General features: G+C 43.7%; 1 protein-coding gene across 3 annotated transcripts; it reads right to left on the bottom strand.

Annotated features, from left to right (window-relative positions):
- Positions 1-5,392: 5,392 nt before the first annotated feature.
- On the bottom strand, positions 5,393-215,754 carry RTN1 (reticulon 1). Of its 3 annotated transcripts, none has more exons than XM_067463064.1 (9): positions 215,381-215,754; positions 103,545-104,267; positions 98,986-99,786; positions 28,459-28,666; positions 25,626-25,761; positions 19,203-19,272; positions 17,439-17,485; positions 12,073-12,131; positions 5,393-6,824 (listed from the first exon to the last, which is right to left on the bottom strand). In XM_067463064.1, the coding sequence occupies exons 1-9, from the start codon at positions 215,559-215,561 to the stop codon at positions 6,782-6,784; spliced, it is 2,268 nt and encodes a 755-aa protein (XP_067319165.1). In that variant the 5' UTR covers positions 215,562-215,754; the 3' UTR covers positions 5,393-6,781. The 3 variants fall into 3 exon arrangements, with proteins under 3 accessions (XP_067319165.1, XP_060609952.2, XP_067319166.1); XM_060753969.2 differs by having other exon boundaries at positions 25,626-25,764; positions 215,381-215,753; XM_067463065.1 differs by lacking the exons at positions 98,986-99,786; positions 103,545-104,267; positions 215,381-215,754 and adding an exon at positions 56,070-56,435 and having other exon boundaries at positions 25,626-25,764.
- Between the last annotated feature and the right edge of the window lie 14,570 nt (positions 215,755-230,324).

Genomic DNA, 230,324 nt, shown 5'->3' with positions numbered 1-230,324 from the left:
ATTATTATTATTATTATTATTATTATTATGTAAAGGTGATCTAGGAGTCTTAGTAGACCACAAGCTGAACATGAATCAACAGTGTGATGCGGCAGCTTAAAAAGACAATGTGATTCTAGGCTACATCAAGACAAGTATAGTATCATGATCAAGGGAAGTAGTAATCTCATTGTATTCTGCTTTAGTCAGACCTCACCTGGAATAACCCAGTGTCCAGTTCCGGGTACTGAAGGATAGGAACAAGCTGGGAAGTGTCCAGATAAGGGCGACCCAAATTATCAAAGGTTTGGAAACCAAGCCCTATGAGGAACAGCTGAGTAAGCTGGTGTTTCAATATTTGAAAGGCTGTCATGTTGAGGAGGGGGCACTTCAGATGGCGGTGGGCCTGACAGCTTACTGTGAAGACGCAAGCCATTAGAGGGATGGTCGGCCACATCATGGAGAGGACTCACCTGGAAGTGTGGTTCTCGGAGCTTCTGCTTGCCTTGCTGGCCAGCTTCACTGAAGTCACAAGGCCTGTGTTGGAAGTGTGCAACAGGAACTAGAGCAGCAGCTATGTTCCTCCAGAGAAAGGAGAGAGTGGGAAGGCTCAGGAGGGGTCCCAGCCCTTTTTAGGGGGCCAAATAAAGGGTTCGAGCAATAAATTTTCTTTCATTTTTCTGCAGAGAACTTGCAAAGATCATCTTGATGCTGGTGACCTGGGCGAATTGGGTTACTTTCAACCTGACCTCCAAGAAAATGCTAGAAGATCCCAGCATCTCCCCAAGGGATCTGGCTGGGTTTTTTTTAGTTTTGGCCCAACTTTCTAAGATGCCCTTACAGCAGGCCAGGGCAAACTTTGGCCCTCCAGGTGTTTTGGGCTCCAACCCCCACAATTCCTAACAGCCTACTGGCTGTTAGGAATTGTGGGAGTTGGAGTCCAAAACACCGGGAGGGCCGAAGTTTGCCCAGGCCTGCCCTACAGTGTAAAATTAATGCAGTGTGATACCTTTTTAACTGCAAGGGCTCGATGCTATGGAGTTCTGAGATCCGTAGTCTGGTGAGGCACCGGCACTGTTTAGCAGAGAAGGCTAAGAACCTTGTCACATTACAACTCCCTTGAATACACAGCACTGAGCCCTGGCAGTGAAATGTGGTGTCAAATAGCATTAATTCTACACTGTGGGTATATCCTAAGATTAATTGCGAATAGCCATATATCCGCAATTCATAGGTATGTTTGGCAGGGACGAGAAACAGGGCCTTCTCAGTGGTGACCCCTCAGCTGTGGAACTCCCTTCCTGGGGATATAAGATCGGCCCCCTCCCTCCTGACCTTTAGGAAAAGAGTGAAAACTTCTTTGAGGAAGCTTTTGGAACCTCATTGTAACCAGGCAATTTTGTATTATAAACGAATATGGAACGGCTTTATTATGTGATTTAACCTATTTTAATTGATTTATGTGTGTTCGGCATCTAATTGTTGCCTGCTTGTACACCACACTGCGTCGCCTTTGGGCTGAAAAGGGCAGGATAAAAGTGTAGTAAGTAATAAATAACATATCTTCATCGAAGAAGATCAGAATGGGTTAAACAACTGATAGCATGTGAGCCAGGCCTCTTCTACACTGCCATATATAATCCAGATTATCTGCTTTGAACTAGATTATATGGCAGTGTGGACTCATATAATCCAGTTCAAAGCAGATGTGGATTATCTGATTTGATAATCTGCATTTGATGGCAGTGAAGAAGGGGACCCAGGTAACATCTCTACTGCCTAGCCTACTTCACAAGGATATTGTGAGGGCAAAGTGTGGGGCATGTATGCTATCAAGAGCTCCTTGGAGAAGCTGTGGGTGCATTAAGCAAAACAAACACATCTCCCTACAAATTGACAGTGCACTTAAGCTACACTGTCCTATATCCCAGGATCTGATCCCAGATTATCTGTTTTGAACTGGATTATATGAGTCTACACTGCCAGATAATCTGGGACATAGGACAGTGTAGATCCAGCCTTAGAAACATCAGGAAGTCCATGAGGACAGAGCCTTGATTCTTGATGGGATATGAATGCATATTAAGTGGGCTTTCATGCGAATCCAAATTGCTGGAAGAAACATTAACAACATTATATATGCAGATGATACCACTTTGATGGCCAAAAGTGAGGAGGAGCCGAAGTGCCTTCTAACCAAGGTGAAAGTGCAAAAACCTGGTTGCAGTTAAACATCAGATGATGGCAACCAGATGGATTGATAACTGGCAAATAGAGAGAGAAAGCATGAAGGCAGCAACAGGCTTTGTATTTCTAGGAGCAAAGTGTTGGTTTTAACCTACAAAACCCTTTACCCTTCTGGCCCAGTTTACCTGTCCAAATGTATTCGCCCCCTATAAACCATCAAGGGTGTTAAGATCTTCCGGAGAGGCCCTGAGCTCAGTCCCACAACCTTCACAGTCGCGTTTGGAGGGAACGAGAGACAGGGCCTTCTCTATGGTGGCCCCCCAGCTATGGAACTCTCTCCTGAATTAAGTTAGGTCTCCCCCTCCCTCCTGACATTCAGGAAGCAATTAAAATCCTGGCTTGGAATCAGGCATTTGCAGAGTCACAACTGAGACCGGTAAAGACTAGAATTATTGGACCGCAATGTGCGGATTGAGCTGGACAATGTTTTTAACTTGGTGAATTGTTTTATATGTATCTTAACTTATGTGCATTTTAATCTACTGTATTATGTACGTTGTTTTAAAATGTTTTATTGTTTAGCACTGAATTTTTGCTTTAGCCGTTCTGAGTCCCTCTACGGAAGTAGAGAAGAACAGGATATAAAAGTTTTAAATAAATAATAATAAACAAGTTTACTGCAGACGTAGACTGCAGCCAGGAAATCCGAAGACGTTTACTTCTTGGGAGGAGAGCAATGACCAATCTCGATAAAATAATTAAGAAACATCACACTGGCAATGAAGACCTGCATAGTTAAAGCAATGGTATTCCCTATAGTAACATATGCATGTGAGAGCTGAACCATAAGGAAGACTGAGCGAAGGAAGAGAGATGCTTTTGAACTGTGATGTTGGAGGAAAATCCTGAGAGTGCCTTGGACCATGAGAAGTTCAAACCAGTCCATACTCCAGGAAATAATGGCCGACTGCTCACTGGAAGGAAGGATATTAGGGGCAAAGATTTGGCCACATAATGAGAAAACAGGAAAGCTTAGAGAAGACAATGATGCTGGGAAAAATGGAAGGAAAAAGGAAGAGGGGCAGACCAAGGGCAAGATGAATGGATGCGTTCAGACAGACTTACCTGTCTGAACGCATCTTCTTATCGTATGAACCTGCTAGGACTTTAAGATCGTCCGAGGAGGCCCTGCTCTCAATCTCACCTGCATCATGTTTGGTGGGAACAAGAGACAGGGCCTTCTCAGTGGTGGCCCCTCGGCTATGGAACGCCCTTCCTGGGGACATTAAATTGGTCCCCTCCTGCTCAACATTTCAAAAAAGAGTCAATACTTGGTTGTTTGATCAAGCGTTTGAAAATGCAAGGTAAAAGACATAGGAATTGGAACGACTGGACGATGAGATGGGACAATGTTTTTATTAGGAGACACAAATGATGTATGCTTTTAGTATTCTTGTTATGGTTTTATATGATGTGTTAATGTTTTTAAATGTTTTGTGGTGTTTTTGTATATGAACCCACACGATCTCTTCGATCATCTGGAGAGGCCCTGCTCACGCTCCTACCTGCATCGCAAGCACGATTGGTGGGGACGAGAGAGAGGGCCTTTTCGGTGGTGGCCCCTCGACTCTGGAACTCACTTCCTAAGGACATCAGGCATGCCCCCAACTTTGGCAGTCTTTAAGAGGAGCTTGAAGACGTGGTTGTTCCAGTGTGCCTTCCCAGAATAATGATCCCATAGCACTTTGTCCTTCAAAGCACTTTATATTGTTTTTAGGTCTGCTTGTATGTTTCCACAAATTGCCCCATCACTTTTTCGCCCATGTCCAGCATTATTTTTAATTTGAATTACATTTGGCCTACCCATAGATTTTAAAGTGTGTTGTCCTATTGATGCTTATGTTATTGTTTTGTTGTTTTTAAATTGCTTGTATTGTTGTTATTGCTCGTATTGTTGTATTTTGGGCTTGGCCTCATGTAAGTCGCACCGAGTCCCCGGGGGGATGGTAGCGGGGTATAAATAAAGTATTATTATTATTATTATTATTATTATTATCAAATTGTTGCTATTGTAAACCACCCTGAGTTGCCTGAGGGCTGAGAAGGGTAGTATACAAATACAGTAAATAAATAAATATCCTTGAAGTGACTGGATTGACTTTGAAGGAGCTGGTGGTGGCCACGGCTGACGGGGAGCTCTGGCTATGGCTGCTCCGTGAGGTCATGAAGAGTCGGAAGTGACGGAGTGAATAAGCAACAACAAACATGCACTGTAGTAAGAAATAATGTGTTGTGGAGTGAAATAGAGGTGACAAGAAGGTTACAGCCTGTGCTGGACGGGGTTACACTCCCCCTGAAGGAGCAGGTTCGCAGTTTGGGAGTTCTCCTAGATTCATCGCTGAGCCTGGAGCCCCAGGTTTCGGCGGTGGTCAGGGGAGCTTTTGCACAATTAAAACTTGTGCGCCAGCTGCGCCCGTACCTTGGGAAGTCTGACTTGGCCACAGTGATCCACGCTTTGGTTACATCCCATTTAGACTACTGCAACACTCTCTACGTGGGGTTGCCTCTGAAGACTGCCCGGAAGCTGCAGCTAGTCCAACGCTCGGCAGCCAGACTACTAACCAGTGCTGGGTACAGGGAGCACACCACTCCGCTGTTACACCAGCTCCACTGACTGCTAATTAGCTTCCGAGCACAATTCAAAGTGCTGGTGTTAACCTATAAAGCCCTAAACGACTCCGGCCCTGTTTATCTCTCCGAACGTATTCTCCCCTATGAACCATCAAGATTATTAAGATCATCTGGAGAGGCCCTGCTCTCGGTCCCACCAGCCTCGCAAGCGCGTCTGGTGGGGATGAGGGACAGGGCCTTCTCAGTGGTGGCCCCTCGACTCTGGAACTCTCTCCCACTGGAGATCAGAACCGCCCCTTCTATCCTGACATTTAGGAAACAGGTGAAGACTTGGTTATGGAGACAGGCATTCGACGAGTGAGCCAACACCCTGAGATATGGATGGAGGATGATGAGCAACGATTTTAGTGTGACGACTGACCATTATAGTTATTGAATGTAATTGCTGTTTTAATGTTTTACTGTAATATGTGTTATGATGTTTTATTGATTGTATGTGATATTATGGTTGGAAACTGGTCTGAGTCCCTCAAGAGAGGTGAGAAGGCCGGTATACAAAACTTTTAAATAAATAAATAAAATTGTCAAGAAGAGCTTCTTTTTTTAACATTTAGTAACATTTATTTCTGCATTCGGTATCAAGTACATAAGTGCAAATATTTAGAGTCCATAATTAAATCCTACAGAGAATGTCATACAAATTTGTGATACATGTTACAAGCCGGAAGTCTTCAGTTCCCATACATGTAAATCAGCCCATGGATCCCTCGAGAACAACCAAAGAAAAAGTACTGGGTGGGTTGGTTCTATGTAGTCGAATTTCCTTTGAAAGAGTTCTACAAAATGGAGTGTAACCATTTAAGTACCAATTGCTCGTTATTTCGTGTATTTTTGTCACTTGTGCTGAAAAGAAACAGAAACAACACCGAAAAGACCTCAGTCTACGATTCTAGACAGTAAAGATAATCCCAACCAGCAAACCCAGTGGACATAGAAGCCAAAACTGCATCGGTGCACTAAGCAGGAAAGCCCTAGCCACACGTAACATTAAAAGTTATCGAAGCGATGCCAATAGAAGTAATAGTAGTAGTAGTAATAGTAGAAGCACTAGAAAATTAAAAAAAAAAAAGAAAGTTCAATAGTAGTTTAGGCTCTTACCATCATGCACTTGAGAAGCAACACAAGAACCACACCTAGAACACTTTTCTCTTTACTATACTTGAGTGCTCGACACACGTGATTGCAAATAGTCTAAGAGAGAGTACAGAAACAGCAGGAGAAAGAGGGGGAGAGGGAGAGGGAGGGGGAAATAAAAGAACAGCTGCTTCATCGTTTCACATCTCTGAGATCCTAGTGTTTGAAAGAGAGAGGGGTGAAGACAGATGCAACACATGTTGAGAGCAGTGGGGACAAACGTGGAACATTTTCGTTGTGCTGAGTGTAAACGCACCGTTCCTCTCCAGGGGAGAAAACAGGTTTGCCAAACTGAAAGGGAACCTGGCAAAGTTGGCCACTTTCTATGAATTCACCCAATTTTTCGCCTCCCCTACCCCTGGAGTCACTTTGCACTTTGAAATAGTTATTTTTCCAAAAAGATGCTAGTGATAAATGAACAGAAACATATGACAATCCATATGTTCCTCTCGCTCTCTTTCTCTTTCGTAGGATGTCACACAGCCAACCTGAACTACTTCACATGAGGAAGAAGGTGCAAGACAGGCGTCCTGGATAGTGTTTGATGTCCTGGCATCCGCACAAGTCATTTCAATTGTGGAGCCAGTCTGGAACCCAGCTCACCCCATGACTAAGGGGCATGGGGTGAGCGCCCTTCCTTTTCAACACCTGCCTTCACCCACGGAGAGAGACAGAGATAGAGAGGTAAAGGAACAATAAATTATAATCAGTCGAAAGTAAGAACAGAGCTGTTTTCATCCCAGACTCCCTCATCATTCACTCTTGTAGTTGATGGATTCTTGCTGCTTTTTTACTCAGCCTTCCGCTTAGCTCCTGGGATTTTTGCTTGGATCCTAGATATGAAGAAAAGAGGAGAGAGGAAGGAAGAATTAGACAAGCCAGCTCCCATGCAGTATAATTAATGTTCTGCAGTAAAAGGTTATCCCTTTGACACAGATCTTTTCTCTAAAAAATACAGAGACACTTAACATAGGTGTTCTGTCGCGTGTTGGGCCTGTAACAGCTGTCTTTTCTATAGGACGTATACTTTAAGCCCAACGGGAAGCCAGGGGGCCTCAAAGAGAGGTTCTCCGGGATTTTTCTGAAGTGATGGTCTTTAGAGTCTTTAATGATACAACAAAGTCTTTATTATGGAACAAACAACACGTCTTCAATGGTTCAAACAACACTTCAAGGCTTTCTTAGTCTAGTTCTCAATGGGCTGGCACCTGACTTTGATTAACTGAACCTTCTCTGTAGGAAAAACCCTTTTTAACCTCTCCCAGGCTGCTTACTATCTATGCCTCATCGGTGTGGGTCCTACTACCGATTCCAAATGTGTCTGGGTATCGAGTAGACCTACCAGCCAAGGCTTGTAGATATTTCAGATGGAGTTCAGTGGATCTGTAGTGCTGTCCTCCCTCAGAGAATTCTTTAAAACTTCAGGGCTGTTTTCCCTCTGTTTGCTGTGAGGCTGAGAGGCTGTGAGCTCTCAGCCAGAGCCTTGGGGCTTTTCCCCTGGAATTTCTGTTTCTGTTTCCCCGAATGTTCCTTTTCCCTGGAAGAAGCTTTTCTACGGAACGAGCTGGTCTACGTCCTATCGTTTAGCTTCCTTATGTGAGACTGCCCAAAAATGGATCCTTTCCCTCCCAGAGCTCTGAACAAGGGGCAGAACCACAGCTTAATTATGATGGACAGGAGGCCTGCCCTATGACTGCAAACAGATAACAGAAAGAAAATAAAGTTGGAGCTCCTGGTACAGCCGTACCAGCACAATAGGAAAAGAATGCTTTTGGATTGTTAAATCCCCCCACCGAGAAGCAACATGAAGAGCTGAGCAGACTTGAAAACTTGGGAGCACTCTGAAGCAGGCCACAAAAAAGCTTAAGTAGCATGTTCAGCAATTGTGCTATTGTTCCAAGAACGGAGGTTCTTGCTACTCTTTGATGTGGAAAGGAGTTCGATTCTGTCTAGAAATATGAAGGATCTCTTCAAAGCTGGAAAAGCTGATGGAAAACTTGGAAACATTGTCATTTGGACTCCAGCTCCCAAAATCCTTTAGCCAAAGGCCCAAAGCAGGTACCTGGAAGACAGAAGTTCGAGGCTGGAACTACACTACCCTATATCCCAGGATTTGATCCCAGATTATCTGATCCCAGATTATCGAGTTCCTCGACTCTGGAACTCCCTTCCACTGGAGATCAGAACTGCCCCTTCGATCTTAACGTTCAGGAAACAGGTGAAAACCTGGCTTTGGGGATTGGCATTCAACGAATGAGCCATGATCCTGTGATATGGATGGATGACGACGAATAATGACTTTGATGACGACTGACCACTGTAATCATATGATTGTATTTTTGCCATTTTAATTGTTTCAATGTTTTAATGTTTTAGTGTGATTTAGAAATATGATGTTTTAATGACGGTCTGTAATATTGATGTTGGAAACCGGCCCGAGTCCCTCGAATGGAGGTGAGAAGACCGGTATACAAAACTACCAAATAAATAAATAAATAAATAAATAAATAAATGATTATCCCAGATTATCTGGCAATGTAGACCCATATAACCAGTTCAAAGCAGAATAATCTGGGATCGGGTCCTGGGATATAGGGCAGTGTAGATCCTGCCCAAGACTGTGTTCCAAGTTTGGCGGAGAGGCTTGGGGCTCTGTCACATGGAAGAGTTAGGTACGATTACTGTTCAGATTCTTCCAATCCTTTGATCTAAAACCAATAAACTTCATGGGCAATTCTGGTAATACTGCAGGCCACATTTGCATCATTCTGCTATAATACTTCCCTGGTTAATAGCTGCTGGTATTTTCCAAATTAAGGTCTGACATGGAGGCTTCTAGTTTACAGCATTTGTTCTTTTCATTACAAACCTGAGATCTACCAACTGGCGCCTTAGGTATATAAGATATAATAAAGCACTTTTCCAGATCAATGAAAAAAAGCATAGCTTTTGGTTTTGCTGGTTGTCTCCTCTGTGCTGGAGGAAAGTTCTGAGAGTGCCTTGGACTGCGAGAAGATCCAACCAGTCCATCCTCCAGGAAATAAAGCCCGACTGCTCACTGGAGGGAAAGATACTAGAGACAAAGTTGAAGTACTTTGGCCACATCATGAGGAGACAGGAAAGCCTAGAGAAGACAATGATGCTGGGGAAAGTGGAAGGCAAAAGGAAGAGGGGCCGACCAAGGGCAAGATGGATGGATGGCATCCTTGAAGTGACTGGACTGACCTTGAGAGAGCTGGGGGTGGTAACGGCCGACAGGGAGCTCTGGCGTGGGCTGGTCTATGAGGTCACGAAGAGTCGGAGACGACTGAACGAATGAACAACAACAACAACAACTCCTCTGTGATAATCCATACTTAGGAATGATTTCTTGAATCTGAACCAGATTCTCCCAAAGGTCTTTTTAAAACTAGGGTGTAGATTGCTGCAGTTGTGGTTTGGTTTCAGGGATAATATTCCCCTTTCTGATTTCATATTAAGAAACATAATAACACTAGAAAAAAAGCAATTTAACTAATATAATAATAATAATAATAATAATAATAATAATACTCCACTTTACCTATCTGTCCGAACGCATCACCCCCTATGAACAAGTTAGGACATTAAGATCGTCCGGGGAGGCCCTGCTCTCGATCCCGCCAGCCTCACAAGCACGGCTGGTGGGGACGAGAGACAGGGCCTTCTCAGTGGTGCCCCCCCGGCTGTGGAACGCCCTTCCAGCAGACATTAGATCGGCCCCCTCTTTGCTGACGTTCAGGAGAAGAGTGAAGACTTGGCTCTTTGAACAGGCGTTTAATTAAGCAGTGCAATTAATTGATTGACCATGGAACATGGAATAATGGACTAAGAGATTGGATTACGATTTTGCTGATGAGACGTGATGGATTAGTTATATGGATGTATTGATGTTATATTGCTGTATTGATGTACTGTTATATTGTTGTAGTTGCCCTGATTACTGTTTTAATTGCTAATGCTGTCCACTTTGTATACTGACTTGGCTGTAAACCGCTCTGAGTTGCCTACGGGCTGAGATAGAGCGGTGTACAAATAAAGTAAATAAATAAATAATAAATAAACTTTATCTCTCCCATAGGAGACTCAAAGTGGAGGAAGGAGCAAAGGATGCCTTTTGGTTATGTTGTGCCTTCAAATAAAAAATATATCCACTTAATGGTGAGAATAAAATGTTGCAACTAGTTTCAGGAATTGTGAGAAAATAAACCAGGACTATTAAAGTGTTTTTACAATATTTTTTTCTTTAAAAAAACAACAATAATTGCAATCTCCTACAGTTTTATCTGAAGAACCCTAAGTGTGAGATAATTCCAGATAAACCTATCTATTTATGTATACCAGAGGTAAATATACTCTCATTGTTGTCTATATAAATAAAAATATAATGTTCATTTATGGGATTAACATAACTCAAAAAACACTGGATGAATTCTCACCAAAGTTAGACACAATACACCTATCAGGCCAACGAGTGACCATCACTCATAAAAACACTGGAAAACATAACGGAAGGGACATAAAAAGCCAAAAAAGCAAAAAGATGCTACAGCGCATGTGCACAAATGACTCACCCAACCAAAAAAAACCCCACAATAGTATATTCACACTCTCTTCCAGACTACAGTTCCCAGCATCCCCACGACTAGGCTTTATAGGAAGATGATCCAAATGCACTGCATCCAAGCTTTCTTCTCTTTGGATTTCTTTGAGAGCATCCCAATCCCTACATATTTCCAATTTTCTATTCCTGGGCTGCAACTTCCAGCAATCCTCCAGATAAAGAGATGAGATAGAGATAGGTAGGTAGGTAGATGGCTGGATCAGGAGGACTTCTGGGAGTTGCAGTCCAAGAATAGGTAGAGAAGGAAGAAAGGGGAGAAAGAGGAAGGGAAAGAAAAGGTGGAGGGAGGGAGGGAAGAAGAAGAGAAGGAAGGAAGGAAGGAAGGAAGGAAGGAAGGAAGGAAGGAGAGAAAGAAAGAAAGAAAGAAAGAAAGATAGAAAGAAAGAAAGAAAGAAAGAAAGAGGAAGGAAGGAAGGAAGGAAGGAAGGAAGGAAGGAAGGAAAGAGGGAAGGAAGGAAAGAGGGAAGGAAGGAAGGAAGGAAGGAAGGAAGGAAGGAAGGAGGGAGGGAGGGAGGGAAGGAAGGAAGGAAGGAAGGAAGGAAGGAAGGAAGGAAGGAAGGAAGGAAGGAAGGAAGGAAGGAGAGAAAGAGAGAAGGAACTCTCTCCCAAATGAAATTAGATCTGCCACCCCCCTCCTGACCTTTAGGAAACAAGTGAAATAGTGGCTGTGGAATGAAGTGTTCTCAGAATGTTGACGGAGACTGGTAACTGACTAATGTATTGACCACAAAGTGCGGATTGAGTCGGACATTGTTTTTAACTTGGCGAAATGGTTTTATATGTATGTCATTTATTGTATTTTTATCCATTGTTATGTATGATGTTTAAATGGTTTTATTTGTTCACATTGAATCCTTGCAGTGAACCGTCCTGAGTCCCTCTACAGAGGTTAGAGAAGAACGGTATATAAAAGTTTTTAATAATAGTAATAAGAATAAGAATAATGAAGAGAAAGAGGGAGGGAAGGTTGACCACAGCAATGCCTGGCAAGTACACCTAGTTCCACAGAAAATTTCATTAGCCAAAAGACATTTGCTTAGTTTTATCAGTTTGGTTGTGGGATGGGACATCTGTTATCATTGTTTTTTAAAAAAATCTGGACTTCGGAAATCCTTCCTTGTTGACCACATGCATGTCCCAGTCTATCTCAGTCTTCTGCCCATTGCATCTGTACCCCGTCATGGCGCAATGGGTTAAACCCTTGTGCCAGCTGAAGGTCAGCGGTTTGAATCTGTGAGATGGGGGTGAGCTCCTATCTGTCAGCTCCAGTTTCCCATGTGAGTACATGAAAGAAGCCTCCCACAGGATGGTAACATATTTGGGCAACATCTCTATAGATGACTGAATCTCTTACACCAGAAGCGACTTGCAGTACGTTCTCAATTAGCTTCTGACACAATAAAAAAAATCCTTACCTACAGAAAAAAATGTGCACTTACTTTGCCACCACAGTATTTATGTGAGTCCGCACAAGTCCCAAGTACTGATCAATCTGTGCCTGGGGGGGAAAAAAGACAATGAATTCATATGGTAAGAAAATACATCAATATTACACAGAGGTTGTTTCTCAACTACAAAGCTAATAGAGCTCGTGACATATTCCCCAAGACAGTTAGAATTTCTTCTGCTCTTTCTCAACAGCCTTTCCTAATGTAGCAGATGTGTTGGACTACAACTCCTATAAACTCAACCACCTCAAAGTCAGTTTGACTTCACATTGGAATTCTAGCTGTAGCACAGCACATCAGGAATCAGGTCCATGAAAGCTGATTGTATGGCACTGTTGTTGATTCTTCTGGGCAAACTTGGGTCCCTCCAGGTGTTTTGGACTTCAACTCCCACAATTCCTAGCAGCCTTGGGCCCCTTCCTTTACCCCCTCAGCCGCTTAAGCGGCTGAGGGGGAAAAGGAAGGGGCCCGAGGCTGTTAGGAATTGTGGGAGTTGAAGTCCAAAACACCTGGAGGGCCCAAGTTTGTCCATGCCTGTTCTGTAGTCTATTCTTTTGATCAGTTCAAAGCCTTGTCTCTTTGGAAACATAGACATATAATCAAACTACACCACCCGACTTTATTCTCTGCTGATTCTAGTGATGGATCCCGGTCAATTAGCATTGTGGAAATATATTGCTTTTCTAGATGTGGCAAATAAAAGAAAACAAACAGCAAAGCACCTAAATAGCAAACCATATACAATAATCCACCCATCGTTTACCTATATGTCTAGTTAAACATACTTTTTTTACCATTTCTAGTTAAACATTCTTTTTTTTACAATGTTTACAACTTTTTAGAATGATTGGTCAGTGGGTTCAGGCTGAAAGGAACTAGATACGACTCAGATGTATAAATGGAGATTATAAGCTGAGAGGAGATATGATAGCCATGTATAAATATGTGAGAGGAAGCCACAGAGAGGAGGGAGCAAGCTTGTTTTCTGCTTCCTTGCAGACTAGGACGCGGAACAATGGCTTCAAACTACAAGAGAGGAGATTCCATCTGAACATGAGGAAGAACTTCCTGACTGTGAGAACCGTTCAGAAGTGGAACTCTCTGCTCCGGAGTGTGGTGGAGGCTCCTTCCTTGGAAGCTTTTAAGCAGAGGCTGGATGGCCATCTGTCAGGGGTGATTTGAATGCAATATTCCTGCTTCTTGGCAGGGGGTTGGACTGGATGGCCCATGAGGTCTCTTCCAACTCTTTGATTATATGATTCTATGATTCTATATATGCACTATAAAAATCCTACTTGTGATATAATAATCACTTCAAAGACATATGGCGTTCTCTCTGAAATGTGTATGCTTCATGTTAAGCTATTCATGGCCAGCAGCTTACCCTGTAGCTTGATTTTTCTACACAAATATGATAAAAAAAGAATATGAGATAGAGAGAAAAAAGAATTCAAACCTCAGAAGTAACCTGCTGAATCAGCTGTTATTCTAATGTGCAACTAGACACATTGTGTGGAGAAAGAAAATTTAAAAAGTGTAATACAAGTAGGTTTTTCTGCAATTGAAATTGTGGGCTTTAATTGGAAACGAGTTGATTTCTTAAAGCAAACAGATGAGAAAAAGATATAGAAGTACAGTATGATCTACACCACTTCCAGAAGGGATACATGCCATGGCTTCACGTGGATTTCCAAAACTAGGGATAATTGCGAATTCTATTGAAATGAAGAAATTTTGGGCCAGGAATAACACAATAATAATAATAATAATAATAATAAGAAGAAGAAGAAGAAGAAGTTGCACTGAAGGAATGAGAAAATGCCATAACCGATCCCCGAATAAAAGAAACAATCCCCTCCAAAATGTCCTGAGACGCACTTTAATTACCCATTGGGTTGCTCTCTACTTTTCATTTAAAACCCTCCTACTAGATACATCCTACCTCTGTTCATGTCCAGTGTTTATTTTTAAAGTTTTAATTATTACATCTGGCCCGGCCATAGGTTTTTAAATCCTTGCGTGTTATTGTCTATATGTGAGTTATATTAATTGTATTGTTTATTTCGCTTATTGCTTGTTGTTTTTATTGATGTGTTGTTGGGCTTGGCCTCATGTAAGCTGCTCTGAGAGATGGTGGCAGGGTATAAATAAGGTATTATTGTTATTATTATTATTATTATTATTATTATTATTATTGCAAGGAGCATATTATTATTATGATTATTACTACTACTACTACTACTACTACTACTATTATTGCAAGAAGCAGTTCTACAGTTATGGGATTTGTACCGAGACTGTGGCGCTGCTGGCTGGGAGTCAGCTGCATTAAGATCACTACTGACCAAAAGGTCATGAGTTTGAAGCCAGCCTGGGTCGGAGTGAGCTTTTGACCAATTTGTGTAGCTTGCTGTCAACCTTTGCAGCCTGAAAGACAGTTGCATCTGTCAAGTAGGAAATTTAGGTACCCCATATGCAGGGAGGCTAATTTAACTAATTTACGACGCCATAAAAATCTCCAGCAAGCATGCAAAGAATGAGAAAGTACTTCATCAGTGTAACAAATGGACGATAAAGCGACAGCTCCCCTGGTGGCCAGAATACCCTCATCAAAAATCTGTGTGTCTGTCTATATATGTTGTGTGTCTATGACATTGAATGTTTGCCATGTGTATGTACATTGTAAGTCCCTGAGTCCCCTGTGGGGTGAGAAGGGCAGAATATAAATACTGTAAATAAATAATAAATAAATAAAGACTACTGCTATCTTTCAATTATACTAATAGTATATTATTAGGACCAAATAGCTGAATTTCCCATCTGTGACTAAAAAGGATAAATGTGTGAACATATGCCTATCTGGGACTATATTGCCAAATAATCCAAATTATCAAAGCTGATAACCCACATAAAAACCCTTCTTCATTTGAGCAGGGAATAATTGTATTTTTGAAAACAAAATGACTGTTGATTTCATAATATCATTACATTGTTCCTAATCACATTTCCCCCCAACAGGTTTAAAGGGGCCTGTCCTCACAACATTGTCCTCACAACACCCTTGTGAGACTAGTCACGCTGGGGGAGAAAGAATGGGGTAATGTGAAGGCCATTCACCCTACAACCCAAGGATCTCTAAAATCCAACTCATAACCCAAGGAATCAGCTAGTTCCTTAGCTCCAGTCTGACACTTAAGCCAAGGAATCAACTAGTTTCTTAACCCCAGTACAACACTTAACCCATGGGATCAGTTGGTTCCTTAACCTCAGTCCAACACTTAACCCAAGAGATCACCTGGTTCCTTAACTTCAGTCCAACAGTTCACCCAAGGGACCACCTGATTCCTTTATCTCAGTCCAACATTTAACCCCCAAAATCAGTTAATTCCTTAAGCCTAGTTCAAAACTTAACCCCAGGGATCAGTTGGTTACTTAACCCTGGTCTAACACAACCCAAGGGATCACCTGATTCTTTAATCTCAGCCCAACACCTAACCCAAGGAATCTGTTGGGTCCTTAACTCTAGTCCAACACTTAATCCAAAGGATCATCTGATTCCTAACCCCAGTCCAACACCTAACTTCAAGAATCACTTGGTTCCTTAATCCCAGTTCAACACATAAGCCCAGAAATCAGTTGGTTACTTAACCTTGGTCTAACACTTAATCCATGGGATCAGCTGATTCCTTAACCTCAGTCCAATATTAACCCAAGGGATCGGTTAGTTCCTTAATTCCAATCCAACACTAAATCCAAGGAATCAATTGATTCCTTAACCTCAGTCCAACACTTAACCCAAGGGATCAATTGGTTTTTTAACTACAGTCCAACACTTAACCCAATGGATCAATTGGTTTATTTACCTCAGTTCAACACATTCCCAAGGGATCCGTTAGTTCCTTAACCACAGTTCAACACTACCCATGGGGCCAAATGGTTCCTAGACCCCAGTCCAACACTTAACCCAAGGGATCAATTGTTTTTCACTCTCAAGCCAACACTTAACCCAAGAATTCCATTGGTTAGAAGAAGGATGCACCGGGACTGTGGCACAGCTGGCTGGGAGTCAGCTGCATTAAGATCACCACTGACCGAAAGGTTATGAGTTCGAAGCCAGCCCGGGTTGGAGTGAGTGTCCGACCAATTTGTATAGCTTGCTGTCGACCTTTGCAGCCCGAAAGACAGTTGCATTTGTCAAGTAGGAAATGTAGGTACTGCCTATGTGGGGAGGCTAATTTAACTAATTTACAATGCCATAAAAATCTCCAGCAAGCCTGCAAAGAATGAGGAAGTACTTCATCAGTGTCACAAATGGACGGTGAAGCAACAGCTCCCCTGGTGGACAGAATACCCCCATGAAAAGTTGGAATGTTAAATTGCCTCTGTGTCTGTCTATATATGTTGTGTGTCTATGGTATTGAATGCTTCCCATGTGCATGTACATTGTAATCCGCCCTGAGTCCCCTCCTGGGTGAGAAGGGCAGAATATAAATATTGTAAATAAATGAATGAATGAAGAACCTTCAGCCACCCAGAGTTTCTGGCCTACAGTTCTCATTAACTCCTGATGAACATATTCAATAATAATAATAAGAGATTGTGAGTGTTGTAGGCCAGAATATGCAGCAGTCCACATATTCCCCAAGCCTGCTCTAGGTCATACCAGCTCTTTCCAACGCTTAACATCATATTCAGTATACAGAATCGAATTAGCTTACGATTCATTCAGGTATTTATTGATTTGTTGAGTCATTTAATGCAGCTTCATTACGTGGCTTGAACCTAAGAAGGCCAGCCACAACATCAAGGGCTCATTCACCTGCTCATCCTCCAATGTGATAAATGCTATCATCTGCAAGCAATGCCCTTCTGCGCTCTACATAGGACAAACCGGACAGTCTCTACGCAAAAGAATAAACGAACACAAATTCTGACATGAGAGAGGGCAATATTCAGAAATCATGGCAGGAGGTCTAAACCTTACAGATCACTCTGGTACAGACTTCAGAGTGGCCATTCATGGGCAAAAAGGTATCAAAGGGAGGCTCCAAAATGGAAGTATTGAATTACAAGTTACCAAGGAATTTGGTCCATTTCCTCCAGTTCCATATGGATTAATTAGTCTACAAGTAGTAGAATTTCTCAAAGCATACCCTTGTGAAGGATCAATAAAATTACTTCATGCATATTTTAAGTTATTACAGTTTGACCACCTCTCCTTTAAAATGATAACATAGCCCTTTTGTTTCTGTTGGAAGAGATTAAGAGTTTCCTCTTTGGAAATGGTGATTCCACCTCCCTCTCAAATGAATACACCAGAATGATAGGACAGCCACAAGATGCACTTTCTTACATACCTGGTACTTGTCATATACAACAGGTAGGGAAAACATTGAGACCACAGCTAGAGAGAGAGAGAGAGAGAGAGAGAGAGAGAGAAGGAAGTGTTACATTACAGTGTTCAACAATCATATATTTGTGATATGTATTCTCAACTGGGAAGAATACAAGATAACTAATAAATATAAAAATAAGAACAATATTTGCCAATTTAGAGCAGATAAACTGAATGAAGTGGGGTAGATGTTGAATCCCAGAGGAAGAACATCTCTGTACTTAATCACCATACCAGTTCAATAATCAGCAAGCAGTTTATTGAAGGATATATAAAAGCAAAGCAATAAAAATGGTAAAAACTGGATAATCCAGAGAAATGAAATAGTCCATGAACTTCAAAGTAAAACCACAAAATCCACTCAGGTAACAAGGTGTAAAAGGATGGCCACCAGGAGCAGTAGTAGGGACGTCACTGATTTATCAGGGTCTTCTACTATTTGCAATAGATTTACTAAATTGATAACACAGCTAATAGCTTGTAATATTTTGTTGGTCTTTCTTCAATGTGTAGCGCGGCTTGACTTGGAAGTATTCGAAACAGAGACTTGGCTTGAAGAGAAACTGTAACAAGTTTATTGAAGTATAAGAGATGCTTGATGGTTTCAATGTTTCTTAACTCCTAGAGGCACATTTCTTTAGAGGTTACATTTATAACATTTCATAAAACAACTCCTGAGAGGACTGTACCTTCAACTAGACAGGTTTTAAACTTATTTTGCTTCAAGCTGTGTTTCTTTCCTTAACAGATCACTCCAGGAAAGAAGGGAAGAGAAAAAGAAGGAAGGAAGGAGAGAAGGAAAGAAAAAAAGGAAGGGAAGAAGGGAAGAGGAAGAGAAGGAAGGAAGGAAGGAAGGAAGGAAGGAAGGAAGGAGAAAAGGAAAGAAAAAAAGGAAGGAAAGAAGGGAAGAGGAAGAGAAGGAAGGAAGGAGAGAAGGAAGGAAAAAATGAAGGTAGGGAAGAGAAGGAAGGAAGGAAGGAAGGAAGGAAGGAAAGAAGGAAGGAGAGAATTAAAGAAAAAAGGGAAGGAAGGAAGGAAGGAAGGAGGAAGGAAGGAGGAAAGAAGGAGGGTAGGTTGGCAACAGCAATGTGTGGCAGGTAAAGCTAGTCATGATATAATAGTGCAGTATCATAAAAGGGAATTTGCCTAGGAAAGAAGTAATTAAGTTGCCTTATTGAAATATGATCTATTTATCTAAAGGTAAAGGTTTTCCCTAACAGTCCAGTCATGTACGACTCTGGGCGGGGGGTGCTCATCTCAATTTCTAAGCTGAAGAGCTGGTGTTGTCTGTAGATACCTCCCCAGGTCATGTGCTCCGCATGACGCATGGAGCACCGTCACCTTCCCACCAAGGCGGTACCTATTGATCTACTCATATTTACATGTTTTTGAACTGCTAGGTTGGCAGAAGCTGGGGCTAACAGATAGATACATTTATCTGTTTTGCCCACTGTTTGCTTTGAGTGGAAAGATTTTCATGTGCAGGTCTTAGAGTTCTTTCTTATTCTTTTGGAGTTTGGCCTATCTCTGAGAGTTTCCGGTTTTGGATTTCTGGATAAGGGAGTCTCAACCTGCATCAGGAGGAGTATTAAATGAAAGTTGCAAAATAACTGATCAGCAAAGGAGCAGGGATGATGCTTTCAGGAATGTATTTTAGTGGAGCTGATCAATAAATATTGCCACAAACATTCAGCTAAGAGATCTGTAAAAAAATAATTGACTTTACCCATTATCAGAAGAGTTAGGCCATTGAAGAGAGCTCCAACGTAGGTCAACAGCCACATTAGTACTGCAAACTAAATTGGAAATACAATCATTACACATTAGATTGTCAACAGAGCAATAAACTGCCCTCGGAAAACTTAGGTTTACAATTCCAGTTTGCTAATTATTCTCCCACTCATTTCATTCAGTTAATTAAATTTCTACAACAATGTATTGTAAAATGCTGACACCTTTTCAGTGACCTATGAATTCGATGCATTCTGTAATTTTTCAACCACAATTGTCTAAGGGTGAATCTATAGTGTAGGATCAATGCAGTTTGACACCACTTTAACTTCCATGGCTTCACTGTATCTGGTTGTAATCCCCAGGTTGTGCCAGTCAGTTTTTGTATGATATTGTTTCTAGCACCCAATTTTTGTTTGATATTCAGGCAGGGCTTCTTGTAGATCAGAGAACGGTCCAAGGTAACTTCCAGATATTTCAGTGTGTTGCAGTGCTCCAGTGGGATTCCTTCCCAGGTAATCCTCAGAGCTTGAGATGTTTGTCTGTTCTTAAAATGAAAAACACATGTCTGTGTTTTAGATGGATTGGGAATCAGCTGGTTTTCCCTGTAATAGGCTGTAAGAGCACCTAAAGCTTCAGAGAACTTCTGTTCAACCATCTCAAAGCTCCCTGCTTGAGCGCTGATGGCATGATCGTCAGCATAGATGAAACTCTCTGTCCCTTCTGGCAGTGGCTGGTCATTTGTGTCTCCTGCTGAGTATGCCTGCCTAGTGTAGAACACATCTCACCATGCTAAAACAGTGGATGTGGCTCTTAATGAGACATGCCGTGTTATCACAGGATGTCTGTGCCCTACACCACTGGAGAAATTGTACTGTTTAGCTGGTATTGCACCACCTGACATCTGCTAGGAAGTAGCAACCAATAGTGAAAGGACCAAGGCAGTGACATCTCTGGCCCATCCCCTGTTTGGATATCAACCAGCATGCCAACACTTTAAATCAAGAAATAGTTTTCTAAGATGTACAGAGACACTCGGACTCAGCAAGCGAGAGTCCAAAAGTGGCAGGCTAAAATCCAGAACCTCAATCAGTGGCTGATATCAAATGAGAGACTCCCTCCTGGGCACATAGAAAACTGGGAGACTTGGAAGGCACTGAACAGACTGCACTCTGGTACCACGAGATGCAGAGCCAACCTTAAGAAATGGGGCCACAAAGTGGAGTGCACGACATGTGAGTGTGGAGAAGAGCAAACCACTGACCACCTGCTGCAATGCAACCTGAGCCCTGCCACATGCACAATGGAGGACCTTCTTGCGGCAACACCAGAGGCACTCCAAGTGGACAGCTACTGGTCAAAGGACATTTAATAGAATGCCAAGTTTGCAAACTTTTGTTTGTTTGGGTTTTTTTTAACACAATACAATTGTTTGGTTCGCTCTTGACATGATTCTGGAGTGCACCCACTACTCTGGCCGGCCCAGTTTTAAAGTGTCTCGATGTATTGTTATTGCTATTGTTTACTTTGCTTAACTGTTTTTAATTTGAGGATGCTTGCCATAGATGCAGGCGAAACGTCAGGAGAAATGCCTCTAGAACATGGCCATATAGCCCGAAAAAACCCACAAGAACCTATTGTTTTTAATTTGCTTTAGGTATTGTTTTGTTGTATTGTGTTTTGAGGCTTCGGCCTGTGTAAGCCGCATCAAGTCCTTTGGGAGATGCTAGCGAGGTACAAATAAAGTTATAATAATAATAATAATAATAATAATAATAAACAAATAACCCCCATGGCTAAATGCTATAGAATCATGGGAGTTGTAGTTCTACAAGGTCTTCAGCCTCCTCTGCCAAGGAGGGTTAGTGCCTCACCAATCTATAAATAACTTTATTCCTTAGCATTGTGCCACGGCAATTGGTGTCAAACTGCATCGATTCTGCAGGAAAAGTCTTGGGAGTGAGCACAAAATGTACCAATATGAAATTGTAACTTCATTTTAAGTCCTTATTAGAATTCTAAACACATGTTCAGTAAATGTATGTCAGGACCTAGAGCATGCTGCATAGGATTTTGAGTGGAAAGATATGTCAGCTTCACTGCCTACTTCCCAACCATCACTGCTTGGTAGAAACAATCCTGATTAATTCTCTGTCATCCCTCTCTATCAGATACTCTCTTTCCTCCCTTTCCTCCTATTTTCCATCTTTCAATTGCTGTAAACCGAGTTTAAAGTGCAAAAGTAGTTTGTGCTCAACCCATAATGGGGGAAAGGAGAGAAGGGGAAGAATCATGCCCATCCCTGTCTCAGGCATAAGGAAACTGCTACAGCCTCTCCCAGCTTGTCATAGAATTATAGATTTGGAAGAGACCTCATGGGCCATCCAGTCCAACCCCCTACCAAGAAGCAGGAAAATTGCATTCAAAGCACCCCCAACAGATGGCCATCCAGTCTCTGTCCATATACGACTGGAGGCAATCTGTGTATTTCTGAATCTATTCCTGGGAAAGAGACATTTCCATTTCGAATTAGCTTCTGTTGGAAAAGCACAACTCAGGACAGTATTCTTCAGATCCCTTCTCTGTACTCTTTTGAGCTACAGATTACCACACACACACACAGTCCATCAAACTGGTTTTTTTAGCCCAGTGGTTTCAAATCTTTGGTCATCCAATTGTTTTGCAGTTCAATTCCCAGAAAGCCACCAAAGAAGGAGCCTCCACCACATTCTGTGGCAGAGAGTTTCACTGCTGAACAACTCTCACAGTCAGGAAGTTCTTCCTAATCTTCAGGTGGAGTTGCCTTTCCTGTAGTTTGAAGCCAGCAGAAAACAAGCCTGCTTCCTCCTCCTATATATTGTTTCCCCTCACATATTTATCCATGGCCCTCATCATGTCTCCTCTTAGCCTTCTCTTCTGCAGGCTATACATGCTCCGCTCTTTAAGCCACTCCTCATAGGGCTTGTTCTCCAGATCTTTGATCATTTTAGTTACCCTTCTCTTGACATATTTCAGCTTGTCAATATCTCCCTTCAATTGTGGTGCCCGGAATTGGACACAGTGCGATTCCAGGTGTGGTCCAACCAAGGCAGAATAGAGCATGGGTAGCATGACTTCCCTGGATCTAGGTACTATACTCCTATTTATGCAGGCCAAAATCCCAATGGCTTTTTAAGCTGCCACATAATATTGTTGGCTCATGCTTAACTTGTTGTCCACAAGCCCATCCCTGTAGTCTCAGGCAAAAGGAAACTGCTGAAGCCTCTCCAGCTTGTTGGTTTTCCCTCTTTAATAACTGGCATTTTAGTTTGCCTCTGTGATATGTTTAGAAGGTATGTCAGGGTCTTGTATGGCTTTCATTCCATATGCAGCAGAACCAGACTGAATTATGCAAAAATAATCAAATATGTGTTCGCTTGTTTCATTTACACATGCAGATCTGAGTTGTTCTTGGCACAGAGCTGCATTTCCTCTCAATGCAAAATTGATTGATTGAAAGCACACAATGTACACAGCCCTCCCTATTACATCTTTGCTTCAATTAACCAATTGACCAAGGCCACCTCCTGTGGATAATTTTAATTCTATGCTGGCTTTAAACAAAAGAAGTCAATAAATAATTAGATCACATCGACACATCCTCCAAATAAATATGTGTGGATGCTGGTTTCGGCTTTTGCCAATCCCCAGCTTCAAACAGAGCTGGTCGAGCCCAAAGGGCAAATACAAGAGGAAGGGAGGGTGCCAGCATATTTGCATTTACAGATTTATGGATGTGCATTTTCCCCAGATCCCAAATTCCTCTTAGTATCTGAATGACCTGATTAGAGAAGCTGACTCTGGCCAATTTGCAAGTAGGGCAGGGAGATTAAAAAATAGCTGGTGAATGAAAACCAGAGGCAACACCAAAACATAAACAAAAAGAAGAATCAATACTAAAAATGAGTCTTTAACTAATATCTCAAGTGGAAAGAGGTCACGAGTGGGAAATGTTTAAGAAGCCCTGGTCCACTTCAAGTAACCTTACATATATCTAGCTAGGTAACAGCAAAGCCTAAGAAACCATGTTAGTGAATGGCCAAGATGAAAAATCTTGATGTGCATTGGGCTCCACCAATGCGGATCAGCACTCCTTAGCTGGTGTCTTAATGCAGAATGATTTTGGGGTGCATTGCTGATTTTTCCAGCAAAAATATGTAGTCAAGCAACAGCAGCTGGATATCCAAAGTATTGTCGAAGGCTTTCATAGCCGGAATCACTGGGTTGTTGTAGGTTTTTCGGGTTGTATGGCCATGTTGCAGAAGCATTCTCTCCTGATGTTTCACCTGCATCTGTGGCAAGCATCCTCAGAGGATGTGAGGCTTGTTGGAAACTGGACAATTGGGTTTATATATCTGTGGAAGGTCCAGGATGGGAGAAAGAACTCTTGTCTGCAGGCATGTAGCCAGGGAGGGGGCTTGAGGGGCTTCAGTCCCCCCTGAAATTCTCAGGGTGGTCCGCAAGAAACATAAACGGTTATGTTTATTCATATCATGATCTGATCACTATGCTCAATATATCCCATATGCATGTGGGTATTGGGATAACAATACAAAAGGTTTGCTAGGGTAGATCCTAAGCCCCCCGAACCAAACTCAGACCCCCCGAAACGAACTCAACCCCCCCCCCCCCCAAAATCAAAATCCTGGCTACGGGCCTGCTTGTCTGTTGGAGCTAGGTGTGAATATTTCAATTGGCCACCTTTACAGGCCTCAGACATCAGAAGAGCTGCAAGACTGAGAACAAGCCACAAGAGTAAAGACAAATATTCCATCCAAAGGAAAAGTGTTCTTGCCATACATCAAGGGAACCACCGACTGCATAGGAAGCTGATGAGGAAGCACAACATACAAACTATCTACAGACCACTAAGAAAATACAACCAAAGCTACGTTCAGCAAAGGACAAGAGGGATCCTCTCACCTCTGCAGGAATCTACTGGATACCATGCAGCTGTGGACAAGTCTACATAGGGAACACCAAACGCAACATTGCCCAGGAACGAATCAAGGAACATGAAAGGCACTGCAGACTACTTCAACCAGAGAAGTCAGCCATAGCAGAGCACCTGATGAACCAACCTGGACGCAGCATATTATCTGAGAACACAGAAATGTTGGACCACTCCAACAACCACCATGTCAGGCTACACAGAGAAGCCATTGAAATCCACAAGCATGTGGACAATTTCAACAGAAAAGAGGAAACTATGAAAATGAATAAAATCTTACTACCATAACTAAAAAAAACCCCTCTAAAATCATAACAGTAAATAAAAAAACAAAACTCAATCACAGGGAAACTCCAGATAAGCAACAATCAGGAACACCTGGTCACCTCTCAACAAGGAAATCTCCCAGGCAGTAACAAGCCACACCTAAAAACTGTCAGGCCATCCAATGCCAATCAAGGTGGCCAATTGAAACATTCACACCTAGCTCCAACAGACAAGAGTTCTTCTCCCACCCTGGGCATTCCACAGATATATAAACCCAATTTTCCAATTTCCAACAGACCTCACAACCTTTGAGGATGCCTGCCATAGATGCAGGCGAAACATCAGGAGGGAATGCTTCTAGAATATGGCCATACAACCCAAAAAACCTACAACAACCCAGCTGGATATCTATTTTACAGAATTTCTCTGTTCTAATACTAATAGACATGCCCTATATCCTCATGTATAAGTTAAGAATGTTTCATCATAAAGTAATTCCTAAAAGTCCTGCTCAACTTATCCATGGGTCAATGTGAGTACTGTACCTTAACTCTTGATTTTGCCCTTGATTTATACATGGGTATATACGCAGAGGCGGCCCTAGGTAATTTTCAATTGTAAGCAAACAGTTTTTTGCCCCCCCCCCCCCAAACAAATCACTGATATATATCTTCTGTTCGTCGTGGGAGTTCTATGTGCCATATTTGGTTCAATTCCATCATTGGTGGAGTTCAGAATGCTCTTTGATTGTAGGAGAACTATACATCTCAGTAACTACAAATCGCATATGTCAAGGTGTATTTTCCCCCAAGAGTGCCTCAAGAGCGCCCCTGGTCAAAATCAACTGTACTGCAAATGCTTACTTTGCGTAATGGGTTGAGCCGCCCCTGTATATACGGCAAGTCCACTTGTGAAGACCTAAAGTCCCAACAGGATTCCAACACATCTTTTCGTCTGAACCAAACTGGCCATTTGTGTTGCATGACCCCTGATTTTAGCAGTATGAGAAAAGGTGGGATATATTCTATATGCTCTCTGCCTGACACCCATAAGCTTATAAATCGGACACAAACTTCCAAGCCAAAGCTCAGGGAATAGTACATTTGTTTTGAGGCTGTCCATGCTTTCTCCAACTCATCCTGTCGATTGCTATCCACCTACTTTTAAGGAATCCACCAGATCCTGGACCAGGAAGAGTCGCCTGAGCTCCTTGACTGTGCAGTTCATGTACGACTGGAGGCAATCTGTGTATTTCTGAATCTGTTCCTGGGAGAGAGACATTTCCATATCCAAGTAGCTTCTGTTGGAAAAGCACAACTCAAGTTAAAAAAGTATTCCTCAGATCTTTTCTCTGTATCTCTTTTGGGTTACAGGCAGAAATGTGCAGGTTACCAGACACACACAGATCATCGAACTGATTCCTTGAGCCTTGTTAATTGACATTCATACATTTCCATGAATTGCCAGGAAAATATACAGCTATCAAAAAAGTGAACAAGCAGTATTGCAGCAAGCTATCAAAACAAGGAATAGTTTGGGACCCTGACACTTGAGGGAGTGTCTCTTCCTACATAGACCTGCCTAAGAACTTAGGCCTGATGAAGCATCTTAATAATAATAAATAATAATAACACTTTATTTGTACCCCGCTACCATCTCCCGATGGACTCGGTGCAGCTTACATGAGTCCGAGCCTACAACACAACAATAAACAATAACAGCAATAATACAAAAACAATACATAACTCATAAGCAAAACAAGCAAAAACCAATAACAATAACACAATGCATTTAAAAACCTATGGCTGGGCCAAATGTAATAATTAAAATATTAAAAAATAATGCTGGGCATATACAGGTAACATGTAATTGGGATAAAGGTTTTGGAGAGAGAAGAAATGTACAGACAATCTAAAGTCATTATTAAAGTGCGTTTAAGGACATCTTGCTGGGAGTTTCCTTATTCTGGAAAGGCTCACTGAAACAGCCACGTTTTCAAGCTCCTCCTAAGGACTGCCAAAGTTGGAACTTGCCTAATGTCCCTGGGGAGTGAGTTCCAGAGTCGAGGGGCCACCACCGAGAAGGCCCTCTCCCACGTCCCCACCAATCGCGCTTGCGAAGGTGGTGGGAGCGTGAGCAGGGCCTCTCCAGATGATCGAAGAGATCATGTGGGTTCGTACACAGAGATGCGGTCATGCAGGTAGGCGGGTCCCAAACCGTTTAGGGCTTTGTATCTTCCTCTGTATTCCACTGTAGGGGGTCAATTCATTGTGGGGAAACATGCTTTGACACCTCAAATGTGGAACATGTTCCCTTGGCGGTCCAAATGGTGCCAATGTGGGTCTCATTCCAGTCTACCAAATCAAAATTAGAAATATTTTATTTATTTACCACATTTTTACCCCGCCCTTCTCAACCCCCGAGGGGGGACTCAGATTAGCTAACACTGGCAACAATTTGATGCAGTAATCACAGTATAACAATAATATAAAAACCATAAATACACAGTAGATTAAAACAGTCGTATAACTGTTTCCATTATCATTACAATCATATGGTCCAGTTCAATGTACAAGGTGCCGTTGTGCCTGCTATTATTTATTTATTTATTTCAGTTACTTATACCCCGCCCTTCTCACCCCCAAGGGGGGACTCAGGGCGGCTTACAGAGGAAGGCACAATTCGATGCCTATGTCAAAAATACATACATACATAAAAGCAATTAAACAGTTAACAGGTTAAAAACATCAGTACATAACATAATAATAAACAATCTCATGGTCAGTGTTCAGAGTTCCATAAATCCATTCCGTTCCGTTAATTCCTGCCCATCATCAAGGTCTTTCCTTTAGCTGCCAGATTGTTCAAAAGCCTGGTCCCACATCCCGGTCTTCAACTTTTTTCTGAATGACAAAAGGGAAGTCGCTGATCTAATCTCCCCGGGGAGTAAGTTCCACAGGTGAGGGGCCACTACCGAGAAGGCCCTGCTCCTCGTCCCCGCCAGCCTCACTTGTGATAGAGGCGGGGTCGAGAGCAGGGCCTCCCCAGAAGATCTTAGACTCCGAGGTGGGACGTAGAGGGAGATCTGTTCGGACAGATACACTGGTCCGGAACCGTATAGGGTTTTGTAGGTCAAAACCAGCACTTTGAATTGTGCTCGGAATTGGATCGGCAGCCAGTGGAGCTGATATAACAGGGGGGTGGTATGCTCCCTGTATGCTAGCCAAACACCTGGTTCCAAAACCACAATTTCAGTTTTTTCCTAAAGGTAAGAAGGGAGGACACCGATCTAATCTCACTGAGGAGCGAATTCTACAAGAGGGGGCCACCACCGAGAAGGCCCTGTCCCTCATCCCCACCAGACGTGTTCGAGGCTGGTGGGACTGAGAGCAGGGCCTCCCTGGGGGATCTTAAACTATGAGATGGAACGTAAAGGGAAATATGTTCGGAAATAGTTTTCCAACTGTGTTGTCGAAGGGTTTCATGGTTGGAATCACTGGGTGAAAACCTTTGACAACACACTGAACATCTCTACGGGGAGAAATTGTTCCAAGACACATGGAGATTGGAAAAATTAAAGACTAGGAAAGCATATCTACTGTGCTCCCTGATCTTACTTCTGTGCTGCAGAGACACAGATACTCTCCCACAATGTCTCACAACCAAAACAACTTTTGAAACACCACAGGCTCACCATATTTATGACCACCTGGAATGCAATCCAGTAGTCTAACCCCTTTTTACACGTCTTTCATATTATTTTTTTTTTGGAATTTTTGGCAATATGTGATTTTTCAAAAGAGTCCTGGCAACAGATGCCTGAAGTCTAGATTCTCCTTATTCATTCCTAAGGTGTCCAAAATTAGTGAACAGGTAGAGAAAAGCATATCACAACAATATATCTCAACTTTATTGTTTTTGTGGACAGATTGGGCAGGAGGTGCATTTTTTTTCACATTACAGTATCCCACAGTTGCCTTTGCAGAGCACTCACTTGAACGGGTGGCCTTCATCGGTTTTCTGCACAGCCTGTAAGACTGACTTGTAGATTCTGAAGCTGATGGTGGCAGAGAGCGCTGCGAGGGCCAGGTAGGCGATCACACTGACGACGCTGAACTGGGTCAGGGAGAAAAGCAGCAGCAGGACGCTTCCAAACACAATGCCCGTCTGCTTGATGTCGCGCCAGTAGAGCAGGTCAATAGCTGGAAGGAGGAAAGGCAAAGTCTTTAATGCCAGAATCTGGAATAGTACCAAGCCAGTTAAGGATAGCAAGCTCTTTAACACAGTTAGAAATATGCTGCTCTTGAGACTATGACACAGAGCAATGCATTCAAATTGCAAGAAATAAGATTTCACTAAAACATTAGGAAGAGCTTCCTGGCAGCCAGAGCTGTTCAGTAGTGGAAAGTGCTGCCTTGGAGTTTGATTGAATCTCCTTCTCTAGTGGCTTTTAAACAGAATCTGGATGGCATTGGGGGCATGGATTGTATTATCTTGCATGGCAAAATGGGGATGGACTGATAGGACTTGGTCATCCCTTCCAACTCTTATGTTTTGATGAAATACATAGAATAAATAATCACAGCAATTTAGATGGAGCCAAATATTATTATTAATTATTATTCAAAGCATTTATATTCCGCCCTTCTCACCCCGAAGGGAACTCAGGGTGGAGCACAACATACAAAAAGGCAAACATTCAATGCCGAAACATATTATACCATACGCATACAAAAGCATTAAAATCACATATCTCGACGTTAAAATGCACTAGTTAAAACTGTCTCAACAACCATATCGAATTTGGTTGGCATACTAAGGGTTCCTATCACTCCCAAAGACTCGGTCCCACAGCCACGTTTTTATCATCCTTCTAAAGGGCAAGAGGGAGGGGGCTGACCTGATCTCATTAGGAAGGGAGTTCCATAGCTGAGGGGCAATTACTGAGAAGGCCCTGTCTCTCGTCCCTGCCAAACACACCTGTGATGGTGGTGGGACCGAGAGCAGGGGCTCCCCAGAAGATCTTAATCTCTGCGGTGGTTCATAGAGGAGATGCGTTTGATAGAGACCTCCCCCATCCCCAATGCAAAGTTAGGCTTCTTCAATTTTCTGAGGTCTGTTAGGTTTATTAGTTAACCAAAAAGGGTTTGCTTATTGAAATCAATGGGCTTAGATGTACCTATTTCTGAACAGTATTGGGAAAGAATCTTAATCACATTTGGTTGGGGTACATGCCTCTGACACACCTGCAAATTATTTCCATGTGCTGACAAAATGGCTCTTCTGGAACGTGCATGACAAGAGTGAAATTGCATAGATTAACATCCCATTCACCCATGGAAATACAGTGGGTGACCTTGGACAAGTCACACTTTTTCTCAGCTCAACAGGAAGGACAATGGCAAATCTCCTCTGAGTAAACTGTGCCAAGAAGACCTTTACAAGGGAGTCACTCTAACTTACTGTTGACTTGGAAGCCATAACCACAGCAACGGCAATGACAACAGCAACCTTGGATGGGAATGGGTTCCAATGTGAGCTATCATGCCAGAGCACAGGCTGATATTTGTTAGGTAGACCGAAGACCTAGCCAAGACGAAGAACCCACTATAATGTATTGTTGAAGACTTTCATGGCTGGAATCACTGTGTTGTTGTAGGTTTTTTGGGCGATATGGCCATCTTCTTGAAGCATTCTCTCCTGAAGAGCCTACTGTAATGTATTGTCGAAGGCTTTCATGGCTGGAATCACTGCGTTGTTGTAGGTTTCCGGGCTATATGGCCATGTTCTAGAAGCATTCTCTTCTGACATTTCATCTGCATCTGTGGCAAGCATTCTCAGAGACCTCACAACCTCTGAGGATGCTTGCCATAGATACAGGCAAAACATCAGGAGATAATGCTTCTAAAACATGGCCATATAGCCCGAAAAACCTACAACAACCCAACCTACTGTAAGCTAGAGTTCAGGACCTTGGATAGCTCCTTTAGCATAAAGTATACACTGGGCCATCTGGATCTGTGGGATCCAATCCATGTTTTCCAGTGATCATGAATTGTCTTCTCCCATATTAGTATACTGTGGCAACATGAAGACCAACATGCGGTAGACTCCACATTCATGCCATCACCATTTAATAGCAGGGGGCACGGTAGTTCATGGTTTTTATATATAAGCCAGGACTTAGAATTGACCTCCCACTGCATATTAAAAGAAACAAAAACAAATCAGTAACAAGGTTTGGTCAAATTTGCTTATGCAGTGGTTTGCACCACTTCCAGATCATAGAATCATAGAGTTGGAAGAGACCTCATGGGCCATCCAGTCCAACCCCCTGCCAAGAAGCAGGAATATTGCATTCAAATCACCCCTGACAGATGACCATCCAGCCTCTGTTAAAAGCTTCCAGAGAAGAGCCTCCACCACACTCCGGGGCAGAGAGTTCCACTACTGAACGGCTCTCACAGTCAGAAATTTCTTCCTCATGTTCAGATGGAATCTCCTTTCTTGTAGTTTGAAGACCTTGTCTCCAGGGAAGAAGAAAACAAGCTTGCTCCCTCCTCCCTGTGGTTTCCTCTCACATATTTATACATGGCTATCATATCTCCTCTCAGCCTTCTCTTCTTCAGGCTAAACATGCCCAGCTCCTTAAGCCGCTCCTCGTAGGGCTTGTTCTCCAGACCCTTGATCATTTTAGTCGTCCTCCTCTGGACCCATTCCAGCTTGTCAATATCTCTCTTGAGTTGTGGTGCCCAGAATTGGACACAATATTCCAGGTGTGGTCTAACCAAGGCGGAATAGAGGGGTAGCATTACTTCCCTGGACCTAGACACTATGCTCCTATTGAGGCCGGCCAAAATCCCATTGGCTTTTTTTGCCGCCACATCACATTGTTGGCTCATGTATAACTTGTTGTCCATGAGGACTCCAAGATCTTTTTCACAACTTTAAATGTGACTATGGAGCTCATGACAGGAGGTGAAGTTAACCCTCCACCATTGCAAGTCCAAACAAGGAATCGGGGGGAGAAGGGCGGGGTAGAAATAAATAATAAATAAATGTCAAGATAAATCAAGAGGAAGAGAAGGAGGTCAGATCTTTTGAAACTGGAAGAGCAGGGAAAAAAATCTATATTTCCTAGAATGCCTTTGACCCAAACACAAAAAGAGAACTCAATGCCAAGTTTCCAGACTAAGTCCGGCCAACACAATCAGGACAAGACTCTTCCCTTCAATCAGGAGTCCACGACATGCAAGTGTGAAGATGAGCAAACCACACATTACCTACTACAATGCAACCTGAGCCCTGCCACATGCACAATGGAGGACCTTCTTACAGTGACACCAGAGTGGCCAGCTTCTGGTGAAAGGACATTTAGTATAATGCCAAGTTTTTAACTTTGTGTTTTAAAATACATTATAACTGTACCCTCAATTTACTTCTGACATGAGCCTGGAACCCCAGGTCTCAACGGTGGCCGGGAGAGCTTTCGCACAATTAAAACTTGTGCGCCAGCTGCGCCCGTACCTTGGGAAGTCGGATCTGGCCACGGTGGTCCACGCTCTTGTCACATCCCGGTTGGATTACTGCAACACACTCTACGTGGGGTTGCCTTTGAAGACTGCTCGGAAACTTCAACTAGTCCAGCGAGAAGCAGCCAGATTGCTCACCGGAGCGGCGTACAGGGAGCATACCACCCCCCTGTTGCGTCAGCTCCACTGGCTGCCGATCCAATTCCGAGCACAATTCAAAGTGCTGGTTTTGACCTACAAAACTCTATACGGTTCCGGCCCAGTGTATTTGTCCGAACGGATCTCCCTCTACATCCCACCTTGAAGTTTAAGATCTTCTGGGGAGGCCCTGCTCTCGACCCTGCCAGTGGCACAAGTGAGGCTGGCGGGGACGAGGAGCAGGGCCTTCTCAGTGGTGGCCCCTCACCTGTGGAACTCACTCCCCGGGGAGATCAGATCGACGACTTCCCTTCTAGCGTTTAGGAAAAAACTAAAGACCTGGATGTGGGACCAAGCTTTTGGCCATGCTGACAACTAACTAAAGGACCTGTCGATAGACAAGGACAATGGAATGGAATGGATATATGGACTCTGATATATGGACTCTGACATGATAGTTTTTATGATTTTATTAGGTATTGATGTTTTATTTTAATTGTTGAATTGTTATATTTTGTATTGTTTGTTGTGTGTTTTGGGCATCTAATTGTGCCTTTCCTGTAAGCCACCCTGAGTCCCCCCCCCCCCCCCGGGGTGAGAAGGGCGGGGTATAAGTAGATGAAATAATAATAAATAAATAAATAAATAAATAAATAAATAAGGAGTTCAGGATAGGCACAATATGGATGTAATCTTTCACTTGAGAAAGAAAAGAAAATCAGACTTTTTTCACAGTTTATGAGATTACAAGAGCAGGAACCTGCCAGTTTTACCAGATTCTAAGTAGGTTTTTGTGGATTCTAAATCATTGCTTACAGTTTGGTACATATGTTCAATGTGCAAATCTTTGTTGCATGCACATTCAAGATACATTTAGACTAGAATCCCATCTCTAAGATATCTTATGTATATGAAAATGCAATTATTCCAGTTGAAACATATCTTGACCCAGATCTAAACTATGAAATTTATTAATGTTTCATATGCATCCTAGGTTCCTTCTACACTGCCATAGAATCCATATTATCAAAGCAGATAATCCACATTATCTTCCTCGAACTAGATTATATGAGTCTACACTGCCATATAATCCAGTTCAAAGAAATAATCTGGATTTTTATGGCAGTGTAGAAGGGGTCTTAGACACACAGCCTAAAGTAATTTTATATACAGTATATATAATAATTTTGTACTAAAATCTACTTAGCCTGAACTCTGCACAATTCAACCCATATTTTCCTCACTTTAGATGGTGCCTCCAGTGGCGCAGTGGGTTAAACTGCGCCACTGAAGACCGAAAGTCACAGGTTCGAATCCGGGGAGAGGCAGATGAGCTCCCTCTATCAGCTCCAGCTCCTCATACGGGGACATGAGAGAAGCCTCCCACAAGGATGATAAAAACATCAAATCATCCAGGCATCCCCTGGGCAATGTCCTTGCAGACGGCCAATTCTCTCACACCAGAAGCAACTTGCAGTTTCTCAAGTCGCTCCTGACACGACAAAAAAAATCACTTCAGATTAAATACCTTAGGCTCACTCACATAATGATACAAATCCACGGAGAGAAAGCCACCCAAGGCTATGGGACTGAAAGAAGGCCCACTGGATGTGCATTAAGCTCAGGCATTATTAGGCACATTTCATTACAAAAGCAACTTTCATAGTCAACCTTGTTTTTAAAAGATATTTTTAATATTTCCATTTTAAGATAGAACCTACAAGGAGGCTACCGACTATAATAAATATAGAGATGGAAGACCAAAATAAACAGTGTCAGAAAGAATCAACAGAATGAGCATCCTAATGAGAGGGACATCTAAGTACACCCATTTTTAGTTGGCACTTAAAGACATAAAAAGAAGAAGCAGCCAAATTTCTTTCAGCACATAGCTTCTTCGAAGAATTGGTACCACCGCTGAAAAGGTCATGTTCAAGTCCAATGCACTGGTCAGTGGCTACTTGTATACAGAAGATGAAGTGTGTGATTGGATTCATATCAGTCTTGATGGCCCTTTAAACACCCAGAGTCCCAGCACTGAAGAGCTTCTAAGTCAGTGATTTTCAACCTGGGGGTTGGGACTTCTGTGGGGTATGTGAGGTGGTATCAGAGAGGCCTTAAAGACACAGTGTTTTCTGTTGCTCATGGGGGTTCTGAGTGGGAAGTTTGGCCCAATTCTATCAATGGTGGAATTCAGAATGCTCTTTGATTGTAGGTGAACTATAAATCCCAGCAGCTACAACCCCCAAATATCAAATCTATTTTTTCCAAACTCCACCAATGTTCACATTAGAGCATATTGAGCATTCATGCCAAGTTTGATCCAGATTTATCATTGTTTGAGTCCACAGTGCTCTCTGGATCTGGGTGAACAACAACACCAAAACTCAAGATCAATGCTCACCAAACCCTTCCAGTATTTTCTGTTGTCCATGGGAATTCTCAGTGCCAAGTTTGGTTCGATTAACTCAATGTATACATTACAAATATACATATCAAAAACTGCCACATACATATAAGTAGAAACAAATAATACATCGTGCTTTTCCTGAATGGCAGTGTCATATGTTCTGCAGTTGATGGTGCTTAGTGATGGAAGGATTAATGTAAGTATTAGTTCTAAAGGGTTTAATAATCTGTAAGTAAGAGTTTATGGGTGAAAGCAATTAAGGGTGGAGGTATGCAAGAGACAGATTGCAGCTGGGTGTTTGTAGATATAAGGAACGAGCCTTGGAAATGATCTTTGGGAGAAAAGTAGGATGGGTTTGCCTACCCGGATCCCGAGACGGCCGAGGAGGACCCGGGGGACACTCCCAGGAGCGGTGTCATGGGAGAGCCGGAGCCGTTGACGGAGAAAGCGCTACGGGAGGCCAGCACGGCCATTGAAGTATTTGGGGAAGGGCTGGTGAGTTCCCTCTCACAGTCGTTTGTTGTTGACGTGTGCTTTTGCATCGAGTCTGCTTCTGGTTAACCTGCCTTATGACATTTATTCCCAGTATGTGTGTATGTGCTGGTTGAAGCTCAGCCTGTGATTGTGTTTCAGGATCAAGGTGCTTTGGATGTGGGGAGGGATGTCAATGAGTTTCAAGATGGCAATGGTTTGGTCAAAGATATTGATGCAGAGAATGACATAGAGACACCTGTTCAAAGTGTAGTTTCCCATGAGAATGTCCCTGAAGGGTGTGGGGATGATGATGTGCTCCCTGAATTGCTACCAGAGAGTTCCCAGGATTTGGGGCTTGAAAATAGCTCGGCATCTGGCCCAGCTATGCTTTTGAACTGTGGTGTTGGAGGAAAGTGTGGTGGAGGCTCCTTCTTTGGAAGCTTTTAAACAGAGGCTGGATGGCCATCTGTCAGGGGTGATCTGAATGCAATATTCCTGCTTCTTGGCAGGGGGTTGGACTGGATGGCCCATGAGGTCTCTTCCAACTCTTTGATTCTGTGATTCTATATTGTCATATTTTGGTGGTGGATGCTGCTGGTTTTTCCCCCAGGTCTGTTGGATTTTCAGTATCCTGACCTATCTCCTGTAATCTTGGAACCCTGGAGCCTTGATCCTTTGGACTGGCTTTTGACTATGATATAGACTCTTGATCCCTGGACTTTGTTTATTAAACTCTTGGCGTTTGACCTCTGGACTGGACACTTTGACTATGGTGTAGCTTTTGCTATCAGTTTTTGTTTATTTTGGCCTATTAAAACAGCCAGCAAGTAAGTGCTGTTTTAATTAAACTATTTTATATCAAACTGGGTTTTTGTTTGATTCACCTTTGTTGGAAATAACAGCAGAGCCCTGGCAATGTGACAGGCAGGGAGTTGGACTAGATGGCCCATGTGGTCTCCTCCAACACTATGATTCTGTAGTCCGTGGACCACTAAATGTGTGTCCTAAAGTCCCCAGAGTCATAGTCCAAATGCTCAAATCACTACACTACACTGACTCTTGGCATCCTTTTAGCTCCTTTAATATTCAGATTGGAATCCAAAGCAGATATGCCACCCAAAAGATAAAGGCACTTCCAGATACAGCTGACAATTGCCTCATTCAGTCAATTGCAAAGACCAGCCCTGTGTGTTATGTAGGACGGATACTCTCGAAATGACTCACAATGCTTCGGCTTCTCAATCCACATTGCCTATCTAGATGACAAAACAGTCCAAAGATCTTCCCATCACAGAGTGACTCACAGCCGGGATTCTTGCTATATTGCATTAATTAAAGAAATAATTGGCTAATGATATAATGAGCCACTGGCATGTTTTCCCCTTCTTTGCCTCAGAAATAGCAAGCTGCTCAAAAAAATCAAAGCCGCACCGAGCTCCATCATGCTATAGTTTGTTTTTCCCTTCCTTTTGAAGACGGAGCTTTGAAAGGAGGTGTGCGTGTTTGATGAAAAAGAAGAAAGCGGTGGCTGTGAATTCAAGCAAATCAAGTGAAGATCTAACAGGCGATGGAAATACGTGGCAAGGAAGAAATGTATGCACGGGAGAGGCAGAATGGGAAACAGAGATGGCACCGCTGCCCAACGCAATGCATGAATAATGAGATGCTTTTGTATGCCTCGAGGCATCAGCCATCCTATTAGAAGACTGGAGAATGTCTTGTTTTTAATGGGAGTTTCTTTATTTCAATGAGTACATCTTAAGATATTACTTTAAAAATGTATTAGCTGCCCTATTTATTTATGTGCCCTTCTAAGGTTGCCAGGTGAAAAACTCAAGATGGAATGACTGGGTTGTTGTAGATTGTTCAGAGTGTATTGCCATGTTCTAGAAGCATTCTCTCCTGAGGTTTCGCCTGCATCTATGGCAGGCATCCTCAGAGGTTGTGAGGTCTGTTGGAAACTAGGAAAATTGGGTTTATATATCTGTGGAAAGTCCAGGGTTGGAGAAAGAACTCTTGTCTGTTGGAGCTAGGGGTGAATGTTTCCATTGGCCAATCTCTTTAATAGCCGTATTGTCAAAGGCTTTCATGGCTGGAATGACTGGGTTGTTGTAGGTTTTTTGGGCTGTATGGCCATGTTCTAGAAGCATTCTTTCCTGACGTTTCGCCTGCATCTATGGCAGGCATTCTCAGAGGTTGTGAGGTCTGTTGGAAACTAGGAAAATTGGGTTTCTATGGAAAGTCCAGGGTGGGAGAAAGAACTCTTGTCTGTTGGAGCTAGATGTCAATGCTTCCATTGGCCACCTTGGTTAGCATTTGATGGCCTGACAGTTTTTAGGTGTGACTTGTTACTGGCCGGGGGGAATCCTTTGTTGAGAGGTGATTAGTAGGCTTGGGCAATCCATGGTTCTAAATGGTTCTAAAGTACTTACCAAACTAAAGTTCTGGTGGTGAAAATTTCAGAACTCTAACAAAACTTTCAAAATTTAATTATTATTTCATTATTGGTGATTTTAATGACAGAACCAATTAGGAACTGCCATTTATTATGAAATTTTCACCACCAGAACTTTAGTTTTGTAAGTACTTTAGAACCATTTAGAACCATGGATTGCCCAAGCCTATTAGATGTCCCTGATTGTTTCTTGTCTGGAGTTCCTCTGTGTTTGAGTATTGTTCTTTATTTACTGTTATAAAATTATCACAATAACACATACACACACACACATATAATCCTGCCTGTTCAGAGCAATTAAAAGGCCAGGCTGAGGCTAGTGCAAACTCAAAATATGAGGGTTCCGGGAATTAAGTACAGTGCTATAAGAGGCTACCAGCAATAGCAGGTACGGGTCTGTGGTTGCTCATTTCCAGGGTCTATTAGAGAGATGACCGGGGTAATAGGTAGGAAGTATAAGGCCATATTCAACAATGTTTGGGGCTGGGCAAGAACTCATTCTAAGGATTGTTGAAACCATCAGGTCTTCAAGTTTTTTTTTTTGAAAGGAGGGGATGGATGGGGCCTGTCTTACTTCCCTTGGAAGGGCGTTCCAAAGGTGGGGGCCACCACCAAGAAGGCCCTCTCTCTCATCCCCACCAACCGTACTCATGACGGTGGTGAGAGCAAAAGGAGGGCCTCCCTGGAAGATCTTAGAGTTCATGGGAAGAGATGCAACTGTTTTCAAGCCCATCCTATATCCCGTAGCATTTGATTGTCATTGCCTAAGTGTAATGCCACTTATTTATTTATTTATTTAATACTGATAGCCAGATTTTGTTTATTATCATGGTTCCTCCTTTCTGTTGAAATTGTCCACATGCTTGTGGATTTCAATGGCTTCTCTGTGTAGTCTGACATGGTGGTTGTTGGAGTGGTCCAGTATTTCTGTGTTCTCAAATAATACGCTGTGTCCAGGCTGGTTCATCAGGTGCTCTGCTATGGCTGACTTCTCTGGTTGAAGTAGTCTGCAGCGCCTTTCATGTTCCTTGATACGTGTTTGGGTAATGCTGCTTTTGCAGGTCCCTCTGTAGACTTGTCTACAGCTGCATGGTAGATGATAGACTCCTGCAGAAGTGAGAGGATCCCTGCTGTCCTTTGCTGAATGTAGCATTTGTTGCATTTTCTTAGTGGGTCTGTAGATAGTTTGTAGGTTGTGTTTCCTCATCAGCTTCCCTACGAAATGAAACACCTAAACTGAGCTTTACAGGCCAATGGAGACTCCACCACAGACATTAGAAGAGCTGCAAGACCAAGAACAAGCCATGAGAGTCAAGACAAAAATCCACCCAGAAGAAAAGTGTTCTTGCCATACATCAAGGGAACCACTGACCGCATAGGGAAGCTGATGAGGAAACACAACATTTCTCCCACCCTGGACTTTCCACAGATATATAATACCAATTTTCCTAGTTTCCAACAGACGTCATAACTTCTGAGGATGCCTGTCATAGATGCAGGTGAAACGTCAGGAAAGAATGCTTCTAGAACATGGCCATACAGCTCGAAAAACCTACAACAACCCTTAAATAGCTGTTCAGAAGAAGGCATTTTAGCAGGTGCTGAAAGTAAAGAACAAGTCCCTGCACATTAAATAATTTATTGGAAGAAGGGATTTCAGTTGCAGGCTTCACAAGCTGCATTTTTAATTTTCTTAGCACTCCAAGCAAGGCCAGAAGCATTTGGAATTCATTCAAGAGTCCCAAACTCTTTTTATTTCCATGAGATGCATCTGATCTTTCATTTGGGGAAGAAAGTGGACATTCGCCTTGCATTTTGCTTCTGGCCAAAGTTCACAAAGTTCAACAACTGTCTTAAGGATGTGCCCAGTCACAGCTGGTGGATTCCATATCAATAAGGAGGCAACTCTGCTCCTGGTTTTAGTGTGAAGTTGAAAGGGAATATCTAAGATACTGAACCTACAATAGGTAGAATCATAGAGTTGGAAGAGACCTCCAGTCCAACCCCACTTGGCCAAGAAGCAAGAACATTGCATTCAAAGCACCCCCAAATGATGACCATCCAACCTCTGTTTAAAACCCTCCAAAGGAGGGGCCTCCACCACACTATGAGACAGAGAGTTCCACTACTGAACAGTTCTCACAGTCAGGAAGTTTATCTCCTCTCCTGTAATTTGAAGCCATTGTTCCACATCCTAGTCTCCAGGGCAGCAAAAAACAAGCTTGTTTCCACCTCCCTATGACTTCCCCTCACATAATTATACAAGTCCATTATATCTAATGGTAAATCCTTTAATGTTCATACTAAAAGCCAGAAAGAATTCATGGTGCCACTGCCATGAAATACCAGTGCAAGGTGGCAGCCCAAAAAAGAAACAAAGCCAGTACAATTCCAGACTGTATTAATGTAGTGTCCAGATCAAGGGAAGCAGTACTGCTTTGGTCAGACCTCATCTGGAATATTGTATCTAGTTCTGGGTACCAAAAATCAAGAAGGACATTGACATCCTGGAATGTATCCAAAGAAGACAAAAGTGTGGTGGAGCCTCCTTCTTTGGAGGCTTTTCAACAGACGCTGGATGTCCATCTGTCGGGGGTGCTTTGAATGTGATTTTCCTGCTTCTTGGCAGGAGGTTTGACTGGATGGCCCATGAGGTCTCTTCCAAATCTATGATTCTATGATTCTAAGAGGGTTCAAAATAATCAAAGGTCTAGAAACCAATCCTTGTGAGGGAATGGGCATATTTAACTTAGAGAATAAGGGCTGGAGAGTGCCATCTTTAAATATCTGAAGGGATGTCATCTTCAGGCTTCTTCTCTTCTGTTCCAAATACTAAAACACGAAGCATTTTGATGGTTTTAAGAGAATCATTTAAGTTTGGTTGTCTCCAAATGGATGCTCTTTAACCACACATTAGGTTAATCGCTAAAGTAAATCAAAAGGCTGACAGTTCAAAACCTGGGTCGGGGTGAGCTCCTGGCCTTTAGTCCAGCTTCAGCCTACCTCGCAGTTCGAAAACAGCAATGTGAGTAAATAGGTACCACTTTAAAGTGGGGAGGTATATAAAACACCCATAAGGTGATTCGCTCAAGTAGGAAGTTCATGAACAAAGTTCTTCGGCAGGGAAGATGGAGCAACAGCACCCTCCTGTGGCTGGAACCAAGCACAGCCTCCAAGATGCCAAAGATGGGAAAGCCTAGATATACCTCTATCCATGTACAGTTATCTATCTTGTCAGTGTATAGCAGCATTGAATATTTGACGTATATATGTTCTGTGAGCAACTATCAGTCCCCTTCAGAGTGAGAAGGGTGGAATATAAATATTGTAAATAAATAAATAATATTTGCACCTGTTCAATCTTCTCCTCCTTGATAAAAAGGGTTATTAAAATTTGGTACTGAGAAAACACAATGGAAGAGGTGAAAACTCTCAAAATCCAGTTTCAGTCAAGTCAACTACAGGGTAATGGCATAAACATCCAACCCTAAAATCTCAATGAGAAAAGGACGGTGGAGTATTTTATGCCGTTAGAAATAATTAGCAAACTTTACTAAATTGCAACAAGTTCAACCAGTTCAGCTGTACACCGGCCTTCTCAAAAGTGGTGCCTGACACAAGCATTGGACAACAACTCCCACAATTCACACCCAGAAGGTTGAGGAATTATGTGAATTATAGTTCATTTGGAGGGCTCTCGGTTTGGGATGGCTGATGCCTATCATTGTTTACTACGCTGCTCCATTGCTGACAGAATTCAATCCATATCCTATTTAAAACTAACTATTAGATGCTTGTTGTTGCTAAATACATATTCCCCAGGTCGATATATTTCCTAATATTACCAAGCAAAATAACTTACAATTATAAAGCAATATAAATCCAGGATTTAATGGGCTTTCACAACCCAGGATACACGCAATGCAAGTGATATATTACCCGTCCCACCATGATATATGGAATTCTATCTGAAAGCTATTTCAGATATCTGAAAGCTAGCCGAAGGCTATAAATAGCTGGTGGCAATTTCATATATCAAACAACGTAATCCAGTTTCATCGAGAATGAAGTGTCATTTGTTCAACAAATTGTTTTCAAGCCAAGAAAATCAATGCCTGCCCTCCAAACCTTTCAGAAATAAAAATGGAGCTTTTGCTGGATATAGAAAAATGAATCCTTAAATAGGATCTAAATCATGTAAATCATCAAAGCTATCTTGGGAGGAGAGGGATTCCATCTAAAGTTATTGACCTAGGCTTCTCTCGTAACAAGTGATGGATGACACGTATGTCAAATGACATATGTTGTGAGTTGTCATGTAGAAGATGGAGTCAGTTGGGTTTCTGCTGCTCTAGAGATGAGGACACAAACCAATGGAATAAAACAACAGCACAACAACAGAGAAGAAACAAACAAGGACATCTAATCACCTCTCAACAGAAGTTTGCTCCAGGCACTGCCAGGCCATTATATGCTAATCAAGGTGGTCAGTTGAAACATTCATACCTAGCTCCAGCAGACAAGAGTCCTTTGTCTCACCCTGGTCATTCCACAGATATATAAACCCATTTTCCTAGTTCCAACAGACCTCACTACCTCTGAGGATGCTTGCCATAGATGAGGTGAAACATCAGGAGAGAATGCCTCTAGACCATGGTCATATAGCCCGAAATAACCTACAACAACCCAGTGATTCCAGTCATGAAAGCCAACGGAATAAACATGCAAGCGATTCCTCTCAAACATTAAGAAGAACCTTAACACAGGTATAGGGCCCCTTGGGCTCTTTTCTCAGGCCCTCCTCTCTCACACACCACCCTATTCTTCCTTCTCTCTTTCCTTCCTCATTCTCTCCCTCCCTTCCTTCCCTCCCTCTTTCTCCCTATATCGCTGTGGTTCAACAGCGATATAGACTACCTCAGGAAGGATGGCTATCTTTTGGGAGGGCTTTAGATGTGGATTCCTGCATGACAGGGCACTGGATTAGATGGCCCAGAGAACTCCTTCCAAATCTACTGTATAATTATTTATTCCATTTTTGATGACAATGTATCAATCGTCTAATCGGCTGTTTAATTTCCAATTAGCCAGACAAATCTTCCAGGCATCCATAAGAGCTCCAAGAAGAGCTCCAGATGGTCCACATAAAAGGGTTTCTTGATGTGATAAAGGTTTGTGAAATCTGAAGTTTCATTGTGTAATGGGGCAAAATTTAAAAAAAATATGATGCCACTACATTCTGCATAAGTTATTTGGGAAATCTTGGGTAATATTTATAGGAGTTGATTCCTATGTGTTTGAGGGCAAAGTGCAGGAAAAAGCAGAGGAGGAATAAGCCAAAAACCTTCTATTACTAAAACAAAAATAGGTCTACTTGCTAACTTTTCTCTCCGTTGTGAAGAAGAAAGGTGCTGGGATTGGACAGTTTTCATTAGAGGAGCATAAAAGAAGGAATGGCCATGTCTTTATTTTAAGAAGGGAAAGAGGGAACTGGTGAAAATGGCTCTCTCCATTCTTCAACAAGACCACCACTCGATTTCAGGTCCTTCCCCCAGGCCTGTAGCCAGGATTTTGATTTGGGGGGGGGGGGGGGCTGAGTCTGAGTGAAAGAGGATCTACCCTAGCAAACCTTTTGTATCGTTACCCCAATACCCCCATACATAAGGGATATATTGAGTATGGTGATCAGATCATGATATGAATAAACATAGTTTAAATAATGCACCAGTAAGGCCTTTTCACGAACCACCATGAGAATTTCGGGGGGGGGGGGGGGGGCTGAAGCCCCTCAAGCCCCCCCCCCCTCTGGCTACATGCCTGCCTTCCCCAAATAAAGCAGCAATCTGGGATTGTCCTGAGTTGCCCTTCAAAAACAGTGACCTCTCTCCAACATTAGAACCAAAAGGGTTATGAATCAGTTTTTGGTCAACTTTAGATTCAGTTTGGTTATTTGGAGTGCTAATTCAGAAACTGTATTGGATAGACCACACCAGCTCTAGTTTCTGATACAGAACATATGCCATCCAGTAGTTGCCATCTCCTCACTCACAGAAAACCATATTTAATAATACTCAGCACTATAAGAGGATTTTGAGACCAGACACTCTTGTTGCAACGGTTTAGTAATAGGGAGGCAGCGGACCATATTTTAGTGCTTTAGGTGGTCCATTGGCCACAGGTTGGAATCCACAGATCTACATCAAAGTTAGATATAACCCATGCATCCTGTATAATATTTAACTATTGGGTTGTTGTAGGTTTTTTTTGGGCTATATGGCCATGGTCTAGAGGCATTCTCTCCTGACGTTTCGCCTGTATCTATGGCAAGCATCCTCAGAGGTAGTGTAGATACCTCACTACCTCTGAGGATGCTTGCCATAGATGCAGGCGAAATGGCAGGAGAGAATGCCTCTAGAACATGGCCATATAGCCCGAAAAAACCTACAACAACACAGTGATTCCGGCCATGAAAGCCTTCGACAATACATTTAACTATTGACTTGACAAATCTTGTTGCTAAGGCTTCACTGATATGGTGGAAATTATGCTTTGGGGGTTTTCTATTTCTTAAAAATGAATCTTTTTTTTCTCTGCCTGGGATCAGAAGATATGTATTTCTTTGTGTTTTCTCTTAACACAGTGTTCGTCGGAAAGGAGGAGAAGACAAGAATAAGAGCTGACATTTTGGTAACGAGCAAGACTTTGAATACAACATTTCCCATGAGTTCTCCTACTAGCTTTACACACATGCCATCCACAATTTACTATACAGTCTATACTTTGATGCGTGGATTTACGTGTGTGTATTTTTCCATAAAAATGCTCTTCTTCAGAAAAAATATTAATGAATTTGCTCTGGTGCGGTCATAAAACATGACTTATAAAGATTCAGTTTGAGCAATGCCATTAAAAAAACAAGGGAAAACCAAGAACCGATGTGTTTATTAAGAGATTGATCCTGCACAAACAACCAGATTTATCTCTTAATAAGAGCTACAGCCAGGGCTTCTTCAAGGGCAAATATCCCACTCTGCTCATATTAAATGATGACAGATTCTCATCTGCTGAGAACGTAGCTCGAATTCACAACAGATCACTATTATCCAGAAGGCCTCTGATCGAAGCTGCCTGAACACTCTTGATGCATGCTGATGAGTCAAGCAACATCTTTCTGGAATTTTCTAGTAAAATTAGCTAGCAAGTCTTGTTTCTGTTGGAAAACTGGAGAGCATACTGCCAACTATGTAAATACATTTATAATGTTTGATCTAAAGTACCATATATACTTGAGTATAAGCCGACCCAAATACTGTATAACCTGAGGCACCTAAATTTAGAAGTACACATCAAGAAGATCTTGGAGTCCTCATGGACAACAAGTTAAACATGAGTCAACAATGTGATGTGGCGGCAAAAAAAGCCAATGGGATTTTGGCCTATATCAATAGGAGTATAGTGTCAAGACCCAGGGAAGTGGAGCCCCCGGTGGCACAGTGGATTAAAACCCTGTGCCAGCAGGACTGAAGACCAACAGGTTGCAGGTTCAAATCTGGGGAGAGGCGGATGAGCTCCCTCTATCAGCTCCAGCTCCTCATGCGGGGACATGAGAGAAGCCTCCCACAAGGGTGATAAAAACATCAAATCATCCGGGTGTCCCCTGGGCAACGTCCTTGCAGACGGCCAATTCTCTCATACCAGAAGCGACTTGCAGTTTCTCAAGTCACTCCTGACACAATAAAAAAAATCCAGGGAAGTCATGCTCCCCATGCTCTATTCTGCCTTGGTTAGACCCACTTGGAATATTGTGTCCAATTCTGGGCACCACAACTGAAGAGAGATATTGACAAGCTGGAATGTGTCCACAGGAGGGTGACTAAAATGATCAAGGGTCTGGAGAACAAGCCCTATGAGGAGCGGCTTAAACAACTGGGTGTTGTGGCTCACTTTGAGCCTGAGCTTTGTGATGGGGACAAATGCAAGATACTCCACTTAGGGAGAAAAAAATGAAATTCAAAGATACATAATGGGAGACAATGCCTGGCTTGAGAGCAGTACGTGTGAAAAGGATCTTGGAGTCCTCGTGGACAACAAGTTAAACATGAGCCAACAATGTGATGTGGCAGCAAAAAAAGCCACATTTTGGCCTGCATCAATAGGAGCATAGTGTCTAGACCCAGGGAAGTAATGCTCCCCCTCTATTCTGCCTTGCTCAGACCACACCTGGAATACTGTGTTCAATTCTGGGCACCACAACTGAAGGGAGATATTGACAAGCTGGAATGATCAAGAGTCTGGAGAACAAGCCCTATGAGGAGCAGCTTAAAGAGTTGGGCATGCTTAGCTTGAAGAAGAGACGGTTGAGAGGAGACACGATGGCCATGTATAAATATGTAAGAGGAAGTCACGGGGAGGAGGGAGCAAGCTTGTTTTCTGCTGCCCTGGAAACTAGGACGCAATGGAAGAATGGCTTCAAACTACAAGAAAGGAGATTCCTTCTGAACATTAGGAAGAACTTCCTGACTGTGAGAGCTGTTCAGCAGTGGAACTCTCTGCCCCGGGCTGTGGTGGAAGCTCCTTTTTTGGAAGCCTTTAAACAGAGGCTGGATGGCCATCTGTCAGGTGTGCTTGGAATGCAATTTTCCTGCTTCTTGGGAGGGGGTTGGACTGGATGACCCACGAGGTCTCTTCCAAGTCTATGATTCTAAGTAACTCAATAGGTTGAGTCCCCTTTGGGAAGATAAACCGGGGTAATAATAATAATAATAATAATAATAATAATAATAGTCATGGCAAAGGGAGGATAATAATAATAGTCATGGCAAACTGCAATTAATCTCCAGTGCTCAGACTATACAAGGCATGGGCCAACTTGGGCCCTCCAGGTGTTTTGGACTTCAACTCCTACAATTCCTAACAGCCTACCGGCTGTTAGGAATTGTGGGAGTTGAAGTCCAAAACACCTGGAGGGTCCAAGTTTGCCCAATGCCTGGACTCTACTCTACTATACTATATCCTTGATTCCTGGTCTATTTTATAGTAGCAACCTAAAAAGGGAAAGGATGCTACTTCTGGATAAACACAACAACATCTGCATAGAAACACTGATGTCAACACAGAAAAATAAATCTCAAGCTACAAATTGCTGAAGCTAAGCAAGCCTATGGACCCTATTAGTGCCTCGATAGTAAAACCACATAGGCTTGCTCAGTGTCACAGAGAGAAAAGCGGAGTGAGAGAATTACACAATGGATGAAATAAAGTGAATACATAAGACAGTGTCTCAAAGGCAGCATTACATAATCACACCTCCATGAGCAACATCCCAGCTGATGGAGTGACATAATCTTTATCAACTGCAGTTGGTTCTTTAGCAGGATGTTAATGGATGTCTGAACCTCACATGGAAACATCCACACAGCTATCTGAAACATGCTTCAGTGTGTGCCCTGGAGAACTTCATCATGATGTGGTTGCATTTAAGATCTTTGAGTTGAAAACAGAAATATATTATTGATTGAATATCTGATACTTGTGTGCTGTGATGAATTCCTAAATGATTTGCTCACTTTTATTATTGTTGTGCCTTCAAATTGAGCCTGACTTATTATGATCCTATGCTAAGGTTTCCTTGGAAAGATTTATTCCAAGGAGTCTTGTCAGACCTCACTACCTCTGAGGATGCTTGCCATAGATGCAGGCGAAACATCAGGAGAAAATGCCTCTAGAACATGGCCCTATAGCCCAGAAAAACCTACAACAACCCATCATTACCTTCCTCTGAGGCAGAGGCCCCTTCTACACTGTCATATAAAATCCAGATTATCTGCTTAGAACTGGATTATACCACAGTGTAGACTCATATAATCCAGTTCAAAGCAGACAATGTGGATTATCTGCTTATATAACCTGGATTATATGGCAGCGTAGAAGGGCCCTGAGAGAGGAAGACAGTGAGTTTCCTTGGCTGAGCGGAGATTCAAAGTCCGATTTCTCCGTCTCGGTGAAATAGTCAAAATGTCTACATCATACTGGCTCTTATCAATTTCATAACACGTTTTCATTTTCACTGCAAGGGACTGGGCCTTGCAGAACTCTTAACTGCATTTTGTTAATAATTCCTTGTTTTCAAAACAGATTATCCAGAATTCCAAAAATCCAAATTACTCCAAAATCTGGGTGGCTGTGATGATGGCACATTTGCTTTCCGGTGTTTCAAGAGACACATATTTTGTTTTGCACACAAAACTATTCAAAACAGTCTCACAACCTCTGAGGAGGCTTGCCATAGATGCAGACAAAACGTCAGGAGAGAATGCCTCTAGAACATGGCCATATAGCCCAAAAAACATACAACAATCCAGTGATTCCAGCCATGAAAGCCTTAAACAATAAATTAATAAATACTTTAGTAAACTATGGAGGGATCCATATGTGGATCAATGTATTGTTAAGACTTCAACGTATCCAATATGACAAAAATGTCCTCTGGACACAAATGCCATGCGTAGAGGCAACGTGTAATACACTTATAAAGATGTGCAATACACTCATAAACCTAGTTGAAGGTATCTGGTTTGCACATGTCAGAATGAGGGACACTTTAATCCACTAAATATGAAAATTAGGGACAGAATGCTATTGAACAAGTACAGTCAGTGTAGGTTTAATTTTTTGGATTGGATTATTTGAGGATTTTATTGATGTGTTCTAGCAATCTAGCAGAAGTTGACCATAGAATCATACTGGAGGTCCTCCAGCATTGCTTTATGGTCAGTTTCAAGAATTGGTTGACCATAGCCTAACACAAGAGGACCTAGAACAGTGGTTCTCAACCTGGGGTCCCCAGATGCTTTTGGCCTTCAACTCCCAGAAATCCTAACAGCTGGTAAACTGGCTGGGATTTTTGGGAGTTGTAGGCTAAAAACATCTGGGGACCCCAGGTTGAGAACCACTGACCTAGAGGTTCCTAGAGAGGTATTCTCCAAGACAGAAATATATAACCAAATGATGTCCAACCTGTGGTTCTCCAAATGTTTTGGACTTCAACTCTCAGAATTCATGTTAGGCAGAGGATCTGAGATTTGGAGTCCCCAACACCTGGTGAACCAAAGAATGGACACCAAAGATCTAACCTAACCTCAATAAATGTGGAGGAATTATTGTAATTGCAAAAGTAGTCCTTTTTTCTCAGCGGTTGTAGAAGTGGAGTCCCTAGTTTATCACACACAGAGCGTTTTCTCACAGTTTTGAATTGCCATTTGCTGTTGCATATCAAGACCATAATGGCCACTAACACAATTGGTTGGGCAACTCTGAGACCCAGCACAACAAAGTGCTATTTATTTATTTGTTTGTTGTTGTTCATTCGTTCAGTCGTCTCCGACTCTTCGTGACCTCATGGACCAGCCCACGCCATAGCTCCCTGGTGGCCGTCACCACCCCCAGCTCCTTCAAGGTCAGTCCAGTCACTTCAATTTATTTATTTATTTACTAGTCGGTAAATAAATTTATTATTAAATAATTTATTTACTTACTTATTATTCAGTTATCTCTATAACTTAACTGTGTTGTATCCTGCCTCAAGCCTTGAGAGGGGGTGGATAATCAATTAAATTGTTGTGATTATTATTATACTGACACAACAACACAATATGACACAGCAAATGAGATATATATGCTGGATTTCATATCACAAAATCACAGGTCCAACAAGTTTCTGTTGTTGTTGTTGTCAATTGTCTGAGCTTGTCTGGAGACAATTTTGTATATTACATAGCAACCAACCAGGTTGCCATGAATGTACCATCCATCCAGTCTTCCTGGCACAAAAAGAAGTATACTTGGATGGCCATCTGTCAGGGGTGATTTGAATGCAATATTCCTGCTTCTTGGCAGGGGGTTGGACTGGATGGCCCATGAGGTCTCTTCCAACTCTTTGATTCTATGATTATCTATGATTTTACATTGAAACACCTTGGTACAAGTGTTTGCTACATTTTAAGGTATACTCTTAAACATCTAAATAAAAAGAGATTGAATGCTTGGATCTGTAAAGGAAGATTTTTTCCCCCAAATCCTTAGTCTCTCTTTTCTAAAGTAAAGGTAAAGATTTCCCCTTGACATTAAATCAGTCGTGTCCAACTCTGGGGTTGGTGCTCATTTCAATTTCTAAGCCGAAGAGCCAGCGTTGTCCATAGACACCTCCAAGGTCATGTGGCCGGCATGACTGCAAGGAGTGCCATTACCTTCCCGCAGAAGCGGTACCTATTGATTTACTCATATTTGCATGTTTGCAAACTGCTAGGTTGGCAGAAGCTGGGCCTAACAGAGAGAGCCTACCCCACTCCCCAGAATCGAACCACCAACCTTTTGGTCAGCAAGTTCAGTACCTCAGCGGTTTAACCTGCTGTGCCAACAGGGGGCCCAAAGTAATTAATAATCATAATAATAATCACAACAATTTCAATGGTTATCCCCTCTCAAGGCTCGAAATAGCATACAACACAGTTAAGATATATAGATAACTAAACAATAATAACAACAATTCCATTCATTATTCACCCCTTCTCAATGCTTGCGGCAGGGTACAACACAGTTATTATTATTATTATTATTATTATTAGTTGTCCCCTGCCATGCATTACTGTGGCCCACATGGTGTTTCTGTGTGGGAGGTTTGGCCCAATTCTATCGTTGGTGGGGTTCAGAATGCTCTTTGACTGTAGGTGAACTATAAATCCCAACAACTACAACTCCCAAATGTCAAGATTGCATTTCCCCCAAACTCCACCAGTGTTCACATTTGGGCATATTGAGTATTCGTGTAGAGTTTGGTCCAGATCCATCATTGTTTGAGTTCACAGTGATCTCTGGATGTAGGTGAACTACAACTCCAAAAACCAAAGGACACTGCCCACCAAACCCTTCCAGTACTTTCCATTGGCCGTGGGAGAACTGTGTGCCAAGTTTGGTTCATAGAATCATAGAATCAAAGAGTTGGAAGAGACCTCATGGGCCATCCAGTCCAACCCCCTGCCAAGAAGCAGGAATATTGCATTCAAATCACCCCTGACAGATGGCCATCCAGCCTCTGTTAAAAAGCTTCCAAAAAGCTTCCCCATCGTTGGTGGGGTTCAGAATGCTCTTTGATTGCAGGTGAACTATAAATCCCAGCAACTACAACTCCCAAATGACAAAATCAATTTTTTGAGTGAAGGACACACATTGGGTTGTTAGGTGTCTTGTGTCCAAATTTGGTGTCAATTCGTCCAGTGGTTTTTGAGTTCTGTTAATCCCACAAATGAACATTACATTTTTATTTATATAGATGATGATGATGATGATTATTATTATTACTATTATTAGGAACACAACAAGATGAGTCCACAGCAGACACTCTGCTGGCTGTTGTGTTAGATCACACGTCGGACACTTCCCAAGTGCCTAGGACATTATTATTATTATTATTATTATTATTATACCCCTCTTTATTTCTCCTGAAGGACACTCGGCTAACAATAGAATTCCAGCCGCAGATAACTAGATGATAACTAACAAAGCGGCTAACAATTAAGATATATAGATAAAAACAAGATAATTAAAAGATAAACATAAGATTAAAAGGGTTGTAGGTTTTTTTCAGGCTATATGGCCATAGTCTAGAGGCTCCTGACGTTTTGCCTGCACCTCTGAGGATGCTTGACATAGATGCAGGCGAAACGTCAAGAGAGAATGCCTCTAGACCATGGCCATATAGCCCGAAAAAACCTACAACAACCCAGTGATTCCGGCCATGAAAGCCTTCGACAATACATAAGATTAAAACATATTAAAAACATGTTCCACCATGATGTTGTTCCCCTGTTAAGTTATTTATTTCACATATATTCTGCACTTCTCTGCGGAGCCCAGAACAGTGAATGCCTTCCATAACATACATTTAAAAGCACCAATAAAAAACAAACTACAAATACACAATAAAATCAGCCATCTAAAGAAGTGACAAAGGCAAAACACTTCCTTAGACCTATTTATAAAAGGGTTTCCCATGCTGCACACTGTTTGAATAAGTGACTCAGTCACAAGAACAAGATTTAGACACAACTGCATCTCTGTTGGGAGCTGGGCGTCAACACTGAGAAGCCATTCCAATTCCCACACGATGTTTACAAAAAGCACGCTGTAAGAGCCCAAATCCCAATGCTCAGGTTGTTGATGCATTTTTAGCAGAAAGCTTCACCAAAAGGGGTAAAACAGCTAAAGAGCTGTGTTTTGTTGTTATGATGTGCAGTGTGCACTCAAGTCACTTCTGACTTATGGTGACCCTAAGGCAGGCCTGGGCCAACTTGGGCCCTCCAGGTGTTTTGGACCTACCGGCTGTTAGGAATTGTGGGAGTTGAAGTCCAAAACACCTGGAGGACCCACGTTGGCCCAGGCCTGCCCTAAATCAAACATATTAATGTGTTTTATTGAGAGATGGTTACCATAATGCCTTTCCCTTCCTCTGAGGCTGAGAGAGTGTGGCTTGCCCAAGGTTATCCAGGGCATTTCCATGGCTAAGTAAGGAGCCAATTCCTTGTCTCCAGAATCAAGCTATTACATCACAATAATATTATGTATCTTTCTTTCTATTATGTATCTTTCTTTCTTCATTTATTTATTTATTTATTTAGTACACTTGTATACCGCTAATATCTCAGCCTAAAACGGCGACTCATTGCGGTTTACAACATTTAAAAACAACAATATTCCAATTAAAAATATAAAACACATTCATATACAATACACAGTATTGGGCCACCAATACAGACCAATGCATCTCTTAAATTAAAATCATAATCCAATTTCGTTGTCTGTGATTGCCAGTCCTTGATCAGAGGTTTCATCGTATCGGATTAGCCAAATGCTTGCTCAAACATCCATGTCTTGAGTTTTTTCCAAAATACTATCAGCGAGGAGGCTGATCTTATCTGATCTTCAACCATCTTCAGCCATCATCTCCCATAACACAATTCCATTTCCCCTTTGATCTATTTCCCTATCTATGCATCTAATCCTTGCTATAATATTACTAATCTGTTATCTTTGTTCGTTAACAAAATTTGCTCCAAGGAATCAAAACTATCCAAAAATCAATCAGAAACAAATGCCCCTTCTACACTGCCATATAATCCAGATTATCAAATCAGACAATCCAAATCAGGCCCCTTCCACATAGTCCTTCAATCCCAGGTTATCTGGTTTGAAATGGATTATATGAGTCCACACAACCTCTGAGGATGCTTGCCATAGATGCAGGCAAAACATCAGGAGAGAATGCTTCTAGAACATGACCATATAGCCCGAAAAACCTATAACAACCCAGTGATTCCGGGCATGAAAACCTTCAACAATACATTGAGTCCACACTGCCAGAAAACCTGGGATAAAAAAGATATTCTGGGATCAGATCCTGGTATATAGGGATTGTGGGTCCTTCCAACCATATAACCCAGAATATCAAGGCAGATAATCCACAAATCTGCTTTGAACTGGGATATCTGAGTCCACACTGCCAGTTCGAAGCAGATAATGTGGGATTTTATACAGCTGTGTGGAAGGGGCCATAATATCCACTTTGAACTGGGTTATCTGAGTCCACACTGGCATATATTCCAGTTCAAAGCAGATAATGTGGGATTTTATATAGCTGTGTGGAAGGGGCCTGTGTGCAAGGGTCCATAATATCTGCTTTGAACTGGGTTATCTGAGTCCACACTGGCATATATTCCAGTTCGAAACAGATAATGTGAGAGTTTATTCAGCTGTGTGGAAGGGGCTTCAGATATTCCAGTTCAAATAAGATATTGTGGGTTATTCTGCCTTGATATTCTGGGTTATATGGCTGTGTGGAAGGGCGCTGAGTCTGCATGGCTATATAATCCAGTTCAAAGCAAATAATCTGGATTTCATATGGCAGTCTAGAAGGGGTCTTAGGGCCCTTCCACACAGCCATATAATCCAGAATATCCAGGCAGAAAATCCCACATTATCTGCTTTGTACTGGAATATATGGCAGTGTGGACTCAGATAACCCAGTTCAAAGCAGATATTGTGGGATTTTCTGCCTTGATATTCTGGGATATAGGGCTGTGTGGAAGGGCCCTTAGTGAGTGACTAACTATTTTAATCCCAAACTATTTTGTCACATTTCTCAGAGTATTCCAGTAAATACTGAGGGTAGCTTCCATTTCTGTACATTTGTATTACATTTCACTAAATTCCAATCCATTTTCAGCCATGTTAGCTATTGATTTTAGAAAGGATGTTTTGGGAACAAACATGGGATACTGTTGTTGTGGTGTGCCTTCATGTGGCACTACGTGATTCATTTTGGAGCAACAGATTGTCGCCAGCTATTTTGAAAATCTGAAGGCAAATTTGACTTGGATTCCTAGAAACCCAACAGTAATTATGTCTGAAAATACATGCATAGAACCATGTGCAAATGGAAGGTTAATTCACCAATTTGACTTATTTCATTAGAGAAAGGAAAACGAAAAACCAAGTGTAAGGAAAACAGTTAGGATGGAAGCTCTGACTCGTAGTTATATATATGAGCCAAGGCATATGAGCATTCACAGAAAACCACCTATCTTGTATTGTCGAAGGCTTTCATGGCTGGAATCACTAGGTTGTTGTAGGTTTTTTGGGCTATATGGCCATGTTCTAGAAGCATTCTCTCCTGACGTTTCGCCTGCATCTATGGCATATATATATGGCATATGAGCATTCACAGAAAACCACCTATCTTGTATTGTCGAAGGCTTTCATGGCTGGAATCACTAGGTTGTTGTAGGTTTTTTTGGGCTATATGGCCATGTTCTAGAAGCATTCTCTCCTGACGTTTTGCCTGCATCTATGGCATATATATATGGCATATATATATGGCATATATATATATGGCATATGAGCATTCACAGAAAACCACCTATCTTGTATTGTCGAAGGCTTTCATGGCTGGAATCACTGGGTTGTTGTAGGTTTTTTGGGCTATATGGCCATGCTCTAGAAGCATTCTCTCCTGCCGTTTTGCCTGCATCTATGGCAAGCATCCTCACAACCATAGATGAAGGTGAAACGTCAGGAGAGAATGCTTCTAGAACATGGCCATATAGCCTGAAAAACCTACAAGAACCCAACCACCTATCTTCTCCATATTCCAAATTGTATTCTCAATATCAGATGATTTTAGACACCAAATCCTAATCATAAAATCAGATGATCATATGTTCCAGTCTATAAATAATGAGAGACTGTATTTTACATGATTGAGAAATCCTTCTGAAATTTTGAGTCATGTCAGTGAAGGAAGATGCTTTTCAACATGCCTGAAATTTCAGAACATCGTAAAGGGACCCATGGTATCATTTCTGCAAACAGCAACCCAGTTTAACAAAGGAAGTTGCATTATAGTCAACAGGGTGGGGTATCTCTGTGAGGAATGTTATGGAATTATATTATAATACATTCACATGTAAACATACATGTACATATACACACAGGCCCTTTCAATTGGACACAGCTTAAAAGTAAACCTTGCTCCAGGCTAGGAGGGGCTTGGGAATACCAATTCTATGTTGACAGCAAGATGTGCCTTACAAGCATGAAAAAGCATCTTAAAATGAATTGAGGAGGAAAAGCAAAGATGCCAATGAAATGCCTCCAAAATGACTGGGCAGCCCTATGTTGATGTTGTCCTCACACCACAATTGGAACCAAAACAAAGGAAGGTACAGAGGAAAGATGAAGTCTGAGTAAAAATGGCTGAAAACCAACGTAAGGCAAGGAGAAGGTAGCCAGCCACACCCAATGGGACAACGCTCAAAACACATCCCTTATCACAAAAGAAATGCACCCATTCTTGGCGCTGACTTGCTCAACAGATGATCAAATGCTCAAAATAGTTCAGGATACATTTGGAAAGCCCAAAATAACCGGCGATTGGGCAAAGCCAATGTTAGATGGTGATGACAAGGATGAGAAGATGGAGAAGATGGTTTGAGTCAAGCAATCTCAACCACGCCACCGTCTTTGAAACGATAAGGACTTTTCCCAAACGGAATGAGCCAAAACCCTTTCCAAAACATAAAACCAGAGCAACAGTCAGCCTGCCAGAGACAGCTTTCAATCAATTCCCCTCCCTTTCCCCAATTCCTAGCTGTTCAGATGCACAATAACAATAATGTACAGGTGGTGGTCCTTCAAGAGGGGCAACAGGCAAGTGGGCAAAGGTTGCCATTTGTCACAAGGTGAGGAAAGACATGTCACATTTTTAACAACAGCACAGTTTGGGCGTGGAAAACAAACAGGACACAAGGGACACCACCGGGATCCATCCGCCTACCTCCCCACCCACCCATCTATCTGTCTGCCTAATATCTATAAATACGTCTGTCTTGATATCGATCGCAACAAAAATGTGCCCAAGAATGCAACGATAGAGATAAAGGGAGGAGATAGAGAAAGGCAAAAGAGATGTCCTCCCCTTTGCAATCTTTTCTAGGCATGCAAAACTAGAGTAGAGGAAAATATATGTGTATCGGATATATATCTACCCTGTCCTTTCCAATTGCTCCAGAGGCATTCCATCTTTGTAGAATCGGCACTGGCTTGCATCTTGCGATGGGAAGAGAGGAAGGAATGGCTGGGTCCCTGTCTGTCTTCTTTCCGCTCTTGCCTTTTCCTTCAGCACTCAAGCATTCCCAAGTATTGAAGGGGTGATGAGTGGGTCTCTCTCTGGTTGTTGTTGCTGATGCTGCTCTCTCTCTTTCTCTCTCTCTCACCCCCTTTTGCCTTTGCACTGGCTACAGATGGAGGGATGCTGTTAAGCAGAGGCAAGGGGAAGAGGGGGGAGGGCGTAGTGTAACCGCTGCGGTCTACACTGCAGCAAATCAGCAAAAAGGATGCTGCGCTTGCCCTGGGGACCAGTCCCTTTTGTTAAAAAGAGGGAGGGTATATATGTATGAGAGATACAGAGAGAGAGAGAGAGCGCAAGATGCAGCGGTGGCCGCACAAATTATAACAACATGAACAATATTGTAAAAGGGTGAGGGGTAGAGTGAGTGCTGTCAAGCCAAGGAAATGGTTAAGGCAACCTGACAGCCAAGGGACAAAAACAATCTGGGCGTAGAAAGGATGGGAGAGATAAAGAGAGATATAGGCAAGGGTGGGGAGGGGGAGAGAGAGAGAAAAGGGTGCGGCTTCCTCCGTGTTTACAATCCCTGTTCTGGAAATTTCTGGTTAATTTTAAGAAAAACAAAGAATATTTATTTCCTAGGGTTTATAGGCACAAGGCTGCTGTCCATGGTGCCTTGGCCGTCTTGCCCATCTGTCTCTCCTAATCCTGCTCCCCAGTCGTATCTGCTAACAGCAGGGTTGGAACAACATGGTAGCAAATAGAGATCAAGATTTAGTGAGAGATCTGAAACTATGCTTATCTATCACTACCAGAGCGTCTTCTTAGCCTGTCTTTGCCTGTTGGATTTATCCCCTGGCATAACAACCCCTCGACCTGCCTGCCACTATAATCCAGAAATGGTTGGGAAACCCAGGAAAATAGACTGCTATAGTTCTACAGCGGAAAACAACAACAACACTGATTCCCAACATAGCCTCTTATAGAACAATAATAGAAATCACACATCATTCTTATTTTAGAGACCCGCTCGGTGCTTCAGAAATAGGGCTGCCAGTTAAGCATTATTTTTAAAAAGGCAGACCAAAAGGGCCACAAATCTGTATGAAGTGTGCATATGTTGAGGCACATGTATAGAATGCAAATTTAGAAATCATGACTGCAATATAAATAGGAGTGGTGAAGTGGTGAAGACTGTGAGCAGCTGACTAGCTCAATGTCTTCTACTAAGTCTGCACTCCTAGCAATGCTGATAAGAAGCAGCTAGTAAAAGATGACCAGTAAGTCAAATGCATCCCATCACCCTCACAAATAACCTGACAGAAGATCATTTTATGCCCAAAATATAACAACAACAACAACAAGCATTTGTTACAGTAAGTCGTAACAGGATCAAGTGTGTGTGTGTGTGTGTGTGTGTGTTAAAGAAAACTTTATACTGTTGATTATTATGTGCAGCTGCTAATGTAGGTCAACTACATCACACCCGGTGGGGTATAACTGTATGGATTTTAGAATACAGTTCAGCTTTGCTCTGAGGAGCCTTGGCTCGGGCATTTTGCTCAACCATTTCTACTGCTCTCATTTGGATGAAGATGATGAAGAAGAAGCCTTATTCTGTATTGCTTACAATGACTATGTAAGTTTGTTGCACTGTTTGTTTTTGTTTGCAACATTTCAAGTTTATGTTTTAACTCTGCTGATAAGAGTAAAGTTTTTCTGTTCTTTTTCTTCTTGCCTATGTGCAATGTTATTGTTTCTTCTGCATTGGACCTGACTGAAACACACTATGCACAACAGCATTGACACGTGACAAATGTGGTCAGCACATAATATGTCCAAAGTGTCAGAAAAATTCTGAAGAGCAAATTAAATGGTGGAAATATGATCAAGGCTAGCAACACCTGGGCCATCCCCATCATCAGATACACTGCCGAAATTGTGAATTGGACACAAGCAGAGCTGGATGATCTGGACTTAAAAACAAGAACATTGATGACAATCCTCTACTCATTATACCCATGTAGTGATGTTGACAGACTTTACCTGCCCAGAAAATCAGGAGGCAGAGAGAAGGCTTCTGCAAGTGAAACAAACGGTAGAAGAAGAGAAACATGAACCGGCAGATGATGTGAAAGGCAGTCAAGAACCAACATTGATGGAAATCAATTGTAGTATACTGCTTAAAGTGCAAAAAACAAAGAGTGGATACCATAAAAACACAATCCAGAGCAAAAGAGAAAACTGGCGAAAGAAGGCACTCCATGGACAGTTCCTTGGAAAAATTGAGAGCCAAATTGACAAAGAAAAAACATGGCTGTGGTTCACAAATGGAAATTTGAAAAAGGAGAAGGAGGGCCTGATTCCGGCAGCCCAAGAACAAGCCATTAGAACCAATGCCATCAAAGCCAGAATTAAAAAGTCGACGACAGATTCCAAGAGCAGTCTCTCCACGGAAGCAGATGAAACGATGGATCACATCCTCAGCTGCTGCAAGAAGACTACACAGATGGACTACAAGCAGAGGCACAACACAGTTGCTCAGATGATTCATTGGAACTTGTGCCACAAATACCATCTGCCTGTGACAAAGAACTGGTTGGATCACAAGCCTGAAAAAGTCATGGAAAATGAACACATCAAACTCCAATGGGACTTCCAAATTCAGACTGACAGAGTTTTGGTGCACAATACTTCTGATCTCACAATAGTGGGGGTGGGGACCAAGTATGGATAATCAACGTTGCAATCCCAAGCGACAGCGGGATTGATGAGAAGCAACTGGAAAAGCTTACACAATATGTGGATTTAAAGACAGAACTGCAAAGATTCTGGCACAAGCCAGTCAATGTGGTCCCAGTGGTGATCAGCACAGTGCTTAAACACCTTGGCTTGCACTTAAAAACAATTGGCGCTGGCAAAATTACCATCTGTCAGTTGCAAAAGGCCACCCTACTCGGATCTGCACACGTTACTCCCTGATACATCACACAGTCCTAGACACTTGGGAAGTGTCCGTTGTGTGATTGAATACAACAGCCAGCATAGTGATCTTGTTTGCTGTGTACTAATCTTATTTGTGTATCAAATAACAACAATAACTTTGGGTTGTTGTAGGTTTTTTCGGGCTATATGGCCATGTTCTAAAGGCATTATCTCCTGACATTTCGCCTGCTCTATGGCAAGCATCCTCAGAGGTAGTGAGGTCCTCACTACCTCTGAGGATGCTTTCCATAGTGCAGGCGAAACGTCAGGAGAGAATGCCTCTAGAACATGGCCATATAGCCCAAAAAAACCTACAACAACCCAGTGATTCCGGCCATGAAAGCCTTCGACAATACATTGAACAATAACTTTATTTTTATACACTGCCTCCATCTCCCCAAAGGGTTTGGCGTGGTTTACATATGACACAAAGTACCTAAAAACAACACATAAAACAAACACACGGTACAATACAAAAAAGTAAAACCAATAGCACATAAAAACAACACTTTTAAACTCAGAAGAACACCCAATAACCTATGGTGACAACTGCCGTGAGACACTGCCAAACTGTAAACAAGACAAGGAAATGGGATATTACAAATACTAGTTAAGGAATTAGTGCATGGGATGAAAGTGTAGTGCCGTGTCAGTATGCCATGAAATCTGCACCAACTACCACAAAAATTGTGGTGGTTTGGGTTCCTTATGCCCTCTGCTACTCCCAACTCCTCACCACGAAGAAATACGACCCTTTATTCAGTCCAAAAAAAAATTCCAGACATTACTTCACCTCTGGTCATGCTGTGAGCATGATAAGTAGGAGCCACTGCCCTTTTGCTCCTCAAAGGATACTTTTTAAAAGGAGGGGAACTTTAGAGAGTCCAAAGGACAACCTGCAGTCCTTCATGGAACATCTGAACTGTCAAAAATGCACAGGAAAACCCTCAAAATTAAAAAAGTCCTAAACCATCTGTAGATCTTTTTCAAACTACCTGAACTCCTTCTATCAGCTTTTTTCATTGTCCAGCTTTCACAACCTTACATAGAAATGGGAAACATGATGTCACAGTCCCAAAATAGTAGCACTGCTATTGCTAATGACAGAACCACAACCATAAAAATCAGCAGTGGCAATAATAGCCATAGAAAAGGTGCCCTTAGACATCCTCCTGCACCAGAGAGTGTTGTCATAAGGTGCTGTTGTGTTTTGACAGATACAGAAACCACAGCAGCAGCATCATGTTCCCAATGGGTTAGGGATTTTAGGGTGGCTTCCCATCCTTGCAACTCTGCTTGCCCTGACATAAGTTGTTTAGAAATAACACACACAAATGGACCTAAGAAGAGAAATAATAAATTGACCTTAGGCTGAAAGAGATATGGAGAAGCTATGCCTTGTTGAAGAAGCTGTGGATGACGGCTAAGGCACATGTCTGACTCGTCAAAGGGAGCAAAAGTGGGGAAAATGAAGCTTTAAATGAGAAGAACAGGTGGGTTTCCTATACGGGAAACCTCATCCTATGCGGGAAACCTCACTGCTTCATAAACTGTGGATCCTGAGCTCAAATGGGGTCCCTTTAGCTCAATATTGGGGTCTCAACAAATTTGGCAACAGTCAAACTTTTCTGAACATCAAATGTGGCTATTTTAGACATTTACATGAATCTGCCGTCAGCCAAAGTGGATGGCAGCAGAGTCTGCACTCTCAAAACTAATATACCACAAGGAAAACATACAGAAGCATTTTTAGAAGTCTGATTGGCTCCCAGGTCTGGCAGGAAGGTTAATAAATTGTCATTACTCAATTTGAAATTTTGTGGTGGCTTCTTGGTTCGCCTCTTATGGGTTCATGGAGAATGTGGGCAAGTTTTGAATTAATGGGTGGTAATCGCTCCAAGAATGATTGACAACTGGGAAATAGAGGGAGAAAACGTGGAGGTAGTGACAGACTTTGTATTTCTAGGTGCAAAGATTACTGCAGACGCAGACTGCAGCCAGAAAATCGGGAGACGCTTACTTCTTGGGAGGAGAGCAATGACCAATCTTGATAAAATAGTGAAGAGTAGAGACATCACACTGGCAACGAAGATCCGCATAGTTAAAGCAATGGTATTCCCTGTAGTCACCTACGGATTTGAGAGCTGGACCTTAGGGAAGGCTGAGCAAAGGAAGATAGATGCTTTTGAACTGTGGTGTTGGAGGAAAGTTCTGAGAGTGCCTTAGATAGCGAGAAGATCCAACCACTCCATACTTCAAGAAATAAAGCCTGACTGCTCATTGGAGGGAAGAATAGTAGAGGCCAAGATGAAGTACTTGGCCACATCATGAAAAGAAAGGAAAACTTAGAGAAAACAATGATGTTGGGGAAAATGGAAGGAAAAAGGAAGAGGGGCCGACCAAAGGCAAGATGGATGGATGGTATCTTTGAAGTGACTGAATTGACCTTGAAGGAGCTGGGGGTGGTCATGACTGACAGGGAGCTCTGGCGTGGGCTGGTCCATGAAGTCACAAAGAGTCGGAAGCGACTGAACGAATGAACAACAAAATAGCTCCATTCCTCTCTGCCTGGATTAAGACAATGGGTTTTGGCTTGGCTAAAGAATGGGTGGGAAGGGTGTTGGCATGGTCTAAATGGGTTCCTAGGAAAATGATTTGGCTGGGTGTTGGGTAACTTCTGTTACTTTTTGATCTGGACCCATTGTTAAGTACATAGAGCTGTTGTGAACTGGATTATGTCCCTTGTCTGTAGGAAATGATGAGATCTACACATGCTATATGCAACTTGGTGGATTTGGGCCAAGGGTCACCTAAAACTGGATTTCTGAGGGAAAGGTTACCCATGGGCTCCATGTCTTGGCATTCCTAGGGTTGAGGTCTGTTTGGGGGGCCTATTTGGGGGTTTCAATAATATAAGCAATGGCAAACTATCCTTGACTTTCCTTGCCAAAGAAAACCTTATGAGATGCATAAGTCAGACTGGGAGGGACATCCATTACCTTACACATATATGTTGGAACGAACCGAATGGCTTTAACCCTGACCTTGTACATTATTTCCAAAGGGTAGCACGTGAGCAAGGATGAATAATTAACACACACAAAGTGCTTTTCAAACCGTGCCATCATGTTGGAGAGGTTATTTGCTGAGGATGAACAAAGGCAGGGCAATGGCAAATATGCTCAAGGTCTCCTATTAAGTCCATAACTTTAAAAGGATTTGAACTCACTATCTAAAATATTGTCCACTACCTTATTTTTTCAATTTATATTCCTGACTATAGATCTTGTGTAGACATTTTCTCTGAGGAGTGCTTTTTCAGAATAATTCACCCAGCGATTGATAGCTAATTGCTAAAATGCAGTTACTGATCATTGCTTGATGGATGGGATGGTCCATGGTGATGCTTGATTTTTCAGCTCTTTAAATAAGGGAGCCATCTACTTGCCTTGTAAAATTTCGCAAAAGCCACTCTACCAAACATCCAATATAGACTCATCAAGCTCTGAAAGCCCAATCTAGTGGAAACAGCAGGCCTAATGCATTTTTAAAAAGTCATTCAGGGCTTATTGTGGCCTGCTCAGTGGCAGAAATGCTTTCTTTTATTATTATCCAAAGGCTAATTTAAAATAAAATAAAAATAAAACTAAGAAAAAATCCTTTTACAAAGCAGAAGAGTATAGCAGTGTTTCTCAACCTTCCTACTGCCGTGACTCCTTAAATACAGTTCCTCGTGTTGTGGTGACCCCCTACCATAAAATTATTTTTGTTGCTACTTCATAATAGTGATTTTGCTACTGTTATGAATCATAATGTAAATATCTGATATGTAGGATGTACTTCATTCACTGGACCAAATTTGGCACAAATACCCAAGATGTCCAAATTTGAATACTAGTGGGGTTGGGGGGGGGGGGTTGATTTTGTCATTTGGGAGTTGTAATTGCTGGGATTTATAGCTAATCTGCAATCAAAGATCATTCTGAACTCCACCAAGGATGGAATTGAACCAAATTTGGCACACAGAACTCCCATGGCCAACAGAAAATACTGGAAGGGTTGGGCCAAACTTCCCACACCAGAACCCCCATTAGCTTGGGATTTTGCAGCAGGGTGGCTTCCTGCTATAGTTTGCAATCATAGGGCAAGCCACCTGTCAATTATAGTTAGGTTCCCTGGTCCCGCCCCTTTTTGAGTTTTGGAGGGAATAGGAGCCTTTTTGAGTCAGTTCTCACAGAGAAGCCTTTCGCACAGGACATAAAACAAAGAAGCTCCTGTAGAAAGCTTCGTCTTCTACGGCTTGGCCGGGGAGATATTCAGCCTACAGCCTACAGCTTGGCCGGCGAGAAATGGCCCCACAGCTTGGCTGAGGGACTTCAGCCGGCCATCACAGCAACCTGAACTCCTTCTTTTTCCCTGGAAGTCTGCAAAGCTCTGCTTGGCAAGGGTCTCTCGCAGAAGCCAGACGCAGTTGGTACTGGGTGCAGGGGCTCCACGCCAACAGAGGCAAGTACAGACTGCCCAGATTAGAAGTTAAGGGTTTCCCCATTAGTTAGTATACAGTTATGAAGATAGTGCCTGTTCCCAGTGAACAAGATTGCAAGAGTCTATAGACTGTTAAGAAAGCTTTAAAGTACCTGTTTGTTTTCATCAATAAAGAACTTTGTTGGATTACTTTAAGCATTCTAAAGACTCTGTTTGAGGGAATCTAAGGGCCTTTAATCTGAGGCAGCCCCGACATCCCGTTGGGCACGGAGAATTTATGTCCTGTCTACAGTCATGTGCACAGGCCCAGCGTGCGACAGCACACTCCACCATTAGTACCAAAAGGGCTACGAATTGGTTTTTGGTCAACTTTGGATTCGGTTTGGTTATTTGGGGTGCTGATTCACAAAATTGCATTGAATAGACCTGTTGTGACTCAGCTGGAATCACAGAGTGACAGTGTCAATGATTCTGATGGGGATGATGGGATTCAGAGCCAGATGTAAAGCAAGGATGTCCCTGTGTTAGACGAAGAAGACCAGGAACAGGGTGCAGAAGTTTAGTTGTTTCCCACAGCAAGAGATGACGCTGGGGAAAGTGAAAGTCCTGAGAGCCAAGTGCCTGATGTTGGAAGGGAGGATAGTTCTCAGCCAGTTAACAAGGGAATTGACATTGATAGAGCCGGTGGTTTAGATAGAGCCGATCCGGTTGGAATTCAAAGTGCGAAGGAGTGTCAGGATCGCTAGCAGGCAAGACAAGGAGGCTTGGGGCCAGAGGAACGCTTTCATGTTGTCTCAAGAGTATTAAATAGGCTGTTTGAAAGTGCCTCAGTGTCAGAACAACTTTCCGCTTCAACCAAGAGACTTTGGATTTGTCTTGCAGCTTTTCATGTTCATGTTTCGGGACTTTGTCATGTTCTCATGGGACTTTGCCTTGCCTGTGTCTTCATGGATCTTGTTTGCCTAAGTGACCTTGGATTGATCTTTTGAAATATACTTTTCCCTGTCCTGTCGCGCGCTGGTGCCTGTAAATAATTGTCTTTAGAACAGGATGTGCAACCTTTGCCCAGTGGGAAGCCCAAAGAGAAGTTCTCAGAGGGTTTCACCACAATTAGTCTTTAGATGGCTTGTGAAGTACAACAAAGTCTTTTATTAATGAACAATCAAACAGAAACTTCTCTTGTCTTCAGTAAAGTTAAGCAAATGATTCCAAGCTTTTAGGCAACTGGTGAATTCCTAATCTTGCCCACGAAGGATAGGCAACTGTCTTCAATAACTTCTTCTTTAAAGGAAAATCTCCCTTTTTAACTTCTCCCAGGCTGACTGTAATCTAACACTTACTGATGTGGGCTCCACTACCGGGTCGAACTGCGTCTCAAACGTCGAGTGGACCTACCAGTAAGGCATTAGATGTTCTCCAGCTGGAGTTCTTTGGTCTTTAGGGCTGTTTTCCTGGAAATTCTTAGGAGACTCTTGAAACTGTTCTCCCCCGGAAATTCTTTAAGGTTGAAGCTTTTGTACAGGGGAAGCTTGCACACATCCTGTACATAGCTTTCCTTGCTGAGACTAACTAAAAAATGGTTCCCTTCCCTTCCCAATTGCCCTGAGTAAGGGGAGGGACCAAAACTTAACAATGATGGACAGGTGACTTGCCCTATGACTGCAGCCAAAAGAAGCCACCTATCTGCAGAGACCCTGAAACCCAGGACTGCAACCAAACATTTAATACAAAGCAAATAAAGTTGGAGCTCCTTGTACAGCTGTACCAAAACATGAACTTTTAATCCTTTATTTTAACAAACCATAAAGACAACTGCTGGTGTGTTCTTTGGTGTCTTAAGCAAGATGATTTTACCCTGAGGTGCAACAAGAACACATTAGCTCTAGTTTCTGATACAAAACATTAGGCATGGTTAGGTTCAGTCAAAATCTTCGTAATTCGGAATAAATTAAGAAGATTCCACTGGGAAGGCCCTGTTTTTTGTCCCCACCAATTACACCTGTGAAGGAGATGGTACCGAGAGCAGGGACTCCCCCGACAATCTTAACCTCAGAGGTGGATCATAAGGGGAGATGCGTTCGGACAGGAAATCTGGGCTGGAAATGTATAGGACTTTAAAGGTTAAAGACAGCAGTTTGAATTGTGCTTGTTAGCAGACTGGCAGCCAGTGGGGCTGACATAGCAGGGAGGTTTTATGCTCCGGTCTGGTGAGCAATCTGGCTGTCGCCCCTTGAACAGTCTTCAAGGGCAACCCCAGGTAGAGTGTGTTGTAGTAGTCTATTTGAGATGTAACAAGAGCATAAAACCTAAATGACATCCATTCCATTTTTCCTTCATTGGTTAATTTTTACCCTGCTTTTCTTCCAGGATGAGATGGCTAAACATAATGTCATATAAAAAGCAGTTAAAATCATATCCAAAACAATTAAACAAGGGTATTCAGAAGGAGTAGATTTAGGAATGTGAAAAGCTGTGACCCAAATACACCGTATTTGCTCCAAACTCCACCCATGTCTTTGTTTGTGTCAGGCTACGAGATTGTTTTTTCCCTCCCACGTAGAAATTTACAAGCATCTTCTGTATGCATTTTCCATAAGGCAACATGTTTATTTACACCTGTTCTCTATATTTTAATACATTTTTCTCCATTCTTTGAAGGCAATTGTTGCGTGTTTCCATTGTCTGCATTTTAACATCTTCATTTTTTAAAAAAAGGTATGCATTATTCCATGTGTACTTTTTTATAGAATCCCAGGCACAAGCCTTTGAAAGGCATACATTTCTATGGCAAAGTATGCATTGCCTCTCCATGAGTTTAAGGAGGTATGAAAATCTCAAAAGAATTTCATCTCCCCTATCAGACATGATGCCAGCCCAGGTTGGAGTGAGCTTCTGACCAGTTTGTGTAGCTTGTTGTCAACCAAAAGACAGTTGCATCTGTCAAGTAGGAAATTTAGGTACCACTTATGCGGGGGAGGCTAATTTACTATGCCATAAAAATCTTCAGCAAGCATGCAAAGAATGAGGAAGTACTTCATCAGTGTCACAAATGGACAGTGAAGCGACAGTTCCCCTGGTGGCCAAAATACCCTCATGAAAAAGCTGGAATGTTAAATAGCCTCTGTGTGTCTGTCTATATATGTTGTGTGTCAATTGAATGTTTGCCATGTATATGTATATTGTAATCCACCCTAAGACCCCTGCAAGGTGAGAAGGGCGGAATATAATTACTCTAAATAAATAAATTAATAAACTACAACTGTCTCAACAGCAATCATCTGCTTCATTTACCATCACACAGGAAACTGCCGTCTCTGTCCATATCCTGCCTTCCTCTTGGCATGTTTCTCCTTTTTGCACTCCATTTGTGCCTCTTCAAATTGTGCAGCACTGCTGGTCACAGCTGACCTCCAGTTAGAACACCCAAAGGTCAGGGCTTACCAGTTCTCGGTGTCTATGCCACAGTTTTTAAGGTTTACTTTAATCCCATCTTTAAATCTCTTTTCCTGTCCACCAACATTACGTTTCCCATTCTTAAGTTGGGAGTATAGTAACTGTTTTGGGAGACGGTGATCGGGCATTCGGACAACATGGATGGTGGAGGAGCATTGATTTAATTCTGGTGGTCTTTGCTTCTTCCAGAAGAGCTCAGGCGGTGTTGTATTTCAGTGTCAATGTTGACTTTTGTGGAGAGGTGGCTGCCAAGCAGGGGCGGCTCATCCATTACATGAAGTAAGCGGTCACAGAACACTTTTTTTTGCCAGGGGCACAGAGGCGCCTCTGTAAATGCCCCTCGACTGCCACTTGAGGAGCGCCCCCTCAGGTCACAACAGCCCTAGCAGTCCAGAGGGAGCCTCGGCTTTCTTGCCTCACTGCCAGGTGATCCTCTTCCCAAAGGGGCCGGGCCCTTGAGCCTCGCCTAGCCCCTCTCGTTCCTGCTCCACCCAGCCACCGGGTACACAAGCAGAGCCGGCGCTCAATCGTTCTCCGTGTTCGATTCCTTCCCCATGACCGGCTCCCTTTCCCGATCCCCTGGCGCTCTACCCACCTCCTCTCCTCTCCCCAATCTGCTGGTGGGCCAAGGGGCGGAGCTGCCGCGCCTGGCCCACTTCGGGTCCGGAGGCGTGTCTGAAGACCCCAGCGTGCGCACCAAAAGTTGCGTCTTCTCCTGACTTTCTCTTCAGCCATTGGGACCGAGAGAGAGAGAGAGAGAGAGACCCTCCGGCTGGAGGTATCTCCCACCTCCGCTCCCTCCTTTGTTTTTGTGCCTACCTTCAGGAAAGGTGGGCATCTCCACCTCTCTCTCTCTCTCTCTCTTGGTCCCAATGGCTGAGGAGAAAGTCAGGAGAAGAGGTGACTTTTGGTACACATGCCGGGGTCTTCAGGCACACCTCCGGACCCAAAGCAGGCCAGGCAAGGGAGCAAGTGCGGAAAGTGTAGTTACTAGTATGTATAGTTCACCTACAATCAAAGAGCATTCTGAACTCCACCAATGATGGAATTGAACCAAATATGGCACACAGAACTCCCACGACAAACAGAAAATATATATCAATGATTGGTTGGGGGGGGGGGGGCACCAAAATACTGTTTGCTTACCGTTGAAAATTACCTAGGGCCGCCTCTACTGCCAAGGTAGAAGAAATAGCCAACATTTTCTAATGTTACACTGTTATGCTGTATCTAGCATTGCAGTGCCCCATTAGAATATAACCCTTTGATTCCATAGCATGGCAATTGCAGTGATGTGAAACTGCATTCATTCTGCAGCAGAGATGCACCTGAGGAGAGAAGGCAGTTTTGCTCACAGAAAGGTATTCACATCTCCTCTATTGATGTAAACAGGGTCATACTTGGCAAGAGATCTCAGCATCTAGCAACGTTCCCTTCCCCTTGTGGTACGGAACAAAGATGAATTCCTTACAACAGGGGACATCTCGTAAGCAGATGTGCTTGACACCCATCTGAACTCCCCGTTAATTTCCAGCGATGTTTCCATGGAAGCAGGAAAGGGAGCAAAAAGCCAAGGTCTGCAAAGATGAGCCTGTTTGCTTTGCCTGTTGGTTCCTCCACCCCAAAATATACTGAAGATATATTACTGATAATGAAATGCTGACATGCGAAAAGGATGGAAGAAAAGATACAAAGGAGGGAAGGAGGAAGGGAAGGAGGGAAAGAAGGATATAAAGTGTAAGAGATTCAATCAGCAGACCAGCGGAGCATAAGTCTCCTCTTATTTACTTACATCATCATCCTGGAAAGGGGGGGGGGGGCTGAAATCCAGGTTGCTGTTGCTACTAGTTGTTGTTGTTGCTGTTGTTGATGGTGATGATAACTTCTGGATTAAGATAGACAGAGTTTTGGAGCATAATACTCCTGACCTCACAATTGTGTTAAAAAACAAAGTATGGATCGTCGATGTCACAATCCCAGGTGACAGCAGGATTGCAGAGAAACAACTTGAAAAGCTGACACGATATGAGGATTTAAAGCTCAAATTGCAAAGACTCTGGCACAAACCAGTCAAGATGGTCCCAGTGGTGATTGGCACACTGGGTGCAGTGCCTAAAGACCTTGGCCTGCACTTAAACACAATCGGCACTGACAAAATTACCATCTGTCAGCTGCAAAAGGCCACCTTACTGGGATCTGCACGCATTATTCGTTGATACATCACACAGTCCTAGACACTTGGGAAGTGTCCGACGTGTGATCCAATTCAACAGCCAGCAGAGTGTCTGCTGTGGACTCATCCTGTTGTGTTTCAAATAATAATAATAATAATAATAATAATAATAATAATAATCGTATCCCACTTTTCTCCTAGGACTAGCACCCAAAGCGGTTGTACTAGGGATTGCTTCCTAGTGCATATCTATCCATTCAGTCATTCATCTATTGTGGGACTGGGTATTTGAGTACTCCCAGAATACAACAATTCAGTGATGTTACTACAGGGAGCTCCCGGTGGCGCAGTGGGTTAAAGCGCTGAGCTGCTGAGCTTGTTGATCGAAAGGTCGCAGGTTCGATTCTGGGGAGCGGTGTGAGCTTCCGCTGTTAGCCCTAGCTTCTGCCAACCTAGCAGTTTGAAAACATGCAAATGTGAGTAGATCAATAGGTACCGCTCCGACGGGAAGGTAACTGCACTCCATGCAGTTATGCCGGCCACATGACCTCGGAGGTGTCTACGGACAACGCCGGCTCTTCGGCTTAGAAATGGAGATGAGCACCACACCCCAGAGTCAGACATGACTGGACTTAATGTCAGGGGACAACCTTTTTTTTACTACAGGGGTGCATGCCACAATAGTTAATGCCACCGTGGGTGTGGATGTTGACACCAAAGCGGTTGTCTATAAAATCATTGTGTGGTGTTTCAACATAAATGTGTATTTACATTTTTAAAATCCCTGTTGTTGAATATCACCCCAAAAATATTTATTGTAACCCCACAGTTTACAAAAACTCTATAGCAATATACATACTCTGTTGTCTGTGGGAAACAGAAAGGAAATCCAGTCAACCCTCCAAATTTGGTGCCGTCTTCAAATGTGATCAGCATGCCTTCTATTCCATCATCCAAGTGATTGATACCTATGTTGAATAGTGTGTTGTCGAAAGCTTTCGTGACTGAAATCACTGGATTGCTGTGAGTTTTCCGGGCTGTATGGCCATGTTCCAGAAGCATTCTCTCTTTGATGCTTCTGGAACAGCTCAGAAAATTCACAGCAACCTGATGTTGAATAGCATTGGGCCCAGGACAGAACCCTTCTTTGGCATTCCAGTGGTCATTTCTCTCCGGGATGAAGAGGAGCCACTGGTCAGCAGCCTTTAGGTTCAGTCACTCAATCAATTCCCAGTCTGAGTTGCTGTGAGTTTTTTGGGCTTCATTACCATGTTCCAGCAGCATGCCCTCCTAAAGTTTTGCCTGTATCTGTGGTTGGCACCTTCAAACGTTTTGTTGGCAATGAGGCTAGTGGAGTGTATATAATTGTTGTTGGTCATTCGTTCAGTCGTCCCTGACTCTTCGTGATCTCATGGACCAGCCCATGCCAGAGCTCCCTGTTGGCCGTCACCACCCCCCAGCTCCTTCAAGGTCAGTCCAGTCACTTCAAGGATGCCATCCATCCACCTTGCCCTTGACCGGCCCCTCTTCCTTTTGCCTTCCACTTTCCCCAGCATAATTGTCTTCTCCAGGCTTTCCTGTCTCCTCATGATGTGGCCAAAGGACTTCAACTTTGTCTCTAGTCTCCTTCCCTCCAATGAGCAGCCGGGCTTTATTTCCTGGAGGATGGACTGGTTGGATCTTCTCATAGTCCAAGGCACTCTCAGAACTTTCCTCCAACACCACAGTTCAAAAGCATCTCTCTTCCTTCGCTCGGCCTTCCCTAAGGTCCAGCTCTCATATCCGTAGGTGACTACAGGGAATACCATGGCTTTGACTAGGCAATGGATCTTTGTTGCCAGTCTGATGTCTCTACTCTTTACGATTTTATCGAGACTGGACATTGCTCTCCTCCCAAGAAGTAAGCGTCTTCTGATTTCCTGGCTATATACACAGGTGTATATAATATACCTGTGGAATGTCCAGGGTGGGAGAAAGAACCCTTGTCTGTTGAAGGAAATGTGAATGTTGCAGTTAGCAAGCTTGAATTAGCACTTGAAGTTTGCGAAGTCAATCAGTGAGAGTATCTGCATAGGGGTAGCCTGGCCTTTGTTGTTTGGATTTCTCCTGTTTCTGAATGCTGTTCACTATTTTCTGTCTTTATTCTGGTGTTTTTTAATACTGGTAACCAGATGTTTGTTCATTGTCATGGTTTCCTCCTTTCTGTTGAAATTGTCCACGTGCTCATGGATTTCAATGGCTTCTCTGTGTAGTCTGACAAAGTGGTTGTCAAAGCGGGCTACAATTTCTGTGTTCTCAAATAATATTCTCTGTCTAGGTTGGTTTATCATGTGTTCTGCTATAGCTGACTTCTGAATTAGTCTGCAGTGCCTTTCATGTTCTTTGATTTGTGCCAGGACAATGCTGCACTTCTCCCGCCCGGGACATTCCACAGGCATATAGTGTTCCCTCGTTATATCGCAGTTCGCTTATTGAGGACCCGCTGTTTTGGGGGTCCGCAATAAGCGGGGAGGGGGAGTCGCGGGGGGGGGGGGGAAGAGGAGGTAGAGGAGGAGGGGAGGGGGAGCCAGGTGCTAGGCCTTACCCTGGGGCTTGTCTCTGCCCACTTGGCAGCGGCCTCGGCCTCTTCATCAAGTCTACTGCTCGCCGCCTTGGAGGCCATCAACTTGCCCAAGGGGCCTCCGGGGCAGCAAGACCAGGCCTCAGTCCAGCCTGGCAGTGTCATCAATGGTGCCCAAGTGACCTCCGAGGTGGCGAGCAGCAGACTCAGCAAAGAGGACAAGGCTGCTGCCGAGTGGGCAGAGCGTCCTTACTTTACGGTTTTTAATAAATAATAATAATAAAACTTTATTTATACCCTGCCACCATCTCCCCAAGGGATTCGGAGCAGCTTACATGAGGCCAAGCCCAATAACACATCAATAAAAACAACAGAGAATAAGCAAAATAAAAAATACAATTAATATAACAATAACACACAAGGATTTAAAAAGCTATGGCTGGGCCAGATGTAATAGTTAAAATCTTAAAAAATAAATGCTGGACATGAACAGAGGATATATCTGGTAGGAGGGTTTTAAACAAAAAGTAAAGAGCAGCCCAACGGGTAATTAAAGTGCTTCTCAGGATATTTTGCAGGGAATTGTTTCCTTTATTCGGGGAAGGCACACTGGAACAGCCATGTTTTCAGGCTCCTCCTAAAGACTGCCAATATGGGGGCTTGTCTGATATCCTTGGGGAGTGAGTTCCAGAGTCGGGGGGGCCACCATAGAGAAGGCCCTCTCCCTCGTCCCCACCAAGGGTGGGAGTGAGAGCAGGGCCTCTCCAGATGATCAAAGAGATCGCGTGATTTCGTATACAGAAATGCAGTTACGCAGGTAGGTGGGTCCCAAACAATTCAGGGCTTTGTAGGTCAGAACCTGCACCTTGAATTGGGATCGGAAAATGAACAGCAGCCAATGGAGCTCCTTAAACAGTAAGTCACCCCAGTTAGTAACCTGGCTGCCGTCCATTGGACCAATTGAAATTTCCGAGCTGTCTTGAAGGGCAGCCTCACGTAGAGTGCATTACAGTAATCCAATCTGGAGGTGACTAAGGTGTGGACCACCCTGGCCAGATCTGACTTCACAAGGTATGGTCGCAGCTGGCGCACGAGTCTTAATTGTGCGAAGGCCCTCCCAGCCACTGCCGATGCCTGAGCTTCAAGCTCTAGGAGGACACCTGAGCTGCGGACCTGTGCCTTCAGGGGGAGTGCAACCCCATCCAGCAGAGGTTTTTCACTTATCGCGGGTGGTCCTGGAATGGATCACCTGTGATAAGTGAGGGAATACTGTATATACAATCCACTTGTCTCACTGCCAACAGAACCTCTGAAGATGCCAACCACAGATGCAGGCAAAATGGTAGGAGAGAATGCTGCTGGAACATGACCATACAGCCCAAAAAACTCACAGCAACTCAGTGATTCTGACCATGAGAGCCTTTTACAATTCCCAATTTGTCTAACAGTGGGACCCCATTCTCCCCTTTATCGCAAAGTGCTTGGTTTGAAGCCGCTGCAAAGGAGACAGTAGCTCCGGGTAAAAGAACTGCAATTCCACAGAAGCTGTGCACGTAGAGGAGAACATAATGAGATCTGGAGGAAGGAAGAGAGAGCATCCTTCTTAGAGGTCACTCCTACTTCCTTTTGAGCTTGGGGGCATGGCCCTATCCGCACGCATTGCAGAAGGCAGACGTAAAGAGAAAAAATTAATTAGAAACTATAGATTAGGCTTATGGTCTGATAAGCAGCTTGCAGACTTCACGGATATATGTGTTAAAATGAGATTAAGCAGCGAAACCGTCACTTTAAAGCAGTGTTTCTCAACCTGGGGGTCGGGACCCCTTGGGGGCGTCACGAGTGGGTTTCTGAGGGGTTGCCAAAGACCATCGGAAAACATGTACTTCTGATGGTCTTAGGAACCCCTTTGGCAGAGAAGGCTGAAAATCTCTCCACCTCTCCTTCTCTTCCTTTTTGGAAACAGATGGTGAAGCCTCCCACCAAAAGCCCCCCTCCTCTCTGATTGGTCGGCCTCTCAGCTAAGAGGAGGGTTGTTTCTGAGACTCCAAGCGGGGAGGGGAGAGCAGGCGTACTTGGTGTATGGCAGCAGGGTGCGCATGCACGGGTGAGTGTTGGGGTTCAGCCTGATCCTGATCTGTGTGAACCGGATTCTCTGATAGTTTTTCCAACTGAGCAAGCTCTCCCTGACCCTGACAGTGTGGAATCTGTTGTTGATGCAGAGGTCAGTGGGGATGAAAATGAAACTCAACAGCTGGAGGAAAATGTTTTGGAAGTTAGCCGTGATATCACTAGCCGTGATATCTCTCCACATGGGGCTTTTAATGAGGACCGAAGAGAACAGATAGTTAGAGACAGAAATGTTTCCCAGTTTCTACGAAGGTCACATTGTTTACAGGAGAGACAGGCCCAGACGTCAAAGTCAAGGGGCGTTTCAAAGAATAGCTTCTTTGGTTTAAGAGGCCTCTTGCCGGGTGCCTCTTTAGATCAAGCAACGTTTGGGACTGTGGCTGTGCCTTGGCAGAATTCCTGTGTTTCATGGCCGGTAATCCCAGAGGCTTAGTTATCAAGTTCATGGTTAGTAAAAGGCTAACAGATTCCTGGTTCTTGTATTGTGGCTTTTGAAATTTTGCTCAAGTTCAGAGATTCTACTGACTGCTGTGTTTTTCTGTGGCTTTTTGACTTTGCATTTACCTTTCTTTTGTAACCAATTTTTCATCAATAAACAAGGATTGCTTTTCCTACAGTCCAGTGTGGTGGATTTAATCTTATGGTCTCGTTTCTTGAACTGGGATGCAACAGTGAGGGAGAGCATGTGAAGCTGGAAGGAGGCTCGCACCAGCAAGTCCCTTCAAGGCATGAGGATTCTGTGTGGGAAACTTGGCCCACTTCTATCATTGGCGGGGTTCAGAATGTTCTTTGATTGTAGGTGAACTATAAATCCCAGTATCTACAACTCCCAAATGTCAAGATCTATTTTCCCTAAACTCCACTACTGTTCATTTTGGGCATATTGAGTATTTGTGCCAAGTTTGGTTCAGATCTTTCATTGTTTGAGTCCAAAGTGCTCTCTGGATATAGGTGAACTAGAACTCCCAAACTCAAGGTTAATGCCCACCAAACCCTTCCAGTATTTTCTGTTGGTCATGAGAGTTCTGTGTGCCAATTCCATTGTTGGTGAAGTTCAGAATGCTCTTTGATTGTAGGTGAACTATAAATCCCAGCAACTACAACTCCCAAATGACAAAATCAGTACCCCCCCCCCGCCCCAACCTCACCGGTATTCAAATTTTGGAGTATCGGGTATTTGTGCAAAATTTGGTCCAGTGAATGAAAATACATCTTGCATATCAGATATTTACATTAAAAAACACAACAGCAGCAAAATTACTGTTGTGCTATACCAACACCACCACAACATGAGGAACTGTATTAAAGGGTCGCTGCATTAGGAAGCTGGAGAAACACTGCTTTAAAGTATGTGTGAAACAGAACACAAACCAGGACCAGGGGCGGCTCACCCATTATGCAAAGTAAGCATTTGCAGTATAGTTGATTTTGCCCAGGGGCGCTCTTGAGGGAAAATAGACCTTGACATATGCAAGTTGTAGTTACTCGGATGTATAGTTCACCTACAATCAAAGAGCATTCTGAACTCCACCAATGATGGAACTGAACCAAATATGGCACACAGAACTCCCTCGACGAACAGAAAATATATATCAGTGATTGGGTGGGGGGGGGGGAGCAAAATACTGTTTGCTTACTGTAGAAAATTACCTAGGGCCGCCTCTGACCAGGACACACAAAAAAAGACATGAAATTTGGGTTTGGAAGCCTTAGAGTCATCTCTCACTATCTCTCTCTCTCTCTCTTTGTATGGGTATGTGTGTGGGGCGGTGTCTCTATCTAGTCATGCAACATAAGGTTGAGATGAATAACAATGCTGAGTTTTAGTAAAGCAATCTGGTTTCTCGGTGTAACAACTCTAACAGTTTGGAATGGTCCCATATGGAGCATCATAATGTATATGATTCAGAACCATGCTGCGGATGACAAATGGAATGACAGCATGGATGGATGGATGCCAAAACCTGAAGACAAGATTAAGCTTCCAAAAATGATTTCTTTCTCCCCTCTTCTCACACCCCTTCACAGAAATCTCTACGGGGGCTGTAGTTCCTCTCAAGTGTACACAGCTGATGCATCTAGGCAGTGGAATTGACGTGGTTTGGTACCATCGTTAACTGCCATCCCTCAATGCCATGAAAACCGTGGGATTTGTAGTTTGGAAAGTCACCAATCCTCTTTGGCAGAGAAGGCTAAAGACTTTGGAGAACTACAACTCCCAAGATCCCATAGCTTTAAACCATGGCTGTTAAAATAATATCAAGCTGCATTAACTTTACAATCTAGAGCATTGTTTCTCAACCTGGGGGTCAGGACCCCTAGGGGGGTCAGAAGGTGGTGTCATAGGGGTCACCAACTACTATTAGAAAACACAACATTTTCTGTTGGTCATGGGAGTTCTGTGTGGGAAGTTTGACCCAATCCTATCATTGGTGGGGTTCAGAATGCCCTTTGATTGTAGGTGAACTATAAATCCCAGCAACTGCATCTCCCAAATGTCAAGGTCAATTTTCCCCAAACTACACCAGTGTTCACATTTGGGCATATTGACTATTTGCGCCAAGTGTGGTCCAGATCCATCATTGTTTGTGTCCACAGTGCTCTTTTTTCTTAGGTGAACTACAACTCCAAAATTCAAGGTCAATGCCCACCAAACCCTTCCAGCATTTTCTGTTGTCATGGGAGTTCGGTGTGCCAAGTTTGGTTCAATTCCATCATTGGTGGAGTTCAGAATGTTCTTTGATTGTAGGTAAACTATTAATCCCAGTAACTACAACTCCCAAATGACAATATCTGTTGTATGTCAGTCTGTTCAGCCTGTTATTGTGTCTGTCTCAATGGATAGATCAGGTTGCTTTGGATGATGGGCATGACAATGTTGTGTCTAATGATTTGGTTGCTTTGGATAATGGGAATGATAATGTTGTTCATGTTCCTCTCATGGGAATGGGGATGTTGTCCATGAAGATGTTCCTGAAGGGAGTCAGGATAATACTCTGTTTCTTGGTCTTGGTTTTGGAGATGTGGGGCCTGAGTGCAGTTTGGTTGATGGCTTAGAGTGGCCTGTATTGCTGCAAAAGGATTCTTAAGGTCTGGGAAAGCCTCTGCACCTGGTCAGTTATCTCCAGGCGCAGATTTTTTATGAAGCTTTGAACAGAAAAAGTGCTTTTAACCAGCATTAAAAAAAATCAGAAATTAAGGTGCTCAGTCAGATTAGAGCAGAAGGGCGAGATGTGAAACCAAAACCGAGGAAAAATCCGTTCTTAGCTGTTTGGGAAACAAAGTAGGCATATAAGTGCCAAGTACTGAGTCTAGCTTCAGACGAAGCAATGTTGAATTCACATTAAGTTCTTCACGCCAAGTTCCTGGACATTTCTCTTTGTTTGGGTCCTGTTTTAAATGCATTTGCTGTTATTTTGCCTTTGAAATCAAGCCTTTCATTTCATAGACTTCTATGGATGCTCTCTCTTTGGATTTATTGCTCTTTTTAACACTAATAATAATAACACTTTATTTGTACCCCACTACCATCTCCCCAAGGGACTCAGTACGGCTTACATGAGGTCGAGGCCGAATACAACAATGCAAGCAAAACAACAACAGTACAAGCAATTAAAATAAAACATAGACAATAAAATATACAACATTATCAATAAGCCAACAAGCAATTAAAAACAGTGGGAAGGCCAAATGTAAAGTTAAAATGGAAATAATGCTGGGACATGGACGAAAGGTGATAGTGGCGTTTGTAGAAGGGCATACGAGCAGATCTAAAAAATGTAAAGTGCTTTGGAGGACAAAGTGCTATGGGATCATTATTCCAGGAAGGCACACTGGAACAACCACATCTTCAAGCTCCTCCTAAAGACTGCCAAGGTTGGGGCCTGTCTGATGTCTTTAGGGAGTGAGTTCCAGAGTTGAGGGGCCACCACCGAAAAGGCCCTCTCTCTCGTCCACACCAACCACGCCTGCGATGCTGGTGGGATCGAGAGCAGGCCCCCTCCGGATGATCGAAGGGATCGCATGGGTTCGTATACAGAGATGCGGTCATGCAGATAGGTGGGTCCCAAACCGTTCAGGGCTTTGTAGGTAAGAACCTGCACATTGAATTGGGTTCGGTAGATGAATGGCAGCCAGTGGAGCTCCTTGAACAGGAGGGATGACCGCTCCCTGTAAGGAGCCCCAGTTAACAACCTGGCTGCCGCCCGTTGGATCATCTGAAATTTCCGGGCCGTTTTCAAGGGCAGCCCCACGTAGAGTGCATTGCAGTAATCCAGTCTAGAGGTGGCTAAGGCATGGACCACTTTGGCTTCTTAATCATTTTTGCTTCTTAATCATTTAGATTTACCTTTTACTGTGGATTATTCTTTATTGCTTTGGCTTGTATTATCCTCAATAAACTGCTTGCTATTTTAACTCAACTGTGTGGTGTTTAAAGTCAGAGGGAATCCTGTTCTGGAGTGCAACAATATCAATCCCCCCTCCCCAAACCCCACCAGTGTTCAAATTTGGGCGTATAAGTTCTTTGTGCCAAATTTGGTGTAATGAATAAAAATACATCTTGCATATCAGATATTTACATTACGATTCCTAACAGTAGCAAAATTACAGTTATGAAGTAACAACGATAATAATGTTATGGTTGGGGGTCACCACAACATGAGGAATTGTATTAAGGGGTTGCGTCATTAGGAAGGTTGGGAACCACTGATCTAGATGGACTCTACTAACCTAGAAACCACTAACCTCCATTGGATCCACACAACTGTTTCAAAATGAAATTGCATTCCAATTTTATGCTTCTTAAAAATTATTAGAAAGGTTCTTTATTTTACTTCAAGCCTGGGAAGGCTGAGAGCCAAGAAATGAATGCAGCCTACCAATAAAGAATAAATCACCGACAGTGTTCTGATAAACCACGTGATGTGTTATTGCAATAGGATGGAGAACATGTTTTTAAAAATAGCCTCTCCTTCTAACAATGAATCATCATTTTTAGGAATAAGCTGTAAATAGCTTCAGACTTTCTTAAGTATTTCAGCAGAACACTGTATGGACTCTTGGGCAATATGCTCATATTTTTAAATTTAGTTAATTAGACCCCAAATGCTTAGCTTAGTCAGTGTTAATCACCGAATCATACCTATATAGCAGACATGGAGAAGAGCAAAGCACAGACCACCTATTACAATGCAGCCTGAGCCCTCCCACATGCACCATGGAGGATCTTCTCAGCGGAGTGCCGCAGGGTTCCGTCCTGGGCCCGGTCCTGTTCAACATCTTTATTAATGACTTAGATGAAGGGCTAGAAGGCATGATCATCAAGTTTGCAGACGACACCAAATTGGGAGGGATAGCCAATAGTCCAGAGGACAGGAGCAGAATTCAAAACGATCTTGACAGATTAGAGAGATGATGGGCCAAAACTAACAAAATAAAGTTCAACAGTGACAAATGTAAGATACTCCACTTTGGCAGAAAAAATGAAATGCAAAGATACAGAATGGGGGACGCCTGGCTCGAGAGCAGTACGTGTGAAAAAGATCTTGGAGTCCTCGTGGACAACAAGTTAAACATGAGTCAACAATGTGATGTGGCGGCAAAAAAAGCCAATGGGATTTTGGCCTGCATCAATAGGAGCCTAGTGTCTAGATCTAAGGAAGTAATGCTACCCCTCTATTCTGCTTTGGTTAGACCACATCTGGAATATTGTGTCCAATTCTGGGCACCACAATTCAAGAGAGATATTGACAAGCTGGAATGTGTCCAGAGGAGGGCGACTAAAATGATCAAGGGTCTGGAGAACAAGCCCTATGAGGAGCGGCTTAGGGAACTGGGCATGTTTAGCCTGAAGAAGAGAAGGCTGAGAGGGGATATGATAGCCATGTATAAATATGTGAGAGGAAGCCACAGGGAGGAGGGAGCAAGCTTGTTTTCTGCTTCCTTGGAGACTAGGACGCGGAACAATGGCTTCAAACTACAAGAGAGGAGATTCCATCTGAACATTAGGAAGAACTTCCTGACTGTGAGAGCCATTCAGCAGTGGAACTCTCTGCCCCGGAGTGTGGTGGAGGCTCCTTCTTTGGAAGCTTTTAAACAGAGGCTGGATGGCCATTTGTCAGGGGTGATTTGAATGCAATATTCCTGCTTCTTGGCAGGGGGTTGGACTGGATGGCCCATGAGGTCTCTTCCAACTCTTTGATTCTATGATTCTATGATTCTATGACACCAGAGACGCTCCAAGTGGACATCTTCTGGTCAAAAGACATTTAGCATAATGCCAAGTTTAACTTTGTGTTTTTAAATACATTACAACTGTACCCTCACTTTGCTTCTGATACGATAAATAAATAACGCAGGCACTGGCAAACTTCAGCCCTCCAGGTGTTTTGGACATCAACTCCCACAATTCCTAACAGGCTACCGGCTATTAGGAATTGTCGGAGTTGAAGTCCAAAACATCTGGAGGTCCAAAGTTTGCTCATGCCTGCTATATAGAGATGAAGGGCACCCCAAGGGTCATGTAGACCAACCCCTGCCTGTGTTTAGAAATCCTGAAAGAAAGAGAACCTGCCACCTTAAAAGGCAATCTGCCCCACTATCAAATAGTTCATGCCATCAGCAAGTTTTTCTTATACTTTAGGTTGGAGGTGCTTTGAATGCGATTTTCCTGCTTCTTTGGCTGAGTGTACAGTGGAGTCTCCTTCTCTGAATGTTTTAAAGGAAAAGTTGGATGGCCATCTGTCAGGAGTGCTTTGAAAAGTTGGGTACTCTCCCAACTGTGTGTAGAGAAACTGCATGCTTGGAGCTATACATGCACACTTTCTGCCCAGACCTTCTTATGAACACCTCAAGGCATGAATCACATTCAACCCATTAAGGGATAATAATAATAATAATAATAATAATAATAATAATTATTATTATTATTTTGTAACCTTTTCTATCTCCACAAGGAGACTCAAGGATGCATCTACACTATAGAATTGATGCAATTTAACATCAGTTTAAGTGTCATGGCTCTATGCTATGGAATCATGAGCCTTGTAGTTTTACCTAGCCTTAAGTCTTCTGTGCCAAAGAGTGCTGGTGCCTCACCAGACCACAACATCCATGATCCCATAGCAATGAGCCATCAGTTAAAGCAGAATTAAACCTCTTTAGTTTTACAGTGTGGATGCACCCAAACTCTCCGTATTGAGTCATGGAGCAAAACCGGCTTCTTCTATTTGCAAAAGAGAGTCAACATGGTGTTGTAGTTTGGGGACTGGACTATGACTTTGGAGACCAGGGTTCAAATCTCCACTTTGCCATGGAAACCCACGGGGTGATGTTGGTCAAGTCACACTCTCTCAGCCTTAGAGGAAGCCAAGGACACACTTCCCTGTGAACAAACCTCACAAAGAAAAAACCCAGTCAGAATCTCCTGGAAGGCATACAACAACAACTTTCAAAATGTAGAGTAGAGAAGCCAATCCACACACACACATACATAGTAGAAGCAGCATTTAGTGGTAGATTACAAGGCAAATAACACTGAGCCCATTTGGCCAGGCCTTGTCCTAATTATCAAAGGGATGGAGAACCAGGCTGCTTTCAGACCATCTAAAGTAATTGGCAACTTGGATTACTGCATTAGTATTGATTTTTCCCTCTTCCTCCAAGCTCTCTCTTGCAGCCTTGATGAAATTTCCCCCGTCTCTCCTTGAAACAATCCAATTAAGAGAGAAGCTCGAGGAAGTAAACGCTAACAGAGGTTCTGAACAAGGTCTGAAATGATGCATCTGCCTGAGTTTCAGCGTCGCCTTTGGGCTGAGTTTTTATCTTTGCGGTCTAAGCCCCTCTCAAAGGCCAGAGATTGTGCTAAACAAGGGAAAGGCTGCTATCAACAGGATGCCACACACACACACACACACACACACACACACACAAAAGCATCTTAGGAAAGCTAGGGAAAAAATTAAGCGTCAATAGAAGAGTAGTGTAATCTGATTACAAGGAGTAATACAATTCTACTGTGTGTTGCAGTGGTCCGGACACAATTTGGACAGAATTCTGTTGGTGGTTTCTGCTAAAATGACTTCAAATTGTAATTTTCTAATATTGCGAAAAGAGGTAGCCTGCTAAAGTGTGTAAAACTATGAAAAAAGTCATGCAAGGAAAGAATCTAGAAGAAGGGCTTCAGAATGTATTTCATACTAAGTATGAAATGAAATGAAAGCAGACACCACTGCACTAACCAAGCAGAGGTTCCCAGAAGACATCACAGCTCTGTTTCACCATTGCCTCACCACCAGCTACTTTCAGTGGGATAATGAGTTCTATGAACAGAAAGATGGAGTAGATATGGGGAGCCCTCTCAGCCCAGTCATAGCTAATTTCTACATGGAACACTTTGGAAAAACAAGCCCTGGAAACAGCAACAAAAAGCCCACGATATGGCTCAGATATGTGGATGACACTTTCACCATTTGGAGCCATGGAGAAGAAGAACTCAACAGGTTCCTGGACCATCTTAACAGCATCCACCCAAACATCCAGTTCACCATGGAAAAAGAAAATGAAGGAAGACTGCCTTTTCTAGATGTCCTAGTCATCCACAAACCAGATCAACAATTGGGTCACACCGTTTATAGAAAACCCACACACAGATAGATATCTACATAAAAACTCCAACCATCACCCAAGTCAAAAAAGAAGTACCATTAAAGCCTTGGCAGACCGTGCAAAAAGAATCTGTGAACCCCACCTCCTCCAAGATGAACTGAACCACCTCAACTGGGCTCTACAGGCCAATGGATACTCCACCTCAGACATCAGAAGAGCTACAAAACAACCGAGAACAAGCCACGAGAGTCAAGACAAAGATCCATCCAGAGGAAAAGTGTTCTTGCCATACATCAAGGGAACCACTGACTGCATAGGGAAGCTGATGAGGAAACACAACATACAAACTATCTACAGACCCACCAAGAAAATCCAACAAATGCTTCATTCAGCAAAGGACAAGAGGGATCCTCTCACTTCGGCCGTGCAGCTGTGGACAAGTCTACATAGGGACCACCAAACGCAGCGCCCAAACACGAATCAAGGAACATGAATGGCATTGCAGACTACTTCAACCAGAGAAATCAGTCATAGCAGAGCACCTGATGAACCAACCTGGACACAGCATATTATTTGAGAACACAGAAATGCTGGACCACACCCACAACCACCATGTCAAACTACACAGAGAAGCCATTGAAATACACAAGCATGTGGACAATTTCAACAGAAAGGAGGAAACCATGAAAATGAACAAAATCTGGCTACCGGTATTAAAAAACTCTAAAATTACAACAGCACAACAACAGAGAGGAAACAAACAAGGACATCTAATCACCTCTCAACAAAAGTTTGCTCGAGGCACTGTCAGACCATAATATGCTAATCAAGACGGTCAGTTGAAACATTCACACCTACTTCCAGCAGACAAGAGTCCTTTTTCTCACCCTGGTCATTCCACAGATATATAAACCCTTTTTCCTAGTTCCAACAGACCTCACTACCTCTGAGGATGCTTGCCATGCTGACCCCACCCTCTAACTTCTCCAGGAGCATCAACAGGAAGGAGACTGGGCCGGCCACCATTCCTTCCAACCAAATGTCAAAGATGTTGCGCAGCAAGCGAATCTTAGCCACGTCCCATGGACAAGAAACACAGACAAGAGAGAAATGAACAGAAAAATCTTTACTCTTAATAGCAGAGATGAAACACAAACTTGCAATCTTGCATACAAAAATAAACAATGCAAGAAACTTACATAGTCTTTGTAAGTGTGCTGTCACGCGCTGGGCCTGTGAAAGAGTCTGTAGACAGGACATGTTTTCTGAATGCCCAACGGGATGCCGGGGGTGCCTCGGCTGAGAGGCCTTTCGGATTTCCCCACACAAAGTTCTTAAATCTTCAATAAATTAAACAAATACTTCAAGGCTTTGAATCAACTGGTGGCTTGCTTAAATCTTGTCCACGAGGGACAGGCAATTTTCTTCATAAACTGTTTCTTCCTTCTACAAGGGAAATCCTTGACCATTCCCTAGGCAGACTAACTGAAGCTCTGCTGGCGTGGGCCCCTACACCCAGTCCAAACTGCGTTATGGCTGCCGCGAGTGATCCTTACTAAACAGAGTCCTTTAGTAGATTTCCAAGAGGAAAGAAGGCTTTCAATTCCCTGCGAAGGCTGGCTGTAGAGTTGTGGAACTAAATTCCCCAACAAAGGCTATGCTGTAGTTCTCTGTAGAGCTGTGGGACTGGATTCCCCCAGTAAAGCTGTAAAAGACAAAGCTTTCTACAGGTGGAACTGATTCACATCCTGTACGAAAGGCTTCTCTGTGTGAACTGAACTAGAGGTCTACTTTTTCCTTCCTCAACCCAGAAAAAGGGGCGGAACTAAAGAACATAATGATAACTGATGGGTCATTGGCCCTATTATTGCGAACCAAGGGAAGCCACCTTATTGCAAAATGCATGGAACTTTGGAATACAAACACTCAATAGAAAGGAAAAGAAGTTGGAGCTCCTGGCGTAGCGGTACCAGCACAGTAAGTAACACAAAATAAGGCATTTTCATCTTCAGTCAAATGAGAAAGCAAAACATAAACCTTGAGTAAAGAGCTATTACACCATAACCTCCTCTAGAGCAGCGTAACAGCTTCTCTCCAACCTGCTCCTCAGAGCAGAGCCTTTGAGCATCGATCTCCTCAGAGAAAAAGCTCTCCAGAACTGTATTCCAAAAACCCATACAGTTATACCCTATCGGGTATGGTCCAAGATTGCTGGTTGACCTACATTACCAGCTGCACATAATAATTACCATCATAAGGTTTTTCTTCAACACACACACACTTGGTCCTGCTACAACTTACTGTAACAAAAGATGCTCCACACACCACACACACAGCCCAGTGACCAGCCCTATTATTTCACTTCTTTAACTCGTGACAATGGAGGTGGGGGGAATTCCGCTCCCCTTCCCATCATTTTTGGAAATTGCATGGTTTGTACTTATAGCCTTAATTACAGCCTGGATTTAAAGCATCAGAATTACTTAAGATACCACTAGTCCTCTGATGTTTTCTCCTCGGTCTGCAGAGGAGACGAGCAAGGTGGATCATGTTCTTCTCCTCCAGTTGGCCCAGCAAACAGGGCTCAAAGAGAAATAGCAATTCTCCAGAGCCATGTTAGGAGTGTTACATGGGCCAAAAGACAGGTAAGAAAATTGTACGCTCTCCCTCTTTCTTTCGTTCCAAGGTTTTGTTTTCGTTCCGGGGGAGGGATTCCCTTTTTGTGCTCCCCCTCGAAACAAAAGGAACGAAAGAACAAATGAAACAGGAGAAACGGGTACCATGCAAACCTCTAATTGTCAGTAACATAATCAATTTTCTTTTTTTAACTCATGTCCTGTGAGATTCCAACATAATGTACATATGATGCCCATCCTTGGGCATCATATCCGTTTCTCCCATCCTTGGCCTTCCAAGTTGTGATCTATGTCAGATGGCATAACTCTAAATCGAGATGATGGAGGAGATTGATGGTACATGGCAAACACTACAGTAGCCACTGACAGCCAGCATTGCAGCCAACATGAATAAACGAGTTGTCCTTCAGCAAAGTCAGGGAGCAAAAGATGAAGTATCACTCAGCATCTGTCCAACATTCTTGCCCATAAAACATATTGCCATAAAAGAGGGAGGGGGGAAATGACCTCCAATTAAAAAAAATATCTGGTTGTGTATCACTACAAGGAAAACCATACCAAGAGAAGAAGAGGCTATGCTTCCAAAAGGTGCCATCTGGAGAGATGCCTCTAGTTAATTTTAAATTGTCATTGCCTGATCAATCCCTAGCAGAGGTGTTTTGGTTGTGGAGTCTTGTGCCTTCCTGTAATTTATACTTCACGTCTACTGTTACAATTCAAGCCTGAGCGTAAGCAGATGACTAACTAGGACAGTGTTTAGCATATGCTCAGAACTACTCTCATCTTTAATTATGTCATAGAATCATAGAATCAGAGTTGGAAGAGACCTCATGGCTCTTCCAGTCCAAGCCTATTTGTCAAAGAAGCAGGAAAATTGCATTCAAAGCACCCCCCGACAGATGGCCATCCAGCCTCTGTTTAAAAGCCTCCAAAGAAGGAACCTCCACCACACTCCAGAGCAGACAGAGAGTTCCACTATTGAACAGCTCTCACCATTAGGAAGTTGGGCATCACAATTGAAGGGAGATGTTGACAAACTGGAATGTGTCCAGAGGAGGGTGACTAAAATGATCAAGGTTCTGGAGAACAAGCCTTATGAAGAGCAGCTTGAAGAGCTGGGCATATTTAGCCTTTGGAAGGGAAGGCTGAGAGGAGACATGATGACCATGTATAAATATGTGAGAGGAAGTCACAGGGACGAGGGAGCAAGCTTGTTTTCTGCCGTCCTGGAGACTAGGACACAGAACAATGGCTTTAAACTACAAGAAAGGAGATTCCACCAGAACATGAGACAGAACTTCCTAACTGTGACAGCTGTTCAGCAGTGGAACTCTCTGCTCCTGAGTGTGGTGGAGGCTCCTTCATTAGAGGTTTTTAAGCAGAGGCTTGATATCCATCTGTCGGGGGTGCTTTGAGGGAGGACCTGAGCTGAAACAACAACTCCACCAGCTCATTGAAAAAGTGTGCACAACCAAGAAAATCCCAGCAGACTTCAAGGACACCACAATCATCACTCTTTTCAAAAAGGGGGAAAGAACAGATTGTGGAAATTTTCAAGGTATCTCCCTTTTAACCTCTGGGAAAATCCTCACAAGAATCCTTGCAAACCGCCTTCTACCTATTTCAGAAGGCATCCTTCCGGAATGCCAGAATGACTTCTGCACCTCCAGAGGAACAGTGGACATGATCTTCACTACACGACAGCTCCAAGAAAAATGCAGGGAACAAAATCAACCTCTGTACATGGCATTCATTGAACTTGCAAAAGTATTTGATACAGTGAATCACAGTACTCTGGACCATCCATAACAGCATCATCATCATTTTAGAGTGGTAGCATCTCCATTTCTGAAGGTTTTTAAATAGATGCTGATTGGCCATCTGCCAGGAGTGCTTTGAGTGCTTCCTTCTTTGGAAGCTTTTAAACAGAGGCTGGATGGCCATTTGTCAGGGGTGATTTGAATGCAATATTCCTGCTTCTTGGCAGGGGGTTGGACTGGATGGCCCATGAGGTCTCTTCCAACTCTTTGATTCTATGATTCTATGATTCTATGATTGTGTATACCTACATGGCACATGACTACCTGAGCCCTTGCCCTGTAACTCCCTTCATTTTTTGGCATTGCCTATACATGAGATGGACCAGATTGATTTTCCAATAGCTGCTTTACTTAAGTGAATCTTTCCTTTTGGACTCTTGCTGCTGAAAGGCATTGGGTAAAATGTGTAATAGGTTTAATAACTTAGCTCTTTTAGGTTCAGCTTAAACTCCGGAACCTAATGAGCAACCTACTGGCAATGAGGCCACCAACAACCCTTAGACTTCTCTTGGAGGCTTTGAAAACCAAGTCGAACAGCTACCAAGGAATGAAGAGGTCCTCTTCTTTATATTTATTTGGGTGCAGATGGGATCAGGATGCAAGAGTGCCCACATGCCAGATGGCATTGAAATATTAAGCTAACAGTTCCTTCTGCTCCACGCTCCATCGGCTGTCATGAAGCCAGGCTTAAAAACACAAAGACAACCGAGTCCATCTCTTATGTTGCTTAAATATTTGAGAAAAACATCCTGCCCGTCCCCACCCAATGCTCCATTTCTCAGAAGAGAAAAGGTGCTGGTACTGTTCCTTCGAGACTGCAGCTAACAGGCGCTCCAGAGAAATAATACAATTGACCAATCTCTGATTTTAAAAAGGGAAAGAAAGAGGAAAGCTGCAACGTTGTGATTCTCCATAGCAACAGCAACAACCCCTTGGTAGGCGAAAGCATCTACAAACAGCGAGAGATCATGTTGTCCTATTTTCTGTGTGGAAACAGGGTATCTATGTATTATATTCCATTTATATCCTTCCTTTCCATCAATAATAATAATAATAATAATAACAACAACAACAACAACAACAACAACAACATGAAAACTGAAATCCAGTCTCTGACTAACACTGTTCGAATCTTTAGCACGGATATCAGCATGGAGTTTGGTTTGGACAAATGTTCGACAGTGGCACCAAAGAAGGGAAAAATAATTGAAAGTGAGGGCATAAATATGCCCAATGGCCAAGCAATCAAGTGTCACTAGCCAGAGGCCTGTAAATATCTGGGCTGATGACCCAAAATGCAGACTGTGCAAGGAAGCTGATGAAACCATGGACCATCTCCTCAGTTGCTGCAAGAAAATCGCACAGATGGACTACGAACAAAGACACAACTTTGTGGCCCAAATGATTCTCTGGAACTTATGTCACAAGTACCACCTCCCAGCAGCAAAGAATTGGTGGGATCATAAACCCGCAAAGGTCATGGAAAATGAACATGCAAAAATACTGTGGAACTTTCGAATCCAGACTGACAAAGTTTCGGAACACAACACCCCAGACATCACGATTGTGGAAAAGAAAAAAGTTTGGAATATTGATGTCGCCATTCCAGGTGACAGTCGCATTGAGGAAAAACAACAGGAAAAACTCAGCCGCTATCAAGACCTCAACATTGAACTGCAAAGTCTCTGTCATAAACCAGCACAGGTGGTCCCAATGGTCATCGGCACACTGGGTGCCGTGCCAAAAGATCTCAGCAAGCATTTGGAAACAATAAATATCGACAAAATCACAATCTGTCAACTGCAAAAGGCCACCTTCCTTGGATCTGCGTGCATAATTCGAAAATACATCACACAGTCCTAGACACTTGGGAAGTGTTCAACTTGTGATTTTGTGATATGAAATCCAGCATATAGATCTTGTTTGCTGTGACATACTGTGATTTTGTGTCAATAATAGAATCATAGAATCATAGAATCAAAGAGTTGGAAGAGACCTCATGGGCCATCCAGTCCAACCCCCTGCCAAGAAGCAGGAATATTGCTTTCAAATCACCCCTGACAGATGGCCATCCAGCCTCTGCTTAAAAGCTTCCAAAGAAGGAGCCTCCACCACACTCTGGGGCAGAGAGTTCCACTGCTGAACGGCTCTCACAGTCAGGAAGTTCTTCCTCATGTTCAGATGGAATCTCCTCTCTTGTAGTTTGAAGCCATTGTTCCATTGCGTCCTAGACTCCAGGGCAGCAGAAAACAAGCTTGCTCCCTCCTCCCTGTGGCTTCCTCTCCCATATTTATACATGGCTATCATATCTCCTCTCAGCCTTCTCTTCTCCAGGCTAAACATGCCCAGCTCCTTAAGCTGCTCCTCATAGGGCTTGTTCTCCAGACCCTTGATCATTTTAGTCGCCCTCCTCTGGACACATTCCAGCTTGTCAATATCTCTCTTGAATTGTGGTGCCCAGAATTGGACACAATATTCCAGGTGTGGTCTAACCTAGGCAGAATAGAGGGGTAGCATGACTTCCCTAGATCTAGACACTATGCTCCTCTTGATGCAGGCCAAAATCCCATTGGCTTTTTTTGGCGCCACATCACATTGTTGGCTCATGTTTAACTTGTTGTCCATGAGGACTCCAAGATCTTTTTCACATGCACTGCTCTTGAGCCAGGCATCGTCCCCCATTCTGTATCTTTGCATTTCGTTTTTCCTGCCAAAGTGGAGTATCTTGCATTTGTCACTGCTGAAGTTTCGGAACACAACACCCCAGACATCACGATTGTGGAAAAGAAAAAAGTCTGGTATATTGATGTCGCCATACCAGGTGACAGTCGCATTGAGGAAAAACAACAGGAAAAACTCAGCCGCTATCAAGACCACAAAATTGAACTGCAAAGGCTCTGGTATAAACCAGCACAGGTGGTCCCAATGGTCGTCGGCACACTGGGTGCCGTGCCAAAAGATCTCAGCAAGCATTTGGAAACAATAAACATCGACAAAATCACAATCTGTCAACTGCAAAAGGCCACCTTCCTTGGATCTGCACGCATCATTTGAAAATACATCACACAGTCCTAGACACTTGGGAAGTGTTCAAATTGTGATTTTGTGATACGAAATCCAGCATATAGATCTCGTTTGCTGCGACATACTGTGATTTTGTGTCAATAATAATAAATGTTTATTGGTACCCCACCACCATTTCCCCAGGGGGCCTCGGGGTGGCTTACAGGAGCACTATGGTGCCGCATCTGAATCACAATACACATTATACAAGTACATTAAGTATAAAAGGAATAATGTACATAAAATCCCAGTAAATACAATAAGAATTGTAAAACACTCTTAAAATACAGGAAAACCTGTGAATAAGCTAACCATCAGCAATAACAAAGTGTGGAGTGGCACAATCGGGTCATTTGGCCTGAGACATTTTTACATGTCCCTTGGTATATAGGTATATAAGACAGACATAAAACTGTATTGTCGAAGGCTTTCATGGCTGGAATCACTAGGTTCTTGTGGGTTTTTTCGGGCTATAGGGCCATGTTCTAGAGGCATTTCTCCTGACGTTTCGCCTGCATCTATGGCAAGCATCCTCAGAGGTAGTAATGACCTCACTACCTCTGAGGATGCTTGCCATAGATGCAGGTGAAACGTCAGGAGAAATGCCTCTAGAACATGGCCCTATAGCCCGAAAAAACCCACAAGAACCTAGACATAAAACTGTCAGCATTAGCAAAACTTGCTAAACAGGTTGGTTTTCCTTTTTCCGAAGTACAGCTGAAGCATCTTCTGTAGAGTCCACTGTAAATATTGCACAACAAATGTGAATAAAAGTCACATTTAATAAATGCCACACCCACTAAGTGACATTCAGAAACCTTTTACTGTTGCTATTTTTGGGGGGACCCCGACACTGAGCTATAGGGACCCCATTTGGGATCAGGACCCATAGTTTGAGAAACAGTGCTCTAGAGCAGGGGTCCTCAAACTTTTTAAACAGAGAGCCAGGTCACAGTCCCTCAAACTGTTGGAGAGCCGGATTAGGATTCGAAAAAAAATGAATGAATTCCTATGCACACTGCACATATCTTGTTTGTAGTGCAAAAAAACCTGCTTAAAAATAATACAATAACTAAAATAAAAAACAATTTAAACAAATATAAACTTATTAGTATTTCAATGGGAAGTGTGGACCTGCTTTTGGCTAATGAGATAGGGTTTTTGTTGTTGTTGTTGTTGTTGTTGTTGTTGTTGTTGTTGTTGTGTGCTTTCAGGTAGTTTCAGACTTAGGTTGACCCTGAGCGAGGGCCAGATAAATGACCTTGGAGGACCGTATCTTGTCAGCTTGTCAATATCTCTCTTGAATTGTGGTGTCCAATTCTGGGCACCACAATTCAAGAGAGATATTGACAAGCTGGAATGTGTCCAGAGGAGGGCGACTAAAATGATCAAGGGTCTGGAGAACAAGCCCTATGAGGAGCGGCTTAAGGAGCTGGGCATGTTTAGCCTGAAGAAGAGAAGGCTGAGAGGAGATATGATAGCCATGTATAAATATGTGAGAGGAAGCCACAGGGAAGAGGGAGCAAGCTTGTTTTCTGCTGCCCTGGAGACTAGGACACGGAACAATGGCTTCAAACTACAAGAGAGGAGATTCCATCTGAACACAAGGAAGAACTTCCTGAATGTGAGAGCCGTTCAGCAGTGGAACTCACTGCCCCGGAGTGTGGTGGAGGCTCCTTCTTTAGAAGCTTTTAAACAGAGGCTGTATGGCCATCTGTCAGGGGTGATTTGAATGCAATATTCCTGCTTCTTGACAGGAGGTTGGACTGGATGGCCCATGAGGTCTCTTCCAACTCTTTGATTCTTTGATTCTATGATTCTATGATCTGCCCCTCGGGCTTTAGTTTGAGGACCCCTGCTCTAGAGCAATGCTTCTCAAACTGTGCTTCTCCAGGTGTTTTGAACTTCATCTCCCAGAAATCCCAGCCAACTTACCAGCTGTTAAGAATTGTGGGTGTTGAAGTCCAAAACATCTGGAGGAGCACAATTTAAGAAAATCTGCTCCAGAAGATTCAGTCAGCAAAAGGCCATTTAGATGTCCATTTTGGTGTTCCTGTTGATCAAGCCCAATAAGGTAGTCAGAAAGAGAGAAGAGCGTCTCCAATGGGGTAATATAGAGAGGTAGGGTCCTTTAAACAGCCATGAGTCACATAGGAATATGCAAATATTCGGGATATAAATAAGAGTTTTGGGTGCAGAAAGGGAGCTATTATCAAACAGAAGTAGGCCAACAGTTTTAGGCAGAAGACTCTCAGAGGGCAACATATGAAAGCCTTCTCCTAATTTTCCTACCTTTCTGGACTATTCCTTTCTGCTGGAACTTTTGTATCTGATGGTTCAGATGTCAGCAGGGTAGTCATTCTACTGTGAGTTTGAGTTTGGACTTTAAAAGAGACATAGAGTTTTCCCCTGACATGAAGTCCAGCCTTGCCCTTAGGGTAAAGGTAAAGGACATTAAGTCCAGTCATGTCTGACTCTGGGGTTGGTGCTCATCTCTATTCCTAAGCCAAATAGCTGATGTTGTCCATAGACACCTCCAAGGTCATGTGGCGGGAATGATTGCATGGAGCGCCATTACCTTCCCGCTGGAGCGGTATGTATTGATCTACTCACACTTGCGTGTTTTCAAACTGCTAGGTTGGCAGAAGCTGGGGCTAACAGCAAGAACTCACCCCTCTCCCTGGATTCGAACCTGAGACCGTTCAGTCAATAAGTTCAGCAGCTCAGACATAGTTTTCTTAGATCTACAGAGACACTCGCTGGAACACCCCAGCAAGCGAGAGTCTGAAAGTGTCAGGCCCAAACCCAGCACCTCAATCCATGGGTGATACCAGATGAGAGACTCCCCCCTGGGCACACAGAAGACTGGGCAACTTGGAAGGCGCTGAACAGACTGCGCTCTGGCACCACGAGATGCAGAGCCAATCTTACGAAATGGGGCTACAGGGTGGAATCCTCGGCATGCGAGTGCGGAGAAGAGCAAACCACTGACCACCTGCTGCAATGCAACCTGAGCATTGGGGGGACTTCACAATGGAGGACCTTCTCGCAGCAACACCAGAGGCACTCAAAGTGGCCAGATACTGGTCAAAGGACATTTAACCAACTACCAAGTTTGCAAAATCTGTGTGTTTTTTCTTTCTTTTTCTTTTTAATCTGTGTATTTGTTTTGTTCTGTTAGAATTGTAACCCAATGGTATGGTTGCTGATAACACGATAAATAAATAAGTGGTTTAACCCACTGCACTGCTGGCTGTAAAAAGAGACATACAAGATTCTAAACCTTCTTGTGCCCAAATAGTTTGGGTGCCTTGATGAGCTCCTTTGAAGGTCAGGTTAATGTCCACAGTAGGAGTTGCAACCCACAGAGGAGTCAGCATTTGAGGTTTGGGAGTGAGAAGAGTAGAGATTTGGACCGGGCTGTGGCGCAGCTAGCTGATAACCAGCTGCATTAAATCACTACTGACCTAGAGGCAGGTGTGGCTGAAGCAATAGTCAAGATACGCATTTGCGTATAGCGCAAATCCCTGAGGGGCACTCTTGAGACGACATCCGGTGTGGACCTTCTGACATCCCAGCTGGAGCAAAGGAAGGTGTCCCTGGCTGGAAGGCCCCCTTTGCCCCACAGGCTCCATACCCCCAAAGCCCCCACCTACACACGACTCGGAAGCCAGGAAGAAGGAGGAGACCCCGAGTGCAGAACCCATCATCCTCTGCTGCCTTGCCACGACACCCCAGGTTCATCCCAGGCTGCAGGATGCAGCAAATGGGGGGACTTCACAACCTCTGAGGCTGCTTGTCATAGATGCAGGCGAAACGTCAGGAGAGAATGCTTCTAGAACATAGCCATATAGCCCGAAAAACCTACAACAACCCAGGGATTCCAGCCATGAAAGCCTTCGACAATTCAGAGAATTCCATTCTGTAGTTTTCCTCATAACCACTGGATGGCAACATATGTTTGACAGAAAGAGCTGGAATTAGCTTTGCTGTATTTTGGCACAGAAGAGAGAAAATCCCTTTGCTTTTGTGTATGTGTTGTTTGCATTCCTCATCATTTTCTCTGTCTGGCTACACTGCTGGGAATTGCACCCCAACAACATCTGGAGGACTGAATTTTACTCATTTCTGCCATAGAGGCATCAATAAAGCAGCACTGTGATTGTGTTATCAAAGGCTTTCATGGCCAGAATCACTGAATTGCTGTGAGTTTTCTTGGTTGTATAGTCATGTTCCAGAAGCATTCTCTCCTGATGTTTCACCCACATCTAAAGCAGGCACCTCAGAGGTTGTGAGGTTTGGAAACTTGGCAAGTAAGGTTTATATATCTGTGGAAGGTCCAGGGTGGGAGAAAGAATTCTTGTTGGAAGAGACCCCATGGGCCATGCAGTCCAACCCCTTGCCAAGAAGCAGGAATATTGCATTCAAAGCATGCCTGACAGATGGCCATCCAGCCTCTGTTTAAAAGCTTCCAAAGAAGGAGCCTCCACCACACTCCGGGGCAGAGAGTTCCACTGCTGAATGGCTCTCACAGTCAGGAAGTTCTTCCTCGTGTTCAGAAGGAATCTCGTTTCTTGTAGTTTGAAGCCATTGTCCCGCGTTCTAGTCTCCAGGGAAGCAGAAAACAAGCTTGCTCCCTCCTCCCTGTGACATATTTATACATGGCTATCATATCTCCTCTCAGCCTTCTCTTCTTCTGGCTAAACATGCCCAGCTCCTTAAGCCACTCCTCATAGGGCTTGATCATTTTAGTCGCCCTATCTGCTGCTACAGCCATACAGCCTGGAAAGCCCACAGCCACCCAATCCCTCTGCTTCACATGCTGCTGTTGTTATGCGTTCAAATTCTTGAAAAGGTCTTATTTCCCAGCTTTGGAAAGTTGAAACAAAATGGGGAAAATCCCTAACTATGCTGAAACAATAACAATTATTAAGCTCTGACTAGTGAATTAGCCTACATTCTCATGATTTGCTAAGGCTTTCATGGGCATACAAAGGGCTTTCTTCCTCTTTCTTTCTTTCTTTCTTCACTATTGAAGAACACATATTCATTTTCATCTTGGCTTCATACCAAGGTAAGCTGACAAAGGAGGTTGCTGAACACCAGGAAAAGCGCTGGAAACTGTGTTAGAAAATAATGAAACAAGGTCTTTGGGGAAATCTATCACAGGCACGGCTTGTTTTTCCCATCACAGTTTATAGACCAAATGCCTCTTTAAAATGGTATGTATGGTGCGCCGTGTGCGATGGTGAAAGCTAGAAAACGGGCAGAAAGGAAACGGACTCATTTGAAATGTCATGATGGAGAAAAAATTATGGACTGATAAATGGATAAACCAATATGTCTCAGAGCAAATAAATCCTGATTTCTCATTAGAGGCTAAGGTTACTAAATTGTGGCTGTCCTACTTGCTAAAGTGGGAAGCAGTAGAAAATAAGGTCCATAATACAGATAGTCTCAATAAATAAACCCACAACCCAAAGTTTGCAAGGCCTGAGCAGGGCAGTTGAGGGCTGGGTTCTTGAAGGTCCTTCATTCATAGTGTTGACTTATAGAGTTTCCCAGAAGTCAAAGTTGACTTGTTGGGAAATAATAACAAAGCTGTATTTAGATTGACCCAAAGAAAAGACTCATAGAATCATAGAGTTGAAAAAGACCTCATGGGCCATCCAGTCCAGGCCCGTTCTGCCAAGAAGCAGGACAATCACATTCAAAGCACCCCCGAAAGATGGCCATCCAGCCTCTGCTTAAAAGCTTCCAAAGAAGGAGCCTCGACCACATTCCTGGGCAGAGAGTTCCACTGCTGAACAGTTCTCACTGTTAGGAAGTTCTTCCTCATGTTCAGGTGGAATCTCCTTTCCTGTAGTTTGAAGCTATTGTTCCCTGTCCTAGTTTCCAGGGCAGCAAAAAACAAGATTGCTCCCTCCTCCCTGTGGCTTCCTCTCACATATTTATACATGGCTATCATGTCTCCTCTCAGCCTTCTCTCCTCTTGGCTAAACATGCCCAGCTTCTTAAGCCGCTCCTCATAGGGCTTGTTCTCCAGACCCTTGATCATTTTAGTCGCCCTCCTCTGGACACATTCCAGCTTGTCAATATCTCTCTTGAATTGTGGTGCCCAGAATTGGACACAAAATTCCAGGTGTGGTTTGACTATGGGAGAATAGAGGGATAGCATGACTTCCCTGGATCTATTTATTTATTTATTTATTTATTTGGAGTGCTTCTACCCCGCCCTTCTCAACCCCCTCGGGGGGACTCAGGGCTGCTTACAAAAGGCACAGTTCGATGCCCAACAATTCACAAAATACAATATACAATTTACAATATAACGACAACAGTTATAACTAGTTAAAACAATCAAATTAATACAATAGCAGCAATAAAATCATCTTGTGGTCAACGTTCGCCAATTCATAAATCCATAATCCATCCAGCATTGTCACTGTCCTTTCCTACTCTGGTCGTCATTGTCTTTTATCCATCTGCCAGCTTACTCAAAGGCCTGGTCCCATATCCAGGTCTTTAGCTTCCTCCTGAAAGAGAGGAGGGATGTTGATGACCTAATTTCCCCGGGGAGCGCATTCCACAGGCGAGGGGCCACCACCGAGAAGACTCTGTCCCTCATCCCCGCCAGTCTCACTTGTGATAAAGGTGGGGCCGAGAGCAGGGCCTCCCCATAAGATCTTAAACTCCGAGGTGGGACGTAGAAGGAGATACGTTCGGACAGGTATGCTGGGCCGGAGCCGTATAGGGTCTAGACACTAGACTACTATTGATGCAGGCCAAAATCTCATTGGCTTTTTTTGCCACCACATCACATTGTTGGCTCATGTTTAACTTGTTGTCCACGAGGACTCCCAAGGTCTTTTTCACCCATACTGCTCTCAAGCTACGCGTCCCCATTCTGTATCTTTGCATTTCATTTTTTTCTGCCTAAGTGGAGTATCTTGCATTTGTCACTGTTGAACTTCGAATCTGTTAAGTTCATTTTGAATTCTGCTTCAGTCTTCTGGATTATGGAAACCCATTCGGTGAGCCCCATACTCTGAGCCCCAGAAAACCCAATGATATGTTTGCCATAGGGTTACCATAATTCATGACTACTCCTGCCCAATGCTGTTTGGTCGATTCTATGAGCTGAAGTGAAAAAAGTAACTTTTCCAAGCTCTGGGTAAGAAAACGATGATCCAATATATCTGGACTAAGTATGAGAATGCATCAGGTAGCAGGCAACCAAAATTGCTATGGGATGCTAAAAGACACATAAAATGGGTCCTAGAAGCCAAGATGACGAAACAGAGACCACTGCTCCTTCAACGTATCATAAGAAGACATGACTCACTACAAGAAAATATTATGTTTGGAAAGATAGAAAGAAGTAGGAAGAGAGAAAGGCTGTATTCCAGATGGATGGGCCAATCAAGAAAGCCATGGCTCTGAGTCTGCAAGACCTGAGCAGCAGGTCTGTTGATGACAGAGACACTTCTCGAACACTTATGGGGTCATCAAAAGTCACAGTCAACTTATAGAATCATTGAATCATTGAATCAAAGAGTTGGAAGAGACCTCATGGGCCATCCAATCCAACCCCCTGCCAAGAAGCAGGAATATTGCATTCAAATCACCCCTGACAGATGGCCATCCTTAGGGTTGAACTTAGGGTTGAACTGGATGGGCCTGAGGAGGAGGAGGAGTGCAGTGGCGGGGCGTCGGTGGGTGTGGGCGGGGCTTCGGCAGAGGGGGGTGGGAGGAGGAGGAGGAGGAGTGCATGGGCGGGGCCTCAGTGGGTGTGGGTGGGGCTTCGGCGGAGGGGGGAGGGAGGTGCGGAGGTGAATTGGCCATTTGGTCATGTGCGCACGCCGGGGACTTTGCGTCATTGCGCATGCTCAGTTGTTTTGTCGTTTTGTGAGTGTGTTGTTGCGTTGTTTTTTATTTTGATTCGATTTGTTTGTACCTTGTGGGTTGTGGTAGGTGCATGGGAATTTTGGTTAATTTTCATTGGGGGGGGTTGAGTTTTGCTGTCCCGTTGAACGCCCCTTACAGATTTATATATATAGATAAGGATCTGTGAATCCTGATTGTATATTTGTATATATTGCAACAGTGAGGATTAACACCTCCAGATGTTTTGGAGGAAAACCTGAATCTGTGAGTTTACTAAACAGTGATTAGATAAGGTCGGATGTTGGCAGTTGGATTCTGCTGATAGACAGGTTTAAGCATGTTTTTGCTATGAATGTACTCTGCTGTATTTTTCTTGCTTCTGGGACACTTAATATTATCCAGCTTGCAGTAGTTCAGGGAGATTGTGATTTGCACCGGGATTGTGGTGCAGCTGGATGAGTGTCAGCTACATTAAGATCACTCTGACCAAAAGGTCATGAGTTCAAAGCCAGCCTGGGTTGGAGCGGGTTTCCAACCAATTGTGTAGCCTGTTGTTGACCTTTGCAACCCGAAAGACAGTTGCATCTGTCAAGTAGGAAAATTAGGTACCACCTTAAAGTGTGGGGAGGCTAAATTAACTAATTTATGAGGCCATAAAAAAGGACTCCGGCAGAGCACTCCAGCGGAAGCATGCGGGGAATGCGGAAGTACTTCATCAGTGTCGCAGATGGACGATGAAAGCGACAGCTCCCCTGGAGGCCAGAAAAAGTTAAATAGCCTCTGTCTATGTCTGTATATGTTGTATGTCAAAATTGGCATTGAATGTTTGCCATATATGTGTACATTGTAATCCTCCCTGAGTCCCCTGCGGGGTGAGAAGGGCAGAATATAAAAGCTGTAAATAAATAAGTAAATAAATAAATAAAACTATAAATCACTTCATGTTCTAACATCCCACGACAGAAAATACCTCCCAACCATCTCCACACTTCCAGTTTATATCCACTATTTAAGAGAAAGTAAAAAATAAATAGAATTACCTTTTTGCTTATTTAAAAATGGCAGTGGTGGAGCAGACCAGGGACTCCTAGTCACTGAGCCCTTGGATGGTGGTTTGCTTGCCGTAACGGTAGATGTCACCTCCGTTGATTTCTTCTGAGACATTCTGTCCTTTATCTCTTCAGTGCCGATGGCCAAGGAGGAACTTGGGTGGCCATGAACCTTGGAGGCACCAAAGGAGCACTTCAAGTAGGAGGCAGAGTCTGCCAGGTTCTCCTTGTTCATCCTGCTCTCCTTCAAGCTACTGACTTTGTAATTGGAGGCCCCAACACTTTCATTTCTGGAGTAGTTTTCCTCCTGTATTATGTCCATAATGATAGGCTTCATCAAAGGCGAATCATGCTCCCGCTTTGGACTTTCCTCAGAGGCTGAGGAAGCATCGCATGATTCAATGATGAGTTCACTGTCCAGTTCGGCCTCACGTTCCTCCCTCAGGATGCTGTACTGTATCGAAGGAGATGCTGGGGAAGGAGGAGGTCCTCCACCATGGCTGAAGGACATGTAATTTGAGTGGAGAACCTCTTCTGCAGCTAGCGGGTCTTCTGAGACCAGCTCAATCTCGGAATCACCAGATTCAGCGCTACTTACTTCATTATCCAAAGGAGGCCCACCAGATGGACGTTCTGGCATCTTGATTTTAGGATCCTGTTTTCCAGGGGCAACAGTTGGAGATCTCTGGCCTTCAGGGCTTTCACTGGAGAAGCCTTTGGCCTCTCTAACGGCACTAATGAAGTCGTCTTCGGACATGCTCCCTTTGCCTTGGGACTCTGAGCCTGATGGTTCTGGAGTTTAAGGAGAGAGGAAGAAAGAAGAGGCAAACAATATGCTTATCAAAAGTCAGATTTGGTTTATGCAGAAAGTAACCACAGTAAAATGTATTGTCGAAGGCTTTCATGGCCGGAATCACTGGGTTGTTGTAGGTTTTTTCGGGCTATATGGTCATGTTCTAACAGCATTCTCTCCTGACGTTTCGCCTGCATCTATGGCAAGCATCCTCAGAGGTAGTGAGATCTGTTGGAACTAGGAAAAAGGGCTTATATATCTGTGGAATGACCAAGGTGGGACAAAGGACTCTTGTCTGCTGGAGCTAGGTGTGAATGTTTCAACTGACCACCTTGATTAGCATTTGATGGCCTGACAGTGCCTGGAGCAATCTTTTGTTGATAGGTGATTAAATGTCCTTGTTTGTTTCCTCTCTGTTGTTGTGCTGTTCTAATTTTAGAGTTTTTTAATACTGGTAGCCAGATTTTGTTCATTTTCATGGTCTCCTCCTTTCTGTTGAAATTGTCCACATGCTTGTGTATTTCAATGGCTTCTCTGTGTAGCCTGACATGGTGGTTGTGAGAGTGGACCAGCATTTCTGTGTTCTCAAATAAAATGCTGTGTCCAGGCTGGTTCATCAGGTGCTCTGCTATGGCTGACTTCTCTGGTTGAAGTTGTCTGCAGTGCCTTTCATGTTCCTTAATTCGTTTCTGGGCAATACTTCTGCGTTTGGTGGTCCCTATGTAGACTTGTCCACAGCTGCATGGTATACGGTAGACTCCTGCAGAAGCGAGAGGATTCCTCTTGTCTAATCACCTAATCACCTCTCAACAAAAGATTGCTCCAGGCACTGCCAGGCAATCAAATGCTAATCAAGGTGGTCAGTTGAAACATTCACACCTAGCTCCAGCAGACAAGAGTCCTTTGTCCCACCCTGGTCATTCCACAGATATATAAACCCTTTTTCCTAGTTCCAACAGACCTCACTACCTATGAGGATGCTTGCCATAGATGCAGGCGAAACGTCAGGAGAGAATGCCTCTAGACCATGGCCATATAGCCGGAAAAAAATCTACAACAACCTAACCACAGTAAATCTTCTCACCATAAAGTATGGTAAGGTTCCTGTATCTATGCAGGATTTGTTCCCTGCTGAACCATAGCTATTTGAATATGACCGAACACCATTAAATTACTTGATGTTAAATCCAACATTAAATTGTATCCTGTCATGTATCATGTTCTGCAGTTGTTGGTGGTTGGTGGTGGTAGGCCTAGCTGTTGGTGATGGAAGAGTTAATGTAAGTATTTGTTCTGAGGGGTTGAGTACAAATACTTAATTGCTTTCACGGCTGAAAGCAATTAAGGGTGGCGATATGCAAGAGATAGGCTGCAGCTGGGTATTTCTGGATATAATGAGCTAGCCTTGGGACTGATCTTTAGGAGAGAAGTATTTGTCTTATTTTGGTGGAAGATGCTACTGGTTTTCCCCCAGGTTTGTGGATTTTCGATATCCTGACCTGTCTCTTAAACCCTGGAACCTTGAATCTTTGGACTGGCTTTTGACTATGGTATAGACTCTTGTTCCCTGGACTTTGCTAATTGAACTTCTGGCATTTGACCACTGAACTGGACCTTTTGACTACAGTGTTATCTTAAACCTGACGGGAATGTATCCCTCTTACATATGGGGATCTTCCCATATACTTATCGTTACCTGGGCATAGGCTCTATGGCATTATTTATTTATTTACAGTATTTATATTCTGCCCTTCTCACCCTGTAGGGGACTCAGGGCAGGTCACAATGCAAGTATACATGGCAAACATCCAATGCCATAGACACACAACATATATAGACAGAGACACAGAGGCTATTTAATTTTCCAGCTTCATGAGGGTATGCTTTTTGAATTCCGGCCACTGGGGGAGCTGTCGTTTCACAATCCACTTGTAACACCAATGGAGTACTTCCTCATTCTTTGCATGCTGCTGGAGATGTTTATGGCATCATAAATTAGTTAAATTAGCCTCCCCGCATAAGCAGTATCTAAATTTCCGACTTGACAGATGCAACTGTCTTTCGGGCTGCAAAGGTCGACAGCAAGCTAGACAAATGGCCGGAAGCTTACTCCAGCCCGGGCTGACTTCAAACTCATAACCCAGTGTTTCTCAACCTGGGGGTCGGGACCCTGTGGGGGTGGCGAGGGGGTGTCAGCGGGGTTGCCAAAGACCATCAGAAAACATAGTATTTTCTGTTGGTCATGGGGGTTCTGTGTGGAAAGTTTGGTCCAATTCTATCATTGGTGGGGTTCAGAATGCTATTTCATTGTGAGTAAACTATAAATCCCAACAACTACAACTCCCAAATGGCAAGGTCTATTTTCTCCAATCTCTACCAGTGTTCACATTTGTGCATATTGAGTATTTGTGCCAAGTTTGATCCAGATCCATCATTGCTTGAGTCCACAGTCTGGATATAGGTGAACTACAACTCCAAAAACTCAAGGTCAATGTCCACCAGACCTTCCCAGTATTTTCTCTTGGTCATGGGAATTCTGTGTGCCATGTTTGATTCAATTCCAGCATTGATGGAGTTCAGAAGGCTCTTTGAATTAAGGTGAACTATAAATCCCAGCAACTCCAGGATTACCAAATGACAAAATCAATCACCCCCAACCCCACCAATATTCAAATTTTGGGCGTATCGGGTATTTGTGCCAAATTTGGTCCAGTGACTGAAAATACATCCTGCATATCAGATAGAATCATAGAATAGAATCATAGAATCAAAGAGTTGGAAGAGACCTCATGGGCCATCCAGTCCAACCCCATTCTGCCAAGAAGCAGGAATATTGCTTTCAAATCACCCCTGACAGATGGCCATCCAGCCTCTGTTTAAAAGCTTCCAAAGAAGGAGCCTCCACCACACTCCGGGGCAGAGAGTTCCACTGCTGAACGGCTCTCACAGTCAGGAAGTTCTTCCTCATGTTCAGATGGAATCTCCTCTCTTGTAGTTTGAAGCCATTGTTCCGCGTCCTAGTCTCCAAGGAAGCAGAAAACAAGCTTGCTCCCTCCTCCCTGTGGCTTCCTCTCACATATTTATACATGGCTATCATATCCCCTCTCAGCTTTCTCTTCTTCAGGCTAAACATGCCCAGCTCCTTAAGCCGCTCCTCATAGGGCTTGTTCTCCAGACCTTTTATCATTTTAGTCGCTCTCCTCTGGACACATTCCAGCTTGTCAATATCTCTCTTGAATTGTGGTGCCCAGAATTGGACACAATATTCCAGGTGTGGTCTAACCAAAACAGAATAGAGGGATAGCATTACTTCCCTAGATCTAGACACTATGCTCCTATTGATGCAGGCCAAAATCCCATTGGCTTTTTTTGCCGTCACATCACATTGTTGGCTCATGTTTAACTTGTCCACGAGGACTCCAAGATCTTTTTCACACGTACTGCTCTTGAGATATTTACATTACAATTCATAACAGTAGCAAAATTACAGTTATGAAGTAGCAACAAAAATAACATTATGGTTGGGGGTCACCACAACATGAGGACCTGTACTAAGGGGTCGCGGCATTAGGAAGGTTGAGAACCACTGTCATAACCTCTCAGTCAGAAGTGATTTTAATGCAGCTGACTCCCAACCAGCTGTGCCACAACCCAGTCCAATGGAAGCAATGTTACAAGTACTAATCTCTGTGCATATCACTCCAAGGGAAAGATACACACTCTTGAACCTCCTACCAAGTGCAAGTTGAATTTTTACCTGTAGCTGAAGATGGTGGTGTAATGGAGCCTGGACTCTCATCTTCTGGTTCTGACACCATCACCGTGGGCACTACTTCGTGTCCTGGTTTGAGTCCGGTATCTTGTTTCCCTGTAGCCTTTCCTTTTGCAACAGCCCCCTCAACGGTCTCTGTTTCAGTCACCGAAATCTTGACTGGTGCCATTGCTAAAGGTGAGTATTGATAGCCACCAAAAGTTGACTTCTCACCTAAACCTGGCTCTTTGGTGGCATATTTCCCTCCAGAAGCTGTCCCCTTAGGTTCAGGCATATTCTCTTGCCATTTCTCCATCAAGCCTGGTGGGCCTACATCACCCAGACCTGTACTATATCTCTCCTGGCACTTAATCTCTTCTGATCGACTCATGTCCATGTATTTATAAGCTTCTGATTTCATCTGCTCCATGGGGTCAGCGAAGGTTTTGTTGACATCGGTGGATTCTGCTGGCGTCATCTCTATTCCTGAATCCGAGCTAAACAAGCCGCGGGACTCAAAGGGATTCCCATCCTGGGAGAGGAACCCTTCAGTGCTGTCCGAAGCACTAACATAGCTGCCTCCTTTGGACAGGTTTCCAGTGAAGTAAGAGGAATCTTGGGGAGATGTATAGAGGTCATCAGAAATCAGGGAGGTATAGAAAGAGCCATTGCCCATCTCTGTTGTCTTGGAAGAACTGTAATCGTAGAAATGAGAGGATGCCATGCCTCCTAGAATAAGCACAGAAATAAGAAACAGGGTGAGGAAAAGACATTGTCATGTCATGTCTACACATTTTCTTGCATTACCATCATCAATATGAGAGTAAGTGTGTGTACTTTCCGTCGGCAGAGGGAGACAGTTCTCTGCTGTAACTCTCAACATCTAAATAGATATGCATTCCTATGGATCAGGCATGGGCAAACTTTGGCCCTCCAGGTGTTTTGGACTTCAACTCCCACAATTCAGCTGTTAGGAATTGTGGGAGTTGAAGTCCAAAACATCTGGAGGGCCAAAGTTTGCCCATGCCTGCTATAGATTTTCTCATCACATATTTTTAAAATAATTTTTATTCAAGAAAGAGACAAAATAATACAGATGAACAAGCATTTTACACCACTACATTAGATATACTACAACTACATATTATACACTACCATTAAATAGCTATAGCAGCAGCAACACCAACACTACAAAGTCCTCACTGTCTGCCTGATGGTTGTTATCCCTTGTTAGTCTTTACATAATAGCGTAATCTCACTTCTACTTTGGGCAACACTCTACCATCTCATAAACCCCACAACTGATAAATGTACCCATTGCTGTTGTGAAAACTTGATGAATGAAGAAACCACACCTTGAAGTAAGAAGCCACACCTTGAAACTGCTAAGCCATTAAATGCTAATCAAGGTGGCCAATTGAAACATTCACACCTAGCTCCAACAGACAAGATTTCTTTCTCCCACCCTGGACATTCCACAGGTATATAAACCTCATTTTCCTAGTTTCCAACAGACCTCACAACCTCTGAGGATGCCTGCCATAGATGTAGCTGAAACAGCAGGAGAGAATGCTTCTGGAACATGGCCATACAGCCCGAAAAACTTACAACCGAGAGGGGACTCAAGGCGGCTTACAGCTATGGCAAAAAAATGTAGCACAAATAAAAATATAAACTATTTAAGCATGTAAACAATTAAAACAATTAAAACTCATACTAATCTGTCAAACAGATTATATATATATATATATATATATATATAATAAAATGATGAGTCATGGTCTCATGTCCAAATAGGTACTGCTTCAGCAGGAAAAGGCAAAAAGACACTCCAAGCAGTCATGCCGACCACACAACCAGGAGGTGTCTACGGACAACACAAGTTCCTCGGCTTGGAAATGGAGAAAGGGCACCTCCCAAAGAGCCAGAGATGAGCACGACCTCCAGAGCCGGAAATGAAAGGAGAAGCCTTTGCCGTGATTTGTGTATTTGTGTCTCACTGTATTTTCTGGAGCCCCTGGTGGCGCAGTGGGTTAAACCCCCATGCCGGCGGGACTGAAGACTGACAGGTCGCAGGTTCGAATCCGGGGAGAGGCGGATGAGCTCCCTCTATTAGCTCCAGCTCCTCATACGGGGACATGAGAGAAGCCTCCCACAAGGATGATAAAAACATCAAATCATCCAGGCGTCTTCTGGGCAACGTCCTTGCAGACGGCCAATTCTCTCACACCAGAAGCGACTTGCTCCTGACATGACCAAAAATACCCAAAAACTGTATTTTCTATTGTAACAAGGCATTGGATGTGTGCCTGTGTTGGTTTATATGTTGTAATCTGCTCAGAGTCCCCTTGGGGAGAAGGGCAGAATATAAATAAAGTGTTGTTGTTGTTGTTGTTGTTGTTGTTGTTATTATCCGAGATGATGTATCCTTTTTCAACCCTAGACATGCTATTGCCACCAGGTCTAAAATAATGATAAGAGATGTCACCAAAGAGCTGTCATTAACTGGAGGTTTATTTTACCATAGACTGGACAGACATCTATCAAGGAAGGTGTAGATTTGGTTTCTGTGCAGAAAGGGAGCTGGACTTGATGGCCCTTGGGGTCCCTTCAAACTCTGTGATTCTCAGGTAAGCAACAAATCATGACCTCTGAAATTTTTCTCATTTGCTCCTATCCTTTCCAAAGCAGCTGATCTACTACCACGTGCATACACTTCTTTTTTATATATAAAAGAATGAATTAGCCCATAAAGGAAAGATTTAAGCACTTCAATAGTATTTTTTATCATTTCCCAGAGAGAAGTTTATAACCACCGATCAACCTCTGCACTTGCCCAAAGCTATTTTCTTTCTGGTTTTAAAGCCTGACTGAGATTGCTATCCCTTTCTTCTCCAAAAGAAGACTGTAAACCAGTCACTGGTGACCTCAATAAGTGACCTCAACACAGCAGTTGGTATCGCATGACCTGCAGGCTCCTTATCCCCAGATGACCTCCACAAGAGATTATACCATCACACCTCCAGGTGCAGATAGTGGGTACAATCACCTCTATAACAACAAACCCCTTCATCTAGTTTTACAGCTACAAAGCCACAGATTTGCAGGATTTTCTAGCCACTTTAGTTTTATGGGAGAGGCAGGTGGAAATGCAGTGGTCTCATGATGGGTAGGAATGATCCCTTGAAGCTCCAAAGTTGCAATGGAGAGTGGGTAAAGTGAGAGAGGAGAAGAAAACTTACTCTTGACATCACTTTGATGCCAACATCGTAACACAGAAGTTAAATGGTCCCTTTGCACCAGGGAGGTGATGTTAACATTGCAGGATTGGCGGCTATTGATGAGTTTTGCCCATCAATAATGGGGGAAGGGATAGTTGCAGGGAAGAGGCAGATTTAATGTAGGATGCACATGCCATTCTGCTACAATGACAGTTTGCATCTCTTGTGAAATAAAGTCCCAATAAAGGTAAAGGTTGCCCCTGACATTAAGTCTATTTGTGTCCAACTCTGGAGGGTGGTGCTCATCTCTATTTCTAAGTCAAAGAGCCAGGGTTGTCCATAGGTAAAGGTTTTCCCCTGACATGAAGTCCAGTCGTGTTCGACTCTGGGATCTGGTGCTCATTTCTAAGCTGAAGAGCCGGCGTTGTCCATAGACACCTCCAAGGTCATGTGGCCAACATGACTGCATGGAGCTCCGTTACCTTCCTGCCATAGCAGGAGGTGTCCATAGACACCTTCAAGGTCATGTGGCCGACATGACTGCATGGAACACCATTACCTTCCCTCCGGTGCGGGAGGTGTTCATAGACACCTTCAAGGTCATGTGGCCGACATGACTGCATGGAACACCATTACCTTCCCTCCGGTGCGGGAGGTGTCCATAGACACCTCCAAGGTCATGTGGCCGACATGACTGCATGGAGCGCCGTTACCTTCCCGTCGGAGCGGGAGGTGTCCACAGACACCTCCAAGGTCATGTGGCCGACATGACTGCATGGAGCACTGTTACCTTCCCTCCGGAGCAGGAGGTGTCCACAGACACCTCCAAGGTCATGTGGCCGACATGACTGCATGGAGCGCTGTTACCTTCCCTCCGGAGCAGGAGGTGTCCATAGACACCTCCAAGGTCATGTGGCCGACATGACTACATGGAGCGCCATTACCTTCCCGCCGGAGCAGGAGATATCCATAGACACCTTCAAGGTCATGTGGCCATCATGACTGCATGGAACACCACTACCTTCCCAAAGAAGTGGTACCTATTGATCTACTCACATTTGCATGTTTTTGAACTGCTAGGCTGGCAGAATCTGGCGTTAACAGTGGGAGCTCACTCTGCTCCCCTTTTGGTCAGCAAGTTCAACAGCTCAGCGGTTTAACCTGCTGTGCCACCACCCATACCTCATTGAACTATTTTATCTGATGCAAATGCAGAGTTCAGGATTGCAGAAATGGAGCCACAGATGTGATGCTACTATGCCTTGTGCACGCATGAAGATGTGCACTGGCCATGCAGATATGCAGTGTGCATGCACATCTGGCTACAACCTGTGAATGCGGAAGCACTTAGAAGATGTAAGTAAAAAAAATACAGAAAAGACCTTATTGAACTATTCACATAACTAAATCAAACTTCAAACAAAGCCTTGATAAAACCAAAGATGAAAAATTAATGTCCCAATTCACTAACAAGGCGGTGTTACGTAAATGTGAGCACAAAGCTACGCTTCATCTCCTTGATGTAGGATCCCATCCATTGTGTAATGCCTGCAACATAGAAAGGTTGGTGTTCTCAAAAGCTCCCAGGAGTCAAAGGGTGACTTCTTTGTTTATCGCTTCACGGTGACTCATTGGACTCCTTCCTGTCCCCCAGCATTCGTCTGAAGATGGTGCTAAACAAACCAGGCACTTTCTCCTTGAAACAATATCACAGCCATGAGGCAGAGCCTTTACAAGAGGCAAATACAAAGATCTCCTTTGATAACTCCACTCAGTACAATGAGTAATTCGATCAGGAGCTGGAATAATAATAATAATAATAATAAAACAGAAACAAAGCTAGTGCCTACAAGCAAACGGTAGCCATTTAACCTCTACTGTGTCGACTGATTCAACCAATAGGCTTTACTGCTTCCTGCACCGTAGAAATATTTCAGCCATAGACAATGACTGCTATGCTATTTACTTAATTCATGTAGATTATTTACGCTCTTCAGCTACAAAGGTTCTCAGAGCAGCTTGTAAATTATTGATTAGATTTGTTAATTTCTCTGCTCTCAGGTTTACAGTGATGTCAAACATGAATTTGGGAGGCCCTGCCTAGGCAGAGACTGGCCAGACTCAAAAAGAGGATCCGGGACACCTGGCAAGACAGCAAGTACCAAGAAAGCCTTTTCCCTTAATTTTCCCAAATAAAGTCTCACCAAGTTGAAGCAAAAGCCACCGAGATTTGATTTTATTCCAGCTGGAACAGATGACGACTGCAGTTATCTGCCCAAGGAGCTGACATGCTGGCTGGGCAGAGAAATACAATATTTATAGGGCTGTCAGATTCAAAAGTTCCCACGCCCACCCCCCTGAGCCGGCTTCGTTGTGATTGGCTGTGACGTCAGCAAGTCAGCAGGAGATCCAATGAAAGCCTGGGCAGGGGTGGCTCAACCCATTACGCAAAGTAAGCATTTGCAGTATAGTTGATTTTACCCAGGGGCGCTCTTGAGGCGCTCTTGGGGGAAAATAGACCTTGACATATGCGAGTTGTAGTTACTGGGATGTATAGTTCACCTACAATCAAAGAGCATTCTGAACTCCACCAATGATGGAATTGAACCAAATATGTCACACAGAACTCCCATGATGACTAGAATATATATATAAGTGATTGTTTGGGGGGGGGGGGCGCCAAAATACTGTTTGCTTACCGTTGAAAATTACCTAGGGTCGCCTCTGGAGTCGGGCAACAGGGAAACAATGAAAAAAATGTCATGATGATGGGTTATGCATGGCCCTTTCTGCGCCTGTATTGATAAGTGATACCTTAAGCCCTCAAGCTTCAGCCTGGGCTACTGTCTTGAGTCTTGAAATAACATCTTCTGTCTAGCTCCGAAGAGCCAGTTCCATTGTCTTATAGTTCTGTAATATTTACTTGATTATGGGAGTTGAAATTCCTTGTTGGAGATGGGAAATGGCACAGTGGGGAGGTGGCAACAATCCCTGGTTCCTCGCAGTTGGGAAATGTCCTTTGTATTGGGTGATTCTATATGTTCATAGGTTTCATTGTCCTGGATGATCTAGTTGACAAGGCCCTCCGAAGTCCAGGAAAAGAGGTATTTACTTATTGACCATGCAAATGGGTTTCTATCAAGACCTTTGTTAAGGGGATCATTGGTTCAGGAAGTTTGGAAATTGTTGCTGGCAAAGTTCATGAAAGGATTACCTTGCTTCATCTATATATATAACGGAGCCACAAAACTCAAAAAAACCCCAACGAAACTTAACCAAAATTCCCATGCCCATAACACAACCCACAAGGTACAAACATATCTACTCAAAATGAAAAACAACACAACAACACACTCACAAAACGGCAAAACAACAAAACTCAAAAATCCCCCAACGAAACTTAACCAAAATTCCCATGCTCATAACACAACCCACAAGGTACAAACATATCTACTCAAAATGAAAAACAACACAACAACACACTCACAAAACGGCAAAACAACTGAGCATGCGCATTGACACCCAGCCACAAGTTCCCTGGCGCGCGCACACGGCCTTCCGGCCAACGTTCCCTCTGCGGAAGCCATGCCCACTCCAATCCCCGCCGCGCCGCTTCCCGCACACACACACCCCCTGCCGCACACACACACACAACCCCACACTCCATCACTCCCCCCGCCACCGCGCACACACACGCAATCCCACGCTCCATCACTCCCCCCGCCGCCGCGCACACACACGCAACCCCACTCCCACCATTAAGTTGTATTTCTGGCATTGGAGAGGGTTTGACTGGTGACTGCTGGAACAGCACTTTAGTTTTCTCAATGTTTAATGTCAGACCAAGCTTCTTGTATGCTTCTGCGATGGTGTTTAGAGTGGCTTGTAGGTCTTATTCTGAATGCGCACAGACAATGTTGTCATCAGCATACTGGAGCTCTATAACAGATGTTGTTGTAACCTTGGTTTTGGCTTTCACTCTGCTGAGGCTGAAAAGCTTACCATCTGTCCGATAGATGATTTCCATTCTGGTGGGAAGCTTCCCATCAACAAGATGAAGTATCATAGCGATGAAGACGGAGAATAAGGTTGGGGCAATAACACATCCCTGTTTGACACCTGATTCCACCTTAAATGGGTCACTTTGGGAGCCATTGGTGTCCAAGACTGTTATCATCATGGAGGAGCCGCAGGACGTTCACAAATTTGTCAGGGCACCCGATTTTTTGGAGGATGGTCCAGAGAGCGCTGCGATTCACCACTATATAAAAGCCACCAAGTGCTATTGTTGTACAGGTATACAAATATTTATGGCTTGGAGTGTGAAGCTCTGTCTATGGGGCAGAATCAGCCCACAGTATTCACTAATACCTTTTGTTTCTAATGAGAAATGTGAGATACTACACTCCTAGAGTCCGGGGAAGGTGTTACATGAAAACTAAGCTGTAGTTTACAACCAAGGAACTAAATGTTACGGCACTGTATTAGCTATAGATAATTTATTCTCATCATCAGCCATCCCAAGCCAGCTGTGACTGAATCAGCTGGTTTGAATGCATCCTAAAATAAATCCCATCTAAGGGGCTTCAAGCTCACCTGCTCATTTAAAACTTAATTAGTTTTTCATAGATGCAAGTGACAAACATGAAACTGTATGCATTAAAGGCCCAGGCAATGCAAAAGCTTTATCAGCCTATAGAGGTAGGAAAAGAATCCAATTCTGATGTGCTGCCAAACCCAGTAGATGGTGCTCTTAGTATTATGGTCTCATCAATTGAAGGAAAACAAACCATTCCTGGAACTGATCAAGGGAGAGGCATTACCATCAACACCATTTATGCCCTGCCTTTAAACCAACATAGACATTCAAGAAGGTTTACAAATACAACAGATTATCCACTTTTGTGGGAGTTAAAGGCACAGGATTCCTCACAAACGGGGAAAGATTCCAAATGAAAAACACTATTTTAAAAAACCAAGAGATCATCTCCATAGGAATTTCTAGGCCCTCCAGCATAACTCTGTTGTCAACTTCAGGCAAAAGCAATACCAGAAGACTAGTAGATGTCTAGAGAAAACATATTAATACAACCCACAGAACCTAAACCTGTGAATGCGGAAGCACTTAGAAGATGTAAGTAAAAAAATACAGAAAAGACCTTATTGAACTATTCACATAACTAAATCAAACTTCAAACAAAGCCTTGATAAGACCAAAGATTAAAAAAATCTGCAAAATAGCACACCATTAAGAAGTCACAACAATCTGGGTTGTTGTAGGTTTTTTCGGGCTATATGGCCATGTTCTAGAGGCATTCTTGCCTGACGTTTCACCTGCATCTATGGCAAGCATCCTCAGAGGTAGTCACAACAATCAACTGCTAAAACCTTGACAAAACAGAAAAACAAAGGATAAGAGGGATCCTCTCACTTCTGCGGGAGTCTACCGTATACTATGCAGCTGTGGACAAGTCTACAGAGGGGCCACCAGATGCAGCAATGCCCAAATATGAATCAAAGAACACAAAAGGCACTCCAACCAGAGAAGTCAGCTATAGCAGAGCACTGAACCAACCTGGACACAGAAAATTATTTGAGGACACAGAAATGCTGAGAAGTTGGAGTTTGATATGGTTGGAGTTCTGAAAGGGTTGTGTCTTGAGGAGGCTGAAGGTTGGAGAAGAATTGGACTACAAAACCAGCCTACTGCAAGTAAGAAGTCTTCAGTTATCTGAACGTATTTGACCAAACTTCCAACACAGAACCCTCATGATCAACACCTCTGAGGATGCTTGCCATAGATGCAGGCGAAACGTCAGGAGAAATGCCTCTAGAACATGGCTCTATAGCCCGAAAAAACCCACAAGAACCTAGAAAATTCTGTGTTTTCTGATGGTCTTTGGCAACCCCTTTGACACCCCCTCGTGACCTCCCCAGGGGTCCCGACCCCCAGGTTGAGAAACACTGATCTAATCATCTATACTCCAAAACTGTTTCCTTCTCTGTCAGTTTCACACTGACCGAGGTGGTCAGTGTAGATGTGCCACCAGGGTGGATTCACTGGCCCATTAATATGGAAGGCACTAGTAAGTGGTAGAATCAGAAAACCCTAGGAGTTAATAAGATGGAGAGGAAAACAGACTTGTTCCTATTGTGCCAGCAAAGCTCTTGGTCCCAAAATGTGTTTCCAGCTAGAGAGCAATGAAGCAGATCACTGTTTTATTTTCTTCTTGCAAATGAGAAGAAGATTACTCTCTGAGGCATCATCCCTGTCTTCCTTGCCTGTGTTGTCAGACCCCATCTAGATCAAGGACAAAAATAAGAAGCCAGGATTGAAACGAAGAAGAAATTACAGACGGTGATTCAGCAGTTCATGGATAGCAGACAGGTCTTCTGCTTCAGCAGACAGTCTGAGAGGGGGACATTGAAAAGGTGGGTTTGGGGAGGGGGAAGAATAATCTTGAAAATCAGGTGATTGCATACTTTAAAAAAAACCTATTTTTAGTTTCCCTCTTGTAGGTCAAGCCGGCTAAATATATACATGCAGAAAGGCACAGAGCTGGAGAGAAACCAGGCTTCCCTTCTCAGAATCCCTCAGCTAGAGATCACACGTTTTTTAGGTCCTCTTTGGACAGGATTCCTTTTTACCACTCTACCGATGATGATGACACTCAGAGAAGAAATTTCCCTTTTTGATAAGAATTTATTTTATTTATTGTGTCAGGAGCAACCAGACATTTGTATTACATTTTTAACAAAACAAACAAACACACAAAACACAAAGTTTGCAAGCTTGGTAGATGATTAAATGTCCTTTGACCAGTATCTGGCCACTTGGAGTGCCTCTGGTGTTGCTGCAAGAGGGTCCTCCATTGTGCATGTAGCAGGGCTCAGGTTGCATTGCAGCAGGTGGTCAGTGGTTTGCTCTTCTCCACACTCGCATGTTGTGGATTCCACTTTGTAGCCCCATTTCTTGAAGTTGGCTCTGCATCTCGTGGTGCCAGAGGGCAGTCTGTTCAGTGCCTTCCAAGTTGCCCAGTTTTCTGTGTGCCCAGGGGGGAGTCTCTCATTTGGAATCAGCCATTTGTTGAGGTTCTGGGTTTGAGCCTGCCACTTTTGGACTCTCGCTTGCTGGGGTGTTCCAGCGAGTGTCTCTGTAGATCTTAGAAAACTATTTCTTGATTTAAGTCGTTGGCGTGCTGGCTGATACCCAAACAGGGGATGAGCTGGAGATGTCACCGCCTTGGTTCTTTCGCTATTGGCTGCTACTTCCCGGCGGATGTCAGGTGGTGCAATACCAGCTAAGCAGTGTTATTTCTCTGGTGGTGTAGGGCGCAGACACCTCGTGATAAGAATGAAAGTACAGTATTCATACTAACCCACAAATAAGTCAACCCAAGGTTTTTGGTTGATTTTTTGACTCAAATTTCTATACTTATACATGAGTATACAGGCAGTCCCTGAGTTGTAAATATCCGACTTATGAACAACTCGTCGATATAAACAGGGCAGAGGGAGACAGCTGAAGAGTGGTGGAGCTAGCTCCCTGTTCCTCCCCGGCAAAGGAGAGCAACGAAACATATCTTGTTCCTAAGTTGGGCACGGCTTGCATAAGGTAAATAATAATGTGAAGATTACTGGGTGGATTTTGACCATCTCTTGTAGGCTCTGCTTGGAATAGTTTGACTTTTCACAGAGTTGTTGTATACAATATTCATTTTAGGAGGGTTTGCAGGGGAAATCATACCAATGGTTTTTCATTCATGTAGAATAGTACATTTGGAGTCCAACTGGGCAAAGCCTGATCTCTCAAGGACAGTAGAGACCAATGTTAAATGTGAAGAACCACTGAGCACGAGAAGGACAAGAGCTCTTCCCCACCTCACTTGAAACTGAGCCATTATTAATTTCTCAACTTGGGTGTGGGGCCCCTGGGGGGGTCATGAGGGGGGGGGGTGAGTGAGGTCACCAAAGACCATCACAAACACAGTATTTTCTGTTGGTCATGGGGGTCTGTCTGGGAAGTTTGGCCCAATTCTATCATTGGTGGGGTTCTGAATGCTCTTTGAATGTAAGTGAACTATAAATCCCAGAAATTACAACTCCCAAATGTCAAAGTTGATTTTCCCCAAACTCCACTGGTGTTCATATTTGGATGTATTGAGTATTTGTGCCAAGTTTGGTTCAGATCCATCATAGTCCACAGTGCTCTCTAGATGTAGGTGAACTACAACTCCAAAACTCAAGGTCAATGCTCACCAAACCCTTCCAGTATTTTCTGTTGGTCAGGGGAGTTCTGCATGCTAAGTTTGGTTCAATTCCATCATTGATTGAGTTCGGAATACCCTTGATTGTAGGTGAACTATAAATCCCAGCAACTACAAATCAATCCCTCCCAACCCCAACAGTACTTTACATTTGGGCATATTGAGTATTCATGCCAAGTTTGGTCCAGATCCATCATAGTCCACAGTGCTCTCTGGATGTAAGTGAACTTCAACTCCAAAACTCACTGTCAATGTCCATCAAACTCTTCCAGTATTTTCTGTTGGACATGGGAGTTCTGTGCGCCAAGTTTGGTTCAATTCCATCGTTGGAGTTCAGGATGCTCTTTGATTGTAGGTTAATTATAAATCCCAACAACTACAACTCCCAAATGACAAAATCAATCTCTCCCTCAACCCCGCCAGTATTCAAATTTGGGCATATTGGGTATTGGTGCCAAACTTGGTCCAATGAATGAAAATACATCCTACATGTCAGATATTTACATGACGATTCATAGCAATAGCAAAATTACAGTTATGAAGTAGCAATGAAAATAATATTATGGTAGGGGGTCACCACAACATGAGGAATTGGATTAAGGGGTTGTGGCATTAGGAAGGGTGAGAACCACTGCTTTAGAGCAACTCTGGATCCCACTGTTGCCTTTTGATTGAGTTAGGTTTCCCAGGACACCTTCTGTCAGTCTAGGTGTCCTGGGAAACCAAAATTAAAAAAATAGAGCTCATTGCCTTGAGATAGTTTTCACAGAAGTACTGGATCAAAATCTCTTCCGAAAAGGCACAGGGGATAAATAGGTATGGCAACTGAGGTGACATAAAAGTCTGAAAAATAGCATACTCTAGGATATTTGTCATAGAGATAAGAATAATGTCAGCAACTGAGGCACTCAGAGCATCAAGGGCGTTAAGATATCTTGTCGGGAAAGTATATGAAGGCGGTGTGATTCTCTCCCCCCACCTCATGTTTTGGTTTTCGTTCCATGCTCCGAGTGAAAAATTAAATTGTTTTGCCATCACGGCTGGCAAAATCTGTCAAATCAACTGGCTTACTCAGACATTTTAACACTTCTTGGCAATCCTCTAGCTTCATAAGATGATGGTTTATGGTATACCGCAGGGAGAAAACATAGGGAAAAGGTCATACCCGCACTACAAATGCTTTAAGAATAATTCTGTACGTCTAGGAATTTTTTTTGTATTAAAGGTACAGCTAAGGATCTTGAAATAATTGTTTTCTATTTGCAGCCTTAATAATTTAATTGGAATAAAAACAGAACAAGGCCCCATGTAAGCCGCTCCGAGTCCCCATTGGAGAGATGGTGGCGGGGTATAAATAAGATTATTATTATTATTATTATTATTATTATTATTATGCAGATAAAAGTGGAATGTTTCCATGATTTGAATCAAAAAGTCTATTGAATGATTCATCTACTTCTTCACGCCCAGTTAGAATGCCTTCCAATATCCTATTTAACAATTATTATTTTTTTGGTCGTGTCAGGAGCGACCTGAAAAACTGTAAGTCTGCATGATGGTTTATGGTATACCGCAGGGTGAAAACATAGGGAAAATGTCATATCCACACTACAAATGCTTTAAGAATAATTCTGTACCTCTAGGATTTTTTTTTGTATTAAATGTACAAAATATATCTTGACCAAACTTGGCATGAATACTCAATATGCCCAAATGTGAACACTGGTGGTGTTTGGGGAAATAGACCTTGACATTTGAGAGTTGTTGTTGCTGGTATTTATAGTTCACCTGCATAGAATCATAGGATCAAAGAGTTGGAAGAGACCTCATGGGCCATCCAGTCCAACCCCCCTGCCAAGAAGCAGGAATATTGCATTCAAATCACCCCTGACAGATGGCCATCCAGCCTCTGCTTAAAAGCTTCCAAAGAAGGAGCCTCCACCACACTCCGGGCAGAGAGTTCCACTGCTGAACGGCTCTCACAGTCAGGAAGTTCTTCCTCATGTTCAGATGGAATCTCCTCTCTTGTAGTTTGAAGCCATTGTTCCGCGTCCTAGTCTCCAAGGAAGCAGAAAACAAGCTTGCTCCCTCCTCCCTGTGCAATCAAAGAGCATTCTGAAGCCCACCAATGATACAATTCGGCCAAACTTCCAACACAGAACCCTCATGATCAACAGAAAATTCTGTTTTCTGATGGTCTTTGGCGACCCCTTTGACACTCCGTCATGACCCCCCCCCCCCCCAGGGGTCCCGACCCAGGTTGAGAAACACTGATTTAATCATCTATACTCCAAAACCAGAGACAAAGTTGAAGTACTTTGGCCACATCATGAGGAGACAGCAAAGCCTAGACAATTATGCTGGGAAAAGTGGAAGGCAAAAGGAAGAGGGGCCGACCAAGGGCAAGATGGATGGATGGCATCCTTGAAGTGACTGGACTGGCCTTGAAGGAGCTGGGGGTGGTGACGGCCAACAGGGAGCTCTGGCGTGGGCTGGTCCATGAGGTCACGAAGAGTCGGAGACGACTGAACGAATGAACAACAACAACTCCAAAACTGTTTCCTTCTCTGTCAGTTTCACACTGACCGAGGTGGTCAGTGTAGATGTGCCACCAGGGTGGATTCACTGGCCCATTAATATGGAAGACACTAGTTAGAATAATAAAATAATAGCTTATTTTATTCTATTTATTCTATTTAGATTAATAGAATAATTATTCTATTTATTCTATTTAGATTAATAGAATAATGGGCCATCTAGCACAATCAAAGTGTCCCCGACAGATAGCCATCCAGCCTCCATTTAAAAGTTTCCAAGGAAGGAGCTTCCACCACTTCTATATAATCCAGTTCAAAACCAGATAATCTGGATTCAGAGACTGGATTATATGGCAATGCAGATCCAGCTTATTTATTTATTTATTTATTTATTTGCTTTACTTCTATACCGCATTTTTCAGCCTAAGTCGGTGACTCAATGCGGTTTTCGGCGACTCAATGCGGTTCAGCAAACTACATATCCCAGGATTCCAAACACAATACAAGCATGGCTGTTAAAGTGATATTGGGCTGCTATCATTGTACATTTATGTATGTAAGGCATAAATGTCAACTTCTTACTACAGTACTGTCATAATGCTTCTGAACCGTATTAAAGGTCATCTCAATGCAGTATTCAGATTATAAGACACGTCTTTCCGTGGCAGAGGATCTATATTACCCTGGCGCTGAATTATTATTATTTTTTCTCCCACATCCCCGACTACGCTCTACTGTGCGTGATCCAATACACAACATTTGTGTCAAAGCAACAATTCATTTTTCATGGTGAATCTTAAACAACCTAACATTAATTCACTAAAGCTTTTAACTGTAACATGTAATTTTCAGGAAAGCTTATTATTAAAGTAGGTCAGGGGCAACAGCTTGCCTTCACGCTTGTAAACAGAAAGGATTTCCTTTCGCTGTTCACTGAATTCTTCTTGACATGAAAATGCATGTTTGTAGTCCAAAAATGTTTCTTTTTCTTAGTTCTGGAGTCAAACCACAGGGATTGATGCTGGAAAACTCAAAGGTTGAAGCATCATCAGACAACTGGAATCTTAACTGTGTGGATAAGCCATACTGGGTGCAGCGACACTCTAGACTTAATGCAGTTTGACGCCACATAACATGCCATTATTTATTTATTTAAAGCATTTCTATTCTGCCCTTCTCACCCCGAAGGGGACTCAGGGCAGCGCACAACATAAAAATGGCAAACATTCCATGCCGGGACATAAATAAATCATATACATACATAAGCATTAAAATAATTCATCTCGACATCAAAATCCACTGTATAAAACCGTCTCGATCACCCGCATCAAATTCAGTTGGTATGGTCAAGTTTCCTATTGCTGCCTTATTGCACTGCCCCAAAGGCTTGGTCCCACAGCCAAGTTTTTACCATCCTTCTGAAGGACAGGAGGGAGGGGGCTGATCTAATCTCACCAGGAAGGGAGTTCCATAGTCGAGGGGCAATCACTGGGAAGGCCCTGTATTTCGGCCCCACCAATTGCGCCTGTGACAGTGGTGGGACAGAGAATAGGGCCTCCGTGGAGGATCTTAATCTCCACGATGCTTCATAGAGGGATGTGCGTTCAGACAGGCAAATTGGACCGGGGCCTTTTAGGGCTTTATAGGCCAAAGGCAGCACTTTGAATTGTGCTCGGTAGCAAACTGGCAACCAGTGGAGCGGGCGTAACATCAGAGTTGTGCACTCCCTGTATGCCACTCCAGTTATTAACCTGGCTGCCTCTCGTTGGACTATTTGAAGCTTCCAAACAATCTTCAAGGGCAACCCCACATAGAGCACATTGTAGTAGTCTATCCTTGATGTAATGTGAGCATGGATCACCGTGGCCAAGTCTGACTCAATAATAATAATTATAATAATAACAATAACACTTTATTTATATTTCACCCTATCACCCCAAGGGGACTTAGGGTAGATCACAGTACACCTATACGGAAAACATTCAATGCTGTTTTGTACAGACAGGACAGAGACAAGACAGAACAGAAAGGAGGTATGTTGTGTTGACATCCAGCTTTTTGGCACCTTGGAGGTTGTGCTCAAATCCAGACACAGGGGGTGCTGTCACTCCGTCCTCTATGACAGAGCCATCAGGACTTCCTCCTTCCTTTTGGTCATAAGGCATTTTCTGATGTTTTTATTTTAGTGGTACCTAATTTCTCTAATTACAGCTCTAAGCTGTAACTTGTAAGCTGCTCTGAGTCCCCTTCGGGGTGAGAAGGGCAGCATATAAACGTTGTAAATAAATAAATAAGCTGTTTTTGGACTGCTTAGGTAAACAGTGAGCTGGGCTGACAGTCAGGAGCTCATGCCAATCTGGGGCTTCGAACCGGCAACCTTTCGGTTGGTAGATCTTATCATTGCTAGTGATTCATCAGCTGTGCTAAAGCCCTGCCCCAATGCTATGAAATCATGGGAGCTGCAGCTTGGTGAGCCACTAACACTCTAAAGCAGTGGTTCTCAATCTGTGAATCCCCAGGTGTTTTGGCCTACAACTCCCAGAAATCCCTAATAATTTACCAGCTGTTAGGATTTCTGGGAGTTGAAGGCCAAAACATCTGGGGACCCACAGGTTGAGAACCACTGCTCTAAAGACCTTGTAAAACTACACTCCCATAGCATTGAGCCAGGGCAGTGGTGCCCAACTATGTTAATTCTATACTGTAGGTGCATCTGCCGATTCCCATTACACAGACAAGAAACTGAGTCAGAGAGAATGGATTCTGCATCTACAAATTCAACCATTCATGATCTGCAAATACTACCAAAACAATTCAAAATTCAAAAAGGAAACTTATTTTACAATATTGTATAAGGGACAATGCGTTACTACACAATTACACAGCCCAACTGCAAAGAATTCTTAGTGTCTTGATTTTAGGCATGTTCCTGGGGTTATTTGGTGGGCTGAAAATTGCATTAGATTGACCACATTAGCTCTAGCTTCTTAGATATGGCTATCATGGATTTTTGTGGGCTAGCAGATGGCGACTGGTAGATACCATATGTTCTGTATCTCAAAACCTAGAGTAGATAGGGGGAAACTGGTGCCAGCAGGTCATATACCCATAACATTTTGTTGGAGCATGTAAAATCAACTGATTGATTGGGCCATGCCCGAGAGGCTAGCTGAGCCTGGGAGTTTTGGCAACAGTTACATGTTTAGGTTATCTGTGCAAGAGCTTACCAAGACAGTTTTATATTTTCAGCTTCTAAGCTGCTGGAAGAAGATCCTTCACATGGACACCCAAGAACCATTTGAATCTCTCTCAAAGGACAAGGTAACTGTTCAGATGACTGGATATATCATAACAAAGAGTAAACACCTTATGCGTTACTGATCATTTGCATGGCATATCTTTTCTATAGCAAGACAATGTATGGATTGGTAAAGATGTGAACTACAAGTGATTTTCATTCCACCACACATCTGAGGCACTAAAATGTGTGTTGACCAATGTGTGGGACTTAAGCATCTATAGATTTGGGTATCCATAGGAGGTCCTGGAGCCAAAGGCCCACTATAGTTAAAGGCGACTGCAAAACACAGAGTTGATTTAGCTCCCCTCCTTGGATACCGTCAGCTATAAATCAAATAGTAAAATCTGAAGTTGAGGAGGCAGCAGTAATATATTTTCTCCATCACAATGAGGAGCAAAGGGGTGAGCACGAAGTACCTGGGAAAGCCCATGGAGGAGTCTGACATGCTCTTAATTGCCTGGCAGGTTGCTCCAATTTGGGCCATTGCAGGCTGCGAGGAGGCAATTAAAATATGAAGCAGTTGGCAATGGTTTCTGCCCTAGATACTACACTCAATGACGCCTGGGACTCCTATTTTTAGACTCCTTGGAAGGGCATTCTGGCTAGAGAATACAGCTTCCCATGCCTCACATCTGTATACTGAAGTCGTATAAGGAAAGTGTTCTGGGGGTGCAATGTGTGCTGTCGCACGCTGGGCCTGAAATAATGTCTGTTTACAAGGTGTGCCTTCTGTATGCCCAACAGGACATCGGGGTGCCTCAGCTGAAGGGCCCTTTAGATTTCCCAACACAAAGTTCTAGTGAGACTCAAGATAAGTTCAACAAAGTTCTTTGTTTGGACTTAAATCTTCAAACAAATGAATTAAACACTTTATGACCTTGGAAAACCGGTAGCTTCCTCAATCTGCCAACAAGGAGCAGGCAACTGGTGGTAAACTGTTCCTTTCTTCCTTAGAGAAATCCTTTGACCCCTCCCTGGGCAATCTCTCTTTACCTTGCTGGCGTGAGGCCCCTACTCCCGGTGCCAAGCTGCTTTCATAGAATCATAGAATCAAAGAGTTGGAAGAGACCTCATGGGCCATCCAGTCCAACCCCCTGCCAAGAAGCAGGAATATTGCATTCAAATCACCCCTGACAGATGGCCATCCAGCCTCTGTTTAAAAGTTTCCAAAGAAGGAGCCTCCACCACACTCCGGGGCAGAGAGTTCCACTGCTGAACGGCTCTCACAGTCAGGAAGTTCTTCCTCATGTTCAGATGGAATCTGCTCTCTTGTAGTTTGAAGCCATTGTTCCGCGTCCTAGTCTCCAGGGAAGCAGAAAACAAGCTTGCTCCCTCCTCCCTGTGGCTTCCTCTCACATATTTATACATGGCTATCATATCCCCTCTCAGCCTTCTCTTCTTCAGACTAAACATGCCCAGCTCCTTAAGCCGCTCCTCATAGGGCTTGTTCTCCAGACCTTTTATCATTTCAGTTGCTCTCCTCTGGACACATTCCAGCTTGTCAATATCTCTCTTCAATTGTGGTGCCCAGAATTGGACACAATATTCCAGGTGTGGTCTAACCAAAGCAGAATAGAGCATGGGAAGCATGACTTGAACTTCATTTTGTTAGTTTTGGCCCATCTCTCTATTCTGTCAAGATCGTTTTGAATCCTGCTCCTGTCCTCTGGAGTATTGGCTCTCCCTCCCAATTTGGTGTCGTCTGCAAACTTGATGATCCTGCCTTCTAGCCCTTCATCTAAAAGGGAGGATCATCAAGTTAGGCTGAGTGGTCCCTTACCAGGCAAGGTTCCTGTAGATCTGCCAAGCTGAAAGGTGTCCTTTAGTTTCTCCACGAAGGCTGTAGGAACTATCTTTACTCTCCAGCAGAGCTGTGGATCTATTTCTTTAACCTCCAGCAAAAGCTGTGAGAAGTGAAGGCTTTGTGCAGGTGAGAGAGAAAGACCCACACATCCTGCTGTTAGGCTCCAAAACAGTGAGACTGAACAAAGTCCTTCTTTCCCTCCAAAACCTTTGGAAAAGGGGCGGGTCTAAAGATTCTAACGATGATTGCCAAGTTGTTGGCCCTATGATTGCAACCTGAGGGAAGCTACCTTATTGCAAAATGCATGGCTTAAAGAGATTCATGCAAACTAGCAGTGCAAGAAAAGGAATTCAAATCTCCTGGCACTACTGTGCCAGCATACAATTAGCTGCCCCAAAAGACCAATGTAGCCATCACAATTGTGGTTTTGACTTTTGAGGATTTGATTATCCATGGGTTTAATTAGAAACGCTCTCTCTAGGTATAGAGCTGACATGGGAAAACTTTGGCCCTCCTTGTGTTTTATACTTCAACTCCCACAATTCCTAAATTCATGCATTAAAATTCATGCAATTAAAAACAATCTGAACTCCATTTACTTTGGAATGTGGAAACATGTTGGTGTTATTGCCAGAAAGAACAAAATTTGCAAAAACCAAATTTGAGATGCAGATGAGGCTAACGGCTCAAGGCATAAACTAGCCAAAATAGAGCTTTACTCAATTATATTCCTCAATTACTATTAGGATTACAATCTAGTGAAATTTATACATTTCCCAGAAACTGATTGATTTCAAAGTTTTATATACCGAGCTTCTCACCTCATAAGAGGGACTCAGCCCGGTTTCCAACCATAAACACACATACAATTGGTAAAATATCAAAATACACATTACAATAAAACATTTAAAAAGCACATATATTTAAAACTACAGTGCTCAGTCGTCATACTGAAATCGAATATACACCGTCTTCCATCCAAATCATTGTCTCATTCTTTGAAAGCCTGTCTCCATAACCACGACTTCACCTGTTTCCTGAATGTCAGGATTGTTGGGGCGGTTCTAACTTCTGGCGGGAGAGAGTTCCAGAGTCGCGGGGCCACTACCGAGAAGGCCCTGTCCCTTGTCCCCACCAGCCGCACTTGTGAGGCCGGTGGGACCAAGAGCAGGGCCCCTCCAGATGATCTTAGTAATCTTGATGGTTCATAGGGAAGCATACGTTCGGAGAGGTAAACCGGGCCGGAGTCGTTTAGGGCTTTATAGGTTAACACCAGCACTTTGAATTGTGCTCAGAAGCTACTTGGCAGCCAGTGGAGCTGGTGTAACAGCGGATCAACAAGCATCACAGCCACTAATCTGAACTATGTAAGAACACAAGAAATTAAGATAAAATATTGTCGAAGGCGTTCCTGGCAGGAATCACTGAGTTGTTGTAGGTTTTTTGGGCTATATGGCCATGTTCTAGAGGCATTCTCTCCTGACGTTTCGCCTGCATCTATGGCAAGCATCCTCAGAGGTTGTGAGGTTTGCCATAGATGCAGGCAAAATGTCAGGAGAGAATACTTCTAGAACATGGCCATATAGCCCAAAAAACCTACAACAACCCTAAGATAAAATATCTAGGTTCATCTCTCATAAACACTTAATATAGCACAAGTGTGTAAGACTAAGATACACAAAGGGGACATACTGTGGTCGATGCAATTATATAATTTGCAGGGACGACTCCGGGGGAATGAGAACACCATTTATAATACCCTCAAGATATCAGTATAAATGAAGGAAGGGAATTAGTCACCGTCTCAGAAGATACAAAGATATAGGAGCAAAAGGAAAGAAAATGGAGTTAGAAATATGGGTTTGGTACTCCTCGTCTGGAAATCCAACATACTCCAAAGTCCCAAACAGGCCATGCAAAAACTACGTCAAATACTGTTTAAGAGATAAAAACTGTTTTCTCACACTTAACCTCTCCACCTCAATAAGCCAGAAATTGACAAAATTAATTTCGGTTAGTATTTCAGCCAACTTCCAGCTGATTTGGGTGTGCGATCAGAAGTTCTGACATGTTCATGAGGATGGTATGAAAGAGAAACATTGCTGTGTTTTGCAGTAATTTTGAGTTTTTGCAAAGGTTGGGGTGTCAACAATTCACCTCATGAGACAATTCCCATTCTTGTCTTAAATCAAAAAGTACCTCGTTGGCTGCAATTTCAACCTAAGAAGATAATGGTGCTTTACATTAGATAATTCCCAAGACAATTTCGACCCCGAAATTTCGTCCTTGAACTTTACTACTATTTTCTATCCAGAGATATAATGCTCTATCCATATTGCCCTCTATCCCCAATTTTACCATCCGACTTATGCACTTTTTCTATCAGCCCTTTTCTCACCATCAACTGCACTAGTTCACCCACTGTGACAAAAACTAGTTACTACTTCAGGTTCATAGAATCATAGAATCAAAGAGTTGGAAGAGACCTCATGGGCCATCCAGCCCAACCCCCTGCCAAGAAGCAGGAATATTGCATTCAAATCACCCCTGACAGATGACCATCCAGCCCCTGTTTAAAAGATTCCAAAAAAGGAGCCTCCACCACACTCCGGGGCAGAGAGTTCCACTGCTGAACGGCTCTCACAGTCAGGAAGTTCTTGCTCGTGTTCAGATGGAATCTCCTCTCTTGTAGTTTGAAGCCATTGTTCCGCGTCCTAGTCTCCAGGGAAGCAGTAAACAAGCTTGCTCCCTCCTCTCTGTGGCTTCCTCTCACATATTTATACATGGCCATCATATCTCCTCTCAGCCTTCTCTTCTTCAGGCTAAACATGCCCAGCTCCTTAAGACACTCCTCATAGGGCTTGTTCTCCAGACCCTTGATCATTTTAGTCGCCCTCCTCTGGACACATTCCAGCTTGTCAATATCTCTCTTCAAATGTGGTGCCCAGAATTGGACACAATATTCCAGGTGTGGTCTAACCAAAGCAGAATAGAGCATGGGGAGCATGACTTCCCTAGATCTAGACACTAGGCTCCTATTGATGCAGGCCAAAACCCCATTGGCTTTTTTTGCCGCCACATCTATTGTTGGCTCATGTTTAACTTGTTGTCCACGAGGACTCCAAGATCTTTTTCACACGTACTGCTCTCGAGCCAGGCATTGTCCCCCATTCTGTATCTTTGCATTTTGTTTTTTTTCTGTTGTTACTGTTGAACTTCATTTTGTCAGTTTTGGCCAATCATCTCTCTAATCTTTTAAGATTGTTTTGAGTCCTGCTCCTGTCCTCTGGAGTATTGGCTATCCCTCCCAATTTGGTGTCATCTGCAAACTTAATGATCATGCCTTCTAACCCTTCAACTAAGTCATTAATAAAGATGTTGAACAGGACCGGGCCCAGGACGGAACCCTCCTGATGGCACTCCGCTCGTCACTTCTTTCCAAGATGAAGAGGAAACATTGGGGAGAATCACCCTCTGGGTTCGTCCATTTAACCAATTACTGATCCACTTCACAGTAGTTTTGCCTAGCCCACATTTATTGTTGGTTCGATGGTTGTTTTATATTTTGTTATAATGTTGTTGCTTTATTCTGTTTTTATGCTGTTGTTATGTTTTTAAGGTGTAGCATTTTAATTATGTTGACTGGGCTTAGTACCCATGTAAGCTTCCCCGAGTCCCCCCAGGGAGATGGAGGCATTTTACAAAAATAAAGTTGTTGTTGTTGTTGTTGTTGTAATTATGATTATGATTTTTTTCTTTAAATTTTAATGTACGTGTGATGGCATACCCAAGCCTTTGGGAAAACTATATTGGCTGACTTTACACAGAACCTATCTGATACCTTCTGTTAAGATTAAGACCCTTAGCAGACAGAGGCACTTTAAGCAAGGTGAAAAAAAACAACCAAATTAGTTTACTGAAACAAGATAAATAAAGGGTTAACTCCACCTGGGACTATCATAAGGTAACTGACAACAAACATTACAAAAGGATATCTTGCTGGTTGTAGTCATCTTTCTGGAATCTTTGAAAGTCTTTTGCCTCTGGTATAAAGTGATGGATTATAAGTTGTTGTTTACAAACTGTCTTAATCTTCTCTCCTGTGAAGCTTAGGCTGGCCAAAAGCTTCTGTTGTCCTTTGAATTGTTGGTACAATAATACTGCGAAATGCATCAGCTAAGAATGTATGTTTGAATTGCTTGGGCCTAGATTACCAGACAATCCCAAGCCTAAATCACAGTAGCTCTGCCATGTAGATGCACCCTTTGACATGCAAACCTGACATGCATAGCTCAAAATCTGTAAGACTTTGATTTTGCTCACACATTTAGGGGCCTGGATTATATGCAAAATACTGAAATATATTTCTCACAATGGCATTATGGATCAATCCATTCTTCATATGAGAAAACGGTCCTTATTTTATGGGCGCTTTCCCTCCATCTCCCTCCCTCTATGAGTCCTGGAATGCCAGGAATCCCTTGCATAGCGGTTTGCTTTTTGTTGCGGCTCTCGGCAGATTGCAAAGGGCAGGCGATACGCATTTGATGCCATGCCAGGAGCTGCCTCATCTACCCGTAAACTTCCCAGAAATCTGCCTCGCTCAACCATGAGTGACCTAGAAAACAAAGCCCACATCCCTCTGGGGGTTGGGAAGGAAAAAATCGAGCATACAAATCCTGCTTCTTCACTGCTCACTACTTTCCTCTGTTTCTAATGGAAATGTGGCATCTTTGCTCATCACAAGCCAGAGCCTGTTGCAAGACGAAGCTTCAGAAATAGACATTCCACGCAAGAAATACAGTAAGCGTAGTAAATAAATCTGTCCTGGAAGGACACTCTAATCCAGGCATGAGCAAACTTTGGTCCTCCAGGTGTTTTGGACTCCGACTCCCACAATTCCTAACAGCCTACCGGCTGTTAGGAATTGTGGGAGTCGAAGTCCAAAACACCTGGAGGACCAAAGTTTGCTCATGCCTGCCCAAATTGGAATGGAGAGAACGCAGCACAGTGTCTCCTTGCTGGTTTTCTCTTTTGTTCTGTATAACTCTTATTTCATACACGGTGCACCTACACTGTAGAATTAATGCAGTTTGACACCACTTTCACTGCCATGGCTCAGTGCAATAGAATCATGGGAGTTGTTGTTTTACAAAAGTCTTTAGCTTTCTCTGCCAAAGAGCCTGGTGTCTCACCAAACCATAACTCCCTGGAGTCTATGGCACCAAACTATGTCAAAGGGGTGTTGAAACTGCATTAATTCTACAGTGTAGATGTACCAAGAAACAACAGACACATGCTCTTTCCTATCACTGATCATCGCCCTCTCTGTTTATGTTGCTGCTGGAGACAGCTATGTCCACCTTCGTAACTCCTCAACAGATGGCAGTACTGGTATGCGGCAGGTACTGGCTTGTTCAGTAGACTCTCCTCTACAGTTCATTTCGGTGGGAAGCCTTAGCATTGAATGGTTGTGTTGTTAAAGTGCAAAATATGGAACCCTGCGGAGTCATTGAATTCTTGACAACAGGTGGTATCACCCCAAAGGAGATTCATCAGAGAATGCAAGCTGTTTATGGAGATTGTGTTGATGTGAGTACTGTGCGTTGTTGGGCGAGTAAGTTTAAAGATGTTGAGGTGGGTGACAAACAAAGAGTTGGACGTCCTGTGACAGCAACCACTGAGTTTCACAAGCAAAAGGTTGACAGATTGATTCAGGACGATTGTCGTATCACTCAGAGAGAAATTTCAAGCATAATCGGCATTTCACAAGAATGTGTGGGTCACATTATTATTTTGTTTGGCTATCAGAAGATCTGTGCACGATGGGTACCCAGGATGCTGACGCATGAAATGAAAACGCACAGACTTGAAACTTCAGAGACTGGATCTCACCACCCTATGACATCCTCCATACAGTCCAGATTTAACACTGACTGACTTCCATCTGTTCCTGATAATGAAAGAATATCTGCGGGGACATCATTATGCTTCTGATGAAGACGTTGGAGAACTGTGAGACGCTGGTTGCGGAAACAGAGTATCGACTTCTTCCGTGACAGCTTCAGAAAACTTGTTCATTGTTGGCAGAAATGTATCCAATTGTCTGGTAATTATGTGGAAAAGTGATTAGTGGCACATTCTAAGGATTATTTCTGCAGTTGATTTATTAAAATATTCCCATCCAAACCCAAGTAACAAAAGTAGAGGCATTACTTTTCATTCAACCCTCGTATAAGGCAAATTCCTGTCTATTTTGGTTTTTAAAAATATTATTTTAGCGCAGGGAAAAGGGAGTTATTCCATTTCATTCATTAACGCTCCAGTCTATTATGATTCCTTAATCCTAACCAGATGGGCAGACATTATTTGGCTAAAACGCAGAAGGTCATGCTGTGCTCTGAGCATCTCTCATTGGACATAAATATATGCAGGCAGGCAGAAGAAGAGGTCTTTCAGCTTATGCTCAAAGGTAAAGCAAAAGAGTGCAAAATCCAGCCTATATTTTGCTTTTTGGGTGGTTCTTATGCTCATCGACCCCCCTTCAGACATCCTAGGGTGCATCTACATTGTAGAACAGTGGGTCCCAACCTGGGGTCCCCAGATGTTTTTGGCCTTCAACTCCCAGAAATCCTAACAGCTGGTAAACTGACTGGGATTTCTGGGAGTTGTAGGCCAAAACACCTGGGGACCCACAGGTTGAGAAACATGAATGCAGTTTGACACCACTTTAACTGCCATGGGTCAGTGTGATGGAATCCTTGGAGTTGTCGTTTGACAATGACTTCAGATTTCTTTGCCAGACAGTCCTGGAACCTCACCAAACTACAACTCCCATGAATCCACATCATGGCATTCATTCAACGTGTAGACCACGTATTGGCAAAGTTCAGCCCTCCAGATGTTTTGGACTTCAATTTCCACAATTCCTAACATCATCCAGATGTTCTGAAGTCCAAAACACCTGGAGGGTCAAAGTTTGCTCATGCCTGGTGTAGACAGAGCAGAATATGGAGTTGAGACTGCTAAGGCCACCTTAGTGGATGATCTCCATCTCAACACCAACTATTGGTGCTTCTGGACCTCTCAGCGGTCCTTGATACCATTGACCATGGTCTCCTTCTCAAACACCTGGAAGGGCTGGGAATCGGAGGCCCGTGTACTTCAGTGGTGCCGGTCGTCCCTCTCAGGCAGGTTCCAGATGGTGGCCCTTGTGGATCGCTGCTCCTCAAAAAAGGAGCTGTTATGTGATGCCCCACAAGGTGCAATTCTATCCCCAATGCTCTTTCATATTTACATGAAGCCACTGGGAGAGATCATCCATAGACATAAAGCAGGGTAGGAGCCCCCGGTGCCGCAATGGATTAAACCCTTGTGCCAGCTGGACTGAAGACCGACAGGTTGCAGTTTCAAATCCAGGGAGAGCACAGATGAGCTCCCTCTGTCAGCTCCAGCTCCCCATGTGGGGATATGAGAGAAGCCTCCCATAAGGATGGTAAAACATCAAAACATCCGGGCATCCACTGGGCAACGTCCTTGCAGATGGCCAATTGTGTCACACCAGAAGTGACTTGCAGTTTAGTCGATCCTGACATTAAAAAAAATGGGGCAGGGTGTTATCAATATGCTGATGACACCCAAATATATTTCTCCATGCCTTCGAAAACAGTCTCAGCTAAGGATAGCATGTCTCCTCTGAATGAATGCCTGGAGGGGGTCATGGACTGGATGAGAGAAAACAAATTGAAACTGAATCCAAACAAAACAGAGGTGCATGCCATCTAGGCGAATCTCTCCTTATGAACCACCTAGGAGCTTAAGATTGTCTGGGGAAGCCCTGCTCTCGATCTCAACTGCATCGCAAGCGTGATTGGTGGGGACAAGGGACGGAGCCTTCTCAGTGGTGGCCCCCTGGCTATGGAACTCCCTCCCCAGGGGTATTAATTCATCCCCGCCTTCCTGACTTTCTGAAAAAAGGTAAAAACTTGGCTCTTTGAGCAAGCTTTTGAGAATGGAGCAGAATAGATAACATGAAACTATGAAGAATGAACATGGAATGGTCAGACGGCGTTACTAGAAAACGATTTTAACAAGATGGCATTGGTGACTACATGTTTTAATGTTTTATATTGTTATGTTGACTGTTTTTAATCGCACTTTTAGGAAGGCATGGCATCAAATTGTGCCAATCTGTAACCCACCTTGGGTCGCTGCATGGTTGAGAAAGCACGTTATAAATGTCGTAAATAAATAAATAGGAGTTCTAATCTCGGGGTGGAGGTGTGTCAACCACTCCTGGATGGGCTTACATGCCCCTAGAAAGATTTTGATCACAGCTTGGGAATACTCTTGGATCCATCTCTCCAAATGTCAGCCCAACTCTCCAAATGTCAGCCCAAGCAATCAGGAGTGCTTACTACCCGTTTCGACTGATCTGCCACCCCTTCCTAGATTTGGAGGATATGAAGATGGTAGTGCACACACTGGTAACCTCTAGGTTGGACTTCTACAACCCGCTTTACATTGGGTTACCTTTGTATCAAGTTTGGAAACTTGAGCTGGTTCAAAATGCAGCAGCCAGATTGGTTACAGGAACATCAAGGAGTGTGCATATTACACCTATTCTGGTTGCTAACTAGAATCAAAGAATCCTAGAGTTAGAAGAGACCTCATGGGCCATCCAGTCCATCCCCCTGCCAAGAAACAGGGAAATTGCATTCAAAGCACCCCCGATAGATGGCCATCCAACCTCTGTTTAAAAGCTTCCAAAGAAGGAGCCTCCGCCACACTCCAGGGCAGAGAGTTCCACTGCTGAATGGCTCTCACAGTCAGGAAGTTCTTCCTAATGTTCAGGTGGAATCTCATTTCTTGTAGTTTGAAGCCATTGTTCCGCATCCTAGTCAGCAGAAAACAAGCTTGCTCCCTCCTCCCTATGACTTCCTCTCACGTCATAGGATACCATGTCTCCTCTCAGCCTTCTCTTCTTCAGGCTAAACATGCCCAGCTCTTGAAGCCGCTCCTCATAGGGCTTGTTCTCCAGACCCTTGATCATTTTAGTCGCCCTCCTCTGGACACATTCCAGCTCGTCAATATCTCTCTTCAATTGTGGTGCCCAGAACCAGACACAATTTTCCAGGTGTGGTCTAAGCAAGGCAGAATAGTAGGAGTAGCATGACTTCCCTGAATGTAGACACTATGCTCCTATTGATGCAGGCCAAAATTCCATTGGCTTTTTTGCTGCCACATCCAGGCCTGTAGCGAGGGGGGGGGGGGTTAGGGGTTCAACCCCCCCCCCCCCGAAATGTTTCAGATTTTTTAAAAAACCTGTTTTACTCATGAATTTTAACTGGTTAACCAAATCCCCATGCTGCTAAGTCTATGAGATGCAAAAAATTAAGAGTCCCTCCAGAACTGCAAGCACTATCTCAGGCAAATATTGACAATTTATTCACACTGTCATTACTTGCAGCAATAGTCAATGTAGCGAAGTAATCAAGTGGGGGGGGGGGGGCGGGGAGTGTTGAATGCTCTCATTAAGGAGGCCAGACTTGCTGGAGGTGGTTGACAGGGACGGAGCTGCAGGCTATTGAAGGCTGCTCTGCCCCCTGATGTGCTCTTTGCTTCAGCATGAGCTAGGAGGCAGGTTTCAATCCCCCCTGTGAAATTTTCAACCCCCCCATGAAATTTTCAACCCCCCCCCCTCAAAAATTTCAACCCCTCCCGAAATTTTTTTCTGGCTACGGCCATGGCCACATCACATTGTTGGCTCAACTAGTTTCTGGGCAAAGTACAAACGTTGGTTTTGACTTTTAAAGCAATACATGGTTTGGGTCCAGGTTACCTAAATGATCGCCTTCTCCCATACAATCCGCCCCATACACCTTGGTCTTCTGAGGGTCGTCTGCTCCAACCAGCAAGAACTTGAATGGCAACCATCACCCAGAGGACCTTTTCATTGGCCACCCCAAGGCTGTGAAACAACCTGCCGGAATGTGTATAATTATCATTGATTTTTCTTCAATTTCTTCACTTCTCTTTTCAACCTGGGCTCACAAACAAATGCAGGAGAGAATGCTTCTGGAACATGGCCATACATCCCGGAAAACTCACAGCAACACAGTGATTCCGGCCACGAAAGTCTTCAACAATACATAAAATGCAATATAATTAAGACTTACAATAGGTTAAGATGAATATTTATTTATTTATTATTTATTTATTTATTAGATGCACTTATTGACCGCCATTCTCAGCCCTTACAGGCGACTCATGGCGGTGTACAGTACACATAAAAAGACAGTTACAGAGGCCAGTATCAACAACATATGACTATACAACAAATACAAACTACATAAAAATCCGCTTCGTCTCTTAGTAGAATCATAGCCAGTCTCATTTTCCTTGTACCATTCCAGTTCTCATTACCGTAATGTTGTTGCTTAGCACTTAATTAAATGCCCTCTCGAACAGCCAGGTCTTAAGGCTTTTTCGAAAGGACATGAGGGAGGGCGCCTGTCTGATGTGTGCCGGGAGAGTGTTCCACAGCCGGGGGGCCACCACCGAGAAGGCCCTCTCCCTCGTCCCCGCCAGCCGTGCCTGTGAGGCAGGCGGGATCGAGAGAAGGGCCTCCCCAGACGATCTCAAGGTCCTCGTGGGCTCGTAGGCCAAGATGCGGTCAGAAAGGTATTTTGGGCCGGAACCGTTTAGGGCTTTGTAGGCCAAGACCAGCACCTTGAATTGGGTCCGGTAGCAAATCGGCAGCCAGTGGAGCTGGGACAACAAGGGCGTTGTGTGCTCCCTGCTACCCGCTCCAGTTAGTAACATGGCTGCCGCACGCTGGACCAGCTGAAGCTTCCGGGCCGTCTTCAAGGGCAGCCCCACGTAGAGAGCGTTGCAGTAATCCAGGCGGGATGTGACAAGAGCGTGTACCACCGTGGCCAAGTCAGACTTCCCGAGATACGGGCGCAGCTGGCGCACGAGCCTAAGCTGTGCAAATGCTCCCCTGGTCACCGCTGAAACCTGGGGATCCAGGCTCAACGATGAGTCCAGGGTCACACCCAAGCTGCGAACCTGCGCCTTCAAGGGGAGTGCGACCCCGTCCAGCACAGGCTGTAACCCTATATCCCGTTCGGCCTTGCGACTGACCAGGAGTACCTCTGTCTTGTCTGGATTTAGTTTCAGTTTGTTCGCCCTCATCCAGACCGTTACAGCGGCCAGGCACCGGTTCAGGACCTCGACAGCCTCCTTAGTAGCAGGTGGGAAGGAGTGACAGAGTTGGACATCATCTGCGTACAGATGACACCGCACCCCGAAACTCCGGATGATCTCACCCAGCGGCTTCATGTAGATGTTAAACAGCATGGGGGACAGTATGGAACCCTGTGGCACCCCACAAGTCAAAGGTTGTGGTGTAGAACAGGAGTCCCCCAATGACACCTTCTGGGTGCGACCCTCCAGAAATGACCGGAGCCACCGCAAAGCAATGCCTCCAAGACCCATTTCCGCAAGGCGCCCCAGAAGGATACCGTGGTCGACGGTATCGAAGGCCGCTGAGAGGTCCAGGAGCACCAACAGGGACACACTCCCCCTGTCTAGCTCCCGGCGCAGATCATCCACTAAGGCGACCAAGACCGTCTCGGTACCATGCCCCGGTCTGAAACCAGACTGTGCCGGATCCAGATAATCCGTGTCTCTCAAGAATACCTGGAGTTGTGAGGCCACCACGCTTTCCATGACTTTGCCCAAAAAGGGGAGATTGGAAACAGGCCGAAAGTTGTCCAATTTAGTGGGGTCCAGTGATGGCTTCTTCAACAGCGGCTTTATGATAGCCTGTTTTAGGCTCGCTGGAATCTTGCCTTCCCGAAGGGAGGCATTCACCACCACTGTTACCCACTCGGCCAATCCCCCTCTGGCCTTTCTCAGAAGCCAGGATGGGCAGGGGTCTAGGATGGACGTGGTGGGCCTCATTCCTCCAAGTATCTTGTCCACATCCTCGGGTTTCACAAACTGAAAAGAATCCAACAAAATAGGACAAGCAGGTGCTCTCGTTACATCCTTTACATCTCGTTACATCTCGTTACATACATATTTAATTAAACTACCCTGTAATTCAAAGCAGTAAAAAAGTATACACATAAAAATGGCACAGCCCTATATTAGAAGCTCTTTCTGTTCTTTCCAAAGCCTTATCAAGATTAGTAATGTAAAAAGAGGAGGGATGAGAGGGAGAGATGCGCTCTCATTTTCAGCACAGCCTTTGACTGCCGCAGTGACACAGCACCTCCAGGATGGATTTCCCACATTAATCCTTCCCACAGTCCCAAGAGATCCTAATCGGATTGGGGTGCTGGGAGACAGGAGGCTTGAGAGAAAGAAGAGGAATTGATCCATTGTAGGTGGCTTCCTCCATATTAAATAAAGGTAGCACAAGGCAATGGAGTACAGCTCTTGTTCCTGTTTGCAGGGAGACATGAGTGATTGTGTTGATACTTTCGCATTAAGCAATTATAGCTCTGAATGCTTACATTTAATTGCTTCATCGTACAGAATTTATATAATCATACAATCAAACCAACATAGAATTGGAATAGACCCAAACGCTATCCACACTAAGGCCAAAGTGCCATGCAGGAAGACACAATCAGAGCCCTCCTGACAGATGGCCATCCAGCTTCTGCTTTGAAATCTCTGCCACATCCCCAGGTAGTGTATTCCACTGTCAAAAAAGCTCTTACCATCAGGATTTTTTTCCTAATATACATTATCTCCTAATACACAAATCAGAAGATGCTTACTTCTTGGGAGGGGAGCAATGTCCAATCTCGATAAAATAGTAAAGAGTAGAGACATCAGACTGGCAACAAAGATCCATTGCCTAGTCAAAGCCATGGTATTCCCTGTAGTAACCTACGGATGTGAGAGCTGGACCTTAGGGAAGGCTGAGCGAAGGAAGATCGATGCTTTTGAGCTGTGGTGTTGGAGGAAAATTCTGAGAGTGCCTTGGACTGCGAGAAGATCCAACCAGTCCATCCTCCAGGAAATAAAGCCCGACTGCTCACTGGAGGGAAGGAGACTAGAGACAAAGTTGAAGTCCTTTGGCCACATCATGAGGAGACAGCAAAGCCTAGAGAAGACAATTATGCTGGGGAAGGTGGAAGGTAAAAGGAAGAGGGGCCGACCAAGGGCAAGATGGATGGATGGCATCCTTGAAGTGACTGGACTGACCTTGAAGGAGCTGGGGGTGGTGACGGCCGACAGGGAGCTCTGGTGTGGGCTGGTCCATGAGGTCATGAAGAGTCAGAGACAACTGAATGAATGAACAACAACATACATTATCTCTCTTATCCAAAATTCTTGGGACCAGAAGTGTTTCAGATTTCAATTTTATTTTAAAAAATTTGGAACATCTTGAAGATGGAAGTCTAACATGAAACTAATGTATGTTTCATATACACTTTATACTCATTGCCTGAAAGTCATTTTTGTACAATATTTCTATTAATTTTGGAGACGAAATGAAGTTTGGGTAAATTAAACCATCAGAATTATTATTATTATTATTATTATTATTATTGACACAAAAGCACAGTATGTCACAGCAAACGAGATCTATTTGCTGTATTATTATTATTATTATTATTATTATTATTATTATAAACACAACAAGATCACTATGCTGACTTATGTATTTGATCATTATGTCGGTCACTTCCCAAGTGTCTTGGACTGTGTGATGTTCAGCTAAAATCCATTGAAATATATTCAAAGTTCAAAATCACAGCAAAGCAAACCAGTCACTAACAGATCCACTTATGTGAACAATTTTGGAGTATTTCAGATTTCTATATCCCAGAAGAGGGATGTAGAAATCTGTGGTCCAACATCCACCATGTCAGACTACACAGAGAAGCCATTGAAATCCACAAGCATGTGGACAATTCCAACAGAAAGGAGGAAACCATGAAAATGAACAAAATCTGACTAGCAGTATTTAAAAAACTCTAAAATTAGAACAGCACAACAAAGAGAGGAAACAAACAAGGACATCTAATCACCTCTCAACAAAAGATTGCCCCAGGCAATGCCAGGCAATCAAATGCTAATCAAGGTAGTCAGTTGAAACATTCACATCTAGCTCCAACAGGCAAGAGTCCTTTGTCCCACCCTGGTCATTCCACAGATATATAAACCCCCCTTTTCCTAGTTCCTACAGACCTCACTACCTTTGAGGATGCTTGCCATAGATGCAGGCGAAACGTCAGGAGAAAATGCCTCTAGAACATGGCCATGTAGCCCGGAAAAACCTACAACAACCCAGTGATTCTGGCCATGAAAGCCTTCGACAATACATTAAAATACACTGTTTAAACCCGTCTTGGTCATCTGCGTCAAATCTAATTGGCCTGGTAAAGTTTCCTATCACTGCTTTATTGCACTGTCCTGAAAGCTTGGTCCCACACCCAAGTTTTTTGGGTTTGTTTGTTTTTTGTTTTTGGCCTCCCTCCCCTCCCCAAAGTGCAGCTTATGGAGTCCACGTCCTCCTGCCATGTTTTTTTTTTTATTATCCTGCTTTAGCAACACGTTCCAAATTTCCTCGCTGCCAAGAAGCAGAAGAGCAAGACCATACATTCCATTTGGAGATAACTTTTGATCTCACCTCCTTTCCATTTTCTCATTTATCGATTAAACAGCGCGCTCTCCGAGCTTCAAAGCGAAGAGCGGTAAACCCGGCCACGAATTAAGTGCTTTCGCTAGGGCAATGCCAAGGATAAGCGAACGTGAACTGAGCGCCCAAAGAGGAGAAGGCGCGCACATTGTTTGCAAAGAGAGGCTCCCAATCCTTTTTCTGGTTGATAAAACAGGAAGCCGAGAGTGGCTCGATTCAATGTCAACTCTGCAAGAATCCTACAGTGAAATGTATTGCTCTGTTTAAAGCTATTACATGGAACCATGATCGTATCATCCTTTTCTCTTTAAAATGAAAGAAACCTGTTTCCTTGTATTACAGGCAGACATATCCGACCTCGTAAGGGTTTCAGGCCTCTCGCTTGGTGCTCTTTCTTCTCCTTCCCTCCTTCTTTCCCTCCATCTTCTCTTTCTCTTTCTTCACTCTTGACTTTCCATTTGTGTTTCTTACATGCCGGTATTTTGTTGTACTTCGGTGTTTATGAACCTTTCCTTCTCTTCATTGCCTGAGCCTCTCTCTCAATTGTTTGACGAAAACATCCAGGATAGACTACTGCAACGTACTCTATGTGGGGTGTCCTTTGAAGACTGTTCAAAATCATAGAATCATAGAATCAAAGAGTTGGAAGAGACCTCATGGGCCATCCAGTCCAACCCGCTGCCAAGAAGCAGGAATACTGCATTCAAATCACCCCTGACAGATGGCCATCCAGCTTCTGTTTAAAAGCTTCCAAAGAAGGAGCCTCCACCACACTCCGGGGCAGAGAGTTCCACTGCTGAATGGCTCTCACAGTCAGGAAGTTCAACTAGTCCAAGTTAATAACAGCCAGGTTAATAACTGGGGTGGCATACAGGGAGCACACAACTCCCATGTTATGCTAGCTCCACTGGCTGCCTGTTTGCTACCAGGCACAATTCAAAGTGTTGTCTTTAGCCTATAAAGCCCTAAAAGGCCCTGACCCAGTTTACCTGTCCGAACGCATCTCCTTTTATGAACCACCACAAAGACTAAGATCTTCTAGGAGGCCCTGCTCTTGGTCCCACATCACAGACGTGTTTGGTGGGGACAAGAGAGAGGGCCTTCTCAGTGATTGCCCCCCAGCTATAGAATCATAGAATCAAAGAGTTGGAAGAGACCTCATGGGCCATCCAGTCCAACCCCCTGCCAAGAAGCAGGAATATTGTATTCAAATCACCCCTGACAGATGGCCATCCAGCCTCTGTTTAAAAGCTTCCAAAGAAGGAGCCTCCACCACACTCCGGGACAGAGAGTTCCACTGCTGAATGGCTCTCACAGTCAGGAAGTTCTTCCTCATGTTCAGATGGAATCTCCTTTCTTGTAGTTTGAAGCCATTGTTTCGTGTCCTAGTCTCCAGGGAAGCAGAAAACAAGTTTGCTCCCTCCTCCCTGTGGCTTCCTCCCACATATTTATACATGGTACAATGGCTGTGAAGGCGGAAGAAGGCTGCAACAGATTGAGAAGCCATGGTCATCTTGGTACACTATGCCACCCGTGGAACCTCACTCTATGAAGACTTTGTGTTGATCAGTGTGCACTGACCTCCACACATTAAAAAACCCACGCACAAGTGTTTTCCAAGAAAAATAAAAACAAACCAACCAAAGTCCTATGGAGATCAGTGAGTGGCGATGGGGGCAGAACTGTGAAATCTGGAAGCCCCTAGTCACAGACTGGCACGTGGGTGGTGGATACGGACTCAGTCGTTCTACCTCAAGGTCCGAGGCAGTTGAATAGTTTGTCAGCTGTATCCATGACTAAGCAGCCTTTTAGGACCCACTCTGTTCACCACACACGGGGAAGGCGCTAGAAAAGGTGCCCTAAACATAGTCTGCCTCTCTTATCCCTGACTGGACTGCTGCACTCAGTGGGGTCACCACTATATGGCCAAAAACGAAAAATGAACTTTGGAACATGGAACATATGGACACTGATGCACAATCACCTATATACCCACCACCAGGACCCAAACTTGGAGGACAATCTTACTCGGACAATGAGGGATCACCTAGAATCATAGAATCAAAGAGTTGGAAGAGACCTCGTGGGCCATCCAGTCCAACCTTCTGCCAAGAAACAGGAATATTGCATTCCAAGCACACGCACCCCCCCCCCCCCCCCGACAGATGGCCATCCAGCCTCTGTTTAAAAGTTTCCAAAGAAGGAGCCTCCACCACACTCCAGGGCAGAGAGTTCCACTGCTGAACAGCTCTCACAGTCAGGAAGTTCTTCCTCATGTTCAGATAGAATCTCCTTTCTTGTAGTTTGAAGCCATTGTTTCGTGTCCTAGTCTCCAAGGAAGAAGAAAACAAGCTTGCTCCCTCCTCCCTGTGGCTTCCTCTCACATATTTATACATGGCTATCATATCCCCTCTCAGCCTTCTCTTCTTCAGGCTAAACATGCCCAGCTCCTTAAGCTGCTCCTCATAGGGCTTGTTCTCCAGACCCTTGATCATTTTAGTCGCCCTCCTCTGGACACATTCCAGCTTGTCAATATCTCTCGTGAATTGTGGTGCCCAGAATTGGACACAATATTCCAGATGTGGTCTAACCAAAGCAGAATAGAGCATGGGTAGCATGACTTCCCTAGATCTAGACACTATGCTCCTATTGATGCAGGCCAAAATCCCATTGGCTTTTTTTGCCGCCACATCACATTATTGGCTCATGTTTAACTTGTTGTCCACAAGGACTCCAAGATCTTTTTCACACGTACTGCTCTCAAGCGAGGCATCCCCCATTTTGTATCTTTGCATTTCGTTTTTCCTGCCAAAGTGGAGTATAAAAACATCAAATCATCCAGACGTCCCCTGGGCAATGTCCTTGCAGACGGCCAATTCTCTCACACTAGAAACGACTTGTGGTTTCTCAAGTCGCTCCTGACATGACAAAAAAACAAAAACAAAGCCACCCTGCAGCCAAAAACGAAAAATGAACTTCGGAACGTGGAACATATGGACACTGATGGACAGTCACCTACGTACCCACCTCCAGGACCCCGAACTTGGAGGACAATCTTACTCGGACAACGAGGGATCACCTAAGTAAGTCTTGGTGGCTGAGAATGAAACATAAGGAACTACTGTGAGTGAAGAGTACTCAGAGCAGTATGAACTCCAGTTCCCATTTCTGGACAACAACGCCCACAATCCCCCAGCTGTCATGCTGATTGGAGAATTCTGGCAGTTGTCACATTAAAAAGCAAAAATTCCCCAGGTTCTGGCTCAGCTGTTCCAAAGACAGCTCCGCCTCTTGGCTTCAGATGCAAGGATTGTGCTGAGACCTCACAGTGGGATGCTTTTGGGAAATGCAAGAGCAGCCTTCTCAGTTACAAAGGCTTTTTTAAAAAAGTCCTTTCTTCCTTTTTCTTGTTCTTTTGTAATATATTGCTTGTTAATCTGCATGGTAGGAATGTAGCAGCCAGAGAGTCTCTCTGCCAAAACAAAAGCCCCCATGTAGTAGTAGTAATAATAATTTTTAAAGCCTCCCCAACACATTCTGATTCCAGCCTCCAAGGATGCCTCTCTTTGTTTTCCGCTCTCCGGGCCTCCCGGTCGGATGGCAACAACAACGTCCCACGCAGGGACCTAAAAGGACTGCTTCTCTCTCTTTAAAAAAAAAATAGTGTTTACAGAGACTGGCGGTCCAGGAGCAGAAACTTACACAGCAAATAGCGAGTCAGCATTCCCCTGGCGTGATACCGTGCCAACCTCCCGATTATAATTGGCTTATTTCTGCTTGTTGCAGCACTGCCATTCTCTCTCACACAAAGGAAAGCAGCATTCTGGGTTGAATCACTATTCAAAGTGGGGGCAAAGATTGCAAAAAGCTACACTTTTCCATAATCAGGGGTCCTGGGTCTCTCTTACAACCACAATGATGTCATGTCTAAAGTGGGGAATGATAGATGGCCACTGTGACAAAGGTGGTGGGGCCTTCCATCTGGTAATCGAGATCCTCACTAAGAAATAACAGGCATGTCAAGAATAGGTATCTACAGTCACCTACACACCCACTGCCAGGACCCTACACTAGGAAGGTCATCATACTTGGACACGAGGGATCGCTGCTGACAATGATAGGGCTGGGTTGTTGTAGGTTTTTTCGGGCTGTATGGTCATGGTCTAGAGGCATTGTCTCCTGACGTTTCGCCTGCATCTATGGCAAGCATCCTCAGAGGTAGTGAGGTCTGTTGGAACTAGGAAAAGGGGTTTATATATCTGTGGAATGACCAGGGTGGGACAAAGGACTCTTGTGTGCTGACATTGCTCTAGGCAATGTTAGGCCATTATATGCTAATCAAGGTGGTCAGTTGAAACATTCACACCTAGCTCCAGCAGACAAGAGTCCTTTGTCTCACCCTGGTCATTCCAAGAAGGGTGACTGGAGCGGTCCTCATCATGGACATTGTCACAGCCATCTCTGAATTGTCGTACCCACTTACGCACTTTGCTTTCACTCATAACAGTATCACCGTACACTTCACAAATCTGTCGATGAATTTCTGCAGCAGGCAGGTTCCTTGCTGACAAAAACCGTATCACTGAGTGAACCTCACATGCGGAGGGTGAGTTGATAGTTTTTAAAGCACAGAACAAAACGATAGAGGTTAGCTACAGAGCGGAAACTGAGCACAGTTGTTCCTGAGGCATGCTGGTACACGACGCACGATGCTCGCGAACTACTAGTGTCTACAACAAAACGGACCTTACTTTAAAAATACACCTCGTATTTAGGTGAAAACAAATCCCCCGTGAGCTTCCCAATCACAGGGCTGATGTGCAAAGTCTGTGATAGCGATTAGGCCCTGGCTACACACACCTGCATTCATGAATTTTTAGACTGCCGAGTTTTCATGTTCACAGTGTGTCTCTGTGTCTGTCTGCATCCTACAGAAGGTAAAAAAGCAAATCCTCATGCAGAAGAATAAGCAGACACTAAGCTGACATCAAAATTTGCACTAAAAATGGGGGAGCGCTTCAGCTTCCTTGCAATCCTGTCTCTGATCCTAAACTGGGGCATGGAAACTTCAAAAGTAGCTTAGAGCATGAGACGGCTGAGTCACACTTCATCATCCGGTTTCCAGTCTTAGAGAATGCATGCAAATCTTTGTGTATATTTTTCTTATTAATGAGAATGATAAACAAAAATGGATTTTGTAGGCATACATGGTTGCACATTCAGCACTATCACATTTCTGATTTTCTTTCTTCCTTTTTTTCCCAATTAAATGGAATGCCTTAAGTCAGTGTTTCTCAACCTGGGGATCGGGACCCCTGGGTGGGTTGCGAGGGAGTGTCAGAGGGGTCACCAAAGACCATCAGAAAACACAGTATTTTCTGTTGGTCATGGGAAGTTTGGCTCAATTCTATCATTGTTGGGGTTCAGAATGCTCTTTGATTGTAGGTGAACTATAAATCCCAGCAACTACAACTCCCAAATGTCAAGGTCGGTTTTCCCCAAACTCCACCAGTGTTCACATTTGGGCATATTGAGTATTATTATTATTATTATTATTATTATTATTATTAACTTTATTTGTACCCCGCTAGCATCTCCCGAAGGACTCGATGCGGCTTACACGGGCCGAAGCCTCAAAACACAATACAATAAAAACATAACACAACAATAAACAAAGCAAATCAAAACAATTAAGCAAAATAACCACAATGACAATACATCAATACATCAAGACACTATTAAAACTGGTTCGGCCAGCGCAATGGGGTACAGGGTTAAAAAGTGCTGAGATGGCAGGAGGAACGTAGGATTAAAAGTGCGGTGTGCAGCAACATTGGTTGTGCTAAAGTGCTTCTAGGACTTGGGATGGGGATTCCTAATCTGCGAAGGCACATCGGAACAGCCAAGTTTTTAGGTTCCTTCTGAAAACTGCTAGAGTAGGGGCCTGACGAAGCTCTTTTGGAAGGGCATTCCAAAGTCGGGGGGCCGCCACTGAGAAAGCCCTGTCCCGTGTCCCCACCAAGCGCGCTTGCGACGTAGGTGGGATCACGAGCAGGGCCTCCCCAGATGACCGGAGCGAGCGTGTGGGTTCGTAGATGGAGATGCGGTCCCGCAGGTAGGGTGGTCCCAAACCGTTCAGGGCTTTGTAGGTGAGCACCTGCACCTTGAATTGGGCTCGGAAAATAAATGGCAGCCAGTGGAGCTCCTTAAACAGAGGGGTAGACCTCTCTTGATAATGAGCTCCAGTTAGCATCCTAGCTGCTGCCCGCTGGACCAATTGAAGTTTCCGAGCCGTCTTCAAGGGCAGCCCCACGTAGAGCGCATTGCAGTAATCCATTCTAGAGGTGACCAAGGCGTGGACCACCCCGGCCAGATCAGCCTTCACGAGGTACGGTCGCAGTTGGCGCACAAGTCTCAATTGTGCAAAGGCCCTCCCAGATACCGCCGACACCTGAGCCTCAAGTGTGAGCGAAGAATCCAAGAGGACTCCCAAACTGCGGACCTGTGGCTTCAGGGGGAGTGTAAACCCGTCCAGCACAGGTAGCCACCCTATACCCCGGTCCGGTTTACGATCGACCAGGAGGACCTCTGTCTTGTCGGGATTGATCTTCAGCTTGCTCTTCCTCATCCAGATCGACACAGCGGCCAGGCACTCGTCCAGCACCCGAGAAGCCTCCTTGGAATTAGGTGGAAAGGAGTAGTAGAGTTGCGCGTCATCCGCATAAAGATGGCACCCAACTCCAAAACTCCGGATGACCTCTCCCAGCGGTTTCATGTAGATGTTGAAAAGCATGGGCAACAGAATGGAGCCTTGCGGGACCCCACAGGTCAAAGGCCAGGGGTCAGAGTAGGCGTCTCCCAGCTTCACCATCTGGGTCCGTCCCTCCAGGAAGGACCGGAGCCACGACAGGACCGCGCCCCCAAGGCCCATCCCAGAGAGACGACCCAGAAGGATACCATGAGCAATGGTATCGAAAGCCGCTGAGATGTCCAGGAGAACCAGCAGGGTCGCACTCCCCCTGTCCAGCTCTCTGCGGAGGTCATCCACCAAGGCGACCAAGGCTGTCTCGGTGCCATGACCAGGCCAAGTTTTGTCCAGATCCACATTGTTTGAGTCCACAATGCTCTCTGGATGTAGGTGAACTACAACTCCAAAAGTCAAAGGCCAGTGCCCACCCAACCCTTCCCTGTTGGTCATGGGAGTTCTGTGTGCAGAGTTGGGTCAATTCTATCATTGGTTGAGTTCAGAATGCTCTTTGATTGTAGGCTAACTATACATTCCAGCAACTACAATTCCCAAATGTCAAGGTCGATTTTCCCCAAACTCCACCAGTGTTCACATTTGGGCATATTGAGTATTCATGCCAAGTTTTGTCCAGATCCATCATTGTTTGAATCCACAATGCTCTCTGGATGTAGGTGAACTACAACTCCAAAACTCAAGGCCAATGCCCACCCAACCCTTCCAGGGTTCTCTGTTGGTCATGGGAGTTCTGTGTGCAGAGCTGGGTCAATTCTATCATTGGTCGAGTTCAGAATGCTCTTTGATTGTAGGCTAACTATACATTCCAGCAACTACAATTCCCAAATGACAGATACAATCCCCCCCCCCCCCAACCCCACTAGTATTCAAATGTGGGCGTATTGGGTATTTGCGCCAAATTTGGTCCAGTGAATGAAAATCCATCCTGCATACCAGTTATTTACATGACGATTCAGAACAGTAGCAAAATTCCAGTTATGAAGTAGCAACAGAAACAATTTTATGGTTGGGGGTCACCACAACATAGGGAACTTTATTAAGGGGTCGCGGCAGGAGGAAGGTTGAGAAACACTGCCTTAAGTTGAAACCCTTTTCTCATCAAGGGCAAAAATATTTGGGGAGATCCCCCACAGACTTTAAAAATGATAATGGTTTCTTATCGGACTTTACTCATGATCCTACATCAGGCAGACAGAACGTAACACTTCATCCACACAACTCTGCGCCTGCCACCCACCTATATCTTTTTCGGATGAGATGCAAAAAGCTGTCTTCTAGCCTTTTCACCCCATGCAAATCCTTCATCTATCTGATCTGTCAAAACCCAGAAGAGGGGCTGCTGCTCTTCCTGGTCTCCAGTGGGAAGAAAACAGAAAGGGGAAGCAACTCAGAAATTGATACAGTACATAGGAAATGAAAAGTCCACTGTTGTACCCTTGGCGAGAGAGAAGGAGAGGCACAGCTTCAGCATGCCTTAGCCCCATGGGTTGCCATTGCGATGGTGTCAGAATTATATATCAACAACAACAACAACAACAACAACAGTTATTTGTTACCCACTTTTCCCTATGGCTAGAGGCAGACAAAGACAACATCATTAAAATACAACACCATTAAAAAGCAGACAAATACAATACCCTTAAAATGCATATATCAGAATACACACAACAAAGACTGACAGCAATGCCAACAAAGTGCAGGTTAAAATTGACCAGGTAAGACTGCCGGAAAAGATAGGTCTTCAGTTGTGTCATACATTCTGATAGCTGATTTAGCTGTTGGAGCTCTTCTAGCAGGTCATTCCATAATCTTTGGGTGGCCGATGAAAAGGTCCTCTGGATGATGGTTGCCAATCAGGTTCTAGCACAGTGGTTCTCAACCTGTGGGTCCCCAGGTGTTTTGGCCGACAACTCCCAGAAATCCCAGCCAGTTTACCAGCTGTTAGGGTTTCTGGAAGTTGAAGGCAAAAACTTCTGGGTATCCACATGTTGAGAACCACTGTTCTAGTAGCTGGTTGGAATAAAACCCAGAGAACCTCGGTGTCCTAATGGGCATTGATAGTATGGGAGATGGTGATCCTGTTTGTAACCTGGACCCAAACAATGTAGGGCTTTAAAGGTCAAGACCAACACCGTGTACTTGGCCCGGAACATAACTGGCAGCCAGTGGAGTGACTTTACGATAGATGTAATATGTTCACTCCTCGATGTTCCTGTCACCAATCATATTTTGAACTAGCTGGAGTTTCTGAACTTATAGAAGGAGCCCAATGTAAAGTACATTGCAGAAGTCCAACCCTGAGGTTTCCGGCACGTGCATAACCATATTCAGGTCCTCATATTCTAGGAAGGGGCACAGTTTGTGTATCAGATTAGGCTGGTAAGAAGCATTCACTCATCTCTCAGGGTTGACATTTCGAGAGATGGATACAGGAGTACTCCCAAGCTGTGAACAAAGTCTGTCAGAACTGATTGACACACCTCCATCTCCAGATGAGACATGAGACATGCCGCATTATTACGGGGTGTCTGCGCCCTACACCACTGGAGAAATTACACTGTTTAGCCGGTATTGCACCACCTGACATCCGCCGGGAAGTAGCAGCCAATAGTGAAAGGACCAAGGCAGAGACATCTCCAGCCCATCCCTTGTTTGGGTCTCAGCCAGCACATCAATGACTTAAATCAAGAAATAATTTTCTAAGATCTACAGAGACACTCACTGGAACACCTCAGCAAGCGAGAGTCCAAAAGTGGCAGGCTCAAACCCAGAACCTCAATCAGTGGCTGATACCAAATGAGAGACTCCCCCCTGGGCACACAGAAGACTGGGCGACTTGGAAGGCGCTGAACAGACTGCGCTCTGGCACCACGAGATGCAGAGCCAATCTTAAGAAATGGGGCTACAAAGTTGAATCCATGACATGCGAGTGTGGAGAAGAGCAAACCACAGACCACCTGCTGCAATGCAACCTGAGCCCTGCTACATGCACAATGGAAGACCTTCTCACAGCAGCACCAGAGGCACTCCAAGTGGCCAGATACTGGTCAAAGGACATTTAATCAACTACCAAGCTTGTAAACTTTGTGTTTTGTCTGTTTGTTTGTTTCGTTCTGTTAGAAATGTAATACAATGGTCTGGTTGCCCCTAACACAATAAATAAATAAATCACCAGATTAGGACTCTTAATGGCAACCATCTCTGTCTTCTATGGATTCAGTTTCAATCTGTGTTTCCTCTTCCAGCCCATTATCTCCCTCAAGTATTAATTCATAAATGTTTTTGAAGGCATTGAAAATATATGTGGGTGTCTGGATGGAGGTGAACTACAACTCCAAAACTCAAAGTCAATGCCCACCAAACACATCCAGTATTTTCTGTTGGTCATGGGAGTTCAGTGTGCCAAGACTGGTCCAATTCCATTGTTGGTGGAGTTCAGAATGTTCTTTGATTGTAGGTGAACTATAAATCCCAACAACTACAACTCCCAAATGACAAAATCAATTCCCTCCGCAACCTCACCAGTATTCAAATTTGGGCATATCGGGTATTTGTGTCAAATGTGGTCCAGTGAATGAAAATACATCCTGCATATCAGATATTTACATTACAATTCATAACAGTAGCAAAATGACAATTCTGAAGTAGCAACAAAAATAATGTTATGGTTGGGGGTCACCACAACATGAGGAACTGTATTAAGGGGTCGCGGCATTAGGAAAGTTGAGAACCACTGCTCTAGTGCCTTCCCAAATTACAAATCCCATGATTTTGCAAAATGCAGCCATGGCAGTTAAGGTGGACTAACAGTGCTCAAAAAAACCAAGATTATGGCAACAAGAATGATTGACAACTGGAAAATAGAGGGAGAAAATGTGGAGGCCGTGACAGACTTTGTACTTCTAGGTGCAAAGATTACTGCAGATGCAGACTGTGGCCATGAAATCAGAAGACGCTTACTTCTTGGGAGGAGAGCAATGTCCAATCTCGATAAAATAGTGAAGAGTAGAGACATCAGACTGGCAACAAAGATCCGCCTAGTCAAAGCCATGGTATTCCCTGTAGTCACCTACGGATGTGAGAGCTGGACCTTAGGGAAGGCTGAGCAAAGGAAGATCGATGCTTTTGAGCTGTGGTGCTGGAGGAAAGTGCTGAGAGTGCCTTGGACTGCGAGAAGATCCAACCAGTCCATCCTCCAGGAAATAAAGCCCGGCTGCTCACTGGAGGGAAGGATACTAGAGACAACGTTGAAGTATTTTGGCCACATCATGAGGAGACAGCAAAGCCTAGAGAAGGGAATGATGCTGGGGAAAGTGGAAGGCAAAAGGAAGAGGGGCCAACCAAGGGCATGATGGATGGATGGCATCTTTGAAGTGACTGGACTGACCGTGAAGGACCTGGGGGAGGTGACGGCCGACAGGGAGCTCTGGCATGGGCTGGTCCATGAGGTCACGAAGAGTCGGAGACAACAACGAATGAACAACAACAACAGTGCTATAATTACAAAAGGTGAAAAGGTCTCAGTTGCTTTTTCCAGTCTGAAAATCCCTGCCCGTTCCTTTTATCTTAAACCTCTCCTTTTTTATTACAATTGAAAAATATGGAAAAATAAGCAACCCACAACAATGGCATCTCTCTCACTCCCAATCCTCCCTTCTTACATTCTCAGTTCTCTTTTGAGAAAGTTACACTTATGAACACACACAAACACTGGGATATGTGGTTCACTAAAGCAACCAGACTGCAATCTCACTATTGCTTTTCACAAATCCTCCCACGCCGTAATTAATTATTTAAGAGCTTGGGTTGCAAAGAATGATTATGTAACTAAAAGAGATGTGCAACAATAATCCGCCGCAAAAGGCTTTGAGTAAAGGGAGGTTATTTTTAATGGGATGGCTATTTTTTCAGTTTCTAATTTAAAGTGTTGTTTTCTCAGGGGGAGGATAGTGACAGACTCCGGTGAAATCACTGGAGGGAAACAAAAGGGCGCCTTCTTAGGATTCAAGCCGTGTGAGCTTCGGCACCCAAACAAAGGTGACGCAGGCGTGTAGAAATAACACTGCCCTTGCCAGATTACATCATGGGATCCTTTTGTATCCAGGGAGTGTGGCATGCGCATAAATGCCCATTGGAGTCAGGGATGGGAAATCCACTTAGTCCAATGGGCATCCCGCTGCACTGTAAACACAAGCCCACACTGTGACCGAGAACTGTGATGTAGTGTATGTACTGTACATCTTATATGGTCCAGAGAGCACTGTGATTCACTGTGTTGAATGCCTTTGCAAGGCCAAAAAATTGGATGCCCTGACAGATTTGTGAACATCCTGCGGCTCCTTCATAATTACATGATGGCAACGGTCTGGGACAGCAATGGCTCCCAAAGCAACCCATTTAAGGTAGAATCAGGTGTCAAACAGGGATGTGTTATTGTCCCAACCTTATTCCCTATCTTCATTGCTATGATACTGCACCTTGTTGATGGGAAGCTTCCCACCAGAATGGAAATAATCTATCGGACAGATGGCAAGCTATTTAACCTCAGTAGACTGAAAGCCAAAACCAAGGTCACAACGTCTGTTATAGAACTCCAATATGCTGATGATAACGTCTGTGCGCATTCAGAAGAAGACCTACAAGCCACTCTAAACACCTTTATTTATTTATTTATTTATTTCAGTTTCTTCTACCCCGCCCTTCTCACCCCGCAGGGGACTCAGGGCAGCTTACAGAGGCACAATTCGATGCCAGCATCACATAACCGTAGTAAACAAATAGCAGCAATTAACAATTAAACAGCAGTTCCTGCATTACAACAATAAAACCAATACAAACCAATACAAACCCAATTACTCCTCATTGACGGTCTGCGTTCGCTATCTCATAGTCGAAATTCCAATTCCACATTGTCAGTCCTGTCAGTCCTAATCGTCTGATTGTCTTATCCAGTAGTCAGATTGCCCAAAGGCCTGATCCCACAACCATGTCTTTACTTTCCTCCTGAAGGAGAGGAGGGATGTTGATGCCCTAATTTCCCCCGGGAGTGAGTTCCACAGGTGAGGGGCTACCACTGAGAAGGTCCTGCTCCTCGTCCCCACCAACCTCACTTGTGATTGCGGTGGGGTCGAGAGCAGGGCCTCCCCAGATGATCTCAAACTCCGGGGTGGGACGTAGAGGGAGATGCGTTCGGACAGATACACTGGACCAGAACCATGTAGGGTTTTGTAGGTCAAAACCAGCACCTTGAATTGTGCTCGGAACTGAACCGGCAGCCAGTGGAGCTGACACAGCAGGGGAGTGGTGTGCTCCCTGTATGATGCTCCGGTGATCAATCTGGCTGCCGCTCGCTGGACCAGTTGAAGTTTCCGAACAGTCTTAAAGGGCAGCCCCACGTAGAGAGTGTTGCAGGAATCTATTCGGGATGTAACAAGAGCGTGGACCACTGTGGCCAGATCAGACTTCCCAAGGTACGGGCGCAACTGGTGCAGAAGCATATGAAAAGCTTGGTTTCTCTCTGAACATCGAGAAAATCAAAGTGCACTTCCAGCAGTCACCAGCCAATCCCTCTGCATTGCCAGAAATACAGCTTAATGGTGTATCATTAGAAAATGTTGACCATTTCCACTACCATGGCAGCCATCTCTCCACAAAAGTCAACATCAACATCCCACCAACTACAACTCCCAAATGACAAAATCAATTTTTTGAGTGATGGTCACTTCTTGGGTTAGTAGGTATTTTGTGGCCAAATTTGGCGGCAATTCGTCGAGCGGATTTTGAACAGAGCATTTTTTATATATGGACTAGCCGTCCCCTGCCACTTGTTGCTGTGGCCCAGTCTGCGTATATGTGTTTTTGTGTGTATATATTTGTGTATATGTGTATATATGTGTGTTTGCATGTATATATGTGTGTGTTTATGTGTGTGTGGTTTTGTGCATGCATTGTAAAGTTCTTTTTTTTTTTTTTTGCTTATTTGCTTCTTAAGTCCCTTCTGCTCTGTTTTTCAATATTTTTATGAGTGATGGTCACTCGTTGGCCTGACAGGTGTATTGTGTCCAAATTTGGTGTCAATCCATCCACTGGTTTTTGAGTTTTTGAGTTATGTTAATCCCACAAACTATCATTACATTTTTATTTATATAGATTACTAGCCGTCCCCTGCCACGCGTTGCTATGGCCCAGTCTGTGTACATGTGTGTTGTGTGTATATATATATGCATATATGTGTGTACATATTTGTGTATATATATGTGTGTGTTTGTGTATATATGTGGTTTTGCACATGTGTTGTAATGCATTTTTTGTTTTTGGCTTTTTAAGTCTCTTCCACTGTGTTTTTCACTGTGGTAATTTACAGAGCCCTCCTCCGTAAATTACCTGCTTCCCTCTTTCGCCCGACTTTTTAATTAGTTTTAATCAGCTTGCCCTTTTGATTACTCCATGTTGCCCGCCCATTATTATTGTGCCTGTGCATATTTCTTATTTTTCATATTTTTATGTATTTATGTGTTTTATATAACTATGATGTCATTGTTTATTGTTCGCATTTTTGGTTTGTGTTTTTGGTTTTTCTTTATTGTAATTGTCATTTGGACTTGGCCTCATGTAAGCCACTCCGAGTCCCCATTGGGGAGATGGTGGCGGGGTAACAAATAAAGATTATTATTATTATTATTATTATTATTATTATTATTATTATTCAGTGTTTTTTATGAACGACAGTCACTCATTGCCCTGATAGGTGTCTTGTGTCCAAATTTGGTGTCGATTTGTCCAGTGGTTTTTGAGTTATGTTAATCCCACAAACGAACATTACATTTTTATTTATATAGATTATATGTGCTTTTTTCTTTTCCTAAGGCCAATGTCAACACAGACTTAGTTTGCGGTGTATAAATATATTCAATTGAGGAATACCCTTCTCATCCTTTGCACCCGAATCTGTCATTGAAGGGGGCTTGGGGTGAGGAAACTTTTTGCATACTGCACACTTCCCTTTTTAAACTGTCATCCAGAAGTTGAAAGCCAGAAATCTCATCTTCTTCTTTGTGACAAGTCTTCGTCTTACGGTAATTAGGGCATCTTTAAACAGCCTGCGGTAGGTGGCTTTCAAGTGACTCAGTTTTATATTTTGAAAAGAGCGGATGAATTCCCAGCCCCTCGGAGCTATTTTTATCAGCAGCCATTAAAACCTACAGATGAACCAACTTGGTGAAACATATATTTCCTTTCACAGAATAGGAATGACAGGATCTACTTTCTGCATTACAACTCCCAGAATCCTCCAACCACTCATGGTCCAAAACATAACTCTTCCAAGTTCTGAATATAGCCAGAGCTTGGAATATTTGTTAGACTGCCTCTCTCTTCATCCTGCACCACTGGCTATGTTAGGAGCCCTTGGTGGCACAGTGGGTTAAACCCCTGTGCCGGCAGGACTGAAGACTGACAGGTCGCAGGTTCGAATCCGGGGAGAGGCGGCTGAGCTCCCTCTATCAGCTCCAGCTCCTCATGTGGGGACATGAGAGAAGCCTCCCACAAGGATGATTTTAAAAATCAAATAATCCAGGCGTCCCCTGGGCAATGTCCTTCCAGACTGCCAATTCTCTCACACCAGAAGCGACTTGCAGTTTCTCAAGTCGCTCCTGACATGACAAAAAAATTTGGATATGTTAGCTAAGGATGTTACATTCCAGTGATATCCTGAGAGTTGAGGAGATCTTAAGAAAAGGCTTTGTAAACTTTGAAAAGATGGAATATCAAGGTGACCGAATCTCCTTTTATGAACTGATAGAGGCCTTGAGATCTGCTGGGGAGGCCCTTCTCTTGGTCCCACCAGCGTCACAGATGTGGTTGGAGAGTACAAGGGAGAGGGCCTTCTTGGTGGTGGGATCCTAACTCTGGAATGCCCTCCCTAGCGAGATTAGATTAGTCCCAAATCTCCAAACCTACCATTCGAGCCTAAAAACAGGGGTATTTACACGGGCGAGCCCCCGGTGGCGCAGTGGGTTAAAGCACTGAGCTGCTGAGCTTGTTGATTGAAAGGTCACAGGTTCGATTCCAGGGAGCGGCGTGAGCTTCCACTGTCAGCCCTAGCTTCTGCCAACCTAGCAGTTCGAAAACATGCAAATGTGAGTAGATCAATAGGTACCGCTTCGCCGGGAAGGCAACAGCTCTCCATGCAGTCATGCCGGCCACATGACCTTGGAGGTGTCTACGGACAATGCTGGCTCTTCGGCTTAGAAATGGAGATGAGCACCACACCCCAGAGTCAGACATGACTGGACTTAATGTCAGGGGACTACCTTTACCTTTTATTTACACGGGCCTTTGACCTGGAGTAATGTGTTATGGTCATGTGATGACATGGACCATTGTTATTTGGCATTTTGTTCATGTTTGAAGAAACCCAATGACCCAGAAGTATGATTTTTGTAGAATTGAGCCCAAAGCCAACCTTAAAAACTCTGGCATAGTAGACACTGAGCACTGGGAAGCCCTGGCCTTTGAGCGCTCCAGCTGGAGGTCAGCTGTGACCAGCAGTGCTGTAGAATTTGAAGAGGCACAAATGGAGGGCGAAAGAGAGAAATGTAAGAGGAAGGTGCATCAAGCCAACCCCAACTGGGACCGCATTCCACCTATGGGAGAAGATGTAGATCAAGAATAGGGCTCCACAGCCACCTACGGACCCATAGCTAGAACACAGACGTTGGAGGACCATCATCCTCAGACTAGGAGGAATCACCTAAATAAGTAAGTAAGTAAGTGTTTTAGAATTATTAGATTTTTTAATTTTATTGATTGATGTTGTCCATTGTTTGTATCCCAATTGTGGTATGTAATTCTATTTTATGGGTGGCACCCCGAGTGCCTTATTAGCTGCCCCGAGTGCCTTCGGGGATATATTATTATTATTATTATTATTATTATTATTATTATTATTAGGTGGATGGTCCCTGCTCTAAGCCATGTTTTGCATCTATGTAGTGGTGAATCCGCTCTGGATTTTAGGTTGAACTTCAAAAAAGCTCCCCAAGGTGAACTAAAAATCAACATCTTGAGTTAAGTTTAGCACCCTGGATAGCTCCGTTCAAGATCAAAGTGAAACCTACAAATACATCCAGCAGTTAACTGCAGAAATAGCAGAGGCTAATGAATTCTAAGGAACAGTTATCCAAATACTTAGCCAAGACTTTAATATCAGCCTTGAATGAGCAGATGAATTGATACAGAATCACAGAATCATAGTTGGAAGAGACCTACTGTTGCACTCCAGGCCTGGAAACACCTACAACCACCGAACCACACAAGAGCCCAGGAATATAAGCAAACAGTTCATTATAAAACACATAAAGTAGGAATAAGAAAAGGAAGAATGAAAATGTATGTAAAATGAACAAAATCTGGTTATTAAAAAATACCAGAATCAAGACAGTAATAATGAACATGACTCATAGATTTAATGTAAGACCCACCTATGCTCTAACTGTGATAATCATAGAGTCACAGAGTCGGAAGTGACCATATGGGCCATTTAGGGCTTACAACACCGCCTGAGCTCTGCAAGTGCAGCATTTTTCTGAATGAAGCACAGAGTGTTTGAGGACCAGGACATCCGTAGGGATACCAAGGTGGTTGTTTATAAAGCTATTGTCCTCCCAACCCTGCTATATGCCTGCGAGACGTGAACTATTTACAGACGTCACATGCAACTCCTGGAACAATTCCATCAGTGTTGCCTCCTGCAAATCTCTTGGAAAGACAGGCAGTCAAATGTCAGCATGCTGGAAGAAGCAAAGACCACCAGTATTGAAGCGATGGTCCTCCACCATCAGCTCCGCTGGACCGGCCACGTTGTCCAAATGCCTGACCACCGTCTCCTAAAGCAGTTACTCTACTCCGAACTCAAGAATGGAAAACGAAATGTTGGTGGGCAGGAATAGAGATTGAAAGATGGGCTCAAAGCCAACCTTAAAAACTCTGGCATAGACACTGAGAACTAGGAAGCCCTGGCTCTTGAGCGCTCCAGCTGGAGGTCAGTTGTGACCAGCAATGCTGTAAAATTTGAAGAGGTACAAATGGAGGGCGAAAGAGAGAAACGTGCCAAGATGAAGGCGCGTCAAGTCAACCCTGACCAGGACCGCCTTCCACCTAGAAACCAATGCCCAACTGCAGGAAAACATGCAGATCAAGAATATTATTATTATTTACTTCATTTATATACCGCTTTTATCAGCCCTTAGGCGACTCAAAGTGGTTAACAACAGCAATTTCAATACACACATTACAAAACCATTGGAGCATTTAAAAACAATAGCATAACAACAATTAAACATCAATATGACAAATCATTCACGTCTCATCAATAGAATCAGAATCCAATCTCATCATCCGTTATTCCGTGTTCCTATAATCAATTACACTGCCTAATCGAATGCCTGTTCGAACAACCAGGTCTTCACTTTCCTCCAAAATGCCAATAAGGAGGGGGCCGAGCTGATATCTGTAGGAAGGGCGTTCCACAGCCGAGGGGCCACCACTGAAAAGGCCCTGTCTCTCGTCCCCGCCAGACTGTGGAATAGGGCTCCACAGTCACCCACCGCTAGGAGACCACACTTGGAGGACAATCCTACTTGGACAATGAGGAATCGCCTAAGTAAGTAAGTGTAGGTAATAACTTGCACCTTGAATTGGGACCAGAAACTTATTGGAAGCCAGTGGAGTTGCTTAAACTGGGGGGTTGACTACTCCGTGTAGCTAGCTCCGGTTAGCAACCTGGCCACTGATCTTTGGACCAACTGCAGTTTCTGGGCCGTCTTCAAGGGCTGCCCCTCGTAGAGTGCATTACAGTAGTCCAACCTGGAGGTAACTAGGGAATGGACCACCATGGCCAAGTCGGACTTCACGAGATACGGGCGCAGCTGGAACACAAGCTTTAATTTAAATACATTCCCTGGTTCCCCAAGGACATCTATATTTTTCCAAGATTCTGATGCATTAAAAATACATATTAACTTTGTACTAAGGTGGTGGCAGCTATTTTTATTTGGGGGAACAACTGGACTCTCTGCAAATAAAAGAGAAGCGATTAGGAGCTGATATTAAAAGAGGAGCATATTTATTCTCCCTGACATAAGAGCAAACCTTGCAGCTTACAGTGTGGGGGGGGGGAGGCCATAAATATTACAGAAGCTATAAAGGCAGCTGGCTGGCAAGGCAACGTTCTTCCACTTCCTTCGACTTTCCTTGAGCAAATCGCTCCATCAAGCAGATCTCTTTTGACGGGTAAATGGAGTCTCCACTCCACTGCACCTTCACCTACAGAAAACGCTCTCTGGCAACAGGATAGGCACAGTTTTCTCTTCCCTGCAGACAGCCCAATACATTTAATTTTCTCCATGGCTACAGAACATTCACTCCTATTCCAAAAGCTGATAGGTTTGACTTTTTCTTTCTTTCTCTCCCCCTTTCCTTCTCTCTCTCTTGTTCCTCAGTTCAGACTGAATAATATACCTCTGGAGACGTAAGTTCAGAGATGTTTGCTTGGCAAACCAGTTATTTCTGCCTCCAAAGAATAATGGCTGGGAGAGGAGACCTAATGGCCTTGGTTCTTTTAAGTGCAGTCTGGGGAATTGTGTCCAATTCTGGGCACCACAATTCAAGAGAGATATTGACAAGCTGGAATGTGTCCAGAGGAGGGTGACTAAAATGATCAAGAGTCTGGAGAACAAGCCCTATGAGGAGCGGCTTAAGGAGCTGGGCATGTTTAGCCTGAAGAAGAGAAGGCTGAGAGGAGATATGAGAGGAAGCCACGGGGAGGAGGGAGCAAGCTTGTTTTCTGCTTCCCTGGAGACTAGGACGCGGAACAATGGCTTCAAACTATAAGAGAGGAGATTCCATCTGAACCTGAGGAAGAACTTCCTGACTGTGAGAGCTGTTCAGCAGTGGAACTCTCTGCCCCGGAGTGTGGTGGAGGCTCCTTCTTTGGAAGCTTTTAAACAGAGGCTGGATGGCCATCTGTCAGGGGTGATTTGAATGCAATATTCCTGCTTCTTGGCAGGGGGTTGGACTGGATGGCCCATGAGGTCTCTTCCAACTCTTTGATTCTATGATTCTATGAATTGGAAGCAGACTCCTGAATGTGCTCTCCTTCTTCCGTCTTCCTTGCAAAGAAATCAGACACGTAGATATCTGAAACTGCAGAGCAGAGAGAAGTCGGAATGGCTCTTAGGAAAAGTTAACCATGTTTCCAACTCCACTAGGTTTAAAACCACTGAGTTTAGGGCCAGTCTTATCATATAGTAGAAGGAGGACACTGCCTCAGAAATCAGTTGCTGGAAAGTACGAGGGTTGAATGAAAAGGAATGCCTCCACCTTCGTTACTTGTGTTTGGATGGGAATATTTTAATTTTATTTATTTATTTATTTATTTATTTAGCAGTTTTGTATACCGGTCTTCTCACCTCCATTGAGGGACTCAGGCCGGTTTCCAACAACAATATTACAAACAATCATTAAAAACATCATATTCCATATTAGACTAAAACATTAAAATAGCAAAATACAGTCATATAATTACAATGGTCAGTCATCACAATAAAATCGTTGTTCGTCATCATCCATCCATATTGCAGGATATTGACTCACTCGTCAAATGCAAGTTTCCAGAGTCAAGTTTTCACCTGTTTTCTGAACGTCAAGATAGAAGGGGCAGTTCTGATCTCCAGTGGGAGAGAGTTCCAGAGCCGAGGGGCCACCACCAAGAAGGCCTTGTCCCTCGTCCCCACCAGACGCACTTGTGAGGCTGGTGGGACTGAGAGCAGGGCCCCTCCAGATGATCTTAACAGTCTTGATGGTTCATAGGGGAGAATACGTTCGGACAGGTAAACTGGGCCGGAGTCGTTTAGGGCTTTATAGGTTAACACCAGCACTTTGAATTGTGCTCGGAAGCTAATTGGCAGCCAGTGGAGCTGGTGCAACAGAGGAGTTATATGCTCCCTGTACCCCGCTCTTGTTAGTAGTCTGGCTGCTGCTCGTTGGACTAACTGAAGCTTCCGGGCAGTCTTCAGAGGCAGCCCCACGTAGAGAGCGTTGCAGTAATCTAAACGGGATGTAACCAAAGCGTGGACCACCGTTAATAAATCAAACACAGAAATAATCCTTAAAATGTGCTCTTTAACTATAACTATTCACTTTTCCACGTAATCACCAGACAATTGGATACATTCCTGCCAACGATAAACAAGTTTTCTGAAGCCATCACGGAAGAAGTTGACACTCTGTTTCCGCAACCAGCATCTCACAGTTCTCTCAACATCTTCTTCAGAAGCATGATGATGTCCCTGCAGATCTTCTTTCATTATCAGAACACCTCAGCAAGTGAGAGTCCAAAAGTGGCAGGCTCAAACCCAGAACCTCAATCCATGGCTGATACCAAATGAGAAACTCCCCCCTGGGCACACAGAAAACTGGGCAACTTGGAAGGCGCTGAACAGACTGCGCTCTGGCACCACGAGATGCAGAGCCAACCTCAAGAAATGGGGCTACAAAGTGGAATCCACAACATGCGAGTGTGGAGAAGAGCAAACCACTGACCACCTGCTGCAATGTAACCTGAGTCCTGCCACATGCACAATGGAGGACCTTCTTGCAGCAACACCAGAGGCACTCCAAGTGGCCAGATACTGGTCAAAGGACATTTAATCAACTACCAAACTCACAAATTTTGTATTTTGTCTGTTTGTTTGCTTTGTTCTGTTAGAAATGTAATATAATTGACTGGTTGCCCTGACACGACAAATAAATAAATAAATTATCGGGAACAGATGGAAGTCAGACGGTGCTAAATCTGGACTGTATGGAGGATGCCATAGGGTGGTGAGATCCAGTCTGCTGGATCTCTGCTGTGTACCCATCATGCACAGTTCTGCTGTGTACCCATTGTGCACAGATCTTCTGATAGCCAAGCAAAGCAATAATGTGACCCACAAGTGTGAAATGCTGATTATGCTTGAAATTTCTCTCTGAGTGATACGACGATCATCCTGAATCAATCTGTCAGCCTTTTGCTGGTGAAACTCAGTGGTTGCTGTCACAGGATGTCCAACTCTTTGTTTGTCATGCAAGTCAGATGTTTCCACCTCAACATCTTTAAACTTACTCGCCCAACAATGCACAGTACTCTCATCAACGCAATAAACAGCTTGCATCCTCTGATGAATCTCCTTTGGGGTGACACCTTCAGCTGTCAAGAAGTCAATGACTGCACGTTGCTTAAGTTACATTGACCAACCATCTGTGCAGGGTTCCATACTTCGCACTTTAACATCACAATCGTTCAATGCTAAGACTTCCCACCAAAATGGAACTGTAGAGGAGAGTCTACTAAACAAGCCAGTACCTGCTGCATACCCATACTGCCATCTGTTGAGAAGTTATGCAGGTGGAGGCATTGCTTTTCATTCAACCCTCAAGCTGTGTAAGCAGCTTACTATGGTTTGCACTACTACTTCCTTAGCTAGGTTGCTGCCTTCAGGTACAGAGAAGGAGCCTATTCTATCATTAGAATAGAAGCTGGCTGTTGTCTATGGTTGGAGGTGTTGGAGCATGCAAGGAATCAGTGAGTGTGTGTGTATGTGTCAACTGTAAAATAAGATACATGAAACTGATTGGTCAGGCAATGTCCGTGGAATAGGCTGAGCCTGGGACTTTTGGTTACAGTTACATTGTTGTTCAGGCTTGAGCTATGCAGATGCTCAGAGAGAAGAAGAGTGAAGCAGAGAGAGACAGAGTTTGTAGTGTGCTCTCACTTCATGAGCTGCTGAAGGGGTTTATCCACATCGACAGAGAAAGACCATTTTAAATCTCTCATAAAAGGACATTATGTGAGTTGATACAACTGATCATGTTCTGCCCAGTTGTTGTTGTTGTTCATTCGTTCAGTCGTCTCCGACTCTTCGTGACCTCATGGACCAGCCTACGCCAGATCTCCCTGTCGGCCGTTACCACCCCCAGCTCCCTCAAGGTCAGTCCAGTCACTTCAAGGATGCCATCCATCCATCTTGCCCTTGGTCGGCCCCTCTTCCTTTTGCCTTCCACTTTCCCCAGCATCATTCCCTTCTCTAGGCTTTGCTGTCTCCTCATGATGTGGCCAAAGTACTTCAACTTTGTCTCTAGTATCTTTCCCTCCAGTGAGCAGTCGGGCTTTATTTCCTGGAGGATGGACTGGTTGGATCTTCTCGCAGTCCAAGGGACTCTCAGCACTTTCCTCCAACACCACAGCTCAAAAGCATCGATCTTCCTTCGCTCAGCCTTCCCTAAGGTCCAGCTCTCACATCCGTAGGTTACTACAGGGAATACCATGGCTTTGACTAGGCGGATCTTTGTTGCCAGTCTGATGTCTCTACTCTTCACTATTTTTTCGAGACTGAACATTGCTCTCCTCCCAAGAAGTAAGCGTCTTCTGATTTCCTGGCCACAGTCTGCATCTGCAGTAATCTTTGCGCCTAGAAATACAAAGTCTGTCACGGCCTCCACGGTTTCTCCCTCTATTTTCCAGTTGTCAATCATTCTTGTTGCCATAATCTTGGTTTTTTTGACGTTTAGCTGCAACCCGGCTTTTGCGCTTTCTTCTTTCACCTTGATTAGAAGGCTCCTCAGCTCCTCCTCGCTTTCGGCCATCAGAGTGGTGTCATCTGCATATCTGAGGTTGTTAATGTTTCTTCCAGCAATTTTCACCCCAGCTTTGCATTCATCCAGCCCCGCACATCGCATGATGTGTTCTGCATACAAGTTAAAAAGGTTGGGTGAGAGTATGCAGCCTTGCCGTACGCCTTTCCCAATCTTGAACCAGTCTGTTGTTCCGTGGTCAGTTCTGACTGTTGCTACTTGGTCCTTGTACAGATTCCTCAGGAGAGAGACAAGGTGGCTTGGGATGCCCATCCCACTAAGAACTTGCCACAATTTATTATGATCCACACAGTCAAAGGCTTTAGAATAGTCAATGAAGCAGAAGTAGATGTTTTTTTGAAACTCCCTGCCTTTCTCCATTATCCAGCGGATATTGGCAATCTGGTCTCTGGTTCCTCTGCCTTTTCTAAACCCAGCTTGAACATCTGGCAACTCTCGCTCCATGTATTGCTGGAGTCTTCCTTGCAGGATCTTGAGTATTACCTTACTGGCATGAGAAATAAGGGCCACTGTACGGAAGTTTGAGCAGTCTTTCGCATTTCCCTTTTTTGGTATGGGGATATAAGTTGATTTTTTCCAGTCTGATGGCCATTCTTGTGTTTTCCATATTTGCTGGCAAATGGCATGCATCACCTTGACAGCATCATCTTTTAAGATTTTAAACAGTTCAGCTGGGATCCCATCATCTCCTGCTGCCTTGTTGTTAGCAATGCTTCTTAAGGCCCATTCAACCTCACTCCTCAGGATGTCTGGTTCTAATTCATTCACCATACCGTCAAAGCTATCCTCGATATTGTTATCCTTCCTATACAGATCTTCTGTATAGTCTCGCCACCTTCTCTTGATCTCTTCAGCTTCTGTTAGGTCCCTGCCATCTTTGTTTCTTATCATACCAATTTTTGCCTGAAATTTACCTCCAATGTTTCTAATTTTCTGGAAGAGGTCTCTTGTCCTTCCTATTCTGTTGTCTTCTTCCACTTCCATGCATTGCTTATTTAAAAATAGTTCCTTATCTCTTCTGGCTAACCTCTGGAATTGCGCATTTAACTGGGCATATCTCCCCTTTTCACTGTTTCCTTTTGCTTTCCTCCTTTCTTGGGCTACTTCCAGTGTCTCAGCAGACAACCATTTTGCCTTCTTGGTTTTCTTTTTCTTTGGAACGTACTTTGTTGCCGCCTCCTGAACAATGTTGCGGACTTCTGTCCATAGTTCTTCTGGGACTCTGTTTACTAAATCTAGTCCTTCAAATCTGTTCTTCACTTCCACTGTATATTCGCTAGGAATGTTAGTGAGATCATATCTAACTGGTCTGTGTATTTTCCCTGAACTCTTTAGTTTTATTCTAAATTGGGCAATAAGAAGTTCGTGATCTGAGCTACAGTCAGCCCCAGGTCTTGTTTTCACCGACTGGATGGATGTCCGCCACCTTTGGCTGCAAAGGATGTAGTCAATCTGATTTCGGTGTTGACCATCTGGTGAGGTCCATGTATAAAGCCGTCTTTTAGGTTGTTGGAAGAGAGTATTCGTTATACACAGCGAGTTTTCCTGGCAAAATTCTATCAACCTGCGTCCCGCTTCATTTTGTTCTCCCAGACCATGCTTGCCTGTGATCCCTGTTGTCATTTGACTTCCCACCTTGGCATTCCAGTCTCCTGTAATGAAAATAATGTCTCTTTTTGGTGTATTATCCAGTAGTTCCTGCAGATCCTCATAGAACTGATCTACTTCTGCTTCTTCAGCAGCTGTGGTTGGGGCGTATATTTGGATCACTGTGATGTTGAAAGGCTTTCCTTGCACTCGAATTGAGATCATTCTGTCATTTTTTGGGTTGTATCCAAGCACCGCTTTAGCGAATTTCTTATTAATTATGAAGGCTACTCCATTTCTTCGATGTTCCTCTTGTCCGCAGTAGTAGATCTGGTGGTCATCTGATGTGAAGTGGCCCATTCCAGTCCATTTCAGTTCGCTGACCCCCAGAATGTCTATCTTTAGTCTTGACATCTCACCAATAACAACATCCAATTTGCCCTGGCTCATAGATCTTACATTCCAGGTTCCTATGGTGTGTTGATCTTTAGAGCATCGGATTCGTCGTTCACCTCCAGTACCGTCGGCCGCTAGCCTTCCTTTCGGCTTTGAGCTAGCTGCGTCATCACATCTGGGGCTAGTTGAACTTATCCTCTGCTCCTCCCCAGTAGCATTTTGGCCATCTTCCGACCTGGGAGTCCCATCTTCCAATGGCATACCGACATATCTCTGGTTGTACTGGTCCATTTAGTTTTCTTGGCAAGGATACTGGGGTGGTTTGCCGTTGCCTTCCCCAGGGATCACGCTTGGTCTGACCTCTCTGCCACGACCGTCCCGTCTTGGGTGGCCCTTCACGGTTTCGCTCATGACATCATTGAGGTGCTCAAGCTCCAGCGCCCCGACAAGGCGGTGATCCTTTGCTGGAGGTTCTGCCCAGTAGCCCCACTTATTTGTTTGTTTCGGAAGGCTCCCTAAACCCAATCCGGTTTGCTGATCCCAGAGGAAGTTCAGCACCAGATTAATCTTTGTGTGTTGAAAGTCATGAGGTTTAGAGGGTGCCAACTTTGTGTGAAAGATAATACAGCGTTTAGTGTCGCTTGCGCTGAAAGAAGCACAGTTTTTGTTGTTGTGGTTCAAACCAAAGAACAAGCAAAGCCCTTCTTGGAAAGGGAGATAGTCAACAGGCTATTTGGATGATTGACCCAAGCTGAATGTAAGATTTTGAATTATGATTACAACAGAGTTCATAGAAAAGAGTTCTTCCATCTCTGGTTAACAGAGAGAGGGGAGAAATCCTTCTCCTTTCCGCTGCCGGTGAACAAAAGCTTCTGTAAATCTTCTTCATTGTCTAAAGTTTATGTAATCCCTGCGTTGGCATTCTGTTTCATGTTTTATTCATGATTAAAATGGTCTATTCCCTTCTCTTTCTTTCCTTTCCGCAGGGACTCCTCTCGTTCGGAACAATTCTATTTGAAGCAAATGAACAAAGCTGCGGATTATGTTTAGAGAGAGATAAATCAATAAGATTACCGGAGGAGAAGGGCTTCCAAGAATCTAGCCAGATCGGTTATTTAAAAATCCACCCAAAAGACAATGTTCTAACACCTCTGGACAAATTCTAAACAAGAATGATATTTTGGCACAAGGTAACGAGGTATATATTTTGTTTAGGGGGGGGTAGAACCCAAACTCATTCGCTTCGACAAAATTCCCATATCTGCTAAACCATATCACTAAAAAGGGATCTTGCAGCATGTAGGGCTGCGATGGAGCAACGGGTTAAACTGTTGAGCTGCTGAACTTGCTGACCAGAAGGTCAGCGGTTCAAATCCGCAGGATGGAGTGAGTCTGCGCTGATAGCCCCAGCTCCTGCCACCCTAGCAGTTCGAAAACATGCAAATGTGAGTAGATCAATAGGTACTATACACAGGATGGGGTGAGCTCCCACTGTTAGCCCCAGCTCCTGCTAACCTAGCAGTTCAAAAACATGCAGATTTGAGTAGATCAATAGGTATGTCTTAGGCAGGGAGGTAATGGCTCTCATAGAATCATAGAATCAATCATAGAATCATAGAATCAAAGAGTTGGAAGAGACCTCATGGGCCATCCAGTCCAACCCCCTGCCAAGAAGCAGGAATATTGCATTCAAATCACCTCTGACAGATGGCCATCCAGCCTCTGCTTAAAAGCTTCCAAAGAAGGAGCCTCCACCACACTCCGGGGCAGAGAGTTCCACTGCTGAACGGCTCTCACAGTCAGGAAGTTCTTCCTAATGTTCAGATGGAATCTCCTCTCAGATGGAATCTCCTCTCCATACAGTCATGCCGGACCCATGACCTAGGAGGTGTCTATGGACAACACAGCCTCTTTAGCTTAGAAATGGAGATGAGCACCAGCCCCAGCGCCGGAGATGAAGGGGAAGCCTTTACCTCTATCTGTGTATCTGTGTTTTTGTGTTTCGTTGTTTCTAGACATTGAATGTTTGCGTTGTGTCTAGATATACTGGAATCTTCCCTGAGATAGGGTGGAATACAAATAAAGTGTTGTTGTTGTTGTGCATCTACATTGTAGAGTTAATGCAGTTTGATAACACTTTTAACTGTCATGGTTCAATGCTATGGAATTGTGGGTGTTGTCGTTTTGAAAAGCCTTCAGCATTCTCTGCCAGAGTGCTGATAACTCATCACTCTTCAAATTCCATAGCACTGAGCCATGGCGGTTAAAGTGGCGTCAAACTGGATTAATTCTACAGTGTAGATGCAACTTCAGAGAAAGAAGTTGGTAGCATTAGCTTTTGGAGTCTATAAAAGCTAATGCTACTAACTTCTGTATTGTCGAAGGCTTTCATGGCCGGAATCACTGGGTTGTTGTAGGTTTTTTCGAGCTATATGGCCATGTTCTAGAGGCATTCTCTCCTGACGTTTCGCCTGCATTTATGGCAAGCATCCTCAGAGGTAGAGGACCTCACTACCTCTGAGGATGCTTGCCATAGATGCAGGTGAAACGTCAGGAGAGAATGCCTCTAGAACATGGCCATATAGCCCGAAAAAACCTACAACAACCCTACTAACTTCTTTCTGTCATCTAGTCTGAACAGTACTACAAGTTCCCTTTGCATACTGATAATCCAGACTACTACAGCTATGTTTTTGAACGTGTGTCAGGCTTTCATACTATATTTGAGTCTAAAGGTTTTGAGATGAAATGCTACTTCATAGCTACTGTTGGTTATCTAAAGCTGTTAAAGCCAAGGAACCCTTAGCTCATTATTACAACTGGCACAGATTGACAATTTTCCTAAGATTCCATGATGTCCAAGCCTTCTTTCTCCAGAATCTCATTATTTTTTTCGAGTCTCCCCTAGAATCATGGAATAGAATCAAAGAGTTGGAAGAGACCTCATGGGCCATCCAGTCCAACCCCCTGCCAAGAAGCAGGACAATCACATTCAAAGCACCCCCGACAGATGGCCACCCAGCCTCTGTTTAAAAGCCTCCAAAGAAAGAGCCTCCACCACACTCCGGGGCAGAGAGTTCCACTGCTGAACAGCTCTCACAGTCAGGAAGTTCTTCCTAATGTTCAGATGGAAGTTGTGTTGGAGAACTTCATAGAGAGGTGTTCTCTTAGGTGAATAAAAAGTTGTTTTATGTGAAGTTTTTTCTTATGTGAACATGGTGCGTAGTAGCCTTATGAAAGTCCTTGTTCTTTGGAAAGTGTGCTGGTACGGCTGTACCAGGAGCTCCAACTTCCTTTTCTTTCTTTGAGTGTTTGCATGTATTCCAAAGTTCCATGCATTTTGCAATAAGGTGGCTTCCCTTGGTTTGCAGCCACCTGCCTATCATCATTGGGTTTTTTAGTTCCGCCCCTTTCCTCAGGGTTCAGGAAGGAAAGGGAGCCATTTTAGCTCAGTCTTACAGTTGAAAGCTTAGTTACAGGACGTGAATCAGCTTCACCTGTAGAGAAGCTTTGTTTCTTATGAAATTCCAGGGAAAACAGTTCAAAAGGACTCCAGCTGGAGAATCTACAAAGCCTTGACTGGTAGGTCTACTCGGGACCCAAGAAGCAGTTTGGAACCGGGAGTAGAGCCCACACCAGCAAAGTTTAGAAAGTTGATCGCCCAAGGAGGGGTTAAAAAGGATTTTCCTCTTAAAGAAAAGATACAGTTAAAGAAACAGTTTACGAAGCCAATTGCCTGTCCCTTGTGGACAAGATTAAGAAAGCCACCAGTTGATTCAAAGCCTTTAAGTATTTGTTTGACCTGTTGAAGATCTGAGAAGTAGTTGATTGTTTTGTTGAAGACCTAAGCAATAATACAGGACTTTGTTAAACTTTTGAAGTTTCTAAAGACTTTTGTATAGGAAAATCCTTACAGCCTCTCAGCTGAGGCACCCCAGCTTCCCGCTGGGCACAAAGAGCACGTCCTGTTCAAAAGCCAATTGCTATAGGCCCAGAGCATGACAGCACAGAAAGAGTAGACCTGCCCTTCTACACCATGTTATAAAGCTTCCTGCTTACCTAACCTTTCTTTATTTGTTAGCAATGGTAAGCTATGTTACAGCAAGCATCTTGCAAGCAGCTAAGCTGTACACACCGATATAAACATAGCTCATGCAGAAGCTGTATTACTGGAGTGTCTAACAACGTGGAATCATGATGGATGCGTTTTTTGTTTCTAACCCGGCAGTGGCTTTGTCATCGTTGCTGAAAGCGGTGGTGTGGAACTGACAGATACGATTCTGTTCTAGTTGAGCTGCTCTCAGGATAAGGGAGGAGCGGCTGCTGTTTTGAGACAGCCACTTTATGCCACTACAGAGCCTAAATTTAGACATGCCTGGGCTTTTGAAAACAATATGTTAAGCATCCATTATCACAGAAGCATAATTGGCAGAAACCCCAAGCATCATCAGGTCCAACCCCCTGTTATGCAGGAAAAGCATAATCAAACCACCCCAGACAAATGGCCATCCAGCCTCTGCTTAAAAACCTCCAGAGAAGGAGACTCCACTGGATTTTGAGGCAGCATGTTTACCTATTATTTATTTATTACTAGCTGTACCCGCCACGCATTGATGTGGCCAACCTTCCCTCGCTCTTTCTCTCTCTCTCTCTCTCTCTCTCTCTCTCTTTCTTTCTTTCTTTCTTTCCTTCCTTCCCTTATTTTCTTTCCCTCTCTCATTCCTTCCTTCTCTTCCTCTTCCCTTCCTTCCCTCCCTTTTCTTTCCCTTCCTCTTTCTCCCCTTTCTTCCTTCTCTACCTGGTCTTGGACTGCAACTTCCAGCAGTCCTCCTGATTGATTTCTCTACCCTACCTGTGCTGTCGCACGCTGGGCCTGTGCATAAGACTGTAGACAGGACATAAATTCTGTGTGCCCAATGGGACGCCGGGGCTGCCTCAGATTAAAGGCCCTTGGATTTCCTTAAAACAGAGTCTCTAGATTGTTTAAAAGTTCAACAAAGTTCTTTATTAATGAAAACAAACAGATACTTTAAAGCTTTCTTAACAGTCTATAGGCTCTTTCAATCTTGTCCACAGGGAACAGGCACTATCTTCATGACTGGTATTTTAACTAATGGGGAAATCCTTAACTTCTAATCTGGGCAGTCTTTCTTTGCCTCTGTTGGCGTGGAGCCCCTACACCTGGTACCAACTGCGTCTGGCTTCCGCAAGTGACCCTTACCAAGCAGAGCTTTGTAGACTTCCAGGGAAAAAGGAGTTCAGGTTTTGGTGGTGGCTGGCTGAAGTCCCTCAGCAAAGGAGCTGTAAGGCTGTATGATCCTCGGCCAAGCTGTGGGCTGTATAACCGCGTCCAAGCTGTAGGCTGTATATCTCCCCGGCCAAGCCGTAGAAGACGAAGCTTTCTACAGGAGCTCTTGGTATTATGTCCTGCAGGAAAAGCTTCTCTGTGTGGACTGACCCAAAAAGGCTCCTATTCCCTCCAAAAACCCAAAAAGGGGGGCGGGACCAGGGAACCTAACTATAATTGACAGGTGGCTTTCCCTATGATTGCAGCCAAAAGAAGCCACCTATCTGCAGAGTCACTGAAACTTAGGACTATAACAAACATTAAATGCAAAGCAAACAAAATTGGAGCTCCTGGTGCAGTTGTACCTGCACACTACCTATCTATCTCCATCTAATCTATCTATCTGGAGGATTGCTGGGAGCTGCAGCCCAGGAATAGGAAACTGGAAATACGCAGGGATTGGGATGCTCTCAAACAATCCAAGGAGAAGAAAGCTTGCAGCTTGGAAGCAGTGTATTTGGATCATCCTCCTCTCCTAAAGGGCCTGGTCTAGGGGATGCTGGGAGCTGTAGTCCAGAAGAGAATGTGGATATGCTATTGTGTGTTTTGTTTGCCGGGGGAGTCGATTTTGCGCATGCCCTGTAGCATCTTTTTTGTTTGTTTGGCTTTTAAAGTCACTTCCACTGTTTTTTTCAGTGTTTTTATGAGTGGTGGTCACCTGTTGCCCTGATAGGTGTCTTGTGTCCAAATTTGGTGCCAATTTGTCCAGTGGTTTTTGAGTTATGTTAATCCCACAAACTAACATTACATTTTGATTTATATAGATTTACGGTATTTCTATCCCACCTTTCTCAGCCCAAAGGTGATGCAAGGCGGCTTGTTCCACTGTCAAACAGTTCTGTCTTTAGTTCTTCCTGACATTTGGGCGGAATCTCTTTTCCTGCAATTGTAATCCATTGCTCCATTGTGTCCACGTCTCTGGAGCAGCAGAAAACAAGCTTTCCCCTTCTTCAAGGTGGCATCTTCCCAGATCTTTAATTAATTAAGTTATTTATTTAATTAATTAAGTTATTTATGCAATTCTATCCCACCCTTCTCCCTCCAAAGGGGGACTCAGGGCGGCCTTACACATGCATCATGTGATGCTATCAGCATATAAACAAACAAGGATTATTTAAACATAGGTATTATCTATCCTCCCAGGCTTCTTTAATCCTAACTGAACATACCCAGCTCCTCAAGTCATTCCTCATAGGGCTTTACTTCCAGACTTTTGATAATTTCATATACCTTCACTGCATATGTTCCACCTTATCAATATCCTTCTTCAATGGTGATGTTCAGAACTGGACAAAGGATAATTCCAGGTGAGGTCTGACCAAAGCAGAACAGAGTGGGACTAGGACTTCCCTTGATCTAGACCAGTGTTTCCCAACCCTTTTTTGACCAGGGACCACTTGCCCAAGGACAACTTGACCAGGGACCACTTTGACTAGGGACCACTGTCCAACTTTAGTACCAAAAGGGTTACAAATCAGTTTTTGGCCAACTTTCGTTTTGGTTTGGTTATTTGGGGTGCTGATTCAGAAAATTGCATTGGATAGACCACATCAGCTCTAGTTTCTGATACCGAACACATGCCATCCAGTAGTGGCCATCTGCTTGCCTACAGAAAACTATAATTAACTACGAGAGGGTTTCGCGAGACCAGTAGCTCTCGTTGGTGAGGCCGCAGATCATATTTTAGTGTTTGCAGACCACTGGTGGTCCACAGACCACAAGCTGGGAACCACTGATCTAGACACTATACCTAACAGTTGGTAGGCCATTAGGAACTGTGAGAGTTGAAGTCCAAAACAACTAGAGGGCTGAAGTTTGACCATGCCTGCACTATACTCCAATGGCTTTTTAGCTGCTGTATCACACTGTTGATTCATGTTAAGCCAAGCTTCTGCAACATCAAAGGTGATCCAAACATGCTGATGCTCTACTCCATCCTTCATTTTGGAAATTTCAGTGCAGAACCAGTATTAACTTGGGCTCACATCTACCCTGGATGTTGATATGACCTTTCTGACACAGCAAAGGCAGCAAGGCTACATTAGCAGTGGAAATACTGCATAATATCCCTTTTCGTTGGGGAACCTCTGTCGTGTCTAATATACCGAGTGCCTGCTGGGTCGGAGAGGGCTGATGATTCAATTTGCGCTGCATGACTGCCGGTAGAAATTTCACTCAGGGAAAACAAACAGAGGAAGAGGGGGAGGATGGGAGAGAGAAAGACAGAGTCCCTATATCAGGAGAAAGGCCAGATATAATAAAGTATATAATGAAAATCAGAGAAACGAGAGTCCAGATTGCCAATATCCGCTGGATAATGGAGAAAGGCAGGGAGTTTCAGAAAAACATCTACTTCTGCTTCATTGACTATTCTAAAGCCTTTGACTGTGTGGATCATAATAAATTGTGGCAAGTTCTTGGCGGGATGGGCATCCCAAGCCACCTTGTCTCTCTCCTGAGGAATCTGTACAAGGACCAAGGAGCAACAGTCAGAACTGACCACGGAACAACAGACTGGTTCAAGATTGGGAAAGGCGTACGGCAAGGCTGCATCCTCTCACCCAACCTTTTTAACTTGTATGCAGAACACATCATGCGAGGATGTGCGGGGCTTGATGAATGCAAAGCTGGGGTAAAAATTGCTGGAAGAAACATTAACAACCTCAGATATGCAGATGACACCACTCTGATGGCTGAAAACGAGGAGGAGCTGAGGAGCCTTCTAATCAAGGTGAAAGAAGAAAGCGCAAAAGCCGGGTTGCAGCTAAACATAAAAAAACCCCAAGATTATGGCAACAAGCATGATTGACAGCTGGAAAATAGAGGGAGAAAATGTGGAGGCTGTGACAGACTTTGTATTTCTAGGCGCAAAGATTACTGCAGACGCAGACTGTGGCCAGGAAATCGGGAGACGCTTCCTTCTTGGGAGGAGAGCAATGTCCAGTCTCGATAAAATAGTAAAGAGTAGAGACATCAGACTGGCAACAAAGATCCATTGCCTAGTCAAAGCCATGGTCTTCCCTGTAGTAACCTACGGATGTGAGAGCTGGACCTTCGGGAAGGCTGGGCGAAGGAAGATCGATGCTTTTGAGCTGTGGTGTTGGAGGAAAGTTCTGAGAGTGCCTTGGACCGCGAGAAGATCCAACCAGTCCATCCTCCAGGAAATAAAGCCCGGCTGCTCACTGGAGGGAAGGAGACTAGAGACAAAGCTGAAGTACTTTGGCCACATCATGAGGAGACAGCAAAGCCTAGAGAAGACAATGATGCTGGGGAAAGTGGAAGGCAAAAGGAAGAGGGGCCGACCAAGGGCAAGATGGATGGATGGCATCCTTGAAGTGACTGGACTGACCTTGAAGGAGCTGGGGGTGGTGACGGCTGACAGGGAGCTCTGGCGTGGGCTGGTCCATGAGGTCATGAAGAGTTGGAGACGACTGAATGAATGAACAACAACATAATGAAAATAAATAAAGAGGGAGAAAGGTTCCATGTAAATCTATAGAGGAGGTCAGAGCAAGCTGAGGCATTTGCATCTTGGGTTGTTGTAGGTTTTTTCAGGCTATATGGCCATGTTCTAGAAGCATTCTCTCCTGACGTTTCTCCTGCATCTATGGCAAGCATCCTCACTATCTCTGAGGGTGCTTGCCATAGGTGCAGGCAAAACATCAGGAGGGAATGCCTCTAGAACATGGCCATATAGCCCGAAAAAACCTACAACGACCCAATGATTCTGGCCATGAAGGCCTTCAACAATACATTTGCATCTTGATGACCATGGTATACAAAAGAGGAGGGCAGGGATGGTTTTCTTCTGAAATAAGAAAGGGTGCATCCTGTGAAATTCCAAATCTTATAGGTGCAAGTGAAGCAAAAATTCACTCTAGAACTCCCTCTAGAATTGTAACTATCTCAAGCAATTTTTTATTTTTGCTGCATTTGTTTATTTGCTGCATTTGTTAACCGCCGCTCTCAGCCCTAGGGCGACTCGCGGCGGTGTACAACATATAAAAAACATATTTCACAATAAACTACAACGACAAAAAAACAACATATCACTAATGCAATTTATTTTGACAATTTATTCACATTGTCATTACTTGCAGCAATACTGGAAGCAACCAAGTTAGCCCACCCATAACTGGCAGGCAAAGCCTAAGGTATGGGAAGGATTTGAAGGCCCTCATGAAGGAGACCAGACTTGGTGGGAGTGGTTGATGGTGTTGGAGGCCATTTAAGGCTGTTCTGCCCCCCTGTTGTGCTTTTTGCTTCAGCATGAGGTAGGAGGCAGGTTCCTAATCTATATAAATAAAAATGTAATGTTCGTTTGTGGGATTAACAGAACTCAAAAACCACTGGACAAATTGACATGAAATTTGTACACAAGACACCTAACAACCCAATGTATGTCCTTCACTCAAAAAATTGATTTTGTCATTTGGGAGTTGTAGTTGCTGGGATTTATAGTTAACCAACAATCAAAGAGCATTCTGAACCCCATCAACAATGGAATTGAACCAAACTTGGCACAGAGTTCCCCCATGACCAACAGAAAAATACTGGGTTTGGTGGGCAGTGTCCTTTGGTTTGGGAGTTGTAGTTCACCTACATCCAGAGATCAATGTGGACACAAACAATGACGGATCTGGACCAAACTCTACACAAATACTCAATATGCCCAAATGTCAACACTGGTGGAGTATGGAGAACATAGAATCTTGACATTTGGGAGCTGTAGTTGCTGGGATTTATAGTTCACCTACAATCACAGAGCATTCTGAACCTCACCAACGATAGAATTGGGCCAAACCTCCCACACAGAACCCCCATGTGGGCCACAGCAACACGTGGCAGGGGACTGCTAGTCTATATAAATAAAAAAATATTTTTTTGTTTGTGGGATTAACATAACTCAAAAACCATTGAACACAATACACGTATCAAGCCAATGAGTGACCATCACTCATAAAAACACTGAAAAACACAGTGGAAGAGATTTAAAAAGTCAGAAAATAAAAATACATTACAACACATGTGCAAAGCCACATACATAAACATATACACAAATATATACTCACACATATATACATGCAAAACACATATACATAGACTGGGCCACAGCAACATATGGCAGGGGATGGCTAGTCTATATAAATAAAATGTAATTTTCATTTGTGGGATTACCATAACTAAAAAACTACTGGACAAATTGACATTAAATTTGGACACTAGACCCCTAAAAGACTGATGAGAGACCATCACTCATAACCCCCTCCCAAAAAAACAGCAGAAAGGACTTAAAAACCCATGAGTGAACAAGACAGCTCCCAGCATCCCTTTAGGAAAGGAGGATGTGCCAAATGCACTGCTTCCAAGCTGCAAGCTTGCTTCTCCTTGGATTTCTTTGAGAGCATTCCAATCTGTACACATTTCCTACATCTTATTCCTGGACTGCAACTCCCAGCAATCCTCCAGATAGATAAGATATATAGATGAGATAGAGATAGATAGTAGGTAGATAGATCAAGAATAGGTAGAGAAGGAAGAAAGGAGAAAAAGAAAAAGGGAAGGGAAGGAAGGGAAGGAAGGAAGGAGAGAAGGAAAGAAAAAATGGAAGGAAGGAAGGAAGGAAGGAAGGAAGGAGAGAACGATAGAAGGAGAGAAGGAGAGAAGGAGAGAAGAGAGAGGGAAGGTTGGCCACAGCACCTCGTGGCGGGTACAGCTAGTGAGGAATAAGGCCTTTCCCTCCTTGCTCCCCGCTTCCCTTTTTCAGATAGTAGGGTTTCCATTGCTATGCCTATATATAGGTTGTTTTCAATTCTTACTGTTTAACTAGTATTGCACCTCACATCCATCAGGAAGTAGCAGCCAATAATGAAAGGACCAAGTGACAGCATCCCAACACCTTAAATCAAGAAATAGTTTTCTAAGACCTACAGAGATATTCACAGGAACACCTCAGCAAGCAAGAGTCCAAAGGATGCAGGCTAAAACCCGGAACCTCAAGCCATGGCTGAAACCAAATGAGAAGCCCCTTCCTGGGCACAAAGAAGACTGGACAACCTGGCAGGTACTGAACAGACTGCGCTCTGGCACCACGAGATGCAGAGCCAATCTTAAGAAATGGGGCCACAAAGTGGAATCCATGACATGTGAGTGCGGAGAAGAGCCAACCATAGACCACCGACTACAATGCAGCCTGAGCCCTGCCACATACACAATGGAGGACCTTCTTATAGCAACACCAGAGGCACTCCAGGTGGTCAGTTTCTGGGTTACCATGAGTAGAAAATGACTTGACACCACACAACAGCAAACAAGGTGGATCTGTCACAGTGTTTCCTTGGCAGGATATGTTCTAAAGAGGTGCAATTTGATCAAAGGGAAGACTATCACTGTGACGGCGCGAGTGGCGCCACCTGTGTGTAGAACTTTAAAGTGCAAAGGTTTAAACTGTATAACATGCCCAAACTTGCCTAGTTTGTAAATGTATAGTTGGATTGATTGTTTATTTATAGCTGTCAATAAAAGTTGTTTGCACCAGTCATATTGCTTCCTCAGCTCATTTGCTTGGCTCCACCTCTTCCTGGAGGAGGGCAGAGCTTTTCCTTTTCCATTCTACCATCACACTTTCTATCAGATAGACACGAGAAAGAGACTTGGCTCTAAAGCCCTTAATTAAGTTACCTCTCATCACCAATTCTAAGATTTTTACCCTTGGGACTCATACTTCATGTCCAGATCGCCCTGGACAACGTTGAGGAGACCCAAGCGCCTTCAAACCGGTCCTGTGGCATCAAAAGGAAAACTCTGTGCCTTCAACATAGACCATTGGAGTGGGGGTTGTGTTTGTTCCCACCTTCACAGCCATTGAGAAAAGAGGAAACAGAAAAAGCTTCTCAGCTGCGAAATCTCCTTGTACCCAAGACAACCAGAGACTGTAACGTATATTTCCTTTACCCCCTTTGAAACTTCCAGCTTATTGCCTTAAAGGGATAACTCTTTGTGAACCATAAAAACTATTTTGAGTTATCTACAGTGTTTTGGTCCTTGGGAGTTCCAGTTCTCTAAAGGAAGGCAAGAAGCAATCCCCTGGGGGAAAGATGTCACGTCTATGTCTCTTTCACTATGAGTTATAGCCCCCAGGCGCGACAGCACGATCACTCTTTGTACCATTTGATCAGAGGGAATATTATCACTCTTTCCTCTGTAGAGATATTCTTCATTGGATTCAATTATTCTAAAGCAACAAGCTTAACTACAATGACAAAGAGGAAATTAAAATGACTTCCTCTTTTTGAACTCACAGTTTTAATTGTCAGATTAGCAAACCTTCCTCGAAGTAATATATTAACCATACTTCTACAACAAACATATCCCTGGCACTCCTCAAAATCTAACATGGATAACTCCTCCCAACGGATGAAACAATTCCCTTAGAAAGAATTACTGAATAGCAGCAATATTAGACCCATTAATAAGATTCCCTCGTTGGTGAAAAGAGACAATCCCCAAAGATGGAATTACAATGCAACAATGGGAAAAGGCAAGACAATTTGTGATGAGCAAAGATCAAACACAGATCTGTTAAAGCCAGTGCTGTTATGCAACAAACATATTGTGTGATCAAGTCCACAGGGAGAGAAAGAGGGACAGGGAGAGATAACGAGTAATGGATTCCTATTGCCTATTTGGAAGGGAGAGATGGGGAGGCAGATAGAAAGAAAGAAACTGTGAAAAGGTAGGAATAGAGAGGGAAGGAGCAGAAACAAGGAAAATAAATAAAAAGTAGAGAATTAAGTAGAGAATTAAGTAGAGAATTCTGACCTTGAAGGAGCTGGGGGTGGTGACGGCCGACAGGGAGCTCTGGCGTGGGCTGGTCCATGAGGTCACAAAGAGTCAGAGATGACTGAACGAATGAACAACAGCAAGAGAATTAAGAGGTTTCCAACCATGCTGAAAATGGGTTCTGACTCTAGCATTTTGGGCACTTATTAAAAGGCTGCCAATACAATAAACAAACTAGACATTTCCTGATTTGGCCACCTGGATATTATTTATAAATAGACATTTATACACCCTTGTTATATGCTAAAAGACTCCGGGATCAGGGAATGGGAATGATCTCCTGGAGAGCTGTTGTCAGACCGGATAATAAAGAGCAAGATGGACAAACAGCCTGATCTGATGTAATTCCAGACAGAAGGCTTCAAAGGCTTCCAGTCAAAAATGCATGATGCAGCTATTTCATATTTCCCTGACTAATGGGTTTGTTCTGTTCTGTTTGAAAGAAAGAAAGGGAAAGAAAGTCAGATGCACCTGCGAGGAAATACTGAAAGATTGGACATGAAAAAGAGCTGCTCAAAAGAGCTTCTCCCCCAGGCTAGAGATTCAGGTTTTGATTGAGAGCTTTGCAGTCTTGAGTTGCTTGTTCATTCTGGCTACCAGTATTTTAAAACACTCTAAAATCAGGGCAGTAAATAAAGACCAACACTCAAAAAATGAGGGAATTGCAGGTAGGAAACAATCAGGACCAGCTAACACCTCACAACAAATTATTCACAGGCAGCAATTATGGCAACAAGAATGACTGACAACTGGGAAATAGAGGGAGAAAACGTGGAGGCAGTGACAGACTTCGTATTTCTAGGTGCAAAGATGACTGCAGACGCAGACTGTGGCCAGGAAATCAGGAGACGCTGGAGCAATGTCCAATCTCGATAAAATAGTAAAGAGTAGAGACATCACACCGGGAACGAAGATCCGCATAGTAAAAGCAATGGCATTCCCCGTAGTCACCTACGGATGTGAGAGCTGGACCATAAGGAAGTCTGAGCGAAGGAAGAGAGATGCTTTTGAACTGTGGTGTTGGAGGAAAATGCTGAGAGTGCCTTGGACTGCGAGAAGATCCAACCAGTCCATCCTCCAGGAAATAAAGCCCGACTGCTCATTGGAGGGAAGGATAGTAAAGGTCAAGATGAAGTACTTTGGCCACATCATAGAAAGGAAAGCTTAGAGAAGAGAATGATGCTGGGGGAAATGGAAGGACCAAGGACAAGATGGATGGATGGCATCCTTGAAGTGACTGGATTGACCTTGAAGGAGCTGGGGGTGGTGACGGCCGACAGGGAGCTCTGGGCTGAGCTGGTCCATGAGATCATGAAGAGTCGGAAACGACTGAATGAATGAACAACATCAAAAGGAATCAACCAGTCTTTGAAGCTACAAGGCCATTAAATGCTAATGAAATTGGCCAATTGTAACATTCACACTTGCCTCAAGCAGACAAAAGTTCTTTCTCCCATTCTGGACATTTCAGAGATATATTAAACTTACTTGCCAAGTTTCCAACAGACCTCACAACCTCTGAGGATGCCTGCCATGGATGCAGGCGAAACGTCAGGAGAGAATGCTTCTGGAACGTGGCCCAACAGCCCGGAAAACTCACAGCAATCCAGTGATTCTGGCCACGAAAGCCTCTGACAACACATTTTTGCAGTCATTTCCAACTTATGACAATCCTAAAGTGAATCAGCATAGCCTAGTGGTTTGGAGAGAAAGGTTCAAATCCTCGCTCAGCCATGGAAAGTAATGGGTGACTTGAACTTGAGCAAGTTATATACTCTTAGCCTCATGTTGCGGTCTTGTAACATGGGAGTTGTAGTTTGGTGAGGTGCCAGACGTCTTTCACAGCGAAATCCCTTATAAAACTACAACTCCCATGATCCCATAGCATTGAACTATGACAGATGTCAAACTGTGTTCGTTTTACAGTATAGGTGCATTCTGAATTTCTTTTCGACAGCATCATAGCACAATAAACATTAGTACATGCATGTATGCATGTACGAAGGGCATTGGTGCCATTGAAAGGCGGGGAGCATTGGCTTCCATTACACCACATAAATTCCATCACCAAGATAGGCCAATTGCAAAAATAAAGGTAGTTATACCACTTGTGTATGTGGGTGTCTTCAAGCTTTTACGAGCTTTGAGTATAATGTTGTTTCCCATACTCCTACTATGAAAGATAAAGATTTCCTATTACTACTTTGTTATTATCACAATATGCTAGATATGCTGGGGAAAGTTACTTTAAAGCAAGCATGGGCAAAGTTTGGCCCTCCAGGTGTTTTGGAGTTCAACTCCCACAATTCCTAACAGCCAGTAGGCTGTTAGGAATTGTGGGAGTTGAAGACCAAAACACCTGGAGAGGTGAATTTTGCTCATGTCTGCTCTAAAGGCACCAAATCCTGTTTTATTTTGGAAGCTAAGCAGGGTCAACCCTGGTTAATACTTGGATGGGAGACTCCCAATGAGCACTAGGCACTATTGGCTATATTTTAGAAGAAGGAACTGCCTTTGAGTATTCCTTACCAAAGAAAACTATTAAATTCATGAAGTTAAGAAGTGATTTGAAGACACATATACGCACAAGTGATAATTAATTTTGCTGTCGCACGCTGAGCCTGTACAAAGACTGCAGACAGGACATAAATTCTGTGTGCCCAACGGGATGCTGGGGCTGCCTCATATTAAAGGCCTTTGGATTTCCTTAAAAAGAGTCTTTAGATTGCTTAAAGGTTCAACAAAGTTCTTTATTATTGAAATCAAACAGATACTTCAAGGCTTTCTTAATAGTCTATTGGCTCTCTCAATCTTGTCCACAGGGAACAGGCACTATCTTCACAACTGTATTTTGACTAATGGGGAAATCCTTAACCTCTTATCTGGGCAGTCTGTCTTTGCCTCTGTTGGTGTGGAGCCCCTACACCCAGTACCAACTGCTTCTGGCTGCCGCGAGTGGCCCTTACCAAGCAGAGTCCTTTGTAGACTTCCAGGGGAAAAGAAGGTGTTCAGGTTTCAGTGATGGCTGGCTAAAGCGCTGTGGGACCGGATTCCCTCAGCAAAGGAGCTGTAAGGCTGTAAAATCCTCAGCAAAAGAGCTGTGCTGAGACTGTATCTCTCTGGCCAAGCTATGGGCTATATCTCCCCGGCCAAGCTGTAGAAGACGAAGCTTTCTACAGGAGCTCCTGGTTTTATGTCCTGTATGAAAGACTTCTCTGTGTGGACTGACCCAAAATGGCTCCTATTCCCTCCAAAACCCAAAAAGGGGACGGGACCAGGGAACCTAATGATAATTGACAGGTCATAGATCCAATAAATGCAAATTAAGGAAAGCCATCTAACTACAAATGCATAGAACTTTAAAATACATGCAATAATCAACAAATAGCAAGATAAACTGGAGTTCCTGGCGTAGCTGTACCAGAACATTGCCCTTCTATCAAAACAACTGTATTTACTAATTTACATGATAATTTATGAATAGTAATGTATTCTCCACATATGTGTTCCTCAGCATTGAGGACACTGTGCTTTTCGGGTAAATATTCCTGCTCAAAACAAGAAAGATAGAAACTGAAAATAACTACTACGTGGGCGTTTATACACCTGCAAGAGACGGGAAAGCACCCGTGGGCATTGCCTCTTTACTATCTCGCACTTTCATGATCCATTTAGTTTTACAAGCTCACTAAAAAAGCAGAAAGACAACATTAAGCCGCCATTAAACAATTGGAAGTAATTGGGGAAAAGCCTAATAAGCTCCAAAGAATCAAACTCCATACTGAAATGTGATTCACTCGTTGCAACTTAGAGCATAGCAACCGTCTAATTTGCATCTCTCTTTCTTGGAAAGGTACATTTTTGGACTATTGTTCTAGGAACCTCATTTCTGGTTTACAAAAGTAACACTTCTAAGTTCTGCATTCATCTGCAAATATATAAACTGTAGAATTGATGTATTTTGACCCACTTTAACAGCCATGAATTCCTGGGATTTGTAGTTTGGTGTGGCACCAGCACACTTTGGAGTCCTTGTAAAACTACTTTTGCCATTTTTCCATAGCATTGAGTCTTGATAGTTAAAGGCATGTCCAACTATTTTTCTACTTGGCATGTGCGCAGATCTGTTTTCATTTGGTACCTTCGTCACCTTCGAGAGCATGTAACGGGAAGGGCCATCCCGGTACGAAAACCCACCCAACACGAAAGCAAGTTGGAGCCAGTCCCAGCTCCTCCTCTCCTTTTCAGCATCACAGTTTACTCTTTTTTATTAATCCTCCAGCAAACAAAAAGGAAACCTTCATTCCCTGAAAACTACAACCAGTTACCACTCCTCTTTCAGGAGGCAATCGCTCTTCTTTACCTGGATGTGGGAAGCATCCTTAAAATGCCTTGTAAAAAATGCATGGCTGCTGCTATGGTGCAGCCCTGGAGAGGAAGTGCATGCCTGCCTGCAGCACATCTGGCCGGGGTGGTCCATGCCTTGGTCACCTCCAGATTGGACTACTGCAATGCGCTCTACGTGGGGCTGCCCTTGAAAACGGCTCGGAAGTTCCAACTGGTCCAACGAGCAGCAGCCAGGATGTTAACTGGGGCTCATTACAGAGAGAGGTCAACCCTCCTGTTCAAGGAGCTCCACTGGCTGCCGTTTATTTTCCGAGCCCAATTTAAGGTGCAGGTGCTTACCTACAAAGCCCTGAATGGTTTGGGACCATCCTACCTGCGTGACCGCATCTCCATCTACGAACCCAAGCGTTCACTTCGGTCATCTGGAGAGGCCCTGCTCGTGATCCCACCTGCGTCGCAAGCGCGTTTGGTGGGGACACGAGACAAGGCCTTTTCCGTGGTGGCCCCCTGACTCTGGAACACCCTCCCCAAAGATCTTAGACAGGCCCCTACATTGGCAGTCTTCAGAAAGAACTTGAAGACCTGGCTGTTCCGATGTGCCTTCCCAGATTAGGAAATCTCCAATACCAAGTCCCATAAGCACTTTATCAGAACCAATGATTGCTGCACACCGCACACTGCACTTGCCCTATAATGCCTTATATACCACCTGTCACATCAGCACTTTTAATCCTGTACCCATTACTCTGGCCCGGCCCAGTTTTATTGTGTCTTAGTGTATTGTTTATTGCTTGTTGTTTATATTGCTTTAATTGATTTAATTTGCTTTAGGTTTTGTATTGTTGTATTGTGTGTTGAGGCCTTGGCCTTTGTAAGCTGCATCGAGTCCTTTGGGAGATGCTAGCGGGGTACAAATAAATAATAATAATAATAATAATAATAATAATAATAATCTCCCCTAGAATAGGCAGCTTTAAGAACAAGAAGCCTCCTTAAAGCATGTGCACCTGCCTGCAGCCAAGCACCTCTCCAGAGTAAGAAACAGCTTTAAGAACTTGCTTCCTTTAAATGCCTTGGAAAGAATGTGTGTGGCATGCAGGCCCAAGAGAGAAAGTATGGATTGTTGCACTCTAGGACAGGAAAAGCCCTTTGACTTTAAACACCACATCGTTGGATGGGAAACAATCCTTTTATTGAAGATAATTAAAAAGCATTAAGGTTTTAAAAGCACTTTAAAGAAATGGGTAAATCCAATTAGGTAGGAAGATAATCAGGAACAAAGTATTCCAGGGTAATCGTCCAGCAAAGTCCATAAAAACAAAGTCAAAACTTCCCAAATAAAATGCAAGAAATCAGAAAACATGAATCCAAGGCATGAATATAGAAGCATAGATCAAAACCATGAAACAAAGGAACTTAAAACATGAATTTTCCAAGCAAAGCTTCCATGAACAGGGACGAGATCTGGACTTCATTCCAAATGATGCTTCATCTGACTACATATATTGTACTTGGGACTTTTATCTCCTCGTTAGCTATGTCTCTAGCGCTCAGAAATTGGTTTCGCTTTAGCTGAGAATTTCTCATCTTTTACTCTCGGAGCCTGGCAGAACACCGAAGCCACTGTTAGGCTCTCCTGTTTTGACTGATCTCCTCCCATCTATCTATTTGCTCATTAATTTCTGCAGCTGGGCCAGGTGCCGAGCTGTTTTCATGTTCCCTATCATGAGAACTCTTTGGTAACAATTCAGAAAGCACACCACCATCCCCACACCCTTCAGGGACATTCTTATGGGAAACTACACTTTGAACAGGGATCTCCTGGTCATTTTCTGCATCAATATTACTGGCCAAATCACTGCTATCTTGAAACTCATCTTGCAACTCATTGACATCATTGCCCACATCCAAAGCACCCTGATACTGAAACACAATCACAGGCTGAGCTCCAACACTGATGCTCTCATGCCTACGGTCAAGCTCCTCTCCTCTAGAGTAGAAAAAGGTAAGAAGCTACTTCCTTATAGTGCACATGCCTGCCTGGAGCCAAGCCCCTCTCCTCTAGAGCAGAAACAGGTAAGAAGACACCTTCTTAAAGCATGTGCGCCTGCCTGCACCCAAGCACATGCTACTCCTCTAGAGTAGAAACAGAGAAGAAGATGCTTCTGGAAAGTGCACGTACCTGCCTGCAGCCAAGCACCTCTCCTCTAGAGTAAACAGCTTAAATGCCTAAAATGACAGGAAGAGGAACCTGGGAAGCCCCCCCCCCCCCATAATGGGCCGATAGGAAAATGGATCTTTTGGCACCCCAAAGTGAAAACAGATATCTGCTCTCCCGAATTCAGGAGACTCCCAAAAAATGGATCAGGGTATCCCACCAAAAGCCAGGACACCAAAATGGATTGAGGTTTATCTGGATTGCACAAGCCTAATTTCTACAGTATAGATGAACCCTGCAGTCATGCCACTGGCCACATGACCTTGGAGGTGTCTACGGACAACGCTGGCTCTTCAGGTTAGAAATGGAGATGAACACCAACCCCCAGAGTCGGATATGACTGGACTTAATGTCAAGGGAAAACTTTTACCTAACTTATATAGATAGAAAAAACTGAGAAACCTGTATATGGATATGAAATATCTTGGACATACAATCCAAGACTAAATATGGCATTTGTTTATATTTCGTATACACCTTATACACATAGATGCAAGGTACTTTCATAGACTGTTTTGGATAACTTTGTTCATGAAACAAGATGTACACATATTTGAACAATCAGAAAGCGAAAGTGTCACTCTCTCAGCCACCCACATGGACACTTTTGGAGTACTATGGCATCCCAGATAAGGGATGCTCAGCCTATAATAATAAAACAGATGGCACTGTTTTCAGGGATGTGGGGGCTCGCCCTGTCATTGGAGGGTCATCCAGGATTAATGCTCTGGATAATCTGTGCACGTCCTCTATGCAGGGGACATCGCTTGGGGTCAAACTACACAGGCAATTGAATACTGTCAATTAGAATTCCTCTACAGCAGGACCACAGGACATCTCTTCATCAGAACCAATATAAATGCATTTTAAATGGGGAACAGAGTCCTTGAAACAGAAATGTCCCCAATTTTTTACAGTCGCAGCCATAGGTATCCAATATATTAGCAGCAGTGCATAAGTACCAGCTGTTGGAAGTGAAAAAGCATCAACTCTTGTATAGGGAGTAATATGGACAGAGGGACCCTGTAGTGCATGCATGGGCAAATTTAGGCCCTCCAGGTGTTTTAGACTTCAACTCCCACAATTCCTAACAGCCTCAGGCCCTTTCCTTTCCCCCCTCAGCCACTTAAGCGGCTGAGGGGGAAAAGGAAGGGACCTGAGGCTGTTAAGAATTGTGGGAGTTGAAGTCCAAAACACCTGGAGGGCCAAAATTTGCCCATGCCTGCTGTATAGTATGCAGCTATCTTGTTTTCACCTGTTTCCAAAATCTATGTAACTCAAGGTGTTTTGCTTCCTGTTGGCATGTGGAATTCACTTTTCCTTTCTTCTCAAAAGTCTTTCCTGCTTTATTACCTTTTTTTGAGAAGCGAGCATCATGAGGTTTCTCTGCTTCACAGTGTTAGGACATGTAAGAAATCAGTTGGTGAGTGTGTTAACTCTAAAATGCAAGGCAGGAAGCTGATTGGTTGGGCCATGCCCAGGGAGCTAGCTGAGCCTGGGAGTTTTGGCAACAGTTACATTTTTAGGCTAGAGCTGTGCAGGAGCTCAAGGAGAGAGACAGTTCTTTCTTTGTGAGCTTCTGGAAGGAGATCTTCCACATGGACACTGAAAGACCATTTAATCTCTCTCAAAAAGGACAATGTGTGAGTCAGTGCAACTGCTCACATGATTGTATATATGTTGCTCTGCATTACACAGACTAAACTCCTTGTACTTTACTGATCATCTGCATGGCATATTTTGTTTTCCTGGCAAGACAGTGTTTGACCTGGTAAAACCCTACCAGACATCTCTCCTTTTTGCATTTTTTACACACACACACACACACACGAGGGTTGAAAGAAAAGTAATGCCTCCACCCTCATAACTCCTCAACAGATGGCAGTACTGGTATGCGGCAGGTACTAGCTTGTTCAGTAGACTCTCCTCTACAGTTTCATTTTGGAAGCCTTAGCGTTGAACCGTTGTGTTATTAAAGTGCGAAGTATGGGACCCTGCGCAGACGGTGGGTCAATGCGACTTAAGCAATGTGCAGTTATTGAATTCTTGACAGCATAAGGTATCACCCCAAAGGAGATGCATTAGAAAATGCAAGCTGTGTATGGTGATTGTGTTGATGTGAGTACTCTACATCACTGGGCGAGTAAGTTTAAAGATGTTGAGGTGGGAACACCTGACTTGCATGACAAACAAAGAGCTGGGTGTCCTGTGACAGCAACCACCGAGCAAAAGGTTGACAGATTGATTTAGGACAATCATCGTATTACTCAGAGAGAAATTTCAAGCATAATCGGCATTTCACAAGAACTTGTGGATCACATTGGTTTGCTTGGCAACCGGAAGATCTGTGCACAATGGGAACTCAGGATGCTGATGTCTGAAATGAAAGTGCACAGACTTGAAATTTGCCAGGATCTCCTCTCGCATTATGAGAATGAAGGTGGTGCCTTTCTCCATTCAACTGTGACAGGGGACGAAATGTGGGTACACCATTACAACTCAGAGATGAAGTGTCAGTCTATGGAATATCGACACAAAGACTCGCCCCAGAAAAAGAAATTCAAGACACAGCCCTCAGCTGGAAAAATCATGGCAATAGTGTTCTGGGATGCAGATGGTGTTATCCATGTATCCTTGAACATGGAACAACAATAAATCACAATAGTCAATAGTCCAGAGGACAGGAGCAGAATTCAAAACGATCTTGACAGATTAGAGAGATGGGCCAAAACTAACAAAATGAAGTTCAACAGTGACAAATGCAAGATACTCCACTTTGGCAGAAAAAATGAAATGCAAAGATACAGAATGGGGGACGCCTGGCTCGAGAGCAGTACGTGTGAAAAAGATCTTGGAGTCATCGTGGACAACAAGTTAAACATGAGCCAACAATGTGATGTGGCAGCAAAAAAAGCCAATGGGATTTTGGCCTGCATCAATAGGAGCATAGTGTCTAGATCTAAGGAAGTAATGCTACCCCTCTATTCTGCTTTGGTTAGACCACATCTGGAATACTGAGTCCAATTCTGGGCACCACAATTCAAGAGAGATATTGACAAGCTGGAATGTGTCCAGAGGAGGGCGACTAAAATGATCAAGGGTCTGGAGAACAAGCCCTACGAGGAGCGGCTTAGGGAACTGGGCATGTTTAGCCTGAAGAAGAGAAGGCTGAGAGGAGATATGATAGCCATGTATAAATATGTGAGAGGAAGCCACAGGGAGGAGGGAGCAAGCTTGTTTTCTGCTTCCTTGGAGACTAGGACGCGGAACAATGGCTTCAAACTACAAGAGAGGAGATTCCATCTGAACATTAGGAAGAACTTCCTGACTGTGAGAGCTGTTCAGCAGTGGAACTCTCTGCCCCGGAGTGTGGTGGAGGCTCCTTCTTTGGAAGCTTTTAAGCAGAGGCTGGATGGCCATTTGTTAGGGGTGATTTGAATGCAATATTCCTGCTTCTTGGCAGGGGGTTGGACTGGATGGCCCATGAGGTCTCTTCCAACTCTTTGATTCTATGATTCTATGATTCTATGATTCTACAACGCTGCGACCTTTGAAACAACAGCTAACAAGGGTCCAAAAGGAAAAGGGAAATGTGTTCCTGCAGCATGACAATGCCAGACAACACACTTCACATGCCACCACAGCAGAACTTCAGAGACTGGATGTCACCACCGTATGGCATCCTCCATACAGTCCAGATTTAGCATGGTCTGTTCCCAATAATGAAAGAAGATCTGCGGGGACATCATTATCCTTCTGATGAAGACGTTGAGACAACTGTGAGATGCTGGTTGCGGAAAGAGAGTGTCAACTTCTTCCATGACGGCTTCGGAAAACTTGTTCTTTGTTGGCAGAAACGTATCCAATTGTCTGGGCAAGTAAGTTTAAAGAGGTTGAGGTGGAAACATCTGACTTGCATGACAAACAAAGAGTTGGACATCCTGTGACAGTAACCACCGAGTTTCACAAGCAAAAATTTGACAGATTGATTCAGAACGATCGTTGTATCACTCAGAGAGAAATTTCAAGCATAATCGGCATTTCACAAGAGTGTGTGGGTCACATTATTGCTTTACTATCAGAAGATCTGTGTACAATGGGTATGTTGAGAGAACTGTGAGACGACGGTTGCGGAAACAGAGTGTCGACTTCTTCCGTTATGGCTTCAGAAATCTTGTTCATCGTTGGCATAAATGTATCCAATTGTCTGGTGATTATGTGGAAAAGTGAATAGTGGTAGTTAAAGAGCACATTCTAAGGATTATTTCTGCATTTGATTTATTAAAATATTCCCATCCAAACCCAAGTAACGAAGGTAAAGGCATTACTTTTCATTCAACCCTCGTCTTACACCAGTGATGCTGAACTCTACTCTGAAATAGATACCAAATATTCCTCCACCAGCACCAGAGGGGCACAGTTTGGACTACAAGCACCAGAATCCCCCCAGACAACATGGTCACAATCTGGAGCCCTTCAAACTATCCTGATCAATACTACAAGTTTTATAAGTCCGACCTGCTTTGCTCCTGGGTCCTTTTCTTTGGACATCTATGTTGGAAATCTGACAACCACTGCTATATATGAATTCCTGCTGAGGGCATGATTATTCCTCTCTGTGTGCTTGACCCCATGGTGTGCCCCTTGCATAGAGGGCATGCACAGATTATCCTCGTAAATAATCTTGCCAGATTAGGGACTATTGGCTGCTGACCTGGATAACGGTAAATTATTAATTCTGCTTCCGTGGGGTACCTCTCTGGCCTCCTACTCTTGCGCACGCATCCCATGCCATCGCAGGTAACCATCCTCCCGCATAAAATAAGAAAGTGCTGAGAGCAATTCCTGCTTAGCTGATGCGATTATGCTGGTATTGCAATTGTATGCGAGCTGTTTAAAAAGTACTATCTTTGGAGCATTTAGTCACAGTGATTTCTATGAGTTGCATGCGGAGGGATGAACAAGCTTCGTCTGCCAGCCTCAGGAAACAGCCTTTTGATGCTATTGCAAGAGAGCAGCAAGGCTCATAAATAGGACTGGCTGAAACATTTCGCTAAATGGGGCAGAATAGCGAATGGCTCCTACCCCGTTTGAGTTATGATGCACAGCACCCGAATATGGCCAATGTACGTCGGCACCAGAGAAAGGAAATCCTGCACACACCGCTCCTCTTTTCTTTAACTATAAAATATATTGAACACATTAAACAACACAATTTGCTAATGATTTATGATATTATTTAAATACTGTAGCTTGAGGCAACCACCTTACTTTACCTAAAGATAAAGGAGTCCCAGTGGCACAACAGGTTAAACCCTTGTGCTGTCAGGACTGAAGACCGAGAGGTCAAAGGTTCACATCTGGAGACAGCGCAGATGAGCTCCCTCTGTCAGCTCCAGCTCCCCATGTAGGGACATGAGAAATGCCTCCCACAAAGTTAGTAAAACATCAAAACATACGGGCATCCCCTGGGCAACGTCCTTGCAGATGGCCAATTCTCTCACACCAGAAGTGACCTGTAGTTTCTCAAGTTGCTCCTGACATTGAAAACAAAACCCTAAAGATAGGTTCTGCTCATAAACCTTAGTATACAAGGCAGAACTGCTCATAAACCTTAGTATGATGCACAACTACAGTATATTTGGGTCCACTGACTTAAAACTGTGCCTTTTTTGAGAATCTTTCACTCTACAATATTACAGGACTAGGATGCCACATTATCTCCCATGAATCCCTTCTGCAGAATCTAAGGATCTGTACAGCTCTTTCCCAAACTATAAATCCCAGGATTCCTTTCAATGGATTCGGGGCAGCTGATGTGGAATCATAGTGTTGAGACTTCTACAATGGGACAGTCAACATATTGTCGTGGCTTCAGCATTAGATGACCATTCTGGAGACCAGAGTTCAAACCCCTTCTCGGCCACAGAAACCCAATAGGTGAACTTAGAATCATAGAGTTGGAAAAGACCTTGTGGGTCATCCAGTCCAACCCCATTCTGCCAAGAAGAAGGAAAATCGCATTCAAAGTACCCCCGACAGATGGCCAGGGAGTCAAAGTGGAAGGTTGGTTCTGGCTAGTTGGGAGCTGAACCAAGAGTTCTAGGACTTCAGCCTGTTTGTTTAAAGTGTCAATCGAAACCTGTTTGGATCAGTAAATAGCTGTTGAAATAAGGGGACGAAAACCCCAGTAGTAATCCATAATTTCAGTGGGATAGTTGAAGGGAGAAAAAGACAAGCCAGTGCCCTGAATGTCAGTCAGGAAAGGAAAGAACTTTAAAATAAGTTTGAACCAGTCTGGTAAAAGGAAAAGCCATTCTGGGATTACATTGGAAACTGTTTCAAGTGTTTGTGACAACATAAACCAACTGTAACAACATCTAAGAAATACTGAGTAACAGCAAGCTTTGTATGCCTGAGAATTCTTGAATAAACATTTCCTTGTTCAGTTCAATATAATAAAGACTCGTGTCCAGTTATTGAGGAGAAGATTAACCTCAAAAGAAAGTGGCTGAAGATCTCAAAGAAAGGATCTAGTTTATGGAAATGGTTTGCTCCTTTTAAATGCCTCAGGAAAAACATTTTAAAAGACAAGCCTCACATCAGCAATTATAAGCCTCTCTCAAACTTACAGACTTAAATAAATAGTAAATTGAACTGCTCAGCCACAAGTAAACTACGCACACTAATCCAATTAATCTCCTCACTGTTATACATTGCACAGCCTGATTGGGTGTGGTGTGCTATACATATATTTATTGGTGGCAGCGGTGGGATAGAAAAAGAAAGGTCCCTCCTGCCACACAAACCAGCCATAGCCTCCCCATATATATTTATTGGTGGCAGTGGTGGGATAGAAAAATAAAGGTCTGTTAGTGTCCTGCCACACAAATCAGCCATAGCCTCCACATATATTTATTGGTGGCAGCAGTGGGATAGAAAAGGAAAGGTCCGTACTGCCACACAAATCAGCCATAGCCTCCACATATATTTATTGGTGGCAGCAGTGGGATAGAAAAGGAAAGGTCCCTCCTGCCACACAAACCAGCCATAGCCACCACATATATTTATTGGTGGCAGTGGTGGGATAGAAAAAGAAAAGTCCCTCCTGCCACACAAACCAGCCATAGCCACCACATATATTTATTGGTGGTAGCAGTGGGATAGAAAAAGAAAGGTCCCTCCTGCCACACAAACCAGCCATAGCCACCACATATATTTATTGGTGGCAGTGGTGGGATAGAAAAAGAAAAGTCCCTCCTGCCACACAAACCAGCCATAGCCACCACATATATTTATTGGTGGTAGCAGTGGGATAGAAAAAGAAAGGTCCCTCCTGCCACACAAACCAGCCATAGCCTCCACATATGTTTATTGGTGGCAGTGGTGGGATAGAAAAAGAAAAGTCCCTCCTGCCACACAAACCAGCCATAGCCACCACATATATTTATTGGTGGTAGCAGTGGGATAGAAAAAGAAAGGTCCCTCCTGCCACACAAACCAGCCATAGCCTCCACATATGTTTATTGGTGGCAGCAATGGGATAAAAAAAGAAAGGTCTGTCCTGCCACACAAACCAGCCATAGCCACCACATATATTTATTGGTGGCAGTGGTGGGATAGAAAAAGAAAAGTCCCTCCTGCCACACAAACCAGCCATAGCCACCACATATATTTATTGGTGGTAGCAGTGGGATAGAAAAAGAAAGGTCCCTCCTGCCACACAAACCAGCCATAGCCTCCACATATGTTTATTGGTGGCAGCAATGGGATAAAAAATGAAAGGTCTGTCCTGCCACACAAACCAGCCATAGCCACCACATATATTTATTGGTGGCAGTGGTGGGATAGAAAAAGAAAAGTCCTTCCTGCCACACAAACCAGCCATAGCCACCACATATATTTATTGGTGGCAGCAGTGGGATAGAAAAGGAAAGGTCCCTCCTGCCACACAAACCAGCCATAGCCTCCACATATGTTTATTGGTGGCAGTGGTGGGATAGAAAAAGAAAGGTCTCTCTTGCCACACAAACTAGCCATAGCTTCCACATCCTAATTTTTTTTAAACTATGAATGTTAAATCATGCATTGATTGCTTTAAATGATCCATATATTCCTTTAACTAGTGAGGAGGCGGAGAAAGAGAGCTGTAGACCAGCAGCTAAACATTCATGAACCAGCACCAGTCCATAGGCCACTTCTTTGAGCAGTAACTGTAATGCATTGATCTGTGCAAAATATGGTGGCCTAAATCTAGGATGGATTAATCAATAGCATTTGCATAATGCATCAATACATGTAAAACAGTCGCTATTTTCTTCCCAGTCATCTTTGGTGTTACAAAGCAAGAAAAGATAGGAACTGCAGCCAGATGATCAGAACGATCTCTTATATTGCTCATAGCTACAATCCCAATGAGGGTGATATTGCATCTTGAAGCAACAGACAAGTCCTATGGGAAACAGTTTGAAAGACTGAGATATATTTAGTCCAGAAGAAGTGGGGAAAGCGGTGTTTGTTTCCAGGCGTTTAGAAGATGACAAAGCTTCTCCTGCAAATCCATTGTGCTGTCTCCCCTAGTAACTACTACATTTCACATGAATCCTAGATCAAAACATGAAATTCTTCAAGAGCTTTCTTTCCTCCCCACTTCACCTTCCCCTCGCATTTCAAATAGGCTTATCTTCTCATAGCTGGAGCAGCTCCTTCTATGATCCTTCTCTCTATAATACACAGATCTGCCTTCTTAGATGAGACCACCCAATCAGGTAGGGCAGGAGCATTTAATAAAGCTTGGCATCCCTCCCAATCTCCCCCAACCAAAACCCATATTATCTCTGCAATAGGGACCTCCTACAAGACAGAACTGAGAATAGCTGTCCTTTTACATTGGCCGATAATACCACAGCCTGCTATTAAGCCAGGATTAAGGAGTGTTTGGAGCTATTGTGAACAATAATGGTTTTGTTGCTAATGATAAATTAAGCTCCCTTCTGCGCCGAGAGTGAGAGGAGGTGGATGGAGAAACATCACTGGATCTACTGTAAACCCCACACCAATTATCTTGCAGCATTTATATTTCTCCCAAGCTCAGCGTTGGCCTCATTTCAAAACAGCCCCGGGCTTGCAAAGCACATGAAAACCAGGCAACTTATGTTCCAATAGTCTCTTACTAACCAAAGACAGCTCATAATGTCTGGTACCAGAGCATGTTTGTATTGTGATGGTGGATTATTAGCAGAGGCGGTCCTAGGTAATTTTCAATGGTAAGCAAGCAGTATTTTGTCCCCCCCCCCTCCCCAACCAATCACTGATATATATTTTCTGTTCGTCATGGGAGTTCTGTGTGCCATATTTGGTTCAATTCCATCATTGGTGGAGTTCAGAATGCTCTTTGATTGTAGGTGAATTATATATCCCAGTAACTACAACTCGCATATGTCAAATTCTATTTTCCCCTGGGCAAAATCAACTATACTGCAAATGCTTACTTTGCGTAATGGGTTGAGCCGCCCCTGATTATTAGGCAGAGCAGCTAGGTCACTTATCATCATCATCATCATCACCACCACCATCATCAATTTAATACCTACCAGGCAGGGTGCAACATTATTAAAACAAGAGATAAAATACTATTAAAACACATGCAAGAACATACAGAGAGTTAAAATACAAGTTAAAACCTGTTGATGAAATGACTGAGGGCCCTTCCACACAGCCATATAACCCAGAATATCAAGGCAGATAATCCGCAATATCTGCTTTGAACTGGATTATCTGAGTCCACACTGCCATATAATACAGTTCAATGCGGATTTTATATAGCTGTATGGAAGGGGGCTGAGGGTGTTGTGGATAGTGAAGGTGAGGAGATGTGGGTTGAAGGGCCAGAGTTGCAGCTGAAGTCCAGCAACTCCTTCAGCCAAGTTTAGAAATAGAACCAATGGACGTACCCTGTTTCCTCGAAAATAAGACATAACCATAAAATAAGCTGTAGCAGGATTTCTAAGCATTTGCACAATATAAGATATACCCCAAAAAGAAGACATAGTGATAGTGTGGCTATGCAGCATACAAGGTCGGCTCCCCTGATTGTTCTCTGTGTCCTGCAAGCTAAGGCATAGATCAGCGTTTCTCAACCTGGGGGTGTAGAACCCTGGGGGGTCGCGAGGGGATGTCAGAGTGGTCACAAAAGACCATCAGAAAACACAGTATTTTCTGTTGACCATGGGGGTTTTGTGTGGGAAGTTTGGCCCAATGCTATCATTGATGGGGTTCAGAATGCTCTTTGATTGTAGGTGAACTATAAATCCCAGAAACTACAATTCCCAAATGTCAAGGCCTATTTTCCAAACTCCACCAATGTTCACATTTGGGCATATTGAGTATTTGTGCCAAGTTTGACCCGAATCCATCATTATTTGAGTCCACAGTGCTCTCTGGATGTAGGTGAACTATAACTCCAGAACTCAAGGTCAATGCTCACCAAACCCTTCCAGTATTTTCTGTTGGTCATGGGAGTTCTTTGTGCCAAGTTTGGTTCAATTCTATCACTGGTGGAGTTCAGAATGCTCTTTGATTGTAGGTGAACTATAAATCCCAGCAACTACAACTCCCAAATGACAAAATCAATCTCCCCAATCCCACCAATATTCAAATTTGGGCATATCAGGTATCTGTGCCAAATTTGGTCCAGTGAATGAAAATACATCCTGCATATCAGATATTTACATTATGATTCATAACAGTAGCAAAATTACAGTTGTGAAGTAACAACAACAACAACAAAAATTATGGTTGGGGTTCACCACAACATGAGGAACTGCATTAAGGGGTCACAGCATTATGAAGGCTGAGAAACACTGGCATAGAGGGAGACATAGAAAGTGAAATTCTCCTCAGTGAAGTTAGGAGCAGGATGTTCTGCTTTAGGTATTGTGTGACCTCAGGGGGAATAAGTAAAGCTGTGGGTCTCTCTTTCCTAGCACCGACCAGCAACAATCCGTGGGTCTCTCTCACCCCCCACAAACACCAGGGGATGGGGGAAAAGCTTCAGCAAATAGTCTGCTACTGAGCCAAGGGAGATCATCCCATAAATGCAGATTGTTGTACCACACTTAATAAAAATAAGACATCCCCTGAAAATACGCCATAGTGTGTCTTCTTGAGGAAAAAATAAATATAAGACAATGCCTTATTTTCAGGGGAACGCAGTAGTTCTACCACTTTCCAGTTTGCAGCTACCCCTTTCCAGCCTGCAGAACAATTGCAAGCAAGTTCCTCTCAGCAGGTAGAGGAAGAGTTAAGTGTCCCAGCTTTTGTGGGCCTGTAAAGAGAGAAGGCTCAACTTCACCGATCCTCAAGATTAGCAGAGAAGTGATCCAGTAATAAAGAACACTTGAGAACTTAGTATTTAAGGAGCTCAAGTGTCACACCTTGTTGCTTGCTGCAACGTCAATGCTTGGAGCTCTCACCTCGGACGCTTGATATCTTGTATTCGTGATCTCTGGACTTACCCTTGCACTTTGGCTTTAGGATTCTGATTTAACCTTGGACTCTAGACACTCTTGTACTCGGCTTTTGACCTTGGATTGGAAACTCAGCTTCTGTGTTGTGTTACCCTGCTGTTATTTGTATCTCAGTTGGACACGAACTGTTGAGTAATTCCCTATTGGTGTTAGGGATTCCTCATCTTTGGAGGAGGAAGGGGAGCAGGGAAATGCTCAGGAATTGGAGGGAGAAGAAGAATCAGATGATGAGTGTTAGAAAGTGCCCACATTTCTAGAGAGATGAAAAGAGACAGAGCACAGATGGCATTCAGCTAGGATAGCTGCTAAAAACGCTGAGCTAATTGGGAGATGCCCTAGCACCTCCTGTGTGGGGAATTCAGGGCTATAAATCAGTAGCAGGAGCAGTCAGCTTTCATTGGTAACAACGACCCTGATATTGATGTTTTTACTACAGTGGAATCTGCTTTGTGTCTGCTGCTAAGAACTTAGTTCATCGTCTGTTGTCTGATGGAAGACTGGTGTTTCTTTTGGGACTTCGTAAGAGATTTTAATTTGTGTCTGGATTAAGACTTCCTTGCTTTCCTTTGCACTTTTCAATTGCATTTGCTTATCCTTTGTGTTTGCTGAAGTAAAGCATTTTTTCTTTTCTCAGTTCTTGTGGGTTTTTTCAGGCTATATGGTCATGTTCTAGAGGCATTTCTCCTGACGTTTCGCCTGCATCTATGGCAAGCTTCCTCAGAGGTGAGGTCTTTTTCTTTTACTTTCAACATTGTCTAAAGCAGGGGTACTCAAACTAAGGCCCGAGGGCCAGATATGGCCCTCCAAGGTCATTTATCTGGCCCTCGCTCAGGGTCAAACTAAGTCTGAAGTGTCTTGAAAGCACACAACAACAACAATCCTATCTCATCAGCCAAAAGCAGGCCCACATTTCCCATTGAAATACAAATAAGTGTATATTTGTTAAAAAATGTTCTTCATTTTAATAATTTATTGTTTTTAAGTGTTTTTTGCACGACAGATAAGATTTGTGCAGTGTGCATAGGAATTCACTCTTCTTTTTTTCAAATTATAATCCAGCCCTCCAACAGTTTGAGAGACTGTGACCTGGCCCTCTGTTTAAAAAGTTTGAGGACCCCTGGTCTAAAGGATGTTTTTGAAGGGCAACTCAGGATAATTGCTAACTGGTGTCAAGACTTTTGACAGGATAGGCCTGCTGGAAGAACTAAGTCTTCCAATGTGTTTTAAATTCCGACAACTCATTTAGCTGTTGAAGCTCTTCTGGCAGGTCATTCCACAGTCTTGGGGTGGCCGATGAAAAAGTCTTCTGGTTGGCAGTTGCCTGTTGGGTTCGGACTATTTGGAGTTAGATGTCCACTAAAAGACCTAAGTGACCATGGGCTGTACAGGAAAAGGCGATCCAGCAGGTAACCTGGACCCAAACCATGTGGGAAGTGGTTCTCAACCTGTGGGTCCCCAGATATTTTGGCATTCAACTCCTAGGAATCCCAACACCTGATAAACTGGCTGGGATTTCTGGGAGTTGTAAGCCAAAACACCTGGACACCCACAGGTTGAGAACCACTGATGTAGGGCTTAAAGGGGCAAAAACAACACTCCACTTACGTGGTTGCCATGATAGTCCAGACATTATTATCTGGACCGACCCTACCATTCAGCAGAATGAGGCAGGGAGGATACCGAGGGGCAGGGAATAAAATATGTGGCTATTTCAGGCATTGCTGAGATAATGCCAGAAGTCCCAGCAGTCTTCTGGAGAAACTACGTCTATTAAGCCTGTTTTGAAGCCATCTAAAATTGCACTTTTAAAATCAATGTGCATTCATTCCCGAAGGAGTTCTAGCGCAATCTAGTCTTCACTGCTGCACTTGTATAGAAGAGCTTTAGAAATAAGCTGGGATTCTTTCTCAGGGATATACACAGATGACCTTGTTCATACTGATTTTAAGAGATCTCTAAAAATGCATTGATTACAATCCGCTTGGAATTAATATTCTATGGTATGAAATATACTGTATTACTAATTGCTACTCAGTTGTTTAATCTACATATTAATATGATTGTTGTTGTTGTTCATTCGTTCAGTCGTCTCCGACTCTTCGTGACCTCATGGACCAGCCCACGCCAGAGCTCCCTGTTGGCCGTCACCACCCCCAGCTCCTTCAAGGTCAGTCCAGTCACTTCAAGGATGCCGTCCATCCATCTTGCCCTTGGTCGGCCCCTCTTCCTTTTGCCTTCCACTTTCCCCAGCATAATTGTCTTCTCCAGGCTTTGCTGTATCCTCATGATGTGGCCAAAGTACTTCAACTTTGTCTCTAGTATCCTTCCTTCCAATGAGCAGCCGGGCTTTATTTCCTGGAGGATGGACTGGTTGGATCTTCTCGCAGTCCAAGGCACTCTCAGAACTTTCCTCCAACACCACAGCTCAAAAGCATCGATCTTCCTTCGTATAATATGATTATATATTATGTATTCCATTTTGAATGTTAGAAATCAGTTTCAGTAAACAGAGACAGTCCGTACAACAATTAAGTCCCTCTGATAGACTCCAACAAAAATTGGTTGTGAAACCGAAATTAAGAAAGAATCCGTTCCTAGCTGTTTGGGAATTAGGACAAGGTTTATAAGTGACTAGTGAGAAATATTGCTTCAGTTGAAGCAACGTCAGATTAACGTCAAGTTTCCAGTGTCAAGGTCTGCCTTGGCTCATGGTTATCCTATGAAATATGCTTCTGTCTTGGGTATGGATTCAAATCTTAAGTTCATAGATTTCTTTAGACTCTTTGTTCCTGTCTTTTATGTCAATTGGATTACTTTTTACTGTGGATCACCTTTGACTGCTTTGGCTTCTTATATTCTTAAATAAACTGCTTGCTGATTTACCCAGCTGGTGTGGTGTTTAAAGTCAGAGGTAATTCACGAAAATGGCTATTGTAGGTGTGTCCATGGGAATCCAAAGAGTCATTGGAAGAGCCTGCAAATGTATATCTGGAAATCATTTCCAAAGAATTAGTGTCACTCTGCCTGATATTTATTACTATATTGGCCTGAAGCCAATCATTAGCCGGAATGAGAGTAGAACACTGAATCAATAAGAAATTAGTGAGTCAAAATATATGTAAAGTTCTGCTGACGCAACAGATTTACTCCAATAAGGACTAATATATTAGTTCACTGTTTGTTTGTTTACCTTACTTTCCAGTCCCAGTACAAATGCAAAAGAGCATAATCTGAAACACAGGGGGTGGTGGGAGGGGGGCACAAAAATACCTTTTGCTTGTGAATAATCTTCACAATTTATATAATAAGCTCAAACTTTTGATGGTTTTGTTCTGTGACTTGAATTTATTTCCAATCTATGGTAACCCTAAAGTGAACCTATCACAGGGTTTTCTTGGTAAGATTGGTTCAGAAAACATTTCCCCTGAGGCAGGCCCGTAGCCAGGATTTTGATTCGGGGAGGGGGCTGAGTTTATTACGGGGGGGGGGGGGGCTGAGTCTGAATGAAAGAGGGGGGGCTGAGTCTGAGTGAAAGAGGGTCTAGCCTAGCAAACCTTTTGTATCATTACCCCAATACCCCCGTGCATATGGGATATATTGAGCATGGTGATCAGATCATGATATAAATAAACATAACAGTGTAAATAATGCACCAGTAAGGTCTTTTCGCGAACCACCATGAGAATTTCGGGGGGGGGGGTGTGAAGCCCCTCAAGCCCCCCCCCCCGGTACATGCCTGCCCTGAGGCTGAGAGAGTGTGATTCACTGCATTTCCATGGCCAAAAGGGGATTAAATCCTTGATCTCCAGAGTTGTGTTCCAATGCTTAGACTACACAATGCTTAAACACTTGTGTTTAGTAAATAGGGATTACTACCAAGCTGCCTTTATTTGTGCAACCTCAATTCGAAAATGAGTATTGGTTGTACTGGCAGTCCCCAAGTAACAATGAAATCTGATTACATTATTGGAAATGAGGCAAAGTGTTATCTCTCCCAATAAGACATGGGGGAAATTTAACTGGGGCAGGCTGCTCAGCTCAACATTTTGTGATTTTGCTAGTCTAAATACTGCCATTATTTCCCCTTTCTAGGGGCAGGTGAGTTTTAGGGTGCATCTGCACTGTAGAATTAATGCAGATTGACCCCACTTTAAAGGAGATGATTCAAAACTTCGGAATAATGGGAGTTATAGTTTTACCAGGTCTTTTGCCTTTTTCTGTACTGTGTCCCCTAACCTCAGCAAATGTGGAGGACCACTGTATATACAAAAATATTATTACTTTTAGGCTTCCAGCAAAGTTGTATGGGAGTAGAGAGAATGCATGAGACCTTCTTATAAATCACAGATGTCATCCTAGGGAGCATCTACACTGCAGAATTAATGCAATTTGACACTAACAGCTATTTTATTTTTTTATTTATTGCATTTATATTCTGCCCTTCCCACTCCCCAGAGGACTCACAATGCACATATACATGGCAAACATTCAATGCCACAGACACACAACATATATAGACAGAGACACAGAGGCTATTTAACTATCCAGCTTCATGAGAGTATGTTTTTTTTAATTCCGGCCACCGGGGGAGCTGTCACTTCACCATCCACTTGTGATACCGATGGAGTACTTCCTCATTCTTTTGCACATTGCTGGAGAGTTTTATGGCGTCGTAAATTAGTTAAATTAGCTTTCTCGCATAAGCGGTACCTAAATTTCCTACTTGACAGATGCAACTGTCTTTCGGGCTGCAAAGGTCAACAGCAAGCTAGACAAATGGCCGGAAGCTCACTCCGACCCAGGCTGGCTTTGAACTCATGCAGTGATTTTAATGCAGCTGACTCCCAACCAGCTGTGCCACAACCCGGTCCTATGGCTCAATGCTATGTGATAATTGGAGTTGAAGTTTGGTGAGCCACCAGCAATGTTTGACAAATTAGGCTAAAGACCTTGTAAAACTACAACAATCATGATTCCATTGCATTGGGACAGGGCACTTAAAGTAGGATCAAAATGCATTAATTCTATGATGCAGATACACCCTTAAAGATACACCCTTAATGTAGTGAATTACAGAATCATTGAGTTGGAAGAGACCTCATGGGCCATCCAGTCCAACCACCTGCCAAGAAGCAGGAATATTGCATTCAAAGCACCTCCTATAGATGGCCATCCAGCCTGTGTTTAAAAGCTTCCAAAGAAGGAGCCTCCACCACACTCCGGGGCAGAGAGTTCCACTGCTGAACGGCTCTCACAGTCAGGAAGTTCTTCCTCATGTTCAGATGGAATCTCCTCTCTTGTAGTTTGAAGCCATTATTCCATTGCGTCCTAGTCTCCAAGGAAGCAGAAAACAAGCTTGTTCCCTCCTCCCTGTGGCTTCCTCTCACATATTTATACATGGCGATCATATCTCCTCTCAGCCTAAACATGCCCAGCTCCTTAAGCCGCTCCTCATAGGGCTTGTTCTCCAGACCTTTGATCTTTTTAGTTGCCCTCCTCTGGACAAAATGGCAATTGCAAAATGGCAATTGGCCTTGGCTGGGTGGGCAAGAAAGTCTCTTTTGAAACAACACCAACAAAACCAGTAGCCTTCCTGACCTGAGATAATGGGAGTTTTAGTCCAACGCCTCTGCATAATACATACTATTTTACAAAATGAGTGCATGCAAAGCAATATTGTTTTCTCTGACTGTGACAGGTCTCTGGCTTCTGTAAGGAAAGCTTTTTGCCAGCCCTGTAACTGTAAATGGCAGAGACTGAATCCTGGATAATCTGCATCCAGCGATCTTTTGTACATCCTCGGGCCTCAGTTAATAAGCTAAAGCTTTTGTTGGCTAATCTGATGATTAACTTAATTAAAGCGAGGGTGGCCCGAAGGAGGATTGGGAACCATTTGTAACTCTTTGGAAAGGGTTTAAGAAAAGTTACTCCAGTTTCCACAAACATCATGCTGTCTGGAAAATGTTGGAGGGAAAGTTAATTTTTCCACCTTATGTGTTATCTATAAAGATTCACACTTTGACGGAAGACACAATATATAATTAAGTGATTGATGGAAGGAGTCTTGACTTCCCGTTGTGAAAAGTGAGAAGGAAAAGGCTACAAAATGGTATAGATATACGTTCAAAACAATGCATGTGGGTCGTTCAGTGAAGGCTGAATTAGCGGTGCTACCTTGATTACTCTCCTTTTTAATGTTGCCATATAGCAACAGGCCTAAATACTTCCATCAAATCCTGGAACCAAACAAAGCTAGGTCTGGCTATGGCCAGCATTTGGATGGGAGACAATCAACAAACACCAGGTGCCATAGAATATATTTCATTTTTGACATTTGTTTCAAGCTCTATAAAACAGTGGTTCTCAACCTGGGGGTCAGGACCCCTGCGGGGGCCGTGAGAGGGTGTCAAAGGGGGTCACCAAAGACCATCAGGAAACACAGTATTTTCTGTTGGTCATTGGGATTCTGTGTGGGAAGTTCAGAATACTCTTTGGTTGTAGGTGAACTATACATGCCAACAACTACAACTCCCAAATGTCAAGGTCTATTTTCCCCACACTCCACCAGTGTTCACAATTGGGCATATTGAGTATTTGTGCCAAGTTTGGTCCAGATCCACCATTGCATGAATCCACAGCACTCCTCTGGATATAGGTGAACCACAACTCCCAAACTCAAGGTCAATGCCCACTAAACGCTTCCAGTGTTTTCTGTTGGTCTTGGGAATTCTGTGTGCCAAGGTCAGTTTAAATCCATCGCTGGTGGAGTTCAGAATGCTCTTTGATTATAAGTGAACTATAAATCCCAGCAATCACAACTCTCAAATTACAAAATCAATCCTCACCCCCCCCCCCAACCCCACTAGCATTCACATTTGGGCATATTGGGTATTTGTGCTCAATTGAGTCCAGTGAATGAAAATACATCCTGCATATCAGATATTTAAGGTAAAGGTAAAGGTAGTCCCCTGACATTAAGTCCAGTCATGTCTGACTCTGGGGTGTGGTACTCATCTCCATTTCTAAGCCAAAGAGCCAGCGTTGTCCGTAGACACCTCCAAGGTCATGTGGCCAGCATGACTGCATGGAGCGCTGTTACCTTCCCACCGGAGTGGTACCTATTGACCTACTCACACTTGCATGTTTTCGAACTGCTAGGTTGGCAGAAGCTAGGGCTGATAGCGGAAGCTCACACCTCTCCCCGGAATTGAACCTGCGACCTTTCGATCAACAAGCTCAGCAGCTCAGTGCTTTAACCCACTGCGCCACACATTACGATTTATAACAGTAGTATAATGACAGGTATCAAGTAGCAACGAAAACAGTATTATGGTTGGGGGTCACCACAAGATATGGAACTGCATTAAGGAGTCACAGCATTAGCAAGGTTGAGAAGCACTGCTATAAAAGGAATGCCCTGAGTAAAAAGTCCAATATATCCTATAAAAATAATTAAATAAATAAATAGTGTTAATCCCTTATAATAAGAGAGACCTTACCAGCCTAATAACAGACTTTTTTGGGTGGCTCCAAACTACAAGAAAGGAGATTCCATCTGAACATTAGGAAGAACTTCCTGGCTGTGAGAGCCGTTCAGCAGTGGAACTCTCTGCTCCAGAGTGTGGTGGAGGCTCCTTCTTTGGAGGCTTTTAAACAAAGGCTGGATGGCCATCTGTTGGGGGTGCTTTGAATGCAATTTTCTTGCTTCTTGGCGGGGGGTTGGACTGGATGGCCCATAGAGTCTCTTCCAACTCTATAGGTAAAGGTAAAGGTAGTCCCCTGACATTAAGTCCAGTCATGTCTGACTCTGGGGTGTGGTGCTCATCTCCATTTCTAAGCCGAAGAGCCAGCGTTGTCCGTAGACACCTCCAAGGTCATGTGGCCGGCATGACTGCATGGAGCGCTGTTACCTTCCCGCCAGAGCGGTACCTATTGATCTACTCACATTTGCAAGTTTTCGAACTGCTAGGTTGGCAGAAGCTAGGGCTGACAGCGGAAGCTCACACCTCTCCCCGGAATCGAACCTGCGACCTTTCGATCAACAAGCTCAGCAGCTCAGTGCTTTAACCCACTGCGCCACCGGGGGCTCCTTTCCAACTCTATGTTTCTATGAAATTAGAACTGCCAACATTCAGATCAGTAGTTCAGCAGCACAAGAGTTTAATCCATTACGGCCCCTTTCTACAGTTGTTTAAGAATGCCATCTTAAATAACTGTAGAAAACATTCAACTAGGGATTGTAGGGGGAAAGATAAGGAGAAGAACCTGACAGAAGGACAATGACCAAACAGTAGTCCTACTAGTAGGAGGACATCACGCAAATGAAAAGGACAGGCCATTCAACCTCATACTTTCTCTTAGACATGCCTCATTTGTTCTTTGTTACCTTTCACTCTAGATGTAGCCTAAATACCCCGAAGGCATCCGATTCTGTCTAATCTTAGAAGCTATGCATGGTTAGACCCAACTTGGGAGGGAAACCACCAAGGAAATCCAGGTGCTTAAGGCTATATTCAGACAAATCAGCTCTGAATACTCACTGCCGAACAAAACTCTCTGAAACGTGTGGGGTTGTCAAATGCCGACAGGTGACTTGAAGGCACATGCACCTGCTTCTACCCTTCATTCTTTCCCCAACATTGTCCCAAATCAAGATGGGAATCATGAGATGTTACTGAACGTCCAACATCCTTGGCTATCCTAGCCTATATCTGAAGGGTTGCATGATTCACATAGAATCATAGAGTTGGAAGAGACCTCATGGGCCATCCAGTCCAACCCCCTGCCAAGAAACAGGAATATTGCATTCAAATCACCCCTGACAGATGGCCATCCAGCCTCTGTTTAAAAGCTTCCAAAGAAGGAGCCTCCACCACACTCCGGGGCAGAGAGTTCCACTGCTGAACAGCTCTCACAGTCAGGAAGTTCTTCCTAATGTTCAGGTGGAATCTCCTTTCTTGTAGTTTGAAGCCATTGTTCTGCGTCCTAGTCTCCAGGGCAGCAGAAAACAAGCTTGCTCCCTCCTCCCTGTGACTTCCTCTCATACAATCATACATGGCTATCATGCCTCCTCTCAGCCTTCTCTTCTTCTGGCTAAACATGCCAAGCTCCTTAAGCCGCTCCTCATAGGACTTGTTCTTCAGACCCTTGATCATTTTAGTCGTCCTCCTCTGGACACATTTCAGCTTGTCAATATCTCTCTTGAATTGTGGTGCCCAGAATTGGACACAGTATTCCAGGTGTGGTCTAACCAAGGCATAATAGAGGGGGAACATGACTTCCCTGGATCTAGACACTATGCTCCTATTGATGCAGGTCAAAATCCCATTGGCTTTTTTGCCACCTCATCCCATTGTTGGCTCATATTTAACTTGTTGTCCACGAGGACTCCAAGTTCTTTGGCCTAAATCCAATTACAGCTTGGGAAGAGCCAATGAACAGCTGAGTACCAACTAGAGCGGATCCATTCTGGACTTTCATTCAGAAGCTATTTCCCAATGTGCTGTTTATTACCTTTAAAGCCCTGTATGGCTTGGGCCCAAGTCATCTGCAGGGTTGCTTTTTCTGTACAATCTGCCCTGATCAATCAGGTCCTCCAGAGGACATTTATTTGAACAATAATAATACAATAATAAAAAAAACTTTATTTATACCCCGCCACCATCTCTCCAAGGGCACTTGGGGCAGCTAACATGAGGCCAAACCCAAGAATTACAATGAAACAAAATAAAATACATACAGCAGATAATAACATAAAATAAAATACAAACAATCTATATAAATAAAATTGTCATGTCCGTTTGTGGAATTAGCATAACTCAAAAACCACTGGACGAATTGACACCAAATTTGGACACAATACACCCATCAAGCCAACAAGTGACCATCACTCATAAAAACACTGAAAAACACAATGGAAGAGACTTAAAAAGCCAAAAAAGCAAAAAGACGCTACAGTGCATGTGCAAAAACGACTCTCCCAGCAAACAAAACACACAATAGCATATTCGCACTCTCTTCTGGACTACAGCATCCCTTAGACCAGACCTTTTAGGAGAGGAGGATGATCCAAATGCAAGCTTTTTTTCTCCTTGGATTGCTTTGAGAGCATCCCAATCTCTGAATATTTCAAATTTCCTATTCCTGGATTGCAACTCCCAGCAATCCTCCAGATAGAAAAATTAGATAGAGATGGATGGATGGATAGATAGATAGATAGATAGATAGATAGATAGATAGATAGGATTTGCAGTCCAAGCATAGGCAGAGAAGGAAGAAAGGGGAGAAAGTGGAAGGGAAAGAAGGGGGGGGGAAGGAAGAGGAAGGAAGAGAAGGAAGGAGAGAAAGAAAGAAAGAAAGAAAGAAAGAAAGAAAGAAAGAAAGAAAGGGAAGGGAGGGAGGGAGGGAGGGAGGGAGGGAAGGAAGAAGAGAAAGAAAGGAAGAAAGAAAGAAAGAAAGAAAGAAAGGGAGGAAGGAAGGGAGGAGGGAGGGAAGGAGAGAAAGAAAGAAAGGAAGGAAGGAAGGAAGGAAGGAAGGAAGGAAGGAAGGAAGGGAAGGGAAGAAAGGAGGGAAAGAAGGAGAGAAAGAAAGAAAGGAAGGAAGGAAGGAGGGAGGTAGGTAGGGAAGGAAGGAGAGAGAGAGAGAAAAAAAAGGAAGAGGAAGGGAAAGTTAGCCACAGTAACGTGTGGCGGGTACAGCTAGTAACAAAATAATACAATAAGGTAAACACAGGATATGAAATAAAATAATAAAAAAGTTATGCACAGTGGGCTGGGCCAATTGCAAGGGATAAAAAAATATAAAACTCTGGATGAGATGGATGAATAGGGTAGTGTATCTGGTGGGAGATTCAGATGGGACAAACGATGGGGTTTAATTTCACTAAAGGATGAGATAAAGTGCATCAAAAGACATTTTGTACTGAGCTGGTCATGGTGAAAGGGTCTTTGAGTGAAATTTGCAAATGCTAAGCAAGGGGCTTTGAATGAAATTAACAGCAAAAGAGAAACATACCCTTTCTCTGTAGAAAAAGAGCAACACGGAAGAAAATGTTTTTAAGAAACAAGATGTGACATATAGAGGTCGGAAGTTGTATTGTGGTTAAGTTCAAAGGTTGTGGTTAAGTGCAGAGTCTGCAGGTACAAGAAGGTACTTTCCATCAAAAGGTCAAGGCAGGTGGCTGGAAAGAGAGTACTTTCCATGACAAAAAAATGTTCTTGAGGTTATATATTGGTGGTAAAAAGCCAAGATGACGCGGCAGTCACTTGAAGGGTAGCATCTGTGTATGCTGTCAGGCTGTCCATCTTCTTCATGAAGAAACTAAAATAAACCTTGTTTTTTGATCTTTTTTGGGACTGTCGACTTCCTTTCGTGCTCCTGTGATGTGGACCTAAGAAGACCCAATTTAGGATAGAATCATAGAATCATAGAATCAAAGAGTTGGAAGAGACCTAATGGGCCATCCAGTCTAACCCCCTGCCAAGAAGCAGGAATATTGCATTCAAATCACCCCTGACAGATGGCCATCCAGCTTCTGTTTAAAAGCTTCCAAAGAAGGAGCCTCCACCACACTCCGGGGCAGAGAGTTCCACTGCTGAACGGCTCTCACAGTCAGGAAGTTCTTCCTCATGTTCAGATGGAATCTCCTCTCTTGTAGTTTGAAGCCATGGTTCCGCGTCCTAGTCTCCAGGGAAGCAGAAAACAAGCTTGCTCCCTCCTCCCTGTGGCTTCCTCTCACATATTTATACATGGCTATCATATCCCCTCTCAGCCTTCTCTTCTTCAGGCTAAACATGCCCAGCTCCTTAAGCCGCTCCTCATAGGGCTTGTTCTCCAGACCTTTTATCATTTTAGTCGCTCTAGGATCTCTAACAATGGTATGGGGATTTGTTGTTCATTCCTCAAAAGCACACTGGAACAGCCAGATTTTTAGGCCTTTCCTAAAGGCTGCTAGAGTGGGCGCTCACTTAATCTCTCTGGGTAGCAAGTTCCTACTGGAACTGTGGGGCCACCACAGAGAAGCCCTCTCCCTCGTCCCCAAAAGTCGCGCTTGCGATAGAGGTGGGAGCGAGAGGAGGGCCTCCCCGGAAGATCTAAGAGATCGTGCAGGTATACAGAAGGAAATGCAATCATGAAGGTTGTTGGGTCCCAAACCGTTCGTGGCCACTTACCTAGGAATTATAATCCCAAAATATTATTTTCTGGCTCTGCAGCTGTAATTGGGAGATGCTAGAGGTTGGATATGGAACATTCTGTGCCCTCTAACTACTATTGCATGGGGATATTTCTGAAAAACGAAACCCTTCCGTATCAAGTTCTCTAAAGCACCTCTCTCACCTTGAAATTCTCAGTGTCCTGTGAATTTCCCTACCTCTGCAGACAGCAATGAATCACACAGAAGAAGAACCACGCAACATAAATCACTATGACATTGCATCCCAAGTGAGATGCATGTTATGTATGGCAAGGTAAAAGGGTACCTTCTGTGGGGCGTTTATTTTTGGCAGCGGTCCCATGATCAACACCCCCATTATCCCATCACACAATACAAACAACAGCATCAGCAGAATGATCAAAACGAATGCACACAAACACATTTGCCGTTTGGTTTTTGAGTACTAATGGCTACTTCATTCACTCCATCAAATTCCCCAGCATATTTTATTTATTCGTTTGTGCTGCATTATTGATATCCTACTTTTGAATACAAGCTACCTGCTATCTCAAATCAGTTTACAATAACTTAAGGATCACGAAACAATACTGTTAAATAGGAGTAATTTAGCAGGAAGTACAAGAGACAAAGCAGGAGCTGAATCCGGAGACTAACACTGATGTTAAACCTATTGGTGACCACCATTTTACTCATTTTATCCACAAAATAATAGGTTGACTGATGACACAATTCTAAACATGTGTATTAAAGAGTTCAGTAGTTAGGAATTAAGTAACTTTGCGGCCCTGCTATATGAAATCCAGATTATCTGCTTTGAACTGGATGATATGGCAATGTAGACTCATGTAATAATTATAATAGTAAGGATTGACAAGAAGCAACTGGAAAGGCTTACATGATACGAAGATTTAAAGATAGAACTGCAAAGAATCTGGCACAAGCCAATAAAAGTGGTCCCAGTGGTGATCAGCACACTGGGTGCAGTGCCTAAAGACCTTGGCTTGCACTTAAAAGCAATCAGCACTGACAAAATTACCATCTGTCAGCTGCAAAAGGCCACTATACTCGGATCTGCACACATTATTTGCCGATATATCACAGAGTCCTAGACACTTGGGAAGTATTCGATGTGTGATCCAATACAACAGCCAGCAGAGTGATCTTGTTTGTTGTGTTTCAAATAATAATAATAATAACAACAACAACAACAACAACAACATGGATCGTCGATGTTGCAATCTCAGGTGACAACAGGATTGAAGAGAAACAACTGGAAAAGCTGACACGATATGAGGATTTAAAGATCAAACTGCAAAGACTCTGGCACAAGCCTGTCAAGCTGGTCCCAGTGGTGATCGGCACACTGGGTGCAGTGCCTAAAGACCTTGGCCTGCACTTAAAAGCAATCAGCGCTGACAAAATTACCATCTGTCAGCTACAAAAGGCCACTCTACTCAGATCTGCACACATTATTTGCCGATATATCACAGAGTCCTAGACACTTGGGAAGTATTCGATGTGTGATCCAATACAACAGCCAGCAGAGTGATCTTGTTTGTTGTGTTTCAAATAATAATAATAATAATAACAACAACAACAACAACAACAACAACAACAACAACAACAACATGGATCGTCGATGTTGCAATCCCAGGTGACAGCAGGATTGAAGAGAAACAACTGGAAAAGCTAACACGATATGAGGACTTAAAAATTGAACTGCAATGACTCTGGCACAAGCCCGTCAAGGTGGTCCTAGTCGTGATCGGCACACTGGGTGCAGCACCTAAAGACCTTGACCTGCACTTAAACACAATCGGCACTGACAAAATTACCATCTCCCAGCTGCAGAAGACCACCTTACTGGGATCTGCACGCATTATTTGCCAATACATCACACAGTCCTAGACACTTGAGGAAGTGTCTGACGTCTGATCCAATATAACAGCCAGCAGAGTGATCTTGTTTGCTGTGGACTCATCTTGTTGTGTTTCAAATAATAATAATAATTATAATTATAATTATAATTATAATCTTTATTTATATTCAGTGTTTCTCCCCAAGGGGACTCAGAGCGGATTACAGTTTATACCCAGACACAGGCAAACATTCAATGCCTTGTTACGAATGACATACAATGAGACACAATACACAGACACAGGCAAAGACTTTCTTTTAATTTCTGGCTCGGAGGCGGTGCTCATCTGTTTCCAAGTCAAGGAGCCTGTGTCCTCCTGGTTGTGTGGCCAGCATGACTGCTTGGAGCATCTTTTTGCTTTTTCCTGCCAAAACAGTACCTATTTATCTACTCACATTTGCATGTTTTCAAACTGCTAGGTTGGCAGGAGCTAGGGCTAACAGCGGGAGCTTACCCCATCCTGTGGATTCGAACTGCCAACTTTCAGGTCAGCAGTTCAGCAGCACAACAGTTTAACCCACTGCCATTGCAGCCCTCAGTTCAAAGCAGATAGAATCATAGAATCAAATGAACAAAATCTGGCTACCAGTATTAAAAAAACTCAAAAATTACAACAGCGAAACAACAGAGAGTAAACAATCAGGCACATCAAATCACTCTCGACAAAAGATTGCCCCCAGGCATTTCCAAGCCATTCAATGCTAATCAAGGTGCTCAGTTGAAACATTCACACCTAGCTGTAGCAGAAAAAGTCCTTTGTCCCACCCTGGTCATTCCTCAGATATATAAACCCATTTTCCTACTTCCAACAGACCTCACTACCTCTGAGGATGCTTGCCATAGATGCAGGCGAAATGTCAGGAGAAAATGCCTCTAGAACATGGCCATAGAGCCCGGAAAAACCTACAACAACCCAGTCATAGAATCATAGAATCAAAGAGTTGGAAGAGACCTCATGGGCCATCCAGTCCAACCCCCTGCCAAGAAGCACGAATATTGCATTCAAATCACCCCAGACAGATGGCCATCCAGCCTCTGTTTAAAAGCTTCCAAGGAAGGAGCCTCCACCACACTCCAGGGCAGAGAGTTCCACTGCTGAACGGCTCTCACAGTCAGGAAGTTCTTCCTCATGTTCAGATGGAATCTCCTTTCTTGCTGTTTGAAGCCATTGTTCCGCGTCCTAGTCTCCAGATAATGTGGGTTATCTGCTTTGATAATCTGAATTATATGCTTGGTGAAGTTAAATTCCTAAGAAGTATACTTCAGATCATTGACTGCGATGGCAGTATAATTTCCAGCCTCACAGAGCCCATCATCGCTGGCCATGTTGGCTGGGGATGATAGGAGCTGGAGACCAAATTCCAAATGATCTAGGAGTGCAAAGGAATGGGAGAAACAGACATTGCGAAAAATATTCAAAGTTCACAGCAAGGTAACAGCCTGGATCTAAAAGACTTTTGAGAGCCATTGAATGGACGAAAAAGTAAACAGAAAGTACTTCCTCCAAAGGCAGGAAGAACAATGAGTGTTCGTTTAGGCATTTTGAACTGTCATGGGTGAAATCAAATAACCGTTATAGTTATTTCAATTGTATTTACTTTGAAGCAATTGACTTAAAGAGAGCCAGTTATGGTATATGTTTTAGATGGCAGTATAACAGAGTATTGCTGCGTTCAGTGAAATGATATCCCTACTTTCCACTTCTTGAAAATATTATAATTTTTGCAATATATCCACAATACTAAACAAAGAACAAATGAAACGAACCATTAAGCCATTATACTTTTGTCATCCCATTTGAACAGCTATGCAAACACAAGAAGGAAGTATCTGGCATGACAAACCCTTTCCTCCCTTTCTCAAGCGACCATTGTTATGCTACATAGAATCATAGAATCAAAGAGTTGGAAGAGACCTCATGGGCCATCCAGTCCAACCCCATTCTGCCAAGAAGCAGGAATATTGCATTCAAATCACCCCTGACAGATGGCCATCCAGCCTCTGTTTAAAAGCTTCCAAAGAAGGAGCCTCCACCACACTCCGGGGCAGAGAGTTCCACTGCTGAACGGCTCTCACAGTCAGGCAGTTCTTCCTCATGTTCAGATGGAATCTCCTCTCTTGTAGTTTGAAGCCACTGTTCCGTATCCTAGTCTCCAGGGAAGCAGAAAACAAGCTTGCCCCCTCCTCCCCATGGCTTCCTCTCACATATTTATACATGGCTATCATATCTCCTCTCAGCCTTCTCTTCTTCAGGCTAAACATGCCCACCTCCTTAAGCCGCTCCTCATAGGGCTTGTTCTCCAGACCTTTTATCATTTTAGTCGCTCTCCGCTAGACACATTCCAGCTTGTCAATATCTCTCTTCAATTGTGGGGCCCAGAATTGGACACAATATTCCAGATGTGGCCTAACCAAAGCGGAATAGAGCATGGGTAGCATTACTTCCCTGGACCTAGACACTATGCTCCTATTGATGCAGGCCAAAATCCCATCGGCTTTTTTTGCCGCCACATCACATTGTTGGCTCATGTTTAACTTGTTGTCCACGAGGACTCCAAGATCTTTTTCACGCGTACTGCTCTTGAGCCAGGCATCATCGTCCCCCATTCTGTATCTTTGCATTTCGTTTTTTCTGCCAAAGTGGAGTATCTTGCATTTGTCCCTGTTGAACTTCATTTTGTTAGTTTTGGCCCATCTCTCTAATCGGTCAAGATCGTTTTGAATCCTGCTCCTGTCCTCTGGAGTATTGGCTCTCCCTCCCAATTTGGTGTCGTCTGCAAACTTGATGATCCTGCCTTCTAACCCTTCATCTAAGTCATTAATAAAGATGTTGAACAGGACCAGGACCAGGATGGAGCCCTGCGGATGGCACTCCGCTTGTCACTTCTTTCCAGGATGAAGAGGAAGCATTGGTGAGCACCCTCTGGGTTCGTCCATTTAACCAATTACAGATCCACCTCACCGTAGTTTTGCCTAGCCCACATTGGACTAGTTTCCTTGCCAGAAGGTCATGGGGGACCTTGTTGAAGGCCTTACTGAAATCCAGGTACGCTACATCCACGGCATTCCCCGCATCTACCCAGCTTGTAACTCTATCGAAAAAAAGAGATCAGATTAGTCTGGCATGACTTGTTTTTGATAAATCCATGTTGACTATTAGCGATGACCGCATTTGTTTCTAAGTGTTTGCAGACCACTTCCTTCACAATCTTTCCCAGAATCTTGCCTGGTATCGACGTGAGGCTGTATTTGCAAACAGTAGGTTGACTGGCCCACTTGCATGCCTGCTGGATGCTATACAGTTTCACCTGCATCTATGGCAGGCCTCCTCAGAGGTTGAGGGGACTGTGGGAAACCAGGAACGTGGGGATTCTCCCAAGCAGGAAGCAGCCAGACCTTGAAGCTGCAAGACCATTCAATGCTAATCAAGGCGGCCAATTGCAACATTCACACTTTGCCTCAAGCAGAAGAGAGTTCTTTCTCCCACCCTGGACATTCCAGTGATATATAATCCCCACTTGCCTAGTGTCCAACAAACCTCACAACCTTTGAGGATGCCTGCCAGAGATGCAGGCGAAAGGTCAGGAGAGAGTGCTTCTGAAACACGGCCATGCAGCCCGAAAAACTTACAGCAACCCAGTGCCTCCTTCTAACTCACCGCCTGTCAATACACAACAGCTGAACTATCCCTATGTGCAAGAATGTAGGATCCATTTCGCTCTCCGGGATCAACGCAGTAACAGGATGGAGGCGAACCCCCACTGCCACCGAAATGTCTGTGTTGTGTCTACACCAGTCAGTTAACACTCTCCCACAATGACAGAAGCAAAATAAGCTGGCTGCAAACACCCACAGGCAGAGCCCCTGCTGTGCCGTCAAAGCAAAATAATGTCCAAAGAGATCAGAGACGGGGAAATCCAGTCCTGTGATGCCGCTCTCAAAGCAACCAGTGAGTTATTCTATTGCTAAATCGGATCCAAATACAGAAGACTCTCAGGCCCCTTCCACACAGTTGAGTAAAATCCCACATTATCTGCTTTGAACTGGAATATATTGCAGTGTGGATTCAGATAACCCAGTTCAAAGCAGGAGCCCCAAGTGGCGCAGTGGGTTAAACCCCTGTTCCAGCAGGACTGAAGACCGACAGGTCACAGATTCAAATCTGGGGAGAGCAAGGATGAGCTCCCTCTATCACAGTGGTTCTCAACCTTCCTAATGCTGTGTCCCCTTAATACAGTCCCTCATGTTGTGGTGACCCCCAACCATAATATCGTTTTTGTTGCTACTTCATAACAGTCATTTTAAATATCTGATATGCAGGATGCATTTTCATTCACTGGACCAAACTGGGCACAAATACCCAACACACCCAAATGTGAATGCTAGTGGGGTTGGGGGAGGATTGATTTTGTAACTTGGGAGTTGTAGATGCTGGAATTTATAGTTCACTTATAATCAAAGAGCATTCTGAACTCCACCAACGATGGATTTGAACCAAACTTGGCTCCCATGACCAATGGAAAACACTGGAAAGGTTTGATGGGCATTGACCTTGAGTTTGGGAGTTGTAGTTCACCTATATCCAGAGAGCACTGTGGACTCATGCAATGGTGGATCTGGACCAAACTTGGCACGAATACTCAATATGCCCAAATGTGAACACTGGTGGAGACTGGGGAAAATAGATCTTGACATTTGGAAGTTGTAGTTGCTGGGATTTATAGTTCATTACAATCAAAAAAACATTCTGAACTCCACCAACGATAGAATTGGCTCAAACTTCCCACATTGAATCCCCATGACCATCAGAAAATACTGTGTTTTCTTATGATATTTGGCGACCTCTCTGACACCCCTTCGCGACCCCCTCAGGGGTCCCGATCCCCAGGCTGAGAAACACTGCTTTATCAGCTCCAGCACCTCATGCGGGGACATGAGAGAAGCCTCCCACGAGGATGGTAAAACATCAAAACATCCAGGCATCCCTTGGGCAATGTCCTTGTAGACAGCCAATTCTCTCACACCAGAAGCGACTTGCAGGTTCTCAAGCTGCTCCTGACACGACAAAAAAAAGTTCAAAGCACACATTGTGGGGTTTTCCGACTTGATAGTCTAGGGGCCCATCCACACAGCCCTATATCCAAGAATATCAGGACTGAAAATCCCACATTATCTGCTTTGAACTGGAATGTATTTATTTATTTCCCGCATTTGTATACCGCCTTTCTCAGCCAGAGTCAACTCAAGGCGGTTCACAGTCGGCAGCGATTCGATGCCATAACAAATATCAAAATACAGTTAAAACAATTATAAAAACAATTCAACATTTAAAATGTAATATAAATATATAAAAAGCAAATATATCTGTAAAAACAAGATCCTCGGTGTCTCCTTACTAAAATCGTTGTCCAGTTGCATCCTCTGTCATTTACATCTAAGTGCTTTAGTTCTATGCACACCAAGGGCCCTTCCACACAGCCATATAACCCAGAATATAAAGACAGATAATCCATAATATATTCTTTGAACTATCTGAGTCCACATTGCCACCTAATCCAGTTCAAGGTGGATTTTATACAGCTGTGTGGAAGGAGCCTAAGAAAGCCTATCTCTAAATTATGAGAATAATTCACAGAGAATAATGCACCACTACCTGGAAGGAACGGTGGAATATCATGTTTAAAGGGAAGCTACCTGTTTAAGGAGGGAAGGAAAGAAAGAGGGAAGGAGAATGGGAGGGAGGGAGTGAAGGAAGGAAGGAGAGAGGAGGGAAGACAAGAAGGAAGGAAGGAAGGAAGGGAGGGAGGGAGGGAGGGAGGGAGGGAGGGAGGGAGGGAAGGAAGGAAGGAAAGAAGGAATGAGGGAAGGAAGAGAAGGTGGGAGGGAGAGAAAGGAAGGAAGGAAAGTGAGAAGGAAGGAAGGAAGGAGAGATGGGAGGAGGGAGGGATGGAGGAAGGGAGGGAAGGAAGTAGAGAAGGAATAATGGAGGGAATGAAGGAGAGAAGGAATGAGCGAGGGAATAAAGGAGGGAGAGATGGAAGGAAGGAGAGAAAGAAGGGAGGGAGGGGAAGGGAGGGAAGGAAGGAAGGAAGGAAGGAAGGGAAAGGGAAAGAAAGGAAAGGAAAGGAAAGGAGGGAGGGAGGGAAGGAAGGAAGAAGGGAGGGAAGAAAGGACGGAAGGAAGGAAGGAAGGAAGGAAGGAAGGAAGGAAGGAAGGAGAGAAGGAAGAAAGGAAGGAAGGAAGGAAGGAAGGGAGGGAGGGAGGGAGGAAGGGAGGGAGGAAGAAGGGAGGGAGGAGGGAGGGGAGGGAGGAAGGATGGAAGGAAAGAAGGAAGGAAGGAAGGAAGGGAGAGAAGAAAGAATGGAGGGAAGGAAGGAAGGAAGAAGTGAGGGAGGGAAGGAAGAAAGGGAAGGAAGAATGGAGGGAAGGAAGGAAGAAAGGAAGAAGGGAGGGAGGGAAGGAAGGAAGGAGGAAGGAGGGGAGGAAAAAGGGGGCTTAAGCAGCTGAGGGGGGAAAGGAAAGGGCCTGAGGCTGGTAGGAATGGTGGGAGTTGGAGTCCAAAACACAGGAATGGTTGGAGTTGGAGTCTGAAACACAGGAATGGTGGGAGTTGGTGTCCAAAACACAGGAATGGTTGGAGTTGGAGTCCAAAACACAGGAATGGTGGGAGTTGGAGTCCAAAACAGAAGAATAGTGAGACTTGGAGTCCAAAACACAGGAATGGTTGGAGTTGGAGTCCAAAATACAGGAATAGCGGGAATTGGAGTCCAAAACACAGGAATGGTGTGAGTTGGAGTCAAAAACATAAGAATAGTGGGAGTTGGAGTCCAAAACACAGGAATGGTGGGAGTTGGAGTCCAAAACACAGAAATGGTGGGAGCCGAAGTCATAAACACCTGAAGGACTCAAGTTCGCCCATGCTTGGCTTAGAGCCTTGGCTGTCAGTGGCGTCTAAGTGCATCCATTCCTCCCCACCACACACTCGTTATGTCCAATGTGTTGCATGCGCAGACAGTGCCACTGGAGCATGGAAATCCCTGACGGGGGAAGGCCCCAAAAGAGCGCAACATGGATGAATGAGAACCAGGCTTAGAAGGCGAGAGAGACCCCATGAATGACAACGAGGCTTCCAGTCCTAGATGGCAAGCAACCCCCACCAAGCCCGTTCCTGGGGTCGAGCCGGAGATGGATTGGTGGGCAGAGCATCCTTGGGTACCGCGCCTCTTCTTACCTGTGGATGCAGTCGCCATGGAAACGGGAGGAGGGGGCGAGAAAGGCTGCGGCGGCGGCGGAGGAGGGGGCTGCGGCGCGCCTTCGCCTTCCCAACGCGCTCCGGGAGCGCGCTCGTCCTCCGCCCCGTCGCCCACCCGGTGCTCCCCGGAGATGGGGCGGCCCGGCGGAGGAGAAGACATCTCTCCGGGCCAGAGATGGAGGAAGAAGAGGAGGAGGAAGATTAGGAGGAGGCTGCTGCTGCTGGGATGATGGGCAGAGGCGGTGGGCCGGGAAGGAGGAAAGGAAGGAGGGCGAGCAGGCGCGGACTGTCGGGCTCCTCTCTTCCCTCTCTCTCTCTGTCTCTCTCTGTCTCTCTCTCTCGCCTTTTGACGCAGGTGCCAATGGCTCGTTGCGCCTCAGCCTGGCTGGCAGCCCCCTTGCGTCACCCTGTGGCTGGCAGAGCATAGGGCAGGGGAGGCAGGAGAGAGGCATCCATATGGGGAGCCCCCCAGTTCCCTGGCTTTGCCCTTAAGTTGAATTGGTTTGCAAGTCGGAAAAAGGTCCATTTTCCCAGCCAAAAATATATATTATTTCACTCTGGGTAGCATAGTGAAGAGAGGGGGCCAGGGAGACAGTCCCACTTTGTCTCCTGTGCTATGCTAATAATATAACATAATATAATATGGCCATGTTCTGGAGGCAATTTTTCTCCTGACGTTTCGCCTGCATCTATGGCAAGCATCCTCAGAGGTAGTGAGGTCTGCTGGAAGTAGGAAAAATGGGTATATATATCTGTGGAATGACCAGGGTAATGTTTCAGCTGATCACCTTGATTTGCATTCAATGGCCTGGAAGCGCCTGGGGGGAATCTCTTGTTGAGAGTGAATTGATGTGCCTGATTGTTTATGTTATGAAGATGAACAAAATCTGGCTACCAGTATTAAAAAACTCAAAAATTACAACAGCAAAAGTATTTATTTTATTTATCGTGTCATCAGCAACCATTGTATTACAATTCTAACAGAGCAAAACAAACACAGAGATTAAAGAGAAAAAGGAAAAAAAAGCACAGATTTTGCAAATTTGGTATTTGGTTAAATGTCCTTTGACCAGTATCTGGCCACTTGGAGTGCCTCTGGGGTTGCCACAAGAAGGTCCTCCATTTTGCATGTGGCAGGGCTCAGGTTGCATTGCAGCAGGTGGTCAGTGGTTTGCTCCTCTCCACACTCGCATGTCGTGGATTCCACTTCTGGCCCCATTTCTGAAGGTTGGCTCTGCATCTTGTGGTGCCAGAGCGCAGTCTGTCCAGCGCCTTCCAAGTCGCCCAGTCTTCTGTGTGCCCAGGGGGGAGTCTCTCATCTGGTATCACCCATGGATTGAGGTGCTGGGTTTGGGCCTGCCACTTTTGGACTCTCGCTTGCTGAGGTGTTCCAGCGAGTGTTTCTGTAGATCTAAGAAAACTATGTCTTGATTTAAGTCGTTGACGTGCTGGCTGATACCCAAACAGGGGATGAGCTGGAGATGTCTCTGCCTTGGTCCTTTCACTATTGGCTGCTACTTCCCGGCGGATGTCAGGTGGTGCAATACCGGCTAAGCAGTGTAATTTCTCCAGTGGTGTAGGGCGCAGACACCCCGTGATAATGCGGCATGTCTCATTAAGAGCCACATCTACTGTTTTAGTGTGGTGAGATGTGTTCCACACTGGGCATGCATACTCAGCAGCAGAGTAGCACAGCGCAAGGGCAGATGTCTTCACTGTGTCTGGTTGTGATCCCCAGGTTGTGCCAGTCAGCTTTCGTATGATGTTGTTTCTAGCGCCCACTTTTTGCTTGATGTTCAGGCAGTGCTTCTTGTAGGTCAGAGCACGGTCCAAAGTGACTATGCTATGCTAATAATATAACATAACATAATATTGTGTATATATTATTATTGTATATTGTATATATTATTATTGTAATACATATAATATTTATAATATAATAGGTAAAGGTAAAGGTAGTCCCCTGACATTAAGTCCAGTCATGTCTGACTCTGGGGTGTGGTGCTCATCTCCATTTCTAAGCCAAAGAGCCAGCGTTGTCCGTAGACACCTCCAAGGTCATGTGGCCGGCATGACTGCATGGAGCACCGTTACCTTCCCGCCGGAGCGGTACCTATTGATCTACTCACATTTGCATGTTTTTGAACTGCTAGGTTGGCAGAAGCTGGGGCTGACAGCGGAAGCTCACGCCGCTACATTATAATATTAAAATTTATAATATTATAATGTAATACAATATAATGCTACTAATGATAATAACATAATATTATAATTATACTAGACGTCTCCTGCCTCGCGTTGCTGTTGGCCCAGTCTGGTGATCTGGGAAATAAAGTAATGAGAAAGTGTTGGTTTCTAATATATGTAATGTGCTGTCGCACGCTGGGCCTGTGCATAAGACTGTAGACAGGACATAAATTCTGTGTGCCCAACGGGACGCCGGCGCTGCCTCAGATTAAAGGCCTTTGGATTTCCTTGAAACAGAGTCTTTAGATTGCTTAAAGGTTCAACAATGTTCTTTATTATAGAAAACAAACAGGTACTTTGAGGCTTTCTTAACAGTCCATTGGCTCTCTCTCAATCTTGTCCACAAGGAACAGGCACTATCTTCATAACTGTAACTAATGGGGAAATCCTTAACTTCTAATCTGGGCAGTCTGTCTTTGCCTCTGTTGGCGTGGAGCCCCTGCACCCGGTACCAACTACTTCTGGCTTCCGTGAGTGACCCTTACCAAGCAGAGCTTTGTAGACTTCCAGGAGGAAAAGAACTCAGGTTTCGGTGATGGCTGGCTGAAGTCCCTCAGCGAAGGAGCTGTAGGGTTGTATGATCCTTGGCCAAGCTGTGGGCTGTATAACCCCGGCCAAGCTCTGGCTGTATATCTCCCCGGCCAAGCCGTAGAAGACAAAGCTATCTACAGGAGCTCTTGGTATTATGTCCTGCACGAAAGTCTTCTCTGGCTCCTATTCCCTCTGGCTCCTATTCCCTCTAAAACCCAAAAAGGGGGCGGGACCAGGGAACCTAACTATAATTGACAGGTGGCTTGTCCTATGATTGCAGCCAAAAGAAGCCACCTATCTGCAGAGTCCCTGAAACTTAGGACTACTACAACAAACATTCAATGCAAAGCAAACAAAATTGGAGCTCCTGGTACGGTTGTACCTGCACATGTAATGTCTTTATGCTTCTGGGTAAACAGTATTTGATCACGTTTTCTTACTCTGGTGAAGGGAGTTGGACTGGATGGCCTTAAGTATTTCCTATTGGTCATAGGTGTTCTGTGTGGGAAGTTTGCCCCAATTCTATCATTTGTGGGGTTCAGAATACTGAATATTGCAGGTGAACTATAAATCCCAGTAACTACAACTCTCAAATGTCAAGGTCTATTTCCCCCAAGCTCCATCTGTGATCCTAGTTGGGCATGTGGAATATTTGTGCCAAGTTTGGTCCAGATCCATCACTGTTTGAGCCCACAGTGCTCTCTGGATGTAGGTGTACTACAACTCCCAAACTCAGCGTCAGTGCCCACCAAAACCTTCTGGTGTTTTCTGTTGGTCATGGGTGTCCTGTGAGCCATGTTTGGTTCAATTTCATCACTGGTGGAGGTCAGAATGCTCTCTGGTTGTAGGTTAACTATAAATCCCAGCAACTACAACTCCCAAATGACAATCTCAATTTTTGTGTGATGGTCACTCCTTGGGTTAGTAGGTATCTAGTGGCCAAATTTGGGAGCAACTCATTCAGTGGTTTTTGAGTTCTGTTAATCCCACAAACAAACATTACATTTTTATTTATATAGACATTTTATATTACATGTAATATTAATAATAATTGTTGTTGTTGTTCATTCATCCAGTCGTTTCCGACTCTCCATGACCTCATGGACAAGCCTGCACCAGAGCTCCCTGTCGGTCGTCACCACCACCAGCTACTTCAAGGTCAATACAGTCACTTCAAGGATCCCATCCATCTATCTTGCCCTTGGTCGGCCCCTCTTCCTTTTTCCTTCCTTTTTCCCCAGCATCATTGTCTTCTCTAAGCTTTCCTGTCTTCTCATGATATGGCCAAAGTACTTCATCTTTGCCTCTACTAATAATATTACCGAATAACAGTATAGTACAATATAGGAAAGGCGCTTCCTCCGGAAAATCCTGCAAATCTCTTGGGAAGACAAGCAGACAAATGTCAGCGTGCTGGAAGAAGCAAAGACCACCAGCATTGAAGCGATGGTCCTCTGCCATCAACTCCGCTGGACCGGCCACGTTGTCCGAATGCCTGACCACCGTCTCCCAAAGCAGTTGCTCTACTCCGAATTCAAGAATGGAAAACGGAATGTTGGTGGGCAGGAAAAGGGATTTAAAGATGGGCTCAAAGCCAGCCTTAAAAACTCTGGCATAAACACGGAGAACTGGGAAGCCCTGGCCCTTGAGTGCTCCAGCTGGAGGTCAGCTGTGACCAGCAGTGCTGTAGAATTTGAAGAGGCAGGAATGGAGGGTGAAAGAGAGACACGTGCCAAGAGGAAGGCATGTCAAGCCAACCCCGACCAGGACCACCTTCCACCTGGAAACCAATGCCCTCACTGCAGGAGAAGACGCAGGTCAAGAATAGGACTCCACAGTCACCTATGGACCCACCACCAGAACGCCGAACTTGGAAGGCAGTCTTACTCGGAAAATGAGGGATCGCCTAAATAAGTACTAACATAACTAAAGAACCCCTTTTTATTGGTTTTAATCCCTCTGGCAAGCCTGAGCTCACTTTGTGCCTTAGCATTATGAACCTTTTCCCTACATATGTTGATTATATATTTTAAATTATCTGTGTTATTGTTTATATGTAAGTTATATTAATTGTACAGTTTTATTTGCTTGCTGTTTTGTTTTTACTGATGTGTTGTTGGGCTTGGCCTCACGTAAGCTGCCCCAGGTCTCATTGGGGAGATGGTGGTGGGGTATAAATAAAGTATTATTATTATTATTATTATTATTATTTGATTCTATTCCTCTTTGGACCTCCCCCCCCCCCCCCCAAATGCCAAGCAATGCTGGCTGATGGCTTAAAATGTTGTCTCACAAGGAAATTAGATTGATATTCAATAAATCATAGAAAGGTCAATCTCTCTCCCTCCTTCATTAAAATAAGAATAATATGTATTGATATTATTATTTAATGGATTGGGTTGTACCAGTGGACTGAGAGCAAGGGATGTACAAAGCTGAGAAGATAGCCTTTACAACAGTGGTTCTCAACCTGGGGGTCAGGACCCCTGGAGGGGTCGCGAGGGGATGTCAGAGGGGTCGCCAAAGACCATCACAGACAGTATTTTCTGTTGGTCTGTGTGGGAAGTTTGGCCTAATTCTATCGTTGGTGGGCTTCTGAATCCTTTTTGGTTGTAGGTGAACTATAAATCCCAGCAACTACAACTCCCAAATGTCAAGGTCTATTTTCCATGAACTTCACCAGTGTTCACATTTGGGCATATTGAATATTCGTGCCAAGTTGGATCCAGATCCATCATTGTTTGAATCCACAGTGCTCTCTGGGTGTAGGCAAACTACAACTCCCAAACTCAAGGTCAATGCCCACCAAACCCTTCCAGTATTTTCCGTTGGTCATGGGAATTCTGTGTGCCAAGTTTGGTCCAATTCCATCGTTAGTAGAGTTCAGAATGCTCTTTGAATGTAGGTGAACTATAAATCCCAGCAGCTACAACTCCCAAATGACAAAATCAATCCTCCCATAACACTCCAATAAGAATACATCCTGCATACCAGATATTTACATAACGATTCATAACAGTAGCAAAATTACAATTATGAAGTAGCAATGAAAATAATTTAATGGCTGGGGGTCACCACCACATGAGGATCTGTATTAAGGGGTCGCGGCATTAGGAACGTTGAGAACCACTGCTTTACAAGCTGTGCTGTTGTGTGTTATTAGTATAAATGAGCTATAGTTGCCAACGTTTTTTCTGGCGAAGCACAAATGCTTTCAGCAGCTGCAAGCAATTAGTAAATTATAGCAAGGTAATATAGTAATGGAAGAATTTTCTCATTATATGGAAATGCAGTAATGAACAAAGCTTCTTCTTTTTAGATGTCTTTATTCTGGCAGATGCTGAAGACACTGGAGCTTTGCAAGAAAAGACATTGGTAACGACAATTCCAATGCAGCACAGCCTACAAAGACCTCTCAGCCCCCTTCTACACTGCCATTTAAATCCAGATTATATCACGAAAAGTTGATAAAACACTGTTCTGATCTCAGCTGCTTCGACCTTGCAAGTTCTTCTTGAAGGCACGAAGTTGGAAAAACACTGGACTCGTCAATTCAGCTTTCAGCGAAAGGAGCACTGTATCTTTATTTACAAAATATGCACAATACCATCTCTGGTCATGTCTGTTCACATCTCAGCACATTGCACAAAGCACATTGCACAAAGCACATTGCAGCCTTTTTTCCAGTTTGTAGAGGAAACTCCAAAAGTGGCACTCTACCAATTCTACACATCTCTAATGTTTTAACCCATGCATTTCTGAAACCATTACAGTTTAAACTAGAGCAGTGTGTCTCAACCTGGGGGTCAGGACCCCTGAGGGGGTTGTGAGGGGGTGTCAGAGGAGTCACCAAAGACCATCAGAAAACACAATATTTTCTGTTGGGCATCAGGATTCTGTGTGGGAAGTTTGGCCCAATCCTATCATTGGTGGGGTTCAGAATGCTGTTTGATTGCAGATGAACTATACATCCTAGCAACTACAACTCCCAAATGTCAAGGTTTGTTTTCCCCAAACTCCACCAGTGCTCACTCTTGGGCATATTGAGTATTTGTGCCAAGTTTGGTTCAGATCCATCATTGTTTGAGTCCACAGTACTCTCTGGATGTGTGTGAACTACAACTCCAAAACCCAAGGTCCATGCTCATCAAATCCTGCCAGTATTTTCTGTTGGTCATGGGAATTCTGAGTGCCAAGTTTGGTTCAGTTCCATCATTGGTGGAGTTCAGAATGCTCTTTGATTGCAGGTTAACTATAAATCCCAGCAACTATACCTCCCAAATGATAAAAATCAATCCAGCCCCCGACCCCACCAGTATTCAAATTTGGACGTATCAGGTATTTGTGCCAAATTTGGTCCGGTGAATGAAAACACATTCTGAATATCAGATATTTACATTACATTTTAAACAAAGCCTGGATGGCCATCTGCCAGGGGTGCTTTGAATGCAATATTCCTGCTTCTTGACAGGGGGTTGTACTGGATGGCCCATGAGGTCTCTTCCAACTCTATGATTCTATAATTCATAACAGTAGCCAAAATTATAGTTACGAAGTAGCGACAAAAATAATTTGATGGTTGAGGGTCACCACAAAATGGGGGGCTGTATTAAGGAGTCATGGCATTAAGAAGGTTGAGAACCACTGAACTGGAGCAATTTTCACACCCAAAACCATTCTATTCTGACAGATTATCTGCTTTGAACTGGATTACATGGCAGTTGTTGGAGTTCAGCCTGTGATCGTGTTTAAGGATTAGGGTACTTTATATTTGGGGAATGATTCCAATGATTCTGATGCAGAGAATGACCAGGAGATCCCTGTTCAAAGTGTATTTTCTCATGAGAATGTTCCTGAAGGGTGTGGGGATGATGGTGTGCTTCCTGAACTGCTACCAGAGAATCCCCATGGTTTGGAGCCTGAGAATAGTTCGGCACCTGGGCCAGCTGCAGAAATTATTGAGCAAATAGATAGATGGGATGTTATTAGTCAGAATAGAAAAGCAGATCAGTCTCTCAGGCGTTCTGCCAGGCTCAAAGAGAGAATGATAAGGGATTCAAGGCTATAACAAAACCCATTTCTGGCCACTTGGGACATAGCATAATTAGGAGATAAAAGTCCCAAGTTCAGGATCTCTAGTCAGATGAAGTGTGCTGATACAGCTGTACCAGGAGCTCCAACTTCTTTTCCTTTCTATTGAATGTTTGCATGTATTCCAAAGTTCCATGCATTTTGCAATCATAGGGCCAATGACCCATCAGTTATTATTATGTTCTTTAGTTCCGCACCTTTTTCTGGGTTAAGGAGGGAAAAAGGGGACCTCTAGTTCAGTTCACACAGAGAAGCCTTTCATACAGGATGTGAATCAGTTCCACCTGTAGAAAGCTTTGTCTTTTACAGCTTTGCTAGGGGGGATCCAGTCCCACAGCTCTACAGAGAACTACAGCATAGCCTTTGTTGGGGAATTTAGCTCCACAACTCTACAGCCAGCCTTCGCAGGGAATTGAAAGCCTTCTTTCCTCTTGGAAATCTACTAAAGGACTCTGTTTGGTAAGGACCACTTGCGGCAACCATAAAGCAATTTGGACCGGGTGTAGGGGCCCACACCAGAAGAGCTTAAGTCAGATTGCCCAGGGAGGGGTCAAGGATTTCCCTTATAGAAGGAAGAAACAGTTTATGAAGAAAGTTGCCTGTCCCTTGTGGACAAGATTCAAGCAAGCCACCAGTTGATTCAAAGCCTTGAAGTATTTGTTTGATTTACTGAAGATTTAAGCAACAATAAAAACTTTGTTGAACTTTCCAAATCTTTAAAAGAATTTTGTGTGGGGAAATCCGAAAGGCCTCTCAGCCGAGGCACCTCCGGCGTCCCGTTGGGCATTCAGAAAACACATCCTATCTACAGACTCTTTCACAGGCCCAGCGCGTGACAGCACATGAAGCATTGTTTGGAATCAAGTCAAGACCTCGTTCCGGTTCCTTGGAAGTCTTGCTTTGGAAAGATCTATGTGTTAAGTGCCATTGATTCATGTTTTCAGTTCTTGGATTTTACTATCATGTGTTAAGCGCCTTTGATTCATGTTTCCAGTTTTTGGATTTTACTATAGAAGTTTCTGCCTTTGTTTTTCATGAACTTTGATGGACTAATTTCCTGGACTATTTGTTCTGGCTTATCTTCCTACCTAATTGGATTTACCTATTCTATTAAAGTGCTGTTTACGACTACTGCTTTTTTAATAACTTCAATAAACGGATTGCATTTCTACTCAGCTGTGTGGTGTTTAAAGTCAGAGGACTTTCCTGGTCTGGAGTGCAACAGCAGTCTAGACTCACATAATCCAGTTCAAAGCAGATTATGTGCTATTATCTATTTCATAACCTGCATTATATGGCAGTGTAGCAGGGGTCTCTGTTTCAATATCTTCACTTCTAGTGTGTATGAGGACTTGGTATCTCCATGTTTTGGAAAGCTTTGCCCTGGCTGAAGCTTCTGCAAGGCTGAGCGGTGGGTGACCCCTCAAGCAGAAATGCCATTCTTCACTGCTCATGCTTCTGGGCTTCCTCCCAAATATTTGCTGCTGCTTGAAGTAGCCAGCAGTGCTTATTTATTATTAATTGTATTTAATGTGCCCAAACTCCATCCCTTCTTTTAATGCGTAGCAGCTGAAAACATATAATTAAAACCACATACACAGAGAAAAGAGATGTAAAAGTGGTCATAATTTAAAAGGCAGTTGCAGAAAGGGCAGATAGGGAACAGATGTTTTGCTGTCCCCAAATGACCTCTGGAATAGTGATTTAGGAGTGAAAAGCCACAGCTCCATCCATTCATACAGAGTGGGTTTCATGTCAGTGAGGCGTGTTGCTGGGTGCCTTCAAGTCATTTCTGATATATGGAAACCTATCACGGGGGTTTATTTATACCAGGCATGGGCAAACTTTGGTCCTCCAGGTGTTTTGGACTCCAACTCCCACAATTCCTAACAGCAGAGAAGGCTAAAGACCTTGTAAAACTACAATTCTGAGAACTAAAGTGGTGTCAAACTGCATTCATTCTACACTGTAGATGCACTCATTGTTTTCTTGGCAATTTTTGTTTAGAGGTGATTTGCCTTTGCCTTCCTCTGAGGGCCGTTCTATACAGGCCCTAAAATGCGGAAGAAACTGGGCTAAAGTGGGGTGTTTGCTAAATGACATTTAAGAAAATCCACTCTGATCTGGATTAACAGCTCAAAAATATGTGTTAAAAATGTGCACATAATAATAATAATAATCTTTATTTATACCCTGCTACCATCTCCCCAAAGGGACTCGGGGTGGCCCAAGGAGCCCCCGGTGGCAGTGGGTTAAAGCACTGAGCTGCTGAGCTTGTTGATCGAAAGGTCACAGGTTCGATTCCGGGGAGTGGCGTGAGCTTCCGCTGTCAGCCCTAGCTTCTGCCAACCTAGCAGTTCGAAAACATGCAAATATGAGTAGATCAATAGGTACCGCTCCGGCGGGAAGGTAACGGCGCTCCATGCAGTCATGCCAGTGGCCACATGGCCTTGGAGGTGTCTATGGACAACGCTGGCTCTTCGGCTTAGAAATGGAGATGAGCACCACACCCCAGAGTCAGACATGACTGGACTTAATGTCAGGGGACTACCTTTATCTTTACCTATCATCTCCCCAAAGGGACTCGGGGTGGCCCAAGGATGATCATATAGCAAAGTAAAATATTACAGCAAATAATAATAAAATTCAAACAATAGCAAATACACAATAAACAAACACAAAAAAAAAGTGGAAGAATAAAACCCGATTTCAGCTGGAAAATGTGGATATTCGCATGACTGTATATCCATGCAGTCAAGGAAAACGTGTAACCTTGTTATTATATGCTGGTGTGGATTGCTCCAGCACCTGTCCACATTTTTAAACCCCCAAACAGTGATGAGGGTTGTAAACAAATAGAGCCATGGGCACACAGGTGGCTAAATGGAAGCACAATTGGAAAGCAATTACAATGAGAACTCTCACCAACCATTCCTTCCAGCTTTTGACCCTGAATCTCTCTAAGATAACATGGGCTGCTCAAAGATATCGGTCAAGTTACAGCAACCCCATACATCTAATAGTATTTTCATAGGTCCCCATCTATACTGACCATTTAATGTAGTGCGAAACTCGTTTCAAACTTCAGCAAGAGACAACAAACATTCACAAAAGCATGCAAAAGGAAGCCTAGAGGCTGGATCTATACTGTCATATAATCCAGTTTCTGAATCCAGATTATCTGCCTTGAACTGGATTATATAATTCAATAGTGCCATATAATCCAATTCAAAGTAGATACAGAAATTGGATTACATGGCAGAGTAGATGGGGCTTTAATGTACATCAGTGCTCTGTGGTTTGAGTAATAATTATCATCTGGTCCTAAGTAATCATCAGTACAGCAAAACTACTTCCTTCAATACTGATTTGAAACTGCATTAAATGGTCAGTGTAGATGGGGCCCCAGGCAAGGAATCTTCAGAGATGGTTTTGCCTCTGCCTTCCTCAGAAACATAACCTAGAATGTTACTGTATCGTGAATGGTGGGAAATCCACTTCTTCTTTGTAAAAATGAATATTTTTTAATAATAAGGTGCCTGGGAAAATATGTTTAAAACCAATTGCAGGCTCTGGGGGCTTTTAGAAAATGGTATTCACTTACTGTTCGTTAGGAAAAGGACAGATGGGGCCCCTATAGTTTATTTTCTCCACCTCTTCGTTAGACAAAATATTAGTTCTGAACTAATAAACCACAGGACTATAATAAAAGGCTTTAAGGGTCAAAGATAATCATCACCTTACTAGTGGTGTCTCCCATCTGTTCAAAATAACATTTTAAACATAAGGGAAGAGCTTCAAGTGAATAAGACTGACATCTGGTGATATATAAGAGTAATGCCATGGCATGGAAAGCTGTCGTCTCTGCTAAGGAAATAGGTTGTAGATTTTAATGGAAGGTATATATATATATATATATATATATACACACACACACAAATAATCATTTTGGCCCATGGAAAAAAAACTAAAATAAAATTGGGACAATGCCTTTATTGTGACCAATCATATGCACAGATTGTGGTGCTATCTAAAAGGCAAACCTTGATTTTCCATGTTATATAAGGCATAACATTTTACTATGCTATTGTATGCAGAGGCGGCTCAACCATTATGCAAAGTAAGCATTTGCAGTATAGTTGATTTTGCCCAGGGGTGCTCTTGAGGTGCTCTTGGGGGAAAATAGACCCTGACATATGCGAGTTGTAGTTACCAGGATGTATAGTTCACCTAAAATCAAAGAGCATTCTGAACTCCACCAATGATGGAATTGAACCAAATATGGCACACAGAACTCCCACGACGAACAGAAAATATATATCAATGATTGGTTGGGGGCAAAATACTTAGAATCATAGAATCAAAGAGTTGGAAGAGACCTCATGGGCCATCCAGTCCAAGCCCCTGCCAAGAAGCAGGAATATTGCATTCAAATCACCACTGACAGATGGCCATCCAGCCTCTGCTTAAAAGCTTCCAAAGAAGGAGCCTCCACCACACTCCGGGGCAGAGAGTTCCACTGCTGAACAGCTCTCACAGTCAGGAAGTTCTTCCTAATGTTCATACACTTGCTTGTATGTAATGGGACTTTTGACTCCCAGGGATACTAAAACCCAGAGATACTCAAGAACCATTACTTGAATATCCTGGAACCAAAACCCCAGGAACAAGGGCCCACTATGTGTGTGTGAAATAATAATAATAATAATAATAATAATAATAATAATAATAATAAGGTAAAGGTTTCCCCCTTACATTAAGTCCAGTTGTTTCCGACTCTAGGGGATAGTGCTCATCTCCATTTCTAAGATGAAGAGCCGGCGTTGTCCATAGACACCTCCAAGACCATGTTGCCGGCATGACTGCATGGAGCGCCATTACCTTCCCACTGGAACGCTACCAATTGATCTATTCACATTTGAAGAAGTTGGGACTAATAGAGGGAAATCACATTGCTCCCCAGATTCAAACCTGCGACCTTTTGGTTGGCAAGTTCAGCAGCACAGGTGGTTAACCCACTGTGCCACCGGGGGCTCCAAATAATAATAATAATAATAATAATTATTATTATTATTATTATTGAAGAGAAACAACTGGAAAAGCTGACACGATATGAGGATTTAAAGATCAAACTGCAAAGACTCTGGCACAAGCCAGTCAAGGTGGCCCCAGTGGTGACTGGCACACTGGGTTCAGTGCCTAAAGACCTTGGCCTGCACTTAAACACAATCGGCGCGGACAAAGTTACCATCTGCCAGCTGCAAAAGGCCACCCTACTGGGATCTGCATGCATTATTTCCGGATACATCACACAGTCCTAGACACTTGGGAAGTGTCCGATGTGTGAGCCAATACAACAGCCAACAGAGTGATCTCGTCTGCTATGGACTCATCTTGTTGTGTTTCAAATAATAATAATCCATAATTATAAACTGTTAAGGGTACATAGGGGGGGTCATTGTATAAAGTAAATTACAGTGAGTTAAATGGGACAATGTGCATCAATACTATAGAATTAATGGAATTTGACACCACCTCGATTGCCACGGCTCAATGATATGAAATAATGGGATGTGTGGTTTAGTAATGCAGCAGCCTTCGTGGCAGAAAAGGCAAAAGACCCTTTAGAACTACAACTCCCATATCTCATAGCATTGCGGCATGGAAGTTAAGTTGGTGTCAAACTGCATTAACTGTACCATGTAGACGCCACAGACTCAAATAAGCATAAATATCTAGCTCACATACATGTTCTAGAATGTTACAGCTCAGGCCCCTTCTACATTGTCATATAATCCAGATTGTGAAATAAAATAATCCACACTATCTGCTTTGGATTATATAGGGCCCTTTGTACACTGCCATATTATTCTGATTATCAAAGTAGATAATCCACAAATGTATTATCTGAGGCACCTTCTACACAGCTGAATAGAATCATAGAATCAAAGAGTTGGAAGAGACCTCATGGGCCATCCAGTCCAACCCCATTCTGCCAAGAAGCAGGAATATTGCATTCAAATCACCCCTGACAGATGGCCATCCAGCCTCTGTTTAAAAGCTTACAAAGAAGGAGCCTCCACCACACTCCGGGGCAGAGAGTTCCACTGCTGAACGGCTCTCACAGTCAGGAATAAAACCCCACATTATCTACTTTGAACTGGGTTATGTGGCAGTGTGGACTCAGATAACCCAGTTCAAAGCAGATATTGTGGATTATTTGCCTTGATATTCTGGGTTATATTGTTAGAAACCCTAGATTGGGTCTTTTTAGGTCCAGTCGCGGGAGCACGGAAGGATGGAGACAGTTCCAATGAAAGATTAAAAAAAACAAGGTTTTTATTTTAGTTTCTTCATGAAGAAAGACGGACAGCCGATAACATACGCAGATGCTATCTTCCAAGTGACTGCCGTCCCGTCTTGGCTTTTGACCACCAAATATATACCCTCAAGTAAACAAGAACATTTTTGTCATGGAAAAGTACTCTCTTTCCAGCCCCCACTCTTTGACCTTTTGATGGAAAGTACCTTTTTGTGCACGTGGCCTCTGCACTTCAAAAACAATATTTGAAGCTAACCACAAACATCCTGTGTGAGAAGTACCTTCTAAATGTCACACCTTGTTTCTAAAAAAAACTTTCTTCCATATTGCTCTTTTTAAGTCAGAGAAAGGGTATCTCTCTTTTGCTGATTTTGTTAGCTTTTTCACCCAAAAGCCCCTTACTTAGTATTTGCAAATTCTGCTCAAAGACCCTTTCAATATGTCCGTGTGAAAAGGCCTCATTGGCTTTCATTTAAATCCTGGCTTTTCTTTGGCAGGGTGCATATATGTAGTAGAATTAATGCATATTTAACACCATTAATGCATAATTAACACTCTGGAATGTGTCCAGAGGAGGGTGACTAAAATGATCAAGGGTCTGGAGAACAAGCCCTATGAGGAGCAGCCTAAAGAGCTGGGCATGTTTAGCCTGAAGAAGAGAAGGCTGAGAGGAGATATGATAGCCATGTATAAATATGTGAGAGGAAGTCACAGGGAGGAGGGAGCAAGCTT

Source organism: Anolis sagrei, chromosome 1 (assembly GCF_037176765.1).
Source record: "Anolis sagrei isolate rAnoSag1 chromosome 1, rAnoSag1.mat, whole genome shotgun sequence".
In the NCBI taxonomy this organism is placed as follows: Eukaryota; Metazoa; Chordata; class Lepidosauria; order Squamata; family Dactyloidae; genus Anolis; species Anolis sagrei.
Note: the sequence above shows the minus strand (reverse complement) of the source record. Positions and strands in the feature narration are given on the sequence as shown.

Bases quoted from the DNA above. Each gene is read 5' to 3' on its own strand.
- RTN1 (XM_060753969.2), bottom strand. From the start codon at position 215,561: ATGTCTTCTCCTCCGCCGGGCCGCCCCATCTCCGGGGAGCACCGGGTG. The intron at 28,667-98,985 runs GTAATTCTATTT...TCCTCCTTCCAG, and splicing joins ATTTTTAAATAAGCAAAAAG to CTATTGACCTGCTCTACTGG. The intron at 25,765-28,458 runs GTGAGTGCTCTG...CTTTTCCAACAG, and splicing joins GATGAAGGCCACCCGTTCAA to AAGCTACTTGGATATGGAAA.